At 44.3% G+C, this 288,358-nt stretch overlaps 3 protein-coding genes and 1 pseudogene across 3 annotated transcripts; all 4 read left to right on the top strand.

The window, feature by feature from the left end:
- Nucleotides 1–7,683: 7,683 nt before the first annotated feature.
- LOC134575214 (gastrula zinc finger protein XlCGF57.1-like) lies at nucleotides 7,684–42,092 on the top strand. Its single transcript, XM_063434468.1, has 5 exons — nucleotides 7,684–7,707; nucleotides 14,934–15,445; nucleotides 15,823–15,949; nucleotides 16,124–16,225; nucleotides 40,346–42,092. Exons 2-5 carry the CDS (start codon nucleotides 15,422–15,424, stop codon nucleotides 41,860–41,862), a joined length of 1,770 nt encoding a protein of 589 aa, XP_063290538.1. The 5' UTR covers nucleotides 7,684–7,707; nucleotides 14,934–15,421; the 3' UTR covers nucleotides 41,863–42,092.
- Nucleotides 42,093–75,285: 33,193 nt separating this feature from the next.
- Nucleotides 75,286–278,522, top strand: LOC134575287 (zinc finger protein 850-like; annotated as a pseudogene).
- On the top strand, nucleotides 116,269–123,880 carry LOC134575283 (zinc finger protein 82 homolog). The gene is made up of 4 exons (XM_063434547.1): nucleotides 116,269–116,317; nucleotides 122,940–123,133; nucleotides 123,417–123,543; nucleotides 123,718–123,880. The coding sequence occupies exons 2-4, from the start codon at nucleotides 123,110–123,112 to the stop codon at nucleotides 123,822–123,824; spliced, it is 258 nt and encodes an 85-aa protein (XP_063290617.1). The 5' UTR covers nucleotides 116,269–116,317; nucleotides 122,940–123,109; the 3' UTR covers nucleotides 123,825–123,880.
- LOC134575284 (zinc finger protein 82 homolog) lies at nucleotides 266,325–268,134 on the top strand. The gene is made up of 3 exons (XM_063434548.1): nucleotides 266,325–266,420; nucleotides 267,333–267,459; nucleotides 267,808–268,134. Exons 1-3 carry the CDS (start codon nucleotides 266,397–266,399, stop codon nucleotides 267,912–267,914), a joined length of 258 nt encoding a protein of 85 aa, XP_063290618.1. The 5' UTR covers nucleotides 266,325–266,396; the 3' UTR covers nucleotides 267,915–268,134.
- Nucleotides 278,523–288,358: the final 9,836 nt, after the last annotated feature.

The raw sequence follows: 288,358 nt of genomic DNA, 5'->3' as shown, positions 1-288,358 counted from the left end.
GTGTATTACTACTAATAAGGATTAAAAGGAGCTTTGCCCACATCCATCATGGCGCTGGGTGTGTCACTCCAGGCTCATTATAATAAACAATATCTCTCTATTTCCTATTATCTCCTCCTTATCACATTATTAACACTCTCCATATTGCTATCTTAGTGCTAATGGCCGCCTATTGCCCATACTACTAATAAGGATTAATAGGAGCTTTGCCCACATCCATCATGGCGCCGGGTGTGTCTCTCTAGGCTCATTATAATAAACAATATCTCTCTATTTCCTATTATCTCCTCCTTATCACATTATTAATACTCTCCATATTGCTATCTTAGGGCTAATGGCCGCCTATTGCCCATACTACTAATAAGGATTAATAGGAGCTTTGCCCACATCCATCATGGCGCTGGGTGTGTCACTCCAGGCTCATTATAATAATCAATATCTCTCTATTTCCTATTATCTCCTCCTTATCACATTATTAACACTCTCCATATTGCTATCTTAGCGTTATTGGCCGCCTATTGCCCATACTACTGATAAGGATTAATAGGAGCTTTGCCCACATCCATCATGGCGCTGGGTGTGTCTCTCCAGGCTCATTATAATAAACAATATCTCTCTATTTCGTATTATCTCCTCCTTATCACATTATTAATGATACCGGAGAAACTGACGGAAGCCAAGCACAGAGAGATGGACACAGGTTTCTTCAGGAAGGAAGAGATTCTTTATTCGGTTCACCGATCGGGACTCAGAGGGACTAATGTCACCAAAATACAGCAAGTTCTGAGCCCCGGACAATAGTGCAGGCTCCTTATATAGGCACATAACTCCTCCCATTTTAAGCTCCACCCGCACATTCTCTTGACCAATCAATACAAATAAGAATTAACTTCCTGCTTGACCGCATGGCTTGTCCAGCACAATGGAGGAGGGGAATACTACATCCTGTATTCTTGCACATGCTCCGTACACTACTGATCGTATCTTGCCTCGTGCAACCAACTGATCGATACGTCAGCATATGCACGTACACATGCCACGTGGTAATCTCGGCCTACTAAATTTATTTTTACCGAGATTCCACCACATTAACACTCTCCATATTGCTATCTTAGCACTAATGGCCGCCTATTGCCCAAACTACTAATAAGGATTAATAGGAGCTTTGCCCACATCCATAATGGCGCCGGGTGTGTCACTCCAGGCTCATTATAATAAACAATATCTCTCTATTTCCTATTATCTACTCCTTATCACATTATTAACACTCTCCATATTGCTATCTTAGCGCTAATGGCTGCCTCTTGCCCATACTACTAATAAGGATTAATAGGAGCTTTGCCCACATCCATCATGGCGCCGGGTGCGTCACTCCAGGCTCATTATAATAAACAATATCTCTCTATTTCCTATTATCTACTCCTTATCACATTATTAACACTCTCCATATTGCTATCTTAGCGCTAATGGCGACCTATTGCCCATACTACTAATAAGGATTAATAGGAGCTTTGCCCACATCCATCATGGCGCCGGGTGTGTCTCTCTAGGCTCATTATAATAAACAATATCTCTCTATTTCCTATTATCTCCTCCTTATCACATTATTAACACTCTCCATATTGCTATCTTAGCGCTAATGGCGACTTATTGCCCATACTACTAATAAGGATTAATAGGAGCTTTGCCCACATCCATCATGGCGCCGGGTGTGTCACTCCAGGCTCATTATAATAAACAATATCTCTCTATTTCCTATTATCTCCTCCTTATCACATTATTAACACTCTCCATATTGCTATCTTAGTGCTAATGGCCGCCTATTGCCCATACTACTAATAAGGATTAATAGGAGCTTTGCCCTCATCCATCATGGCGCTGGGTGTGACACTCCAGGCTCATTATAATAAACAATATCTCTCTATTTCCTATTATCTCCTCCTTATCACATTATTAACACTCTCCATATTGCTATCTTAGCGCTAATGGCCGCCTATTGCCCATACTACTAATAAGGATTAATAGGAGCTTTGCCCACATCCATCATGGCGCCGGGTGTGTCACTCCAGGCTCATTATAATAAACACTATCTCTCTATTTCCTATTATCTCCTCCTTATCACATTATTAACACTCTCCATATTGCTATCTTAGTGCTAATGGCCGCCTATTGCCCATACTACTAATAAGGATTAATAGGAGCTTTGCCCACATCCATCATGGCGCCGGGTGTGTCACTCCAGGCTCATTATAATAAACAATATCTCTCTATTTCCTATTATCTCCTCCTTATCACATTATTAACACTCTCCATATTGCTATCTTAGCGCTAATGGCCGCCTATTGCCCATACTACTAATAAGGATTAATAGGAGCTTTGCCCACATCCATCATGGCGCCGGGTGTGTCACTCCAGGCTCATTATAATAAACAATATCTCTCTATTTCCTATTATCTCCTCCTTATCACATTATTAACACTCTCCATATTGCTATCTTAGCGCTAATGGCCGCCTATTGCCCATACTACTAATAAGGATTAATAGGAGCTTTGCCCACATCCATCATGGCGCCGGGTGTGTCACTCCAGGCTCATTATAATAAACAATATCTCTCTATTTCCTATTATCTCCTCCTTATCACATTATTAACACTCTCCATATTGCTATCTTAGTGTTAATGGCCGCCTATTGCCCATACTACTAATAAGGATTCATAGGAGCTTTGCCCACATCCATCATGGCGCTGAGTGTGTCACTCCAGGCTCATTATAATAAACAATATCTCTCTAATTCCTATTATCTCCTCCTTATCACATTATTAACACTCTCCATATTGCTATCTTAGTGCTAATGGCCGCCTATTGCCCATACTACTAATAAGGATTCATAGGAGCTTTGCCCACATCCATCATGGCGCTGAGTGTGTCACTCCAGGCTCATTATAATAAACAATATCTCTCTATTTCCTATTATCTCCTCCTTATCACATTATTAACACTCTCCATATTGCTATCTTAGTGCTAATGGCCGCCTATTGCCCATACTACTAATAAGGATTAATAGGAGCTTTGCCCACATCCATCATGGCGCCGGGTGTGTCACTCCAGGCTCATTATAATAAACACTATCTCTCTATTTCCTATTATCTCCTCCTTATCACATTATTAACACTCTCCATATTGCTATCTTAGTGCTAATGGCCGCCTATTGCCCATACTACTAATAAGGATTAATAGGAGCTTTGCCCACATCCATCATGGCGCCGGGTGTGTCACTCCAGGCTCATTATAATAAACAATATCTCTCTATTTCCTATTATCTCCTCCTTATCACATTATTAACACTCTCCATATTGCTATCTTAGCGCTAATGGCCGCCTATTGCCCATACTACTAATAAGGATTAATAGGAGCTTTGCCCACATCCATCATGGCGCCGGGTGTGTCACTCCAGGCTCATTATAATAAACAATATCTCTCTATTTCCTATTATCTCCTCCTTATCACATTATTAACACTCTCCATATTGCTATCTTAGCGCTAATGGCCGCCTATTGCCCATACTACTAATAAGGATTAATAGGAGCTTTGCCCACATCCATCATGGCGCCGGGTGTGTCACTCCAGGCTCATTATAATAAACAATATCTCTCTATTTCCTATTATCTCCTCCTTATCACATTATTAACACTCTCCATATTGCTATCTTAGTGTTAATGGCCGCCTATTGCCCATACTACTAATAAGGATTCATAGGAGCTTTGCCCACATCCATCATGGCGCTGAGTGTGTCACTCCAGGCTCATTATAATAAACAATATCTCTCTAATTCCTATTATCTCCTCCTTATCACATTATTAACACTCTCCATATTGCTATCTTAGTGCTAATGGCCGCCTATTGCCCATACTACTAATAAGGATTCATAGGAGCTTTGCCCACATCCATCATGGCGCTGAGTGTGTCACTCCAGGCTCATTATAATAAACAATATCTCTCTATTTCCTATTATCTCCTCCTTATCACATTATTAACACTCTCCATATTGCTATCTTAGTGCTAATGGCCGCCTATTGCCCATACTACTAATAAGGATTAATAGGAGCTTTGCCCACATCCATCATGGCGCCGGGTGTGTCACTCCAGTCTCATTATAATAAACAATATCTCTCTATTTCCTATTATCTCCTCCTTATCACATTATTAACACTCTCCATATTGCTATCTTAGCACTAATGGCCGCCTATTGCCCATACTACTAATAAGGATTAATAGGAGCTTTGCCCACATCCATCATGGCGCCGGGTGTGTCACTCCAGTCTCATTATAATAAACAATATCTCTCTATTTCCTATTATCTCCTCCTTATCACATTATTAACACTCTCCATATTGCTATCTTAGTGCTAATGGCCGCCTATTGCCCATACTACTAATAAGGATTCATAGGAGCTTTGCCCACATCCATCATGGCGCTAAGTGTGTCACTCCAGGCTCATTATAATAAACAATATCTCTCTATTTCCTATTATCTCCTCCTTATCACATTATTAACACTCTCCATATTGCTATCTTAGCGCTAATGGCCGCCTATTGCCCATACTACTAATAAGGATTCATAGGAGCTTTGCCCACATCCATCATGGCGCTGAGTGTGTCACTCCAGGCTCATTATAATAAACAATATCTCTCTATTTCCTATTATCTCCTCCTTATCACATTATTAACACTCTCCATATTGCTATCTTAGAGCTAATGGCCGCCCATTGCCCATACTACTAATAAGGATTAATAGGAGCTTTGCCCGCATCCATCATGGCGCCGGGTGTGTCACTCCAGGCTCATTATAATAAACAATATCTCTCTATTTCCTATTATCTCCTCCTTATCACATTATTAACACTCTCCATATTGCTATCTTAGCGCTAATGGCCGCCTATTGCCCATACTACTAATAAGGATTAATAGGAGCTTTGCCCACATCCATCATGGCGCCGGGTGTGTCACTCCAGGCTCATTATAATAAACACTATCTCTCTATTTCCTATTATCTCCTCCTTATCACATTATTAACACTCTCCATATTGCTATCTTAGTGCTAATGGCCGCCTATTGCCCATACTACTAATAAGGATTAATAGGAGCTTTGCCCACATCCATCATGGTGCCGGGTGTGTCACTCCAGGCTCATTATAATAAACAATATCTCTCTATTTCCTATTATCTCCTCCTTATCACATTATTAACACTCTCCATATTGCTATCTTAGCGCTATGGCCGCCTTTTGCCCATACTACTAATAAGGATTAATAGGAGCTTTGCCCTCATCCATCATGGCGCTGGGTGTGACACTCCAGGCTCATTATAATAAACAATATCTCTCTATTTCCTATTATCTCCTCCATATCACATTATTAACACTCTCCATATTGCTATCTTAGCGCTAATGGCCGCCTATTGCCCATACTACTAATAAGGATTAATAGGAGCTTTGCCCACATCCATCATGGCGCCGGGTGTGTCACTCCAGGCTCATTATAATAAACAATATCTCTCTATTTCCTATTATCTCCTCCTTATCACATTATTAACACTCTCCATATTGCTATCTTAGCGCTAATGGCCGCCTATTGCCCATACTACTAATAAGGATTAATAGGAGCTTTGCCCACATCCATCATGGCGCCGGGTGTGTCACTCCAGGCTCATTATAATAAACAATATCTCTCTATTTCCTATTATCTCCTCCTTATCACATTATTAACACTCTCCATATTGCTATCTTAGTGTTAATGGCCGCCTATTGCCCATACTACTAATAAGGATTCATAGGAGCTTTGCCCACATCCATCATGGCGCTGAGTGTGTCACTCCAGGCTCATTATAATAAACAATATCTCTCTAATTCCTATTATCTCCTCCTTATCACATTATTAACACTCTCCATATTGCTATCTTAGTGCTAATGGCCGCCTATTGCCCATACTACTAATAAGGATTCATAGGAGCTTTGCCCACATCCATCATGGCGCTGAGTGTGTCACTCCAGGCTCATTATAATAAACAATATCTCTCTATTTCCTATTATCTCCTCCTTATCACATTATTAACACTCTCCATATTGCTATCTTAGTGCTAATGGCCGCCTATTGCCCATACTACTAATAAGGATTAATAGGAGCTTTGCCCACATCCATCATGGCGCCGGGTGTGTCACTCCAGTCTCATTATAATAAACAATATCTCTCTATTTCCTATTATCTCCTCCTTATCACATTATTAACACTCTCCATATTGCTATCTTAGCACTAATGGCCGCCTATTGCCCATACTACTAATAAGGATTAATAGGAGCTTTGCCCACATCCATCATGGCGCCGGGTGTGTCACTCCAGTCTCATTATAATAAACAATATCTCTCTATTTCCTATTATCTCCTCCTTATCACATTATTAACACTCTCCATATTGCTATCTTAGTGCTAATGGCCGCCTATTGCCCATACTACTAATAAGGATTCATAGGAGCTTTGCCCACATCCATCATGGCGCTGAGTGTGTCACTCCAGGCTCATTATAATAAACAATATCTCTCTATTTCCTATTATCTCCTCCTTATCACATTATTAACACTCTCCATATTGCTATCTTAGAGCTAATGGCCGCCCATTGCCCATACTACTAATAAGGATTAATAGGAGCTTTGCCCGCATCCATCATGGCGCCGGGTGTGTCACTCCAGGCTCATTATAATAAACAATATCTCTCTATTTCCTATTATCTCCTCCTTATCACATTATTAACACTCTCCATATTGCTATCTTAGAGCTAATGGCCGCCCATTGCCCATACTACTAATAAGGATTAATAGGAGCTTTGCCCGCATCCATCATGGCGCCGGGTGTGTCACTCCAGGCTCATTATAATAAACAATATCTCTCTATTTCCTATTATCTCCTCCTTATCACATTATTAACACTCTCCATATTGCTATCTTAGAGCTAATGGCCGCCCATTGCCCATACTACTAATAAGGATTAATAGGAGCTTTGCCCGCATCCATCATGGCGCCGGGTGTGTCACTCCAGGCTCATTATAATAAACAATATCTCTCTATTTCCTATTATCTCCTCCTTATCACATTATTAACACTCTCCATATTGCTATCTTAGAGCTAATGGCCGCCCATTGCCCATACTACTAATAAGGATTAATAGGAGCTTTGCCCACATCCATCATGGCGCTGGGTGTGTCACTCCAGGCTCATTATAATAAACAATATCTCTCTATTTCCTATTATCTCCTCCTTATCACATTATTAACACTCTCCATATTGCTATCTTAGCGCTAATGGCCGCCTATTGCCCATACTACTAATAAGGATTAATAGGAGCTTTGCCCACACCCATCATGGCGCCGGGTGTGTCTCTCCAGGCTCATTATAATAAACAATATCTCTCTATTTCCTATTATCTCCTCCTTATCACATTATTAACACTCTCCATATTGCTATCTTAGAGCTAATGGCCGCCTATTGCCCATACTACTAATAAGGATTAATAGGAGCTTTGCCCACATCCATCATGGCGGCGGTGAGGTCGCTGACGTCATTTCCGGTGTGTCAGAGCTCCTCCCCAGGCGGATTCACTGCCCTCACTGACGTCATATGTGTGCGCCGTGCAGATCGTGCTGAGCCGCTGGGAGCGGAGGGTGAGGCTCGGGGTTTCGGGGATCATTGTGTTTATTGGGGTAATTACTGGTTACAGGTCAGTGACCCCGCCCCCGGGAGCATCATGTGACCTGGTAATGCTGCCAATCATTAATCAGTGAGCAGCAGGGAGGATACAGTATCAGTAATGGAATGCTGTCACTAATCAGCTGATTAAACCAATAACCAAATCAATACATCATATATATAACATGGAGAGAGAGAGAGAGTAACATGGAGAGAGAGAGTAACATGGAGAGAGAGAGAGAGAGAGAGAGTAACATGGAGAGAGAGAGAGAGAGTAACATGGAGAGAGAGAGAGAGAGAGTAACATGGAGAGAGAGAGAGAGAGTAACATGGAGAGAGAGAGAGAGAGTAACATGGAGAGAGAGAGAGAGAGAGAGAGAAACATGGAGAGAGAGAGAGAGAGAGAGAGTGTAACATGGAGAGAGAGAGAGAGAGTAACATGGAGAGGGAGAGAGTAACATGGAGAGAGAGATCATTAATCAGTGAGCAGCAGGGAGGATACAGTATCAGTAATGGAATGCTGTCACTAATCAGCTGATTAAACCAATAACCAAATCAATACATCATATATATAACATGGAGAGAGAGAGAGAGAGAGAGAGAGAGAGAGTAACATGGAGAGAGAGTAACATGGAGAGAGAGAGAGAGAGTAACATGGAGAGAGAGTAACATGGAGAGAGAGAGAGAGAGTAACATGGAGAGAGAGAGTGTAACATGGAGAGAGAGAGAGTGTAACATGGAGAGAGAGAGAGAAACATGGAGAGAGAGAGAGAAACATGGAGAGAGAGAGAGAGAGAGAGAAACATGGAGAGAGAGAGAGAGAAACATGGAGAGAGAGAGAGAGAGAGAAACATGGAGAGAGAGAGAGAGAGAGAAACATGGAGAGAGAGAGAGAGTAACATGGAGAGAGAGAGATCATTAATCAGTGAGCAGCAGGGAGGATACAGTATCAGTAATGGAATGCTGTCACTAATCAGCTGATTAAACCAATAACCAAATCAATGCATCATATATATAACATGGAGAGAGAGAGAGAGAGTAACATGGAGAGAGAGAGAGAGTAACATGGAGAGAGAGATCATTAATCATTGAGCAGCAGGGAGGATACAGTATCAGTAATGGAATGCTGTCACTAATCGGCTGATTAAATCAATAACCAAATGAATACATCATATATATAACATGGAGAGAGAGAGAGAGTTACATGGAGAGAGAGATGGAGAGAGAGAGAGAGTTACATGGAGAGAGAGAGAGAGTAACATAAGCGCTACGGAATCTGTTGGCGCTACATAAATTGCAATAATAATAATAATAATAATGGAGAGAGAGAGAGAGAGAGAGTGACATGGAGAGAGAGAGAGAGTAACATGGAGAGAGAGATCATTAATCAGTGAGCAGCAGGGAGGATACAGTATCAGTAATGGAATGCTGTCACTAATCAGCTGATTAAACCAATAACCAAATCAATACATCATATATATAACATGGAGAGAGAGAGAGAGAGTAACATGGAGAGAGAGAGAGTGTAACATGGGGAGAGTAACATGGAGAGAGAGAGATCATTAATCAGTCAGCAGCAGGGAGGATACAGTATCAGTAATGTAATGCTGTCACTAATCAGCTGATTAAAGGACCACTCTAGGCACCCAGACCACTTCAGCTTAATGAAGTGGTCTGGGTGCCTGGTCCAGCTAGGGTTAACCCATTTTTTTTTTTATAAACATAGCAGTTTCAGAGAAACTGCTATGTTTATTAATGGGTTAAGCCTTCCCCCAAATCCTCTAATGGCTGTCTCATTGACAGCCGCTAGAGGCGCTTGCGTGATTCTCACTGTGAAAATCACAGTGAGAGCACGCAAGCGTCCATAGGAAAGCATTGTAAATGCTTTCCTATGTGACCGGCTGAATGCGCGCGCAGCTCTTGCCGCGCGTGCGCATTCAGCCGAATGGGAGGAGAGGTGGAGAATCGGAGGAGGAGATCTCCCCGCCCAGCGCTGGAAAAAGGTAAGTTTTACCCCTTTTCCCCTTTCCAGAGCCGGGCGGGAGGGGGACCCTGAGGGTGGGGGCACCCTCAGGGCACTCTAGTGCCATGAAAACGAGCATGTTTTCCTGGCACTAGAGTGGTCCTTTAAATCAATGACCAAATCAATACATCATATATATAACATGGAGAGAGAGTGTAAACGGGATCCACGTTCCTAGCCATGCACCAGCTAGCCCAAGTTCTCCAGGCTGACCCATATGCTCGTCGAGTGCCCGGAGCCCATGCATCTACCAAGAGTTGTCGATTAGAGTCCGAAACGCCTCGGATTTCCCAGGGTCCCCTGAAATGCGCCAGGCCAGTAGGCTGAGAGAGGCATTCACCAGGAGGGGGTGACAATCCCCTGACGGGTTCCGAAGAAGGTCCTGGAAGGTTGGCAGCAATCTGGGAAGATCCACCGCCATCTCCAATAGCTGTGGGAACCATGATTGCGTCCCCCAGAAAGGGGTGACGAGGACTAGTTCGGCCCGCTGGCAGCGGGTCTGGATGAGTGTGCGGGGGATCATCGAGATTGGGGGAAATGCATATAGTGGGGCTTCTTGCCAATTCTGCAGGAAGGCGTCCATGGCTTCTGCCGATGGGTCTGGTCTCCAGCTGAAGAAACGCGGGCCGAACTAGGGGCGTTAGTCGGGATGCAAATAGGTCTATAGCAAAAGGACCCCACAGAGATGATATAGTGGAGACCACCTCCACGTCCAACTTCCAGTCGCTGGCGTCCGAGAGATAGCGTGAACTCCAGTCCGCCTGGACATTGTGCAACCCCGGCAAGTATTCCGCTTGAACCATCAGGTTCCGTTCTAGACAGAACTCCCAGAAGTCTTTCGCTAGTCCGGCTAGGAGCGCCGATTGGGTACCGCCCATGTGATTGATGTACCGCACTGCTGAGACATTGTCCATGCGGAGGCGGATACATCTATGCGCCTGATCTTTCGCGAAGCTGCGGATCGCGAAGGAGCCCGCCAAGAGTTCCAAGGCATTGATGTGTAACCGGGCTTCGGTTTCCGACCAGCGGCCTCCCGTAGAGACGCCTGCGCAGTGGGCGCCCCATCCCTGTAGGCTCGCATCTGATTCTATGGTAAACATGGAGCCGAAGATCGCCTTGCCATTCCAAGAGGACAGGTTGAAAATCCACCAGCGGATTTCGTCACCAGGTCCGCGTAGGACGTGCCTTCCCGTAGGTGCACAATCTTGAGTCGTTGTAGGGCTCTGTAATGTAGAGGGGCAGGAAATACTGCCTGGATGGAGGATGTTAAGAGGCCGATCAAGCGAGCTAATTGTCGTAACGTGAGTTGCGGTCGGAGGAGAGCCCTGCGCAGCTCCTTGCGGATCACATGAACCTTGCTCGTGGGCAGGCTCAAGGATTCTTGAAGTGAGTCCACCATAAATCCAAGGAATTCTATCCGTGTTGTAGGGGTCAGACAGGATTTCTCCCAGTTGATGATAAACCCTAGACGGGAAAGGAGATCGATTGTCGTATGAGGACCTGTTGAGCTTGAGCCATGAGTAGGATGTCGTCTAGATAGACGATAAGTCTTATCCCTCAACTGCATAGCCAGACCATCGCCGGGCGGAGGAGCTTGGTGAAGCACCAAGGGGCCGATGAGAGGCCAAAGGGGAGGCAGGTAAAACGCCAGGTCTTGTTGTGCCATTGGAAGCGTAGGAGGTCCCGAGATGTTTCCGCCACCGGGACTGTCAAGTAAGCATCCTTGAGTTCTAGTTTCGCCAACCAATCTCCGTGCCAGAGTAGGTCTCTCAGGAGATGTATACCCTCCATCTTGAAGTGGCGATACTTTACCAAGGTGTTGAGGGGGCGAAGGTTTATAACCGGGCGCATAAGGCCACCTTTTTTTCTCCACGAGAAAAACATTGCTCAGGACCCCAGCGTTGCCCATGGGTGCCTGTTCTATCGCCCTCTTGTCTAGGAGGTTGAGCAGTTCCTCGTTGAGCAACATAAGATCGTGCCGAGAGAGGCAAAGTGGTCTGGGGGAGGGGATACTTACCGAATCCCCCACAAGCTCTATGTGAAACCCCCGTATTGTGTTGAGCACCCAAGTGTCAGACGTCAGGCCCGACCATGCTCGGAATAAATGTTGGAGTCTGTCCCCTACACAAACATGAGAAGAACATAGATGTGTGCACAGAGTGTGAGATTTGTAAAGACTCACCGTAAGGTCGCCTTGAGCCGGTGTATCCGCGGAAACCTCTTGGGCGCCGTTGCCGGCCGTGGGACGGGAAGAATGGAGAGCGGCCTCTTGTGTCATGATAGGTGGCCGTTGGACAATGGAGCCTCGTCCCGTGCCTCGGGACTGGAAATAATTCCGGCCGGCCAGACGGCTCCTAGATCTGCCGGCCCTGGTAGAGACCCGTCCCTGGAAAACCTTTCTCATAGAGGATTGTGCCTTATCAAGGGCAGTGAACGTTCCCACGTAACGCCCCAAATCTTTAATAAATGAGTCCCCAAACAAAAGGCCCTGGGCATCTTTACCGGCTTCCGTGAAGGCCAAGTTGGCTAATTTTGGATCAATTTTAAATAGTATGGCTTTACGCCGTTCAATTGATAGGGAGGTATTCACACTCCCGGCAATGCATATTGCTCTTTGGACCCAGCCACGAAGGTCCTCGGGGTCAACCATGCGGTGTTCCGCTTTGGCATCCTCCGCCAGGTCAAACAGTTTGGCCAAGGGGCCAAAAATGTCCAAGTGCTTGTCTTGGCAGGCACGCAGGGCTGAGTCTAGACCCTTGCGTGGGTTCCAGCCCAGTTTGGTTAGGTATTGGGTCATTTTAGGGTCCACTTCTGGGGTGTCGCACACTTTATTGGGGACTATTGGTCTGGGGCATTCTGCCCTAAGCTTGTTTCTTGCAGCCTTACTGAGTAGGCGCCGTACCCAGGCTTCTAGGTAGCCTGCAACGTGGTCCGCTGGGAGCCATTCCGCGGACCTATGGTGGTGAAGCTCGTCCGGGTCAAATAATGTCTCTCCTAGCGGATCGAACGGGACTTAGTCTCTGGAGCTGAAAAACGAAGTGTAGGAGAAGGTAATACAAATCATACAAATCCCTCCAGTGGATCAAAAGTTAGATGGAGGTCCCTTTATGACCGACCGCAAGCACATTTTCCTGCCCAAAACAGTTCCATAGAATTGGGCTGTGCGGTCGGTCAATTTCATGCAGAAAAACGACTAAGTCCCATTCGAACGAGCGTTCGAATCTTCGAACGGGACTTAGTCTCTGCAGCTGAAAGTTCAGTATGGGAGAAGGTAAGGGTCAGCGGTGTTCGTGTATTTGCGCATCCGATTTTAGTTCCACAGAATCTTTAGCATACACGCTGACCGCGTTCGAATGAACAAAGATGGCTGCCGCCACGTGTTCGACTGTCGAATGGTGGCCACCCAGCGGTCGGCAATTAACCTGCAGTAACCTCACAGCCTGGGAGGTAAATTGATGGCACACTTCCACTTCTGGGTGGTCCGCCTGTGTGGTACTTGGTTCAGTAAGCCCCATTTACTGAACCAAGTGGGAGAAAGCCAGGAACAAGTTATTTTACAGGTCTGGGGACATAGTCTTAAAGGGGCATTGTTGAACAAAGTCACCATATGTCCCCAGACGGTTCTTAAAGGGCCATACACACCCAATCAAAGTTCATAAGTTTTCAGGGGCACAATCTTCCAGGGGCCATAGTCATGAGGAAGGAGGCTGGCAAACGGGCTTCTCCACAATCCAGGGAAGCAGGGCAATTTCTCATTTAAAGGGCCAGTTACAAATAACAATTTGTAACATCTAGGTGCCTGGTCAGCAGGCTGTCCCATAGGGTGCGTGAGGGTTGCGCCTAAATCACTGGGATCTGTATCCATAGGCCGTGCCAGAAGGGCTTGGGCAATGGACTGAGAGAGGGCAGATGACATAGATCCCATTGCCGCCATAATGGCGTCGGTCATAGAGCGCTGAAGCGCAGTGAATTGGGGTCCCTCTGACAAGTGGGGGTTATCGCCCGAAGAGAGCGGGTTTGATATGGTGGCTGAGGTTTCCCCTAATGGGGTGGTATTGTCCCCATCCGTATGGGCGGGGGAGACAGGCATGTTGGGTTTAGGCATACTAAGATAAAGTTAGGGATTAACTTTAACTAAGATTCAGTGAGAGTAATTCACCCAAACTGACGGTTGAAGTAATAACAGAACTGCAATATACTAAAATCAGATTGAGGAAAGGTAATTTAAATTGCTGACAGACAAAAGACAGAGACTCTCACCAGGGCCCAGACTGTTGGAATGAGGAAGGCAGGTTCCAAAAGGGGGAGGAGAAAGTGAAAGGTCACTAGGCTGACCAGAAAAGAGCGGGAAAAGAAAACTCCCGAATTGATGCACTAGATAGATACAAAGGTGTAAGTATGGTGAATGAAAAAGTCAAACGGCCGTTCGCCTAAAGTATTCGACTGAAATATTCACCTAAAACAAGGGAAAAAACTACCGAACGGACGAAACTGCCGAATGGAACATGCGGACGTTCGTGAGAAACCAACGTTCGGCAAACGAACCGAACTAACGGCCGAATGGCTAATGGGGAAAGTGAATAGAAGACCCCTGTGTTCGTGCGAGGAAACGCACGAATGTAGGGTTCACCCAGGGAACATGAAGACAGGAGTACCCAGAAAGAAAATGTCGCTAAAGCGCTGACAGAGACCGGAAAAATAACGGGAATAGAGTCTAGAAGAGAAAAGGTAAAGATTTTTCACAAGGAGTAAAAGTGGGGGTGTCCCTAATGATTAAGGGCACCCCACACGGTCTGGGAGCCTGGGAGTAAAAAAAAACAACTAATATTTCAGCCACATAAAGTACATTAAATAAGATGTAAGGAAAAATTAATAAAGTTATCAGCGTATAGTAATGAGAAAGGTTAAAGTTAAACCGGATGTAAGGTAAGTTAATAATATCATCAGAGTATAATAAAAGGTACTTATCTGACGTGGAGCAGCAAAGAAAGAGAGGGAAATGGGAAGGCGGATCAGGGTATTATACTGGACATAGGGGACGTGGCTTGTGTGTGAAACATGTACCACCTTTTGCTTTTCATTTCTGTTAATGTTCTTTGCTGCTGTTGTGGACAGTAAAGAAAGGGATATGCAAATACGAGCCTCCGTGTCTTGTAATAAAATCTTATTGACTCTCAGGATCCTGCATAGACCTCAGTGCTCTGCTCTTGTGCATGTGCAAGAGCACAGTGTTCAAGTTGGCTCTTGACAGTTGAAGCACCAGGAGTTGAAGAAGACTGGATGGAAGATGATTGAGGTGTCTGCGAGGGACAGGTTCAGGTATGTAAAAACCTACCTTACCTTGCCTCTGATGGCTACTGAACCCGCGGAGGTGATGTCACTGTTGGGGGTCTTTGCAAATTAAACAGAGCAGCTAAAATGGAAAAAAGACTCAAAAACCAAACATTTACACTCATTTTATGATGGCGAATGCCTGACCGCTATATTTATATCCAGTAGGTTAATTCCTTTGATTTATGTACCTCCCACTGGGACCCAACAAGGTCACCAATCTCTGCTAGCATTGGAGTCCATTGTTTGGAGACCGCAAGTCATCCAGTGACTCCTGGAAAAAATAACCTAGAAGAAGGTGGAGGTGATTGAGAGATCTGGATCAAGTCTCAGAGATGGACTACCAGCTGAACAGACCGGTAAGGGATATATTCACAAAATACACTTCTATTGTTTTATCCTATCTTCCTGTCTTTGTGATAGGGAAGTATAACTCAAGGATATGGTAGAGGGAGAGAAAGATATTTATTATATCTATATAATGTGGTGAATTACAATATGAGAATATCAAGCTCAATTAATTTTTTGGATAAACTTTTCAAATGATCTCAATCTGTTAGAAAATCTTTTTTAATTATTTATCTACAGAATCCACCATTGACGTCTATGGTAATTTTCATTTGAAAAGATTATGGGAAACAATTAAAGGCTATAATTTGTAGTAGTTATAGTTAATGTCTGGCCAATTAATCCTGTTGTAGGTTGATGATCTGTAACAATGACATTTCTCATTTAGGATCAGTGTGAGTTTGAGGAAGTGGCCGTTTACTTCTCCGAGGAGGAGTGGGACTATTTAAATTATGAAGAGAAGGAGCTTTACCGGGATGTGATGATGGAGAATTACCAGACCCTCAGCTCTCTGGGTAAGAAAACGTCACCCTATTTAGAGGAAATCTTTCTCATAAGAACATATTCATATCTGGGACAAATTGACATTTCTTCACATATGTTCCTAACTCATCGTAATCATAATAAATGTGTATCGCTTGGAAGATCTTTAAATTCTAATTGTTAATGATGTGTCACGTTAAATACAGGAAGGATTCACATGACGCCTTTGATTATATCAGCGATTGAGCGAGGGGAAGAGCCGTATGTCAGGAGCCACCTGCAGGATAGTCTTTTGAATACTGGCCCAGGTTAGTAATAAACATGTAGGTGGTATTAGGCTCCTTTCTGGGTCAGAGATCTTGGCTTTTCTTTTTTCCAGGCTTCTCTACCTTCCTGATCTCTGTAGAGGAACTGAATTATTGTGAAACTCTCCATACAGCTCAGTGTGGTGAGAGTTTGCAGTGTTTAGTTACTCATTATGCCCCAGACAGACTCTGTTGTGCTTTGTTCCCAGGTTAAAGGGAGAGACTGTTCATTGCAGCTGCTGTGATTTGACAATATTGTTTAGTTCTCGACTATCTGGTATTGCTTTGTTTGAAATGTGAGATCCAGGAAAAAAGCTAGGAGACCGGGTTTTTTTAAACTAGCAAATATGAATTTTCAATGAGAAAAATGCAATTCTTAAAGGGACAGTAAAGTTATCAAAACCACTGCTGCTTAATGTAGTTCTTCTGGTGTCTATAGCCTGTTCCTGCAGGTTTTTTAATGTAAACACTGCTTTTTCAATGCATCTTTATGAGAAAATGCGAATTGGTACAGGCGGTGTTGTTTTGCACATGCGCAACATACTCCATATGCTTTCCTATGGGAAAGCATTCGCTTAGCTGAGATCATAAAGATCAGGGCCGGACTGGCCCACCGGGATACCGGGAATTTTCCCGGTGGGCCGCGGCACCTGGGGGCTGCTCTGAGCAAGTATGTGCCACCGGGTGGCCGGTCCGGTGGCACACCCTCTGAAGGGGCCGGTCAGCGGCCGCATTCCGCGCTGGAGCCGCCGGACCGGGTGGCAGCCTCGCCGGTCCGGCAGCACTCCTTTCACTAATGCAGACACACTGGGGGCTGATGGAGGAGGGAGGAGCATGTCTCTGTACCATGCTCCCTCGCGGTTCCCACAATTCCCAGCACAGGAACCGCGAGGGAGCATGGTACAGAGACATGCTCCTCCCTCCTCCATCAGCCCCCAGCGTGTCTGCATTAGTGAAAGGAGTGCCGCCGGACCGGCGAGGCTGCCACCCGGTCCGGCGGCTCCAGCGCGGAATGCGGCCGGCCCCAGCCCCACTCAATCAGGTAAATGGGAGGGGAGGGGAGGGGAGGGGAAGGGGAGGGTAAGGGAAGAGAGGGGAGGGGAGGGGGGAAATAAAGAGACACAAGGGGGGGATAAAGAGACACAAGGGGGGGGATAAAGAGACACAAGGGGGGGATAAAGAGACACAAGGGGGGGGGGATAAAGAGACACAAGGGGGGGGGGATAAAGAGACACAAGGGGGGGAATAAAGAGACACAAGGGGGGGAATAAAGAGACACAAGGGGGGATAAAGAGACACAAGGGGGGGATAAAGAGACACAAGGGGGGGATAAAGAGACACAAGGGGAGGGGGAAATAAAGAGACACAAGGGGAGGGGGGAAATAAAGAGACACAAGGGGAGGGGGGAAATAAAGAGACACAAGGGGAGGGGGGAAATAAAGAGACACAAGGGGAGGGGGGAAATAAAGAGACACAAGGGGAGGGGGGAAATAAAGAGACACAAGGGGAGGGGGGAAATAAAGAGACACAAGGGGAGGGGGGAAATAAAGAGACACAAGGGGAGGGGGGAAATAAAGAGACACAAGGGGAGGGGGGAAATAAAGAGACACAAGGGGAGGGGGGAAATAAAGAGACACAAGGGGAGGGGGGAAATAAAGAGACACAAGGGGAGGGGGGAAATAAAGAGACACAAGGGGAGGGGGGAAATAAAGAGACACAAGGGGAGGGGGGAAATAAAGAGACACAAGGGGAGGGGGGAAATAAAGAGACACAAGGGGAGGGGGGAAATAAAGAGACACAAGGGGAGGGCGGAAATAAAGAGACACAAGGGGAGGGGGGAAATAAAGAGACACAAGGGGAGGGGGGAAATAAAGAGACACAAGGGGAGGGGGGGAATAAAGAGACACAAGGGGAGGAGGGGAATAAAGAGACACAAGGGGAGGAGGGGAATAAAGAGACACAAGGGGAGGAGGGGAATAAAGAGACAAGGGGGGGAAATAAAGAGACACAAGGGGAGGGGGCAAATAAAACAGAGGGGCACAGTGAAAGGATGGGGGAAAGAGACAAAGGGGGGATAGAGAGATGGTGGAGGGAGGAAAAAGAGACAGGGGGAGAGAGAGACAGAGAGGAAGAGAGATGGGGGGGAGAGAGAGACAAAGGGAAAGGGTGGAGCCGGCAGGGGAGGGAGAAAGGACCCGGGAGGTCAGCCTGCAGCTCCTCTGCGTCCTTCTCGCACGAGCACAAAGCGTTGCCGCGGTTACCACGGCACTGCTCCGGCTCTCACGAGAGTGAACTCTAGCCCTGGAGCTATGGGCTAGAGTTCACTCTCACCACGAGTTCCTGGTGGTCGCAGTGTTGAGAGTGAACTCTAGCCCCATAGACACACTGCCCCCACACACACCATACACATTCACACACTGCCCCCCATATACACACTGCCCCCACACACACACACCATACACATTCACACACTGCCCCCCATACACACACTGCCCCCACACACACACACCATACACATTCACACATTGCCTCATACACACACACAGTGCCTCCATACACACTGCCCCCATGCACACACACACATTCACAGCCCCTCCCATACACACATTTCCCCACACACGCTACGCATTCACACACTACACCCCCACCCCCACACACATACACTGAACCTTTCACACACACTGCACCCCTCACACATTGTACCACTGCTCCTATACCCTACTACAGCCCCATATCCCAGCAAACCCCAGGTAAGTTGTCAAACTGTTCTTAAACGGTTTGACTACTTACTCTGTGAGGGGGTCCCGGTGTTCTATCATTCTGCTATACCTGTCAGATTTCTATACCCTCGTCACTTCCGGGGAGGGGAAGCAGCTGGATCCTGTGCTGCACATGCGTGTTAGCACTCCTGCTACTCCTCCACAGCCAGGTCCTGGAAGGTAAGTAAAACTAGTTTTACACTTTCATTATAGTTAGTGCATTCACTAAGCTTAGGACATGGGACATTTAGGGTTAATGTTAGGGTTCAAATTAGAGTTAGGATTAGGGACTTGTTCACATTTAGTGATATTTCACAATAGGGGAATATCACTAAATAGGGATTTCTCACACTCTATTTTAACCCTTACCCCAAGGGTTAGGGTAAGAATAGAGAGTGAGAGAGGTTAGAAGCACTTACCTAACCCTAATTTGAACCCTCACTTAACCCTAAATGTCCCGTGTGCCTAAGCTTAGTGAATGCACGAACTATAATGAAAGTGTAACACTAGTTTTACTTACCTTCCAGGACCAGGCTGTGGAGGAGTAGCAGGAGTGCTAGCACGCATGTGCAGCACAGGATCCAGCTGCTTCCCCTCCCCGGAAGTGACGAGGGTATAGAAATCTGACAGGTATAGCAGAATGATAGAACACCGGCACTCCTTGCACCATAACCACTACACAGAGCAGTAGTGGTTTTTGTGCATGGATTTTTTCTTTAAATAATCTACAAGTGCCCCTCCCGGGATCAGGCTCTGGATCCTCCACTGGTATATGACATGTATATTAATGTGTGTATTAGTTATATATATAAAATTATGTCTATTATATTTACACATATATTAATGTACATTTATATATGCATAATACACAGAGAAATGTCATTAATATGTACCATATGTAATGAGCAGATATTGGCCCAGTCTTGTTGCTAGGTAGGTGCACACTCCAGCACAATAACATATTTAAAAGTGAAGAGCGCACCCACAGGACTTCAAAGTAAACAAGACAACGTCAATTTTTTACAGTTGTGCCCAACATACATTCACCATTTCAGTCCCATTACCAAACTTTCCTTAATATGTCATGGTAGTTGGACTGAAACATTGATTACATGCAAAGGCACATCTGCTTAAAATAAATCAGCACTTTTGTTTATTTTGAACCATATGAGTGTTTTTTTTACGTTGGAGTAATAATTTTTAATTTTAAGTTCTCTTTTCTAACTCTGTATCTGCACACTATGCTGGCGCGACGCATTATGGGGCTGGTAAAATTTTTTTTTCCAGGGCTGCTTTTAATGCCCAGTCCGGCCCTGATAAAGATTGAGGATCTCAGCCGTGGAGGCTGGATCAGCCATGGTAAAACTGGGGTGCGATTGGAGAGGGACACATACTTAAAAAGACACACACACACACTGTAACGGAGCTCCAGTACTCCGACCGAGTACCTCCGCCAAGTCTGCTTCCTTGTAGCTATCAGGACCCTGAAACACTTCAGACCCAAATGCCGAGGCTTGACTGGGGTCACTTAGGGCCTTTTCCACCCTGGACCAAACACCAGACGACACATAGTGAAGGTTAAACAGCAACTGTTTAATGAAAACAGCACACATAGTTTAAACGCCCAACAGCCTCATTTACATACAATAGGTTACATAGATTACTATAGTACAAGATAGGGTGGGGTCAGACAATAGCAAGGGCTGATGGGAGATTGAGGAGGGACAGAGCAGCTAGATTAAACTGGTCTGGCAGTGTCCCTGGGACAACGCCCTGCTGGGAAAACAATAGGACAGGAAAAAGGGGGGAGGGGGGAGATGCACAGACCAGCAATACATTCAACATACCCTGCACAAATAATAGGCACGATGTGACAAAACACAAAAGGAATTTGGGAGCCCACCCATAATGTCTGTCTTCCATCCTCAGTGATGGTGACTACCGTCACACACACACTGACAGACGCACAAGCACTCTGACAAACACACACTGTGGAGGACCATGGGTAGCCCGACTGGTTACCTCCAATATTACCATCCTTCAGCCACTCTGGAACCACTTACAATGTAAAGAGACCCATTTTTCTCCCAGTAACTGGACGAGACACAGCTGTGGAGGACCAACAGAATTTTATTATGCTCTGCTTTTTGCATAGCCCCATGCAAGTGGTCCACTCCACAAACACACAGGGTTTGCATCCCAGGACCCTCTACACCTGGGACCCAAAGCGCAGGAAAGGGGGGTCCACCAGGTCCACTCAGACAAGGGGTCTCCCACCCAAGATGACAGGGGGTCTTTTTCCCAAGAGCCTGTGTGCTTGGGAGCCAAAGCGCGTCAAATAAGCTTGTCTCTGTCTCCCAGGCAAAGAAAAAGCCTGTCAAACTGGCCAGTGCCCCAGAAGTGTCCACGCCAACCCCAGGGACCCTCGCAATGGTCCATCCCTCGACCCGTCTCCGTTTGCAAGGTCTCTGTGTGGAAACCAGGCAAGGGAAGCGTCTCCTTTACGAACGCTCCCTCAGGTTGGCGTTCATCTATACAAAATGGCGGCCACCCAGGGGAGCACTCATTAATTACTTCCCTTGTGGTTTCACACTTATGTTGCATGTGTGAACGGTCTAATTAATTGGTGTGAACATTCTAATGGGGCACCGGGGGGGTCCCCGTTCGGGAGACGAATGGGTTCCATTCGTATGAACGCTCCCGAACGGGGAAACGGTATAATGCACAAAAAGCCAGGGAAACACACAATACAAAAAGAGTAAAATACACGAATAAGCAGTGGTTCTGCTACACACACAGACACATTCTGACATACAAATACAGAAAAAAAAGTCCTACTCTCACTCCCATCACTCCTGGGTGGCAGCAACGACCACAGTACACATCATCTCCAATACATATAGTAAAAAAACAAAGAAAAAAGTTACCTGCGCTCTCTCCTTAATCCCTATGTATATTTAAACAAATGGAGGTCCCTATATGTATTGGAGATTATGTGTGCTGTGGTCGCTCCTTTCGCCCAGGAGTGATGGGAGTGAGCGCAAGACTTTTCTTTCTGTATTTATATTCACTTTTTGTATCACACATCTTTGTTACAATGCTGCCGCCCATCCCATGTGTTCCCTATTGGGGGTTGGTGGGTATATGGGGGTGTATATGGGAAATACCCCTTTCTGTCTCATTGGAGATATCTTTGCCAGAAGCACAAGGAAGCAAGGTGAAGGGTCAGAGTTGGACCCGTCTAGGGGGGTCTGCCTTGACGTTGGCAGGCGGGCATTCCCTCCAATGGACATTGGAGTAACTGAATGACCTCCATTTGTTTAACCCCTTCACCCCTTAAGGACACATGACATGTGTGACATGTCATGATTCCCTTTTTTCCAGAAGTTTGGTCCTTAAGGGGTTAAATATACATAGGGATTAAGGAGAGAGCGCAGGTAACTTTTTTATTTTGTTTTTACATTCTGACATACACACACACACTCTGACAGACACACATTCTGACAGACACACATTTTTCACACACTCACAATTTGACTTGTTTGTTTTAATTTAAGTCCACCCAGCCTCTCTACCTGTAGGAGAGATGAGTGGATCGTTTCCCTGGGGTCCAGTGTTGCTGCTTTCTAATCTTCCTGCTTTTGCTCCCCTGTACGCTCTCTGGAGTGATGCCGATGATGACATCAGATTCTAGCTCCCGGCGTCACTAAACCACATGCAAGAGAGAAGAGAGGAACTGCAGGAAGATCATTGCTGCATCGCTTGCCTCCTCTTTTATGCCTCTACCCACAACGGCTAGTTTCAGTGCTCCCTCAGGTGGCCATTTCCAGTGTTCCCCAAGGTGCCCAGCTTTAATGCTCCTTGGGTGGCCGCCTTTACTAATGGCTGACAAATCCCAGGTGCCAGGGCAAATTTTTTTGTCGACTTTGTGCTTTGGATTTGTTGTTTAGTTATTTAATTTTCCCTTCTTCCTGCTACTCTGTGACATCATAAAGGCATCAGAATTTTGCGCTTAACTTGGTATCTTGATCTTCTATCAACGCTTAAATCAAATGTCCATAGATGCATCTCCCCATCCTTTAGCCCATCTGACCCGAATATATATCTCTCCCCCAGCCTGATTTTAAAACTTGCCTCTGATGGCTACAGAACCCCCGGAGGTGATGTCACTGTTGGGGGTCTTTGCAAATTAAACAGAGCAGCTAAAAGCACCCAGAGCTCCATCATCTGTTCTACTGCAACAGGTAGCCTTCTGGAAGACCGTTTCCCACCCATCCCAATCTCATTTCCTTATTTATAGATAGTCTCCCACACAACTTTAATTCTCCTGAAATGACATGTGCGAACACTGATCTGCACACCCTTCCAATCTCTTAACCCTACACAATACATACCCTCTCTCCCTACAAATAGCTATATATCACTCACCAATATTATATACTTTTATTTATTTATAAATTTTTCACTATTTGTGTCTCATTTTCCTCTACACACCTCATACCACTAACCTGAATCCAAATATAACGATACTGTTATTCTTAATAACCCTTTTCTCACTCCAATTTTGTTCACATCACTACTGCCATAAGCACACACCTCAAACTTCAACACAAATTATCATACACCATGGCATGCTTCCAACTGGAACACAAATTATCATACACCATGGCATGCTTCAAACTGGAACACAAATTATCATACACCATGGCCTGCTCTGTTGCTGTAACTTATCTGCTGAGTGCTGGTGGAGAGTTATAAAAAATAGCCCCCTACCCCCACCTCACAAAATTATAAAGTATCCCGTTCACTATATGGCCAAACAAAAATGATGTCCAAATTCCTATTCCTTATGTTACTTGCCCTTGCAAATGATGTGGAGTCTAACCCTGGTCCCCCAGCTAATTCTAGTCCTAATCTCCCCACTAAAAAAGGCCTCTCTTTTGTGCACTGCAACATCCGTAGCTTACTCCCTAAACTGGATGCACTGCAAGCCTGGTGTTCCCATTACAAACCAAAAATCACTGTGCTCTCAGAATCATGGTTAACGACTAAAATACCAGACACCTGCATTGCAATACAGGGGTATTCATGTTTTAGAAATGACAGAGCAAAGAGAGGAGGAGGCATGGTTATTTATATTGACAAGTCCATAAAATGTACTCCTTTATAAAACTATAACTCCCCATCTGCCTTTGATTTCCTTTCTGGCACAATTGAGATCCCTTTCACTAAAACTATCATTGTTGCAGGAATCTACCGCCAACCTAGCTCTCCGGTGCACCCCCTTTCTGACATAGCCCAACTACTAAGTGAAACTGTTGCTCAAAACCAAAAAAGTGAATTGATGGTTTTTGGAGATTTTAATATTGATTGGCTGAATCCTAAAAATAATAATTCATGTAGGCTGTTTAAGGCTTTGCAGCTAACGCAATTAATCTCCTCCCCAACTCGCATTAATATTTAAAGCCATAACCATGCCCCTCTGCGTAAAGTGCGACTAAAAGGGACACTCCTGCCCTGGGTTACAGTTGAACTCATTTAAATGTACCAGTTTACAGATTCACTGTGGTCAAAGTTCAAGTATACTGGCTCCATGAACGATCACTGTGCCTACAGACAATGGTGAAATGCATGCACAAAACAAACAAAAATGGCCCAACATTGCAGTGTAAATTTGAACAACAACCTATCAAATCCAAGAAACTTTTGGAAAATCATAAACAGCATACAAACCCAACAATCCACTCCCAACTTCCACTGTCAAAATGGACAACCAAACACTGAAACCCTAGATGTAGCAAATGCATTTAATAATTATTTTGTTGGATGTGCTACCACCCTGATTGCTAAAATAACAAATGGCACTCATTTTAAGACCACAAATAAAGATCAGGCCCTGCCAAATCTTAAATCCTCATATAAAGAAATTACATTTTAGACCTGTGCCTGTTAGTGCCGTTAATAAACATCTTAATAATTTAATAATTTAAAAATAAAAAAAAAACAGTGCGGACCAGATCAAATCCCAGCAATGTTGCTGAAGCTCAGTGCGCCGGCAATTGCTAAACCTGTCAGTACCCTTATCAATGAATCCCTGGTGTCAGGATACATACCCAAACTTTGGCAGACTGCAAAAGTTGTACCTATCCATAAAAGTGGTGACAATACTTTGGTATCTAACTATTGCCCGATATCATTGCTCCCGGTATTGTCAAAAATCTTGGAAAAATGCGTCCACACGCAACTGTGTGAATATTATCAACGATCAAATTATCTGACCCCTGATCAATCAGGCTTTTGTCCAAATCACTCAACTTCGACTGCCCTCTTAAAAGTTTGCAATGACATCCAAATTGGCATGGAACAAGGAGACCTAACTGGAGCTATTTTCCTTGATTTTGCCAAGGCCTTTGACACAGTAGACCAGGCATAGGCAACCTTCGGCTTACACCTCCCATGCTGCTTTTCCAGCATTATGGGTGTAAGAGCATTATGGGGGATGTAGTCCACAACATCTGGAGTGCCGAAGGTTGCCTACCCCTGCAGTAGACCATGCCATTCTTTTGAAAAAACTTAAAAACACAGGCATTGGTGATTGTCCGCTAACCTGGTTTCAATCGTATGTTTCAGACCGATTGCAATATGTGTCCATTTCTGATAGCGTTTCCCTCCCTCTTCCAGTCACGTGTGGTATTCTCCAAGGCTCCATACTTGGCCCCCTGCTATTCACATTATTTATAAATTATCTGCCTAACGTCTGCGAATCCTCAACTGTACATATGTATGCAGACGGCACTGTAATATACGCTAGTAGAATCCCGACGCACTCTTCATCTTTCCAGCCTTGTACTGGGAAGCTCCCACCCTATAGTAGAATGCTCTCCCCAACTGTTCCCACCTCCTATAACCTCCGATCTAGAACTAGCATGATATTTTGCATACCACAATAGAAAAATAAAGTGTCTTGATCCTCATTTTCCTACAGAGCACCGCAGTTATGGAATAACCAGAAGCCAAATCTTCATGCAATCTAAAATCTTTTAAGAGATCCATTGCAATATACCTCAGCACACAATGCACCTTTATGGTTGAATATATTTATCACCTGTTATGTCTTAAATTTAAATATGTGTATGTATATACATATATTGTTTGTATGTTGTATTTTTTTTATATTGTATCCTATTGTAACAATTCTATGTTTTGTGGACCCAGGACATACTTGAAAACGAGAGAAATCTCAATGTACCCATCCTGGTAAAATATTTTATAAATAATAAATATTAAGTGACTGTAGGAATTACAGTCCTTATTATAGACCATATAAACATAGAATGTGACGGCAGATAAGAACCATTCGGCCCATCTAGTCTGCCCAATTTTCTAAATACTTTCATTAGTCCCTGGCCTTATCTTATTGCTAGGATAGCCGTATGCCTATCCCATGCATGCTTAAACTACTTCACTGTGTTGAAAGAAAAAGGCCAGTCAATAACGAGGACAGAGCAGGGGGTAACCCTAATAGTGGAATAGAATCAAAGAGAAAAGTCTGTCCTATAGAATATATAAGTCGCAACGTATACAATAGGTGAAGAACAGTTAAAAAACTTAACTGTTCTTCACCTATTGTATACGTTGCGATTTATATATTCTATAGGACAGACTTTTCTCTTTTATTCTACTTCACTGTGTTGTGTCCTCTTGTTGTGGTAGTTTTTCTTCTTTTAAATATAGTCTCCTCCTTTACTGTGTTGATTCCCTTTATGTATTTGAATGTTTCTATCATATCCTCCTCTGTCTCGTCTTTCCTCCAAGCTATACATGTTAAGATCCTTTAACCTTTCCTGGTAAGTTTTATCCTGCAATCCATGAACCAGTTTAGTAGCCCTTCTCTGAACTCTCTCTAAGGTATCAATATCCTTCTGAAGATACGGTCTCCAGTACTGCATATAATACTCCAAGTGAGGTCTCACCTGTGTTCTGTACAATGGCATGAGCACTTCCCTCTTTCTACTGCTAATACCTCTCCCTATACAAGTAACAAGGACCTGTATCCCCTAGTCCTAAGTCCTACAAATGCTGCCAAGGATTCACTTTTCCTCAGTGAGTATAGATCCCAGAGTATTGTAACGGGCCCTGGGTAACCCGGCTGGTTACCCCCGCTATAAATGAATTACGAGACCCATCTTCCTCAGTAACTGGACGACACACAGTTCCAGGGGTACAACAACTTCTTTATTGGCCAAACTTTGCTTTATACTTTCTCCATGCGAGAGGGTGATCACACAATGACAGGGTCCTCCCAGGGTACTCCCCCTCCTGGTGGTCGCACCACAGTACCGGAGCCCTTGTCTCTTTGTCCCTTGTTCTCGCCACTCAGTGTCCCCATCCTGGGTCCTCCCCCTCCCAGAGGCTTGTGCGTGTGACAGGAACTCCAGTCGTTTTGTCCCTAGTTCCCACCACCCAAATATAGGGTTTCCTACTTCCCGTGCCAAGGGGTCTTTTTCCCAGGACCCTCTGCACCTGCTAGTCCCAGCGCGGGAAAGACTCCCGTCTACTGGGTTCCCGGGCCCAGAAAGCCCGCCAAACGGCCATTGTCCCCAAGAGAGTGTCCCCACCAATGTCAGGGATCCCCCCGAACGGTAACTGTGAAACCAGGCAAGGGAAGCGTCCTCGTTCGGGACACATGCTCCCCCTGGCCGCCGTCCCTAGTTGCTTCCACCCAGGGAAGCACTCATTAATTACATCCCTTGTGGTTTCACACTTCTGTTGCAAATTGGCAACGTTCTAATTGATTGGTGTGAACATTCCAAGGGGCACTGGGGAGGTCCTCATTCGGAAACCAAACTAGGTGGGAAGCAATCCACCCATGCTCCCCCTGGATGACGTTCCTCTAATGCATCGGTTCCCAACCCGTGGTAGGCGTACTTCCAGGGGTACAATTCTGTGCGCCGGGGGTACGTGTCAAAACCCCGGTAATGGCGGCGGTGCAACTTCCTCGCACGGGCTGGGGACCGCAAAGTGAGCAGGTCTGTTACAAACTGCCTTTTGTAACTGGTTCTTTATGTGACAAATTGCCCTGTTCCCCTGGCTTATGGAGAAGCCTGATTGCCAGCCTCCTACCTCATGACTATGGCCCTGGTGTGTATGGCCCTTTAAGCACATTATTGGGGCATATTGGATTTTAAAATACTTTTTATGCCCCTTTAATTCCATGAGAAAATTTGCCTTTTCCCCTCCCCCTTTCCTGTCCCATTGTTCTTCAGCAGGGCGTTGTCTCAAGGACACTGCCAGATCAGTTTAAACTGGCTGCTTTGTCGCTCCTCAATCTCTCATCGGCCCTTGCTAAACTTTAACCCCATGGCGATTTTATTCTGTTCGTGGTATCTGAGCGCTGTTCGGATATATTGAGATCCATGCACTCAGGGCCACCCGATGGATATGTGCTATGAGGGGCCCGGTCGTGCGCTGCAACGCTTTAATAGCCCTACTAACCTGACCGGAGAGCTGGGAGGAAGTGAGAGCTAGACGCACAATTCCTCCCAGGTGTTACCAAACTGCGTGGGAGGAGGCTGCGAAGAGGGTGGGGCGGAGAGGATCGGACCGGGACCTCCACTCTCAACAGCCGCAGCCACAGAAGACACACAAAAGGTATGTGTATGTGTGTTTTGGGTATCAGTATGTATGTTGTGTATGTGTGTGTGTGTATGTCTTGAGTAGATGTGTGTGTGTGTGTCAGTGTATCTGTATAACTGTGTGTGTGTGTGTGTGTGTGTGTCAGTGTATCTGTGTGTATCTGTATATGTAAATATGTGTGTGTGAATCTGTATATATGTGTGTGTCAGTGTATCTATATCTGTGTGTGTCAGTATATCTGTGTGTGTCAATGTGCGCATCTGTATATTTGTATGTCTGTGCATGCGTGTGTCAATGTACGTATCTGTATGTTTGTCAGTGTGTCAATCTAGGTATCTGTATGTCTGTGTGTATGTTATTGTGTAACTGTATGTTTATCTTTGTGTGTGTGTGTGTGTGTGTTTGTATCTGTATGTCTGTATATCTGTGTGTGTCAGTGTGCATATCTGTATGTTTGTGTATCTGTGTGTTTGTCAGTGTGCGTATGTGTGTCAGTGTGCGTATTTGTATGTATGTGTATCTGTGTCTGTGTATCTGTGTGTGTGAATGTGTGTATCTGTATGTCTGTGTATCTGTATGTCTGTGTATCTGTGTGTGTCAGTGTTTGCATCTGTATGTCTGTGTATCTGTGTGTGTATATGTGTGTCAGTGTGTGTATCTGTGTTTGTGTCAATGTGCGTATATGTATGTCTGCGCATGTGTGTGCCAGTGTGTGTATCTGTATGTCTGTGTATCTGTCAATGTGTGTATCTGTATATCTGTATCTTTCAATGTGTATGTCTGTATGTCAGTGTGTGTATGTGTCAGTCTGTTTCTGTATGTCTGTATATTGTGAGTGTGTGCATCTGTATTTCTGTGTGTCAGTGTGCATATTTGTATGTCAGTGTATTTGTGTGTGGGTCAGTGTGTGTATCTCTATGTCAGTAACTGTGTGTGAGGGTATCTGTATGTCTGTGTCTTTTAGGTCCGGCCCATCCATAGGTCTCAGTGGGGCCATGGCTCCAGGCAGCACTTAGACGGGCAGCATTTTTCCTGGAAAGCCCATTCTTCCCAGATCAGCTCGTCCGCCGGAGAGGGCAGGGAAGGCCGCTCAGAACGATAAGAAAAATCTTAGGAGTCTGGAGAGGGAGGCTGATCTGGGAATGGCCGGGTCCTCAGGGTTAGGAAGTGTTTCCCAATGAAGTTCCGGCACTCTGAGATTACTAGCTGTGCATGCCAGAACTTCAGTGGGAACTTTACTTACAACAATTTGCTGCAGGGCTGTTGCTGTTGGCTGGCCCCCGGGAGCGTCAGAATTTCCCTTTGTGTCTGGCTATGTGTGCTGTAACGGCCACATAGCTAGCAAAGGCGTCAGGACATGCTGGAGTCGGACTTAGCCAGCAGCGGTGTAGACGAGAAGAGCGGAACTGCAAGGAGTCAATTCAGACTCCACTTCAGCTAGCATCCACCACACTGCGGATACGGAAAAGGTAAGTAATTATTAGCTTAATGCACACCAGTGTTAATTTTGGCGGTAAATTTACATTTAGTTTTAGTCATAGTCTTTTGACCTAAAAGCCATTTTAGTTTTATAGGTCATATTTTAGTCATCTGAATTGTTTTAGTCTAGGTTTAGTCGGCATGACTAAAATCTAGTGGGTTTAAGTAAAACCTCTGTCTCTTTTGCCCCTCCAACCCACATGTGTCTCATTGCCTCAGTCCCCATGTGTCTGATTACTTATTTTCCCTCCTTCTTATATCTTACTCACCCATGTTCATTTTTGCAGCAAATTTCAATATAGTTTTTTGTACTTTTTTTTTTTTTTTTTTTAACTAAAAAGCCATTTTAGTTTTTAGTCATATTTTAGTTATCTGAGTTGTTTTAGTCAAGCTTGTCGACCGAATCTCAGAAATTGTAGTTGACTAAAATCTGACTAAAATGGTTAGTCGACAAAATTAACACTGATGCACACAGTGTGCTGGACATAGGAATTCCAATCCAAGCACACACAGACACAGTACATCTTCAGCACACACACTATGTCCCCAGCAGACACAGACACACTACATCCCCAGCACATACACAAGCACACTACATCCCCAGCACACACACACTACATCCCCAGCACACAAAGACACAACACATCTCTAGCACACACACTACATCCAGGGCCCACACATACACACCATACACACTACATCCACCGCGCACACACTACATCCCCAGCACACACTGCACACACACAGACACACTGCATCCCCAGTGCACACACACAGACACACTGCATCCCCAGTGCACACACACAGACACAATGCATCCCCAGTGCACACACACAGACACAATGCATCCCCAGTGCACACACACACACACACTGAATCCCAAGTGCACACACACACTGCATCCCCAGTGCACACACAGACACACTGCATCCCTAGTGCACACGCACTACATCCCCAGCATACACACACAGGCATGCTACATCCCAAGCACAGACAAACACTACATCCTTAGGATACACACACTACATCCCCAGAACACACACATACAGACACAGTACATCCCCAGCACACACACACCACTACTTCTCCAGACTAATGGCATCTATCCCACATGACAAATTAACTTACTCCTTTTTGGTGTGTTATTGTTAGCGATTGACGTATATTGTACTTAGCTAATATCTTATTACCACTGCAGAAGCATATATGTTGTGACGTTTAATTAAGTGTGCAATTATCTAAATATGTTACTGGAATGTATTTATCTAATTATGATAAATTTTATTTTGGTTTTAATTATCATAATACAACATAATGAATGTGGGCGTGTTTTGGTGGTGTTGTTTTGGGGGACCCAGACAGAAAAATGTCTTGGACCAGCCCTGGTATCTGTGTATGTCATTGTATCTGTATGCATATGAGTGTGTATCTATGTATCTGTATGTCTGTGTCAGTGTATGTATCTGTATGTCTGTGTCAGTGTATGGATCTGTATGTCTGTATCTGTATATCTGTATTTGTGTGTGTGTCCAATTATCTGCTTGTGTGTCTGTGTATCTGTATGTATGTCAATGATTGTATCTGTGTGTCTATTTATCTGCATGTGTGGCAGTATGTGTTTCTGTACATCTGTATGTGTGTCAATGTTGATATCTGTATGTGTATCTGCATGTCTGTATCTGTATCTATATGTGTGCCAGTGTTTGTATCTGTGTATATGGTTGTGTTTATCAGCATGTCTGTTCAACTGTATGTATAGTAGTGTTGCCATCTGTTTGTCTGCATGTGTGGCAGTGTTTGTATCGGTGTGTCTTTACATTTGTAAATGTGTTAGTGTATGTATGTATGTCCTTGCAACTATATGTATGTCAGTGTGTGTATCTGCATGTATGCCAGTATGTGCATCAGTGTGTCTGCAACTGTATGTGTGTCAGTGTTTGCATCTGTGTATCTTCATGTGTGAAAGTGTTTTTGCATGTCTGTACATCATGTGTCAGTCTGTGTGTCTGTATCTATGTGTGTCAGTGTTTTCTCTGTGGGTATGTGCATGTGTGTCATTGTGTCTGTACATCTGTTTGTATCTGTGTGTCTGTATCTGTATGTGTCAGAATTTGTATCTGTTTATCTGCACGTGTGTCAGTCTGTGTGTTTGTGTATCCACATGTGTGTATCTGCACTGTGAGGAGCCTGGAACAGAGAAAAAAGGGAGATGGGACAGAGAAATGCATATACATTTGAAATAACAGCAACTATAATAATTACAAATATTTTGCTAATAAAAGGGGTACTATTTATGCAAATGGCTGCCAAGGGGTACTCAAGAGAAAAACCACTGCTCTAACAAACTGACCAACACCCAGGGTCGGCATTCCCTTGCGGGTTGTGATTTTCACACCTCACTACGAGGTGCGAAGGTTCTAAACCAACATTCTAAATGAGTTATCAGGGGGTCTCTGTCTGGGAGGCTACGGGACACAGGAGCAACACAGAGAATGACATATAGCAATTCACGAAAAGGCAGCAGTCTCGCCACAAGTATGTTTTAGTATTTATAGCAGTGTAGCAGATTGACCCAAGCACTAGCCGAGACTTAGGTATACTAGGCTTAGTGTTGGGCATTTGCTTTTGTCTGAAATTCGGACGGGAATTTAGGCTATTTATTCATTCATCAGAATAACGAAGTAATGCATAGGAATTAAAAAGAATGAACGAAAATCGAATTTCAATTCAGCCTTTGTTTGTTCGTTTAGTTTATTAAAGCTGTGGGTGGGGACCATAAGTGGCATGGATCAGATCAGAATTTCATTCATTCGTATGAAATTCCCAACCGAAACTCTGTCAATTCGCCGGTACCCTGTCTGAATGAATTATTTTTAATATGCTTTTAAAATGATCGCAATCTGTTAGAGAAACTTTGAATCTGTGGATAAATCATTTGAGAGGTTTTTCTAAAAGATTGGGATCATTTGAAAAGTGTATCCAAAATAATTAAATCAAGACGTTTGGGTTAAAGAATCTTAGCATAGCATATATTTGATACATGTAATACATATCTAGTATATAAATATGTTAAATATCAATGGTGTCTATAGTTTGCTGTCCAAACATGAAAATTTATGGTGTTTTTTTTTTTCTCCATTTATTCGTTCATCCTCTAGTGAAATGCTTTAGAGTGCATAAACATGTAACAGCACCCCCAGGCATAAAAGGGTTAAAATGTTGTTTATAATTCCCCTTCCAGATATGCAGGCAGCTACTGCAGACACCAATCTCTCGAACAGGAAACCATACTAAATCTCGAAACTCCCGAACCGGAACCATACGAATGCTTCAAAAAGCCAAACAGGAAAAACCATACGAACGGTTTACACTCCTAGCTGTCGAACTGGAACAGCATACAATAAATCCCCACAAGAACGAGACAAGGCTCCGTGTTGAGGGTCGAGCAGTGATCTGTTTTAATGGGGCTACCTTCCCAGTATTTATGCAGGTCTTCCACCTGGTGGACACCCCCCTTGGGGACCAGATGGAAGACTGGGACACCAATGGTACACTGAACAATCATAGGCATACACAGTGAAACGCTCCCACAATTACAGAATAATCCCTCCTCTTTATCCTGGAGATAATGGGGAAGTAATACAATTATCTCCCAGGATAGAGGCAAAACTGCATTAACCATTTGAGTTCCATAGTTTTGTAGCTGAACACCGCTGGCCGTTCGGCAGTTTAAAATGGCCGCTGCCACGTGTTCGGCTATACGAACAACGGCCACCCAGCGTTTGTCAATTAAGCTGTGGTTAGCCACAGCTTCTGGGAGGTCAATTGACTGCACACTCCATACCCCGGTGGTCGGGTCGTTCTTCTGTTTGTTCGGTAGATTCAATCTACCAAACGCCCGGGCAGAAAGGCACGAACAAGCCTTTCTGCAGGGGAAAATCAAGCGTTTCATTACGGGGCCATAGTCCAAAGGGAGCAAGCGAGCAACCAGGCTTCTCCAATGCACAGTGGCGAGGTTGGTTTCGCCACATCTCTCCCCTTTCCCAAAAAGACTTACAAGGCATCTGACCTCCTGTCGGTCAGTGCCTGGGTTAGTCCAGCAACCCACCCACAAAACATAATCAGCAGTGCAGCCCACCCACAATAAATGGTTACTGCACCTGAGGTAATGTGTAGCTTGCCCATGTCCAGGGGCTCCATCACGGCGGTGTGAGGTACTGGCACTCCAGATGGGTGGGTTGCTGAGTGGGCAGAGACCAGCGGTACTCTGCACTGGTGACAGCGTGTCAGCTGGAGTAGCCTGGTTGGAGCCCAGCTGGGAAGAGGGGGTAGTAGGCTCCTCTCCCTGGACCTGGTGCTGCTGCTGGAGGGGGAGACAGACTGTCTCCCCTTTGGATAAACAGCCCTGCTGCTGGGGAGAAAGACCGACTGTCTCTGCTCCCTGTAGGGCACACTGCTGCTGGGGGACAGGACCGACTGTCCCTACCCCCTGTAGTTTGGGCACAGAGACCACGGTCCCATCTGCACTGGTGTGGAGCTTTTTGTCTCCCTTTTTGTCTCCCTCCCCAGCTGCTGCTGGGGAGGGAGACCGACTGTCTCTATTCCCAATACATTGTCCTGCTGCTGGGGAAGGGAGACAGGGCTCTCCTCTCCCTGCAAGGGGTACTGCCGCTGGGGAGGGGAGACGATGCTCTCCACTCCCTGCACTTCGCTCTGCCGCTGGGGAGGGAGGATGAGGCTCTCCTCTCCCAGTAAAACACACTGCTGTTGGGGAGCAGGACCGACTGTCCTTGCCCCCTGTAGCTCATTCTGCTGCTGGGGGAGGGAAACAGGGCTCTCCTCTCTCTGCTAGGGATACTGCCACTGGGGAGTGGAGACGATGCTCTCCACTCCCTGCATTTCACACTGCCGCTGGGGAAAGGAGACACTGCTCTCTATTCCCTGCAAATCAATCTGCCGTTGGGGATCTGGGCCGACCGCCCAGCATCCCTGTAGACCCATCTGCTTTTGATGAGAGAGACCACATTAGGTTTCATGATTGGTCCTTTTCTGCACCCTCCTTTTTCCTTATGGCGTACGAACCCTAATGGAGTGGTTACCAACAGCACATCTAATAAAAAACTTTTGATTCGTCTTTCATTCTTCCAAAAACAAAAACAGTTTAAATTTACTAATAAGGGTTGAAGAATTCTCTCTCCATTATGCCTCCGTGGATCATGCCATACAAGCTATTCTACTGGCCGGTGAATAAGCCTGGCTCAGTAAGACGATATAACTAACGCGTTCAAATTACTACCGATCCATCTGTCTCTCAGGCATATCCATGGAATCAAATGGAGAGATAATTACTACTTCGCCACCAGACTCACTTTCGGCTCCAGGAGCAGTCCGAAGCTGTTCGATATATTTGCAGAAACTCTTTGCTGGTTGCTCCTGAATATGGTCAGATGCCCTACGGTCATACACTACTTGGACGATTTTCTACTGGTCGAGGCAGGCTCCATCAATCCACGTAGTATCATTAGCACCACCACACAGTTTTCAGCACTAGGTGTCCCATTGGCCCCTGACAAAACAATAAGCCCCACAACACAGTTGGTTTTCCTGGGTATCTCACTAAACTCAGTATCTATGCAGGCACGCCTCCCCGATGTGAAATTGGTATGCATTAGACAAGAACTGGACCAGTTCCTCCAAAGTGGTACTGGTACACTGAGAGATCTCCAGTCTCTACTGGGATACCTAAATTTTGCAATGCGTATCATTCCACAGGGGAGATCCTTCATCTCCAGGTTACTCTGCCTCCTACCTGGCGTGCCTGAGGATGGCACCATTGTCCTCAACCCCCCAGCCATAGCCGATTAACTCATGTGGAAGCACTTCCTTGCAGAGTGGAACGGCATCTCCATGTTCATTCCCCCACTCCCCTATTATTTGGACTGATGCAGCAGCCCACTCAGGGTTTGCTGCAATTTTTGGTAACCACTGGTTCAGGGATGTTTGGCCTGAAGAAACACTTTCCTTACCGGCCTTCAGGGAAACGTCAGCCCCTTTTGAGATCTATCCCATTGTAGCAGCAGCTCATACTTAGGGACATCTGTAGGCCGGTAAGGTGTTTCTCAGATAATTTGGCGGCTTGCGAGATAGTCAATAAAGGGCGCTCTTCCTTCTTGACCATAATGTGGTTAAAACAGAAATTGACGTGGCTGGCCGCCAAACTACAAATTTTTTCTTGTATGTGAACACATTCCGGGCATTCATTATACAGCAGCTGACGCTTTGTCCCGGTCTAACTTTCAGGCATTCTACAAGGTGCATCCCTTCACCAACGAACTCCCATCCAGAATCCCAACATTTCCGGAGTTAATCTTGGATTAACAAGTGTAGCGGAGAGGTAGTATAATCCACAATATTTCCACTGGTAGACAGGAACAGCATAGAATAATCCAGGTAAAATGAGTACAGCATACAATAATCCCGGTAGCGTTGTATAAATCCTTCCTTCCCAAGAACTAGACGACACATAGGCTGGGAGTCAACTCAGGTTTTAATCACAGGTCACAGTATTTATGTCGTTCCCCATGCAAGGGGTTTCCCTACTGACTTTACAGGGGTTGTACAGTAGGGGACTACATGGGGAACTTAACAACCAAGACATTTCTCCCACCATGCACTGTTTAACTGATATCCAGTTAAGTGGATTATCCCTTCCGTGCAGCAGAACTGGCTTTTTTCATAAAAATCTATAACTAACATTATTAGTGTTATCATACCGAATGACCGTTCGGCAAATAGCTGGGGTCTTAGCGCATACTTCGTGAAAGTACCGCTCAGTTCCCAGCACAATTAGCTGAACGCTGCACGAAATACACTTAAGCATACATTTTTCACCAAAGGCACGAATAGACAAGCAGGGATAAAATACCGACAGACCGGTGCTCCCGAACGGCCTGGAAGTCCAGCGGTATTCGTGCCGTCGAGTAGCAGATTTTAGTTCCAGGCACTCGACGACAAAATACCGCTGGGCTAACCAAAGGAATTTTCATCCCGAATGGCATGACCTTAAACTGGTACAGGCCAAACAGGGTGACAAACGCTGACTTGGGCATAGCGTCCTCAGCTAGCGGGATTTGCCAGTACCCTTTACACAAATCTATTGTGGTGAGGTACTAGCCCCTGGCCATTTTATCTAGGAGCTCGTCTATCCAGGGCATAGGGTAAGCATCGGAGATCGTTTTGTCGTTGAGCCTCCGGTAGTCTACACAGAAACGGGTCGTCCCGTCCCGTTTCGGCACTAGCACTACCGGGGAGGCCCAGGGACTGTCAGAATGTTCTATCACCACTAACTGTAACATTTCTTCAATCTCCTTACGCATGTTCTCCTTTACGGATTCTGGTATGCGGTAAGGAGGTTGGCGAAGCGGGGTCTTTTCTAGGGTTTCTACCTTGTGAATGGCCAATGGGGTGTACCCGGGAAGATTGGAGAAGGTTGGACGATTAAGCTTTGGACTTGGGTTCACTCCTGGGGACTTAAACGCTCCCCTAACTGTACTTCTCCCAGGTCTCCATCCTGGCCCTCTGGGTCTAGGAGGTCTGGGAGAGGTAGATCATCAAAGTCCTCGGTAGCTGGCGAGCAGATTGCGGTAACCTCTTCGGTACACTCATGGTATGGCTTGAGCATATTCACATGGAGCATGCGTTTGCCCCCCGCGCCTGCGGCCGGACCGATCACATAGGTGGTATCACATATCTTTTCTACCACCTTGTATGGGCCCTGCCAGGAAGCCTGCAGCTTGTCCTTGTGGACTAGTCGTAAGATTAGTACTTTTTGCCCAACCTGAAAGCTGCGGTCCCTGGCTCCCTTATCGTACCATCTACGCTATCGTTGATGGGCCGCCTGGAGGTTGTCGCGCCCGGTCTGGGTCAGAGCCTCCAAGCATTAGGGCATCTGCCACTGTTTCCGCGTGCACATTCGTTAAGGCCACCGCCTCCGGATATCTGGTGGCATAATCCACCACAGTCAAGACATATTTCTTGCCGGAGGGACTAGGTTTCGCTAGGGGTCCTATTATATCCACCACCACCCTACTGAAGGGTTCCTCAATTATGGGTAGGGAACAGAGCCGGGCTTTGTATCGGTCTCCCCTCTTCCCTACCCTCTGGCAGGTATCACAGGTCTGACAATATAACATCCTGTGAGATACCTGGCCAGAAGTAGTTCTGGGTCAGCCTGTGCTTAGTGATGATTCCTAAGTGCCCAGACAGGGGAATATCATGGGCGATGCGTAACAATTCTAGTCTATATTTCCGAGGCACAATTAGCTGCTTAATGGGTAGAGGTATAGATCCGGCTACTACTTTCTCTGCGTGGCGGTACAGTAGCCCCTTGTCCCAGGTGTACCTTTCCCCTTGTAGCCCTGCCTGGTCTTTGTCTATACAGTCTCTATATATCTGCAGGGAGGGATCTAGGGCCACTTCGGAAGCAAATTCTAGGGGGGTCGCCCTGGGCATGACAGAGGGCATGGGATTTTCATTGCTTACCTGAGCCTCAGAGTGGTTAGATGGAGCTGTGGTGCAGGCCTGCTGCCGGGTCACAACCGGGTACGCTTCCTGAATGGTGGGTTGGGGAACAAAAGCTGAAGTCAGCTCCCCCAGGTCGTTGCCCAAGATGACGTCAGCGGGTAAATTCTGCATCATCTCCACCTACAAATTAACGTGCCCCGCTCCCCAATTCAAATGCACCTTGGCAGTGGGAACTTTGTAAATCGCTCCCCCTGCCACTCGTACAGCGATGCAATCCCCAGTTAGATTATTCTTTGGCACCAGATGCTTTTCGGACTAGCTTTAAGAGTCTCGTAAACCTTGTACCCTTTTCCCCTCCATGTGTACTTCCTGTCGGTGTCCCTGACGGTTATCTGAGGCGGCCTGAATGGGGTTTACCTCATGTAGGGCCCCCAAAGGTTCTTCTATTGGAGTGGCTGTCTCGGGTGCTTCGTACAGTTCTGCTTGTACACAGTGCACGGCTGCTCGGTTGTTGGATGTTGCATTATTCCAGCTTGGCCTGGGGCGATTGCGGGGGTAGTCTCGCTGTATATGCCCCTGCTGGTTGCAGGTGTGGCAATGGATTGGAGGACAAGTAGGGTACCTGGGGGTGTAGGTATTTTGGCTTACTCCTGGTCGTGGCTGGATGGTTGAGGTCACAGCTGGTAATGGTGTTGTAGGTGCATAGACTGGTCGGTGTTAGGTGTGCTGGTCCCTCCTGGTATCTTGGAACTCATCTGCCAGCTTGGCTGCCTCTTGTGCGTGGTTTTGGGTCCCTTACCCAATTTTGTAGATGGGGGGTATCCCGTCGAAGAACTGCTCCACAACCATTAGCTGGAACAGGTCCTCCAGAGTGTTAACTTGGGTCGCTTCCAACCACCCTTTTGCGGCTCGCTGCAGGCGGTGTTCCCACTCTATGTGTGTGTCTTTGTTCGGTTTCTTAATGTCCCGAACCTTTAGCCAGTATGCCTCTGAGGTAATCGCATACCTGGCTAAAATTGCTTGTTTCAATTTAACATAGTCTTTACTGTCCTCATCTGGCACGGCCCGGTACACCTCTGCTGCGCGTCGGTTAGTCTCCCCGCTAGTAGAGGCACCCGATCCACCGCGCTGATGTCGTGTAGTTGGCACAACCTCTCAAAATCTTTCAGGTAGTCATCTACATCACCGTCAGCTTCTGTATAGCTCTTAAATGCGTGATAGGGAATTTTGGCTTTCCCGGGGTAATGCTGACCGGCGTTGTGGTTCTTTCCCCGGCTCGCTGATTTGCTTGGAGTCTGACCACCAGGTACCCACCACTCCCACTAATAACTTACTATTATCATTACATTACCTCTGGTGGGCCCTTTTTATTACAGGCCGACACGTATATTGGTTTCGGCACACCACTACCAACTGGAAAACTTGAGTGCCCCTTTGGAATATATATTTATCACCATATTATTCATAACATACTGCACTATCATTGTACTTTTATTTCCTTTTTCTTAAGAGTAAGAAACATAATTGCGAAATCTGCTGCTACCTTTGTATGTATGATTTTATTACAATAATTATTAGCGCTGTCCACCTAATTTACTAGCTTGTTTTATTCAACATGGTGCTTTATAGTTAAATTTCTGATCTTTCATGAAAATATTTTGGTAAAAAAATATTAATTTCTAGTGACAGATTTTCTTTAACTCCAAGCACATTACATTTCTTGCAGGTGGTTCCGAAAGCAGAAGTTATCCTGAAGGACAGGACAAGAACAAAAGTGCACTAAGCAATACTCTGAATAAATATTGTAATAAAAGGACCAAGGAATTCATTCCTCAAAAGTCAAACAATCGCTCAGAACTCTGTACATCTTCAAGTGAGATAGTAAACAGAAACCCAAAACATTTCCCATGTTCTGAATGGTGGAAATGTTTTCACTGTTCAGAATTTGTTGTCCACACAGGAGAAATGCCATTCTCTTCTATTCCATGTAACTCCTATCTTGCAAAACCGAGAATTCACACAGAAAAGAAAACATTCTCATGTCCTGATTGCGGGAAATGCTACAGCCAAAACTCAAGTCTTACTATACATCGAAGAACTCACTCAGGAGAGAGACCGTACTTATGTTCTATGTGTGAGAAATGTTTTGTCAGTAAATCAGAACTTGTGAAACATCAGAGAACTCACACAGGAGAGAAGCCTTTTTCGTGTTCTGAATGTGGGAAATGCTTTAGTCAGCGCTCAAACCTTGTTGTGCATAAGAAAACTCACACAGGTGAAAAAGTTTTCTCATGTTCTGAATGTGGAAAATGTTATAGCCAGCACTCAAACCTTGTTGTGCATAAGAGAACTCATACAGGTGAAAAACCTTTCTTGTGTGCTGAATGTGGGAAATGCTTTTTGAGTAAAGCAGAGCTTGTGAAACATCAGAGAACTCACACAGGAGAGAAGCCTTTCTCGTGTTCTATGTGTGGGAAATGTTTTGTCAGTAAATCAGATCTTGTGAAACATCAGAGAACTCATACAGGAGAGAAGCCTTTCTCATGTTCTGAATGTGGGAAATGTTTTAGTCGGCATTCGCTTCTTATGAACCATAAGAGAACTCACACAGGAGAAAACCCTTTCTCGTGTTCTGAATGTGGGAAATGCTTTGTCAGTAAATCAGATCTTGTGAATCATCAGAGAACTCACACAGGAGAGAAGCCTTTCTCATGTTCTGAATGTGGGAAATGCTTTAGCCAGTGCTCACATCTTGTAATGCATAATAGAACTCACACAGGAGAAAAGCCTTTCTCTTGTTCTGAATGTGGGAAAAGGTTTAGCATTCACTCACATCTTGTTAGACATCACAGAACTCACACAGGGGAAAAACCTTTTTTGTGTTCTGAATGTGGGAAACATTTTCCCAGTAAAGCTGAGCTTGTGATACATCATAGAACTCACACAGGAGAGAAAACGTTCTCATGTTCTGAATGTGGGAAATGCTTTAGCCAGCATTCGGTTCTTGTGAGACATCTGAGAACTCACACAGGTGAAAAACCTTTCTCATGTTATGAATGTGGGAGATGTTTTAGCCAAAATTCAGTTCTTGCGAGCCATTTGAGAACTCACACTGCACAAAAAACATTCACAGAGGAAAAGCCTTTCTCATGTTCTGAATGTGGGAAAAGTTATCCCAGTAAATCCAAGCTTGTGAAACATCAGAAAAGTCACACAGGAGAAAAATCTTTTTCATGTTCTTAATGTGGGGAATATGTTAGCCAGCATGCACATTTTGTTAGCCATCAGAGAACTCTCATTAAAGAGAAGCATTGTGTTCTGAATATAGGGAATGGTATAGTCAACTCCAAGGTTTTATGAAGCAGCAATGGAATAACATGAGAAGATCTGTATTGTGACTGTGAAACATACTAAAACTGTGATTCAAATTTTGTTTACTACCCATCATTTCACTAAAGCAAAGCTTTTTCATGTTAAACTAAAAATAATACATCCTATCCTTTTTTTAAAGGTACCTTATTTACGGTTGAGAAAATATTTAGAATTTATTCTTATTCTCTAAGGTATATCAGTTGTAAATGTTGTCTTTGTTTGTATATGCTGATTGTAAAATTAAAAAATCTTGGTAACTGAGGTTTGTACAGCAACTGCCTTTTAGCACTTTTGTGTTTCTTCATTATTTTATCACCTACAGCAGTATCTTTAGCATACTAATAGGTTTAATTAACTAGCAGTTATAGAGACACTATAGTGGCCAAAACAACTACAGCTTAATGTAGCTCTTCTGGTGTCTATAGCCAGTCTCTGACCTGAGAGTAGACTACAGTAAAAACATCTGGATGTCTGAGGAAGCCCAAGTCACGTGGGTGAAATGCGTTACATCACGAGGGCGTGGAGCCAGGATCTGGAACAAGCAAGTAACTGGAGCTATTGACTTTTAATTGAGCGTTTTTCGTGGGAACTTGTACATCACAAGCCCACAACTTGCTGAGTAAGCAATTTTATTGTTTTACCAATAAATATATTCTTTTATACTGTGCCATTGGTGTGCTCCTGGTTCTGTCTCCCATACAGTGCTGCAGAAGAACTTTGGTCTTTTAAGGACACTAGATTGTGGGAATATTTCCCTCTCCATAGGAGCTTATCCCACCCAGAGCCAGGGTGTCAGGAGTCTTACCTGATGGGGAGTCCGTCTCTCTGAGTTATACGCTCACCCTTGCAAAGTAGACACAGACCAGGGTGACCAGGTAAGACGCCACCTGACCTGTGAGTCTGTGCACAGGGGCTTTCCAGGAATAGTGCTCCAAGTCGCAGTACAGCAGGGATTAGCAGAAGCGTAGTCAAGGAAAGCCAAAATCAGGGGAAGCCAGAGATCAGAGTAGTCCAGGAGGAAAGCCAAGGTCAGAAGCCAGAATCAGTCAGGAAATACTGGAACGCTGATACAGAGTGACAGGAACCAAACAAGGGAACCAGAGTCAATGAACTGACACCCCTCCCAGGATGAGGCAGGCTTTTATATCCAGCCAATCAATATGGGTTACAGGTGTTAGAGCAGCCACAGGTAAGTTCAGCTCCCAATGCTGTAAACAAGACAGGGACACCTATTAAGGCAATACTATGAATGGCTGGATAGCTCGGTGGCAAAAGACCATGATACAAGAAGCCAGAGTCCAGGGTTCAAATCCCACCAGGAAGGTAAATCCAGCTGTCATGACACATGTCATGATGGAGATTGGGTTTATCAGGCTCTGGGAAATGTGAACTCCCAACTTTTATATAAGTTTATTTGAAACCAGATGTTCTGCACTATATTGTCTTTATATGTATCTTTTCAGATGTTTTTTATGAAAAGTGAGACATACACTAACCATGTACACAAAGTAATATTCTAGCGCAACACCAGCTTTTGGTTATTACAGTAAAAACATACACAGGATTACATTGGCTCTCAGGTCCAGGACACTCCCATACAAAATAGGTCAATCCCTCCCCCGTGCCTGGGAGATAATTGAGTCAGCACTGTATTAAACTCAATTATCTCCAGGCACAGAAAACACATTTTACACAACCCCAAAAATACATTTAAACACACAAAACCCTCACAAATGTTACATCCCTTGATAGCCCCAATCTGGGTGACCAACATATCCCAATATCACCCAGAACGGTTCAGGGGTTCAGAAATTTCCTGGAAGTCATTGTTTTGACTGACCGTGCAGTTGTCCAGAGGGCCTCCTACCACAAGTGACCATTTATACAACCAGGGTCCTGCGGGAACATCTGAATGCACTCCCACCCGGTTGGAACAAGTTGTTGCTGGGGACGGAGGGCACAGTTCCCCTCATCCGTGCCTGGTGGGCAGATGTCAGCGGCGCTCTGCCCCATAGCCAGCGGTTCAGCTGGGTTAGTTGGTGGGCAGTCAGGCCCCAGAACAAAGTGATATGTAGGGAAGAGGCCAGCGGCACACCTTGATTGGATCGGAAATTTTTTCATAATCTAAATTGGTGGTGAGTTGTTGGATGATGGCCTGTTTGGTGGGAATGTGTGTAGATTTCCAAGCTCTTGCAATGAGCGTGAGAGCCGCTGTAAGCGTGTGGTATACTAGTGTGGCATCATCATTGGGGAAGTCGTTAAGGTCTAAAAACAGTAGTGCCAACGTAGGGTTGAGCGTCATTTGGGTGCGTAAGAGCTCGTAAGAGAGCGTTCTCAACTATTGACCAAAAGGGTCATATGCGGGGGCACATCCACCATATGTGGTACATCGTGCCTGGGTCTGCGTGGCATCGCCAACAATTATTTGATGTCCCTGGGTATATGTGGGCGAGTCTCGATGGTACCAGGTACCACCTGTAGTAAACTTTTATCGTGAGTTCTAGGTGGGATGTGCATAATGTTCTACGTTTGTGCGTCTGGAACGCCGTACACTAGCGTGTTGGGGTTATTTCTGTTTTGAGGTCGGTTTGCCATAGTGTCCGGTATTTCTGTAAGTCCCTGTGGTCAATTAGGTTCAGAAGTTTGTATATGTTGGAAAGTGTTTTTCTAGGGGTATGTCCTGTCATGCATGCTCGCTCAAACGTTGTAAGTGTGGGTGTGGAGGTTCCGTCCTCTCTAGTACTGGATAGGACTGATTTGAGTTGGAGGTGGGAGAAAAGTGCCCTGGGGGGCAAATTGTACCTGATTTGCAGGTCTGGAAATGTTTGTAGTTTTCCATCTAGGTATAAGTGGTGTATATAAGTGCATCCGTTTTCTGACCATGTGTGGTAATTGAAGGAGAGGTTTAGCACTTGGATGCTCCTCAAGGGGGCAGCCCGTGACCACTGGTTGCCGCTGCACAAGTAGGATCTTGCTCCGTCCCAGATCTGTATCAGTGTTCTCGTGGTGGGGAGTATTCCCACTCTCTCTGGCCTTTGGGACCCAAAGGAAGTAGTTGAAAGCTGGCACGCGGGCCCAGTACGACTTTATATCTATCCACTGCTGAGGTTCCCTGCACTCATGTGAACTCACCGCTGAGGAGAGTACCGCTGCCTGGTAGTAAAGCTTGAAGTTTGTCAGGCTCAAGCCAGCTTCCTCCACTGGACTATACATGATTCTGGTGGTGACCCTCGCCCTTTTGCGTTCTAATATGAAGTGCATCAGGAGTTTCTGTGTAGTGTTGATATAAGACTATGGGATGTAAATTTGAAGGGTGCGGAACAGGTATTGGAGTTTCAGTAGGAGGAGCATCTTTACTGCTGCCATCCGGCCCAGCCATGACACGTATTTCCCCTCCCACGACTTCAGAGTCGCTTCTATGTCTGTGCGTAACCTAATGTAGTTTGAGTGGTACAGATTATCCGGATTCTGGGTAATTTGAAGTCCCACAGAGTCCGTCCTCCAGTCTAGCTAAAATGTATGCTGTAGCGTGGCTAGGAGTGTAGGTGCGATAGCTATACCCATTGCTTGTGTTTTTGAAACATTCAGTTTATAATAGGAGTTTTCTCCGTATTCTTTTATTTCGGGTCAGAAGTTGTGGTTGTGCGGTTGTTCCAGGGTCAGAAGCACATCGTCCGTGAACTAATTGTTTTTTTATTCGCATCTGCCGATCCTGACTCCATGGATATCAGCATTACCCCTAATCCTGGCGGCCAGCGGCTGCAAAGCTAGAACATACAGATGGGGCGATAGTGGGCACCCCTGCCTCCCCCCGTTAGTAATCTCAAAGGAGTCCGACAAGAAGCCCGCGTTGAGGACCCGTGTGGTCGGCTCGCTTTGTAGTGCCTTGACCGCCGCTGCGCTCCCTTTCGGTATTCCCACCTTGGCCATGACCGCTTCTAGAAACCCCCAGTGTAGGCGGTCAAAGGCTTTTTCTGCGTCGAAGGACAGAAGCAGCCCCCCTCCTTGGTTAAGTTGCCTCATGCTGTACATTATGTCGAGGACTTTGCGGGTATTCTCCGCACCTTGCCTGCCTGACACGAATCCCACTTAGTCTCAATGTATAAGATGGGGTAGGACCTTCCCTAGCCTCAGGGCGAATAGTTTGGCAAAGAGTTTTGCGTCCGTGTTAAAGAGTGAGATTGGCTGGAAGTTTTGTGGCTGGGTAGGGGGCTTGCCCGGCTTAAGTAGTGTAACTATGTGTGCCATGAGTGAGTCCTTGTAATAAGAATTGTCAAATCCGTCCGGGCCAGGGTTTTTATGACTGATGGGACTTCTCCTTCTGTGATGGGCATTGTCAGGTCTGTTTGTTGTTGCGTTGTGAGTGTGGGGAGTTTAGTGGACTGTAGGTAGGTGTCTATGGCTTGTTTGTTAGGTTGGTGGGTGCGTGTGTCATGTTTAAGGTTGTAAATAGAGTTTAGCGGACACCTTGATGTTCGGGTCCGGCGGGTTTGGCCGAACTTTGAAAAAAATTTCGGGTTCGGGCTCGAACTTGACCCCGAACCCGAACCCCATTGAAGTCAATTGGGCACAAAAATGGCTCTAAAAAACTCCTGGAAAGGGCTAGAGAGCTGCAAAAGGAAGTAAAATAGGGGTAAGAGTAGGACAAGTGCCCTGCAAACAAATGTGGATAGGGAAGTCACTTAAAATAACATAAAAATAAAAAATACAGCTGAGCCATAAAATAGCATTAGATGCAATCTTTGATTTTAGCTTTGGAAGAACATAAATCAAAATCTAAAGCATGGCTGTCAGGAGGATCACCAGAATTATCCATTTGAGAGAGGGTTGGAGTGCAGGGTATTCTCTTTCATTGTTCAAACTGAGCTCAACTCCTAATGCATGGAGAAAGGGCCTTCACAAGCCTCTTGTGTACATAGTTTATACTAAGTGACCCATAGGTTGAGGAGGCGGTGACTGTGGCGGTGTAGGTGGAAGCAGCGGTGGAGGAGGAGGTAGCCAACACTGTTTTTTATTTTATTTTTAATTGGGGTAGCCCCCAAAATATTGGGACATATACAAAAGAAACCTTTGTGGCCTGCGGTGCATTTCTTGCAGTCCTGATGCATGGAGAAAAGGCCATCACAAGCCTCTGCTAATGTGTACATAGTTTATACTAAGTGACCCATAGGTTGAGGAGGCGGTGACCGTGGCGGTGTAGGTGGAAGCGGCGGTGGAGGAGGTAGCCAACACTGTATATATATATATACAAATTTTTTATTTTTTTTTTAATTCTTTATTTTTCTTGTGCATTAGAAAACATAACAGATGGTCCTGTAGTGCCACGACAGCTAGTACAGGCATTTCAATAGCAATCATTGTCATAGCAGAATAATACAGCACATTTTTTATAGTTATGAGATTTAACAGACTAGGACTACATGAATAGGACTATATTAGCGTAGTTAGTCTACGTATGCATGCTTGTATATTAGTAACGGGTTCAATAGTATTTATAAAGGTAAACGTGCACAGTTTTAAAAACAAAAATAGAACAGGCAAATCAGTATTTCACTTGTAGTTTAGAAATAGTGTGTTCAAGTTGTATAGGTTGTATAGTTAGGGTAAGAGGGTAAACATGAGGTACCTATGTCTAGGTGCAAGTTAAATTCTGACTAATGCCGCTAGATTATATCGTTAAAGGGGCCTTTTTTTTTTTTCTTTTTTTTTTTTTTCCCCCAAATGGTTGTAGAGGAACTGCTTGGGGGTCATGCTCCCCTATAAGTAGGCATAAAGGTATTTCCGGCTGTAAGGCGATGTCACCGCAAGGTGCGAAGTGAAACATATATTTATACGGTGTTATAAAAGAAAGGGTATGTATTTAAGCTGGTGCATACATGGAAAGCCTGTCAGCGTGAGGGGAAGGCTATGTGTGTCTCACCCATCTGTGGTTATCAGCATCCGGCTGATCTTTGCAGGTCGTTGTGGGTCCCTTGAAGCCGTGGGTTAGCGGCGGGAATATGAGTAGTGAACTAAATATTTAAATAAAAACATCTAAGCACTTCATGAAAACATGTAGACATTAAACAACATATATGTTGAACTTTTGTCGGGCAGTCGGTATGCGGCTACCCTCAGATTGTCCTGACCGCGTTTTGGGAGCAAGTGGTGTGCGGTCTGTCCTCCGCTGCGGGCAGTCTGAAATCTCCGCCCCGTGCCTTCAGGTTGTGACCGAGGCATATGTAGTCCCCTGGATCCCCCGGGGTATAAAGGTGGTGACGGTCGCTGGGTCCCAGTTGTGTGGAGTGTTCTCCAGGTGGTGCTTGGCCTTGGAGAGTGCGTCGGGAGGGAGTCCCAGCTTCCCCAGGATCGCAGCTGCCTCTTCTAGCGTGTGGATCGTGTACGAAGCCCTCTCATGGGTGATCATCAGCTTTTGGGCCGGTCTCCACCGGTATGTGATGTTGTGTGTCCAAAGCTGCAGTGTGAGAGGCTGTAACGATTTTCGCCACTTCAGTGTGTCCCCTGACAAGTCTGCAAAGAAGGTGAGGGAGGAGTTCTCGAACTCGAAGGGTGAGTGTCCCCGTAAGGCGTTCAACACTGTAGTTTTGTCTTGTCTTGTCTGGAAGCATATAATTAAGTCCCTAGGCGCCTCGGCAGGGGCTCTGATGGGTTTGGTGACCCTGAAAGAGTTATCGATTATCATTGATTTTGCTTGCTTCGGGGGCAAGATTGTGCCCAGTAGGCGCCTCACAAAGTGCGGTAATTCCGCGTCAGGCACTGTCTCTGCTACCCCTCTAACCTTTAGGTTTGTGGCCCGTCTGGCGTCCTCCATAGATGTGACCTTTTGTTCCAGGTCGGCATGGTGTTTCTGCAACGATTGCAATTCCGTTTGCAAGTGAGTTACTTGTTGCCTTGTGTTGTGGGAGTCTGTTTCTAGGGCTCCCATGCGGCCTGTCAGGCCCTGGAGGTCGGTGCGGAGTGCAGTAACGTCCGCGTGTATATCCCGTCGGAGGCCCGCCAGCAGCTCTTGCATGTCGGCTTTAGTTACCGGCGATGAGGTCTGCTCGGTCTGGGATAATGTCGGGGTCACTCTTGGTCTGTGTGGTTCCTGCAAGAGGAGGTCACCATCCCCCAGGGTGTGATCATCCGAGAAATCAGAGCTGGTATCGGGGTAGGACGCCATCTTGTCTAGCGAGGCGCCATGCGCTTGCCGCCACATGTCTCCGATGGTCAGTCCCAGGGTAGGTTTGTCGGCCCTTTGTTTCTTGGTCTTGCGTCCCATTTCGGACCGGGGTGGTCGGGGGTCCCGCAGGGTTGATTTTAGCAGGTTTTGGGTGGGTTTTGCGCGTTTTTTGGGTTCGATTACCCGGGCAAATTTATTTTTTTTAATTGGGGTAGCACCCAAAATATTGGGACATACAAAAAAATAAACATTTGCGGCCTGCGGTGCATTTCTTGCAGTCCTGATGCATGGAGAAATGCTCAACTCCTGATGCATGGAGAAAAGGCCTTCACAAGCCTCTGTTATTGTGTACATAGTTTCTACTAAGTGACCCATAGGTTGAGGAGGTGGTGAACGTGGAGGTGTAGGTGGAAGCGGCAGTGGAGCAGGAGGAGGAGGTAGCCAACACTTTTTTTTTTATTGGGGTAGCCTCCAAAATATTGGGACATATAAAAAAAGAAAACAAACAATAAGTGCACTTGAGTATAACATGGCTGGGTGAGGCCGGTGTAAATGTCTATTCTGCACAAGGTACAGACAAGTCTGGTGGGATCCATGCACCTCCAAGGCATAAAGGGCAAGCTCAGGCCATGTGCCCAATTTGGAGACCCAGAAGTTGAATGGGGCAGACCCATCAGTCAGTACGTGTAGGCGTGTGCACACGTACTCTTCCACCATGTTGCTGAAATGCTGCCTCCTGCTAAGATGTTCCATATCAGATGGATGTGCTGGTTGTTGTGGCGTGCTGACAAAGCTTATCCACATTTCGGCCTAACCCTGCATTCTGAGGCGGTGCCCCAGCTGCGTTGGCGACCTCTTCCTCTGCCTTGTGCATCCACTGAGCCCCCGGTGTCAGTTGGGAATGCCCTCAGCAGCACGTCTACCAGCGTGCGCTTGTAGTCACGCATCTTCCGATCAAGCACCGGTGAGGGAATTAAGGACGGCACGTTGTCCTTGTAATGGGGATCCAGCAGGGTGTCCACCCAGTAATCATCATAAGTTAGAATGTGGGCAACTCGGCAATCGTTGCACAGTCACTGCAGCATGTCGTTGCTCATGTATGCCAGTGTTGCGGTCACCGGCCCGCCGAGCCTCACGGTCGTGCCCGACCGGCACGACCGCTCCGACTACACGAGCTTACCTGCTCGTCGGCGAGCCGGGAACCGCGCACGTAGTTCTTCCGGGCATCGCGCCCAGATCCAAGATGGCGCCGACCGCGTGGTCGCGTCTATTGCTAGCCCCGCCCCCGAGAATTATACCAACGTGTGCGTGACGTCACGACGTCAACGCACACGCACGTTTTGGGGTCAGAGGTCGCCCTCTGACCAATCATAGCCTAGAGAGGGGTATTTAAACCCCTAGCTTTCCCCATTACTTTGCCATGTCGTGGTTTCAGTTTCCTGGTTTCCTGAAAGTGCTATTCTCGTGTTTCTGATTTCCTGGTATCCTGATCCTTGGCGTTTCCCTGGTTATTCTGATCTCTGGTTTCCCTGACTTGGCTTGTTTTATCGGTATTGAGTATTTTCTGGCTTCCTTGACCTCGGCTTTCCCTTTGACCATTCTCTGTCTCTAGCGTATTAGTCCGGCCATTCTAAGGACCGGTTTATGCTCTTTCCTATTATTTTCCTTTTCTTACTTATGTATATGTTTACATAGTTTCTGCGTGCTGGACCACATTACTAGTCGTGACATTACGACATGGCCATGGATCCTGCAGAACTATGCAAGCATATGATCGCATGTGAGAGTAGGGTGGAGGATATGGACCACAGGTTAGACCAATTTGCCCAGGCATTTCAGACCTTGCTCCAGAGGACTGCCTATTTAGAGGTCCCTCCGGTACCACCTGTGGTTCCGCCACCTGTAGTGGTTCCCGTACCACATAAACCACCGTCCATAACCTTGTCACCGCCCCCTCGCTATGGAGGTGATTCTAAGGAATTCAGAGGTTTTTTAAACCAAATTGAATACCACTTTGAGGCCTCCCCAGGTTCATTCCCAACAGATAGATCAAAAATAGGCTATCTGATGAACCAATTAACTGGAAAAGCTTTGACCTGGGCTAACCCCTTATGGGAAAGTGGTGACGCAGTAGCCCGTGATTACAATACTTTTCTTACGGCCTTTAAAGCTACATTTGAACCTAAAGGCAGGGAGAAGAACGCTGCCAAAGCCCTTATGCGAATCAAGCAAGGCAGTCGTTCTGTAGCCGATTATGCTATAGAGTTCAGGACATTAGCGTCTGAGGTTGATTGGACCAATAGCGGTCTGGTGGCTGCTTTCTCTGAAGGTTTAGCTGAGAATATACACGATGAGACTGCAGCTAGAGACCTTCCGGTTAATCTTAACGAGTTTATTGCCTACATGATAGACATTGACAACCGGCTCAGAGAGAGAGAGAAAAACAAACAACGTAACAGACGCTCTAATTTGTCCATAGCCCCTCGTTTCTCTAATCCAGTGGTGAGTAGCCAAACGCCTCTTCCAGAACCTGAACCCATGCAATTGGGTAGTGCTAAACTCACTGAGGCAGAGAGACAACACAGACGTAACGAGGGGTTATGTATGTATTGTGGCAAGAAGGGGCATCTAAGGTCGTCATGCCCGGTTCGGCCGGAAAACTTGCACACCTAAGGCACGTACGGGGACCGACCTTAGGTGTGATGTATATGTCCCCTAAATTGACTAAGAACCGTTTCCTTATCAAAGTAACCTTATCTTTCGAGAACACTACTGTTCAATGTGAGGCTATGATTGACTCTGGGGCAGCGGAGAATTTCCTAGACAAAGAATTCTCTGCAAAACATCTCCTGCCCTTAAGACATAAAGAGAAACCTATAGCAGTCGAGGCCATTGATGGGAGGCCTCTTACCCAGCCTTTCATCACACACGAAACTCTGCCAATCACTGTTTCAGTGGGTGTTCTCCATTCTGAAGAAATTACCTTTCAAATTATCTCTTCACCTACAGTTCCGATAATACTCGGTTTCCCTTGGCTCCTTAAACACAATCCACGTTTGGATTGAAGGAGAGATTGTGAGTTGGGGTGAGAGATGCAAAGGTGTCTGCTTTAAACAAATCCCACAACCTATTGGCACCATTAATGTTCCTGTTACACCTCCCTTGACCACACAAATTCCACAACAGTATATGGATTTGAAAGAGGTATTTAACAAGGTCCAGTCAGAAGGGTTACCTCCTCATAGACCTTATGACTGTACTATAAATTTATTACCAGGGACTATGCCTCCCAAGGGAGGAATCTATGCCTTGTCCCCCCAGGAAAATCTTTGTTTAGAGGAATACATTAAGGAGGCTCTCAGAAAGGGTCATATCCGTAGGTCCTCCTCACCAGCCGGGGCTGGATTCTTCTTTGTCTCTAAAAAAGAAGGAGACCTACGCCCTTGTATTGATTATAGGGGTTTGAATAGGATTACCATTAAAAACGCCTACCCTATTCCCCTTATATCAGAGCTATTTGACAGATTGAAGGGAGCTCGAGTCTTTACCAAGCTCGATCTCCGAAGTGCATACAATCTAGTCAGGATTAAGGACGGTCACGAATGGAAGACCGCATTTAACACCAGAATGGGACATTACGAATACCTGGTTATGCCGTTTGGATTATGTAACGCTCCAGCGGTATTCCAGGATTTTATTAACGATGTCCTAAGAGAGTACCTTCACATGTTCGTTCTAGTGTATTTGGACGACATTCTCATCTATTCCCCAGACCTAGAGACGCATCACGAACATGTGAGAATTGTACTGAAAACCCTGTTACAAAACGGCCTTTACTGTAAACTGGAGAAATGCCAGTTTGACCAAACGGAGATACAATTCCTTGGATACGTTATATCTCCGTCTGGTTTCCAGATGGATCCTCATAAACTGGAGGCAGTCTTACAGTGGCCATTACCCAAGGGCCTTAAAGCTACTCAACGCTTTATAGGTTTTGCAAATTACTACCGCAAATTCATAAGGGGATTTTCCTCCGTGATTTCCCCTATAACCAATTTAACAAAAAAAGGAACAAATTGTATATCTTGGCCCAAAGAAGCAAGAGAGGCATTTGAACAATTAAAATTTTTATTTTCCTCAGCACCTGTCCTGACCCATCCTGATCCATCCAAACCATTTATCCTAGAGGTGGATGCATCAGAAACAGGAGTTGGAGCCATTCTGTCTCAAAGAGAAAGTCCTGATACGCCTTTACATCCCTGTGGATTTTACTCTCGCAAACTCACACCTGCAGAGAGGAATTACGACATAGGGAATAGGGAACTTTTGGCCATTGTACTTGCCCTTAAGGAATGGAGGCATCTCTTAGAAGGTTCCAAAGAGCCACTTTTGATCTTTACTGATCATAAGAATTTGGCTTATATTGGGGACGCTAAGAGACTGTCCTCTCGTCAGGCTAGGTGGTCATTGTTCCTCTCCCGATTCAATTTCGTAATTACGTACCGGCCTGGTACTAAAAACACCAAGGCAGATGCACTTTCTCGGCAGTTTGAGACAGATGAAGTACCAGAACAGGAGATATATCCTATTGTACCTCCTGAATGCCTCATTGCCACTACTGTTTCCGAAGTGTCTTCTCCACTCTTTTGTGCCATAATAGCAGATCAAACTCAGGCACCTGTGGGAAAACCTCCGGACAAACTGTATGTGTCACCTCAGTTTCGAAAGAAGGTACTAGATTTGTTCCATGACAACCTCACAGCGGGCCATCCTGGAGTCCATAAAACTCTCACAGCCGTCTCCAGGAGATTTTGGTGGCCTGCTCTTAGAAACGATATCAAAGATTATGTTGGGGCATGTCAAATATGTGCAGTTTCTAAAGTTCCTCCTAGGTCACCTCCTGGACTGTTACAACCACTGCCCATACCTAGTGCTCCATGGACCCACTTGGCCATGGATTTCATTGTGGATCTACCCAGTTCAAACGGGTTTAACACAGTCCTTATGGTTATTGATAGATTCACGAAGATGGCACATTTCGTCCCACTTAAGAAATTACCATCTGCTCAAGATCTTGTTCAAATATTCTTGAGAGAGATCTTTCGGTTGCACGGTGTACCCAAAAACATAGTATCTGACAGAGGTACCCAGTTTGTTTCTAGGTTTTGGCGTTCCTTTTGCAAACAATTGGGCGTCGAACTCTCCTTTTCATCAGCATATCACCCTCAAACAAATGGAGCAGCAGAGAGGGCGAATCAGTCTTTAGAAGCCTATTTACGTTGCTTTATAAATGCCAATCAATCTAACTGGTATGAGCTCTTACCCATGGCTGAGTTCGCCAGAAACAACGCCACTCATGAATCTTCTAATCACAGTCCATTCTTTGTTAATCAGGGTTATCACCCCGCTGTTTTACCTTCTGCATTCTCAGACACAGATATCCCCGCTTTGGACACCCGTTTAGAATCGATTCATGATACCTGGGATTCCGTCCATTCAGCTCTGCAAAAAGCCTCATTCCGAGCAAAGGTCCAAGCTGACAAGAAACGGGGCGCTAATCCTGTCTATCTTCCAGGTGACAGGGTGTGGCTCTCCACGAGACATATCAAGCTTAAGGTCCCATCCATGAAATTTGCCCCTCGGTACATTGGTCCCTTTCGAGTTACCCAACGTATTAATCCAGTGACCTATTCTTTGGCACTACCGGCTCATATGAGAATAGCGAATACTTTCCATGTGTCTCTGCTCAAGCCCCTTACTTGCAATCGCTACACCAGGGTATCCACTCCTCCTCCGCCCTTGGTAGTGGGTGATCAAGAAGAATACGAAGTCCATTCTATCATGGACTCCAAATTATCCAGAGGTGTCTTGTCCTATCTCGTTGACTGGAAGGGTTATGGTCCCGAGGAACGTTGTTGGGTTCCTGCTGACCAGGTCCATGCGCCCCGTCTTATCCGGTCGTTTCACAACCGCTTTCCTCTTAAGCCGGGTCCTTCCCGCCCGGTGCGCGGTCTTCGAGTGGGGGGTACTGTTGCGGTCACCGGCCCGCCGAGCCTCACGGTCGTGCCCGACCGGCACGACCGCTCCGACTACACGAGCTTACCTGCTCGTCGGCGAGCCGGGAACCGCGCACGTAGTTCTTCCGGGCATCGCGCCCAGATCCAAGATGGCGCCGACCGCGTGGTCGCGTCTATTGCTAGCCCCGCCCCCGAGAATTATACCAACGTGTGCGTGACGTCACGACGTCAACGCACACGCACGTTTTGGGGTCAGAGGTCGCCCTCTGACCAATCATAGCCTAGAGAGGGGTATTTAAACCCCTAGCTTTCCCCATTACTTTGCCATGTCGTGGTTTCAGTTTCCTGGTTTCCTGAAAGTGCTATTCTCGTGTTTCTGATTTCCTGGTATCCTGATCCTTGGCGTTTCCCTGGTTATTCTGATCTCTGGTTTCCCTGACTTGGCTTGTTTTATCGGTATTGAGTATTTTCTGGCTTCCTTGACCTCGGCTTTCCCTTTGACCATTCTCTGTCTCTAGCGTATTAGTCCGGCCATTCTAAGGACCGGTTTACGCTCTTTCCTATTATTTTCCTTTTCTTACTTATGTATATGTTTACATAGTTTCTGCGTGCTGGACCACATTACTAGTCGTGACAGCCAGGCTGCCCAGAGGCAGGGACAAGCTGTCCCCTGTGGGAGGTGTATCGTCTGTGTCCTCTGTATCCCCCCAGCCATGCTCCAGTAATGCCCACGAGCTGTGTTGAGTGCCACCCTGCTGTTAACACAGTTCCTCCTCCTCCTCCTCATCCTCCAGAACTGTGCCCTGGCTGGACAATTGTGTACCTGGCCTATGCTGGTGCAGGAACCCACCCACCAAGCCACTTATGAATGACTGGCCTGATAACCGTGGAAATGACCCCTCTTTCTCCTTCTCTTCCTCCTGTGCCACATCCTCTTCCATCATCGCTCGAAGCGTTTTTTCAAGGAGACATAGAAGCGGGATAGTAAGGCTGAGAACGGCGTCATCGGCACTTGCTATGTTGGTGGAATACTCGAAACAGTGCAAAATGGCACACAGGTCTCGCATGGAGGCCCACTCATTGGTGGTGAAGTGGTGCTGCTCCGCAGAGCGACTGACCCGTGCGTGCTGCATCTGAAACTCCACTATCACCTGCTGCTGCTCGCACAGTCTCTCCAGCATGTGCAAGGTGGAGTTCCACCTTGTGGGCACGTCGCATATCAGACGGTGAGCGGGAAGGCTGAAGTTACGCTGCAGCACAGAGAGGCGAGCAGCAGCCGGGTGAGAACGCCGAAAGCGCGCACAGACGGCCCGCACTTTCTGCAGCAGCTCTGATATATCTGGGTAGTTTTTCAGGAATTTCTGCACCACCAAATTCAGCACATGCGCCAGGCAACCTTATCACATTATTAACACTCTCCATATTGCTATCTTAGCGCTAATGGCCCCCTATTGCCCATACTACTAAAAAGGATTAATAGGAGTTTTGCCCACATCCATCATCCAGGCTCATTATAATAAACAATATCGCTCTGTTTCCTATTATCTCCACCTTATCACATTACTAACACTTTCCATATTGCTATCTTAGCGCTAATGGCCGCCTATTGCCCATACTACTAATAAGGATTAATAGGAGCTTTGCCCTCATCCATCATGGCGCCGAGTGTGTCACTCCAGGCTCATTATAATAAACAATATCTCTCTATTTCCTATTATCTCCTCCTTATCACATTATTAACACTCTCCGTATTGCTATCTTAGCGCTAATGGCCGCCTATTGCCCATACTACTAATAAGGATTAATAGGAGCTTTGCCCACATCCATCATGGCGCTGGGTGTGTCACTCCAGGCTCATTATAATAAACAATATCTCTCTATTTCCTATTATCTCCTCTTTATCACATTATTAACACTCTCCATATTGCTATCTTAGCGCTAATGGCCGCCTCTTGCCCATACTACTAATAAGGATTAATAGGAGCTTTGCCCACATCCATTATGGCGCCGGGTGTGTCACTCCAGGCTCATTATAATAAACAATATCTCTTTATTTCCTATTATCTCCTCCTCATCACATTATTAACACTCTCCATATTGCTATGTTAGCGCTAATGGCTGCCTATTGCCCATACTACTAATAAGGATTAATAGGAGCTTTGCCCACATCCATCATGGCGCCGGGTGTGTCACTCCAGGCTCATTATAATAAACAATATATCTATTTCCTATTATCTCCTCCTTATCACATTATTAACACTCTCCATATTGCTATCTTAGCGCTAATGGCCGCCTATTGCCCATACTACTAATAAGGATTAATAGGAGCTTTGCCCACATCCATCATGGCGCTGGGTGTGTCACTCCAGGCTCATTATAATAAACAATATCTCTCTATTTCCTATTATCTCCTCCTTATCACATCATTAACACTCTCCATATTGCTATTGTAACGGCTACCCAGGTAGAGAGAGGGTATCTGCCGTTGGAGACATCCTTTTCCCTGCAAGCTGCTGTGGAGAAGTAGAGCTGGTACAATCCCATTCACGATATCCAGAGAGATTCAGGTTCAGCTGTAAACAGGAGCAGAGTAATATTCCCAAATAATCCCCTTCCAAGAACGAGACGAGGCTACGTTTTGAAGGGTCAAGAAGAACTGAGGACTGGAATACCCAGCCTGCTCTTTATTAGGATTCAGTACAGAAAGAACACACCCAGGGGGAGGTTGAAAATAACCAATCATATGCATGGTAACACCCCCACGTCTCCTCCCCTCAGATAAACACATAACATAATTATACGGTACACATTTTTAGTCAAGTTCTGGATGTACCCCAAAAACAGGGGGTACACCTTTAAATCCAGCATCGCTGGATAGCCCTTGTTCAGGGGAGTAACATAACCGAAAATCAGTCAATTCGGACAAATGGTTCGGGAGATTCAGGGTTCCAAAGTTTTGACCGACCGCACAGACCAACTAGCCGAAAATAGTTCCATGAGTTTTGGCCTTGCGGTCGGTCTCCGTTCGTACGGTGAAAAGACATGAAATTCGTGCCATCCAGTCGAATCTCGGTGTTCGCTGAAATCCCCATAGACGATTAAGTATAACTACCAAACGGTGGGACGTTCGGTAGTTTCAGTACGAATTTATGGAGGTCTGGAGGAATCAGCGGTGTTCGCCTGTTCGCGTATCCGTTTTTAGTTCCATGCGGTTACAGGCAAACACCGCTGTCCGTGCGCAAGATGGCCGCGAACACGTGTAAAAGTCCCGAAATGGCGGCCACCTATACTTTACACAGTGGATTCACGTAAACCATACGAACGGAGGAGAATGAAACGAATAGCGGATTAAACTGTAATTCCCTTGTTTGCTTCACAGCCACCAGGGACTTGTAAGGGTCTGTTACAGCTATCTTAGCGCTAATGGCTGCCTATTGCCCATACTACTAATAAGGATTAATAGGAGCTTTGCCCACATCCATCATGGCGCCGGGTGTGTCACTCCAGGCTCATTATAATAAACAATATCTCTCTATTTCCTATTATCTCCTCCTTATCACATTATTAACACTCTCCATATTGTTATCTTAGCGCTTATGGCCGCCTATTGCCCATCCTACTAATAAGGATTAATAGGAGCTTTGCCCACATCCATCATGGTGCTGGGTGTGTCACTCCAGGCTCATTATAATAAACAATATCTCTCTATTTCCTATTATCCCCTCCTTATCACATTATTAACACTCTCCATATTGCTATCTTAGCGCTAATGGCCGCCTATTGCCCATACTACTAATAAGGATTAATAGGAGCTTTGCCCACATCCATCATGGCGCTGGGTGTGTCACTCCAGGCTCATTATAATAAACAATATCTCTCTATTTCCTATTATCCCCTCCTTATCACATTATTAACACTCTCCATATTGCTATCTTAGAGCTAATGGCTGCCTATTGCCCATACTACTAATAAGGATTAATAGGAGCTTTGCCCACATCCATCGTGGCGCCGGGTGTGTCACTCCAGGCTCATTATAATAAACAATATCTCTCTATTTCCTATTATCTCCTCCTTATCACATTATTAACACTCTCCATATTGCTATCTTAGAGCTAATGGCCGCCTATTGCCCATACTACTAATAAGGATTAATAGGAGCTTTGCCCACATCCATCATGGCGCCGTGTGTGTCACTCCAGGCTCATTATAATAAACAATATCTCTCTATTTCCTATTATCTCCTCCTTATCACATTATTAACACTCTCCATATTGCTGTCTTAGCGCTAATGGCTGCCTATTGCCCATACTACTAATAAGGATTAATAGGAGCTTTGCCCACATCCATCATGGCGCCGGGTGTGTCACTCCAGGCTCATTATAATAAACAATATCTCTCTATTTCCTATTATCTCCTCCTTATCACATTATTAACACTCTCCATATTGCTATCTTAGAGCTAATGGCCGCCTATTGCCCATACTACTAATAAGGATTAATAGGAGCTTTGCCCACATCCATCATGGCGCCGGGTGTGTCACTCCAGGCTCATTATAATAAACAATATCTCTCTATTTCCTATTATCTCCTCCTTATCACATTATTAACACTCTCCATATTGCTATCTTAGCGCTAATGGCCGCCTATTGCCCATACTACTAATAAGGATTAATAGGAGCTTTGCCCACATCCATCATGGCGCTGGGTGTGTCACTCCAGGCTCATTATAATAAACAATATCTCTCTATTTCCTATTATCTCCTCCTTATCACATTATTAACACTCTCCATATTGCTGTCTTAGCGCTAATGGCTGCCTATTGCCCATACTACTAATAAGGATTAATAGGAGCTTTGCCCACATCCATCATGGCGCTGGGTGTGTCACTCCAGGCTCATTATAATAAACAATATCTCTCTATTTCCTATTATCTCCTCCTTATCACATTATTAACACTCTCCATATTGCTATCTTAGCGCTAATGGCTGCCTATTGCCCATACTACTAATAAGGATTAATAGGAACTTTGCCCACATCCATCATGGCGCCGGGTGTGTCACACCAGGCTCATTATAATAAACAATATCTCTCTATTTCCTATTATCTCCTCCTTATCCCATTATTAACACTCTCCATATTGCTGTCTTAGCGCTAATGGCCGCCTATTGCCCATACTACTAATAAGGATTAATAGGAGCTTTGCCCACATCCATCATGGCGCTGGGTGTGTCACTCCAGGCTCATTATAATAAACAATATCTCTCTATTTCCTATTATCTCCTCCTTATCACATTATTAACACTCTCCATATTGCTATCTTAGCGCTAATGGCAGCCTATTGCCCATACTACTAATAAGGATTAATAGGAGCTTTGCCCACATCCATCATGGCGCCGGGTGTGTCACACCAGGCTCATTATAATAAACAATATCTCTCTATTTCCTATTATCTCCTCCTTATCCCATTATTAACACTCTCCATATTGCTATCTTCGTTCTAATGGCCGCCTATTGCCCATACTACTAATAAGGATTAATAGGAGCTTTGCCCACATCCATCATGGCGCCGGGTGTGTCACTCCAGGCTCATTCTAATAAACAATATCTCTCTATTTCCTATTATCTCCTCCTTATCACATTACTAACACTCTCCATATTGCTATCTTAGCGCTAATGGCTGCCTATTGCCCATACTACTAATAAGGATTAATAGGAGCTTTGCCCACATCCATCATGGCGCCGGGTGTGTCACTCCAGGCTCATTATAAAAAACAATATCTCTCTATTTCCTATTATCTCCTCCTTATCCCATTATTAACACTCTCCATATTGCTATCTTAGTTCTAATGGCCGCCTATTGCCCATACTACTAATAAGGATTAATAGGAGCTTTGCCCACATCCATCATGGCGCTGGGTGTGTCACTCCAGGCTCATTATAATAAACAATATATCTCTATTTCCTATTATCTCCTCCTTATCACATTATTAACACTCTCCATATTGCTATCTTAGAGCTAATTGCCGCCTATTGCCCATACTACTAATAAGGATTAATAGGAGCTTTGCCCACATCCATCATGGCGCTGGGTGTGTCACTCCAGGCTCATTATAATAAACAATATCTCTCTATTTCCTATTATCTCCTCCTTATCACATTATTAACACTCTCCATATTGCTATCTTAGTGCTAATGGCCGCCTATTGCCCATACTACTAATAAGGATTAATAGGAGCTTTGCCCACATCCATCATGGCGCTAGGTGTGTCACTCCAGGCTCATTCTAATAAACAATATCTCTCTATTTCCTATTATCTCCTCCTTATCACATTATTAACACTCTCCATATTGCTATCTTAGCACTAATGGGCGCCTATTGCCCATACTACTAATAAGGATTAATTGGAGCTTTGCCCACATCCATCATGGTGCCGGGTGTGTCACTCCAGGCTCATTATAATAAACAATATCTCTCTATTTCCTATTATATCCTCCTTATCACATTATTAACACTCTCCATATTGCTATCTTAGCGCTAATGGCCGCCTATTGCCCATACTACTAATAAGGATTAATAGGAGCTTTGCCCACATCCATCATGGCGCCGGGTATGTAACTCCAGGCTCATTATAATAAACAATATCTCTCTATTTCCTATTATCTCCTCCATATCACATTATTAACACTCTCCATATTGCTATCTTAGAGCTAATGGCCGCCTATTGCCCATACTACTAATAAGGATTAATAGGAGCTTTGCCCACATCCATCATGGCGCCGGGTATGTAACTCCAGGCTCATTATAATAAACAATATCTCTCTATTTCCTATTATCTCCTCCTTATCACATTATTAACACTCTCCATATTGCTATCTTAGCACTAATGGCCGCCTATTGCCCATACTACTAATAAGGATTAATAGGAGCTTTGCCCATATCCATCATGGCGCCGGGTGTGTCACTCCAGGCACATTATAATAAACAATATCTCTCTATTTCCTATTATCTCCTCCTTATCACATTACTAACACTCTCCATATTGCTATCTTAGCGCTAATGGCTGCCTATTGCCCATACTACTAATAAGGATTAATAGGAGCTTTGCCCACATCCATCATGGCGCCGGGTGTGTCACTCCAGGCTCATTATAAAAAACAATATCTCTCTATTTCCTATTATCTCCTCCTTATCCCATTATTAACACTCTCCATATTGCTATCTTAGTTCTAATGGCCGCCTATTGCCCATACTACTAATAAGGATTAATAGGAGCTTTGCCCACATCCATCATGGCGCTGGGTGTGTCACTCCAGGCTCATTATAATAAACAATATATCTCTATTTCCTATTATCTCCTCCTTATCACATTATTAACACTCTCCATATTGCTATCTTAGAGCTAATTGCCGCCTATTGCCCATACTACTAATAAGGATTAATAGGAGCTTTGCCCACATCCATCATGGCGCTGGGTGTGTCACTCCAGGCTCATTATAATAAACAATATCTCTCTATTTCCTATTATCTCCTCCTTATCACATTATTAACACTCTCCATATTGCTATCTTAGTGCTAATGGCCGCCTATTGCCCATACTACTAATAAGGATTAATAGGAGCTTTGCCCACATCCATCATGGCGCTAGGTGTGTCACTCCAGGCTCATTCTAATAAACAATATCTCTCTATTTCCTATTATCTCCTCCTTATCACATTATTAACACTCTCCATATTGCTATCTTAGCACTAATGGGCGCCTATTGCCCATACTACTAATAAGGATTAATTGGAGCTTTGCCCACATCCATCATGGTGCCGGGTGTGTCACTCCAGGCTCATTATAATAAACAATATCTCTCTATTTCCTATTATATCCTCCTTATCACATTATTAACACTCTCCATATTGCTATCTTAGCGCTAATGGCCGCCTATTGCCCATACTACTAATAAGGATTAATAGGAGCTTTGCCCACATCCATCATGGCGCCGGGTATGTAACTCCAGGCTCATTATAATAAACAATATCTCTCTATTTCCTATTATCTCCTCCTTATCACATTATTAACACTCTCCATATTGCTATCTTAGCACTAATGGCCGCCTATTGCCCATACTACTAATAAGGATTAATAGGAGCTTTGCCCATATCCATCATGGCGCCGGGTGTGTCACTCCAGACTCATTATAATAAACAATATCTCTCTATTTCCTATTATCTCCTCCTTATCACATTATTAACACTCTCCATATTGCTATCTTAGCGCTAATGGCCGCCTATTGCCCATACTACTAATAAGGATTAATAGGAGCTTTGCCCACATCCATCATGGCGCCGGGTAGTGTCACTCCAGGATCATTATAATAAACAATATCTCTCTATTTCCTATTATCTCCTCCTTATCACATTATTAACACTCTCCATATTGCTATCTTAGCGCTAATGGCCGCCTATTGCCCATACTACTAATAAGGATTAATAGGAGCTTTGCCCACATCCATCATGGCGCCGGGTAGTGTCACTCCAGGCTCATTATAATAAACAATATCTCTCTATTTCCTATTATCTCCTCCTTATCACATTATTAACACTCTCCATATTGCTATCTTAGCGCTAATGGCTGCCTATTGCCCATACTAATAATAAGGATTAATAGGAGCTTTGCCCACATCCATCATGGCGCCGGGTGTGTCACTCCCGGCTCATTATAATAAACAATATCTCTCTATTTCCTATTATCTCCTCCTTATCACATTATTAACACTCTCCATATTGCTATCTTAGCGCTAATGGCTGCCTATTGCCCATACTACTAATAAGGATTAATAGGAGCTTTGCCCACATCCATCATGGCGCCGGGTGTGTCACTCCAGGCTCATTATAATAAACAATATCTCTCTATTTCCTATTATCTCCTCCTTATCACATTATTAACACTCTCCATATTGCTATCTTAGAGCTAATGGCCGCCTATTGCCCATACTACTAATAAGGATTAATAGGAGCTTTGCCCACATCCATCATGGCGGCGGTGAGGTCACTGACGTCATTTCCGGTGTGTCAGAGCTCCTCCCCAGGCGGTTTCATTGCCCTCACTGACGTCATATGTGTGCGCCGTGCAGATCGTGCTGAGCCGCTGGGAGCGGAGGGTGAGGCTCGGGGTTTCGGGGATCATTGTGTTTATTGGGGTTATTACTGGTTACAGGTCAGTGACCCCGCCCCCGGGAGCATCATGTGACCTGGTAATGCTGCCAATCATTAATCAGTGAGCAGCAGGGAGGATACAGTATCAGTAATGGAATGCTGTCACTAATCAGCTGATTAAACCAATAACCAAATCAATACATCATATATATAACATGGAGAGAGAGAGAGAGTAACATGGAGAGAGAGAGTAACATGGAGAGAGAGAGAGAGAGAGAGTAACATGGAGAGAGAGAGAGAGAGAGAGAGTAACATGGAGAGAGAGAGAGAGAGAGTAACATGGAGAGAGAGAGAGAGAGAGTAACATGGAGAGAGAGAGAGAGAGAGTAACATGGAGAGAGAGAGAGAGAGAGTAACATGGAGAGAGAGAGAGAGAGTAACATGGAGAGAGAGAGAGAGAGTAACATGGAGAGAGAGAGAGAGAGAGAGAGTAACATGGAGAGAGAGAGAGAGAGAGTAACATGGAGAGAGAGAGAGAGAGTAACATGGAGAGAGAGAGTAACATGGAGAGAGAGATCATTAATCAGTGAGCAGCAGGGAGGATACAGTATCAGTAATGGAATGCTGTCACTAATCAGCTGATTAAACCAATAACCAAATCAATACATCATATATATAACATGGAGAGAGAGAGAGAGTAACATGGAGAGAGAGAGAGAGAGTAACATGGAGAGAGAGAGAGAGTAACATGGAGAGAGAGAGAGTAACATGGAGAGAGAGAGAGAGTAACATGGAGAGAGAGAGAGTAACATGGAGTGAGAGAGTAACATGGAGAGAGAGATCATTAATCAGTGAGCAGCAGGGAGGATACAGTATCAGTAATGGAATGCTGTCACTAATCAGCTGATTAAACCAATAACCAAATCAATACATCATATATATAACATGGAGAGAGAGAGAGAGAGTAACATGGAGAGAGAGAGAGAGAGTAACATGGAGAGAGAGAGAGAGAGAGTAACATGGAGAGAGAGAGAGAGAGAAACATGGAGAGAGAGAGAGAGAGAGAGAGTAACATGGAGAGAGAGAGAGAGAGAGAGAGTAACATGGAGAGAGAGAGAGAGAGAGAGTAACATGGAGAGAGAGAGAGAGAGAGAGAGAGTAACATGGAGAGAGAGAGAGAGAGTAACATGGAGAGAGAGAGAGAGAGAGAGAGAGAGAGAGAGTTACATGGAGAGAGAGAGAGAGAGTTACATGGAGAGAGAGAGAGAGAGAGAGAGAGTTACATGGAGAGAGAGAGAGAGAGTTACATGGAGAGAGAGAGAGAGAGAGTTACATGGAGAGAGAGAGAGAGTTACATGGAGAGAGAGAGAGAGAGTTACATGGAGAGAGAGAGAGTAACATGGAGAGACAGATCATTAATCAGTGAGCAGCAGGGAGGATACAGTATCAGTAATGGAATGCTGTCACTAATCAGCTGATTAAACCAATAACCAAATCAATACATCATATATATATCATGGAGAGAGAGAGAGAGTGTAACATGGAGAGAGAGAGAGAGATCATTAATCATTGAGCAGTAGGGAGGATACAGTATCAGTAATGGAATGCTGTCACTAATCAGCTGATTAAACCAATAACCAAATCAATACATCATATATATAACATGGAGAGAGAGAGTGAGTAACATGGGGAGAGAGTGAGAGTAACATGGAGAGAGAGTAACATGGAGAGAGAGTAACATGGAGAGAGAGTAACATGGAGAGAGAGAGAGAGTAACATGGAGAGAGAGAGAGTAACATGGAGAGAGAGAGAGTAACATGGAGAGAGAGAGTGAGTAACATGGAGAGAGAGAGAGAGTAACATGGAGAGAGAGTGAGAGAGTAACATGGGGAGAGAGAGATATCATTAATCAGTGAGCAGCAGGGAGGATACAGTATCAGTAATGTAATGCTGTCACTAATCAGCTGATTAAACCAATAACCAAATCAATACATCATATATATATATAACATGGAGAGAGAGAGAGTAACATGGAGAGAGAGAGAGTAGCATGGAGAGAGAGAGAGAGAGAGTAACATGGAGAGAGAGAGAGAGATCATTAATCAGTGAGCAGCAGGGAGGATACAGTATCAGTAATGGAATGCTGTCACTAATCAGCTGATTAAACCAATAACCAAATCAATACATCATATATATAACATGGAGAGAGAGAGAGAGAGAGTGTAACACGGAGAGAGAGAGAGTAACATGGAGAGAGAGAGAGAGTGAGAGAGAGAGAGAGAGAGTGAGTAACATGGAGAGAGAGAGAGAGAGTGAGAGTGAGAGAGAGTGAGTAACATGGAGAGAGAGAGAGAGTGAGTAACATGGAGAGAGAGAGAGAGTGAGTAACATGGAGAGAGAGAGAGAGAGAGAGAGAGAGAGAGATCATTAATCAGTGAGCAGCAGGGAGGACACAGTATCAGTAATGGAATGCTGTCACTAATCGGCTGATTAAACCAATAACCAAATCAATACATCATATATATAACATGGATAGAGAGAGAGTGAGTAACATGGAGAGAGAGAGATCATTAATCAGTGAGCAGCAGGGAGGACACAGTATCAGTAATGGAATGCTGTCACTAATCGGCTGATTAAACCAATAACCAAATCAATACATCATATATATAACATGGAAACATGGAGAGAGAGAGAGTAACATGGAGAGAGAGAGAGAGAAACATGGAGAGAGAGAGAGAGAAACATGGAGAGAGAGAGAGAGAAACATGGAGAGAGAGAGAGAGAGAGAGAGAGAGTGTAACATGGAGAGAGAGAGATCATTAATCAGTGAGCAGCAGGGAGGACACAGTATCAGTAATGGAATGCTGTCACTAATCAGCTGATTAAACCAATAACCAAATCAATACATCATATATATAACATGGAGAGAGAGAGAGAGAGTAACATGGAGAGAGAGAGAGAGAGTAACATGGAGAGAGAGAGAGAGAGTAACATGGAGAGAGAGAGAGAGAGAGAGTAACATGGAGATAGAGAGAGTAACATGGAGAGAGAGAGAGAGAGAGAGAGAGTAACATGGAGAGAGAGAGAGATCATTAATCAGTGAGCAGCAGGGAGGATACAGTATCAGTAATGGAATGCTGTCACTAATCAGCTGATTAAACCAATAACCAAATCAATACATCATATATGTAACATGGAGAGAGAGTGTAACATGGAGGGAGAGAGAGAAACATGGAGAGAGAGAGAAACATGGAGAGAGAGAGTGTAACATGGAGAGAGAGAGAGAGAGTGTAACGGACCGTTTCAGCATATGAGGGGTTAAAATCCGTTTAGGCGATAATCCCCTTTTCTCAGAAAGGCACAGCTACTGCAGAACATCAAAACTCACGAATTGGATATAGGTGAATGCATTAAACTCCCGAACTGCATACCAGGGAATAAGATAGCACTCCGAGCTGGAACCTCACGAATAGCTGCTAGCAGATGAATAGGAAAAGCAGACATCAGCTTACACTCCTAGCAGTCAATCTCCAACATCATACAGTGAATCCCCCCAAGAACGAGACAAGGCTCCGTGTTGAAGGTCAAGCAGTGGTCTGAGGTGCTGGGGCACCCAGCCTGGTTTTTATTACATGAGTACACATACAGGCCACACCCAGGGGGAGGCATAAAATAACCAATGACATAGATGTTACATCCCACACATCCCCTCCCCTTAGTGTGACACATAATCCCATTATGTGTACAGTTCAAAATATACTTTTACACAACTTTTATAACTTTAAAACCATACATCGCATCCACATACAAATCACATATTCAGACTCAGCATACTTTAAACATAAACACTTCCGAAATTCAGGCAAATCCCTCCAGTGGATCAAAAGTTACACGGAAGTCCTTTTATGACCGACCGCAAGCACATTTTCTTGCCCAAAACAGTTCCATAGATTTGGGCTGTGCGGTCGGTCAATTCCTGGCATAAAAATGGCTAAGTCCCATTCGAAGTGTGCCTGTACTTCGACTTTGGTCGAAGTGTCGAAGTGGAGTTGATGTTAAGGGTCGGCGGTGTTCGAAGTTAAAATGGCCGCCGCCACGTGGTCCTTTGTCCGATACCGGCCACTTCGACAACTTCGGTAGCTTCGACAGCTTCGACTGTGTCCGAAGTGCCATATACAAAAGTACCAATCTGTCCCCAAAGTATTTAAAGGACTAGGGACAGTATTATACAATCCACATGCCCAAAAGTAGTTCTTAAAGGGTCAGTACATTATGGTAGCAGCCCATAAGCCCCAATTCAGTCCCTTAAAGGGCACTATCTCCCAGGGACCATAATCACTGGGCAGGAGGCTAGCAACCAGGCTTCTCCAGTTCTCAGTGGCGAGGTTGGTTTCGTCACATCTCTCCCCCTTTCCAAAAAGACTAACAGGGTACCTGACCTCCTGCCGGTCAGTGCCCTTGTTAGTCCAGCAGCTCACCCACAAAGCAGAAAAAACAGTACAGCCCACCCACAATAAATGGTTACTACACCTGGGTAGAGGAGAATCTTGTCCATGTCCAGGTGCCTTACCACGGCTGTGTGGGGGACCGGTAGGCTGCCTTGGTGGGTTGCTGAGTGGGCAGAGACCATCGGTACTCTGTCCTGGTGCCAGCACTACCACCGGAGTAGTCTGGTTGGAGCCGGGTTGCTGGAGACGGACTGTCTCCCCCTTGGTTGCATAGCTCTGCTGCGGAATGGGGAGACCGGTTGTCTCCCCCTTGGATACACAGTTCTGTCGTGGGGGGGTAGGACCGACCATCCCTACCCCCTGTGTGGTAAGTGCAGAGACCACGGCCCCATCTGCACCGGTGGGGGGCTTACAGTCTCCCCCTGGTACATTAAACTGCTGCTGGGGAGAGGGGGTAACAGGCTCCTCTCCCACTAGAACACTCTGCCGCTGGGGAAAGGAGACTGGGCTCTCTATTCCCTGCACATTACGGATCCGCCGCTGGGGAGAGGTGGTAGCAAGCTCCTCTCCCATACATACTTTCCGCCTTTGTGGAGGGAGACCGACTGTCTCTCCTCCCAATACAGTGTCCTGCTGCTGGGGAAAGGAGACTGGGCTCTCTATTCCTTGCTGGACACTCTGCCGCTGGGGAAAGGAGACTGGGCTCTCTATTCCCTGCATATCAATGATCCGCCGCTGGGGAGAGGTGGTAGCAAGCTCCTCTCCCATACATACTTCCATCATCTGTGGAGGGAGACCGACTGTCTCTTCTCCCAATACAGTGTCCTGCTGCTGGGGAAAGGAGACTGGGCTCTCTCTTCCCTGCTGGACACTCTGCCGCTGGGGAAAGGAGACTGTGCTCTCTATTCCCAAAAAATCACGCTGCTGCTGGGGGGTAGGACCAACTACCTCTGCCCCCTGTAACTCAGCCTGCCGCTGGGGAGGGAGGACGCTGCTCTCCTCTCCCTGCACTTCACACTGCCTTCCCGGCATATCACTCTGCTGCTGGGGGGTAGGACCAACTACCTCTGCCCCCTGTAACTCAGCCTGCCGCTGAGGAATGGAGACTGGGCTCCCAATTGCCTGCAGGACTGGTGGAGAGACCTCGGTCCCATCTCTACCGGCCACCTGGGGTTCTTCCCAGTATATCTCTACAATATCTTCCCAGCGGAAGGGGTCTGGATCTGGGTCTGTCACCTTACTGTCCTGCTGAGCCTTCCCAATGAAGTGGAAGAGATCTTGGTAGTTTTGCTCCAGTTCCCACTCCAGGGTTGCTAGGTGAGCCAGGTCTTGCTCTACCTCATGGGGGTCATCCCACTCATGCCTAGCCTCCCTCTCATAGAAAATGTCCTGCAGTCTGGTTTGCGCAGGGCTCCCGAAGCCAGGCTCTGCAAAGGACTCCCATAAGAAGCCAGGACCATCAAATTCTTCTCCCTCTGGTTTGTCATGTTCAGCTGTCCAGGGTATATACTGTGCCATATACCACCAGAGCGCCTGGTAGGCATCCTCCAGCCATAGCTCCAGCCATACCCGGTGCTCTAGTTCCTTCACCCATCCCTTCAGAGGCTGCTCTCCCAGGAAGGGCATCCGCAGTGCCAGTCGTGTCTGCCATCGCTGCTCTTCACTGGGGAGACTCTTGCCCCGCTGGTACTGTACGTTATCCAGGGCCTGGTACCAGATGCCTTTCCTTAATGCATCCCGGTCATCCATGTCACCCTCATCGTACTCTACTGCTGGTTCCATCCTGGTGCTGTCAGGGTCGCTGTACTCAGACATGCGTTGCCCTCAAATTGTAAAAACCAAAGCAATGGTGTTCTGTAGCTGTCCTTCTGGCTGTAGGAACGATCCCGCCGCTTGCCACCAATTGTAACGGACCGTTTCAGCATATGAGGGGTTAAAATCCGTTTAGGCGATAATCCCCTTTTCTCAGAAAGGCACAGCTACTGCAGAACATCAAAACTCACGAATTGGATATAGGTGAATGCATTAAACTCCCGAACTGCATACCAGGGAATAAGATAGCACTCCCGAACTGGAACCTCACGAATAGCTGCTAGCAGATGAATAGGAAAAGCAGACATCAGCTTACACTCCTAGCAGTCAATCTCCAACAGCATACAGTGAATCCCCCCAAGAACGAGACAAGGCTCCGTGTTGAAGGTCAAGCCGTGGTCTGAGGTGCTGGGGCACCCAGCCTGGTTTTTATTACATGAGTACACATACAGGCCACACCCAGGGGGAGGCATAAAATAACCAATGACATAGATGTTACATCCCACACATCCCCTCCCCTTAGTGTGACACATAATCCCATTATGCATACAGTTCAAAATATACTTTTACACAACTTTTATAACTTTAAAACCATACATCGCATCCACATACAAATCACATATTCAGACTCAGCATACTTTAAACATAAACACTTCCGAAATTCAGGCAAATCCCTCCAGTGGATCAAAAGTTACACGGAAGTCCTTTTATGACCGACCGCAAGCACATTTTCTTGCCCAAAACAGTTCCATAGATTTGGGCTGTGCGGTCGGTCAATTCCTGGCATAAAAATGGCTAAGTCCCATTCGAAGTGTGCCTGTACTTCGACTTTGGTCGAAGTGTCGAAGTGGAGTTGATGTTAAGGGTCGGCGGTGTTCGAAGTTAAAATGGCCGCCGCCACGTGGTCCTTTGTTCGATACCGGCCACTTCGACGACTTCGACAGCTTCGACTGTGTCCGAAGTGCCATATACAAAAGTACCAATCTGTCCCCAAAGTATTTAAATGGCTAGGGACAGTATTATACAATCCACATGCCCAAAAGTAGTTCTTAAAAGGTCAGTACATTATGGTAGCAGCCCATAAGCCCCAATTCAGTCCCTTAAAGGGCACTATCTCCCAGGGACGATAATCACTGGGCAGGAGGCTAGCAACCAGGCTTCTCCAGTTCTCAGTGGCGAGGTTGGTTTCGTCACAGAGAGTAACATGGAGAGAGAGAGAGAGAGTAACATGGAGAGAGGGAGAGTGTAACATGGAGAGAGGGAGAGTGTAACATGGAGAGAGGGAGAGTGTAACATGGAGAGAGGGAGAGTGTAACATGGAGAGAGGGAGAGTGTAACATGGAGAGATGGAGAGAGAGTAACATGGAGAGAGAGAGTAACATGGAGAGAGAGATCATTAATCAGTGAGCAGCACGGAGGATACAGTATCAGTAATGGAATGCTGTCACTAATCAGCTGATTAAACCAATAACCAAATCAATACATCATATATATAACATGGAGAGAGAGAGAGAGTAACATGGAGAGGGAGAGAGAGTAACATGGAGAGAGAGAGTGTAACATGGAGAGAGAGAGAGTAACATGGAGAGAGGGAGAGTGTAACATGGAGAGAGGGAGAGTGTAACATGGAGAGAGGGAGAGTGTAACATGGAGAGAGGGAGAGTGTAACATGGAGAGATGGAGAGAGAGTAACATGGAGAGAGAGATCATTAATCAGTGAGCAGCAGGGAGGATACAGTATCAGTAATGGAATGCTGTCACTAATCAGCTGATTAAATCAATAACCAAATCAATACATCATATATATAACATGGAGAGAGAGAGAGAGAGTAACATGGAGAGAGAGAGAGAGAGAGAGTAACATGGAGAGAGAGAGAGAGAGAGAGAAACATGGAGAGAGAGAGAGTAACATGGAGAGAGAGATCATTAATCAGTGAGCAGCAGGGAGGATACAGTATCAGTAATGGAATGCTGTCACCAATCAGCTGATTAAACCAATAACCAAATCAATACATCATATATATATATAACATGGAGAGAGAGAGAGAGAGAGTAACATGGAGAGAGAGAGAGAGTAACATGGAGAGAGAGAGAGAGAGTAACATGGAGAGAGAGAGAGTAACATGGGGAGAGAGTAACATGGAGAGAGAGAGAGCGTAACATGGAGAGAGAGACCATTAATCAGTGAGCAGCAGGGAGGATACAGTATCAGTAATGGAATGCTGTCACTAATCAGCTGATTAAATCAATAACCAAATCAATACATCATATATATAACATGGAGAGAGAGAGAGAGAGTAACATGGAGAGAGAGAGAGAGTAACATGGAGAGAGAGAGAGTAACATGGAGAGAGAGAGAGATCATTAATCAGTGAGCAGCAGGGAGGATTCAGTATCAGTAATGGAATGCTGTCACTAATCAGCTGATTAAATCAATAACCAAATCAATACATCATATATATATAACATGGAGAGAGAGAGAGAGAGTAACATGGAGAGAGAGAGAAACATTGAGAGAGAGAGAGAGAGAGAGAGTAACATGGAGAGAGAGAGAGTGTGTAACATGGAGAGAGAGAGAGAGTAACATGGAGAGAGAGAGAGTAACATGGAGAGAAAGAGAGAGAGTAACATGGAGAGAGAGATATCATTAATCAGTGAGCAGCAGGGAGGATACAGTATCAGAAATGGAATGATGTCACTAATCAGCTGATTAAATCAATAACCAAATCAATACATCATATATATAACATGGGGAGAGAGAGAGAGTAACATGGAGAGAGAGTAACATGGGGAGAGAGAGAGAGTAACATGGGGAGAGAGAGAGTAACATGGAGAGAGAGAGAGAGAGAGTAACATGGGGAGAGAGAGAGAGAGAGAGTAACATGGAGAGAGAGAGAGAGAGTAACATGGAGAGAGAGAGAGAGAGTAACATGGAGAGAGAGAGAGAGAGTAACATGGAGAGAGAGAGAGAGAGTAACATGGAGAGAGAGAGAGAGAGTAACATGTAGAGAGAGAGAGAGAGTAACATGGAGAGAGAGTAACATGGAGAGAGAGAGAGAGTAACATGGAGAGAGAGAGAGAGTAACATGGGGAGAGAGAGATATCATTAATCAGTGAGCAGCAGGGAGGATACAGTATCAGTAATGGAATGCTGTCACTAATCAGCTGATTAAACCAATAACCAAATCAATACATCATATATATAACATGTAGAGAGAGCTAGAGAGTAACATGGAGAGAGAGAGTAACATGGAGAGAGAGAGTAACATGGAGAGAGAGAGTAACATGGAGAGAGAGAGAGTGAGTAACATGGAGAGAGAGAGAGTGTAACATGGAGAGAGAGAGATCATTAATCAGTGAGCAGCAGGGAGGATACAGTATCAGTAATGGAATGCTGTCACTAATCAGCTGATTAAATCAATAACCAAATCAATACATCATATATATAACATGGAGAGAGAGAGAGTAACATGGAGAGAGAGAGAGTAACATGGAGAGAGAGAGAGTAACATGGAGAGAGAGAGAGAGAGAGAGAGAGAGTAACATGGAGAGAGAGAGAGTAACATGGAGAGAGAAAGAGGGGGGGTAACATGGAGAGAGAGATGGGTGTGTAACGATCACTTGGCACACGCGACTGGGTACCTCCGTTGAAGGATGCTCCTAGCGCTTCCTGAAGGGCTTCCAGCACTTCAGCTGACACCATAACCACCGTAGACTCCTTCCGAGAGCAAGACAGCAACAAGCTCTTAAAAGAGCTTAGCAGTTATTAGCTAAGGGAGTATGCAGAGCATAGCTGTTGCGGTCGCCGGGCGTCATGCCCAAATCAAAGATGGCGCTGACCTCATGGTCGCGTCCATCTCTAGCTCCGCCCCCGAAAATTATACTAACGTGTGCGTGACGTCACGACGTGAACGCACACGCACGTTTTGGTGTCAGAGGTCGCCCTCTGACCAATCAGAGCATAGAGAGGGATATTTAAATCCCTAACTCACCCCAGTACCTTGCCCTGTCGTGGTTTCCTGTTCCTGGTTTCCTGAGAGTGCTTTATCTTTGTATTCACCTTTCTATTTTATCTGTCCATTCATCACAAGGTAGAGGGAACACCTTGTTGGTGAACTGCTGCTCACCCTTGAGAAGAGAGCGCTTATTACCCTTTTGCACTTTATCTTTGTGAATCTGATTTCCTGGTATCTTGATCTTGGCTCTTCCCTGGTTATTCTGAATTCTGGTTTCCCTGACTTGGCTTGTGTAAACGGTATTGTGTATTTTCTGGCTTCCTTGACCTCGGCTTTCCCTTTGACCATTCTCTGTCTCTAGCGTATTAGTCCGGCCATCTAAGGTCCGGTTTACGCTCTGTCCTTGTAATTTCCCGCAGCCAGTGATGGCTGTAGGGGGTAAAAGGCTATTAATATGAAGAATCGTATTGACTCGCAGGATCCTCCATAGACCTCAGTGCTGTACTCTTGAGCATGCGCAAGAGCTCAGTGTTGAAGTCGGCAGTTGAAGCACCAGGAGCTGAAGAAGACTGGATGGAAGAGGATTGAGGTGTCTGCGAGGGACAGGTTCAGGTATGTAAAAACCTACCTTACCTTGCCCCCGATGGTTACAGAACCCCCAGTAGGTGATGTTACTGTTGGGGGTCTTTGCAAATTAAACAGAGTAGCTTTTAAAATGGGAAAAAAAAAAAACCTCAAAAACCAAATATTTACACTCATTTCATGATGGAGAATACCTGACCGCTATATTTATATCCAGTAGGTTAATTCCTTTGATTTATGTCCCTCACACTGGGACCAAACAAGGTTGCCAATCTCTGCCGGCATTGGAGTCCATTGTTTGGAGAAAGCAAGTCATCCAGTGACCCCTGGAAAAAATAACCTAGAAGAAGGTGGAGGTGATTGAGAGATCTGGATCAAGTCTCAGAGATGGACTACCAGCTGAACAGACCGGTAAGGGATATATTCACAAAATACACTTCTATTGTTTTAGCCCATCTTCCTGTCTTTGTGATAGGGAAGTATAACTCAAGGATATGGTAGAGGGAGAGAAAGATATTTATTATATCTATATGAGGTGGTGAATTACAATATGAGAATATCAAGCTCAATTAATTTTTTGGATAAATATTTCAAATGATCTCAATCTGTTAGAAAATCTTTTTTAATTATTTATCTACAGAATCCACCATTGAAGTCTATGGTAATTTTCATTTGAAAAGATTATCTGAAACTATTAAAGGGACACTCCAGGCACCCAGACCACTTCTGCCCATTGGAGTGGTCTGGGTGCCAACTTCAACTGCCCTTAACCCTGCAACTGTAATTATTGCAGTTTCTTATAAACTGCAATAATTACCTTGCAGGGTTACGTCCTCCCCTAGTGGCTGTCTACTAGACAGCCACCAGAGGAAACTTCCTGGTCTCTAGCACAGATTATCTGTGCTAGAGCGTCGCTGGACTTCCTCACTCTGTGTGAGGACCTCCAGCGTCGCTCAATTCCCCATAGGAAAGCATTGAAAATCCTTTTCAATGCTTTCCTATGAGGTGCGCTAATGCGCATGCGCGGCATTGCCGGGCATGCGCATTAGGTCTCCTCGGCCAGTGGGCGGGATCAGTCTCGCCCACCGGCCGACAGAGGCAGAAGGTGGAGCAGCGGGGGAGGAGCAGGCAGCGACGTGGGACATGTCGCTGCCTCAGGTAAGTCACTGAAGGGGTTTTCACCCCTTTAGCAACTGGGGAGTGGGAGGTGGGAGGGAGAGGAATCCTGCAGTGCCAGGAAAACAGATTGCATTCCTGGCACTGGAGATTCACTTTAAAGGCTATAATTTGTAGTAGTTATAGTTAATGTCTGGCCAATTAATCCTGTTGTAGGTTGATGATCTGTAACAATGACATTTCTCATTTAGGATCAGTGTGAGTTTGAGGAAGTGGCCGTTTACTTCTCCGAGGAGGAGTGGGACTATTTAAATTATGAAGAGAAGGAGCTTTACCGGGATGTGATGATGGAGAATTACCAGACCCTCAGCTCTCTGGGTAAGAAAACCTCACCCTATTTAGAGGAAATCTTTCTCATAAGAACATATTCATATCTGGGACAAATTGACATTTCTTCACATATGGTCCTAACTCATCGTAATCATAATAAATGTGTATCGCTTGGAAGATCTTTAAGTTCTAATTGTTAATAATGTGTCCCGTTAAATACAGGAAGGATTCACATGACGCCTTTGATTATATCAGCGATTGAGCGAGGGGAAGAGCCGTATGTCAGGAGCCACCTGCAGGATAGTCTTTTGAATACTGGCCCAGGTTAGTAATAAACATGTAGGTGGTATTAGGCTCCTTTCTGGGTCAGAGATCTTGGCTTTTCTTTTTTCCAGGCTTCTCTACCTTCCTGATCTCTGCAGGGGAACTGAATTATTGTGAAACTCTCCATACAGCTCAATGTGGTGAGAGTTTGCAGTGTTTAGTTACTCATTATGCCCCAGACAGACTCTGTTGTGCTTTGTTCCCAGGTTAAAGGGAGAGACTGTTCATTGCAGCTACTGTGATTTGCAGATATTGTTTAGTTCTCGACTATCTGGTATTGCTTTGTTTGAAATGTGAGATCCAGGAAAAAAGTTAGGAGACCGTTTCTTTTTAAACTAACAAATTTTAATTTTCAATGAGAAAAATGCAATTCTTAAAGGGACAGTAAAGTCACCAAAACCACTGCTGCTGACAAATCCCATGCACAAGGGTGAAATCTTTAGTCGACTTTTTGCTTGGGTTTTGTTGTGCCCTGGTTTAGTTATTTAATTTTTCCTTCTTCCTGCTACTCTGTGGCATCATACACCCTGTTCCAAATTATTATGCAAATTATATTTTTCTCATTTACCTAAATAATTGATGTAAATAACAGTCAGCATAATTCTCATGTTATCAACTATTAAGAGCACAATTCAAATTTTATTGAACATCCCTCCTAATGATAACAGTATTTTTTTTAACCCCTTAAGGACCAAACTTCTGGAATTAAAGGGAATCATGACATGTCACAATGTCATGTGTCCTTAAGGGGTTAAACAAAAATACGTACAATGCACTGTTCCAAATTATTACGCACAGTAAGTTTCAAATCACTTTATAGGTTGTAAAAAACTGAAAATTGTCATTTGCTGTGTTTGCAGCATATTTACTGAAATCAAAAGCTATTTCAATCAATCCCGAAGTCCTCCAAACGTAATGTGGTGGCCCATCCGAGTGTCGCCGCCAAGGATTTCCTTTCCCTCAGTCGTTCTAGATCCCAAAGTATGTTTTAGTATTTATAGCAGTGTAGCAGATTGACCCAAGCACTAGCCGAGACTTAGGTATACTAGGCGTAGTGTTGGGCATTCGCTTTTGTCTGAAATTCGGACGGGAATTTAGGCTATTTGTTCATTCGTCAGAATGACAAATTAACGCATAGAAATGAAAAAGAATGAACGAAAATCAAATTTCAATTCGTCATCTGTTCGTTTAGTTTATTGAAGCTGTGGGTGGGGACCATAAGTGGCATGGATCAGATCAGAATTCCATTAATTCGTCTACAGGAATAGTGAAAGGAGGCATTGCGAGAACAGGGAAGAGGGTGAGTATTGTGGGAACATTTCTTTGACCCACAGGACATGGTGCTGACTGAAGCTCCTCATTTAGTCAAATAAGGTCAAGTGTAGGAAATATGCATAAGACAAAGTAGATAAGATGAGAGAAGAGGAAACAATAGGAGAAAAGGTAAGTTCTTTAAGACAGTACCGTTTTATCACCTTCACTACAAGCAATTTGGCCATGATTGAATTATTTTGATTATGCTTTTAAAATGATCGCAATCTGTTAGAGAAACTTTGAATCTGTGGATAAATCATTTGAGAGGTTTTTCTAAAAGATTGGGATCATTTGAAAAGTGTATCCAAAATAATTAAATCAAGGCGTTTGGGTTAAAGAATCTTAGCATAGCATATATTTGATACATGTAATACATATCTAGTATATAAATATGTTAAATATCAATGGTGTCTATAGTTTGCTGTCCAAACATGAAAATTTATGGTGTTTTTTTTCTCTCCATTTATTCGTTCATCCTCTTGTGAAATGCTCTAGAGTAGACAGTATATACAGTATCCCTTTTTTGCAGTATTTGTGTCTGAAATATTTGTAAAAATAAAAATGCACGTTTTTTTTCTCCCATACAGTAGCTAGGACAAAAAATGGCCAAATACCCTGATTGTATGTATATGCAAGCCCGATGGCATTACTAGCAGTACAGTGTATTAAAATAGTGATATCATGTGAAAACAAGGCTCGCACTAGCATAGCTCCCATATACAGCAAGTACAGTTACATTGTTTCTAAAATAAAGGAATTTTAAAATGTTTTCTAACAATCTCTGCAATGCTAATGTAATGTTCAGGGACCCTATTCACATCTCCCTCCATTCCTGACTGTAGGAATGGTATGATCTATGAAGCTTCCTTTACTGTGTGGAAGGTGGGGGGTAATTGTCATTCTCAGGATATTTGCCGACATTTAAAAAGGTGGAATGAATGACTTGCAGGGAAATGTGTTTCTGTATACGCTGGTTCTCATTCCTGACATTTAAATTAAGGTAGGTGAGGCTTTATGGAATAAATTATATTTTTAAAGCAGATAAAAGTAAAAGTATGTATTCACAATTTCAAATTCAAGGTGTAAAGTGCAATCATTCTTATATAACCCCTTAATGACTGAGTCAATTGTACACATTGTGGGGATATTTATGGGATAATAATAGTAAACAGTTGAGAATTGCCCACTATTTTCAATTCTCAGATCCCAAAGATCGTTATCATATAAGTGAAATGTATTCCATATAAAGAAAATCACAATTTGTTATAAAAATAGATACAATTTATTTTTATATTCAAATAATAATAATAAGTAACATGCGTTATAATAATCAATGGAAATTCAATATAACATGAGTATGCAATACAATATGGTAATATAAAAACATTTCCTAACGGCTAAGACAGTCTTAATTGTCAAGAAGATTTATGATGGGCTTCACAGAGACAAAGTGAAAGTTTCACACAGAGAACGGAATTCCTCTGAGTGCAGCGTGAAGTCGTAAAAACTTTAGCTGACAGAATAACCCTTTCAATGCTGGCTAGACCTCTTCTAGGTATTTAAGATCTATTCTTATGTAATTTTAAATAAAAATAACATTTAAACCAGTCATTAGTCATTTCCTGGATCCATCCAATGAGAAGAAATCTACCAAATTCTACAAGCTGAATTTTTTTAATTTGCCTAAACAGATATTTAATCTTATTTTATAGCAAATCAATACAGCTGGATAAATGTCACGATATGCTAACATGTGATATGTCACAGAAATACACACTTATCCTAATTCCATCTGCAGCATGGAATGGTTATAAATATATACTTCTTAGTTAACTAAGATTTCTAAATATCGAAATCTGATCGTGATTTATCCAGTCATATATCATGCTATTAGAAAATTTTAATTAATTTAAATTAATTAAATGAAGCCAGTATATTTACCAGTTAAATAGATATTCTCACCAGATGTTCTCAGGTAGCTAAGTGTCAAGGAATGTTTCATGGGTCTCTTTCTCTGTCTCCTGACTTAGCTTTTCTTTCTTAGCCTGCTTCCGACTTTCTCTGCATTCCCCTGCATTCATCTGCCTCTCTCGTGATCTTTGCTGCATCTGCATTCCTCTCTTGATCTGCTTGATTACCTTGATTACCCCTCTCTCTTCCCTTTGTCTTAACTTTTAAAGGGAAAATTTCTCTGTTCGTCACTAGTTTATGAACCAATAGAAACACTGGGTGTTTGGTTACCTTTTAAATAGCAACTTAGTATTTGGTCTATAGAGGGCAGTCTCGCCCCACTAAACATACCTATCCAGAAAAGATCAAGGGTTTCTTTGGGCGTTCTTCAGACTATGTGTCTCCAAATTCTGCTATAATTTCTAATATGACAGTTCGTAATACTAAATATGACCTCTTCAATACAATGGGATCTTGTTAGATATAGAAAGTAAAATTAAATTATTTAATCTTCTCTGTCACAAATGTCTGGGTTTAGAATTTATTCTATTCCATTAGCAATTAGACAGTCTCTTATCACTTGGTTTGTTTATACTATACATTCCTTAGCTCTGGCAAAGCGGTCAGTTTTACAGAAGGGATTGAAATCTTGTGTCTTTTGTTAACTTGAAAATAACAAAATGGAGTCTGGTCTGTTCAGAGTGACTCAGAATATACACTTTTAATTTCTATCATAGCTCAAAATGTCTGCCGATATAAATACCCTGACAACATTCTGAAAATAAAACAAAATGTAAACAAACCCAGAATCTGCGCCATATGTCCGTAACCATAATTCATCTCTTTCATATTAGCCCACGCTTATTATATAGCATTTTGATCAGGAGTAACATGGCTTTCATTTCACATCAAATATTTATATATGAAATATAATTTAATATTAAAAAAAGAACAAAAAAGGCGTAAAATTCTTATTTAACCCCTTAGGGGCCAAGCCTAATTTGTTTGTTTTTCACTTGAGGACCAATGCAATTGGTTGAGCTCTGGAAACCAAGCATAGATCAGTCTGGGACCACTTATTCTGGCTTGAGTTGATAGAAAGGACACCCAGATATCAAAAGATACCTGGGGTCCCATGGTACCAGCAGGGATTTAATTTAACCCCTGCTGGTACTTTTACTGCATGATGGTCTATGCTGTCACTGTGCGTTAAAACCATACACTGCATAGACCGTCATGTGGTCCTTAAGTAGTTATGGTCCTTTGCAATCACGTGATGCTTTATAGTCAAAATATTTTGGTAAAAAAAGAATAATTTCTAGTGACCTTTTTTCTTTAACTCCAAGTACATTACATTTCTTGCAGGTGGTTCCGAAAGCAGAAGTTCTCCTGAAGGACAGGACAAGAACAAAAGTGCACTAAGCAATACTCTGAATAAATATTGTAATAAAAGGACCAAGGAATTCATTCCTCAAAAGTCAAACAATCGCTCAGAACCATGTACATCTTCAAGTGAGATAGTAAACAGAAACCCCAAACATTTCCCATGTTCTGAATGGTGGAAATGTTTTCGTTGTTCAGAATTTGTTGTCCACACAGGAGAAATGCCATTCTCTTATTTTCCATGTAACTTCTATCTTGCAAAACCGAGAATTCACACAGGAAAGAAAAAATTCTCATGTCCTGACTGTGGGAAATGCTACAGCCACAACTCAAGTCTTACTATACATCGAAGAACTCACTCAGGAGAGAGACCGTACTTATGTTCTATGTGTGAGAAATGTTTTGTCCGTAAATCAGAACTTGTGACACATCAGAGAACTCACACAGGAGAGAAGCCTTTCTCATGTTCTGAATGTGGGAAATGTTCTGTCAGTAAATCAGATCTTGTGAAACATCAGAGAACTCACACAGGAGAGAAGCCTTTCTCATGTTCTGAATGTGGGAAATGCTTTAGCCGGCGCTCACACCTTGTTAGGCATAGTGGAACTCACACAGAGGAAAAGCCTTTCTCTTGTTCTGAATGTTCGAAAAGGTTTAGCATTCACTCACATCTTGTTAGACATCACAGAACTCACACAGGGGAAAACCCTTTTTCGTGTTCTGAATGTGGTAAATCTTTTCCCAGTAAAGCTGAGCTTGTGATACATTTGAGAACTCACACAGGAGAGAAAGCATTCTCATGCCCTGACTGTGGGAAATGCTACAGCCAAAACTCAAGTCTTACTATACATCAAAGAACTCACACAGGAGAGAGACCATACTTGTGTTCTGTGTGTGAGAAATGTTTTGTCAGTAAATCAGAACTTGTGAAACATCAGAAAACTCACACAGGAGAGAAGCCATTCTCGTGTTCTGAATGTGGGAAATGCTTTAGCCGGCACTCAAACCTTATTACGCATAATCTAACTCACACAGGAGAGAAGCCTTTCTCATGTTCTGAATGTGGGAAAAGGTTTGTCAGTAAATCATATCTTGTGACTCATCAGAGAACTCACACAGGAGAAAAGCCTTTCTCGTGTTCTGAATGCGGAAAATGCTTCAACCGGCACTCAAACCTTATTATGCATAATAGAACTCACACAGGGGAAAAGCCTTTCTCGTGTTCTGAATGTGGGAAAAGGTGTGTCAGTAAATCGCATCTTGTGAATCATCAGAGAACTCACACAGGAGAGATGCCTTTTCCGTGTTCTGAATGTGGGAAATGCTATAGCCAGCGCTCACACCTTCTTGTGCATAAAAGAACCCATACAGGTGAAAAGCCTTTCCCTTGTTCTGAATGTGGGAAAAGGTTTAGCATTCACTCACATCTTGTTAGACATCACAGAACTCACACAGGGGAAAAACCTTTTTCATGTTCTTAATGTGGGGAATATGTTAGCCAGCATGCACATTTTGTTAGCCATCAGAGAACTCTCATTAAAGAGAAGCACTGTGTTCTGAATATTGGGAATGGTATAGTCAACTCCAAGGTTTTATGAAGCAGCAATGGAATAACATGAGAAGATCTGTATTGTGACTGTGAAACATACTAAAACTGTGATTCAGATTTTGTTTACTACCCATCATTTCACTAAAGCAAAGCTTTTTCATGTTTAAACTATAAATAATACCTCCTATCCTTTTTTTAAAGCTACCACTTATTTAGGGTTAAGAATATATTTAGAATTGATTCTTATTCTCTAAGGTATATCAGTTGTAAATGTTGTCTTTGTTGGTATATGCTGATTGTAAAATTAAAAAATCTTGGTAACTGAGGTGTGTACAGCAACTGCCTTTAGCACTTTTGTGTTTCTTCGTTATTTTTAGGGACGACCGATTATCGGTTTTACCGATATTATCGGCTGATGTTCGGTATTTTCGGCAATATCGGTATCGGCCAATATAGCTACCGATATTGCCGATAATACCTCCTAGGACCGCCAGGCTCATTACAAGCCTGGCGGTCCTGGGGGGTCCAGCAGCAAGCGCTGGCTTACCTTGCCAGCAGCTCCTGCAGCTCCATGTCTAAATCTTGCGAGACCCGCGGCCGCAGAGCGTTGCCACGGATTACCATGGCAACGCTCCACGCGGCACTAAGGGCCGCGAGATTTACACTGGGGAGCTGAAGGAGCTGCTGGCAAGGTAAGCCAGCGCTTGCTGCCGGACCCCCACAGTACTTAACAAGCCACCGGACCACCAGGGAATACTATATCCCCCCCTCCCTGGTAAGAAGCAGGGAGGGGGGACTAAAAGAAACAAAAAAAACACCATTTAAATATTAAAATAAAAATAATTAACATAAAAAAATCCCCCCCATTTTACACAAATTACATCACTACACAAACACACACACACACTGCATTACAAACATACACACTACACACTACACCTACACACTACACAAACTGCATTACAAACATACACACTACACCTACACACTACACAAACTGCATTACATACATACACACTACACCTTCACACTACACAAACTGCATTACATACATACACACTACACCTACACATACACACTACACAAACTGCATTACATACATACACACTACACCTACACACTACACAAACTGCATTACATACATACACACTACACCTACACACTACACAAACTGCATTACATACATACATACACACTACACCTACACACTACACAAACTGCATTACATACATACACACTACACCTACACACTACACAAACTGCATTACATACATACACACTACACCTACACACTACACAAACTGCATTACATACATACACACTACACATACACACTACACAAACTGCATTACATACATACACACTACACCTAAACACTACACAAACTGCATTACATACATACACACTACACCTACACACTACACAAACTGCATTACATACATACACACTACACCTACACACTACACAAACTGCATTACATACATACACACTACACAAACACACACACACTGCATTACATACACACACTACACAAACACACACACTACATACACACACTACACAAACACACTGCATTATATACACACACTACACAAGCACACTGCATTATATACACACTACACAAGCACACTGCATTATATACACACACTACACAAACACACTGCATTATATACACACACTTCACAAACACACTGCATTATATACACACACTTCACAAACACACTGCATTATATACACACACTACACAAACACAATGCATTATATACACACACTACACACACACACTGCATTATATACACACGCTACACAAACACACACTGCATTATATACACACGCTACACAAACACACACTGCATTATATACACACGCTACACACACACACTGCATTATATACACACGCTACACAAACACACACTGCATTATATACACACGCTACACAGACACACACACTGCATTATATACACACACTACACAGACACACACACTGCATTCACTTTACCCACACTACACAAACACACTCTGCATTCACTATACACACTACACAAACACACACTCTGCATTCACTATACACACTACACAAACACACACTCTGCATTCATTATACACACTACACACTATACAAACACTGCATTCACTATACAAACACACTCTGCATTCACTATACACACTACACAAACACTCTGCATTCACTATACACACTACACAAACACACTGCATTCACTATACACACTACACAAACACACTGCATTCACTATACACACTACACAAATACACACTGCATCCACAACACACACAGCTCCCCTGTCTAAATACACTTCATCCACTACATGTGGCATGTATATTTTGTGCATTTACCGTTAGAAATTGTTTATTTTTTCAAAATGGTAAATGTACAGAATATCGGCAAGTTATCGGCTATCGGCCTGAAAGTTCACAGATTATCGGTATCGGTATCGGTTCTAAAAAAATCAATATCGGTCGATCCCTACTTATTTTATCACCTACAGCAATATCTTTAGCATACTAATAGGTTTAATTAACTAGCAGTTATAGAAACACTATAGTGGCCAAAACAACTACAGTTTAATGTAGCTCTTCCAGTGTCTATAGCCCGTCCCCGCTGGCATTTTAATGTAAGCGCTGCCTTTTTAGAGTAAAGGCAGTATTTGCATTACTGCCTAGGGACACATCCAGTGGCCGTCACTCAGATGGCCACAAGAGGTGCTTTCTGTGTCCATGCTCCATAATCATTGACATTCAGCATCTAGCATCTCCATGCTCTCCATGGAGACGCTAAGCGTTCCCCATGGAGATGCATCGATTCAATGCATCTTTGTGAGGTGATGCTTATTGGTGCAGAGCGGCATTTTATCACATGTGCACTTTAACTTCCCAATGCTTTGGCTGAGATCTTCAAATTTGATATCAGCCAAGGAGGCGGGATGGGAGTGAGGCCAGCCATGGCGGACCTGCGTGGCACTAGAATAAAGCTGAATAAATTCACATTTTACATTGAAACCTAAATACCATTTTCTGAGCTTTAGGGACAGGAATACCTGTTTGTGTTTCTGTCAATATAGATTTCCTTTAATATTTTAATTATTAAATCCTTTAAATACCACACGTTTCTGCATATGTTGCCTAATAATGCCATAATTGCAATCTATCATATAATTATTGATAATATAAGGGCTGCTGTTGAGTCATTAATGATGTTGATCCGATCACATTGACTCTGTTCTCATTCTTTTTCACAACACTTTTATCCACTTAAGTACGGAGACAATTGTACAAGTTCTGACCAAAACCTAATGTAGCGGGACCTGGGTAACCCAGTAACTGGATGACACACAGTTTTGGAGGTTTAAGCACTGACAAACTTTATTGGGAAACAGACGTCTTTTAAGCATTTACCCCTATAGGGGGTTTCCATGCAACATAACACAATCCTAGGTAGGAGGGGGTTGGTTTCCAGATAACCATCTCCCTCTCTCGGAGATACCAACAGCACACAGGGTTACATCTTCAAACACATTACATAGGGGGGGGTAAACTTTGGGGCTCGGCGCCCCAGGAATGGAAGAGGTCCCACTGATAAAACATATATCGTTAGATAGCCCCGGGTCCCATCTGGGATCCCTGAAGATAGCAGGGCTTTTGGGTGTACAGAGCCCGAGATACCAGCGTCTAAAGTCTGGGGCTCAAGGCTCTGAACATCCCTGAAATCAGTTCCACAGCGTGGAACTTGGTCCGGTGAATTAAAATTTTGCACCCAAACCAAGCAACAGCCAATCCGCTGAAAGGCGTGAAACCATTTTGCGCTAATAGTTCAGTTGGAAATGGGTAGGACGATCCCCGACATGGGGATCGAGGACAGTGCGTGCAGGCCGGTTTGGGATGCGAATGCTCCCCTTGGGGGCGTTCGTTGATATGATTTGGTGGCCATCCAGGGGAAGCATGCACCACGTGTTTCCCTTGCGGTCTGTGGTTTTCACACCTCGCTAGCGTGCGAACGTTCTAACCACACATTCTAAATGGAGTATCGGGGTGGTTCGTGCGCCGAAGCGCCCCCGTGTGTTTGAAGCTTGTGGTCTGCGGTTTTCACACCTTGTTAGTGAGGTGTGACCATTCTAACTAAACATTCTAAATGGGGTAGTGGGTTGGTCCAGTGCACGGTTCTCAGTGTGGCGGAGCACCCCCCTGTTGGTAAAAAGTAATTTGCAGGATTTAATGGAAAAATTTCAGAAAAGGGGGAAATTTAAAAAGGGAAAACATACATTCCATGAGAGCACATCCACACAGGAGAGGGCAATTCACAGTTGGGCAGCAGTCCTGCCACACCTAGAATTTAAGCTCTTTGTCTGTTCACTCATAATTTACCCGTTTCATATTACATGCACCCACAGTTATTATATATCATTTTGTTCAGCAGAAAAAAGACTTTCATTTCATCTAAAAAAAAAAAAAGTGTTAGAAATTAAGATTAGAGATGAGCTAACCAAAACTGTAAAGTTCGGGTTCGTACCGAACATTATGATTTTTTGACCACGAACCTGAGCCCGGACATTTCAGTAACCGTTCGAGTTCGGTGATTTAATGGCGTGTTTTGAAAAGCTGCAGGGTAGCCAATCAACAAGCGTTTGACTTGTGTGCCCTTAGAAGCCGTCACAGCTATGCCTACTAATGGCATGGCTGTGATTGGCCAGTGCACCATGTGACCCAGTCTCTATATAAGCTGGAGTCACATGAGCTCTTATTAGTCTAGGGAGAGGATTCTGCAGCTGTGAGGGACAGATTAGGAAAGAATTCTGGTATTGAATCTGCAAACTACAGCGATTATTTTTGTGGGTGCTATACTACATTTTTGTACCCTACCCTGAGCCCAGTGCCACAGAGAAATAAGCAATCAGTCTGCTTGTTACGTCAAATACTGTGGTTACATCGCAGTTTGACCAATTCAAATTTTTTGGGTGCTAAAAAGTTAATTTGGTGCGTGCACTTCATATCTGAGAGTCAAATAGAACCGTCAAATACTGTGTTTACATCGCACTTTACATTCACATTTCTTTGGTGCTAAAAAGTAAATTTGCATTGTCGCCTGACATTAACCATCTGTTAGTTTGGTGGGTGAACGCAAAGAATGAGGAGAGCGTCAAATAAGGGACATGGTCGTGGTGCTGCTGGTGTTGGTGGAGCTCCTGTTGCAGGGAGAGGACGTGGTCGATCTGTGCCAGCTACACGCACAAGTGAAACACCTTCTTCAGGTGCGAGTAGACGACAGAACCTTCAGCGTTATTTGGTAGGCATGAATGCCGCTCTACAAATGGTGAGGCCAGAACAAGTACAAGCGATAGTAGATGGACGGCTGACAGTGCCTCCAGTTCCTTCACATTGTCTCCCACCCGGTCCCCTGCTGAAAGCTCAGAGTTGGCACCTGCAGCCCATGGCCACCTGTCTTTCACTTCAGCCCCTTGCAAGTCAGCCAAGCAGTCTGAGCCACAAGAAATGCAGCAGTCTCTTATGCTTTTTGATGACGGGGTTTCCGTGGGCCATCCAACTAGCCCTGCCCCAGATGTGGAAGAGATTGAGTGCACTGATGCATAAGAGGGAGCAGTGTGCAAAAGCGGAGCGGCTGTCCACTAGACAGTACGCTTGCTACTGCCCACCGCACCCAGGGACTGAGCACACCAAAGCAAGCTCCAAGGAGTTCCCTAGCGTGGTATTTCTTCAGACAATGTGCTGACGACAAGACACAATGCTGTGCAATCAGAGCCTGAAGCGAGGCATAAATGTTCTAAACCTGAGCACAACCTGCATGACCAGGCATCCACATGCAAAGCACGAGCTGCAGTGGAGTAAGCACCTCAAAAACCAAGAAAGGTCTCAGGCTCCTCCTGCTTCCTCTTTTGCTGCAGTCTCAGCCTCTTCCTTCACCTCTGGAGTCACAGTGGCACCTGCCACCCTGTAAACAGAGGATGTGGCAGCAACCCCACCACGTCCACCACCGTCCCCAAGCATCTCCACACCATGGAACACCATGGAAGCGTTCAGCTGTCCACCTCCCAAACACTGAAGGCCAAAACTCCTGGCCTTTAAAATGCTGTCATTCAGTCTGGTGGAGACGGACAGTTTTAAAAACCTGATGGCAGTGGCTGTCCCACAGTACGTGGTTCCCAGCCGCCACTACTTTTCCAAGCGAGCCATCCCTTCCTTGCACAACCAATTGGCGGACAAAATCAGGTGTGCACTGCGCAACGCCGTCTGTGGAGCACGGGCAGGGACGCTATATCTCCCTAACTGCACACTTGGCAAATGTAGTGGCGGCTGGGCCTGAGGCGGATAGCAGTTTGGTGCATGTCCGACGGCATCTCTCTTTGCCTCCTGTTGCCTCCTCCTCCTACTCTGCTTCCTCCTCCTCTACCACCATCTCATCCGGTCAGCGTAACACCTTCACCACCAACTTCAGCACAACCAGGGGAAACGACAGCAGGCTGTTTTAAAACTCATATGTTTGGGGGAAAAACCCCACACACCGCAGGAGCTGTGGACGGGCATGAAACAGACCGATGAGTGGTTGTTGCCACTGAACCTCAAGTCTGACCTGGTGGTGTGTGATAATAGGCAAAATCTCGTAGCAGCTCTGGGCCTAGCCGGTTTGACGCACATCCCTTGCCTGGCGCATGTGCTGAATTTGGTGGTGCAGAAATTCCTGAAAAACTACCCAAATATATCAGTGCTGCTGCAGAAAGTGCGGGCCATCTGTGCCCGCTTTTGGTGTTCTTACCCTGCTGCTGCTCGCCTGTCTGCGCTGCAGCTTAACTTCGGCCTTCCCGCTCACCACCTCAAATGGAATGTGCCCACAAGGATCTCCACCTTGCACATGCTGGAGAGACTGTGCGAGCAGCAGCAGGCGATAGTGGAGTTTCAGCTGCAGCACGCACAGGTCAGACGCTCTGCGGAACAGCACCACTTCACCACCAATGAGTGGGTGTCATGTTGCGCTGTTTCGAGTACTCCACCAACATGGCCAGTGCCGATGTCGACGTTCTCAGCCTTACTATCCCGCTTCTATGTCTCCTTGAAAAAATGCTTTGGGCGATGATGGAAGAGGATGTGGCACAGGAGGAAGAGGGGTCATTTCCATGGTTATCAAGCCAGTCATTCACAAGTGGCTTGGAGGGTGGGTTCCTGCACCAGCATAGGCCAGGTACACAATTGTCCAGCCAGGGCACATTTCTTGAGGAGGAGGAGGAACCATGTTCACAGCAGGGTGGCATCCTAACACAGCTCGTGGGCATCACTGGAGCATGGCTGGGGGGATACGGAGGACACAGACGATACACCTCCCACAGAGGACAGCTTGTCCTTGCCTCTGGGCAGCCTGGCACACTTGAGCAACTACGTGCTGCAGTGCCTGCGCAACGACTGCCGAGTTGCCCACATTCTAACTTGTGCTGATTACTGGATGGCCACCCTGCTGGATCCCCGTTACAAGGACAACGTGCCGTCCTTAATTCCCTCACTGGAGCGTGATTGGAAGATGAGCGACTACCAGCACACGCTGGTAGACGCGCTGCTGAGGGCATTCCAAACTGACACTGGGGGCTCAGTGGAAGCTCAAGGCAAAGGAGGAGGAAGGTGTCGCCAACGCAGCTGGGGCACCGCCAGCACCTCAGAAGGCAGGGTTAGCATGGCCGAAATATGGAACGTCTTAGCAGGAGGCAGCATTTCAGCAACATTGTGGAACAGTACGTGTGCACACGCCTTCACGTACTGACTGATGGGTCTGCCCCATTCAACTTCTGGGTCTCCAAATTGGGCTCATGGCCTGAGCTTGCCCTTTATGCCTTGGAGTTGCTGGCCTGCCCTGCGGCCTGTGTATTGTCTGAACATGTGTTTAGCATGGCAGGAGCGTTATCACAGACAAGCGCAGACGCCTGTCCACAGCCAACGTGGACAAGCTCACTTTATTAAAATTAACCAGGCATGGATCCCACCAGACTTGTCTGTACCTTGTGCAGAATAGACATTTATACCGGCCTCACCCAGCCATTGTTATACTCAAGTGCACTTATTCTTTGTTTTCTTTTTTTATATGTCCCAATATTTTGGCCGCTACCCCAATTAAAAAAACCAAAACAGTGTTGGCTACCTCCTCCGCCTCAACTGCCGCTTCCACCTACACGGGCACGTTCACCACCTCCTCCTCCTAGTTCAAGATTATTATTTTTAATTATTTGAAGTTATTTCCCTATCCACATTTGTTTGCAGGGCACTTGTCCTACTCTTTCCCCCATTTTACTTCCTTTTGCAGCCCTCTAGCCCTTTCCAGGACTTTTTTAGAGCCATTTTAGTGCCCAAAAGATCGGGTCCCCATTGACTTCAATCGGGTTCGGGGTCAAGTTTGAGTCCGAATTCAAACTTTTTGTCGAAGTTCAGATGAACCTGGCGAACCTCTTATCTCTAATTAAGATATTTCGTTATTTTCTTAGTTCTGCATGGCTATTTTACGGTCAATGTCATAATACTGTTAGCTTTTACAGCACTAAAATACACATATTTGTATACTGTGATGTCCCTCGAGTACAACGATGCTCAACCTGTGCAGGTTTTATGGAAAGCTACTGGGTCAAATATAGGGCTTGCCAATTTCAGTCTTTACTGATGGAACTTGGCTAGATTGGTTATGTTTCCTTTGAGACCATAAGGTGGCCCAGGAATGAGCATTACCCCATCATGGCATACCATTTGCAAAAGTAGACGCAGTGTATTCAAAATGGGATATATCTAGCGATGTCCCGAACAGTTCGCCAGGAACTGTTCGCCTGCGAACATAGCTTGTTCGCGGTCGCCGTGGCGGGCGAACATATGCGATGTTCGGTCCGCTCCCTATTCGTCATGGAGGTGGGAGGGTCTGGGAGGGAGGGTCTGCTGGTGATTGGCTGGAATGTGTCTGCTGACTGTGAATTACAGGGTCAAAGTTTACTCAATGATGACGAATAGGGGGCGGACCGAACACAAGCGGACCTAGAAGTGGAAGCGTGCGGCTAATTTACCTCCCAGGCTGTGAGGTTGCTGTAGGTAAATTGCCGATCGATGGGTGTCCGCCGTTCGGACACCCATCGGTCGGCATGGGTTACTTAATCCACCATTCAGAGAGTTATGAGTCAAATTACACAGCGTGGGAAAATTCCAAAGAACTTTCCCACGCTGTTTAAAATGACACAGAGCACTCTGATTGGTGGATTTCAAACCAACCAATCAGAGTGCTCTGACAGGTAAATGTAGAGACTTACCTGTCAGTCTCTTCATTTACCTGTCAGAGCACTCTGATGTGATGGCTTAAACCCACCAATCAGAGTGCTCTGAGCCTAATTGCAGGGCGGGGCAAGGCCTTGCCCCGCCCTGCAGAGCTCAGTCTGCTCGGAGCCCTCCATGGGTGTAGAAGGATTTTTTTTTTTGCGCTGTTTTTTTTTTTTTATATAATTGCGTCGGTTATTATGTTTTTTTTATTTGCCCTTTTTTGGGGCTGAAAAAAGATTTTAGAAGAAAGAAAACATCGAATGGTAAGTTTTTTTTTTTTTACAGTTACTTAGTTAAAGTAGTAGTTTTTAGGGTGAGGGGGGTAGGTAGGGGGATAATTTTTATTGGGGGGGAGGGGGTGACTAGGGGTTTGGGGACCCCTAGTCACCTGGTGGGGGGGAACATTTTTTTAGGGCCCCCACCCGCCGCTGAGGGGTGGGGGCCAGGGGGGAGGACACTATTACAATTTAGGGCCCCCACCCACCGCTCAGGGGTGGGGGCCAGGAGGGAGGACATTAGGTCCCCCCTTATTAGTATTTAGGGCCCCCATCCGCAGCTGTAATAAGGGGGGGACACTAGGTCCCCCCACCTTAGTACAATTTAGGGCCCCCACCCGCCGCTCAGGGGTGGGGGCCAGGGGGGAGAACATTAGGTCCCCCCTAATTAGTATTTAGGGCCCCCACCCGCCAAGGGTTGGGTGCCAGGGGGGAGTACACTAGGTCCCCCCCCTTATTCTTGTTTAGGGTCCCCACCCACCGCTCAGGGGTGGGGGCCAGGAGGGAGGACATTAGGCCCCCCCTTATTCTTGTTTAGGGCCCCCACCCACCGCTCAGGGGGGAGGACATTAGGTCCCCCCCTTATTAGTATTAAGGACCCCCACCCGCTACTCAGGGGTGGGGGCCCGGGGGGAGGTCAATAGGTCCCCCCCCCCATCATTTTACTTTAGGGCCCCCACCAGCCACTCAGGGGTGGGGCGCGGGGGGGCCTTAGGTCCCCCCTTATTAGTATTTAGGTCCCCCACCCTACGCTCAGGAGTGGGGGTCAGGGGGGAAGACCTTAGGTCCCCCCCCTTATTAGAATTTAGGGCCCCCACCAGCCGCTAAGGGGTGGGGGTCACGGGGAGGACACTAGGTTCCCCCCCCTTATTCTTGTTTAGGGCCCCCACCCACCGCTCAGGGGTGGGGGCCAGGGGAGAGGACATAAGGTCCCCCACCTTATTCTAGTTTAGTGCCCCCACCCACCGCTCAGGGGTGAGGGCCAAGGGGGAGAACATTAGGTCCCCCCCCTTATTCTTGTTTAGGGACCCCACCCACCGCTCAGGGGTGGGGGCCAGGGGGAGGACATTAGGTCCCCCCCTTATTAGTATTTAGGGCCCCCACCCGCTACTCAGTGGTGGGGGCCAGGGGGAGGACAATAGGTCCCCCCCATCATTTTACTTTAGGGCCCCCACCAGCCACACAGGGGCGGGGGGTGGGAAACCCTTTCACAGGCTGCTCACTGTTTACTAGACATGCCCCTACTCGCGGTATAGCGAGTAGGGGCAAAATTTACTAATACTAAGTAATTTTTACTTAGTATTAGTAAATTTGTCTGAAAGTCCAATTTAGGTCTTTCAGCCTTTTGGTAGATAACTCCCTAATACCGTGGGAATTAGGGCGTTATCTACCAAGCGGCTGCAAGAGAAGTCCCGAGGTGCCGAAGTCCCGAAGTCCCGAAGTGGCGAAGTTGCCGAATTTCCGAAGTGTTGAAGTGCCGAATTGCCGAAGTCCCGAATTGCGAAAATCCCGAATTTCGGAATGCCGAACCGAAATTTTTCCCCATGCACATGCCTAATAATATGTAGTTTTTATGGAGATTGGATGTATAGTTTTAAAGTTACAGTATATGTGTAAAAAGTATATTTTTCCTGCCTGCCTGATTTTGTGCGAATGAATGGGAGTGTTTTACTGTAATGTACGGATTTTATTGGTTGTTCTACAAAACCCTGTTGGTGGTACTGTATGTGTGAAATCTGCATAAAAGAAAGCTCTTTGGTGCTAATTAAAGAGAACTATTTGCCCCTCTAACTCGCAGCCCCGACTCATGTTTGTAGGGAACAGCTATAATCACTACAGGGATTGCTATGCTCTGCATACTCCCTTAGCCACTAATCTCTTGTAAGAGCTCTTGTTCCTGATCTTGCTTCGCTCTACAGAAGGAAGAGGTTCACCCACTGGAGCCTGGTCATAGGTCCAGGGTGGACAGCAGACGGCAAGATCCCAGCTCAGCAGCAGCCGTTTGTGGAGTCTGCAGTGCTTATAGTGTCTACGGTGCTGACCTTTGGTGAGCGCTAGGAGCATCTTTTTCTATGGTCCAACTTTCAGCCAGCCAGGAGGCAACCGTAACAGTTCATACGAACGCCGTGCCGTTCGGTACATTGACTATGCAGGAACAAAACTGCCCCACATAGCCATCCCATGGAGCCAATTAGTTTCGTTGAAAGCTCTTTGTACAAGACTTTAACTCCATGGCGATTGATCTGTATGTATTGGATCTGAGCGCAGTTCGGTTATATTGAGCGCTCAGATCTAAGCTATCTGGGGATATGTATGAATGTGGGGATTCTGATCGGTATATTTAAAAATATATATTTTTATGTGTTTTTATGGTTGATATAAAATGGAGGATATTCTCTATCCCTGGAGGTAATTGAGTTACTTCTAACACTTAACCCAATTATCTCCAGGATAGAGAGGAGGAGTTGCAATGTTCATGTGATTGGTTGCTGTACAAAACTGTCTCAGTCTTCCACAAGGTCCCTATGGGAGTGTCCCTTGCTGGTTGGTGGCTACATCTAAGTGCTGCTTCTAAGTGTGTGGTTGGAGATATTCTGGAGAGTGCTGCTTCTAAGTGTGTGGTTGGAGATATTCTGGAGGTAATCTGAGGTATTCAGGAGGACAAAAAATTTAAGATTTGTTTGATTTAAATTATTCACCTCATTGGAATGGCAGACTTAGTTCAGTGTAATAGTTGTTATGCATTTGTTTCACGTTCCACTTTTTGGAGATTTGGATGCTGTCTAATCTGTAGACAGTTCTCTATATTGCAGCAGGAGATTGTATTTTTGAAGTCTGAGATTTGTAAATTATCTGGTAAACAAACTCAGAGACGTCCTAGGAATGGCAAATGGATTACTATAGGATCTGGTAGAATTAGAGTTGTGGATAGAAGGCATATTGAACAGTCTGTTACTCTACATAATTCATTTTCTGCACTTTCAGAGTGTAATGGTGTTATGGAGACAGGCTTAGGTACTGAGGGTAGTGGTGTTATGGAGACAGGCACTGAGGGTAGTGGTGTTGTGGAAAGCAGTTGTTGTTGGGGGATTCCATCATAAGAGGTGTGGAGATGGACAATGGTGGTCTTGTGAGATGTCTTCCCGGAGCTACTGCTCACAGAGACAGGAGACGTATTTGTAATATTGTTAAGCGAGCAAAGCAGGAAGGGGAATTGGATGTACTTGTCCATTTAGGGACAAATGACTTGGCTTGCAATGAGGTTTCAGAGGTTAAGGGAGTTTTTAGTGTTTTTGCCAATGATATACGGCAGGTTGTTTCCACACTGGCATTCTCTGAAGTTCTGCCTGTGCATAACACTCAGAACGACAGGCGGATGCGTGTTAGGGACTTTAACTTGTGGCTTGTTGAATGGTGTCGGGAGCAAGGATTTGGCTTTATTTCTCATGGTAACTCTGTTTGGAATGGAAATAAACTGTACAGAAAAGATGGTTTGCATCTTTCTCAAAAGGGAACAAATGTTCTCCGTGAGCAGTTCAGAGGTTTTGCTAGGATGTATTTAAACTAGGGGGGGGGGGGGGGGGGGGGGCAAAAGGGTGATAAAACAGCAATCCAATTGCCCCCCAAAACAAGGACAGAAGGTGCCTTTAGCAAGTGTGTTAAAAAATGATAAGCCAAGAGTCATGTCTACAAATGCTCACAGTTTAGGGAATAAGATCCATGACCTTGTGGCAATAATGGCAACTGATAATGTAGATTTAGTCGCTGTTACTGAGACATGGTATAATGAGAAAAATGACTGGGACATAGCAATACCAGGGTACTCTTTATATAGAAAAGACAGGGAAGGCAAGAAAGGGGGAGGGGTGGCCCTGTATGTGAAGGATAGCATAAAATCTAGCCTAATAAAAGTTAGTGAGGCGAACATAGAGTCCGTTTGGGTTACGTTAGAATTTGGTAATCAAACAGTAACTCGGGTAGGTGTGATTTATAGACCCCCAGGACAAACAGAAGAGTTAGATAATCAACTAGTTGAGGAAATAGCTAAAATGACAATGAAGGGGGAAGTTATCATCATGGGTGACTTTAATCTTCCTGAAGTGAATTGGAAAACAAAATTAGCTACTTGTGCCAGGAGCACACATATTCTAAACTCCCTACTGGGATTGTCTCTAAAACAAGTCGTTGAGGAGCCAACTCGTAAGGAGGCCATACTAGATTTAGTGTTAACAAATGGAGATCTGGTATCAGATATTACTGTAGGTGAAAGTTTAGGATCCAGTGATCATCAGTCAGTGTGGTTTAATATAAGAACAGTGACTGAGTCACACCACAAAAAAACTAAAGCTTTAGACTTTAGAAAAACAGACTTTTCTAAAATTAGAATATGTGTAAAGGAGTCATTATCAAATTGGAGCAATTTAAATGGAGTCCAAGAGAAATTGGATTATTTAAAAGTTGCACTGCTGAAGGCAACAGAAAATTGCATTAGGCTTGTCAGTAAAAGCAAAAAAATTCAAGAAACCACTATGGTACTCCGCAGATGTGGCCAAAATAGTAAAAAACTAAAAGTTAGCATTTAGTAATTATAAAAAAAAAAAACAGAGTGAGGAAGACAGAATGCTCTATAAGATTAGGCAGAAAGAGGCTAAGCAAGTTATAAGAGCTTCCAAATCGCACACAGAAGAGAAAATAGCACAGTCAGTAAAAAAAAAAAAAAGGGGACTGTAACGGAGCTCCGTGTACTCCGACCGAGTACCCTCCGTTGATGGATGCTCCTAGCGCTCTCAGAGGACTCCAAGCACTGCAGACGACACCACAACCACCGCAGGCTCCACAACCGCCGTAGCTTAACTGGAGCCGCGCCGTCTTCCTTCCACCCTGGATCGGCTTCTGTCCTCCAGGACCGTGTGGGGAAGACCTCTCCTCCAGGAGAGCGTATCCGGAACAAGCTCTTACAAGAGCTAAGTGATTAAGAGCTCAGGGGAATATGCAGCGCATAGCAATCCCCAGTGTGATATAGCAGTTCCCTCCAATAACGAGACAAGGCTACGTATTGAGGGTCAGAAGAGGTCTGAGGACTGGAACACCCAGCCTGGCTTTTATTGAGGTTACATGCAAATAGGACACTCCCAGGGGGAGGCATAAAATCACCAATCACACATCTGGTACAGCCCACACATTCCCTCCCCTCAGATAAACAGTTAAACCAATTATTACATACAATAAAAATACAGTTTTTACACACACACTGTAACTTTAAAACCATACATCCAATTTCAATAAAAGTTGCATATTCAGACTCAGCATACATCAAACATAAACACTTCCAAAAATCAGCCAAATCCATCCAGTGGATCAAAAGTTAGCTGGAAGTCCTTTATGACCGACCGCAAGCACAATTTCCTGCCCAAAACAGTTCCATAGATTTGGGCTGTGCGGCCGGTCAATTTCATGCCGAAAAAACGAACGGGACTTAGTCTCTGGAGCTGCAAGTTCAGTATGGGAGAAGGTAAGGGTCAGCGGTGTTCGGCAAAATGTGTAGCCGATTTTAGTTCCACAGAATCTTTAGCATACACCGCTGACCGCATTCGAATGACCAAAATGGCCGCCGCCACGTGTTCGGCTGCCGAATGGCGGCCACCCAGCGCTCGGCAATTAACCTGCAGTAACCTCACAGCCTGGGAGGTAAATTGCCTGCACACTTTAGCTTCTGGGTGGTCCGCCTGTGTGGTACTTGGTTCAGTAAGCCCTATTTACTGAACCAAGTGGGAGAAAGCCAGGGGCAAGTTATTTTACAGGTCTGGGGACATAGTCTTAAAGGGACATTGTTCAGCAAAGTCACAATATGTCCCCAGACGGTTCTTAAAGGGCCATACACACCCAATAAAAGTTAATACATTATCAGGGGCACAATCTTCCAGGGGCCATAGTCATGAGGCAGGAGGCTGGCAAACAGGCTTCTCCACAATCCAAGGAAGCAGGGCAATTTTCCATTTAAAGGGCCAGTTACAAATAGCGATTTGTAACACATCTCCCCTTTGGGGGGAAGACTAACCAGGCACCTGACCTTCTGTCGGTCAGTGCCTCCGTTAGTCGATCCACCAACCCACAATAACCAAATGCCAGAGTAGCCCACCCACAACAAACAGGTACAAGGGTGACCCACCCACAAGACACAATTACTGCACCTGGGTATTTTGCTGTGGTGATGTGGTAACATGCTGTGGGGACTTGCGGGAGGGCAGAGGCCAGCGGCGCTCTGCCCTGATGCCAGCTCTTCTGCTGGGGTAGCCCTCAGGACCTCAGGCTCTGGACCAGGGACAAAGGTAGGGCAGAGGCCGACTGCACTCTGCCCAGCTGCCAGTTCTTCCGCTGGGGTAGCCTGCAGGACATCAGGCTCTGGATCAGGGACAAAGGTAGGGCAGAAGCCGACTGCACTCTGCCCAGATGCCAGCTCTTCTGCTGGGGTAGCCTGCAGGACATCAGGCTCTGGACCAGGGACAAAGGTAGGGTAGAGGCCGACTGCACTCTGCCCAGATGCCAGCTCTTCCACTGGGGTAGCCTGCAGGACATCAGGCTCTGGATCAGGGACAAAGGTAGGGCAGAGGCCGACTGCACTCTGCCCAGCTGCCAGCTCGTCTGCTGGGGTACTGAGACCATAGTCCGGCTCAGTAGCCAAGGGAACATGGACGTCAGTAGGGGTTAACATTGCCTCTGTTAACCCTGGTGTCACGCTAGGAGTTAGCGGGGGAGGGGAATTTGTACTTACCCCCTCCTCCTGTTGTCCCGGTGAGAGCAGTTGGGGATCTGGACAGGTTGTCCAGCATCCCTGTAGGTCAGGCACAGAGACCACGGTCCCATCTGCGCCGTCTGGGGGATTGGTGTCTCCCCTTGTTAGGGTAAGCTGCCGCTGGGGAGAGGGGGTGCTGTGCTCCTTTCCCGGAAACACAGGCTGCCGCTGGAGAGGGAGACCGCCTGTCTCCACTCCCGTAACATTGTCCTGTTGCTGTAGAGAGGGACCAACTGTCTCTGCTCTCTGTAGGACACACTGCTGCTGGGGGGGAAGGTCGGCACCTTCGGCCCCCTGGGGTACACACTGCCGCTGGAGAGGGAGACCGCCTGTCTCCACTCCCTTACCATTGTCCTGTTGCTGTAGAGAGGGACCAACTGTCTCTGCTCTCTGTAGGACACACTGCTGCTGGGGGGGAAGGACGGCACCTTCGGCCCCCTGGGGTACACACTGCCGCTGGAGAGGGAGACCGCCTGTCTCCACTCCCTTACCATTGTCCTGTTGTTGTAGAGAGGGACCAACTGTCTCTGCTCTCTGTAGGACACACTGCTGCTGGGGGGGAAGGACGGCACCTTCGGCTCCCTGACACTCACTCTGGGGTTGGGGATCTTCACAGTAAACCTCTACGATATCCTTCCAGCTGAAGGGCGCTAGACCTGGTTCTGCTTGTCGGGTAGGTTGGGGCTGCACGGAGCTGAGCAGGTGTAGGTAGTCTTGCTCCAGCTCCCACTCCCTTGTTACCAGGTGGGTCATGTCTTCTCTCACCTCGCGTTCGTCAGCCCAGACATACATGCCCATCCGGTAATCGTAGATGTCCCAAAACCTAAACTCCTCTGTGCTGCCGAAATCAAGCTCCTCCGCCATGGCATCCTGAAGTAGGCCAGGACCATCGTAATCATCCCCCTCCGGTAAGTCGTGCTCGGCTGTCCAGGGGGTAAGTCGGATGGTATGCCACCAGAGGGCCTGGTATGCGTTGTCTAGCCCGATCTCTCGCCATACCAGGGTCTCCAGTCTTGCCACCCACTCATCTAGGGGTTGCTCTCCCAATAGACCCATTCGCATTGCCACACGCTTCTGTAGCCGCTGCTCATCACTGGGGAGCCTCTCACCTCGCCGCCACTGGGCATCTTCCAGGGCATCATACCAGAGTTCCCTTCTGGCTGCATCCCTGTAATCTGCGGCCTCCTTCTCCTCCTCATCATGGAACGCTGTCCGCAAACCAGCTGATTCCATCCTGTTGTAGCCAGGGGCGCTGCCCAATGGCTAGCGTTGCCCTCAACTGTAACTCCAAACGTTACCAGTGTCTCTGAGCTGCTTCTCCTCGCACTAGGACGCCATCCCACCGCTTGCCACCAATGTAACGGAGCTCCGTGTACTCCGACCGAGTACCCTCCGTTGATGGATGCTCCTTGCGCTCTCAGAGGACTCCAAGCACTGCAGACGACACCACAACCACCGCAGGCTCCACAACCGCCATAGCTTAACTGGAGCCGCGCCGTCTTCCTTCCACCCTGGATCGGCTTCTGTCCTCCAGGACCGTGTGGGGAAGACCTCTCCTCCAGGAGAGCGTATCCGGAACAAGCTCTTACAAGAGCTAAGTGATTAAGAGCTCAGGGGAATATGCAGCGCATAGCAATCCCCAGTGTAATATAGCAGTTCCCTCCAATAACGAGACAAGGCTACGTATTGAGGGTCAGAAGAGGTCTGAGGACTGGAACACCCAGCCTGGCTTTTATTGAGGTTACATGCAAATAGGACACTCCCAGGGGGAGGCATAAAATCACCAATCACACATCTGGTGCAGCCCACACATTCCCTCCCCTCAGATAAACAGTTAAACCAATTATTACATACAATAAAAATACAGTTTTTACACACACACTGTAACTTTAAAACCATACATTCAATTTCAATAAAAGTTGCATATTCAGACTCAGCATACATCAAACATAAACACTTCCAAAAATCAGCCAAATCCCTCCAGTGGATCAAAAGTTAGCTGGAAGTCCTTTATGACCGACCGCAAGCACAATTTCCTGCCCAAAACAGTTCCATAGATTTGGGCTGTGCGGCCGGTCAATTTCATGCCGAAAAACGACTAAGTCCCATTTCGAACGGGACTTAGTCTCTGGAGCTGCAAGTTCAGTATGGGAGAAGGTAAGGGTCAGCGGTGTTCGGTAAAATGTGTAGCCGATTTTGGTTCCACAGAATCTTTAGCATACACCGCTGACCGCATTCGAATGACTAAAATGGCCGCCGCCACGTGTTCGGCTGCCGAATGGCGGCCACCCAGCGCTCGGCAATTAACCTGCAGTAACCTCACAGCCTGGGAGGTAAATTGCCTGCACACTTTAGCTTCTGGGTGGTCCGCCTGTGTGGTACTTGGTTCAGTAAGCCCTATTTACTGAACCAAGTGGGAGAAAGCCAGGGGCAAGTTATTTTACAGGTCTGGGGACATAGTCTTAAAGGGGTATTGTTCAGCAAAGTCACAATATGTCCCCAGACGGTTCTTAAAGGGCCATACACACCCAATAAAAGTTAATACATTATCAGGGGCACAATCTTCCAGGGGCCATAGTCATGAGGCAGGAGGCTGGCAAACAGGCTTCTCCACAATCCAAGGAAGCAGGGCAATTTTCCATTTAAAGGGCCAGTTACAAATAGCGATTTGTAACAGGGACAAAACATTTTTTTAGATACATAAATGAGAAAAGGAAAGTAAAACAAGGATTAGTTAGTTAGATTAAAAACAAAAGAAGGAAGGTATGTATAAGCGGATAAAGATCTATCTAACTGCCTCAATGAATATTTTTGCTCAGTATTTACAGATGAAAATGAAGGAAAGGTGCCTTGGTTAGGAAAAAGGACAAATGAGCCATTTATTACATGTGAGTTTACAGAGGAAGAGGTTTTATTTCAACTGTCAAAAGTAAAGACAAATAAGTAAATGGGACCGGATGGAATACACCCAAAGTTATTAAAAGAGCTCAGTGGTGTACTAGCAAAACCATTCACAGATTTATGTAACCAATCATTGTTAACAGGAGTAGTCCCAGAAGATTGGAAGTTAGCAAATGTTGTGCCCATTCACAAGAAAAGTAGTAGGGAGGAGACTATATATACTATAGGCCAGTAAGCCTTACTTCAGTAGTGGGGAAAGTAATGGAAACCATGTTAAAGGATAGGATTGTTGAACATCTAAAAACACATGGATTTCAAGATCAGAGACAACATGGGTTTACTTCAGGGAGATCATGCCAAACTAAACTTATTGATTTTTTTGATTGGGTAACTAAAATAATAGATCAGGGTGGGGCAGTAGACATTGCTTACCTAGATTTCAGTAAAACTATTGACACTGTGGCACATAGAAGGCCTATCAATAAACTGCAATCTTTAAGTTTGGATTCCAATATTGTTGAATGGGTAAGGCAGTGGCTGAGTCACAGGCAACAGAGGGTTGTAGTCAATGGAGTATATTCGAAGCTTGGGCTTGTCACCAGTGGGGTACCTCAGGGATCTGTACTTGGACCCATTCTCTTTAATATTTTTATTAGTGATATTGCAGAAGGACTTGATGGTAAGGTATGTCTTTTTGCTGATGATACTAAGATATGTAACAGGGTTGATGTTCCAGGAGGGATAAGCCAAATGGAAAATGATTTAGGTAAACTAGAAAAATGGTCAGAGTTGTGGCAACTGACATTTAATGTGGATAAGTGCAAGATAATGCATCTTGGACGTAAAAACCCAAGGGCAGAGTACAGAATATTTGATAGAGTCCTAACCTCAACATCTGAGGAAAGGGATTTAGGGGTGATTATTTCTGATGACTTAAAGGTAGGCAGACAATGTAATAGAGCAGCAGGAAATGCTAGCAGAATGCTTGGTTGTATAGGGAGAGGTATTAGCAGTAGAAAGAGTAAAGTGCTCATGCCATTGTACAGAACACTGGTGAGACCTCACTTGGAGCAGAGGCATATTAGCCGCGAGGCAAACAAGGCATTTTCCAGGGGGCGGCAAAAATAGCCGCCCCCAAATGCCCAAGGCAAATGTCTTGTTAGCCTTGTGGCTAACAGACATGCTGGGCTGCCGGCGGGCTGCTGGGCGGTCGGGCGGCGCTGGTGGGCGGCTGGCGAGGGAGCGCTTCCTCTGAGCTGTCTGCTCAGCTCCCTCGCGCGCCGCAGAGTGAGGCTGACGTCATATTCCGGCTCCCAGCCTCACTCTGCGGCGCGCGAGGGAGCTGAGCAGACAGCTCAGAGGAAGTGCTCCCTCGCCAGCCGCCCGCCTGCCAGTGCCGCTCGCCCAGCAGCCACTGGACCACCAGGGAGGAAGAGACCCCCCCCCCAGCATTCCCAAAGGTAAGGAAGCAGGGGGGGTGTTTAAATAAATTTGTAAAAATGTGTTAGTGTGGGTGTCTGTTAGTGTGTGTCTGTTAGTGTGTGTCTGTGTCTGTTAGTGTGTGTCTGTGTCTGTTAGTGTGTGTGTCAGTGTGTGTGTCATTTAGTGTTTGTCTGTGTCTGTTAGTGTGTGTGTCTGTTAGTGTGTGTGTCTGTTAGTGTATTTCTGTTTGTTTCTGTTAGTGTGTTTGCCTGTGAGTGTGTGTGTGTGTCTGACTGTGTGTGTCTGTTAGTGTGTGTGTTTGCCAGGGCCGCCATCAGGGGGTGACAACCATAACAGTTGTCACGGGCCCGGCGGCCCTGGGGGGCCCGGCTGCCCGGGCCCCACATGTGGGACCTATCGGGTGGCCCACACACTTAGGGCCACCCGATGAGCCCCCTCCTTCAGGGGCCCGGTCAGCGCTGTGGCCGTTGTATAGCGCGACCGGGCCCCTTAAAAAAAAAAAAGCAGCCGCAAGTGCTGCTGGGAGGAAGTGGTCACTTCCTCCCAGCTCACTCCGCGCGGGAGGAGCACGCGCGCGCCCAGCCATGAAGAGGGAGCAGCGCCGACTCCCATCATCCCCAGCCACCCTCCTGCAAAGAAAAGGTAAGAGACAGGAGGGTGGCTGGAAAATGAGCTGTGTATGTCTGTCTGTCTGTGTGTGTGTGTGTATGTCTGTCTGTCTGTGTATGTCTCTCTGTATGTATGTCTATGTATGTCTGTCTGGATGCATGCATGTCTGTCTGTATATCTGTGTGTATGTCTGTGTGTCTGTATGCATGTATGTGTATGTCTGTGTGTCTGTATGCATGTATGTGTATGTCTGTCTGTCTGTATGTGTATGCATGTATGTCTATGTATGTATGTCTGTCCGGATGCATGTATGTCTGTATGTCTGTGTGTCTGTATGCATGTATGTGTATGTCTGTCTGTCTGTATGTGTATGCATGTATGTCTATGTATGTATGTCTGTCTGGATGCATGCATGGCTGTCTGTATGCGTGTATGTCTGTCTGTATGCATGTATGTCTGTGTGTCTGGATGCATGTATGCAGGGGCGTATTAGCCGCGAGGCAAACAAGGCATTTGCCTTGGGCGGCATTTTCCAGGGGGCGGCAAAAAAAGCCGCCCCCAAATGCCCAAGGCAAATGTCTTGTTAGCCTTGCGGCTAACAGACATGCTGGGCTGCTGCTGGGCGGTCGGGCGGCGCTGCTGGGCGGGCGGCGAGGGAGCACTCCCCCTGAGCTGTCTGCTCAGGTCCCTCGCGCGCCGCACAGTGAAGCTGGGAGCCGGAATATGACGTCATATTCCGGCTCCGCCTCCCAGCCTCACTGTGCGGCGCGCGAGGGAGCTGAGCAGACAGCTCAGGGGGAGTGCTCCCTCGCCGCCCACCCAGCAGCGCCGCCTGACCGCCCAGCAGCCACTGGACCACCAGGGAAAAAAGAAGGCCCCCCCCCAGCATTCCCAAAGGTAAGGAGGCTGGGGGGGGGTTAAAGTAAAAAAAAAAAGCCACTGGACCACCAGGGAAAAAAGAAGGCCCCCCAGCATTCCCAAAGGTAAGGAGGCTGGGGGGGTTAAAGTAAAAAAAAAAAAAAAAGTGTTTATGTGAGTGTCTGTTAGTGAGTGTGAGTGTGTCTGTTAGTGAGTGTGAGTGTGTGTGTGTCTGTTAGTGAGTGTGAGTGTGTGTGTCTGTTAGTGAGTGTGTGTGTGTCTGTTAGCGAGTGTGTGTGTGTCTGTTAGCGAGTGTGTGTGTGTCTGTTAGTGAGTGTGAGTGTGTGTGTGTCTGTTAGCGAGTGTGTGTGTGTCTGTTAGCGAGTGTGTGTGTGTCTGTTAGTGTGTGTGTGTGTCTGTTAGTGAGTGTGAGTGTGTGTGTGTCTGTTAGCGAGTGTGTGTGTGTCTGTTAGCGAGTGTGTGTGTCTGTTAGTGTGTGTGTGTGTCTGTTAGTGTGTGTCTGTTAGTGTGTGTCTGTTAGTGTGTTTGTCTGTTACTGAGTGTGAGTTTGTCTGTTACTGAGTGTGAGTTTGTCTGTTACTGAGTGTGAGTTTGTCTATTAGTGTGTGTGTTTCTGTTAGCTAGTGTATGCGTATCTGTCAGTGAATGTGTGTGTGTGTGTGTTTAGAATGCGGGGCGGGGTAAAGGTTGGGTGGGGTGGCGCGCGGGGGGGGCGCCTGAGTTTTGTTCTGCCTAGGGCAGCACAAAACCAGGATACACCACTGCATGTATGTGTATGTATGTCTGTCTGTATGTGTGTCTGTATGCATGTATGTCTATGTATGTCTGTCTGTATGTATGTCTATGTATGTATGTCTGTATGTGTATGTCTGTATGTATGCATGTATGTATGTCTGTCTGGATGCATGCATGTCTGTCTGTATGTCTGTATGCATGTATGTGTATGTATGTCTGTCTGTATGCATGTATGTCTATGTATGTATGTCTGTCTGGATGCATGCATGTCTGTCTGTATGTCTATGTCTGTCTGTCTGTATGCGTGTATGTCTGTCTGTATGCATGCATGTATGTGTATGTATGTCTGTCTATGTATGTCTGTCTGTGTATGTCTGTCTGCATGCATGTATGTCTGTCCATATGTCTATGTATGTATGTCTGTGTGTATGTCTGTCTGTATGTATATGTCTGTATGCATGTATGTCTATGTATGTATGTTTGCATGCATGTCTGTGTGTATGTCTATGTCTGTCTGACTGCATGCATGTATGTCTACGTATGTATGTCTGTCTATGTATGTTTGTGTATGTCTGAATGCATACATGTCATTATATATGTATATATGTATGTCTGTATGAATGTATGTCTGCATATCATTATGAACGTAGGTCTGTGTGTATGTATGTATGTCTGTATGCCATTATGAATGTATGTCTGTGTATGTCTGTATGCCATTATGAATGTATGTGTGTATGGATGTCAGTGTCTGTATATATGAATGTATGTATGTATGTATGTCGGTGTCTGTATGTATGTATGTGTCTTTATGTCCTCTTGCATGTGTGTCTGTATGTATGTTAGTATGTGTCTGTCTGTCACTATGTATGCCTGTGTGTATGTCTCAGTATGTGTGTGTCAGTATGTATGCCTGTATGCGTGTGTGTCTGTTAGTATGTATCTGTGTCCTTTTGTATCAGTGTGTGCGTTTGTGTCTGTGTGTGGAACCAGTGGGCGGTATTTGGAGGTGGGCCCCAGGGGGCCCAGACCCTGAGCTGAGTTAGGGGCCCCAAAATTTCTGGTGGCGGCCCTGGTGTTTGCCTGTGAGTGTGTGTGTGTATGTTAGTGAGTGTGTGTCTGCTAGTTTGTGTCTGCTAGTGAGTGTGTGTCTGTTAGTGAGTGTGTTTGTCTGTTACTGAGTGTGAGTGTGTCTGTTAGTGAGTGTGAGTGTGTGTGTGTTTCTGTTAGCGAGTGTGTGTTTCTGTTAGCTAGTGTATGCGTATCTGTCAGTGAATGTGTGTGTGTGTATTTAGAATGCAGGGCGGGGGGAAAGGTTGGGTGGGGGTGGCCTAGGGCAGCACAAAACCAGGATACACCACTGACTTGGAGTATTGTACGCAGTACTGGAGACCGTATCTTCAGAAGGATATTGATACTTTACAGAGAGTTCAGGAGGAGGAGACCATATTTAAAAGAAGAAAAACGACCACAACAAGAGGACATAGTCTTAAATTAGAGGGGTAAAGGTTTAAAAATAATATCAGGAAGTATTACTTTACTGAGAGGGTAGTGGATGAATGGAATAGCCTTCCAGCTGAAGTGGTAGAGGTTAACACAGTAAAGGAGTTTAAAGGGAAACTCCAGTGCCAGGAAAACGATCTGTTTTCCTGGCACTGGAGGGTCCCTCTCCCTCCCACCCCCCAAACCCCAGTTGCTGAAGGGGTGAAAACCCCTTCAGTGACTTACCTGAGGCAGCGACATGTCCCACGTCGCTGCCTGCTCCTCCCCCGCCGCTCCTCCTTCTGCTTACATCGGCCGGTGGGCGAGACTGATCTCGCCCGCCGGCCGAGGAGACCTAATGCGCATGCGCGGCCCATTAGCGCACCCCATAGGAAAGCATTGAAAATGAATTTCAATGCTTCCCTATGGGGAATAGAGCGACGCTGGAGGTCCTCACACAGCGTGAGGACGTCCAGCGACGCTCTAGCACAGAAAACCTGTGCTATAGAGCAGGAAGTTCCCTCTAGTGGCTGTCTAATAGACAGCCACTAGGGGAGGACTTAACCCTGCAAGGTAATTATTGCAGTTTAAAAAAAACTGCAATAATTACACTTGCAGGGTTAAGGGTAGTGGGAGTTGGCACCCAGACCACTCCAATGGGCAGAAGTGGTCTGGGTGCCTGGAGTGTCCCTTTAAGCATGCGTGGGATAGGCATAAGGCTATCCTAACTATAAGATAAGGCCAGGGACTAATGAAAGTATTTAGAAAATTGGGCAGACTTGATGGGCCGAATGGTTCTTATCTGCCGTCACATTCTATGTTTCTATGTTTCTATGGAAGACCTGTATAAAAGGATGGCATGTAGCCCACATTAAACAGATCCTGCTTGACCCTCAATACAAAGCCTCGTCTCATACTTGGGGGGATTATTCGTGTGTTTCCTGTTCGGCGCTTAGGAGTGTTCGGTAGCTGACTTTGCATTCGAGAAAGGGAACAGCTCTGGCAGCGTTAACCCCTTCTATACCCGGGGTACTGTTACAGCCATTTACTAAAGTTAGGGTTTATATTTGTATTTTGCTCAAAATAATTCTCACTGATTATATCATTATTATACGTTTTACTGATCTAAAACTCGTATTTGTGTTCAGCGATGTCTCATGAGTACAACACTACCCAATAGAAAAAGAAAGCTACAAATGTCAGACCGAAATCTAAACTTGTAGCAAAATATGGACTGGGTGGATAATAAGGGCCTAACCCAATTTAGCCATAGGACAAAAAAGAAATTTGAGAGATAGTCCCTGTAACGGAACCTTACCTCTTCCTGGGAATACGTATTGCTAAACCGGCCCTTTTAACCACTAACCAGGTACATGTCCAATAACAGAGACTATAACCACAGTGGAATGTGCTTACCTGGTTCATGTGGATTACTTGTATCACAGTTCGGGACTTTTGAACAGGATTCGTCTATTTATACAACCCGTACGGCAGAAACTCAATATGCAGAAAAACGAACCCAAACTACTGAACACCGCACGACCCTGCTTTTTAATTATGTGGTATTTTACCTCCCAGATCGGCACTTACCATCCGTATGAAACGCACGAACTCTTTGTTTCAGTTCCTAGGTGGCTGCCATTTCGGGACTTTTACACGTGTTCGCGGCCATCTTAGTTCACGAACAGCAGTGATTTGCCGTCGAGTGTCTGGAACCAAAATCGGACACTCGAGTAGGCGAACACCGCTGAGATCTCCATAAGACCGTAAATTCGTGCTGGAACCACCGACCGTGCTGCCGTTCGGTAGATAGACTATACCACATACAGGGATTGTAGCGATCATCAGGAAATGCACGGATGGCAAGATTTTCGTGCCTTTTCACCGCACGAATGAGGACCAACCGCAAGGCCAAAACTTATGGAACTATTTTCGGCTAGTGTGCCTGTGCGGTCGGTCAAAACTTTAAAGTCCCATAACTTCCGAACCCCTTAACCGAATGGGATGATTTTTAAATATGTTGTTCCCCCAGATTAGGGCTATCTGGGGATACTGGATTCATGGATGTACCCCAAGTATTTGGGGTACATCCAAAACTCGGGTAAAAATGGGTGTGTGATAATTATGTTGTTAACTGTTTATCTGAGGGGAGGAAATGTGTGGGATGTACCATGTTTGTAATTGGTTACTGTCCTAATTATGTAGGTGTCTCCCTTTCATGGGCAGAATCGCATAAAAGGAGAATCCTTGTCATTAAAATTTAGCTCTTCTTGACCCTTCAAAACGTAGCCTCGTCTCGTTCTTGGAAGGGGATTTACTGCAGAATTACTTTGCTTTTTAACAGCTGAACCTGACTCTCCTCTTGGATTTTGTGGATGGGAACAAGCAACTTCATTACTATACAGCAACTTGCCGGGAAAAAGGACGTCTCCAACGGCTGATACCCTCTCACTACCAGGGTAGCCGTTACAGTCCCCAGGGACAGAAATCAACAAGGAGACCAAATCTCAATCAGTTTCCATCACTAATTATATCACCTATATTGGTAGGACTAGAAATCAGGTCTAAAATCTGAAAATATCTTAATTAGTTACTGAAATATATAATAATTGTATACAAAAGCAAATAAATAGTGAAATGAACTGTGATAGTGTAAGAATAATAAATATTAACCCCTTAACCCCTTCAGGACGGAGTCAATAGTGCATGTTCTGATCAAAGAAAACGTAAACAAAAACTGGAATTTGCGCTATATGTCTGTTCAACCGTAATTCACTGCTGTCACATTAAGAAACAGGGCTTTAATTTATCATTAACTATTCATATATGGAACATAATTTATTATGAATAACATTTTTAAAAAATTGAGAAAATAAGATTTTTTTTTCATTTGTATTTCCGTCTGATATTTTAGCTGTGAATGTCATAATACTGTTAAGTTTCAAGCCATCCAATCACGGTGCTCTTTGTCATTTTACACAGCGTGGGAAAGTTCTTTGGAATTTTCCCACGCTGTGTAAAATGACAAAGAGAACTCTGATTGGGTTAAACCCACCAATCAGAGTGTTCTTAGCCTAATTGCAGGGCGGGGCAGTCTGCGCGGAGCCCTCCATGGGTGAAGATGGATTTTTTTTTTTGTGCTCTGGTTTTTTATTTTATTTTAAGTTCGATGGGTATAATGGATTTTTATTTGTATGAGGTGGGGGGTAGGACAGTAGCTGCCCCCCCCTCATTATCATTATGGCCCCCACCCGCCGCCCCATTATGGCCCCCACCCGCCGCCTATTGCCCATATTACTAATAAGGATTAATAGGAGCTTTGCCCACATCCATCATGGCGCCGGGTGTGTCACACCAGGCTCAGTATAATAAACAATATCTCTCTATTTCCCATTATCTCCTCCTTATCACATTATTAACACTCTCCATATTGCTATCTTAGAGCTAATGGCCGCCTATTGCCCATACTACTAATAAGGATTAATAGGAGCTTTGCCCACATCCATCATGGCGCTGGGTGTGTCACTCCAGGCTCATTATAATAAACAATATCTCTCTATTTCCTATTATCTCCTCCTTATCACATTATTAACACTCTCCATATTGCTATCTTAGCGCTAATGGCTGCCTATTGCCCATACTACTAATAAGGATTAATAGGAGCTTTGCCCACATCCATCATGGCGCCGGGTGTGTCACTCCAGGCTCATTATAATAAACAATATCTCTCTATTTCCTATTATCTCCTCCTTATCACATTATTAACACTCTCCATATTGCTATCTTAGTGCTAATGGCCGCCTATTGCCCATACTACTAATAAGGATTAATAGGAGCTTTGCCCACATCCATCATGGCGATGGGTGTGTCACTCCAGGCTCATTATAATAAACAATATCTCTCTATTTCTTATTATCTCCTCCTTATCACATTATTAACACTCTCCATATTGCTATCTTAGCGCTAATGGCTGCCTATTGCCCATACTACTAATAAGGATTAATAGGAGCTTTGCCCACATCCATCATGGCGCCGGGTGTGTCACTCCAGGCTCATTATAATGAACAATATCTCTCTATTTCCTATTATCTCCTCCTTATCACATTATTAACACTCTCCATATTGCTATCTTAGTGCTAATGGCCGCCTATTGCTCATACTACTAATAAGGATTAATAGGAGCTTTGCCCACATCCATCATGGCGCCGGGTGTGTCACTCCAGGCTCATTATAATAAACAATATCTCTCTATTTCCTATTATCTCCTCCTTATCACATTATTAACACTCTCCATATTGCTATCTTAGCGCTAATGGCCGCCTATTGCCCATACTACTAATAAGCATTAATAGGAGCTTTGCCCACATCCATCATGGCGCTGGGTGTGTCACTCCAGGCTTATTATAATAAACAATATCTCTCTATTTCCTATTATCTCCTCCTTATCACATTATTAACACTCTCCATATTGCTATCTTAGAGCTAATGGCTGCCTATTGCCCATACTACTAATAAGGATTAATAGGAGCTTTGCCTACATCCATCATGGCGCCGGGTGTGTCACTCCAGGCTCATTATAATAAACAATATCTCTCTATTTCCTATTATCTCCTCCTTATCACATTATTAACACTCTCCATATTTCTATCTTAGCGCTAATGGCTGCCTATTGCCCATACTACTAATAAGGATTAATAGGAGCTTTTCCCACATCCATCATGGCGCTGGGTGTGTCACTCCAGGCTCATTATAATAAACAATATCTCTCTATTTCCTATTATCTCCTCCATATCACATTATTAACACTCTCCATATTGCTATCTTAGCGCTAATGGCCGCCTATTGCCCATACTACTAATAAGGATTAATAGGAGCTTTGTCCACATCCATCATGGCGCTGGGTGTGTCACTCCAGGCTCATTATAATAAACAATATCTCTCTATTTCCTATTATCTCCTCCATATCACATTATTAACACTCTCCATATTGCTATCTTAGCGCAAATGGCCGCCTATTGCCCATACTACTAATAAGGATTAATAGGAGCTTTGTCCACATCCATCATGGCGCTGGGTGTGTCACTCCAGGCTCATTATAATAAACAATATCTCTCTATTTCCTATTATCTCCTCCTTATCACATTATTAACACTCTCCATATTGCTATCTTAGCGCTAATGGCTGCCTATTGCCCATACTACTAATAAGGATTAATAGGAGCTTTTCCCACATCCATCATGGCGCTGGGTGTGTCACTCCAGGCTCATTATAATAAACAATATCTCTCTATTTCCTATTATCTCCTCCATATCACATTATTAACACTCTCCATATTGCTATCTTAGCGCTAATGGCCGCCTATTGCCCATACTACTAATAAGGATTAATAGGAGCTTTGTCCACATCCATCATGGCGCTGGGTGTGTCACTCCAGGCTCATTATAATAAACAATATCTCTCTATTTCCTATTATCTCCTCCTTATCACATTATTAACACTCTCCATATTGCTATCTTAGCGCTAATGGCTGCCTATTGCCCATACTACTAATAAGGATTAATAGGAGCTTTGCCCACATCCATCATGGCGCTGGGTGCGTCACTCCAGGCTCATTATAATAAACAATATCTCTCTATTTCCTATTATCTCCTCCTTATCACATTATTAACACTCTCCATATTGCTATCTTAGCGCTAATGGCCGCCTATTGCCCATACTACTAATAAGGATTAATAGGAGCTTTGCCCTCATCCATCATGGCGCTGGGTGTATCACTCCAGGCTCATTATAATAAAGAATATCTCTCTATTTCCTATTATCTCCTCCTTATCACATTATTAACAATCTCCATATTGCTATCTTAGCGCTAATGGCCGCCTATTGCCCATACTACTAATAAGGATTAATAGGAGCTTTGCCCACATCCATCATGGCGCCGGGTGTGTCACTCCAGGCTCATTATAATAAACAATATCTCTCTATTTCCTATTATCTCCTCCTTATCACATTATTTACACTCTCCATATTGCTATCTTAGCGCTAATGGCTGCCTATTGCCCATACTACTAATAAGAATTAATAGGAGCTTTGCCCACATCCATCATGGCGCTGGGTGTGACACTCCAGGCTCATTATAATAAACAATATCTCTCTATTTCCCATTATCTCCTCCTTATCACATTACTAACACTCTCCATATTGCTATCTTAGCGCTAATGGCTGCCTATTGCCCATACTACTAATAAGGATTAATAGGAGCTTTGCCCACATCCATCATGGCGCTGGGTGTGTCACTCCAGGCTCATTATAATAAACAATATCTCTCTATTTCCTATTATCTCCTCCTTATCACATTATTAACACTCCCCATATTGCTATCTTAGAGCTAATGGCCGCCTATTGCCCATACTACTAATAAGGATTAATAGGAGCTTTTCCCACATCCATCATGGCGCTGGGTGTGTCACTCCAGGCTCATTATAATAAACAATATCTCTCTATTTCCTATTATCTCCTCCTTATAACATTATTAACACTCTCCATATTGCTATCTTAGCACTAATGGCTGCCTATTGCCCATACTACTAATAAGGATTAATAGGAGCTTTGCCCACATCCATCATGGCGCTGGGTGTGTCACTCCAGGCTCATTATAATAAACAATATCTCTCTATTTCCTATTATCTCCTCCTTATCACATTATTAACACTCTCCATATTGCTATCTTAGCGCTAATGGCCGCCTATTGCCCATACTACTAATAAGGATTAATAGGAGCTTTGCCCACATCCATCATGGCGCCGGGTGTGTCACTCCAGGCTCATTATAATAAACAATATCTCTCTATATCCTATTATCTCCTCCTTATCACATTATTAACACTCTCCATATTGCTATCTTAGCGCTAATGGCCGCCTATTGCCCATACTACTAATAAGGATTAATAGGAGCTTTGCCCACATCCATCATGGCGCCGGGTGTGTCACTCCAGGCTCATTATAATAAACAATATCTCTCTATATCCTATTATCTCCTCCTTATCACATTATTAACACTCTCCATATTGCTATCTTAGCGCTAATGGCTGCCTATTGCCCATACTACTAATAAGGATTAATAGGAGCTTTGCCCACATCCATCATGGCGCTGGGTGTGTCACTCCAGGCTCATTATAATAAACAATATCTCTCTATTTCCTATTATCTCCTCCTTATCACATTATTAACACTCTCCATATTGCTATCTTAGCGCTAATGGCTGCCTATTGCCCATACTACTAATAAGGATTAATAGGAGCTTTGCCCTCATCCATCATGGCGCCGGGTGTGTCACTCCAGGCTCAGTATAATAAACAATATCTCTCTATTTCCTATTATCTCCTCCTTATCACATTATTAACACTCTCCATATTGCTATCTTAGCGTTATTGGCCGCCTAATGCCCATACTACTAATAAGGATTAATAGGAGCTTTGCCCACATCCATCATGGCGCTGGGTGTGTCACTCCAGGCTCATTATAATAAACAATATCTCTCTATTTCCTATTATCTCTCCTTATCACATTATTAACACTCTCCATATTGCTATCTTAGTGCTAATGGCCGCCTATTGCCCATACTACTAATAAGGATTAATAGGAGCTTTGCCCACGTCCATCATGGCGCCGGGTGTGTCACTCCAGGCTCATTATAATAAACAATATCTCTCTATTTCCTATTATCTCCTCCTTATCACATTATTAACACTCTCCATATTGCTATCTTAGCGCTAATGGCTGCCTATTGCCCATACTACTAATAAGGATTAATAGGAGCTTTGCCCACATCCATCATGGCGCCGGGTGTGTCACTCCAGGCTCATTATAATAAACAATATCTCTCTATTTCCTATTATCTCCTCCTTATCACATTATTAACACTCTCCATATTGCTATCTTAGCGCTAATGGCTGCCTATTGCCCATACTACTAATAAGGATTAATAGGAGATTTGCCCACATCCATCATGGCGCTGGGTGTGTCACACCAGGCTCATTATAATAAACAATATCTCTCTATTTCCTATTATCTCCTCCTTATCACATTATTAACACTCTCCATATTGCTATCTTAGTGCTAATGGCTGCCTATTGCCCATACTACTAATAAGGATTAATAGGAGCTTTGCCCACATCCATCATGGCGCCGGGTGTGTCACTCCAGGCTCATTATAATAAACAATATCTCTCTATTTCCTATTATCTCCTCCTTATCACATTATTAACACTCTCCATATTGCTATCTTAGCGCTAATGGCCGCCTATTGCCCATACTACTAATAAGGATTAATAGGAGCTTTGCCCACATCCATCATGGCGCTGGGTGTGTCACTCCAGGCTCATTATAATAAACAATATCTCTCTATATCCTATTATCTCCTCCTTATCACATTATTAACACTCTCCATATTGCTATCTTAGAGCTAATGGCCGCCTATTGCCCATACTAATAATAAGGATTAATAGGAGCTTTGCCCACATCCATCATGGCGCTGGGTGTGTCACTCCAGGCTCATTATAATAAACAATATCTCTCTATATCCTATTATGTCCTCCTTATCACATTATTAACACTCTCCATATTGCTATCTTAGCGCTAATGGCCGCCTATTGCCCATACTACTAATAAGGATTAATAGGAGCTTTGCCCACATCCATCATGGCGGCGGTGAGGTCCCTGACGTCATTTCCGCTGTGTCAGAGCTCCTCCCCAGGCGGTTTCATTGCCCTCACTGACGTCATATGTGTGCGCCGTGCAGATCGTGCTGAGCCGCTGGGAGCGGAGGGTGAGGCTCGGGGTTTCGGGGATCATTGTGTTTATTGGGGTTATTACTGGTTACAGGTCAGTGACCCCGCCCCCGGGAGCATCATGTGACCTGGTAATGCTGCCAATCATTAATCAGTGAGAAGCAGGGAGGATACAGTATCAGTAATGGAATGCTGTCACTAATCAGCTGATTAAACCAATAACCAAATCAATACATCATATATATAACATGGAGAGAGAGAGAGTAACATGGAGAGAGAGAGAGAGTAACATGGAGAGAGAGAGAGTAACATGGAGAGAGAGAGAGAGAGTAACATGGAGAGAGAGAGAGAGTAACAGGGAGATTGAGAGAGAGTAACATGGAGAGAGAGAGAGAGAGAGAGTGTAACATGGAGAGAGAGAGTGTAACATGGAGAGAGAGAGAGTGAGTAACATGGAGAGAGAGAGAGAGTAACATGGAGAGAGAGAGAGAGTAACATGGAGAGAGAGAGAGAGAGTAACATGGAGAGAGAGAGAGTAACATGGAGAGAGAGCGAGTAACATGGAGAGAGAGATCATTAATCAGTGAGCAGCAGGGAGGATTCAGTATCAGTAATGGAATGCTGTCACTAATCAGCTGATTAAACCAATAACCAAATCAATACATCATATATATAACATGGAGAGAGAGAGAGTAACATGGAGAGAGAGAGAGTAACATGGAGAGAGAGAGAGTAACATGGAGAGAGAGAGAGTAACATGGAGAGAGAGAGAGAGTAACATGGAGAGAGAGAGAGAGAGAGAGTAACATGGAGAGAGAGAGAGAGAGAGAGAGAGTAACATGGAGAGAGAGAGAGAGAGAGTAACATGGAGAGAGAGAGAGTAACATGGAGAGAGAGAGAGAGAGTAACATGGAGAGAGTAACATGGAGAGAGAGAGAGAGAGGGTAACATGGAGAGAGAGTAACATGGAGAGAGAGAGAGTGTAACATGGAGAGAGAGAGAGTGTAACATGGAGAGAGAGAGAGTGTAACATGGAGAGAGAGAGAGTGTAACATGGAGAGAGAGAGTAACATGGAGAGAGAGAGAGAGTAACATGGAGAGAGAGACAGATCATTAATCAGTGAGCAGCAGGGAGGATACAGTATCAGTAATGGAATGCTGTCACTAATCAGCTGATTAAACCAATAACCAAATCAATACATCATATATATAACATGGAGAGAGAGAGAGAGAGAGTAACATGGAGAGAGAGAGAGAGTAACATGGAGAGAGAGAGAGAGAGTAACATGGAGAGAGAGAGAGAGTAACATGGAGAGAGAGAGAGAGAGTAACATGGAGAGAGAGAGAGAGAGTAACATGGAGAGAGAGAGAGAGAGTAACATGGAGAGAGAGAGAGAGAAAAACATGGAGAGAGAGAGAGAGAGAAACATGGAGAGAGAGAGAGAGAGAAACATGGAGAGAGAGAGAGAGAGTAACATGGAGAGAGAGAGAGTAACATGGAGAGAGAGTGAGAGAGACAGTGTAACATGGAGAGAGAGAGAGAGAGAGAGAGAGAGAGTAACATGGAGAGAGAGAGAGAGTAACATGGAGAGAGAGAGAGAGAGTAACATGGAGAGAGAGAGAGTAACATGGAGAGAGAGATCATTAATCAGTGAGCAGCAGGGAGGATACAGTATCAGTAATGGAATGCTGTCACTAATCAGCTGATTAAACCAATAACCAAATCAATACATCATATATATAACATGGAGGGAGAGAGAGAGTAACATGGAGGGAGAGAGAGAGTAACATGGAGAGAGAGAGAGAGAGAGAGTAACATGGAGAGAGAGAGAGTGAGTAACATGGAGAGAGAGAGAGAGAGAGAGAGAGTGAGTAACATGGAGAGAGTGAGTAACATGGAGAGAGAGAGAGAGTGAGTAACATGGAGAGAGAGAGAGATCATTAATCAGTGAGCAGCAGGGTGGACACAGTATCAGTAATGTAATGCTGTCACTAATCAGCTGATTAAACCAATAACCAAATCAATACATCATATATATAACATGGGGGGAGAGAGAGAGTAACATGGAGAGAGAGAGAGAGAGTGAGTAACATGGAGAGAGAGAGAGAGAGTGAGTAACATGGAGAGAGTGAGAGAGAGTGAGTAACATGGAGAGAGAGAGAGTAACATGGAGAGAGAGAGAGTAACATGGAGAGAGAGAGAGTAACATGGAGAGAGAGAGAGAGTGAGTAACATGGAGAGAGAGTGAGTAACATGGAGAGAGAGAGAGTAACATGGAGAGAGAGAGAGTAACCTGGAGAGAGAGAGAGTAACATGGAGAGAGAGAGTAACATGGCGAGAGAGAGTGTGTGTAACATGGAGAGAGCGTAACATGGAGAGAGAGAAAGAAAAACATGGAGAGAGAGAGAGAGAGAGTAACATGGAGAGAGAGAGAGTAACATGGAGAGAGATCATTAATCAGTGAGCAGCAGGGAGGATACAGTATCAGTAATGGAATGCTGTCACCAATCAGCTGATTAAATCAATAACCAAATCAATACATCATATATATAACATGGAGAGAGAGAGAGAGAGAGAGAGAGAGAGTAACATGGAGAGAGAGAGAGAGAGTAACATGGAGAGAGAGAGAGAGTAACATGGAGAGAGAGAGAGAGTAACATGGAGAGAGAGAGAGAGTAACATGGAGAGAGAGATCATTAATCAGTGAGCAGCAGGGAGGATACAGTATCAGTAATGGAATGCTGTCACTAATCAGCTGATTAAACCAATAACCAAATTAATACATCATATATATAACATGGGGGGAGAGAGAGAGTGAGTAACATGGAGAGAGAGAGTGAGTAACATGGAGAGAGTGAGTAACATGGAGAGAGAGAGAGAGAGTGAGTAACATGGAGAGAGAGAGAGAGATCATTAATCAGTGAGCAGCAGGGAGGACACAGTATCAGTAATGTAATGCTGTCACTAATCAGCTGATTAAACCAATAACCAAATCAATACATCATATATATAACATGGAGAGAGAGAGAGAGTGAGTAACATGGAGAGAGAGAGAGAGTGAGTAACATGGAGAGAGTGAGTAACATGGAGAGAGTGAGTAACATGGAGAGAGAGAGAGTGAGTAACATGGAGAGAGAGAGTGAGTAACATGGAGAGAGAGAGTGAGTAACATGGAGAGAGAGAGTGAGTAACATGGAGAGAGAGAGTGAGTAACATGGAGAGAGAGAGAGTGTGTAACATGGAGAGAGCGTAACATGGAGAGAGAGAGAGAGAAAAACATGGAGAGAGAGAGAGTAACATGGAGAGAGAGAGATCATTAATCAGTGAGCAGCAGGGAGGATACAGTATCAGTAATGGAATGCTGTCACCAATCAGCTGATTAAATCAATAACCAAATCAATACATCATATATATAACATGGAGAGAGAGAGAGAGAGAGTAACATGGAGAGAGAGAGAGAAACATGGAGAGGGAGATCATTAATCAGTGAGCAGCAGGGAGGATACAGTATCAGTAATGGAATGCTGTCACTAATCAGCTGATTAAACCAATAACCAAATCAATACATCATATATATAACATGGAGAGAGAGAGAGAGTGTAACATGGAGAGAGAGAGAGAGAGTAACATGGAGGGAGAGAGAGAGTAACATGGAGAGAGAGAGAGAGAGTAACATGGAGAGAGAGAGAGAGTAACATGGAGATAGAGAGAGAGAGAGTAACATGGAGAGAGAGAGAGAGTAACATGGAGAGAGAGAAAGAGAGTGTGTAACATGGAGAGAGCGAGAGAGAGATATCATTAATCAGTGAGCAGCAGGGAGGATACAGTATCAGTAATGGAATGCTGTCACTAATCAGCTGATTAAACCAATAACCAAATCAATACATCATATATATAACATGGAGAGAGAGAGAGAGTAACATGGAGAGAGTGTGTAACATGGAGAGAGAGAGAGAGAGTAACATGGAGAGAGAGAGATCATTAATCAGTGAGCAGCAGGGAGGATACAGTATCAGTAATGGAATGCTGTCACTAATCAGCTGATTAAACCAATAACCAAATCAATACATCATATATATAACATGGAGAGAGAGAGAGAGTAACATGGAGAGAGAGAGAGAGTGTGTAACATGGAGAGAGAGAGAGAGTAACATGGAGAGAGAGAGAGAGAGTAACATGGAGAGAGAGAGATCATTAATCAGTGAGCAGCAGGGAGGATACAGTATCAGTAATGGAATGCTGACACTAATCAGCTGATTAAACCAATAACCAAATCAATACATCATATATATAACATGGAGAGAGAGAGAGAGTAACATGGAGAGAGAGAGAGAGTAACATGGAGAGAGAGAGAGAGTAACATGGAGAGAGAGAGAGAGAGTAACATAGAGAGAGAGAGTAACATGGAGAGAGAGAGAGAGAAACATGGAGAGAGAGTAACATGGAGAGAGAGAGAGAGAGTAACATGGAGAGAGAGAGAGAGAGTAACATGGAGAGAGAGAGAGTGTGTAACATGGAGAGAGCGTAACATGGAGAGAGAGAGAGAAAAACATGGAGAGGGAGAGAGAGAGAGTAACATGGAGAGAGAGAGAGAGTAACATGGAGAGAGAGAGAGTAACATGGAGAGAGAGAGATCATTAATCAGTGAGCAGCAGGGAGGATACAGTATCAGTAATGGAATGCTGTCACCAATCAGCTGATTAAATCAATAACCAAATCAATACATCATATATATAACATGGAGAGAGAGAGAGAGAGAGTAACATGGAGAGAGAGAGAGAGAGAAAAACATGGAGAGAGAGAGAGAAACATGGAGAGGGAGATCATTAATCAGTGAGCAGCAGGGAGGATACAGTATCAGTAATGGAATGCTGTCACTAATCAGCTGATTAAACCAATAACCAAATCAATACATCATATATATAACATGGAGAGAGAGAGAGAGAGAGAGTAAGTAACATGGAGAGAGAGAGAGAGAGAGTAACATGGAGAGAGAGAGAGAGTAACATGGAGAGAGAGAGAGTAACATGGAGAGAGAGAGAGAGAAACATGGAGAGAGAGAGAGAGAGGGTAACATGGAGAGAGAGAGAGAGAGTGTGTAACATGGAGAGAGAGTGACATGGAGAGAGAGGGGGTAACATAGAGTGAGAAATGGGATGTGTAAGGATCACCTGACACCCGCTTCCTGAGGACTCCAGCCGACACCATAACTTCCGTAGACTCCTTCCGAGAGCAAGACAGGAAGAAGCTCTTAAAAGAGCTTAGAAGCAATTATCCAAGGGAGTATGCAGAGCATAGCAATCCCTTGTAGTGATATAGCAATTCCCCCAATAAGAGACAGGACTCTAGATTGAGGGTGAATAAGAACTGAGGTTTAACGACACACACTCTGCTTTTATGCAAGAGTCAATTATGAATTACCCAATCACACACTGGTTACATCCCACACATCTCCTCCCCTTAGCCTGAGAGGTAACATACTTTTTACACATACACTGTAAGTTTAAAAATATACATTCAATCTTCATAAAATCTACATTACATATTCGCACTCGGCACACTTTAATTACAAATATATCCAAAATGCAGCCAATTCCTTCCAGTAGATAAAGTTAGCTGGAGGTCCCTTTTTGACCGACCGCAAGCACATTTTCCTGCCCAAAACAGTTCCATAGATTTGGGCTGTGCGGTCGGTCTATTTTGCACAGAAAAATGACTAAGTCCCATTCGATTGCACGAACGGGGCCACACATACCGCTGATCTCGTTCGAATGAACAAATATGGCCACCGCCACGTTTTCGTTTGCACGAACGGCGGCCACCAAGCGGTCGGCAATTTACCTACAGCAGGCTCCCGTGGCAATTGTTAAATGTCCTGTTAAAGTGAACTTATTACAGACCCGCAGGAGATGGCCTTTTAACCTCGTTACAAGAAATGGTGGTTGAGCTAAGCATGTAACCCGTGCAGCTGTTCTATGTTCCGATGTAATCTTGTTACGTAACTTTTGCAATAAATATGTTTACCTGACTTTAAATAAACTGTGTTAATCCGATTCGAAAAACTGTGTCTGTGTATCACTGATAGGCTGCTCCCCCCCCGAACGTTTGGCCCAAAGTTGGGGTGCACAGAGACGTGGACTTAGTATTGTGCATCTGATACAGGAAGAAAGTTGACTCCAATAGATATACTGAGACATACTGAGTGGGGACTTCTTTGTGTCAGCATTTTTCTCAGCTTGACAACAGGTGACATTCTTTGTCAAGCTTGTAATTTCCCGCAGCCAGTGATGGCTGTAGGGGGTAAAAGGCTATTAATATGAAGAATCGTATTGACTCGCAGGATCCTCCATAGACCTCAGTGCTGTACTCTTGAGCATGCGCAATAGCTCAGTGTTGAAGTCGGCAGTTGAAGCACCAGGAGCTGAAGAAGACTGGATGGAAGAGGATTGAGGTGTCTGCGAGGGACAGGTTCAGGTATGTAAAAACCTACCTTACCTTGCCCCCGATGGTTACAGAACCCCCAGTAGGTGATGTTACTGTTGGGGGTCTTTGCAAATTAAACAGAGCAGCTTTCAAAATGGAAAAAAAACAACTCAAAAAACAAACATTTAAACTCATTTCATGATGGAGAATACCTGACCGCTCCTATTTATATCCAGTAGGTTAATTCCTTTGATTTATGTCCCTCACACTGGGACCCAACAAGGTCGCCAATCTCTGCTGGCATTGGAGTCCATTGTTTGCAGAAAGCAAGTCATCCAGTGACCCCTGGAAAAAATAACCTAGAAGAAGGTGGAAGGGATTGAGAGATCTGGATCAAGTCTCAGAGATGGACTACCAGCTAAACAGACCGGTAAGGGATATATTCACAAAATACACTTCTATTGTTTTATCCTAACTTCCTGTCTTTGTGATGGGGAAGTATAACTCAAGGATATGGTAGGGAGAGAAAGAGAAGCATCTTGATGAGAATATTAAGCTCAATGTATTTTTTTGGATTAACATTGCAAATGATCTCAATCTGTTAGAAAATTAAAAACAATTAAAGGCTATAATTTGTAGTAGTTATAGTTAATGTCTGGCCAATTAATCCTGTTGTAGGTTGATGATCTGTAACAATGACATTTCTCATTTAGGATCAGTGTGAGTTTGAGGAAGTGGCCGTTTACTTCTCCGAGGAGGAGTGGGACTATTTAAATTATGAAGAGAAGGAGCTTTACCGGGATGTGATGATGGAGAATTACCAGACCCTCAGCTCTCTGGGTAAGAAAACGTCACCCTATTTAGAGGAAATCTTTCTCATAAGAACATATTCATATCTGGGACAAATTGACATTTCTTCACATATGTTCCTAACTCATCGTAATCATAATAAATGTGTATCGCTTGGAAGATCTTTAAATTCTAATTGTTAATAATGTGTCCCGTTAAATACAGGAAGGATTCACATGACGCCTTTGATTATATCAGCGATTGAGCGAGGGGAAGAGCCGTATGTCAGGAGCCACCTGCAGGATAGTCTTTTGAATACTGGCCCAGGTTAGTAATAAACATGTAGGTGGTATTAGGCTCCTTTCTGGGTCAGAGATCTTGGCTTTTCTTTTTTCCAGGCTTCTCTACCTTCCTGATCTCTGTAGAGGAACTGAATTATTGTGAAACTCTCCATACAGCTCAATGTGGTGAGAGTTTGCAGTGTTTAGTTACTCATTATGCCCCAGACAGACTCTGTTGTGCTTTGTTCCCAGGTTAAAGGAAGAGACTGTTCATTGCAGCTGCTGTGATTTGACAATATTGTTTAGTTCTCGACTATCTGGTATTGCTTTGTTTGAAATGTGAGATCCAGAAAAAAAACTAGGAGACCGTTTCTTTTTAAACTAACAAATTTTAATTTTCAATGAGAAAAATGCAATTCTTAAAGGGACAGTAAAGTCACCCAAAACCACTACAGCTTAATTTAGTTGTTCTGGTGTCTATAGCCTGTTGCTGCAGGCTTTTTAATGTAAACACTGCTTTTTCAATGTATCTTTATGAGGAAATGCTGATTGGTACAGTGCAGTGGGAAAGCATTGGCTTAACGGAGTTCATAAAGATTGAGGATCTCCACTATGGCAAAACTGGGGTAAGTAAAAACACCACCTTTCTCATGCGATTGGAGGGGGGCACATACCTAAAAAGACACACATATACACAGACACACACATTCTGACAGACACACATTTTTCACACACTCACAATTTGACCTGTTTGTTTTAATTTAAGTCCACCCAGCCTCTCTACCTGTAGGAGAGACCTGGGGTCCAGTGTTGCTGCTTTCTAATCTTCCTGCTATTGCTCCCCTGCGCGCTCTCTGGAGTGATGCCAGTGATGACATCAGATTCTAGCTCCCGGCGTCACTAAACCGCATGCAAGAGAGAAGAGAGGAACTGCAGGAAGATCATTGCTGCTTCAGCCAGCCGCCTCCATGCTACATACAACGGCTAGTTTCAGTGTTCCCCAAGGTGCCCAGCTTTAATGCTCCCTTGAGTGGCCGCCTTTACTAATGGTTTACAAATCCCAGGCGCAAGGGCGAGTTGACTTTGTGCTTTGGATTTGTTGTTTAGTTATTTAATTTTCCCTTCTTCCTGCTACTCTGTGACATCATAAAGGCATCAGAATTTTGCGCGTAACTTGGTACCTTGATCTTCTATCAACTCTTAAGTGACTGTAGGAATTACAATCCTTATTGTAGACCAGTATCCCCTAGTCCTAAATCCTAAATCCTCCAAACGTAATGTGGTGGCCCATCCGAGTGTCGCTGCCAAGGATTTCCTTTCCCTCAGTCGTTTTAGATCCCAAAGTATGTTTTAGTATTTGTAGCAGATTGACCCAAGCACTAGCCGAGACTTAGGTATACTAGGCGTAGTGTTGGGCATTCGCTTTTGTCTGAAATTCGGACGGGAATTTAGGCTATTTGTTCATTCGTCAGAATGACAAATTAACAAATAGAAATGAAAAAGAATGAACGAAAATCGAATTTCAATTTGGCCTTTGTTCGTTCGTTTAGTTTATTGAAGCTGTGGGTGGGGACCATAAGTGGCATGGATCGGATCAGAATTCCATTAATTTGTCTACAGGAATAGTGAAAGGAGGCATTGCGAGAACAGGGAAGAGGGTGAGTATTGTGGGAACATTTCTTTGACCCACAGGACATGGTGCTGACTGAAGCTCCTCATTTAGTCAAATAAGGTCAAGTGTAGGAAATATGCATAAGACAAAGTAGATAAGATGAGAGAAGAGGAAACAATAGGAGAAAAGGTAAGTTCTTTAAGACAGTACCGTTTTATCACCTTCACTACAAGCAATTTGGCCATGATTGAATTATTTTGATTATGCTTTTAAAATGATCGAAATCTGTTAGAGAAACTTTGAATCTGTGGATAAATAATTTGAGAGGTTTTTCTAACAGATTGGGATCATTTGAAAAGTGTATCCAAAATAATTAAATCAAGACGTTTGGGTTAAAGAATCTTAGCATAGCATATATTTGATACATGTAATACATATCTAGTATATAAATATGTTAAATATCAATGGTGTCTATAGTTTGCTGTCCAAATATGAAAATTTATGGTGTTTTTTTTCTCTCTCCATTTATTCGTTCATCCTCTAGTAAAATGCTCTAGAGTAGACAGTATATACAGTATCCCTTTTTTGCGATATTTCAGTGTCTGAAATATTTGTAAAAATAAAAATGCACGTTTTTTTTCTCCCATACAGTAGCTAGGACAAAAAATGGCCAAATACCCTGATTGTATGTATATGTAAGCCCGATGGCATTACTAGCAGTACAGTGTATTAAAATAGTGATATCATGTGAAAACAAGGCTCGCACTAGCATAGCTCCCATATACAGCAAGTACAGTTACATTGTTTCTAAAATAAAGGCATTTTAAAATGTTTTCTAACAATCTCTGCAATGCTAATGTAATGTTCAGGGACCCTATTCACATCTCCCTCCATTCCTGACTGTAGGAATGGTATGATCTATGAAGCTTCCTTTACTGTGTGGAAGGTGGGGGGTAATTGTCATTCTCAGGATATTTGCAGACATTTAAAAAGGTGGAATGAATGACTTGCAGGGAAATGTGTTTCTGTATACGCTGGTTCTCATTCCCGACATTTGAATTAAGGTAGGTGAGGCTTTATGGAATAAATTATATTTTTAAAGCAGATTAAAGTAAAAGTGTGTATTCACAATTTCAAATTCAAGGTGTAAAGTGCAATTATTCATATATAACCCCTTAATGACGGAGTCAATTGTACACATTGTGGGGATATTTATGGGATAATAATAGTAAACAGTTGAGAATTGCCCACTATTTTCAATTCTCAGATCCCAAAGATCGTTATCATATAAGTGAAATGTATTCCATATAAAGAAAATCACAATTTGTTATAAAAATAGATACAATTTATTTTTATATTCAAATAATAATAATAAGTAACATGCGTGATAATAATCAATGGAAATTCAGTATAACATGAGTATGCAATACAATATGGTAATATAAAAACATTTCCTAACGGCTAATACAGTCTTAATTGTCAAGAAGATTTACGATAGGCTTCACAGAGACAAAGTGAAAGTTTCACACAGAGAACGGAATTCCTCTGAGTGCAGCGTGAAGTCGTAAAAACTTTAGCTGACAGTTAGAATAACCCTTTCAATGCTGGCTAGACCTCTTCTAGGTATTTAAGATATATTCTTATGTAATTTTAAATAAAAATAACATTTAAACCAGTCATTAGTCATTTCCTGGATCCATCCAATGAGAAGAAATCTACCAAATTCTACAAGCTGAATTTTTTTAATTTGCCTAAACAGATATTTAATCTTATTTTATAGCAAATCAATACAGCTGGATATATGTCACGATATGTTAACATGTGATATGTCACAGAAATACACACTTATCCTAATTCCATCTGCAGCATGGAATGGTTATAAATATATACTTCTTAGTTAACTAAGATTTCTAAATATCGAAATCTGATCGTGATTTATCCAGTCATATATCGTGCTATTAGAAAATTTTAATTAATTTAAATTAATTAAATGAAGCCAGTATATTTACCAGTTAAATAGATATTCTCACCAGATGTTCTCAGGTAGCTAAGTGTCAAGGAATGTTTCATGGGTCTCTTTCTCTGTCTCCTGACTTAGCTTTTCTTTCTTAGCCTGCTTCCGACTTTCTCTGCATTCCCCTGCATTCATCTGCCTCTCTCGATCTTTGCTGCATCTGCATTCCTCTCTTGATCTGCTTGATTACCTTGATTACCCCTCTCTCTTCCCTTTGTCTTAACTTTTAAAGGGAAAATGTCTCTGTTCGTCACTAGTTTATGAACCAATAGAAACACTGGGTGTTTGGTTACCTTTTAAATAGCAACTTAGTATTTGGTCTATAGAGGGCAGTCTCGCCCCACTAAACATACCTATCCAGAAAAGATCAAGGGTTTCTTTGGGCGTTCTTCAGACTATGTGTCTCCAAATTCTGCTATAATTTCTAATATGACAGTTCGTAATACTAAATATGACCTCTTCAATACAATGGGATCTTGTTAGATATAGAAAGTAAAATTAAATTATTTAATCTTCTCTGTCACAAATGTCTGGGTTTAGAATTTATTCTATTCCATTAGCAATTAGACAGTCTCTTATCACTTGGTTTGTTTATACTATACATTCCTTAGCTCTGGCAAAGCGGTCAGTTTTACAGAAGGGATTGAAATCTTGTGTCTTTTGTTAACTTGAAAATAACAAAATGGAGTCTGGTCTGTTCAGAGTGACTCAGAATATACACTTTTAATTTCTATCATAGCTCAAAATGTCTGCCGATATAAATACCCTGACAACATTCTGAAAATAAAACAAAATGTAAACAAACCCAGAATCTGCGCCATATGTCCGTAACCATAATTCATCTCTTTCATATTAGCCCACGCTTATTATATAGCATTTTGATCAGGAGTAACATGGCTTTCATTTCACATCAAATATTTATATATGAAATATAATTTAATATTAAAAAAAGAACAAAAAAGGCGTAAAATTCTTATTTAACCCCTTAGGGGCCAAGCCTAATTTGTTTGTTTTTCACTTGAGGACCAATGCAATTGGTTGAGCTCTGGAAACCAAGCATAGATCAGTCTGGGACCACTTATTCTGGCTTGAGTTGATAGAAAGGACACCCAGATATCAAAAGATACCTGGGGTCCCATGGTACCAGCAGGGATTTAATTTAACCCCTGCTGGTACTTTTACTGCATGATGGTCTATGCTGTCACTGTGCGTTAAAACCATACACTGCATAGACCGTCATGTGGTCCTTAAGTAGTTATGGTCCTTTGCAATCACGTGATGCTTTATAGTCAAAATATTTTGGTAAAAAAAGAATAATTTCTAGTGACCTTTTTTCTTTAACTCCAAGTACATTACATTTCTTGCAGGTGGTTCCGAAAGCAGAAGTTATCCTGAAGGACAGGACAAGAACAAAAGTGCACTAAGCAATACTCTGAATAAATATTGTAATAAAAGGACCAAGGAATTCATTCCTCAAAAGTCAAACAATCGCTCAGAATCATGTACATCTTCAAGTGAGATAGTAAACAGAAACCCAAAACATTTCCCATGTTCTGAATCGTGGAAATGTTTTCGTTGTTCAGAATTTGTTGTCCACACAGGAGAAATGCCATTCTCTTATTTTCCATGTAACTCCTATCTTGCAAAACCGAGAATTCACACAGGAAAGAAAAAATTCTCATGTCCTGACTGTGGGAAATGCTACAGCCACAACTCAAGTCTTACTATACATCGAAGAACTCACTCAGGAGAGAGACCGTACTTATGTTCTATGTGTGAGAAATGTTTTGTCCGTAAATCAGAACTTGTGACACATCAGAGAACTCACACAGGAGAGAAGCCTTTCTCATGTTCTGAATGTGGGAAATGTTCTGTCAGTAAATCAGATCTTGTGAAACATCAGAGAACTCACACAGGAGAGAAGCCTTTCTCATGTTCTGAATGTGGGAAATGCTTTAGCCGGCGCTCACACCTTGTTAGGCATAGTGGAACTCACACAGAGGAAAAGCCTTTCTCTTGTTCTGAATGTTCGAAAAGGTTTAGCATTCACTCACATCTTGTTAGACATCACAGAACTCACACAGGGGAAAACCCTTTCTCGTGTTCTGAATGTGGTAAATCTTTTCCCAGTAAAGCTGAGCTTGTGATACATTTGAGAACTCACACAGGAGAGAAAGCATTCTCATGCCCTGACTGTGGGAAATGCTACAGCCAAAACTCAAGTCTTACTATACATCAAAGAACTCACACAGGAGAGAGACCATACTTGTGTTCTGTGTGTGAGAAATGTTTTGTCAGTAAATCAGAACTTGTGAAACATCAGAAAACTCACACAGGAGAGAAGCCATTCTCGTGTTCTGAATGTGGGAAATGCTTTAGCCGGCACTCAAACCTTATTATGCATAATCTAACTCACACAGGAGAGAAGCCTTTCTCATGTTCTGAATGTGGGAAAAGGTTTGTCAGTAAATCATATCTTGTGACTCATCAGAGAACTCACACAGGAGAAAAGCCTTTCTCGTGTTCTGAATGCGGAAAATGCTTCAACCGGCACTCAAACCTTATTATGCATAATAGAACTCACACAGGGGAAAAGCCTTTCTCGTGTTCTGAATGTGGGAAAAGGTGTGTCAGTAAATCGCATCTTGTGAATCATCAGAGAACTCACACAGGAGAGATGCCTTTTCTGTGTTCTGAATGTGGGAAATGCTATAGCCAGCGCTCACACCTTCTTGTGCATAAAAGAACCCATACAGGTGAAAAGCCTTTCCCTTGTTCTGAATGTGGGAAAAGGTTTAGCATTCACTCACATCTTGTTAGACATCACAGAACTCACACAGGGGAAAAACCTTTTTCATGTTCTTAATGTGGGGAATATGTTAGCCAGCATGCACATTTTGTTAGCCATCAGAGAACTCTCATTAAAGAGAAGCATTGTGTTCTGAATATTGGGAATGGTATAGTCAACTCCAAGGTTTTATGAAGCAGCAATGGAATAACATGAGAAGATCTGTATTGTGACTGTGAAACATACTAAAACTGTGATTCAGATTTTGTTTACTACCCATCATTTCACTAAAGCAAAGCTTTTTCATGTTTAAACTATAAATAATACCTCCTATCCTTTTTTTTAAAGGTACCTTATTTACAGTTAACAATATATTTAGAATTGATTCTTATTCTCTAAGGTATATCAGTTGTAAATGTTGTCTTTGTTGGTATATGCTGATTGTAAAATTAAAAAATCTTGGGAACTGAGGTTTGTACAGCAACTGCCTTTAGCACTTTTGTGTTTCTTCCTTATTTTTAGGGATCGACCGATTATCGGTTTTACCGATATTATCGGCTGATGTTCGGTATTTTCGGCAATATCGGTATCGGCCAATATAGCTACCGATATTGCCGATAATACCTCCTAGGACCGCCAGGCTCATTACAAGCCTGGCGGTCCTGGGGGGTCCAGCAGCAAGCGCTGGCTTACCTTGCCAGCAGCTCCTGCAGCTCCATGTCTAAATCTCGCGAGACCCGCGGCCGCAGAGCGTTGCCACGGATTACCATGGCAACGCTCCACGCGGCACTAAGGGCCGCGAGATTTACACTGGGGAGCTGAAGGAGCTGCTGGCAAGGTAAGCCAGCGCTTGCTGCCGGACCCCCACAGTACTTAACAAGCCACCGGACCACCAGGGAAATACTATATCCCCCCCTCCCTGGTAAGAAGCAGGGAGGGGGGACTAAAAGAAACAAAAAAAACACCATTTAAATATTAAAATAAAAATAATTAACATAAAAAAATCCCCCCCATTTTACACAAATTACATCACTACACAAACACACACACACACTGCATTACAAACATACACACTACACACTACACATACACACTACACAAACTGCATTACAAACATACACACTACACCTACACACTACACAAACTGCATTACATACATACACACTACACCTTCACACTACACAAACTGCATTACATACATACACACTACACCTACACACTACACAAACTGCATTACATACATACACACTACACAAACTGCATTACATACATACACACTACACCTACACACTACACACTACACAAACTGCATTACATACATACACACTACACCTACACATACACACTACACAAACTGCATTACATACATACACACTACACCTACACACTACACAAACTGCATTACATACATACACACTACACCTACACACTACACAAACTGCATTACATACATACACACTACACAAACACACACACACACACACTGCATTACATACACACACTACACAAACACACACACTACATACACACACTACACAAACACACTGCATTATATACACACACTACACAAGCACACTGCATTATATACACACACTACACAAACACACTGCATTATATACACACACTTCACAAACACACTGCATTATATACACACACTTCACAAACACACTGCATTATATACACACACTACACAAACACAATGCATTATATACACACACTACACACACACACTGCATTATATACACACGCTACACAAACACACACTGCATTATATACACACGCTACACAAACACACACTGCATTATATACACACGCTACACAGACACACACACTGCATTATATACACACACTACACAGACACACACACTGCATTCACTTTACCCACACTACACAAACACACTCTGCATTCACTATACACACTACACAAACACACACTCTGCATTCACTATACACACTACACAAACACACACTCTGCATTCATTATACACACTACACACTATACAAACACTGCATTCACTATACACACTACACAAACACTCTGCATTCACTATACACACTACACAAACACACTGCATTCACTATACACACTACACAAATACACACTGCATCCACAACACACACAGCTCCCCTGTCTAAATACACTTCATCCACTACATGTGGCATGTATATTTTGTGCATTTACCGTTAGAAATTGTTTATTTTTTCAAAATGGTAAATGTACAGAATATCGGCAAGTTATCGGCTATCGGCCTGAAAGTTCACAGAGTATCGGTATCGGTTCTAAAAAAATCAATATCGGTCGATCCCTACTTATTTTATCACCTACAGCAGTATCTTTAGCATACTAATAGGTTTAATTAACTAGTAGTTATAGAGACACTATAGTGGCCAAAACAACTACAGCTTAATGTAGCTCTTTCATTGTCTATAGCCGGTCCCCGCTGGCATTTTAATGTAAACGCTGCCTTTTTAGAGTAAAGGCAGTATTTGCATTATTGCCTAGGAACACATCCAGTGGCTGTCACTCAGATGGCCACAAGAGGTGCTTTCTGTGTCAGTGCTCTACAATCATTGACATTCAGCAGCTCCACGCTCTCCATGGAGACGCTAAACGTTCACCATGGAGATGCATTGATTCAATGCTTCTTTATCAGGTGGTGCAGAGCGGCATTTTATCACATGTGCACTTAAACCTCCCAATGCTTTGGCTGAGATCTTCAAATTTGATATCAGCCAAGGAGGCGGGATGGGAGTGAGGCCAGCCATGGCGGACCTGCGTGGCACTAGAATAAAGCTGAATAAATTCACATTTTACATTGAAACCTAAATACCATTTTCTGAGCTTTAGGGACAGGAATACCTGTTTGTGTTTCTGTCAATATAGATTTCCTTTAATATTTTAATTATTAAATCCTTTAAATACCACACGTTTCTGCATATGTTGCCTAATAATGCCATAATTGCAATCTATCATATAATTATTGATAATATAAGGGCTGCTGTTGAGTCATTAATGATGTTGATCCGATCACATTGACTCTGTTCTCATTCTTTTTCACAACACTTTTATCCACTTAAGTACGGAGACAATTGTACAAGTTCTGACCAAAACCTAGTGTAGCGGGACCTGGGTAACCCGTCTGGTTACCCCCGCTACTAATGTCTTAAGAGACCCATTTACCCCAGTAACTGGATGACACACAGTTTTGGAGGTTTAAGCACTGACAAACTTTATTGGGAAACAGACGTCTTTTAAGCATTTACCCCTATAGGGGGTTTCCATGCAACATAACACAATCCTAGGTAGGAGGGGGTTGGTTTCCAGATAACCATCTCCCTCTCTCGGAGATACCAACAGCACACAGGGTTACATCTTCAAACACATTACATAGGGGGGGGTAAACTTTGGGGCTCGGCGCCCCAGGAATGGAAGAGGTCCCACTGATAAAACATATATCGTTAGATAGCCCCGGGTCCCATCTGGGATCCCTGAAGATAGCAGGGCTTTTGGGTGTACAGAGCCCGAGATACCAGCGTCTAAAGTCTGGGGCTCAAGGCTCTGAACATCCCTGAAATCAGTTCCACAGCGTGGAACTTGGTCCGGTGAATTAAAATTTTGCACCCAAACCAAGCAACAGCCAATCCGCTGAAAGGCGTGAAACCATTTTGCGCTAATAGTTCAGTTGGAAATGGGTAGGACGATCCCCGACATGGGGATCGAGGACAGTGCGTGCAGGCCGGTTTGGGATGCGAATGCTCCCCTTGGGGGCGTTCGTTGATATGATTTGGTGGCCATCCAGGGGAAGCATGCACCACGTGTTTCCCTTGCGGTCTGTGGTTTTCACACCTCGCTAACGTGCGAACGTTCTAACCACACATTCTAAATGGAGTATCGGGGTGGTTCGTGCGCCGAAGCGCCCCCGTGTGTTTGAAGCTTGTGGTCTGCGGTTTTCACACCTTGTTAGTGAGGTGTGACCATTCTAACTAAACATTCTAAATGGGGTAGTGGGTTGGTCCAGTGCACGGTTCTCAGTGTGGCGGAGCACCCCCCTGTTGGTAAAAAGTAATTTGCAGGATTTAATGGAAACATTTCAGAAAAGGGGGAAATTTAAAAAGGGAAAACATACATTCCATGAGAGCACATCCACACAGGAGAGGGCAATTCACAGTTGGGCAGCAGTCCTGCCACACCTAGAATTTAAGCTCTTTGTCTGTTCACTCATAATTTACCCGTTTCATATTACATGCACCCACAGTTATTATATATCATTTTGTTCAGCAGAAAAAAGACTTTCATTTCATCTAAAAAAAAAAAAGTGTTAGAAATTAAGATTAGAGATGAGCTAACCAAAACTGTAAAGTTCGGGTTCGTACCGAACATTATGATTTTTTGACCACGAACCTGAGCCCGGACATTTCAGTAACCGTTCGAGTTCGGTGATTTAATGGCGTGTTTTGAAAAGCTGCAGGGTAGCCAATCAACAAGCGTTTGACTTGTGTGCCCTTAGAAGCCGTCACAGCTATGCCTACTAATGGCATGGCTGTGATTGGCCAGTGCACCATGTGACCCAGTCTCTATATAAGCTGGAGTCACATGAGCTCTTATAAGTGTAGGGAGAGGATTCTGCAGCTGTGAGGGACAGATTAGGAAAGAATTCTGGTGTTGAATCTGCAAACTACAGCGATTATTTTTGTGGGTGCTATACTACATGTTTGTACCCTGCCCTGAGCCCAGTGCCACAGAGAAATAAGCAATCAGTCTGCTTGTTACGTCAAATACTGTGGTTACATCGCAGTTTGACCAATTCAAATTTTTTGGGTGCTAAAAAGTTAATTTGGTGCGTGCACTTCATATCTGAGAGTCAAATAGAACCGTCAAATACTGTGTTTACATCGCACTTTGAAAAATTCACATTTCTTTGGTGCTAAAAAGTAAATTTGGGGCGTGCACTTCATATCTGAGAGTCAAATAGAACCGTCAAATACTGTGGTTACATCGCAGTTTGACCAATTCAAATTTTTTGGGTGCTAAAAAGTAAATTTGCATTGTCGCCTGACATAAACCATCTGTTAGTTTGGTGGGTGAACGCAAAGAATGAGGAGAGCGTCACATGGCCATGGTCGTGGTGTTGGTGGAGCTCCTGTTGCAGGGAGAGGACGTGGTCGATCTGTGCCAGCTACACGCACAAGTGAAACACCTTCTTCAGGTGCGAGTAGACGACAGAACCTTCAGCGTTATTTGGTAGGCATGAATGCCGCTCTACAAATGGTGAGGCCAGAACAAGTACAAGCGATAGTAGATGGACGGCTGACAGTGCCTCCAGTTCCTTCACATTGTCTCCCACCCGGTCCCCTGCTGAAAGCTCAGAGTTGGCACCTGCAGCCCATGGCCACCTGTCTTTCACTTCAGCCCCTTGCAAGTCAGCCAAGCAGTCTGAGCCATAAGAAATGCAGCAGTCTCTTATGCTTTTTGATGACGGGGTTTCCGTGGGCCATCCAACTAGCCCTGCCCCAGATGTGGAAGAGATTGAGTGCACTGATGCATAAGAGGGAGCAGGGTGCAAAAGCGGAGCGGCTGTCCACTAGACAGTACGCTTGCTACTGCCCACCGCACCCAGGGACTGAGCACACCAAAGCAAGCTCCAAGGAGTTCCCTAGCGTGGTATTTCTTCAGACAATGTGCTGACGACAAGACACAATGCTGTGCAATCAGAGCCTGAAGCGAGGCATAAATGTTCTAAACCTGAGCACAACCTGCATGACCAGGCATCCACATGCAAAGCACGAGCTGCAGTGGAGTAAGCACCTCAAAAACCAAGAAAGGTCTCAGGCTCCTCCTGCTTCCTCTTTTGCTGCAGTCTCAGCCTCTTCCTTCACCTCTGGAGTCACAGTGGCACCTGCCACCCTGTAAACAGAGGATGTGGCAGCAACCCCACCACGTCCACCACCGTCCCCAAGCATCTCCACACCATGGAACACCATGGAAGCGTTCAGCTGTCCACCTCCCAAACACTGAAGGCCAAAACTCCTGGCCTTTAAAATGCTGTCATTCAGTCTGGTGGAGACGGACAGTTTTAAAAACCTGATGGCAGTGGCTGTCCCACAGTACGTGGTTCCCAGCCGCCACTACTTTTCCAAGCGAGCCATCCCTTCCTTGCACAACCAATTGGCGGACAAAATCAGGTGTGCACTGCGCAACGCCGTCTGTGGAGCACGGGCAGGGACGCTATATCTCCCTAACTGCACACTTGGCAAATGTAGTGGCGGCTGGGCCTGAGGCGGATAGCAGTTTGGTGCATGTCCGACGGCATCTCTCTTTGCCTCCTGTTGCCTCCTCCTCCTACTCTGCTTCCTCCTCCTCTACCACCATCTCATCCGGTCAGCGTAACACCTTCACCACCAACTTCAGCACAACCAGGGGAAACGACAGCAGGCTGTTTTAAAACTCATATGTTTGGGGGAAAAACCCCACACACCGCAGGAGCTGTGGACGGGCATGAAACAGACCGATGAGTGGTTGTTGCCACTGAACCTCAAGTCTGACCTGGTGGTGTGTGATAATAGGCAAAATCTCGTAGCAGCTCTGGGCCTAGCCGGTTTGACGCACATCCCTTGCCTGGCGCATGTGCTGAATTTGGTGGTGCAGAAATTCCTGAAAAACTACCCAAATATATCAGTGCTGCTGCAGAAAGTGCGGGCCATCTGTGCCCGCTTTTGGTGTTCTTACCCTGCTGCTGCTCGCCTGTCTGCGCTGCAGCTTAACTTCGGCCTTCCCGCTCACCACCTCAAATGGAATGTGCCCACAAGGATCTCCACCTTGCACATGCTGGAGAGACTGTGCGAGCAGCAGCAGGCGATAGTGGAGTTTCAGCTGCAGCACGCACAGGTCAGACGCTCTGCGGAACAGCACCACTTCACCACCAATGAGTGGGTGTCATGTTGCGCTGTTTCGAGTACTCCACCAACATGGCCAGTGCCGATGTCGACGTTCTCAGCCTTACTATCCCGCTTCTATGTCTCCTTGAAAAAATGCTTTGGGCGATGATGGAAGAGGATGTGGCACAGGAGGAAGAGGGGTCATTTCCATGGTTATCAAGCCAGTCATTCACAAGTGGCTTGGAGGGTGGGTTCCTGCACCAGCATAGGCCAGGTACACAATTGTCCAGCCAGGGCACATTTCTTGAGGAGGAGGAGGAACCATGTTCACAGCAGGGTGGCATCCTAACACAGCTCGTGGGCATCACTGGAGCATAGCTGGGGGGATACGGAGGACACAGACGATACACCTCCCACAGAGGACAGCTTGTCCTTGCCTCTGGGCAGCCTGGCACACTTGAGCAACTACATGCTGCAGTGCCTGCGCAACGACTGCCGAGTTGCCCACATTCTAACTTGTGCTGATTACTGGATGGCCACCCTGCTGGATCCCCGTTACAAGGACAACGTGCCGTCCTTAATTCCCTCACTGGAGCGTGATTGGAAGATGAGCGACTACCAGCACACGCTGGTAGACGCGCTGCTGAGGGCATTCCAAACTGACACTGGGGGCTCAGTGGAAGCTCAAGGCAAAGGAGGAGGAAGGTGTCGCCAACGCAGCTGAGGCACCGCCAGCACCTCAGAAGGCAGGGTTAGCATGGCCGAAATATGGAACGTCTTAGCAGGAGGCAGCATTTCAGCAACATTGTGGAACAGTACGTGTGCACACGCCTTCACGTACTGACTGATGGGTCTGCCCCATTCAACTTCTGGGTCTCCAAATTGGGCTCATGGCCTGAGCTTGCCCTTTATGCCTTGGAGTTGCTGGCCTGCCCTGCGGCCTGTGTATTGTCTGAACATGTGTTTAGCATGGCAGGAGCGTTATCACAGACAAGCGCAGACGCCTGTCCACAGCCAACGTGGACAAGCTCACTTTATTAAAATTAACCAGGCATGGATCCCACCAGACTTGTCTGTACCTTGTGCAGAATAGACATTTATACCGGCCTCACCCAGCCATTGTTATACTCAAGTGCACTTGTTCTTTGTTTTCTTTTTTTATATGTCCCAATATTTTGGCCGCTACCCCAATTAAAAAAACCAAAACAGTGTTGGCTACCTCCTCCGCCTCAACTGCCGCTTCCACCTACACGGGCACGTTCACCACCTCCTCCTCCTAGTTCAAGATTATTATTTTTAATTATTTGAAGTTATTTCCCTATCCACATTTGTTTGCAGGGCACTTGTCCTACTCTTTCCCCCATTTTACTTCCTTTTGCAGCCCTCTAGCCCTTTCCAGGACTTTTTTAGAGCCATTTTAGTGCCCAAAAGAAAGAGTCCCCATTGACTTCAATCGGGTTCGGGGTCAAGTTTGAGTCCGAATTCAAACTTTTTGTCGAAGTTCAGACGAACCTGGCGAACCCGAACATCCAGGTGTCTGCTTATCTCTAATTAAGATATTTCGTTATTTTCTTAGTTCTGCATGGCTATTTTACGGTCAATGTCATAATACTGTTAGCTTTTACAGCACTAAAATACACATATTTGTATACTGTGATGTCCCTCGAGTACAACGATGCTCAACCTGTGCAGGTTTTATGGAAAGCTACTGGGTCAAATATAGGGCTTGCCAATTTCAGTTTTTACTGATGGAACTTGGCTAGATTGGTTATGTTTCCTTTGAGACCATAAGGTGGCCCAGGAATGAGCATTACCCCATCATGGCATACCATTTGCAAAAGTAGACCCAGTGTATTCAAAATGGGATATATCTAGCGATGTCCCGAACAGTTCGCCAGGAACTGTTCGCCTGCGAACATAGCTTGTTCGCGGTCGCCGTGGTGGGCGAACATATGCGATGTTCGGTCCGCTCCCTATTCGTCATGGAGGTGGGAGGGTCTGGGAGGGAGGGTCTGCTGGTGATTGGCTGGAATGTGTCTGCTGACTGTGAATTACAGGGTCAAAGTTTACTCAATGATGACGAATAGGGGGCGGACCGAACACAAGCGGACCTAGAAGTGGAAGCGTGCGGCTAATTTACCTCCCAGGCTGTGAGGTTGCTGTAGGTAAATTGCCGATCGATGGGTGTCCGCCGTTCGGACACCCATCGGTCGGCATGGGTTACTTAATCCACCATTCAGAGAGTTATGAGTCAAATTACACAGCGTGGGAAAATTCCAAAGAACTTTCCCACGCTGTTTAAAATGACACAGAGCACTCTGATTGGTGGATTTCAAACCAACCAATCAGAGTGCTCTGACAGGTAAATGTAGAGACTTACCTGTCAGTCTCTTCATTTACCTGTCAGAGCACTCTGATGTGATGGCTTAAACCCACCAATCAGAGTGCTCTGAGCCTAATTGCAGGGCGGGGCAAGGCCTTGCCCCGCCCTGCAGAGCTCAGTCTGCTCGGAGCCCTCCATGGGTGTAGAAGGATTTTTTTTTTTTGCGCTGTTTTTTTTTTTTTTTATATAATTGCGTCGGTTATTATGTTTTTTTTATTTGCCCTTTTTTGGGGCTGAAAAAAGATTTTAGAAGAAAGAAAACATCGAATGGTAAGTTTTTTTTTTTTTTTTTACAGGTACTTAGTTAAAGTAGTAGTTTTTAGGGTGAGGGGGGTAGGTAGGGGGATAATTTTTATTGGGGGGGAGGGGGTGACTAGGGGTTTGGGGACCCCTAGTCACCTGGTGGGGGGGGAAACATTTTTTTAGGGCCCCCACCCGCCGCTGAGGGGTGGGGGCCAGGGGGGAGGACACTATTACAATTTAGGGCCCCCACCCACCGCTCAGGGGGGAGAACATTAGGTCCCCCCTAATTAGTATTTAGGGCCCCCACCCGCCAAGGGTTGGGTGCCAGGGGGAGTACACTAGGTCCCCCCCCTTATTCTTGTTTAGGGCCCCCACCCACCGCTGAGGGGGGAGGACATTAGGTCCCCCCCTTATTAGTATTAAGGGCCCCCACCCGCTACTCAGGGGTGGGGGCCCGGGGGGAGGTCAGTAGGTCCCCCCCCCATCATTTTACTTTAGGGCCCCCACCAGCCACTCAGGGGTGGGGCGCGGGGGGGCCTTAGGTCCCCCCTTATTAGAATTTAGGGCCCCCACCAGCCGCTAAGGGGTGGGGGTCACGGGGAGGACACTAGGTTCCCCCCCCTTATTCTTGTTTAGGGCCCCCACCCACCGCTCAGGGGTGGGGGCCAGGGGAGAGGACATAAGGTCCCCCACCTTATTCTAGTTTAGTGCCCCCACCCACCGCTCAGGGGTGAGGGCCAAGGGGGAGAACATTAGGTCCCCCCCTTATTCTTGTTTAGGGCCCCCACCCACCGCTCAGGGGTGGGGGCCAGGGGGAGGACATTAGGTCCCCCCCTTATTAGTATTTAGGGCCCCCACCCGCTACTCAGTGGTGGGGGCCAGGGGGAGGACAATAGGTCCCCCCCATCATTTTACTTTAGGGCCCCCACCAGCCACACAGGGGTGGGGGGCGGGAAACCCTTTCACAGGCTGCTCACTGTTTACTAGACATGCCCCTACTCGCGGTATAGCGAGTAGGGGCAAAATTTACTAATACTAAGTAATTTTTACTTAGTATTAGTAAATTTGTCTGAAAGTCCAATTTAGGTCTTTCAGCATTTTGGTAAATAACTCCCTAATACCGTGGGAATTAGGGCGTTATCTACCAAGCGGCTGCAAGAGAAGTCCCGAGGTGCCGAAGTGCCGAAGTGGCGAAGTTGCCGAATTTCCGAAGTGTTGAAGTGCCGAATTGCCGAAGTCCCGAATTGCGAAAATCCCGAATTTCGGAATGCCGAACCGAAAATTTTCCCCATGCACATGCCTAATAATATGTAGTTTTTATGGAGATTGGATGTATAGTTTTAAAGTTACAGTATATGTGTAAAAAGTATATTTTTCCTGCCTGCCTGATTTTGTGCGAATGAATGGGAGTGTTTTACTGTAATGTACGGATTTTATTGGTTGTTCTACAAAACCCTGTTGGTGGTACTGTATGTGTGAAATCTGCATAAAAGAAAGCTCTTTGGTGCTAATTAAAGAGAACTATTTGCCCCTCTAACTCGCAGCCCCGACTCATGTTTGTAGGGAACAGCTATAATCACTACAGGGATTGCTATGCTCTGCATACTCCCTTAGCCACTAATCTCTTGTAAGAGCTCTTGTTCCTGATCTTGTTTCGCTCTACAGAAGGAAGAGGTTCACCCACTGGAGCCTGGTCATAGGTCCAGGGTGGACAGCAGACGGCAAGATCCCAGCTCAGCAGCAGCCGTTTGTGGAGTCTGCAGTGCTTATAGTGTCTACGGTGCTGACCTTTGGTGAGCGCTAGGAGCATCTTTTTCTATGGTCCAACTTTCAGCCAGCCAGGAGGCAATCGTAACAGTTCATACGAACGCCGTGCCGTTCGGTACATTGACTATGCAGGAACAAAACTGCCCCACATAGCCATCCCATGGAGCCAATTAGTTTCGTTGAAAGCTCTTTGTACAAGACTTTAACTCCATGGCGATTGATCTGTATGTATTGGATCTGAGCGCAGTTCGGTTATATTGAGTGCTCAGATCTAAGCTATCTGGGGATATGTATGAATGTGGGGATTCTGATCGGTATATTTAAAAATATATATTTTTATGTGTTTTTATGGTTGATATAAAATGGAGGATATTCTCTATCCCTGGAGGTAATTGAGTTACTTCTAACACTTAACCCAATTATCTCCAGGATAGAGAGGAGGAGTTGCAATGTTCATGTGATTGGTTGCTGTACAAAACTGTCTCAGTCTTCCACAAGGTCCCTATGGGAGTGTCCCTTGCTGGTTGGTGGCTACATCTAAGTGCTGCTTCTAAGTGTGTGGTTGGAGATATTCTGGAGAGTGCTGCTTCTAAGTGTGTGGTTGGAGATATTCTGGAGGTAATCTGAGGTATTCAGGAGGACAAAAAATTTAAGATTTGTTTGATTTAAATTATTCACCTCATTGGAATGGCAGACTTAGTTCAGTGTAATAGTTGTTATGCATTTGTTTCACGTTCCACTTTTTGGAGATTTGGATGCTGTCTAATCTGTAGACAGTTCTCTATATTGCAGCAGGAGATTGTATTTTTGAAGTCTGAGATTTGTAAATTATCTGGTAAACAAACTCAGAGACGTCCTAGGAATGGCAAATGGATTACTATAGGATCTGGTAGAATTAGAGTTGTGGATAGAAGGCATATTGAACAGTCTGTTACTCTACATAATTCATTTTCTGCACTTTCAGAGTGTAATGGTGTTATGGAGACAGGCTTAGGTACTGAGGGTAGTGGTGTTATGGAGACAGGCACTGAGGGTAGTGGTGTTGTGGAGACAGGCTTGGAGACTGTGGTGAGGCCTAATAGAAAGCAGTTGTTGTTGGGGGATTCCATCATAAGAGGTGTGGAGATGGACAATGGTGGTCTTGTGAGATGTCTTCCCGGAGCTACTGCTCACAGAGACAGGAGACGTATTTGTAATATTGTTAAGCGAGCAAAGCAGGAAGGGGAATTGGATGTACTTGTCCATTTAGGGACAAATGACTTGGCTTGCAATGAGGTTTCAGAGGTTAAGGGAGTTTTTAGTGTTTTTGCCAATGATATACGGCAGGTTGTTTCCACACTGGCATTCTCTGAAGTTCTGCCTGTGCATAACACTCAGAACGACAGGCAGATGCGTGTTAGGGACTTTAACTTGTGGCTTGTTGAATGGTGTCGGGAGCAAGGATTTGGCTTTATTTCTCATGGTAACTCTGTTTGGAATGGAAATAAACTGTACAAAAAAGATGGTTTGCATCTTTCTCAAAAGGGAACAAATGTTCTCCGTGAGCAGTTCAGAGGTTTTGCTAGGATGTATTTAAACTAGGGGGGGGGGGGGGAGGGGGGGCAAAAGGGTGATAAAACAGCAATCCAATTGCCCCCCAAAACAAGGACAGAAGGTGCCTTTAGCAAGTGTGTTAAAAAATTATAAGCCAAGAGTCATGTCTACAAATGCTCACAGTTTAGGGAATAAGATCCATGAACTTGTGGCAATAATGGCAACTGATAATGTAGATTTAGTCGCTGTTACTGAGACATGGTATAATGAGAAAAATGACTGGGACATAGCAATACCAGGGTACTCTTTATATAGAAAAGACAGGGAAGGCAAGAAAGGGGGAGGGGTGGCCCTGTATGTGAAGGATAGCATAAAATCTAGCCTAATAAAAGTTAGTGAGGCGAACATAGAGTCCGTTTGGGTTACGTTAGAATTTGGTAATCAAACAGTAACTCGGGTAGGTGTGATTTATAGACCCCCAGGACAAACAGAAGAGTTAGATAATCAACTAGTTGAGGAAATAGCTAAAATGACAATGAAGGGGGAAGTTATCATCATGGGTGACTTTAATCTTCCTGAAGTGAATTGGAAAACAAAATTAGCTACTTGTGCCAGGAGCACACATATTCTAAACTCCCTACTGGGATTGTCTCTAAAACAAGTCGTTGAGGAGCCAACTCGTAAGGAGGCCATACTAGATTTAGTGTTAACAAATGGAGATCTGGTATCAGATATTACTGTAGGTGAAAGTTTAGGATCCAGTGATCATCAGTCAGTGTGGTTTAATATAAGAACAGTGACTGAGTCACACCACAAAAAAACTAAAGTTTTAGACTTTAGAAAAACAGACTTTTCTAAAATTAGAATATGTGTAAAGGAGTCATTATCAAATTGGAGCAATTTAAATGGAGTCCAAGAGAAATTAGATTATTTAAAAGTTGCACTGCTGAAGGCAACAGAAAATTGCATTAGGCTTGTCAGTAAAAGCAAAAAAATTCAAGAAACCACTATGGTACTCCGCAGATGTGGCCAAAATAGTAAAAAACTAAAAGTTAGCATTTAGTAATTATAAAAAAAAAAAACAGAGTGAGGAAGACAGAATGCTCTATAAGATTAGGCAGAAAGAGGCTAAGCAAGTTATAAGAGCTTCCAAATCGCACACAGAAGAGAAAATAGCACAGTCAGTAAAAAAAAAAAAAGGGGACTGTAACGGAGCTCCGTGTACTCTCCGACCGAGTACCCTCCGTTGATGGATGCTCCTAGCGCTCTCAGAGGACTCCAAGCACTGCAGACGACACCACAACCACCGCAGGCTCCACAACCGCCGTAGCTTAACTGGAGCCGCGCCGTCTTCCTTCCACCCTGGATCGGCTTCTGTCCTCCAGGACCGTGTGGGGAAGACCTCTCCTCCAGGAGAGCGTATCCGGAACAAGCTCTTACAAGAGCTAAGTGATTAAGAGCTCAGGGGAATATGCAGCGCATAGCAATCCCCAGTGTGATATAGCAGTTCCCTCCAATAACGAGACAAGGCTACGTATTGAGGGTCAGAAGAGGTCTGAGGACTGGAACACCCAGCCTGGCTTTTATTGAGGTTACATGCAAATAGGACACTCCCAGGGGGAGGCATAAAATCACCAATCACACATCTGGTGCAGCCCACACATTCCCTCCCCTCAGATAAACAGTTAAACCAATTATTACATACAATAAAAATACAGTTTTTACACACACACTGTAACTTTAAAACCATACATTCAATTTCAATAATATTCAGACTCAGCATACATCAAACATAAACACTTCCAAAAATCAGCCAAATCCCTCCAGTGGATCAAAAGTTAGCTGGAAGTCCCTTTATGACCGACCGCAAGCACAATTTCCTGCCCAAAACAGTTCCATAGATTTGGGCTGTGCGGTCGGTCAATTTCATGCCGAAAAAACGACTAAGTCCCATTTCGAACGGGACTTAGTCTCTGGAGCTGCAAGTTCAGTATGGGAGAAGGTAAGGGTCAGCGGTGTTCGGCAGAATGTGTAGCCGATTTTAGTTCCACAGAATCTTTAGCATACACCGCTGACCGCATTCGAGGAAACCAAGATGGCCGCCGCCACGTGCAATTGACCGGCAGTAACCTCACAGCCTGGGAGGTAAATTGCCTGCACACTTTAGCTTCTGGGTGGTCCGCCTGTGTGGTACTTGGTTCAGTAAGCCCTATTTACTGAACCAAGTGGGAGAAAGCCAGGGGCAAGTTATTTTACCGGTCTGGGGACATAGTCTTAAAGGGACATTGTTCAGCAAAGTCACAATATGTCCCCAGACGGTTCTTAAAGGGCCATACACACCCAATAAAAGTTAATACATTATCAGGGGCACAATCTTCCAGGGGCCATAGTCATGAGGCAGGAGGCTGGCAAACAGGCTTCTCCACAATCCAAGGAAGCAGGGCAATTTTCCATTTAAAGGGCCAGTTACAAATAGCGATTTGTAACAGGGACAAAACATTTTTTTAGATACATAAATGAGAAAAGGAAAGTAAAACAAGGATTAGTTAGTTAGATTAAAAACAAAAGAAGGAAGGTATGTATAAGCGGATAAAGATCTATCTAACTGCCTCAATGAATATTTTTGCTCAGTATTTACAGATGAAAATGAAGGAAAGGTGCCTTGGTTAGGAAAAAGGACAAATGAGCCATTTATTACATGTGAGTTTACAGAGGAAGAGGTTTTATTTCAACTGTCAAAAGTAAAGACAAATAAGTAAATGGGACCGGATGGAATACACCCAAAGTTATTAAAAGAGCTTAGTGGTGTACTAGCAAAACCATTCACAGATTTATTTAACCAATCATTGATTGGTTTTGCCCATTCACAAGAAAAGTAGTAGGGAGGAGTCTATATATACTATATATACTATAGGCCAGTAAGCCTTACTTCAGTAGTGGGGAAAGTAATGGAAACCATGTTAAAGGATAGGATTGTTGTACATCTAAAAACACATGGATTTCAAGATCAGAGACAACATGGGTTTACTTCAGGGAGATCATGCCAAACTAAACTTATTGATTTTTTTGATTGGGTAACTAAAATAATAGATCAGGGTGGTGCAGTAGACATTGCTTACCTCGATTTCAGTAAAACTATGGACACTGTGGCACATAGAAGGCCTATCAATAAACTGCAATCTTTAAGTTTGGATTCCAATATTGTTGAATGGGTAAGGCAGTGGCTGAGTCACAGGCAACAGAGGGTTGTAGTCAATGGAGTATATTCGAAGCTTGGGCTTGTCACCAGTGGGGTACCTCAGGGATCTGTACTTGGACCCATTCTCTTTAATATTTTTATTAGTGATATTGCAGAAGGACTTGATGGTAAGGTATGTCTTTTTGCTGATGATACTAAGATATGTAACAGGGTTGATGTTCCAGGAGGGATAAGCCAAATGGAAAATGATTTAGGTAAACTAGAAAAATGGTCAGAGTTGTGGCAACTGACATTTAATGTGGATAAGTGCAAGATAATGCATCTTAGACGTAAAAACCCAAGGGCAGAGTACAGAATATTTGATAGAGTCCTAACCTCAACATCTGAGGAAAGGGATTTAGGGGTGATTATTTCTGCTGACTTAAAGGTAGGCAGACAATGTAATAGAGCAGCAGGAAATGCTAGCAGAATGCTTGGTTGTATAGGGAGAGGTATTAGCAGTAGAAAGAGTAAAGTGCTCATGCCATTGTACAGAACACTGGTGAGACCTCACTTGGAGCAGAGGCATATTAGCCGCGAGGCAAACAAGGCATTTTCCAGGGGGCGGCAAAAATAGCCGCCCCCAAATGCCCAAGGCAAATGTCTTGTTAGCCTTGTGGCTAACAGACATGCTGGGCTGCCGGCGGGCTGCTGGGCGGTCGGGCGGCGCTGGTGGGCGGCTGGCGAGGGAGCGCTTCCTCTGAGCTGTCTGCTCAGCTCCCTCGCGCGCCGCAGAGTGAGGCTGACGTCATATTCCGGCTCCCAGCCTCACTCTGCGGCGCGCGAGGGAGCTGAGCAGACAGCTCAGAGGAAGTGCTCCCTCGCCAGCCGCCCGCCTGCCAGTGCCGCTCGCCCAGCAGCCACTGGACCACCAGGGAGGAAGAGACCCCCCCCCAGCATTCCCAAAGGTAAGGAAGCAGGGGGGGTGTTTAAATAAATTTGTAAAAATGTGTTAGTGTGGGTGTCTGTTAGTGTGTGTCTGTTAGTGTGTGTCTGTGTCTGTTAGTGTGTGTCTGTGTCTGTTAGTGTGTGTGTCAGTGTGTGTGTCATTTAGTGTTTGTCTGTGTCTGTTAGTGTGTGTGTCTGTTAGTGTATTTCTGTTTGTTTCTGTTAGTGTGTTTGCCTGTGAGTGTGTGTGTGTGTCTGACTGTGTGTGTCTGTTAGTGTGTGTGTTTGCCAGGGCCGCCATCAGGGGGTGACAACCATAACAGTTGTCATGGGCCCGGCGGCCCTGGGGGGCCCGGCTGCCCGGGCCCCACATGTGGGACCTATCGGGTGGCCCACACACTTAGGGTCACCCGATGAGCCCCCTCCTTCAGGGGCCCGGTCAGCGCTGTGGCCGTTGTATAGCGCGACCGGGCCCCTTAAAAAAAAAAAAGCAGCCGCAAGTGCTGCTGGGAGGAAGTGGTCACTTCCTCCCAGCTCACTCCGCGCGGGAGGAGCACGCGCGCGCGCGCCCAGCCATGAAGAGGGAGCAGCGCCGACTCCCATCATCCCCAGCCACCCTCCTGCAAAGAAAAGGTAAGAGACAGGAGGGTGGCTGGAAAATGAGCTGTGTATGTCTGTCTGTCTGTGTGTGTGTGTGTATGTCTGTCTGTCTGTGTATGTCTCTCTGTATGTATGTCTATGTATGTCTGTCTGGATGCATGCATGTCTGTCTGTATATCTGTGTGTATGTCTGTGTGTCTGTATGCATGTATGTGTATGTCTGTGTGTCTGTATGCATGTATGTGTATGTCTGTCTGTCTGTATGTGTATGCATGTATGTCTATGTATGTATGTCTGTCCGGATGCATGTATGTCTGTATGTCTGTGTGTCTGTATGCATGTATGTGTATGTCTGTCTGTCTGTATGTGTATGCATGTATGTCTATGTATGTATGTCTGTCTGGATGCATGCATGGCTGTCTGTATGCGTGTATGTCTGTCTGTATGCATGTATGTCTGTGTGTCTGGATGCATGTATGCAGGGGCGTATTAGCCGCGAGGCAAACAAGGCATTTGCCTTGGGCGGCATTTTCCAGGGGGCGGCAAAAAAAGCCGCCCTCAAATGCCCAAGGCAAATGTCTTGTTAGCCTTGCGGCTAACAGACATGCTGGGCTGCTGCTGGGCGGTCGGGCGGCGCTGCTGGGCGGGCGGCGAGGGAGCACTCCCCCTGAGCTGTCTGCTCAGGTCCCTCGCTGCGCACAGTGAAGCTGGGAGCCGGAATATGACGTCATATTCCGGCTCCGCCTCCCAGCCTCACTGTGCGGCGCGCGAGGGAGCTGAGCAGACAGCTCAGGGGGAGTGCTCCCTCGCCGCCCGCCCAGCAGCGCCGCCCGACCGCCCAGCAGCCACTGGACCACCAGGGAAAAAAGAAGGCCCCCCCCCAGCATTCCCAAAGGTAAGGAGGCTGGGGGGGGGGGTTAAAGTAAAAAAAAAAAAGCCACTGGACCACCAGGGAAAAAAGAAGGCCCCCCAGCATTCCCAAAGGTAAGGAGGCTGGGGGGGGTTAAAGTAAAAAAAAAAAAAAAAGTGTTTATGTGAGTGTCTGTTAGTGAGTGTGAGTGTGTCTGTTAGTGAGTGTGAGTGTATGTGTGTCTGTTAGTGAGTGTGAGTGTGTGTGTCTGTTAGTGAGTGTGTGTGTGTCTGTTAGCGAGTGTGTGTGTGTCTGTTAGCGAGTGTGTGTGTGTCTGTTAGCGAGTGTGTGTGTGTCTGTTAGCGAGTGTGAGTGTGTGTGTGTCTGTTAGCGAGTGTGTGTGTGTCTGTTAGTGTGTGTGTGTGTCTGTTAGTGAGTGTGAGTGTGTGTGTGTCTGTTAGCGAGTGTGTGTGTGTCTGTTAGCGAGTGTGTGTGTCTGTTAGTGTGTGTGTGTGTCTGTTAGTGTGTGTCTGTTAGTGTGTGTCTGTTAGTGTGTTTGTCTGTTACTGAGTGTGAGTTTGTCTGTTACTGAGTGTGAGTTTGTCTGTTACTGAGTGTGAGTTTGTCTATTAGTGTGTGTGTTTCTGTTAGCTAGTGTATGCGTATCTGTCAGTGAATGTGTGTGTGTGTGTTTAGAATGCGGGGCGGGGTAAAGGTTGGGTGGGGTGGCGCGCGGGGGGGGGCGCCTGAGTTTTGTTCTGCCTAGGGCAGCACAAAACCAGGATACACCACTGCATGTATGTGTATGTATGTCTGTCTGTATGTGTGTCTATATGCATGTATGTCTATGTATGTCTGTCTGTATGTATGTCTATCAGGAAGTATTACTTTACTGAGAGGGTAGTGGATGAATGGAATAGCCTTCCAGCTGAAGTGGTAGAGGTTAACACAGTAAAGGAGTTTAAAGGGAAACTCCAGTGCCAGGAAAACGATCTGTTTTCCTGGCACTGGAGGGTCCCTCTCCCTCCCACCCCCCAAACCCCAGTTGCTGAAGGGGTGAAAACCCCTTCAGTGACTTACCAGAGGCAGCGACATGTCCCATGTCGCTGCTTCCTCCTCCCCCGCCACTCCTCCTTCTGCTTACATCGGCCGGTGGGCGAGACTGATCTCGCCCGCCGGCCGAGGAGACCTAATGCGCATGCGCGGCAATGCCGAGCATGCGCATTAGCGCACCCCATAGGAAAGCATTGAAAATGAATTTCAATGCTTCCCTATGGGGAATAGAGCGACGCTGGAGGTCCTCACACAGCGTGAGGACGTCCAGCGACGCTCTAGCACAGAAAACCTGTGCTATAGAGCAGGAAGTTCCCTCTAGTGGCTGTCTAATAGACAGCCACTAGGGGAGGACTTAACCCTGCAAGGTAATTATTGCAGTTTAAAAAAAAACTGCAATAATTACACTTGCAGGGTTAAGGGTAGTGGGAGTTGGCACCCAGACCACTCCAATGGGCAGAAGTGGTCTGGGTGCCTGGAGTGTCCCTTTAAGCATGCGTGGGATAGGCATAAGGCTATCCTAACTATAAGATAAGGCCAGGGACTAATGAAAGTATTTAGAAAATTGGGCAGACTTGATGGGCCGAATGGTTCTTATCTGCCGTCACATTCTATGTTTCTATGTTTCTATGGAAGACCTGTATAAAAGGATGGCATGTAGCCCACATTAAACAGATCCTGCTTGACCCTCAATACAAAGCCTCGTCTCATACTTGGGGGGATTATTCGTGTGTTTCCTGTTCGGCGCTTAGGAGTGTTCGGTAGCTGACTTTGCATTCGGGAAAGGGAACAGCTCTGGCAGCGTTAACCCCTTCTATACCCGGGGTACCGTTACAGCCATTTACTAAAGTTAGGGTTTATATTTGTATTTTGCTCAAAAAAATTCTCACTGATTATATCATTATTATACGTTTTACTGATCTAAAACTCGTATTTGTGTTCAGCGATGTCTCATGAGTACAACACTACCCAATAGAAAAAGAAAGCTACAAATGTCAGACCGAAATCTAAACTTGTAGCAAAATATGGACTGGGTGGATAATAAGGGCCTAACCCAATTTAGCCATAGGACAAAAAAGAAATTTGAGAGATAGTCCCTGTAACGGAACCTTACCTCTTCCTGGGAATACGTATTGCTAAACCGGCCCTTTTAACCACTAACCAGGTACATGTCCAATAACAGAGACTATAACCACAGTGGAATGTGCTTACCTGGTTCATGTGGATTACTTGTATCACAGTTCGGGACTTTTGAACAGGATTCGTCTATTAATACAACACGTACGGCAGAAACTCAATATGCAGAAAAACGAACCCAAACTACTGAACACCGCACGACCCTGCTTTTTAATTATGTGGTATTTTACCTCCCAGATCGGCACTTACCATCCGTATGAAACGCACAAACTCTTTGTTTCAGTTCCTAGGTGGCCGCCATTTCGGGACTTTTACACGTGTTCGCGGCCATCTTAGTTCACGAACAGCGGTGATTTGCCGTCGAGTGTCTGGAACCAAAATCGGACACTCGAGTAGGCGAACACCGCTGAGACCTCCATAAGACCGTAAATTCGTGCTGGAACCACCGACCGTGCTGCAGTTCGGTAGATAGACTATACCACATACAGGGATTGTAGCGATCATCAGGAAATGCACGGATGGCAAGATTTTCGTGCCTTTTCACCGCACGAATGAGGACCAACCGCAAGGCCAAAACTTATGGAACTATTTTCGGCTAGTGTGCCTGTGCGGTCGGTCAAAACTTTAAAGTCCCATAACTTCCGAACCCCTTAACCGAATGGGATGATTTTTAAATATGTTGTTCCCCCAGATTAGGGCTATCTGGGGATACTGGATTCATGGATGTACCCCAAGTATTTGGGGTACATCCAAAACTCGGGTAAAAATGGGTGTGTGATAATTATGTTGTTAACTGTTTATCTGAGGGGAGGAAATGTGTGGGAGGTACCATGTTTGTAATTGGTTACTGTCCTAATTATGTAGGTGTCTCCCTTTCATGGGCAGAATCGCATAAAAGGAGAATCCTTGTCATTAAAATTTAGCTCTTCTTGACCCTTCAAAAGTAGCCTCGTCTCGTTCTTGGAAGGGGATTTACTGCAGAATTACTTTGCTTTTTAACAGCTGAACCTGACTCTCCTCTTGGATTTTGTGGATGGGAACAAGCAACTTCATTACTATACAGCAGTTTGCCGGGAAAAAGGACGTCTCCAACGGCTGATACCCTCTCACTACCTGAGTAGCCGTTACAGTCCCCAGGGACAGAAATCAACAAGGAGACCAAATCTCAATCAGTTTCCATCACTAATTATATCACCTATATTGGTAGGACTAGAAATCAGGTCTAAAATCTGAAAAAATATCTTAATTAGTTACTGAAATATATAATAATTGTATACAAAAGCAAATAAATAGTGAAATGAACTGTGATAGTGTAAGAATAATAAATATTAACCCCTTAACCCCTTCAGGACGGAGTTAATAGTGCATGTTCTGATCAAAGAAAACGTAAACAAAAACTGGAATTTGCGCTATATGTCTGTTCAACCGTAATTCACTGCTGTCACATTAAGAAACAGGGCTTTAATTTATCATTAACTATTCATATATGGAACATAATTTATTATGAATAAAATTTTTAAAAAATTGAGAAAATAAGATTTTTTTTTTCATTTGTATTTCCGTCTGATATTTTAGCTGTGAATGTCATAATACTGTTAAGTTTCAAGCCATCCAATCACGGTGCTCTTTGTCATTTTACACAGCGTGGGAAAGTTCTTTGGAATTTTCCCACGCTGTGTAAAATGACAAAGAGAACTCTGATTGGGTTAAACCCACCAATCAGAGTGTTCTTAGCCTAATTGCAGGGCGGGGCAGTCTGCGCGGAGCCCTCCATGGGTGAAGATGGATTATTTTTTTTGTGCTCTGGTTTTTTATTTTATTTTAAGTTCGATGGGTATAATGGATTTTTATTTGTCAGGGGTGGGGGGTAGGACAGTAGCTGCCCCCCCCTCATTATCTTTATGGCCCCCACCCGCCGCCCAGGGGTGGGGGCCAGGGGGGGAAGGAGAGTAGGTCCCCCCCCTCATTATCATTACGGCCCCCACCCGTCGCCCAGGGGTGGGGGCCGGGAGGGGAGGACAGTAGGTCCCCCCCCTCATTATCATTATGGCCCCCACCCGCCGCTCAGGGGTGGGGGCCAGGGGGAGGACAATAGGTCCGCCCCCCCTTATTGTTATTTAGGGCCCCCACCTGCTGCGCAGGGTTGGGGGCCGGATAGTAGGGTTTTTTTTTACAGTGAGCAGCCACAGGCTGTTCACTGTTTAGTGGACATGCCCCCACTCGCGGTATAGGACCGGGTAAGTAACAAAAACCGTGAGGACATACTATTACGCCCTGCGGCGTTTAGAGCCGCTTAGAATAGGGCGTAATAGTACACCCTCCGGTTTTAAGGGGTTAAAGTGGCAACACTCTGTCTCAATAGAAACAGTATAGGTTAGGTGTGGCAGGCCTCCGCCCAGGGCCGGTGCAAGGATTTTTGCCACCCTAGGCAAAAAAAAATTTGCCGCCTCCCCCATATGTCCTGCCCACCATGTGACATCACAATACCCCGCCCATATGCTCTGCCATATGGGCCAACGCCAGTCTTCACATTAAAAAGCCTACAGGCACAGGCTATAGACACCAGAACCACTACATTATGCTGTAGTGCTTCTGGTGACTATAGTATCCATTTAATGTGAGGTGAATTAGAGATTAGATCCACTTAAAATATATTGTATTGCCTACTTACCACCAGATGAGGACAAGAGGCTGATGATGGGCTCAGTCTGGCTCCACAGGTCTGGTGTAGAAGAGGCTCTCTGGAGACTGTTTTTAATGGCCGCCTATTGCCCATACTACTAATAAGGATTAATAGGAGCTTTGCCCACATCCATCATGGCGCTGGGTGTGTCACTCCAGGCTCATTATAATAAACAATATCTCTCTATTTCCTATTATCTCATCCTTATCACATTATTAACACTCGCATATTGCTATCTTAGCGCTAATGGCCGCCTATTGCCCATACTACTAATAAGGATTAATAGGAGCTTTGCCCACATCCATCATGGCGCCGGGTGTGTCACTCCAAGCTCATTATAATAAACAATATCTCTCCATTTCCTATTATCTCCTCCTTATCACATTATGAACACTCTCCATATTGCTATGTTATTGCTAATGGCCGCCTATTGCCCATACTACTAATAAGGATTAATAGGAGCTTTGCCCACATCCATCATGGCGCCGGGTGTGTCACTCCAGGCTCATTATAATAAACAATATCTCTCTATTTCCTATTATCTCCTCCTTATCACATTATTAACACTCTCCATATTGCTATCTTAGAGCTAATGGCTGCCTATTGCCCATACTACTAATAAGGATTAATAGGATCTTTGCCCACATCCATCATGGCGCCGGGTGTGTCACTCCAGGCTCATTATAATAAACAATATCTCTCTATTTCCTATTATCTCCTCCTTATCACATTATTAACACTCTCCATATTGCTATCTTAGTGCTAGTGGCTGCCTATTGCCCATACTACTAATAAGGATTAATAGGAGCTTTGCCCACATCCATCATGGCGCTGGGTGTGTCACTCCAGGCTCATTATAATAAACAATATCTCTCTATTTCCTATTATCTCCTCCTTATCACATTATTAACACTCGCATATTGCTATCTTAGCGCTAATGGCCGCCTATTGCCCATACTACTAATAAGGATTAATAGGAGCTTTGCCCACATCCATCATGGCGCCGGGTGTGTCACTCCAAGCTCATTATAATAAACAATATCTCTCCATTTCCTATTATCTCCTCCTTATCACATTATGAACACTCTCCATATTGCTATGTTATTGCTAATGGCCGCCTATTGCCCATACTACTAATAAGGATTAATAGGAGCTTTGCCCACATCCATCATGGCGCCGGGTGTGTCACTCCAGGCTCATTATAATAAACAATATCTCTCTATTTCCTATTATCTCCTCCTTATCACATTATTAACACTCTCCATATTGCTATCTTAGAGCTAATGGCTGCCTATTGCCCATACTATTAATAAGGATTAATAGGATCTTTGCCCACATCCATCATGGCGCCGGGTGTGTCACTCCAGGCTCATTATAATAAACAATATCTCTATATTTCCTATTATCTCCTCCTTATCACATTATTAACACTCTCCATATTGCTATCTTAGCGCTAATGGCTGCCTATTGCCCATACTACTAATAAGGATTAATAGGAGCTTTGCCCTCATCCATCATGGCGCTGGGTGTGTCACTAAAGGCTCATTATAATAAACAATATCTCTCTATTTCCTATTATCTCCTCCTTATAACATTATTAACACTCTCCATATTGCTATCTTAGTGCTAATGGCTGCCTATTGCCCATACTACTAATAAGGATTAATAGGAGCTTTGCCCACATCCATCATGACGCTGGGTGTGTCACTAAAGGCTCATTATAATAAACAATATCTCTCTATTTCCTATTATCTCCTCCTTATCACATTATTAACACTGTCCATATTGCTATCTTAGCACTAATGGCCGCCTATTGCCCATATTACTAATAAGGATTAATAGGAGCTTTGCCCACATCCATCATGGCGCCGGGTGTGTCACACCAGGCTCAGTATAATAAACAATATCTCTCTATTTCCCATTATCTCCTCCTTATCACATTATTAACACTCTCCATATTGCTATCTTAGAGCTAATGGCCGCCTATTGCCCATACTACTAATAAGGATTAATAGGAGCTTTGCCCATATCCATCATGGCGCTGGGTGTGTCACTCCAGGCTCATTATAATAAACAATATCTCTCTATTTCCTATTATCTCCTCCTTATCACATTATTAACACTCTCCATATTGCTATCTTAGCGCTAATGGCTGCCTATTGCCCATACTACTAATAAGGATTAATAGGAGCTTTGCCCACATCCATCATGGCGCTGGGTGTGTCACTCCAGGCTCATTATAATAAACAATATCTCTCTATTTCCTATTATCTCCTCCTTATCACATTATTAACACTCTCCATATTGCTATCTTAGCACTAATGGCTGCCTATTGCCCATACTACTAATAAGGATTAATAGGAGCTGTGCCCACATCTATCATGGCGCTGGGTGTGTCACTCCAGGCTCATTATAATAAACAATATCTCTCTATTTCCTATTATCTCCTCCTTATCACATTATGAACACTCTCCATATTGCTATGTTATTGCTAATGGCCGCCTATTGCCCATACTACTAATAAGGATTAATAGGAGCTTTGCCCACATCCATCATGGCGCCGGGTGTGTCACTCCAGGCTCATTATAATAAACAATATCTCTCTATTTCCTATTATCTCCTCCTTATCACATTATTAACACTCTCCATATTGCTATCTTAGAGCTAATGGCTGCCTATTGCCCATACTACTAATAAGGATTAATAGGATCCTTGCCCACATCCATCATGGCGCCGGGTGTGTCACTCCAGGCTCATTATAATAAACAATATCTCTCTATTTCCTATTATCTCCTCCTTATCACATTATTAACACTCTCCATATTGCTATCTTAGCGCTAATGGCTGCCTATTGCCCATACTACTAATAAGGATTAATAGGAGCTTTGCCCTCATCCATCATGGCGCTGGGTGTGTCACTAAAGGCTCATTATAATAAACAATATCTCTCTATTTCCTATTATCTCCTCCTTATAACATTATTAACACTCTCCATATTGCTATCTTAGTGCTAATGGCTGCCTATTGCCCATACTACTAATAAGGATTAATAGGAGCTTTGCCCACATCCATCATGACGCTGGGTGTGTCACTCCAGGCTCATTATAATAAACAATATCTCTCTATTTCCTATTATCTCCTCCTTATCACATTATTAACACTCTCCATATTGCTATCTTAGAGCTAATGGCCGCCTATTGCCCATACTACTAATAAGGATTAATAGGAGCTTTGCCCATATCCATCATGGCGCTGGGTGTGTCACTCCAGGCTCATTATAATAAACAATATCTCTCTATTTCCTATTATCTCCTCCTTATCACATTATTAACACTCTCCATATTGCTATCTTAGCGCTAATGGCCGCCTATTGCCCATACTACTAATAAGGATTAATAGGAGCTTTGCCCACATCCATCATGGCGATGGGTGTGTCACTCCAGGCTCATTATAATAAACAATATCTCTCTATTTCCTATTATCTCCTCCTTGTCACATTATTAACACTCTCCATATTGCTATCTTAGTGCTAATGGCCGCCTATTGCCCATACTACTAATAAGGATTAATAGGAGCTTTGCCCACATCCATCATGGCGCCGGGTGTGTCACTCCAGACTCATTATAATAAACAATATCTCTCTATTTCCTATTATCTCCTCCTTATCACATTATTAACACTCTCCATATTGCTATCTTAGAGCTAATGGCCGCCTATTGCCCATACTACTAATAAGGATTAATAGGAGCTTTGCCCACATCCATCATGGCGCTGGGTGTGTCACTCCAGGCTCATTATAATAAACAATATCTCTCTATTTCCTATTATCTCCTCCTTATCACATTATTAACACTCTCCATATTGCTATCTTAGTGCTAATGGCCGCCTATTGCCCATACTACTAATAAGGATTAATAGGAGCTATGCCCACATCCATCATGGTGCCGGGTGTGTCACTCCAGGCTCATTATAATAAACAATATCTCTCTATTTCCTATTATCTCCTCCTTATCACATTATTAACACTCTCCATATTGCTATCTTAGTGCTAATGGCCGCCTATTGCCCATACTACTAATAAGGATTAATAGGAGCTTTGCCCACATCCATCATGGCGATGGGTGTGTCACTCCAGGCTCATTATAATAAACAATATCTCTCTATTTCCTATTATCTCCTCCTTATCACATTATTAACACTCTCCATATTGCTATCTTAGCGCTAATGGCTGCCTATTGCCCATACTACTAATAAGGATTAATAGGAGCTTTGCCCACATCCATCATGGCGCCGGGTGTGTCACTCCAGGCTCATTATAATAAACAATATCTCTCTATTTCCTATTATCTCCTCCTTATCACATTATTAACACTCTCCATATTGCTATCTTAGTGCTAATGGCCGCCTATTGCTCATACTACTAATAAGGATTAATAGGAGCTTTGCCCACATCCATCATGGCGCCGGGTGTGTCACTCCAGGCTTATTATAATAAACAATATCTCTCTATTTCCTATTATCTCCTCCTTATCACATTATTAACACTCTCCATATTGCTATCTTAGAGCTAATGGCTGCCTATTGCCCATACTACTAATAAGGATTAATAGGAGCTTTGCCTACATCCATCATGGCGCCGGGTGTGTCACTCCAGGCTCATTATAATAAACAATATCTCTCTATTTCCTATTATCTCCTCCTTATCACATTATTAACACTCTCCATATTGCTATCTTAGTGCTAATGGCCGCCTATTGCCCATACTACTAATAAGGATTAATAGGAGCTTTGCCCACATCCATCATGGCGCTGGGTGTGTCACTCCAGGCTCATTATAATAAACAATATCTCTCTATTTCCTATTATCTCCTCCTTATCACATTATTAACACTCTCCATATTGCTATCTTAGCGCTAATGGCCGCCTATTGCCCATACTACTAATAAGTATTAATAGGAGCTTTGTCCACATCCATCATGGCGCTGGGTGTGTCACTCCAGGCTCATTATAATAAACAATATCTCTCTATTTCCTATTATCTCCTCCTTATCACATTATTAACACTCTCCATATTGCTATCTTAGCGCTAATGGCTGCCTATTGCCCATACTACTAATAAGGATTAATAGGAGCTTTTCCCACATCCATCATGGCTCTGGGTGTGTCACTCCAGGCTCATTATAATAAACAATATCTCTCTATTTCCTATTATCTCCTCCATATCACATTATTAACACTCTCCATATTGCTATCTTAGCGCTAATGGCCGCCTATTGCCCATACTACTAATAAGGATTAATAGGAGCTTTGTCCACATCCATCATGGCGCTGGGTGTGTCACTCCAGGCTCATTATAATAAACAATATCTCTCTATTTCCTATTATCTCCTCCTTATCACATTATTAACACTCTCCATATTGCTATCTTAGCGCTAATGGCTGCCTTTTGCCCATACTACTAATAAGGATTAATAGGAGCTTTGCCCACATCCATCATGGCGCTGGGTGCGTCACTCCAGGCTCATTATAATAAACAATATCTCTCTATTTCCTATTATCTCCTCCTTATCACATTATTAACACTCTCCATATTGCTATCTTAGCGCTAATGGCTGCCTATTGCCCATACTACTAATAAGGATTAATAGGAGCTTTGCCCACATCCATCATGGCGCCGGGTGTGTCACTCCAGGCTCATTATAATAAACAACATCTCTCTATTACCTATTATCTCCTCCTTATCACATTATTAACACTCTCCATATTGCTATCTTAGTGCTAATGGCCGCCTATTGCCCATACTACTAATAAGGATTAATAGGAGCTTTGCCCACATCCATCATGGCGCTGGGTGTGTCACTCCAGGCTCATTATAATAAACAATATCTCTCTATTTCCTATTATCTCCTCCTTATCACATTGTTAACACTCTCCATATTGCTATATTAGCTCTAATGGCCGCCTATTGCCCATACTACTAATAAGGATTAATAGGAGCTTTGCCCACATCCATCATGGCGCCGGGTGTGTCACTCCAGGCTCATTATAATAAACAATATCTCTCTATTTCCTATTATCTCCTCCTTATCACATTATTAACACTCTCCATATTGCTATCTTAGCGCTAATGGCCGCCTATTGCCCATACTACTAATAAGGATTAATAGGAGCTTTGCCCACATCCATCATGGCGCCGGGTGTGTTACTCCAGGCTCATTATAATAAACAATATCTCTCTATATCCTATTATCTCCTCCTTATCACATTATTAACACTCTCCATATTGCTATGTTAGCGCTAATGGCCGCCTATTGCCCATACTACTAATAAGGATTAATAGGAGCTTTGCCCACATCCATCATGGCGCTGGGTGTGTCACTCCAGGCTCATTATAATAAACAATATCTCTCTATTTCCTATTATCTCCTCCTTATCACATTATTAACACTCTCCATATTGCTATCTTAGCGCTAATGGCTGCCTATTACCCATACTACTAATAAGGATTAATAGGAGCTTTGCCCACATCCATCATGGCGCTGGGTGTGTCACTCCAGGCTCATTATAATAAACAATATCTCTCTATTTCCTATTATCTCCTCCTTATCACATTATTAACACTCTCCATATTGCTATCTTAGCGCTAATGGCCGCCTATTGCCCATACTACTAATAAGGATTAATAGGAGCTTTGCCCTCATCCATTATGGCGCCGGGTGTGTCATTCCAGGCTCTTTATAATAAACAATATCTCTCTATTTCCTATTATCTCCTCCTTATCACATTATTAACACTCTCCATATTGCTATCTTAGGGCTAATGGACGCCTATTGCCCATACTACTAATAAGGATTAATAGGAGCTTTGCCCACATCCATCATGGCGCCGGGTGTGTCACTCCAGACTCATTATAATACACAATATCTCTCTATTTCCTATTATCTCCTCCTTATCACATTATTAACACTCTCCATATTGCTATCTTAGAGCTAATGGCTGCCTATTGCCCATACTACTAATAAGGATTAATAGGAGCTTTGCCCACATCCATCATGGCGCTGGGTGTGTCACTCCAGGCTCATTATAATAAACAATATCTCTCTATTTCCTATTATCTCCTCCTTATCACATTATTAACACTCTCCATATTGCTATCTTAGTGCTAATGGCTGCCTATTGCCCATACTACTAATAAGGATTAATAGGAGCTTTGTCCACATCCATCATGGCGCTGGGTGTGTCACTCCAGGCTCATTATAATAAACAATATCTCTCTATTTCCTATTATCTCCTCCTTATCACATTATTAACACTCTCCATATTGCTATCTTAGCGCTAATGGCCGCCTATTGCCCATACTACTAATAAGGATTAATAGGAGCTTTGCCCACATCCATCATGGCACCGGGTGTGTCACTCCAGGCTCATTATAATAAACAATATCTCTCTATTTCCTATTATCTCCTCCTTATCACATTATTAACACTCTCCATATTGCTATCTTAGCGCTAATGGCCGCCTATTGCCCATACTACTAATAAGGATTAATAGGAGCTTTGCCCTCATCCATCATGGCGCTGGGTGTGTCACTCCAGGCTCATTATAATAAACAATATCTCTCTATATCCTATTATCTCCTCCTTATCACATTATTAACACTCTCCATATTGCTATCTTAGCGCTAATGGCTGCCTATTGCCCATACTACTAATAAGGATTAATAGGAGCTTTGCCCTCATCCATCATGGCGCTGGGTGTGTCACTCCAGGCTCATTATAATAAACAATATCTCTCTATTTCCTATTATCTCCTCCTTATCACATTATTAACACTCTCCATATTGCTATCTTAGTGTTAATGGCCGCCTATTGCCCATACTACTAATAAGGATTAATAGGAGCTTTGCCCACATCCATCATGGTGCCGGGTGTGTCACTCCAGGCTCATTATAATAAACAATATCTCTCTATTTCCTATTATCTCCTCCTTATCACATTATTAACACTCTCCATATAGCTATCTTAGCGCTGATGGCTGCCTATTGCCCATACTACTAATAAGGATTAATAGGAGCTTTGCCCTCATCCATCATGGCGCTGGGTGTGTCACTCCAGGCTCATTATAATAAACAATATCTCTCTATTTCCTATTATCTCCTCCTTATCACATTATTAACACTCTCCATATTGCTATCTTAGCGCTAATGGCCGCCTATTGCCCATACTACTAATAAGGATTAATAGGAGCTTTGCCCTCATCCATCATGGCGCTGGGTGTGTCACTCCAGGCTCATTATAATAAACAATATCTCTTTATATCCTATTATCTCCTCCTTATCACATTATTAACACTCTCCATATTGCTATGTTAGCGCTAATGGCCGCCTATTGCCCATACTACTAATAAGGATTAATAGGAGCTTTGCCCACATCCATCATGGCGCTGGGTGTGTCACTCCAGGCTCATTATAATAAACAATATCTCTCTATTTCCTATTATCTCCTCCTTATCACATTATTAACACTCTCCATAATGCTATCTTAGCGCTAATGGCTGCCTATTACCCATACTACTAATAAGGATTAATAGGAGCTTTGCCCACATCCATCATGGCGCTGGGTGTGTCACTCCAGGCTCATTATAATAAACAATATCTCTCTATTTCCTATTATCTCCTCCTTATCACATTATTAACACTCTCCATATTGCTATCTTAGCGCTAATGGCCGCCTATTGCCCATACTACTAATAAGGATTAATAGGAGCTTTGCCCTCATCCATTATGGCGCCGGGTGTGTCACTCCAGGCTCTTTATAATAAACAATATCTCTCTATTTCCTATTATCTCCTCCTTATAACATTATTAACACTCTCCATATTGCTATCTTAGGGCTAATGGACGCCTATTGCCCATACTACTAATAAGGATTAATAGGAGCTTTGCCCACATCCATCATGGCGCCGGGTGTGTCACTCCAGACTCATTATAATACACAATATCTCTCTATTTCCTATTATCTCCTCCTTATCACATTATTAACACTCTCCATATTGCTATCTTAGAGCTAATGGCTGCCTATTGCCCATACTACTAATAAGGATTAATAGGAGCTTTGCCCACATCCATCATGGCGCTGGGTGTGTCACTCCAGGCTCATTATAATAAACAATATCTCTCTATTTCCTATTATCTCCTCCTTATCACATTATTAACACTCTCCATATTGCTATCTTAGTGCTAATGGCTGCCTATTGCCCATACTACTAATAAGGATTAATAGGAGCTTTGTCCACATCCATCATGGCGCTGGGTGTGTCACTCCAGGCTCATTATAATAAACAATATCTCTCTATTTCCTATTATCTCCTCCTTATCACATTATTAACACTCTCCATATTGCTATCTTAGCGCTAATGGCCGCCTATTGCCCATACTACTAATAAGGATTAATAGGAGCTTTGCCCACATCCATCATGGCGCTGGGTGTGTCACTCCAGGCTCATTATAATAAACAATATCTCTCTATTTCCTATTATCTCCTCCTTATCACATTATTAACACTCTCCATATTGCTATCTTAGCGCTAATGGCCGCCTATTGCCCATACTACTAATAAGGATTAATAGGAGCTTTGCCCACATCCATCATGGCGCCGGGTGTGTCACTCCAGTCTCATTATAATAAACAATATCTCTCTATTTCCTATTATCTCCTCCTTATCACATTATTAACACTCTCCATATTGCTATCTTAGCGCTAATGGCCGCCTATTGCCCATACTACTAATAAGGATTAATAGGAGCTTTGCCCACATCCATCATGGCGCTGGGTGTGTCACTCCAGGCTCATTATAATAAACAATATCTCTCTATTTCCTATTATCTCCTCCTTATCACATTATTAACACTCTCCATATTGCTATCTTAGCTCTAATGGACGCCTATTGCCCATACTACTAATAAGGATTAATAGGAGCTTTGCCCACATCCATCATGGCGCCGGGTGTGTCACTCCAGGCTCATTATAATAAACAATATCTCTCTATTTCCTATTATCTCCTCCTTATCACATTATTAACACTCTCCATATTGCTATCTTAGCTCTAATGGACGCCTATTGACCATACTACTAATAAGGATTAATAGGAGCTTTGCCCACATCCATCATGGCGCTGGGTGTGTCACTCCAGGCTCATTATAATAAACAATATCTCTCTATTTCCTATTATCTCCTCCTTATCACATTATTAACACTCTCCATATTGCTATCTTAGCGCTAATGGCCGCCTATTGCCCATACTACTAATAAGGATTAATAGGAGCTTTGCCCACATCCATCATGGCGCTGGGTGTGTCACTCCAGGCTCATTATAATAAACAATATCTCTCTATTTCCTATTATCTCCTCCTTATCACATTATTAACACTCTCCATATTGCTATCTTAGCGCTAATGGCCGCCTATTGCCCATACTACTAATAAGGATTAATAGGAGCTTTGCCCACATCCATCATGGCGCCGGGTGTGTCACTCAAGGCTCATTATAATAAACAATATCTCTCTATTTCCTATTATCTCCTCCTTATCACATTATTAACACTCTCCATATTGCTATCTTAGCGCTAATGGCCGCCTATTGCCCATACTACTAATAAGGATTAATAGGAGCTTTGCCCACATCCATCATGGCGCCGGGTGTGTCACTCCAGGCTCATTATAATAAACAATATCTCTCTATTTCCTATTATCTCCTCCTTATCACATTATTAACACTCTCCATATTGCTATCTTAGCGCTAATGGCCGCCTATTGCCCATACTACTAATAAGGATTAATAGGAGCTTTGCCCACATCCATCATGGCGCCGGGTGTGTAACTCCAGGCTCATTATAATAAACAATATCTCTCTATTTCCTATTATCTCCTCCTTATCACATTATTAACACTCTCCATATTGCTATCTTAGTGCTAATGGCTGCCTATTGCCCATACTACTAATAAGGATTAATAGGAGCTTTGCCCACATCCATCATGGCGCCTGGTGTGTCACTCCAGGCTCATTATAATAAACAATAGCTCTCTATTTCCTATTATCTCCTCCTTATCACATTATTAACACTCTCCATATTGCTATCTTAGTGCTAATGGCTGCCTATTGCCCATACTACTAATAAGGATTAATAGGAGCTTTGCCCACATCCATCATGGCGCTGGGTGTGTCACTCCAGGCTCATTATAATAAACAATATCTCTCTATTTCCTATTATCTCCTCCTTATCACATTATTAACACTCTCCATATTGCTATCTTAGTGCTAATGGCCGCCTATTGCCCATACTACTAATAAGGATTAATAGGAGCTTTGCCCACATCCATCATGGCGCCGGGTGTGTCACTCCAGGCTCATTATAATAAACAATATCTCTCTATTTCCTATTATCTCCTCCTTATCACATTATTAACACTCTCCATATTGCTATCTTAGTGCTAATGGCCGCCTATTGCCCATACTACTAATAAGGATTAATAGGAGCTTTACCCACATCCATCATGGCGCCGGGTGTGTCACTCCAGGCTCATTATAATAAACAATATCTCTCTATTTCCTATTATCTCCTCCTTATCACATTATTAACACTCTCCATATTGCTATCTTAGCGCTAACGGCCGCCTATTGCCCATACTACTAATAAGGATTATTAGGAGCTTTGCCCACATCCATCATGGCGCTGGGTTTGTCACTCCAGGCTCATTATAATAAACAATATCTCTCTATTTCCTATTATCTCCTCCTTATAACATTATTAACACTCTCCATATTGCTATCTTAGCACTAATGGCCGCCTATTGCCCATACTACTAATAAGGATTAATAGGAGCTTTGCCCACATCCATCATGGCGCTGGGTGTGTCACTCCAGGCTCATTATAATAAACAATATCTCTCTATTTCCTATTATCTCCTCCTTATAACATTATTAACACTCTCCATATTGTTATCTTAGCGCTAATGGCCGCCTATTGCCCATACTACTAATAAGGATTAATAGGAGCTTTGCCCTCATCCATCATGGCGCCGGGTGTGTCACTCCAGACTCATTATAATAAACAATATCTCTCTATTTCCTATTATCTCCCCCTTATCACATTATTAACACTCTCCATGTTGCTATCTTAGCGCTAATGGCCGCCTATTGCCCATACTACTAATAAGGATTATTAGGAGCTTTGCCCACATCCATCATGGCGCCGGGTGTGTCACTCCAGGCTCATTATAATAAACAATATCTCTCTATTTCCTATTATCTCCTCCTTATAACATTATTAACACTCTCCATATTGCTATCTTAGCACTAATGGCCCCCTATTGCCCATACTACTAATAAGGATTAATAGGAGCTTTGCCCACATCCATCATGGCGCCGGGTGTGTCACTCCAGGCTCATTATAATAAACAATATCTCTCTATTTCCTATTATCTCCTCCTTATCACATTATTAACACTCTCCATATTGCTATCTTAGCGCTAATGGCCGCCTATTGCCCATACTACTAATAAGGATTAATAGGAGCTTTGCCCACATCCATCATGGCGCCGGGTGTGTCACTCCAGGCTCATTATAATAAACAATATCTCTCTATTTCCTATTATCTCCTCCTTATAACATTATTAACACTCTCCATATTGCTATCTTAGCACTAATGGCCCCCTATTGCCCATACTACTAATAAGGATTAATAGGAGCTTTGCCCACATCCATCATGGCGCCGGGTGTGTCACTCCAGGCTCATTATAATAAACAATATCTCTCTATTTCCTATTATCTCCTCCTTATCACATTATTAACACTCTCCATATTGCTATCTTAGTGCTAATGGCCGCCTATTGCCCATACTACTAATAAGGATTAATAGGAGCTTTGCCCACATCCATAATGGCGCTGGGTGTGTCACTCCAGGCTCATTATAATAAACAATATCTCTCTATTTCCTATTATCTCCTCCTTATCACATTATTAACACTCTCCATATTGCTATCTTAGCGCTAATGGCCGCCTATTGCCCATACTACTAATAAGGATTAATAGGAGCTTTGCCCACATCCATCATGGCGGCGGTGAGGTCCCTGACGTCATTTCCGGTGTGTCAGAGCTGCTCCCCAGGCGGTTTCACTGCCCTCACTGACGTCATATGTGTGCGCCGTGCAGATCGTGCTGAGCCGCTGGGAGCGGAGGGTGAGGCTCGGGGTTTCGGGGATCATTGTGTTTATTGGGGTTATTACTGGTTACAGGTCAGTGACCCCGCCCCCGGGAGCATCATGGGACCTGGTAATGCTGCCAATCATTAATCAGTGAGCAGCAGGGAGGATACAGTATCAGTAATGGAATGCTGTCACTAATCAGCTGATTAAACCAATAACCAAATCAATACATCATATATATAACATGGAGAGAGAGAGAGTAACATGGAGAGAGAGAGACAGAGAGAGTAACATGGAGAGAGAGAGAGAGAGTAACATGGAGAGAGAGTAACATGGAGAGAGAGAGAGAGATCATTAATCAGTGAGCAGCAGGGAGGATACAGTATCAGTAATGGAATGCTGTCACTAATCAGCTGATTAAACCAATAACCAAATCAATACATCATATATATAACATGGAGAGAGAGAGAGAGTAACATGGAGAGAGAGAGAGTAACATGGAGAGAGAGAGAGAGTAACATGGAGAGAGAGAGTAACATGGAGAGAGAGAGAGAGTAACATGGAGAGAGAGAGAGAGAGAGTAACATGGAGAGAGAGAGAGAGAGTAACATGGAGAGAGAGAGAGAGAGTGTAACATGGAGAGAGAGAGAGAGAGTAACATGGAGAGAGAGAGAGAGTAACATGGAGAGAGAGAGAGTAACATGGAGAGAGAGTAACATGGAGAGAGAGAGAGAGTAACATGGAGAGAGAGAGAGAGTAACATGGAGAGAGAGATCATTAATCAGTGAGCAGCAGGGAGGATACAGTATCAGTAATGGAATGCTGTCACTAATCAGCTGATTAAACCAATAACCAAATCAATACATCATATATATAACATGGAGAGAGAGAGAGAGAGTAACATGGAGAGAGAGAGAGTGAGTAACATGGAGAGAGAGAGAGTGAGTAACATGGAGAGAGAGAGAGAGATCATTAATCAGTGAGCAGCAGGGAGGATACAGTATCAGTAATGGAATGCTGTCACTAATCAGCTGATTAAACCAATAACCAAATCAATACATCATATATATAACATGGAGAGAGAGAGAGTAACATGGAGGGAGAGAGAGAGAGTAACATGGAGAGAGAGAGAGAGAGTAACATGGAGAGAGAGAGAGAGAGTAACATGGAGAGAGAGAGAGAGGGTGTAACATGGAGAGAGAGAGAGAGTGAGTAACATGGAGAGAGAGACAGAGAGTAACATGGAGAGAGAGAGAGAGTAACATGGATAGAGAGTAACATGGGGAGAGAGAGAGAGTAACATGGGGAGAGAGAGAGAGTGTAACATGGGGAGAGAGAGAGAGTGTAACATGGGGAGAGAGAGAGAGAGTAACATGGGGAGAGAGAGAGAGAGTAACATGGAGAGAGAGTGTAACATGGAGAGAGAGAGATCATTAATCAGTGAGCAGCAGGGAGGATACAGTATCAGTAATGGAATGCTGTCACTAATCAGCTGATTAAATCAATAACCAAATCAATACATCATATATATAACATGGAGAGAGAGAGAGTAACATGGAGACAGAGAGAGAGTAACATGGAGAGAGAGAGAGAGAGTAACATGGAGAGAGAGAGAGAGAGTAACATGGAGAGAGAGAGTAACATGGAGAGAGAGAGAGAGAGAGTAACATGGAGAGAGAGAGAGTAACATGGAGAGAGAGAGAGTAACATGGAGAGAGAGAGAGTAACATGGAGAGAGAGAGTAACATGGAGAGAGAGAGAGAGTAACATGGGGAGAGAGAGATCATTAATCAGTGAGCAGCAGGGAGGATACAGTATCAGTAATGGAATGCTGTCACTAATCAGCTGATTAAACCAATAACCAAATCAATACATCATATATATAACATGGAGAGAGAGAGAGAGAGTGTAACATGGAGAGAGAGAGAGAGAGTGAGAGAGTAACATGGAGGGAGAGAGAGAGTAACATGGAGGGAGAGAGAGAGTAACATGGAGAGAGAGAGAGAGAAACATGGAGAGAGAGAGTAACATGGAGATAGAGAGTAACATGGAGAGAGAGAGAGAGTAACATAGAGAGAGAGAAACATGGAGAGAGAGAAAGAGAGTGTGTAACATGGAGAGAGAGAGAGAGAGAGTGTGTAACATGGAGAGAGCGAGAGAGAGTAACATGGAGAGAGCGAGAGAGAGTAACATGGAGAGAGAGAGAGAGTAACATGGAGAGAGAGAGAGTAACATGGAGAGAGAGAGAGTGTAACATGGAGAGAGAGAGAGTGTAACATGGAGAGAGAGAGAGAAACATGGAGAGAGAGAGAGAGTAACATGGAGAGAGAGAGATCATTAATCAGTGAGCAGCAGGGAGGATACAGTATCAGTAATGGAATGCTGTCACTAATCAGCTGATTAAACCAATAACCAAATCAATACATCATATATATAACATGGAGAGAGAGAGAGAGTAACATGGAGAGAGAGAGAGAGTGTGTAACATGGAGAGAGAGAGAGAGTAACATGGAGAGAGAGAGATCATTAATCAGTGAGCAGCAGGGAGGATACAGTATCAGTAATGGAATGCTGTCACTAATCAGCTGATTAAACCAATAACCAAATCAATACATCATATATATAACATGGAGAGAGAGAGAGAGTAACATGGAGAGAGAGAGAGAGTGTGTGTAACATGGAGAGAGAGAGAGAGTAACATGGAGAGAGAGAGAGAGAGTAACATGGAGAGAGAGAGATCATTAATCAGTGAGCAGCAGGGAGGATACAGTATCAGTAATGGAATGCTGTCACTAATCAGCTGATTAAACCAATAACCAAATCAATACATCATATATATAACATGGAGAGAGAGAGAGAGTAACATGGAGAGAGAGAGAGAGTAACATGGAGAGAGAGAGAGAGAGAGAGAGTAACATGGGGAGAGAGAGAGAGAGTAACATGGAGAGAGAGAGAGTAACATGGAGAGAGAGAGAGTAACATGGAGAGAGAGAGTGTGTAACATGGAGAGAGCGTAACATGGAGAGAGAGAGAGAAAAACATGGAGAGAGAGAAAAACATGGAGAGAGAGAGAGAGAGAGTAACATGGAGAGGGAGAGAGAGAGAGTAACATGGAGAGAGAGAGAGAGAGAGTAACATGGAGAGAGAGAGAGAGTAACATGGAGAGAGAGAGATCATTAATCAGTGAGCAGCAGGGAGGATACAGTATCAGTAATGGAATGCTGTCACCAATCAGCTGATTAAATCAATAACCAAATCAATACATCATATATATAACATGGAGAGAGAGAGAGAGAGAGAGAGTAACATGGAGAGAGAGAGAGAGAGAGAGAGAAAAACATGGAGAGAGAGAGAGAAACATGGAGAGGGAGATCATTAATCAGTGAGCAGCAGGGAGGATACAGTATCAGTAATGGAATGCTGTCACTAATCAGCTGATTAAACCAATAACCAAATCAATAAATCATATATATAACATGGAGAGAGAGAGAGAGAGAGAGAGTAACATGGAGAGAGAGAGAGAGTAACATGGAGAGAGAGAGAGAGTAACATGGAGAGAGAGAGAGAAACATGGAGAGAGAGAGTAACATGGAGAGAGAGAGAGAGAGAGGGAGTAACATGGAGAGAGAGAGAGAGAGGGGGTAACATGGAGAGAGAAAGAGAGAGTGTGTAACATGGAGAGAGTGACATGGAGAGAGAGAGGGGGTAACATGGAGAGAGAGAGAAAGGGTAACATGGAGTGAGAAATGGGATGTGTAAGGATCACCTGACACCCGCTTCCTGAGGACTCCAAGCACTCCAGCCGACACCATAACTTCCGTAGACTCCTTCCGAGAGCAAGACAGGAAGAAGCTCTTAAAAGAGCTTAGAAGCAATTATCCAAGGGAGCATGCAGAGCATAGCAATCCCTTGTAGTGATATAGCAATTCCCCCAATAAGAGACAGGACTCTAGATTGAGGGTGAATAAGAACTGAGGTTTAACGACACACACTCTGCTTTTATGCAAGAGTCAATTATGAATTACCCAATCACACACTGGTTACATCCCACACATCTCCTCCCCTTAGCCTGAGAGGTAACATACTTTTTACACATACACTGTAAGTTTAAAAATATACATTCAATCTTCATAAAATCTACATTACATATTCGCACTCGGCACACTTTAATTACAAATATATCCAAAATGCAGCCAATTCCTTCCAGTAGATAAAGTTAGCTGGAGGTCCCTTTTTGACCGACCGCAAGCACATTTTCCTGCCCAAAACAGTTCCATAGATTTGGGCTGTGCGGTCGGTCTATTTTGCACAGAAAAATGACTAAGTCCCATTCGATTGCACGAACGGGGCCACACATACCGCTGATCTCGTTCGAATGAACAAATATGGCCACCGCCACGTTTTCGTTTGCACGAACGGCGGCCACCAAGCGGTCGGCAATTTACCTACAGCAGGCTCCCGTGGCAATTGTTAAATGTCCTGTTAAAGTGAACTTATTACAGACCCGCAGGAGATGGCCTTTTAACCTCGTTACAAGAAATGGTGGTTGAGCTAAGCATGTAACCCGTGCAGCTGTTCTATGTTCCGATGTAATCTTGTTACGTAACTTTTGCAATAAATATGTTTACCTGACTTTAAATAAACTGTGTTAATCCGATTCGAAAAACTGTGTCTGTGTATCACTGATATGCTGCTCCCCCCCCGAACGTTTTGCCCAAAGTTGGGGTGCACAGAGACGTGGACTTAGTATTGTGCATCTGATACAGGAAGAAAGTTGACTCCAATAGATTTTGGAAATCTATTCACAAACCGGACTTTACATAGGACACGAGGCCATGCGTTTAGACTGGAAGAAAGAAGATTTCGTCTAAGGCAAAGGAAAGGTTTTTTTACTGTAAGAACAATCAGGATGTGGAATTCTCTGCCTGAAGAAGTGGTTTTATCAGAGTCCATACAGATGTTCAAACAGCTACTAGATGCATACTTGCAAAGACAGAATATTCAAGGATATAATCTTTCAATGTAGGGTAATAACTGCTTGATTCAAGGATAAATCTGACTGCCATTCTGGGGTCAAGAAGGAATTTTTTGTCCTAGCTTGTTGCAAAATTGTGCTTCAAACTGGGTTTTTTTTTTTTTTTTTTTTTTTCTTTTCTTTTGGATCAACAGCAAAAAACAGGTGTGAGGAAGGCTGAACTTGATGGACGCAAGTCTCTTTTCAGCTATCTAACTATGTAACTATGTAATATACTGAGACATACTGAGTGGGGACTTCTTTGTGTCAGCATTTTTCTCAGCTTGACAACAGGTGACATTCTTTGTCAAGCTTGTAATTTCCCGCAGCCAGTGATGGCTGTAGGGGGTAAAAGGCTATTAATATGAAGAATCTTATTGACTCGCAGGATCCTCCATAGACCTCAGTGCTGTACTCTTGAGCATGCGCAATAGCTCAGTGTTGAAGTCGGCAGTTGAAGCACCAGGAGCTGAAGAAGACTGGATGGAAGAGGATTGAGGTGTCTGCGAGGGACAGGTTCAGGTATGTAAAAACCTACCTTACCTTGCCCCCGATGGTTACAGAACCCCCAGTAGGTGATGTTACTGTTGGGGGTCTTTGCAAATTAAACAGAGCAGCTTTCAAAATGGAAAAAAAACAACTCAAAAAACAAACATTTAAACTCATTTCATGATGGAGAATACCTGACCGCTCCTATTTATATCCAGTAGGTTAATTCCTTTGATTTATGTCCCTCACACTGGGACCCAACAAGGTCGCCAATCACTGCTGGCATTGGAGTCCATTGTTTGCAGAAAGCAAGTCATCCAGTGACCCCTGGACAAAAAACCTAGAAGAAGGTGGAAGGGATTGAGAGATCTGGATCAAGTCTCAGAGATGGACTACCAGCTAAACAGACCGGTAAGGGATATATTCACAAAATACACTTCTATTGTTTTATCCTAACTTCCTGTCTTTGTGATGGGGAAGTATAACTCAAGGATATGGTAGGGAGAGAAAGAGAAGCATCTTGATGAGAATATTAAGCTCAATGTATTTTTTTGGATTAACATTGCAAATGATCTCAATCTGTTAGAAAATTAAAAACAATTAAAGGCTATAATTTGTAGTAGTTATAGTTAATGTCTGGCCAATTAATCCTGTTGTAGGTTGATGATCTGTAACAATGACATTTCTCATTTAGGATCAGTGTGAGTTTGAGGAAGTGGCCGTTTACTTCTCCGAGGAGGAGTGGGACTATTTAAATTATGAAGAGAAGGAGCTTTACCGGGATGTGATGATGGAGAATTACCAGACCCTCAGCTCTCTGGGTAAGAAAACGTCACCCTATTTAGAGAAAATCTTTCTCATAAGAACATATTCATATCTGGGACAAATTGACATTTCTTCACATATGTTCCTAACTCATCGTAATCATAATAAATGTGTATCGCTTGGAAGATCTTTAAGTTCTAATTGTTAATAATGTGTCCCGTTAAATACAGGAAGGATTCACATGACGCCTTTGATTATATCAGCGATTGAGCGAGGGGAAGAGCCGTATGTCAGGAGCCACCTGCAGGATAGTCTTTTGAATACTGGCCCAGGTTAGTAATAAACATGTAGGTGGTATTAGGCTCCTTTCTGGGTCAGAGATCTTGGGTTTTCTTTTTTCCAGGCTTCTCTACCTTCCTGATCTCTGCCGGGGAACTGAATTATTGTGAAACTCTCCATACAGCTCAGTGTGGTGAGAGTTTGCAGTGTTTAGTTACTCATTATGCCCCAGACAGACTCTGTTGTGCTTTGTTCCCAGGTTAAAGGGAGAGACTGTTCATTGCAGCTGCTGTGATTTGACAATATTGTTTAGTTCTCGACTATCTGGTATTGCTTTGTTTGAAATGTGAGATCCAGGAAAAAAGCTAGGAGACCGTTTCTTTTTAAACTAACAAATTTTAATTTTCAATGAGAAAAATGCAATTCTTAAAGGGACAGTAAAGTCACCCAAAACCACTACAGCTTAATTTAGTTGTTCTGGTGTCTATAGCCTGTTGCTGCAGGCTTTTTAATGTAAACACTGCTTTTTCAATGTATCTTTATGAGGAAATGCTGATTGGTACAGTGCAGTGGGAAAGCATTGGCTTAACGGAGTTCATAAAGATTGAGGATCTCCACTATGGCAAAACTGGGGTAAGTAAAAACACCACCTTTCTCATGCGATTGGAGGGGGGCACATACCTAAAAAGACACACATATACACAGACACACACATTCTGACAGACACACATTTTTCACACACTCACAATTTGACCTGTTTGTTTTAATTTAAGTCCACCCAGCCTCTCTACCTGTAGGAGAGACCTGGGGTCCAGTGTTGCTGCTTTCTAATCTTCCTGCTTTTGCTCCCCTGCGCGCTCTCTGGAGTGATGCCGATGATGACATCAGATTCTAGCTCCCGGCGTCACTAAACCGCATGCAAGAGAGAAGAGAGGAACTGCAGGAAGATCATTGCTGCTTCAGCCAGCCGCCTCCATGCTACATACAACGGCTAGTTTCAGTGTTCCCCAAGGTGCCCAGCTTTAATGCTCCCTTGAGTGGCCGCCTTTACTAATGGTTGACAAATCCCAGGCGCAAGGGCGAGTTGACTTTGTGCTTTGGATTTGTTGTTTAGTTATTTAATTTTCCCTTCTTCCTGCTACTCTGTGACATCATAAAGGCATCATAATTTTGCGCGTAACTTGGTACCTTGATCTTCTATCAACTCTTAAGTGACTGTAGGAATTACAATCCTTATTGTAGACCAGTATCCCCTAGTCCTAAATCCTCCAAACGTAATGTGGTGGCCCATCCGAGTGTCGCCGCCAAGGGTTTCCTTTCCCTCAGTCGTTTTAGATCCCAAAGTATGTTTTAGTAATTATAGCAGTGTAGCAGATTGACCCAAGCACTAGCCGAGACTTAGGTATACTAGGCTTAGTGTTGGGCATTCGCTTTTGTCTGAAATTCGGACGGGAAATTAGGCTATTTGTTAATTCGTCAGAATGACAAATTAACAAATAGAAATGAAAAAGAATGAACGAAAATCGAATTTCAGTTCGGCCTTTGTTTGTTCGTTTAGTTTATTAAAGCTGTGGGTGGGGACCATAAGTGGCATGGATCGGATCAGAATTCCATTAATTCGTCTACAGGAATAGTGAAAGGAGGCATTGCGAGAACAGGGAAGAGGGTGAGTATTGTGGGAACATTTCTTTGACCCACAGGACATGGTGCTGACTTAAGCTCCTCATTTAGTCAAAGAAGGTCAAGTGTAGGAAATATGCATAAGACAAAGTAGATAAGATGAGAGAAGAGGAAACAATAGGAGAAAAGGTAAGTTCTTTAAGACAGTACCGTTTTATCACCTTCACTACAAGCAATTTGGCCATGATTGAATTATTTTGATTATGCTTTTAAAATGATCGCAATCTGTTAGAGAAACTTTGAATCTGTGGATAAATAATTTGAGAGGTTTTTCTAACAGATTGGGATCATTTGAAAAGTGTATCCAAAATAATTAAATCAAGACGTTTGGGTTAAAGAATCTTAGCATAGCATATATTTGATACATGTAATACATATCTAGTATATAAATATGTTAAATATCAATGGTGTCTATAGTTTGCTGTCCAAATATGAAAATTTATGGTAGTTTTTTTTCTCTCTCCATTTATTCGTTCATCCTCTTGTGAAATGCTCTAGAGTAGACAGTATATACAGTATCCCTTTTTTGCGATATTTCAGTGTCTGAAATATTTGTAAAAATAAAAATGCACGTTTTTTTTCTCCCATACAGTAGCTAGGACAAAAAATGGCCAAATACCCTGATTGTATGTATATGCAAGCCCGATGGCATTACTAGCAGTACAGTGTATTAAAATAGTGATATCATGTGAAAACAAGGCTCGCACTAGCATAGCTCCCATATACAGCAAGTACAGTTACATTGTTTCTAAAATAAAGGCATTTTAAAATGTTTTCTAACAATCTCTGCAATGCTAATGTAATGTTCAGGGACCCTATTCACATCTCCCTCCAATTCTTACTGTAGGAATGGTATGATCTATGAAGCTTCCTTTACTGTGTGGAAGGTGGGGGGTAATTGTCATTCTCAGGATATTTGCCGACATTTAAAAAGGTGGAATGAATGAATGCAGGGAAATGTGTTTCTGTATAAGCTGGTTCTCATTCCTGACATTTAAATTAAGGTAGGTGAGGCTTTATGGAATAAATTATATTTTTAAAGCAGATAAAAGTGTGTATTCACAATTTCAAATTCAAGGTGTAAAGTGCAATCATTCCTATATAACCCCTTAATGACGGAGTCAATTGTACACATTCTGAAAATAAAACAAAATGTAAACAAACCCAGAATCTGCGCCATATGTCCGTAACCATAATTCATCTCTTTCATATTAGCCCACGCTTATTATATACCATTTTGATCAGGAGTAACATGGCTTTCATTTCATATCAAATATTTATTTATGAAATATAATTTAATATAAAAAACAACAACAAACAAGGCGTAAAATGCTAAAATTCTTATTTAACCCCTTAGGGGCCAAGCCTAATTTGTTTTTTTTTCACTTGAGGACCAATGCAATTGGTTGAGCTCTGGAAACCGAAAGAGATACCTGGGGTCCCATGGTACCAGCAGGGATTTAATTTAACCCCTGCTGGTACTGTTACTGCATGATGGTCTATGCTGTCACTGTGCGTTAAAACCATACACTGCATAGACCGTCATGTGGTCCTTAAGTAGTTATGGTCCTTTGCAATCACGTGATGCTTTATAGTCAAAATTCTGATCTTTCATTAAAATATTTTGGTAAAAAAAGAATAATTTCTAGTGACAGATTTTCTTTAACTCCAAGTACATTACATTTCTTGCAGGTGGTTCCAACAGCAGAAGTTATCCTGAAGGACAGGACAAGAACAAAAGTGCACTAAGCAATACTCTGAATAAATATTGTAATAAAAGGACCAAGGAATTCATTCCTCAAAAGTCAAACAATCGCTCAGAACCATGTACATCTTCAAGTGAGATAGTAAACAGAAACCCCAAACATTTCCCATGTTCTGAATCGTGGAAATGTTTTCACTGTTCAGAATTTGTTGTCCACACAGGAGAAATGCCATTCTCTTATTTTCCATGTAACTCCTATCTTGCAAAACCGAGAATTCACACAGGAAAGAAAAAATTCTCATGTCCTGACTGTGGGAAATGCTACAGCCACAACTCAAGTCTTACTATACATCGAAGAACTCACTCAGGAGAGAAGCCTTTCTCTTGTTCTGAATGTGGGAAATGTTTTGTCCGTAAATCAGAACTTGTGACACATCAGAGAACTCACACAGGAGAGAAGCCTTTCTCATGTTCTGAATGTGGGAAATGTTTTGTCAGTAAATCAGATCTTGTGACACATCAGAGAACTCACACAGGAGAGAAGCCTTTCTCATGCTCTGAATGTGGGAAATGCTTTAGCCGGCGCTCAAACCTTGTTGTGCATAATAGAACTCACACAGAGGAAAAGCCTTTCTCTTGTTCTGAATGTGGGAAATGTTCTGTCAGTAAATCAGATCTTGTGAAACATCAGAGAACTCACACAGGAGAGAAACCTTTCTCATGTTCTGAATGTGGGAAATGTTCTGTCAGTAAATCAGATCTTGTGAAACATCAGAGAACTCACACAGGAGAGAAGCCTTTCTCATGTTCTGAATGTGGGAAATGCTTTACCCGGCGCTCACACCTTGTTAGGCATAGTGGAACTCACACAGAGGAAAAGCCTTTCTCTTGTTCTGAATGTTCGAAAAGGTTTAGCATTCACTCACATCTTGTTAGATATCACAGAACTCACACAGGGAAAAACCCTTTTTCGTGTTCTGAATGTGGTAAATCTTTTCCCAGTAAAGCTGAGCTTGTGATACATTTGAGAACTCACACAGGAGAGAAAGCATTCTCATGTCCTGATTGTGGGAAATGCTACAGCCACAACTCAAGTCTTACTATACATCGAAGATCTCACTCAGGAGAGAGACCGTACTTATGTTCTATGTGTGAGAAATGTTTTGTCAGTAAATCAGAACTTGTGAATCATCAGAGAACTCACACAGGAGAGAAACCTTTCTCGTGTTCTGAATGCAGAAAATGCTTCAACCGGCACTCAAACCTTATTATGCATAATAGAACTCACACAGGGGAAAAGCCTTTCTCGTGTTCTGAATGTGGGAAATGCTTTAGCCGGCGCTCAAACTTTGTTAGGCATAATAGAACTCACACAGAGGAAAAGCCTTTCTCTTGTTCTGAATGTGGGAAATGTTCTGTCAGTAAATCAGATCTTGTGAAATATCAGAGAACTCACATAGGAGAGAAGCCTTTCTCGTGTTCTGAATGTGGGAAATGCTTTAGCCAGCGCTCACACCTTGTTAGGCATAATAGAACTCACACAGAGGAAAAGCCTTTCTCGTGTTCTGAATGTGGGAAAAGGTTTGTCAGTAAATCGCATCTTGTGAATCATCAGAGAACTCACACAGGAGAGATGCCTTTTCCGTGTTCTGAATGTGGGAAATGCTATAGTCAGCGCTCACACCTTCTTGTGCATAAAAGAACCCATACAGGTGAAAAGCCTTTTTCTTGTTCTGAATGTGGGAAAAGGTTTAGCATTCACTCACATCTTGTTAGACATCACAGAGCTCACACAGGGGAAAAACCTTTTTCATGTTCTTAATGTGGGGAATATTTTAGCCAGCATGCACATTTTGTTAGCCATCAGAGAACTCTCATTAAAGAGAAGCATTGTGTTCTGAATATTGGGAATGGTATAGTCAACTCCAAGGTTTTATGAAGCAGCAATGGAATAACATGAGAAGATCTGTATTGTGACTTTGAAACATACTAAAACTGTGATTCAAATTTTATTTACTGCCCATCATTTCACTAAAGCAAAGCTTTTTCATGTTTAAACTATAAATAATACCTCCTATCCTTTTTTTAAAGGTACCTTATTTACGGTTAAGAATATATTTAGAATTGATTCTTATTCTCTAAGGTATATCAGTTGTAAATGTTGTCTTTGTTTGTATATGCTGATTGTAAAATTAAAAAATCTTGGGAACTGAGGTTTGTACAGCAACTGCCTTTTAGCACTTTTGTGTTTCTTCCTTATTTTATCACCTACAGCAGTATCTTTAGCATACTAATAGGTTTAATTAACTAGTAGTTATAGAAACACTATAGTGGGCAAAACAACTACAGTTTAATGTAGCTCTTCCGGTGTCTATAGCCGGTCCCCGCAGGCATTTTAATGTAAGCGCTGCCTTTTTAGAGTAAAGGCAGTATTTGCATTATTGCCTAGGAACACATCCAGTGGCCGTCACTCAGATGGCCACAAGAGGTGCTTTCTGTGTCAGTGCTCTACAATCATTGACATTCAGCAGCTCCACGCTCTCCATGGAGACGCTAAACGTTCACCATGGAGATGCATTGATTCAATGCTTCTTTATCAGGTGATGCAGAGAGGCATTTTATCACATGTGCACTTAAACCTCCCAATGCTTTGGCTGAGATCTTCAAATTTGATATCAGCCAAGGAGGCGGGATGGGAGTGAGGCCAGCCATGGCGGACCTGCGTGGCACTAGAATAAAGCTGAATAAATTCACCTTTTACATTGAAACCTAAATACCATTTTCTGAGCTTTAGGGACAGGAATACCTGTTTGTGTTTCTGTCAATATAGATTTCCTTTAATATTTTAATTATTAAATCCTTTAAATACCACACGTTTCTGCAAATGTTGCCTAATAATGCCATAATTGCAATCTATCATATAATTATTGATAATATAAGGGCTGCTGTTGAGTCATTAATGATGTTGATCCGATCACATTGACTCTGTTCTCATTCTTTTTCACAACACTTTCTAAAGTCTGGGGCTCGAGGCTCTGTACATCCCCGAAATCAGTTCCACAACGTTGCTTGGTTTGATCCGGTGAATTCAAACTTCACGCCCAAACCAAGCAACAGCCAATCCGCTGAAAGGCGTTAAACCAATTTGCGCTAATCAGTGCCCAGGTAGGGGAGGGGTTTCACCGTCCAATCAGAAGAAAGGGCGCAAAACCCAGTTTGAACGAGTGCTCATGCTCTGATTGGTCGCCGGCTCCTTGCAGCGACAAATCAGTGCTCCCTTGTGGCGACCAACCAGGAGAATGGGGCGAACCTAGTTTGAATGGGCGCTCGTTCTCCCATTAGTTGGCACAGACTTCCACGCAGCCACTGGGGCCCTGTGGCCGTGAGACTGACTCCCAGCCCCAGGTATCCCTGTTGGATTTCTGCTACTTTGCCTGTGCGATCGGTCAAAAGTTTAAAGTCCCATAACTCCCGAACCCTTAACCGAATGGGATGATTTTTAAATATGTTGGTCCCCCAGAATAGGGCTATCTGGGGACACCGGATTTATGCATGTACCCCAGATATTTGGGGTACATCCAAAACTTGGGGAAAAATTTATCCTTGTTAATTTTGTTAAAGGTTTATCTGAGCGGAGATGTGTGGGATGTACCCTGTATGTCATTGGTTAACCTGTTAATTATGTAGGTGTCTCCCTTGCATGGGCAGCATCGCATAAAAGGAGAATCCTTGGCAGTAAAATACAGATCCTTCTTTACCCTCAATACATAGCCTTGTCTCGTTATTGGAGGGAACTGCTATATCACACTGGGGAATGCTATGCGCTGCATACTCTCTTGAACTTTAATAACTTAGAGCTTTCTCCTGTTACGCTCTCCTTGGAGGAGAGGTCTTCCCCACACGGTCCTGGATGCTGGAGGTTCATACAGGGTGGAAGGAAGACGGTGAGACTCCAGTTAAGCTACTGAGGTTGTGGAGTGTGCGGTGGTTGTGGTGTCTGCTGCAGTGTTTGGAGTCCTCAGGAAGTGCTAGGAGCATCCGTCAACGGAAGGTGTCCGTTACACTTACCTAGATTTCAGTAAGGCTTTTGACACAGTTGCACATAGAAGGCTTATCAATAAACTGCAATCTTTGAGTTTGGATTCCAATATTGTTGAATGGGTAAGGCAGTGGCTGAGTGACAGGCAACAGAGGGTTGTAGTCAATGGAGTATATTCGAAGCTTGGGCTTGTCACCAGTGGGGTACCTCAGGGATCTGTACTTGGACCCATTCTCTTTAATATTTTTATTAGTGATATTGCAGAAGGTCTTGATGGTAAGGTATGTCTTTTTGCGGATGATACTAAGATATGTAAGAGGGTTGATGTTCCAGGAGGGATAAGCCAAATGGCTAATGATTTAGGTAAACTAGAAAAATGGTCAGAGTTGTGGCAACTGACATTTAATGTGGATAAGTGCAACTCCCTTAGTCCTGACCTGGTATTTTGGCTGGTTTATGAGCTCCCTCCATTTGAGACGGTGCATACATCTGGGTATTGTTTATAACATCCTTTTTTCTTATTTTTTGTTTTTTTAATCATCTATTTTCATTTTTTATGTGCACATCTTCAGTTCCAGTTATCACCTTATCAGTGTAAGGGGCCCCACACTGTATTTATTTTTCAGATATTCTGTTCTGGACTTTTGGTGTGTTCTCTCATATGATCCATTTTATTGTATCTATAATTGATTATTTTTATGTACAATAAATGATGTTTTTTATATACTTTGTATATATTTATAGTATGCATATTTATGTGTACTAACCCAGTGTTGTTGCCAGATCCTATTTGATCCCCAACTCGGCTGCTATTTTGGTGTATAGTGCTATAGTGGTCATTATTTTATTTTTATATATATTTTTTAAGTTAAAGGATCCTGACACATGTATAGCTTGGAGGAAAGACGAGATAGGGGGGATATGATAGAAACATTTAAATACATAAAGGGAATCAACACAGTAAAGGAGGAGACTATATTTAAAAGAAGAAAAACTACCACAACAAGAGGACATAGTCTTAAATTAGAGGGACAAAGGTTTAAAGATAATATCAGGAAGTATTACTTTACTGAGAGGGTAGTGGATGCATGGAATAGCCTTCCAGCTGAAGTGGTAGAGGTTAACACAGTAAAGGAGTTTAAGCATGCGTGGGATAGGCATAAGGCTATCCTAACTATAAGATAAGGCCAGAGACTAATGAAAGTATTTAGAAAACTGGGCAGATTAGATGGGCCGAATGGTTATCTGCCGTCACATTCTATGTTTATGAGATAATTGGCTGAAGTGGCTGTGGTAACTTAATTATCCCCAGTTACAGGAAATATCTCTGTCAAAAACTGTTACAAAAACCACATAAAAATACATAACTCATATAATACAGTGTTTAACCTATATGTCCAACATATCCCCAGATAGCTTGGATCTGAGCGCTCAATATGTCCAAAAAGCGCTCAGATCTCACGAATACAGTTTGATTGCCATGGGGTTAAACAATAGCAAGGGCTTATGAGAGATTGAGGAGGGACAAAGCAGCCAGTTTTGACTGGTCTGGCAGTGTCCCTTGGACAACACCTTACTGGAGAACAATAGACAGGAAAAAGGGGGAGGGGAAGAGGCACATTTTCCCATAGATTTAAATGGGCAGAAAAAGTGTTTTAAAATCCAATAAGTCACAGGGGCCATAATCACAGGGCAAAAAGCTAGCCATTGGTCCTCTCCAAGAACAAGTGGTGAAGGGCACTTCGTCACACACGCACCACTTGTTTCCCTTGCGGTCTGCGTTTTTCACACCTCGCTAGCGAGGTGTGAACGTTCTAACCACACTTTCTAAATGGAGTATCGGGGTGGTCTGGCGCAGGGATGCCATCAGGGCCCCTGACAAAGCACAAGGTCTGGGCCTCCCCCGCCCCCTCCCTCCCGGGCCCGCCCACGCCCTACCTAGTCTGCTGACAATGATGCAGGACTGAATGTGGTGTGTATAGTGGAAGTGAATTAGAATGTGTGTAATGGATGTAGTTTGTGTGTATTAGATACTGTTTGTGCAGTGAATGCAGAGTGTGTGTTTGTGTAGCGGATGCAGTGTGTATAGTGAACGCAGAGTGTGTTTGAGTAGTTGATGTAGTGTGTGTACAGTGATGTAGTGTGTGTTTGTGTAGTGGATGTAGTGTTTGTATGTACTAAATGAAATGTGTTTAGTGGATGCAGTGTCTGTATTAGACGCAGTGTCTGTGTATAGTGAATGCAGAGTGTTTCAATTTGTGGTGGATGTAGTGTGTGTACTGTGAATACAGGATGTTTGTGTAGTGGATGCTGTCTGTACAGTTGATGCAGAGTGTATGTTAGTGTAGTGAATGCAGAGTGTGTGTCAGTATAGTGAATCCAGAGTGTTTGCATAGTTTAGTGAATGCAGAGAGTGTGTTAATGTGTAGTGAATGCAGAGAGTGTGCTAGTGTGTAGCGGATGCAGAGTGTGTGTTAGTGTGTAGCGGATGCAGAGTGTGTGTTAGTGTGTAGCGAATGCAGAGTGTGTGTTAGTGTGTAGCGGATGCAGAGTGTGTGTTAGTGTGTAGCGGATGCAGAGTGTGTGTTAGTGTGTAGCGGATGCAGAGTGTGTGTTAGTGTGTAGTGAATGCAGAGTGTTAATGTGTAGTGAATGCAGAGAGTGTTAGTGTGTAGCGGATGCAGAGTGTGTGTTAGTGTGTAGTGAATGCAGAGTGTGTTAATGTGTAGCGAATACAGTGTGTGTCAGTATAGTGGATGCAGTGTGTGTGTTAGTGTGTAGTGTATGCAGAGTGCATGTTGTATTAGTGAATGCAGTGTGTGTGTGTGTTGTATTATTGTATGCAGTGTGTGTGTTGTATTATTGTATGCAGTGTGTGTGTGTGTGTTAGTGTATGCAGTGTGTGTGTGTTAGTGTATGCAGAGTGCATGTTGTATTAGTGAATGCAGTGTGTATTGTATTAGTGAATACAGTGTGTGTATTGTATTAGTGTATGCAGAGTGCATGTTGTATTAGTGAATGCAGTGTGTGTATTGTATTAGTGAATACAGTGTGTCTATTGTATTAGTGTATGCAGTGTGTATGTTGTGTTAGTGTATGCAGTGTGTGTTAGTGTATGCAGTGTGTGTGTGTGTTGTATTAGTGTATGCAGTGTGTGTGTGTTAGTGTATGCAGTGTGTGTGTGTTAGTGTATGCAGTGTGTGTGTGTGTTAGTGTATGCAGTGTGTGTGTGTGTTAGTGTATGCAGTGTGTGTGTGTTAGTGTATGCAGTTTGTGTGTGTTAGTGTATGCAGTGTTTGTGTGTTAGTGTATTCAGAGTGCATGTTGTATTAGTGAATGCAGAGTGCATGTTGTATTAGTGAATGCAGAGTGCATGTTGTGTTAGTGAATGCAGTGTGTGTATTGTGTTAGTGTATGCAGTTCGTGTTGTATTAGTGTATGCAGTGTGTGTTAGTGTATGCAGTGTGTGTGTGTTGTATTAGTGTATGCAGTGTGTGTGTTAGTGTATGCAGTGTGTGTGTGTGTTAGTGTATGCAATGTGTGTGTGTGTGTTAGTGTATGCAGTGTGTGTGTGTTAGTGTATTCAGAGTGCATGTTGTATTAGTGAATGCAGAGTGCATGTTGTATTAGTGAATGCAGAGTGCATGTTGTATTAGTGAATGCAGAGTGCATGTTGTATTAGTGAATGCAGAGTGCATGTTGTATTAGTGAATGCAGAGTGCATGTTGTATTAGTGAATGCAGAGTGCATGTTGTATTAGTGAATGCAGAGTGCATGTTGTGTTAGTGAATGCAGTGTGTGTATTGTGTTAGTGTATGCAGTTTGTGTTGTATTAGTGTATGCAATGTGTGTTAGTGTATGCAGTGTGTGTGTGTGTTGTATTAGTGTATGCAGTGTGTGTGTTAGTGTATGCAGTGTGTGTGTTAGTGTATGCAGTGTGTGTGTGTGTTAGTGTATGCAGTGTGTGTGTGTGTTAGTGTATGCAGTGTGTGTGTGTTAGTGTATTCAGAGTGCATGTTGTATTAGTGAATGCAGAGTGCATGTTGTATTAGTGAATGCAGAGTGCATGTTGTATTAGTGAATGCAGAGTGCATATTGTATTAGTGAATGCAGAGTGCATGTTGTATTAGTGTATGCAGAGTGCATGTTGTATTAGTGAATACAGTGTGTATTGTATTAGTGTATGCAGTGTGTATGTTGTGTTAGTGTATGCAGTTTGTGTTGTATTAGTGTATGCAGTGTGTGTGTTGTGTAAGTGTATGCAGTGTGTGTTAGTGTATGCAGTGTGTGTGTGTTGTATTAGTGTATGCAGTGTGTGTTGTGTCAGTGTATGCAGTGTGTGTTGTATTAGTGTATGCAGTGTGTGTTGTATTAGTGTATGCAGTGTGTGTTGTGTCAGTGTATGCAGAGTGTGTGTTGTGTCAGTGTATGCAGAGTGTGTGTTGTGTCAGTGTATGCAGAGTGTGTTGTGTCAGTGTATGCAGAGTGTGTGTTGTGTCAGTGTATGCAGAGTGTGTGTTGTGTCAGTGTATGCAGATTGTGTGTGTTGTCAGTGTATGTAGTGTGTGTGTGTGTTGTGTCAGTGTATGTAGTGTGTGTTGTGTCAGTGTATGTAGTGTGTGTGTGTGTGTTGTGTCAGTGTATGTAGTGTGTGTGTGTGTTGTCAGTGTATGTAGTGTGTGTGTGTGTGTGTGTGTTGTCAGTGTATGTAGTGTGTGTGTGTGTTGTCAGTGTATGTAGTGTATGTGTGTGTGTGTTGTCAGTGTATGTAGTGTGTGTGTGTGTGTGTTGTCAGTGTATGTAGTGTGTGTTGTGTCAGTGTATGTAGTGTGTGTGTGTGTTGTGTCAGTGTATGTAGTGTGTGTGTGTGTTGTCAGTGTATGTAGTGTGTGTGTGTTGTCAGTGTATGTAGTGTGTGTGTGTGTGTGTGTTGTCAGTGTATGTAGTGTGTGTGTGTGTGTGTTGTCAGTGTATGTAGTGTGTGTGTGTGTGTGTGTGTGTTGTCAGTGTATGTAGTGTGTGTGTGTGTGTGTTGTGTCAGTGTATGTAGTGTGTGCGTGTAAATGTGCAATCGGGGGGGAGGGGGAGGAAGGGGCATTTTCACATAAATAAAAAAAAATGTATTAAAATTGTTTCTCCCCCCTCCCTGCTTACCTTTGTCCAGGGAGGGGGGAGATTAGATCCCTGATGGTCCGGTGGGGGGTGGGGGGGGCCGCTCCCTGTTACCGCAGAGGGGGCCCAGGCAGCACACTCCTTCTCTTCTCTCCTCCAATAACTCTCGCGAGATCTGCGGAGCGTTGCCATGGCAACCGGGTCTCGCGAGAGTTATTAGAAGAGAGTAGAACAGGAAGTGTGCTGGGCCTCCTCTGCGGTAATAGGGAGCCGGGGGCCGCTATTCGATATTCGCTATCTATGTGTGCAGAGAGGGAAAGTGGGGCCCAGGACTGCCAGAGCAGTTCGGGCCCGTGACAACCATCATGGTTGTCACCCCCTGATGGCGGCCCTGGTCTGGCGCACGGGACTCCGTGCGTCTGAGCGCCCCCGTGTGTTTGAAGATTGTGGTCGGCAGTTTTCACACCTTGTTAGCAAAGTGTGAACATTCTAACTAAACATTCTAAATGGAGTATTGGGTTGTTCCGATGCACGGTTCTCTGTGTTGCGGAGCCCACCCCCCCTTTCCCTAGTGTGGTTAAAAGCAATTTGCATGATTTTTTTTTTTTTTATTATTTATTTTATTTGTGCTTGGAGTAACAATAAACATGCAGAGCCACAACAGCTGCTGCAAGCATCGTCATAGCATAGCACATTTTTATAATATAGATTTAACAAGCTCTAAGGCATCATCGATTTGTGGTAATTGGTAGACATGCTAAGACAAATAGCACAATTTAAAGTGTTATGGAAGGCAGGCTAAACATATTTCTCAACATGAGATTAATTCACATTTTATCAACATATTAAGCTAAAAACAAATTACTATAGGTTTAATTCTATGTCATCATGGGTTAAACAGCAGATTATGCATGAGGGAGAAGCTTACATGTAAATTGATTATATTTTAAATAGAGACAAACTAGTCAGGTAGGTGGCTGAACATGGTATACTTTGCTTATACACTGACTATATATTTGTTTAGACTCGAGCAGTAAAAGACAGGCTGGGTCACTAAAGCGGTGTAAGCAGGAATTAGGTAATAGTCCCCAGGAGGCTTCCACAAGGTCATAAACTAAACTAGTTAAGGGCAAATGAAATAGCGCTGGATAAGATAAGAGACAATTAAAGTTAACTTGCGTTGCTCTCCCTGTGATCGATGTGTGCAGGAAAAGCTGGTGGGGGTTAAGTTCCCCCTTGCTCAGTCCGAGAGTTCACTCAGCCGATGCCTGCCAGAGGAGCCCTACATTCCTGCAACTTAGAGATGCTTAGCGAGCCTCTGGATCCGATCGCTGTCAGATGGAGCCGGTTTGCTTGTGGAGTCAGGAGCTGGCGTGTGGTGAGGTTTTTCAGGCCTCTGGACACAGGAACTGACAGATGAGGTCAGGATTGCCGGGTCAGGATTCTCCATGATGCTTGTGGTCCCTGGTGAAGTCTACCAAGAAGCCCCTGCCTCCTGTGTTGGGGCAGTGTGCGCCTCTTGGTTTGCCGCCTTGCTGAAGCTGGAGGTGGGTGCTTTCCTTCCTGTGGCCACTTTGATGCCTTTTATCGGAGCCCCTTTTTGTGAGTTCGAGGGGAAAGTTTGCCCATCCATCTACTGATTGCCGGACGTATACAGGCCACCGCATCTCTCCTTGCCAGCCGGAAGGACTGGTTACGGAGCTGTGTCCAGAGGTGAGCACAGAGCTTGTCAATAAACTCTATTGTGTGCTCGGGAGGCTTGTGCAGTGTATGCTTTGCTGCAGACCTAGTTTGTGTCGCAATCTTGTCGGGGCCTCGCCAGTCTTGTGTGGTTGTGGGTTTTTGATGATCAGGCAGCGTTGTTGGGGTGGTCGTCCCCAGCGTGGACCGGGATATCTCCCGCCGGTCCAGAGGGGGGGGGGGCCTCGTTAGTTTGCTTGCAATGTGCGTTTATGTGCTTCTGTCACGTTTAAACATTTGTTATGAAGGAACGCAACTGCAGATTTCTTATAGTTTGAATGTTTATTAGAAAGTAATTGGTATTGACTTTAATTGCATGATTTTGCTATTACATGACGAAAAGTCATGATTTTATTAAAGACACGGAGGCGAGTATTGCATATCCCTTTCTTTACTGTTGACAAATAGCAGCAAAGGAAACAAACAGAATGAAAAAAGAATGAACATGTGATAACATAGGCCCCTCCCCCTCAGGTCCCAGTATAACAGGCAGCACTTCCCTTCCATTTCCCTCTTTCTGCAGATGCGACCAAAGAACAATGTCCATAACTAGAGTAATGCGAGAATAAAGTCCCAAGGTAATAACAGAAAAAACCGAAGAGGTATAACATCACAAACTGGGAAGTGTGGCCGTAGAATCCATAGGACCGATGGAGGACAGCGGGAGGAGACCAATAAACTGGACCCTTGCTAGACGTCTTGCCAGATTAAGCTGTGGAGACATAAAGGACAGGAGCCAACAGGTTAAAGTCGATACTTGTAACTAGTACAAGGTTACACCAGTGGGAACAAAGACCCTTGTATATACAATCCCACAAAACAATCAATGTTAACATATCCAGTAATATTGAAAACAACAAGTCTAAGGACGGCCCCACTTACCGTCCCAAACTATAACATGTGGTGTATCGTGGTATGAGTAATATGGGTGGGGAGATATATACTTACCAGCGTGTGAGAATAACAAAAAAGGGTGGGGCAATACTCGCCTCCGTGTCTTTAATAAAATCATGACTTTTCGTCATGTAATAGCAAAATCATGCAATTTTATAACAAGACACGGAGGCTCATATTGCAAGTTTAAAGCTGATCCATTATTACAGCGAATGTGTGTGGGGCCGGCCGAAAGTAGAATTCTCGGAAGGTAGATTCCCTAGACCAATCAGCTGTTCTCATAATGTCCTCTAGGCGGGCGCCCGCAGACATCATAGAAGAGGCCGATGCCCCTCGTACTGAGTGGGCGCCGAACACTGTAGTGTCAATGCCCGCTTGGGCCAGCAGCCATTTCACCCAGCGTGATAAGGTAGTGCTGGAAACTGGGTGAAAAGGGGGACGGAAAGATAAGAACAACTGATGGGAGGCAGTAGATCGGTGTGGTTCGGTGCGAGATTCATATTCACGAAGGCAGGTCACTGGGCATAGCGAAGGAGAGGCAGGGAAACTAGGGTAGGATACCGCTTTGATGGAAGTCTTAGTGCGTCTGCTGATGTTAAAAGTTACCCCGTCCGGGGTGTATGACTTGGCATCGACGTCCAGTGCACTGACATCCGAGACTCTCTTGCATGAGATGAGACAGAGCAGGCACACCAATTTGGCCGACAGCTGTTTGAGGGAGAGTCCTGCGTTAGCGGGCCAGGATGAGAGGAAAGCCAATACAACTGAAACATCCCAGGTCGTGGAGTAGCGGGGCCTGGGTGGCCTTGAAAATCTAGAGCCCTTGACGAGTCGGCACACTAGAGGGTGTTGTCCCGCGGGGCGGCCCTCGAAGCCTTGGTGAATCGCCGAGATAGCGGAACGGTAAAGGTTAATGGTCCTGTAAGCCTTACCGGCTTCGAAGAGAGACGTCAGGAACTGCAGGATCGTTGTTACAGGGGCCGAAACGGGATCCTCGTTCCGAGCCATGCACCAGCTAGCCCAAGCTCGCCAAGCTGACCCATATGCCCGTCTAGTGCCGGGAGCCCATGCTGCAGCCAATAAGAGTCTAGTTGCGTCCGAAACTCCTTGGATTTCCCAGGGTCCCCGGAGATTCGCCATGCCAGAAGTGGGAGAGAGCCCTCCAGCCGGAGGGGATGATAGCGTCCCGTCGGGTCTTGCAGCAGGTCGTGGCGACCCGGCAGGAGTCGAGGATAGTCCAACGTCATCTCGAGCATTTGGGGAAACCAAGACTGCGTTTCCCAGAATGGGGTGACCATGACTAGCTCCGCCCGGTGTTTGCGGGTCTGCAGGAGTGAGCGAGGGATCATGGAAAATTGGGGAAAGGCATAGAGGAGGCCTCCCTTCCAATCTTGTAGGAAGGCATCCACTGCCTCCGCCATTGGGTCCGGCCTCCAGCTGAAGAAGCGTGGGAGTTGGGCATTGAGCCGGGAGGCGAAAAGGTCTATGGTAAATGGTCCCCAGAGAGATGATATGTTGGAGAACACCTTCCTGGCTAATCTCCAGTCGCTGGTGTCTGAAAGATAACGTGAACCCCAGTCCGCCTGGACGTTGTGCAGACCAGGTAAGTACTCTGCGTAGACCATCAGGTTCCGTTCCAGGCAGAATTCCCAAAAGTCTTTCGCCAACCTGGCCAGGACCGCCGACTGTGTACCACCCAGGTGGTTGACATATCACACCGCCGAAACATTGTCCATGCGGAGCCGAATACATGATAGGGCACGGTCCTTGGCGAAGCTGCGGATGGCGAAGGAGCCTGCCAGAAGTTCCAGGGCATTGATATGTAGTCGGGCTTCGGACTCCGACCACCGGCCCCCAGTTGAGATGCCCACGCAGTGGGCTCCCCAACCGTGTAGACTCGCATCCGAGTCGATCGTGAATTCCGGCGTTAAGCCGAAGATGGCTTTGCCATTCCATGCAGACAGGTTGAGAATCCACCATCGCAACTCGTCTTTCGTCTCATTGTCCAGAGAGACCAGGTCTGCGTAGGATGCCCCGGCTCTTAGGTGAGAGATCTTTAGGCGCTGTAGCGCTCGGTAGTGGAGTGGGCCTGGGAACACGGCCTGGATTGAAGAGGCCAGCAGGCCTATGAGGCGTGCCAATTGGCGTAAGGTGAGCTGGGGTCGGATAAGGGCCCTGCGTAATTCTTTCCGGATGGATCGAATCTTGGATATCGGGAGACTCAGCGTCGCTGCCCCCGAATCCACTTGGAATCCTAGGAATTCCAAGCGGGTGGCGGGGGTCAGGCATGACTTCTCCCAGTTGATTATGAAACCTAAGCGTGACAGGAGGTTTATGGCTAGTCGTAGATGTGTGAGGAGGGTGGAGCGCTCCTGAGCCATGAGGAGAATATCGTCTAGGTAGACGATTAGCCGAACTCCTCGACTGCGTAGCCAGGCCATAACGGGCCGTAGAAGTTTTGTGAAACACCACGGGGCTGAGGATAGGCCAAAGGGCAGACAGGTGAATCGCCATGTTTCGTGTCACCAGTAAAAGCGGAGGAGGTCCCGAGAGGCCTCCGCTATTGGCACTGTCAGGTACGCGTCTTTTAGGTCTAGTTTCGCTAGCCAGTCTCCGTGGAGGAGGAGATCCCTTAGCAGGTGAATACCCTCCATCTTGAAATGGCGGTACCTGACTACGGCATTGAGGGGGCGCAAATTTATGACTGGCCTCAATTGGCCGCCTTTCTTTTCCACTAGGAAGATATTGCTTATTACGCCCGCAGGGCTGGGGGGTGCTAGTTCGATAGCCCCTTTGAACTGGAGGGTTGAAAGTTCTTCGTCGATCCGACCGCGATCCTGGAGGGAAAAGCGGATCGGTCGAGGAGGGGGAATGTGTGTAGGGTGGCAGGTGAGTTCTATATGGAAGCCCCGAATAGTGGCCAGTACCCAGGGATCTGAAGTGATTTGTGACCAGGCTGGGAATAAATGTTGGAGTCTGCCCCCTATGTAACCCGGAGAAGAAATGTGTGGTAGAAGGCAACTCACCGTATGGTCGTCTGGAGTTTGGGTTACCCCGAAGGCCTCTGGATCGCCATTGACGTCCACGGGATGGAAAAAACATGGGGCGGGAGGTCTCCTGGTACTGGTTATAGTGTTGAAAGGAGCCTCTTCCCGTGCCACGGGATTGGGGATAGTTGCGGCCGGACAGACGGCTCCTGATTCTGCCGGCCCTGGTAGAGACCCGCCCCTGGAATACTCGCCTCATGGAGGCCTGGGCCTTGTCTAGAGCCGTGAATGCTCCCACAAAACGCCCTAAGTCTTTAATGAAGGAGTCTCCGAAGAGGAGTCCTTGGGCGTCTTTGCCCGCCTCCGTAAGGGCGAGGTTGGCTAGTTTGGGCTCAATTTTGAATAATATGGCTTTACGCCTTTCAATAGATAGGGAGGTATTTACGCTCCCAGCAATACAAATTGCTCTCTGGACCCAACCTCTAAGGTCTTCAGGGTCGACCATGCGGTTCTCCGCTCTGGCGTCTTCCGCCAAGTCAAATAATTTGGCCAAAGGCCCGAATATGTCCAGGTGCTTGTCCTGGCAGGACTTCAAAGCGGACTCTAGTCCTTTACGGGGGTTCCAGCCCAGTTTAGTGAGGAACTGGGTCATTTTAGGATCAACCTCTGGGGTGTCACACACCTTGTTGGGCACCAGAGGCCTAGGACACTCCGCCCTCAATTTGTTGCGGGCCGCCTTGCTTAAGGGTTTTCTGACCCAATTTTCCAGGTATGTGGCAACGTGGTCGGCCGGGAGCCACTCCGCCGACCTCGGATGATGAAGGTCATCCGGGTCGAAGAGTGGGACCCCCGAAGGATCCACGAGGGATGGCCCCGCAGCCCCGGGGTTCCTGGTCCCTGTCTCGCCTCCGGGCATCTCTGCCTGAGCAGAGGAAAGGAGGTCGAGAGCGCCATCGGCGGAATCCGCATCAGAGTCGGTATCTGACTCGTTCATAGCCTCCTCATTTGACCCGATTTCTGAGTCGGTGTCGCTCTCAATCTGTGCTCTAGCACATTTCCAAAGCCGCGCCCGTTCTGCCTGGCGCGGAAAGGCTCTTTTGCGTGGATGGGACACGCTTTCTGGGGCGACCGAAGGTACGCCAGTCATGGTGTTTCTGGTGGCAGAGGAGTGTTTAGACTTACGGGCAGCCTTTTTGAAGTCCCCTTTAGATACCTCTCCCTGGGGTGTCAAGGTGCCCGAGAGTTGCTCGTCTGAAGGACGGGGCAAGAGGGCTTGTGAAATGGTGTGGGAGAGGGTGGAGGACATAGACCCCATAGCAGCCATAATGGCGTCTGTCACTGAGCGCTGTAGCGCCAGAAACTGTGGTCCACCGGGTTGGGTAGTCCCATCCGCCATAGAAGGCGAAATATCTGAGGTGACAGGGGCCTCAGTTCTGATTACTGGGGAATCCGACTCCCCAGAGTGAGCGGACCCAGTAGATAGTCTGGGTTTAGGCATGATAGTGATAGGAATAAAGGACGTATGGGTTAGTCACCCAAACAAACTAAGCAAGGAAAAAACGCTCTCACCAGGGCCCAGACCAGCGACACACTAAGAGGTAGGGACAGGATGTCAGAAAATGGCCGCCGGGAATCTCGCGGGATTCGCGGCACCCGCGAGATACGCGGTGAAATTATGAAACAAGGAGAAGTGCGCAGAGAGGCGCTCGAGCAGAAGAAACAGACAAGATTACATAAGCAGGGGAGGTCTGGGCCCTGAGGCTAGTGTATAACGAGACAAATACTAACCTTAGAAATAAAAGACTAAATAAATACAAATTAAATAAATATCAATTAAATGAGAGAAAATTATCAATGAACAGTATATAAGAGAAATATGAGGAGAAAATATGGCATGTACTTATCTTTGTGTCAGAGCAGCAAAGAAAGAGGGAAATGGAAGGGAAGTGCTGCCTGTTATACTGGGACCTGAGGGGGAGGGGCCTATGTTATCACATGTTCATTCTTTTTTCATTCTGTTTGTTTCCTTTGCTGCTATTTGTCAACAGTAAAGAAAGGGATATGCAATATGAGCCTCCGTGTCTTGTTATAAAATTCCAATTTACAGGTACTGTAGCATTAAGTAATAAACGATAACTGAAGTCCACAATTATATGCACTGTAGCTTTAAGGAGTAAACGATAACTGAAGTCCACAATTATATGCACTGTAGCTTTAAGGAGTAAACGATAACTGAAGTCCACAATTATATGCACTGTAGCTTTAAGGAGTAAACGATAACTGAAGTCCACAATTATATGCACTGTAGCTTTAAGGAGTAAACGATAACTGAAGTCCACAATTATATGCACTGTAGCTTTAAGGAGTAAACGGTAACTGAAGCAGCAAGAGTCCTTTAGTAGTATTAATTAATTAGGTGATAAGAAGTTACAATTAACTGTTCCATAGACTTTAACTGAAGTAAGATAGATGCAGCTAACTGAGACAAGTATGAGTTGAAGTTAGCTGTAACGGTTGGCTTTAACGAAGGACTTTGGAGACAGGAAATAACAGCTTTGAGATGTAACGTTTATCACAGAGGTTTTACTTAGCTTCCGGCACATAGAACACTGGTTCCCGAGATTTCCTCAGAGGCGGATTATCCTGCATGGATAGAGGTCAGCTTTAGCCGTGGTTGAGGAAAGGTGAAGGGAACTTGAAGTCTTCCAGTCCGGTCCGGTAACAGCAGGCTTTCACAACGATGTTGCAGCCGGTTCGTGAGTACGGAACATAGTTCATTAATCCAGCGTCGATCAGCTGGTGCAGTCAGATTAAATAGGGAGACCGGGTCATGAAGAGGTGTGACTAAGCTCCGTGGAACCAGGAATTAAGGGGATATCATAATTAAGGCATGACAGTATCCCCTCCTTAATGAGCAACCTCTGGGTGCTATTGACTTGGCTTAGAAGGGTAGCGTTTGTGAAACTGGGAAACTAATTTGTCAGTATGAACGTCAGAGGAGTTTTCCCATGTATCTTCATCAACTCCATATCCTTTCCATCTGATGAGGTATTGTAAGGAGCCACGATGGAACCTTGAATCCAGTATACTTTGAATCTCGTATTCTTCTTCACCCTGGACCAGTATGGGGTCAGGAGAAGTAGTGACATTCCTTTGGAAAGGGTCAGGATGATGAGGCTTCAGCAAGGACACATGAAAAACAGGATGTAGCTTTAAAGTTGGTGGAAGTTTCAATTTAACAACATTACGGTTGATAATCGATAGTATTGGAAAAGGACCAAGAAAAAGAGAACTTAACTTCTTTGATGGACGGTTTGTAGAAATGTTCTTTGAGGAAAGCCAGACAAGATCACCGATTTGATAAGAAGGTGAAGGTTGTCTTTTTGTATCAAAAAACTTTTTTTGAGTGGAGGAGGCCAATTCAAGATTCTCATGCAATTTCTTGAATAAAGAGGACATATGAGAGATTTGATTCGAATCGGAGAGATTAGATGAAGAACTTGTCTGAGCAGGAAATGAGGAAGGATGAAATCCATAATTGGATAGAAATGGAGTCATTTTACTGCTGGTATGAAAAGAGTTATTGTATGCGAATTCTGCCATAGGTAACCAAGTTATCCAATCGTCTTGTAAGTGAGAGCAATAACATCGTAGATATTGTTCTAAGCATTGGTTGACTCTTTCAGTTTGTCCATCTGTTTGAGGATGATATGCAGATGATAGTTTACGTTGGATATGAAGAGTGGCACATAAAGCAGTCCAGAATTTGGAGGTAAATTGAGTTCCTCGGTCTGAAATGATTTCATCTGGCAGTCCGTGAAGTTTAACTATGTTGTCAAGAAATGTTTTCGAAAGTTCAGAGGAAGAGGGTAACTTCTTTAAAGGATTGAAATGAGACATTTTCGTGAAGCGGTCCACTACCACTAAAATGGTAGTGTGATGATGAGAAGGAGGTAATTCTACCAAGAAATCCATAGAGATGGATTGCCAAGGTCGTTCAGGAATTGGTAAATTCAATAATTGACCAAATGGTTGATGATGAACATGTTTTGATCTTTGGCATACAGAACAAGATTTGACATAAGATTCAATAGTTTGGTCTTGACGAGGCCACCAATAGTATCTTTTGGACAATTCAAGGGTCTTCTTTATACCTGGATGACCTGCCAGAGGAGAATCATGAATAAATTCGAGTACTTTAATTCTGAAGGATGGAGGCACGTAAATCCGGTCTTTGAAATAGTAGAGACCGTTTTTCTTAGATAATTTAATTGATTTAGGAAGTTCGAGAGCATCTTCACTGAGATCTTTAATGTCGTCAATAAGAGAAGATAAGATTCCAATGACTTTAGGCGAAGGAGGTTCAATCTTAGTGTCTTTATGGATCCTGGAAAGGGCATCAGCCTTTTTGTTTCTAGACCCAGGTCTAAAGACGATTTGGAAGTTGAACCGGGAAAAAAAGAGATTCCATCTTACTTGTCGAGCAGACAGTGTTTTATTGGAGTGAAGATATTCGAGATTTTTATGGTCAGTATAAATGATTAAAGAATTCTGAGCGCCTTCAAGAAGGTGTCTCCAGGTTTCTAAAGCCACTTTGATACTTAATAATTCTTTTTCTCCTGTCGGATAATTCTTTTCAGCAGGAGATAATGATCGTGAGAAGAAGGCGACAGGATGAAGAGGGTCTTGAGGAGTTTTGTGTTGAGAGAGGACAGCTCCAATTGCAAATTCCGAAGCATCCGTTTCAAGGACATAAAGATATGAAGGATTTGGAAGTTGAAGAATAGGAGCTGTTGTAAACTTTCTCTTTAATTCAGTGAAGGCAGTTTGAGCCTTCTCGTTCCAATTGAAGGGATGTTTTTTACTGTCAAGTTGATTGAGTGGGTGAACTATCTCAGAGTAGTTTTTAATAAATTTTCTGTAGAAATTGGCGAATCCTAGAAATCGCTGTAATTCTTTTACTGTAGAGGGAACATGCCAGTTGATGATACAATCGACTTTTGCATTATCCATACCTATTGAATGAGGGGAGATGACATAACCTAAGAAGGTTATTTCTTTGACATGAAAAAGACATTTTTCAGGTTTAGCGAATAATTTGTGAGTTCTGAGTCTTGATAACACCCATCTGACATGTTTTCTATGTTCCTCAGGAGTGTTGGAGTATATGAGAATATCATCTAAATAAATGATGACACAGACGTCCAATAGGTCTCTAAAGATATCATTTATGAAGTGTTGAAAAGTTGCAGGGGCGTTGCAAAGGCCAAAAGGCATCACCAGATATTCAAAGAGGCCATACCTTGTTCGGAAAGCAGTCTTCCATTCATCATTAGCCTTTATCCTGACGAGATTATATGCCCCGCGAAGGTCAAGCTTTGTATAGATGGTAGCAGTTTTCAATCGTTCAACCAGTTCATTGATGAGAGGAAGAGGATAACGATTTTTAACTGTTATTTTATTTAAAGCTCTGTAGTCAATGATAGGACGAATAGTCTGGTCTTTGTTTCTTACAAAAAACATACTTGAGGCAGCAGGTGAACTAGAGGGTCTAATAAACCCTTTCCGTAGATTTTCATCTAGATATTCCTTGAGAATTTGTAGTTCAGCCTCAGAGAGAGGGTAGATGTGCCCAAATGGTACTGGGGCACCAGGTATGAGGTCTATAGGACAATCGTAGGCACGATGAGGCGGGAGCGTTTCAGCTTCTTTTTTACTGAAGACATCTGAAAAGTCTGAATAACAGGAAGGTATGGTTGGTTCTTTTGTGATTTGAAGAATAGGAATTTGTTGTAAACATGTTTCTTTACAATAATGTGAGTTAAAGGTGATAGAGAAAGGAGACCAAGAAATTTGAGGGTTGTGGTTCCTTAACCAGTTGATCCCTATTATAACGGGATAGAGAGGTGACGGAATAACATCAAATACTAGAAATTCAGTATGTATGTGATTTGTGGTTACCTTTAGAGGGATGGTTTCATGAAGAATCGGTCCCGAGGAGATAAAGGAGCCATCAATCACTTTAATAGGAACAGAGTTAGCTTTTTGAACACAAGGAATTCTATTCTTTGTTACAAAGGTTGAATCGATGAATACTCCATGTGCACCAGAATCGATGAGAGCTTCAGTCACAATTCTCACCTTATCCCACTGTAATACAAGGGATACAGTTAAGAACGGATTGGTCGGTGTTGAAGGGAGTGCACTGAAGATAGCAGAGGTATAAGCTTGTCTACCGGCCTTTGTCCGTTTTAATAAGGGACAATCGGAAACCAGATGATCTTGAGAGGCACAATACATGCATAGGTTTAATTGACGTCTTCGGTTCTTCTCTGCAGGAGTGAGAGGACTTCTTATTACCCCTATTTCCATAGGTTCACTTGGTAAGGAAGTCTTTTCTGGAGCTTTTGAGGGAGTGAAAGGTTTACGGTCTTTAGAATGTAAAAGGGCTTTTTCTGCCTTTCTTTCTCTTAATCTTCTGTCAATGCTGATTGATAGGCGAATTAGAGCGTTCAAAGTAGTAGGAAGTTCTGTTCTAGATAGTTCGTCTTTTACAGCTTCAGATAACCCAATTCGAAATTGGTTGCGCAATGTGATGTCATTCCATTGCGTTTCTACAGCCCATCTTTTGAATTCAGCAATATAATCTTCAACGGGTCTATTTCTTTGCTGTAGTGTTCTGATTGTTAAATCAGCTGTAGCTTGTTTGTTAGGATCTTCATAGAGGAGAGACATGGCTTCAAAAAATTCATCCAGTGAATCTAAGATGGGGTCATCGTTTTCCAGAAAGGAATGGGCCCATGACATAGGTTCACCTCTTAGAAAGGAGATAACCGAACAAACTTTAGTTCTTTCTGTAGGGTAGGATCGAGGTTTCAAAGCAATTAACAATTTGCAGGAGTTGAGGAACTCCCTGTATTTTGAACGATCTCCAGAGAACTTTTCTGGGTTACATACAGCAGGATCACTAGCCGAGTGCAGAATGGTATGAGGAGTATGAGTTTGTAGATCTCTGACATAAGTGAGAATTCTTTCGTTAGTAACTTGCAGGTCTTGCACACCTTGGGCTAGTGTATCAACTCTTTGATTCAGCGTAGTTATAGTAGAATCGAAATCTGCTGGATCCATTACAAAGGCTGGATTAATCTGTCACGTTTAAACATTTGTTATGAAGGAACACAACTGCAGATTTCTTATAGTTCGAATGTTTATTAGAAAGTAATTGGTATTGACTTTAATTCCAATTTACAGGTACTGTAGCATTAAGTAATAAACGATAACTGAAGTCCACAATTATATGCAATGTAGCTTTAAGGAGTAAACGATAACTGAAGTCCACAATTATATGCACTGTAGCTTTAAGGAGTAAACGATAACTGAAGTCCACAATTATATGCACTGTAGCTTTAAGGAGTAAACGATAACTGAAGTCCACAATTATATGCACTGTAGCTTTAAGGAGTAAACGGTAACTGAAGCAGCAAGAGTCCTTTAGTAGTATTAATTAATTAGGTGATAAGAAGTTACAATTAACTGTTCCATAGACTTTAACTGAAGTAAGATAGATGCAGCTAACTGAGACAAGTATGAGTTGAAGTTAGCTGTAACGGTTGGCTTTAACGAAGGACTTTGGAGACAGGAAATAACAGCTTTGAGATGTAACGTTTATCACAGAGGTTTTACTTAGCTTCCGGCACATAGAACACTGGTTCCCGAGATTTCCTCAGAGGCGGATTATCCTGCATGGATAGAGGTCAGCTTTAGCGTGGTTGAGGAAAGGTGAAGGGAACTTGAAGTCTTCCAGTCCGGTCCGGTAACAGCAGGCTTTCACAACGATGTTGCAGCCGGTTCGTGAGTACGGAACGTAGTTCATTAATCCAGCGTCGATCAGCTGGTGCGGTCAGATTAAATAGGGAGACCGGGTCATGAAGAGGTGTGGCTAAGCTCCGTGGAACCAGGAATTAAGGGGATATCATAATTAAGGCATGACAGCTTCCTTGTGCCGGAGCTCCTAGAAAACACGTCCGACCATCTTGGCTGTCAGGCCCTGCCCTCCCAATTTGCATGATTTAAAGTGAAAATTACAGAAAGGGGAAACATACAATCCAGGAGAGCAGATCCACACAGGAGAGGGGAATTCACAGTTTGGCAGTGGTCCTGCCACACCTAGAATTTGAGCTCTTTGTCTGTTTAACCATAATTTACCCATTTCATATTACATGCACCCACACTTATTATATATCATTTTGTTCAGCAGAAATAAGACTTTCATTTAATCTAATCTCTTAGATCCTAGAGGAAGTTTCACTAGAGGATTTTTACTTCACACAGTAAATCACAATTTCTTTATAAAAATATAAATTATTGTGACAATAAAAATAATATATGTAACATGCGTGACAATAATCAGTGAATATTTAGGTATACATAGTCATACAATATGGCAATGGTTTAAACACAATACAGCGGCTAAAGCAACCAGTTGTCAAGAACTTAACAAGATTTATGATAGGACACTTCACTTAGAAACCAACTTCACACAGAAAGCAGAACTTCACAGCAGCCTAAAGCAATAAAACTTTGGCTAACCGTTAGATCACACTGAGTAACCCTTCCACCGCTGGCTACAATCCTCATAGGCCAGATATCCTATTATGTTGCAATTTTACAATAAAGCAATGTTCATACCAGATCATTAACCATTCCCGGACCATCCAATAAGAATAGATCTACCGGATTTTACATTTGCCGAATTTTAACTTTCCTAAATAGGATACACTATCTTATTTCAGAACAAGTCAATACATCTGGATAAATGTGGCGTGCTAACCTTTGGCAAATATTACCTTTAATATATTGTTATCTTTATACCACCCGCAGGAATGGAATTTTTATAACCATATATTCCTTCGTTAACTAAGATTTCTAATGATTGCAATCTGACCAAGATTTATCCAGATATATTCCTGCTATTAGTAAAAATCTCAAATTAAATTAATTAATTTAAATCAGTATAATTACCAGTTATGTTGTAGATTTCCTTATCAGATGTGCAGGGGCGGACTGACCACTCGGGCACATCGGTCATGGACCGAGGGCCCGAGGCAGCCAGGGGCCCGGCCGCACAGCCATGCTCCAGCTGGAGAGATCAGAGATCAGAGATCTCTCCAACTGGAATGGCAAAAACAAATAAAAAATAATTTCCTTTAATAGGTTGCTGGGGCCCCTGATGCAGCGCAGGGCCCCAGCAACCTTCCGCTCTTTAAATCTCCCCTTACCCTCACGTGAGACCTGCCAGCTTCACCAGCTCTCTGCCAGGTCTCCTGCTTCCTGTCCCACGCGGCTCTGTGTGATGAGGAGAGGCGGGGCCAGGAAGTGACCTCACGTCCTGTACTCTCCTCTCACACAGAGCCCGATCAGCAGGGGAAGGAGCAGCAGCCAGGGAGACCAGAGCGAGCAGAAAGAAAGGTAGGTACTACTTACCCCCCTTACCTCCCCCAACTGTGTCACTACTCACCCTCCCTCTCTCTGTCAATGTGTCACCCCCCTCCCACTGTCACTGTCACCCCCTCCCTCTGTCACTGTCACCCCCTCCCTCTGTCACTGTCACCCCCTCCCTCTGTCACTACCCTCTCTTTGTCACTGTCACCACCCTCCCTCTGTCACTAGTCACCCCCTCCCTCTGTCACTGTCACTACCCTCTCTTTGTCACTGTCACCACCCTCCCTCTGTCACTACTCACCCTCCCTCTCTCTGTCAATGTGTCACCCCCCTCCCACTGTCACTGTCACCCCCTCCCTCTGTCACTGTCACCCCCTCCCTCTGTCACTGTCACCCCCTCCCTCTGTCACTGTCACTACCCTCTCTTTGTCACTGTCACCACCCTCCCTCTGTCACTAGTCACCCCCTCCCTCTGTCACTGTCACTACCCTCTCTTTGTCACTGTCACCACCCTCCCTCTGTCACTAGTCACCCCCTCCCTCTGTCAATGTGTCTGTCACCCCCTCCCTCTGCCACTAGTCCCCCCCTCCCTCTGCCAATAGTCATCCCCCTCCCTCTGTCAATGTGTCACCCCCTCCCTCTGTCACTGTCACCCCCTCTCTCTGTCACTGTCACCCCTCCCTCCCTCTGTCACTAGTCACCCCCCCCACTCTGTCACTACTCACCCCCTTTCTCTGTCACTAGTCACCCCCTCCCTCTGTCACTAGTCACCCCTCCCTCCCTCTGTCACTGTGTCACCCCCTCCCTCTGTCACTAGTCACCCCCTCCCTCTGTCACTGTCACCCCCCTCCCTCTGTCACTATTCACCCCCTCCCTCTGTCAATGTGTCACCCCCTCCCTCTGTCACCCCCTCCCTCTGTCAATGTGTCTGTCACCCCCTCCCTCTGTCACTGTGTCACCCCCACCCTCCCTCTCACTAGTCACCCCCTCCCTCTGTCACTAGTCAGCCCTCCCTCCCTCTGTCACTAGTCACCCCCTCTCTCTGTCACTGTCACCCCTCCCTCTGTCACTAGTCACCCCCTCCCTCTATCACTAGTCACCCCTCCCTCTGTCACTGTGTCACCCTCTCCCTCTGTCACTAGTCACTCCCTCTCTCTGTAACTAGTCACCCCTTCTCTCTGTCACCCCTCCCTCCCTCTGTCACTAGTCACCCCCACCCTCTGTCACTAGTCAACCGTCACTGTGTCACCACCTCCCTCACTGCCACTTTTCACCCCTCCCTCCGTCACTGTGTCACTAATCACTCCCTGTGTCACCCCCACCCTCCCTCTGTCACTGTGTCACTAGTCACCCCTCCCTGTGTCACCCCCTCCATCCCTCTGTCATTGTGTCACCCCCTCCCTCTGTAATTGTGTTACCCCTCCCTCTGTCATTAGTCACCCCTCCCTCCCTCTGTCACTAGTCACCCCACCCCTCCCTCTGTCACTAGTCACCCCATCCCTCCCTCTGTCACTTTGTCACCCCCTCCCTCCCTCACTAGTCACCCCCTCACTCTAGTGACAGAGTGAGGGAGGGGGTGACTAGTAACAGAGAGAGGGAGGATGTGACTAGCCACGTGAGGGGGACCCTGAGGGTGGGGGCACCCTTAGGGCACTATAGTGTCAGGAAAACCGCTTTGTTTTCCTGACACTATAGTGATCCTTTAACATCTATTTAATGCACATATATTTGTGCATTCAAAGGGCCTGGGATCTAATTTTGCCCGGGGGCCCCAAAGGCTCTCAGTCCGCCCCTGCAGATGTGTAGATAGGTCCCAGGAATTTGTATGCAAGTATGATTGATGAATTGAGGATTGGATGTAATAAAAAAAAAAGGTGGTGTTAGTTGTAAAAAGTAATAGTAAACATTAGGTGTCCGGAAAGTGTTGTTTCTTGCGTATAGTCCAAGTGTTTCAAAGAAAGTTTGAATGTGGTTCAAAGAGTATGAATGTCCCAAAGAGAAGAATGTCTGAATCTTTAAATGTCCTCTCTTTCCTTGTCCTTACTTTTTAAAGGGCCAAACTCTCTGCACGTAACTAATTGATAGGACCAATAGGGAACTGTAGGTATGTCTTCCCTAAAGACTAAAATCTAGATTTTGGTCAGTAGATGGCGCAATTACATCACCAAAATTTCTTGTCATGGTGTCCATTTCCTTTTTTGCTTAATGGGTTAACTGGATTCGATGATGTGTTTTATAGTGATGTCGCGAACCCGAAATTTTCGGGAAATTTTCGGTTCGCGAACGGCGAACGGGAACTTCCGTAAACGTTCGCAAACCGGCGAACCGGGCGAACCGCCATTAACTTCAATGGGCAGGCGAATTTAAAAAACCCACAGGGACTCTTTCTGGCCACAAAAGTGATGGGAAAGTTGTTTCAAGGGGACTAACACCTGGACTGTGGCATGCCGGAGGGGGATCCATGGCAAAACTCCCATGGAAAATTACACAGTTAATGCAGAGTCTGGTTTTAATCCATAAAGGGCAGAAATCACCTAACATTCCTAAATCGCAATGAATATGGATTGACACCTGACATATGACATATTGACACCTTGACATATGGATTGACACCTGTCCTCAGAGCCCCTGATGCACACGGACACAGAGCAGAATAGGGACTGTTCCCCTTACATATGGTCACTTGGCAGGTATGGATTGACACCGGTCCTTAAAGCCCCTGATACACACTGACACAGAGCAGAATAGGGACTGTCCCCCCTACATAGGGTCACTTGGCAGATATGGATTGACACCTATCCTAAGGATCCCTGATACACACTGACACAGAGCAGAATGGGTAATATTCACTAAATGCCAAACATTGTTATACAGGGGAATATTCAGTAAGGATAAGGTGGGGGACCCACTGTCCTCCCCCCCGGCCCCCACCCCTGCGCGGTGGGTGGGGGGCATAAATCACAATGGGGGGGACCTACTGATAGGAGTGGTGTACTATTCTTATCAGTTTAATACCTGTTGCGTCTCCTATCAGTGGACGTGTATATGGCAGCGATTTTAGGAACTGCACACCTGGGACCCGAGCAAGGTCACCTCGTTCAACAGGCTACAACATTTGTCCCTGGGAAAACTAGCCTGGACATCATGTACAACTTATATGGATATGGCAGCGATTTTTGTAACAGGGAGATGGAAGAAGATGCTTGGTCGGTCCTCTTACTTCAAATTTGGGGCACTGCGCGTGCAATCTAATGTGCCACCAGATAGGAGTGGTGTGTTTAGTATTATTCTTATCAGTTTAATTCCTGTTGCGTCTCCTATCAGTGGACATGTATATGGCAGCGATTTTAGGAACCGCACACCTGGGACCCGAGCAAGGTCACCTCGTTCAACAGGCTACAACATTTGTCCCTGGAAAACTAGCCTGGACATCATGTACAACTTATATGGATATGGCAGCGATTTTTGTGACAGGGAGATGGAAGAAGATTCTTGGTCGGTCCTCTTACTTCAAATTTGGGGCACTGCACGTGCAATCTAATGTGCCACCAGATAGGAGTGGTGTGTTTAGTATTATTCTTATCAGTTTAATTCCTGTTGCGTCTCCTATCAGTGGACGTGTATATGGCAGCGATTTTAGGAACCGCACACCTGGGACCCGAGCAAGGTCACCTCGTTCAACAGGCTACAACATTTGTCCCTGGAAAACTAGCCTGGACATCATGTACAACTTATATGGATATGGCAGCGATTTTTGTGACCGGGAGATGGAAGAAGATGCTTGGTCGGTCCGCTTACTTCAAATTTGGGGCACTGCACGTGCAATCTAATGTGCCACCAGATAGGAGTGTTGTGTTTAGTATTATTCTTATCAGTTTAATTCCTGTTGCGTCTTTCAGGGCCAGTAGTGATTGCAGCCATTGCTCTTTAGTAACGTGGAGCTGGCATTCCTTGCAGGGCCGGTGCAAGGAAAATTTTTGCCGCCCCCCCCCCCATATGTCCTGCCCACCATGTGACATCACAATGCCCCGCCCATATGCTCTGCCATATAGGCCAACGCCAGTCTTCACAAAGGGTCTTTTATCTGAAAAGACAGTGTGTTTACATTAAAAAGCCAACAGGCACAGGCTATAGACACCAGAACCACTACATTATGCTGTAGTGCTTCTGGTGACTATAGTATCCATTTAATGTGAGGTAAATTAGAGATTAGTGCCACTAATAATATATTAGATTGCCTACTTACCACCAGATGAGGACAAGAGGCTGATGATGGGCTCAGTCTGGTTCCACAGGTCTGGTGTAGAAGAGGCTCTCTGGAGACTGTTTTTAACAGTGCTCACAACAATTAATTAAGGAAGCAGCTCCATTTTTTAGGGCCCCTTACACAGCTCAAGGTCTGGGCCCCCAGGGGGCATACACCTACAATGCCCACCAATAAATCCACCTACATGGCCCGTCCATGAGTTGGGGATGTTTTATGTGTGTAATTTGTGTAAGGGATGTAGTGTGTTTATAGGGTGTGTTTGCGTGTAAGGAATGCATTGTATGTTTCTGTGTGTGTGTGTGTGTGTGTGTGTGTAAGGGGTGCAAGGTTTGTTTCTGTGTATGTAATTGAATGCAGTGTGTGTCTGTAAGGGGGGCATTAATTATGTAAGAGAACGTAAGGGATGCATTGTGTGTTTCAGGGTGTGTCTGTGTGTGAGTAGGAATGCATTGTATGTTTCTGTGTGTGTGTGGGGGGGATGCATTGTGTATGTGTGTAGTGTAAAAGAGAGGGTTTGTGGGGTAGGATAGGGACTGAGAGGGGAACAGCTCTTTATTTTTTATTTTTTTTAAATTCATAGTGCTCTCCCCTCCGGTCAATTATTGATTTCCCCCTCCCTTCTGTCCCTCCGTGTTCTCCCCTTCTGTCCCTTAATGCTCTCCCTTGGCCCCCTGTCCCTCTGCAGTCCCCCCTTTGTGGTCATCTCACTCCCCCATTAGTAGTCCTCCCTCTCCCAAACCCCTTAGTAGACCTTCCCCTACTCCCCCACCCCCTTAGTGGTAATCTCCCCCCCTTAGTGGTCCTTCCCCTCCTCCCCTCCCTTTAGTAGTCCTCCCTCCTTAACCCCCTTTGATGGTCCTTCCCCCCCTTAGTGGTCCTCCCTCTCCCAAACCCCTAGTGGACCTCCCCTCCTCCTCCCTCAGTGGTCCTTACCTCCCCACCCCCGTTGCCCCTGTGTTCCTTCACCCCCCTCCCCCAGTGGTCCTGACTCACGCCTCCCCAAGTGGTCCTTACCCTCCCCTCCCCTAGTGGTCCTTACTTCCCCTTCCCCTCCCCTAGTGGTCCTTGCTCCCCCTCCCCTAGTGGTCCTTACCCTCCCCTCCCCTAGTGGTCCTTGCTCCCCCCTCCCCTAGTGGTCCTTACCCTCCCCTCCTCTAGTGGTCCTTAGCCCCCCTTGTGGTCCTTACCCCCTCCTAGTGGTCCTTATACCCCCCCTTTCCCTCCTAGTGGTCCTTATCCACCTCCCTCCCCTAGTGGTCCTTATCCCCCTCCCTCCCCTAGTGGTCCTTATCCCCCCTCCCTCCCCTAGTGGTCCTTATCCCCCCTCCCTCCCCTAGTGGTCCTTATCCCCCCTCCCTCCCCTAGTGGTCCTTATCCCCCCTCCCTCCCCTAGTGGTCCTTATCCCCCCTCCCTCCCATAGTGGTCCTTACCCCCTCCCCTCCCTCCCATAGTGGTCCTTACCCCCCCTCCCTCCCATAGTGGTCCTTACCCCCTCCCTCCCATAGTGGTCCTTACCCCCCCTCCCTCCCATAGTGGTCCTTACCCCCCCTCCCTCCCATAGTGGTCCTTACCCCCTCCCTCCCATAGTGGTCCTTATCCCCCCCTCCCATAGTGGTCCTTACCCCCCCCTCCCATAGTGGTCCTTATCCCCCCTCCTCCCTCCCTCCCATAGTGGTCCTTACCCCCCTCCCCTCCCGGTCCTTATCCCCCCCTCCCCTCCCCTAGTGGTCCTTACACCCCCACCCCCTCCCCTCCCATAGTGGTCCTTACCCCCCTCCCCTCCCATAGTGGTCCTTACCCCCCTCCCCTCCCCTCCCGGTCCTTACCCCCCTCCCCTCCCCTCCCGGTCCTTATCCCCCCTCCCCTCCCATAGTGGTCCTTACCCCCCTCCCCTCCCATAGTGGTCCTTACCCCCCTCCCCTCCCATAGTGGTCCTTACCCTCCCCTCTGCCCATGTAGTGTGACCGGGCGGCGCGGAACAGGAACCTCTGTTTCCTGTACCCGGCCGCCGGCGGAATGACAGGAAGCGCTCACTGAGTGAGCACTTCCTGTCATTCCGACGGCGGCCGGGTACAGGAAACAAAGAGGAACTCCAATGGCACAGTATATAGATGAATAAAATGTTAAATAAAATAAAATAAAAGTAGTCTTACTCACACTTTTCAGAGCTAGAACCTAGCTCTGATATAACGCACGTGAAGTGGAATAATCCCCACTCAAGGATATGCGGCGTAATATTGATTGGCGAGTATAGTATTTAGAGCAGGCTTGTACTGCTCAATGTAGGCGCTTGGGTGGTATCATCCCCACCTAAGGATTCTTTAGGCTTCTCGTCAGGTAGATAGTATATGTATAGTCCAGGGAAAAAGAAATCAAAATGGCTATAAAATGTTTTATGCCAAAGTATTTTCTTTATTGTAAAATAATCAAATTAATATCTAAACGCGTTTCGCCGCAAGGGCTTCTTCAAGTAGATAATAGTAAAAGAGGGACACACCTGACATACAATGGTTTATATAAGATACAGTAATGTTTGTAATTTTGAAAATCCCGCCAAAATGACGTCATCAGTAGCATAATATAAAGATACAAATCAAATAGCTGAATAAAACATAAATTATTGTACATATAAAGCATATCATATAGGTACATTCATTTAAACACAAAAACGAAGGTTAAAAAGACTTAAAATAACTATTTTAAAATGATCACGTGACGCGCAGCTAAACAGCACTTCCGCGTCACGTGATCGCAATGTGGAACGCATATTACATTAGAGGTGGCTATTTAGTCTGATCAGGAAAAGATAAGTAAAGCTGTTTGCACAACCACACAGAAGCAGGAATGGTGGCTCAGGAGATAAGCTATCTGCCTGCATAAGCAAGCAGACAGTCAGTCCAACAAAGCACAAGTTCAAACCCCAGCTTGGGCACCCATGGAGACTTAATACTTTTAATTTATTTGTAATTTTTAATTTTAATTTAGGCATGGGATTAAATAAATGATTATTTAAAAAGATAAAACAAGGTGTTTTTGGGGGAATAAAATAGAGTATATGAAATAAAAATGTATAATAAAAAGGAGCACATAGGAGGTATATAGGCATAATAGGTGTATATAAACTGGAAAAAATTAATATAAATTCAATAAAAATAAATAAATAAATAAATTGCAAATATAAAAATATATGTGTATGAAATATAAGAAAGTAAAATAGTAATAATAATCTGTTATAAAAAATTAAAAAGATCAAAGTCAATATTTAGCCCCGTGGGAGCAAGGGTTTTTAGATTGTATGCCCATTCCATTTCTTTTTTACCTAAAACTTTTTTAATGTCTCCTCCTCTCCATGGAATATTACAGGTGTCTATACCGATACATTTAAGATATTTTGGATTCTTTCCATGTTGTAGAAAATGTTTTGAGACTGAATGATTCTCGTAGCCTTTTCGAATATTTCTACAATGTTCGGCTAATCTCGTTTTTAAATCCCTCGTGGTCATACCCACATATTGGAGCCCACAAGGACATTCCAGAAGATAAATTACGTTTTTCGTATTACAATGAATAAAATGTTTTATTTGATACGTTTTCTGTGTGATTGTTGATGTAAATGATGTAGTTTTAGATTTAACGGTATCACTAGTACGTTTGCATACAATACATCTGTTACATTTAAAGAAACCACTCGGTTTGTTTAAAAAAATAGAGGGACTAGGGGATAAGGTGCTTTGCTTATATTTAGTGTAATTACTTGTAAGAATAGACTTAAAGCTGGGTGCTCCTCTAAATATCACATGTGGAATATCGGGAATGATTCCAGCCAAAGTGTCATCTTGTTTTAATATATGCCAATGTTTTTTTATTATCTTCTTCATAACATTGCTTTTGTTATTGAAGTTAAAAATGATTGGCAATATTGGAGCGTTTTTTGTGTCTTTTGTAGTCTTATACTCTAATAAATCAGATCTATTAACTGTGCTAATGTCTTTTAATGTTTTGTCTAGATTATTTCTGGAGTAATTCTTTTGAGAGAATTTATTAGACAATAATTGGGACTGTTCCTCAAAATCTTGTGTTAGGGAACAGTTTCTTCGTAAACGGAGAAACTGACTTTTAGGTATCCCTTGAAGCCAAGGCTTGTGGTGGCAGCTGGTCACATCTATAACATTGTTAGTACACACTTTTTTAAAAAAAGTTTTAGTTTGAATTCTTTCATTTTGGATAAAAATTTCTAAATCTAAAAAATGAATAGAGGATTTACTATAATCCCAGGTTAAAATAATACCTTTATCATTTTGATTTAAATATTGTAAGAACTGATTAAGAGAGTCTTCTGGGCCATCCCAGATAAAAAACAAATCGTCTATATATCTAAAATAGGTGACCAGGTTTGTTTGCCAGCCATGCCCTCCCAGAATGGCAGTGGTTTCCCAATCTGCCATAAAGAGATTGGCATAGCTGGGTGCAAACCTGGTCCCCATAGCTGTACCTTGTTTTTGTAAATAAAAAGAATCTAAAAACCAAAAATAATTATTTTTTAAAATAATATTTATACCCTGAATGATAAAATCAATTTGTTGATCTGGAATATTATTTTCGTCTTTTAGAATTCTTTCAACCGCTAGACAGCCTTGATCGTGGGGGATGATGGTATATAAAGATTGTACGTCACATGTAACTAAAACATATGAGTCTTTCCATGTAAAATTGTTTAAAAAACGGAGTAAAGTCATGGAATCTTTTAAATATGACTTCATACGTTTCACTGAGGGCTGTAAAAGAATATCAAGGTATTCGGATAAATTAGATAAAATCGAATTGATCCCTGAAACAATAGGCCTACCTGGGGGATTGATGATGTCCTTATGAATTTTTGGTAAAAAGTAAATAACAGGGATAATAGGGTGAGATACTTTTAAGTATTCAAATTCCTGTTTACTTAAAACATTCTGTTCGAGACCACTAGTTAAAAATGAATTTAACGTCTGTTGTATTATAGATGTAGGGTCTTGTGTTAATTTTTCGTAGACTATAGTGTCATTGAGTTGTCGCATAGCTTCTTTTATATACATCTCTTTGGTTAAAATAACTATACCACCCCCCTTATCTGCTGGTTTTATAATGATATCATCGTCTTTTTGTAGTTGTTGTAGAGCTATACGCTCTGATTGTGTGAGGTTATCACGGTCATATTTGTTTTTATGAATCTTTTCTAGATCTTTTGTGACTAGTTTTTCAAAAACTTCTAAGGGGCCTGATTTAAAGCTAGAGGGAAAGAATGTCGATTTTTTCTTTAAAGAGGTAGAGATAATTTTAGGTGATTCTGATGATGAGGTAGCTATAGGTTGTGAGGTAGAAATGTCTGTATTCTTACAGGCAAAGAACCTTTTGAGAGTGGCTTTTCTCACAAATTTATTAATGTCTATGAAAGCTTGGAAGGGTTTAAAAGGATTTGTGGGAGCGAATTTAAGGCCTTTGGTTAGAACTGATATTTGAGTAGATGTTAATATCTTTTGAGATAGGTTAAAAATACCAAGGTCTTTTTCATTAGGCTGATTTGTTATCTTTCTAACCTTTCTCTTTTGGATTCTTCTTCCACTTCTCCTTCCTCTAAATTGAGACTTCGCTTTCTGGTTTTTATAGGATGTGGCGTTAGTGCGTGTGCATTGTTTTGTGGACAAAGCTCTAAAAAATAGTCATCATTATCTGTCTCTGAATCTACAGACAACAATTGATATCTATTATTATGAGCATAATTCGGAGGGGATCGTTGGCCTTCAAAGTGTCTTTGTGCGTATCTTTGTCTTTGAATTTTGGGTGTTATGTTTCTTTCATTTTGGTACATACCGGGAGATGAGTAAGTGTTACTGGTGTGGTTAGTGAGGTTTGAGTTGTGATGATGATGGGTTAAGTGCCTGGATTGGGTTTGATAGTGTTGTTTATGAGTGATGTGTGACCGATTGAGGTGGTGATTTCGTGATGAAGTGAGGGACTGCTTTCTAGAGAAATGAGGTTGGTGTAGTGGTTCTCTTCTAGGTGGGTGATTGTAGTGTGTTTTAGGTATATAATCATTTTGATAAGTGTTAGGAGGTGGGTGGGTGTTGTTATTTGAAATATTCCTCTTGTGGTAAGAACGGACCTGGTTATTAGAATAATCTTGTTTGTCACGGATATATTTTTTTACTTTAATGTGTTTAGTGTCCATTTCCACTTTTTCTATTTTGTTTTGGATGAGAATGGAGTTTTGTTTAAAAACTTGTGTTTCTGTGAATCTCGACATCTTGTCTTTTTTTTTTCTTCACATATTACCTCACTGGATTGCAAGTACCCATTTGTGAAGACACACCCCATTTTACGCCTCAGGATCCCTGTTCTTATACACGGCATCTACCATTATGGACTTATGATAAGTGCTCTGGACTATTGCCAATTATCCATTTATATTTCATTTAATATTCTATATTAAATTGTATTATTTTATATTATTTATTATATACACTCTTATATGTTTTACTGTATATTTTAGGCGCAACCTTTTTTTGTTCTATTTTGCATCATTTCTTATCATTAGGGGATTATAGGGGACTCCCCTTTAAGGATTGCAGCCTTACTATTATTTTCTTGTGTGGCAATCTAGCGCTGATTTTTTCTCTTTCCACAGGAAACAAAGGTTCCTGTCCCGCGTTCCGCGCCGCCCGGCCACGCTACATGGAGAGACCGGCAGGAGGGAGCGCTCTGCGCTTCCCTCCTGCCGGTCACTCAAACCCAGCTGCCCTCCGCGCCGCCTGAGGCTTGTAAAAGCGCTCAGGCGGCGCAGCATGAGGAGCCACACCGGGTGCAGGGATCCGGCGCCCCCTGGTAAGTTGCGCCCTAGGCGGCTGCCTAGGTCGCCTTACAGGTGGCCAGGCCCTGATTCCTTGTTCCATTGATTCATAAACGAGAATTCTGGATGGGGAGTAGGGTGTAACGGATCGACGGGCACCCCGACTGGGTACCTCCGTTGAAGGATACTCCTAACGCTTCCTGAGGACTCCAAGCACTGCAGCAGACACCACAACCACCGAACCGGAGAAGCATTGGAATGCTCTCAAGCATATGAATGCTGTAAACAGCTGAACAGGAAAAGCATACAATCAGCTTACACTCCTGGCAATCAGCATACAATCCAATTTCCCCAATAACGAGACGACACTTCGTTTTGAGGTCAAGCAGAACTAACTGTACTGGCACATACAGCCTCTTTTATTCCCAATCCACAAACTTAGTACTGCCCACAGGGTTTTACAGAGCAACCAATAAAACACGTACATTACAGAAAACACTCCCAGCAATTACACACAAAATCCTCCCCTCTGCCTGTGATCTAATTATGGTACACAATGGGTTAACATAATTATCACAAGCAGGATACAGTTTTTATATATGTACTATAACTTTAAAAATAAACATCCAATCTTCATAAAAAATACATATTATTAATCAGCGTACTTGAAATATAAACATACTCAAAAATCATGCAAATCCTTCCATAAGTTCAAAAGTTAGCTGGAAGTCCTTTGTGACCGACCGCAGGCACATTTTCCTGCCCAAAACAGTTCCATAGATTTGGGCTGTGCGGTCGGTCAATTTCACACTGAAAAAATGACTAAGTCCCATTTGAACGGGACTTAGTCTCTGCAGCTGGAAACTGAGTGTAGGAGAAGGTAAGTGTCAGCGGTGTTCGTTGAAATGTGTAGCCGATTTCAGTTCCATGGATTTGGCTACACATACTGCTGACCTCATTCGAATGAACAAAGATGCTTCGGCACTTTGGCTGCATCCGAAGTGCCAATTTAAAGCTGCAGAACTGCTCCAATACAATTTAAAGGGGCAGCAAGTCTTCTAAAATCCAATCTGCTAAATATTCTTTAACAGGCAATATCTTCCAAGGGCCATAGTCTTAAAGGGGCATTGTTCCCAAAAGTCAAAGAATGTCCCCAGATGGTTTTTAAAGGGCCAGCAGCAGCATAATAAAATACAATATGCCCAAATACTGTATTTAAAGGGTAAAATCTCCCAGGGGCCATAGTCAGCAGGCAGGAGGCGGGCAAACAGGCTTCTCCAATGCCCAGTGGCGAGGTTGGTTTCGCCACATAGGACTTTGCCATCTCCGGTTGTGTGTGTTGTGAGGTGTAACACCTTATCCAAAAATATACTTTTTAACTGAATATACGGAAATATAAAAGATGGTGGTAAATTGTATTTTGCGGGGATATTTATGGGATGATAATATTAAACAGTCGAGAATTGCCCACTATTTCAATTCTCTTAGATCTTACAGATCGTTATCATGTAAGTGAAATGTATTCCATACAAATAAAATCATAATTTGTTATAAAAATAGATATAATTTATTGTGACAAAAAATAATAATAATATTAGGCAGCATGCATGATAATAATCAGTGAATATTTAGTATAACATAAGTATGCAATACAATGGCAATGTTAAAACAATCCAATGACTAACAGCATCAACTGTCAAGACTTTAGATATATGAGGGTACTTCACAGACAAAAAGCTAAACGAAAATTCGTAAAACCTTGGCTAACAGTTAAATCAACTGAGTAACCCTTTCAATGCTGGCTAGATCCTCCTAGGCATTTAATATCATATTCTCATGTAATTTTCAATTAAAATAACATTCAAACCAGCTCATTAATCATTTCCTGGAACCATCCAATAAGAATAATCTACCAGATTCTATAAACCGAATTTTAATTTGCCTAAAAAGATATCTTATCCTATTTAGAGCAAATCAATACACATGGATAAAAACATCGGTATGCCAACACGTGATAATAATCACATTAATATATAATTATTCTTAATTCCACCTGCAGAATGGAATGTTTATAACTATATATTCTTTAGTTAACTAAATATGGAAATCTGACCGTGATTTATCCAGTCATATATCATGCTATTGTTTTTTTTTTTTTATTAATTTAGATTAATTAAATAAAACCAGCATAATTACCAGTTAAGTAGATGTTCTCATCAGATGAGTAGGTAGTCCCAGGAACTTGAATGTGTGTATGATTGGTTGTATGGAGGTATGTAAGTAATAGTAAAAAGTAAGTGTCAAGGAGTGTTTCTTGAGTTGGGTCCAAGAGAGTTTGAGTGTGTCCCAGAGTGAATATCTGACCTGGATCTCTCTGAATGTCCGAATCTGAAAGCCCAAAACTCTCCAACTAACCTCTCTCTTCCCTTTGTCCTAACTTTTAAAGGGCCAGACTCTCTGTACGTCATTAGTTGATTAGGCCAATAGGAATCTGAAGGTGTGGTAAACCTGCAGATTGCAATTTAGGTATTTGGTCCATAGAGGGCAGTCTCGCCTCAGTAAACCTTCCTATCCAGGAAAGAGTTAACTTTTCCTGATGACGATTTTGATCGTAATTTCTAAAATTGACAGTTTAAACTCAATTTCACCCCTTACTTACAATGGGACCTTGTAAGATTTAGAAAGTAAAATTAATTATTTAATCTTCTCTGTCACTAATGTCTGTGTTTAGAATTATTTCTATTCCATTAACATTTAGACAGAGCCTTCCATCCCCCTGCTTCCTTGCTTATCACTTGGCTTGTTTATATAATGCATTCCTTAGCTCAGGCCAGCAGTTAATGTTACAGAAAGGAAGAATAAATTATGTATCTTTGTTATCCTGAAAATAGCAAAATGGAGTCTGCTCTGTTCTGAGTGACTCTGGCAATATACACTTTTAATTTCTATTTTAGCACAAAATGTCTACCGATATAAATATCCTGACAATTTGTTCTGTAGCGTAGGGAAGGGTAGAAAGTCACCTTGGGAGCATGGATCTATAAGGCGGTTGACACCCTGCCCTGTTCAGCCATTCAGTGATAACCAAGGTGAGAGAGTGAAGTGCAGTTAAAGGTGCCCATTTCAGAAATGTGTTATTGTTAGCGTATGGGCGGTGTAGTTGGTCCCATGTTTGTATTGTTAATCTAGTAAGCGGTAAGAGCATACTCGATTTATCACGTAAGTTTATAGGCGTCCACATATAGTTTATAGCGGAGCAAGTTGGGTGGTATTCATTCTCCATATCTACCCATTGCAACGTCCCTTTATGAGCATGTAGTTTAATGGCGTTTTCTAGGATTGCTGCTTTATGGTAGCGTTGTATATGTGGAAAGCCTAGGCCTCCCGAGTGTGTTGGGGCTTGTAGTAGGGAGAGAGGAATACGTTTTTTTTTTATTTCCCCATACAACTGTGGAGAGTATTTTTTGTATCTGTTTGCCCAGTGCGGGCGCTAGTGGTAGTGGTAACATCCTAAATATATATAACAATTTCGGTAAGATTATCATTTTGACGGCATTTATCTTGCCTAGCCACATAAGAAAAGCATTGTTCCATTTAGAGAGTTGGTGATTGCACATTTGTGGCAACGGAGATAAATTATGTGTTATAATCCCTCAGGTGGTGGTCGCAATTTTAACTCCCAAATATATGAGGTGTGTTTGTCTCCAATCAAAAGCGAATTGGTTTTTTAGTGATTGGACAGTGGCATGTGGTATTCTTATGGGAAGTGCTTGGGTTTTCGTCTGGTTCAGTTTGTAATACGATATCCAACTATACTTGTAGGGTGTGCATTAAGTGTGGTAGTGATTGTGCGGGTTGCGTCAGTGATATAAGCATATCATCCGCAAACATAGCTAGTTTATACACAGCGGTTTTGACCGGGACTCCTGAGATATTCGTCATGTTCCGGATTTATTTTTTTTAAATTCTTTATTTTTGCAGTGCAGATCAAGAATAACATACAAGCGTGAGGTACCCCGTCGGCAATCCTCAGGCAAATGTGTAACATTTAGAACAATGGGGTGAACCGCAATGCATGCACATTTTTATATTTTTTAGTCAAAACTGTTTGTTATAGCGAAGGGATTTGATAGAAAACCTCCGTTCATGACTTTGGCAGAAGGGCCAGAGTATAAGGCTGGGACTCCTTTTATGAACGACCTAGGAAATCCAAATTTCACAAGGACCAGTTCCATGTATTTCCAATTCAGTCTATCGAAGGCCTTCTCCGTGTCCAGCGCTAAGAGAAGACCATCCATCGAGTGTGTTTCCATATGGGCCAGAACATTCAGGCTTTTCCTTGTGTTATCCGATCCCTGCCTATTTTTAATGAAACCCGATTGATCATTGTGGACTATGCGTGTCAATATGTCTTTCAGTCATTCTGCCAGAACTTTAGCATATATTTTGGTGTCGCAGGAAAAACACTAATGTTTTTAAGACACTTGCTAACCAACCATTTATCTTTTACTAAGATAGCCTGTACTAACTGTAACGGCACCCCCAGGCATAAAAAGGGGTTAAAAGCCGTTTAGTAGATCTTCCTTTCCAGAGACACAGGCACAGCTACTGTAGACACCAATACACCGAACCGGAGAAGCATATGAATGCTCTCAAACATACGAATGCTGTAAACAGCCGAATAGGAAAAACCATATGAATAGGTTTACACTCCTAGCAGTCAAACTGGAACAGCATACAATAAATCCCCCCAAGAACGAGACAAGGCTCCGTTTTGAGGGTCAAGCAGGAACAGACAGAGCTGTGGGTTTATTGTTCTTATATACACATTAGTACCACCCACAGGGTTTTGTAAAACAACCAATAAACACGTACAATAAACTCAGACACTCCCACACAAAATCCTCCACTCTGCTGTGATACAATTACCTTACACAATGGGTAATGTAATTATCACAGGCAGAGAAATACAGTTTTTCCACATTATTCATAACTTTAAAAGTATGCATCACATTTTTTCAGAATCAGCATACTCCAAATACAAACATACGTCAAAATCATACAAATTGGTCCAGTGGTTCAAAAGATAGATCGTAGTCCATTGTGACCAAATGAAGCATGGCTTTTCTGACCAAAACCAGTTCCACAGAGTCTTCTATCCTGGAGATAATTGGGAAGTAATCCAATTATCTCCAAGGACAGAGGCAAAACTCCATTGAACACATGGCAGCAAAAGACAATAAAATACATAAAAATATATAATTGTGCAGCCATTGCATAAAACAGGTACATTCAACATATCCCCAGATAGCTCAGATCTGAGCGCACATTATTACTGAATGTGGCTCAGATAACACACATACAGTTCAATTGCCATGGAGCCAAAGTCTTTCATTATACGAATGGGCTCCATGGCATAGTTATCTGGGGTATCACCGCTCAAACAGGGCAAGCACCGAATGACTCGGCTTTCGTGTCTTTGCAGGGGAAAATCAAGCGTTTCAACATGGGGCCATAGTCTAAAGGCAGCAGGCGGGCAACCAGGCTCCTCCAATGCACAGTGGCGAGATTGGTCTCGTCACACTAACGCATTATTCACGGTTTTGGACATAGTCACTTGACATGTTTCAGAGCCATGTTTAATATACTCAATCCCACACAAAGCATTGGTAGAATCGTACACGAAAGGTTTTCCATCACACTGGAAATTATTGTCTTTGAATTTCTCGCAGTCATTCAAAATGGGTATTGAATACCAATCTGGTACCCACGGTTGAAAAGCTAGAACATTTGGGGTTTGGACTTTAACGTGGATATCTTCCTTCCATGTATCGACATTGTAAATTCTTTTAATTTGAAAAATGTTTTTGGGAGTTACATATGGTATGGCCAATAAAAAGCAAATCTCCATGCGTTCCAGATCATTTAAGAGAGGTATAGTGCTTATTACGCTTAAATAAGTTGTGACTTTGGTGCAACTCAGTGGACTTGGCAATTAACTCCGATTGCAAATTTGTTGCAACAACTGTGTCTTCCACAATAGTTAAAGCAGCACTGTCATGCCGAATCCCGTTTTTTTTAAAGCCCCTAAGCCCCCCAGATTACCTCTTTTTTTTTTTTTTTTAAATTCTTTATTTTTTCACTCGGCAGGAAAGGGAGTGCAATAAACAACTTTTAGGCTTACGCAGAAGCCCACTTCACATAAAAACTGTGTCAGTTATTACAGTACATAAGTAAGAAGAGGAATGGAAGAGTGACATATTAGGATATGCATATACAGTGGTTTGTATCCCTGAATTCCAGCGAGGTTTTTGTAATTGTGAGGTTCCCTTGTACAGCAAGCGGAAAGAGAGGGAAGTGGGGACGGAGGTAAGAGGGAGCGGGGGATAGAGATGAAAAATGAAAGGGGGGGAGGGGGATAAGGGAGATAGGGACTAAAAATGCTGTAATCCTCCACCGCTATACTGTGTCCCGGTTTTGGTTGTCTGGTTCCCTTCTCTGTGTGGGTGATACCCGTGTCATGAGTTTACCAACCAGGTAAGGATTCGGACGGTGGGCTCATGGAAGTTGGCTTGGCATCGCGGGCGACCCGCGTCTTTGTTCTAGTAAAGAAGAGTTGTTGCCTATGACGTGACAGTGACGGCAAAGGCTCTATTTTATAGGTAGTGCGTAGATGTAAAAGGGTAGTTCCCCCAGTGAGCGGGATAGAATACATCTTAGGTCTGCAAGCAAGGATGTGGATTGTGTGTTACTTGTATGCCCTTGGTTTAGGGCCGCACCTGGGGCTCATATGAGGGGGGAGACAATTTAGAGGTAGTCCTAACGTGAAGGAGAGCGGAGGAGCTAAGGGAGGGGGGGGGGTGGGGAGTTACGTGGCACTGAGGCCCTGCCAGGCTATCCTTGTATGGAGGTCAACAAAGAGTGGGGGAGGCGGTTCAACCAAATTCGCTGTCATCCCAGAGGTCCCATATCTTGTGAAAAGTTTTAGTGGACCCCCTGAGTCTAGCTGTTAGGTCGTCCATTAGCCTTATCTCTCTAATTCTGGCCACTATTTCGGGCTCGGTAGGGGTGGAAGGTTTTAACCATGAGGCTGCTGCAGCCTTCCTGTCCGCTAAGGTAATTTTATGTATGAGTTTCTGCTCAGCCCTGGTCCAGCCCTCTATATGTCTGTTGAGCAGATAGACCCATGGATCCAGCTCTAAAGTCCTGGAGAAAACCCGGCTCAGGAGGGTCTGGACTCCCTTCCAGAACCTGACCATACTAGGGCATTCCCACCACATGTGGAGATACGACCCCTTTAGTCCGCAACCCCTCCAGCATTCGTCGTTTATAGTTTTGCGCATCCGCAGTAGTTTTACTGGGGTGGTGTACCACCGGAACAATGTCTTAAATGATTGCTCCTGGAGGGTCACGCATACAGAGGCGGTGGCGTTGGCCTCCCAAATCTCTTGCCACTCCGTTCCCTCCAGGACCTCTCCGAGCTCCTGTTCCCATTGGTCAGCGTAAGTTAGTCGGCCCCACTCTTTCGTCTTAGCGCAAAGATGGGCATACAGCATTGTGATCGTTCCCCGGGGTTTTCTGATATACACCAGTGTTCAAAGAATGTAAGCGGTTTTAACGCTGCGCTTTTGATATGTGGTTGTTTGACGAAGTCTTGTAATTGGATGTATCTGAAGAAATCGCTAGGTGTGAGGTGTCTCCCCTGCGAGAGGTCGTTGAACCCTACTATGTCGGGGCCATTATAGAGGTGGCAAATCCTCTGTATCCCGGTGTGTTCCAGGTTCCTGAAATCCCTGGCAGTCATGCCTGGGGCAAAGGCTCTGTTGCGGAGGTAGGGCATTAGGGGGGAGGGTGAGGATGCCAGGCTGTATTTCGTGTGGGTGTGGTCCCATAATCTAAGTGAATTTAGAATCGCCGGGCATGTAACTCTGAGTATGGGTCTTTGTTCTCTCGGAACCCACATGGCAAATTGTGGTAGGTCCGCCCCTATCATGAGGGATTCAATATCTACCCATTTCCTTTTGCCTGGGGGAGTGTGCCACATCGCCACCTGAGCTAGTTGGGCAGCTAGGTAATAATAATATAGGCACGGCAGCCCCAGTCCCCCCCTTGTTTTGTGTTTATAAAGGATCTGCCTTGAAATCCGGGGGCGTTTATTTTGCCAGATAAATGTGCCTATGGTTCGTTGCAGTGGTTGTAATTGGGCTTTTGACAGTTGTAGTGGTAATGCCTGGAATAGGAACAGGATACGTGGGAGGATATTCATTTTAACAGTGTGAATCCGTCCCACCCACCTGTCCAGGTCTTTTGCTAGGGTTTTGAAAATGGGAGAGTAGTTGTATTGGAATAGTTTACTGGGGTCTGCGGTTAAGTGGACTCCTAAATATTTAATGGAGGTGTGCTCGATGCGTATCTTGTGTTCGTGTCCTATCTTTGTAGCGTCATTTGCCGACATGCCCACAGGAAGCGCGCTGGACTTGGCCATATTCACTACATAGCCCGAGATTTCCCCGTAACTCAGGAGGACTTCTTGCAGAGCCGCCATGGATTGGGATGGGTTAGTGAGTGTTAGCAATACGTCATCGGCGTAGGCCGAGACCAGGAACTCGCTGCCCCCCACTGGGATTCCAGTGATTCTGGGGTGCTGCCTAAGGGTCTGCAGCAGGGGTTCAAGGGCTAGAACAAACAGGAGTGGGGATAGCGGGCATCCCTGCCTGGTACCATTGTGTAGACTGAAGGGGTGGAGGGGAGCCCCCGAGATCTGGACCTGGGCTCGGACATTGCTATACATCGCTCTGATGGGTGCAATGAATTTCCCTGGCAGTCCTAGGTGCTCTAGCACTGTGAACAGGTAAGTCCAGGTCACCCTGTCAAAGGCCTTTTCAGCGTCTAATGATACAATTAGTGACGGGGTATTCAGGGTGGCCTGTCTCCATATTAGATCTATATTGCGCCTAGTATTTTCGAAAAGTTGCCGTTCGGGGACAAAACCGACCTGATCTGGGTCTATAAGTGACGTCAGGAGAGGGTTTAGGCGGGACGCTAGGACCTTGGCTAGTATCTTCATGTCGTGGTTTATCAAGGAGATTGGCCTATAGCTAGACGGGAGCATGGGGTCTTTCTCAGGTTTGGGTAGCAGCACTATGGTGGCCAAGGACATGTCTTGGTCTGGGACACCACCGTTCCTGAGTTCTGTAAACAGTCGGAGGAGGCGGGGTGTTAGCTCTTCCCTGAACGCCTTATAGTATCCGCCGTCAAAACCGTCAGGACCTGGTGATTTATTACCCTTTAGGGCTGTTATTGCCTTATCTATTTCTTCTTCAGTAATTTCAGAGGCTAGGGCTGCCCGGGCCTCGGGAGGGAGCGTGGGCAGTCGTAGGTCAGCGAGGAAGTTGTTAATGTCATTGAGTTCGGTCGCACTACTGCCTGCCGTACATGGGGTATGGTTGTATAGATGTTTGTAGTATTGTGTGAAGATTGCCGCTATCTCTGTCGGGGAGGTTTTGGTCGTTCCGTCCGGGTGCCTGATCGCGGTGATGTGTTTCCGTCTCTGTCGGGGGTTTAGGGTCCTAGCTAGCAATGTGTCCATTTTATTTGCTTTTTCATAGAATGTGCGTCTCGAGTAGGTCAGGGATTTGGCTGTGTCGTCCAGTAATAGCGTCCTAATTTCATGCCTCTTGGCGTCGAGTCTCTGAAAAGTCGGTCTGTCTGGGTGAGTTTGGTGGGCCTGCTCTAAGGCGCGCAGCTCCAAGAGTAGCTGGTCGAGGGTCTGGAATTTCAGTTTTTTCTTTCTAGTGGCTAGGCGAATGAGCGAGCCCCTGATCACCGCTTTGTGTGCGGCCCAAATCGTAGTAGCTTTTAGGTCTGGGGTGTCGTTCGTGGTGAAAGATTACCTCTTTATTCTTTATTTTCTGCCCCGATCTTTATTCAGGGCGCCGCCATCTTTGTGTGGGTAGGTGAAGTCCCTGTCGGACACGTCATCTGCCCACACTAGACAGACTGTGAGATTCCCGCACATGCCCAGACGAATGAATGAATAGAAAAAATCCCAGACGAATGAATGAATAGAAAAAATCAAATGAACAAATAAACACTGAATATCAGTGTTCGTTTGTTTGTTCGGTTTATTACAAGGCGGGAGCTAATAATAAATGTAAATATGTAAACATAGAAGCGTCAGGGAGCAGTGCTCCCCACCACTTCCTAAACCCCCAAGTCCCCCCCTCACTCTATGGGGGTCAATATGACCCCCCATAGTAGCATAAGGGAGATTAAAATCTCCCCAATGCCCTACTCGCTATACCGCATGTCCACTAAACCACTAAACAGTGCTCTGTGTCATTTTACCAGTTTAGGTCTTTCAGCCTTTTAGTAGATAGCTCCCTGATACCGTGGGAATTAGGGAGTTATCTACTAAGCGGCTGCAAGATGCAGCCACAGCAATGAATAGGATCGGAGTTTCATTCATTCGAATGAAATTCCGATCTGAACTAAGTGCCGAATTGCGTTCTAAAACAAACGAACATACTGTTCTCATTCAGTTAGAACACAATTCGTCAGTTTCGTCTAAAATGACAGGAAGCATCGCGGGAACACAGAGGAAAGGTAAGGATTATGGGAAAATTGCTCTGACCAGCGGAAATGAAGCACACTTTGCTCCTCCGCTGGTCAGAGCTGGTCAAGCGGAGGAATCCTCCATAAGGCAAAGAGTCCCTACTTTGTCTTATGATTTTAAAGAAAACTAAAGAAGACAGAAAGAAAAGAATAACAGATCCTGAGAGAGGGGGAGAAGAGGAAGAGATTGAGGAAAGGTAAGTTCGGCATGACAGTGCCACTTTAACACATCTTGGAGAAGTGTTCCTTGCTGTTTTATCACCAGATGAATATCGTTAATGTGTTGCTTTAGCTCATAGATTTCAATATCCAGTTTTTGGACAGTTATAGAGTTGGCTGCAGAAATTCCAGTGGCGACAACTGCACCGACAGTGGCACAAACTAATGCAACAATTATAGCGGTGAGGAACCTTTTGGATCAGTTGCTCATCTAAATAGTACTGGATACAAATGGTTTCCGGGAATATTAACAATAGACTGGTTATATTGCTCTACCCCCCCCCCCACCCCCCCCCCCCCCCCCCCCGTTAGATGCAGCGCGGTATGCAATATGTAGCTTTCGTTTAACACCTAGGATTTTCCACATCTTAGCCATTACTTCGCTGGTAAAATGACTTCCTCTGTCTGACTCAATTCTTTGAGGCAGACCGAACCTGGACAAGACATGGTTAATCAACAAAGTGGTGCACACGGTACTCTTGTTCTCTTTGCAAGGCAAACACTCGATTCACTTTGTGCACATACATGCAACGTTAACATGTATTTGTTATCTCTTGAAGATCTTGTTACAGGACCTATAAAGTCAATTTAAATATCAGACCAGGGTAATGACATCCCCCTCTTCTGAACTGGTGCACGATGGGTTGGACCATGGGGTTGATATTGCGGACAGATCAAGCATCCCTGACAGTATGTCTTAACATCTCTTAACATGTGTGGCCAGTATGCATAATCACGCAATATCTCATATGTGATCTTATCACCACGATGCCCAGATGTAGGTGCATCATGTGCGTTGTAGCATTAACCCTCGGTATACAGTTGGGACTACCCATTTTTGTATGCCATGTTTAGAAGTTCTGATAAGCAACCCATCCATGATACTAAATTGGACTTTATATCTTATCAATATTCGTAAATCTTCATTATCTTTGCAATCCTCATCTGTAATGGGATTGGCAGTAGGGTCTTCTATATGTTTATAGAATATGCCTATGACGGGATCGTTCTTCTGACTGGTAATCAGGTCCTCACTAGGAGCTTCTTCAGAGGCGGCTCTCTAATTAGGCGGTTTAGGCGGCCGCCTAAGGCCTCGCGCTGGCGGGGGCCTCGCGGCCGCCTAAACCACCTGTGGGCAGAGTGTGTCAGGTCCTCGGTCACTGACCGAGGACCTAACACCAGGAGGGGGCCGTGGTAACCACCATCACCCCCCCACCACCCTCAGCCTCACCCCCCACCACCATCACCCACCATCACCACCCTCAGCCTCACCCCCCACCACCATCACCCCTCACCACCCTCACCATCACCCCCTCAGCCTCACCCCCACCACCCTCGGCTACACCCACCACCACAGTCACCATCACCCCCCACCACCCTCAGCCTCACCCCCACCACCATCACCCCTCCCCACCCTCAGCCTCACCCACACCACCCTCACCCCTCCCCACCCTCAGCCTCACCCACACCACCCTCACCATTACCCCTTCACCCTCAGCCTCACTCCCACCACCCTCAGCCTCACCATCCCCCATAACCCCCCACCACCCTCAGCCTCACCTCCCACCACCCTCAGCATCACCCCTCACCACCCTCAGCTTCACCACCCACCACCACCCTCAACATCACCCCCCTCAGCCTCACCCCCCACCACCCTCAGCATCACCACCCTCAGCATCACCCCTCACCACCCTCAGCATCGCTCCCCACCACCCTCAGCATCACCACCCTCAGCATAACCCTCCGTCACCACCCTCAGCCTCCCCCCACTCACCATCACCCCCTCCTTCTCACATCACCCCCCTCTCACTCTCACATTACCCACTCTCACATTAGCCCCCCACTCTAACATTAGCCCCCCCAGTCTCACATTACCCCCCACTCTCACTCTCATATTACCCACTCTCACATTACCCCCTCTCACTCTCACATTACCCCCTCTCACATTACCCCCTTTCACTCTCACATTACCCACTCTCACATTACCCCCTCTCACTCTCACATTACTATCACCCCCCGCTCCCTCTCACATTACCATCACCCCCCGCTCCCTCTCACATTACCATCACCCCCCGCTCCCTCTCACATTACCATCACCCCCCGCTCCCGCTCACATTACCATCACCCCCCGCTCCCTCTCACATTACCATCACCCCCCGCTCCCTCTCACCTCTCACATTACCATTACCCCCCGCTCCCTCTTACATTACCATTAACCCCCTGCTCCCTTTCACCATCACCCCCGCTCCCTTTCACCATCACACCCCCGCTCCCTCTCACCATCACACCCCCCGCTCCCACTCACCATCACACCCCCCGCTCCCACTCACCATCACACCCCCCGTTCCCTCTCACCATCACACCCCCCGCTCCCTCTCACCATCACACTCCCCGCTCCCTCTCACCATCACACCCCCCGCTCCCTCTCACCATCACACCCCCCGCTCCCTCTCACCATCACACCCCCCGCTCCCTCTCACCATCAGCTACCCCATACACATAGGGTCTCAGACAAAAACGCAAACATGCTCACAGAGACATACATTCGCACACACAAGGATACTCTCTGTCAGACACACTCTCAGGCACATACACAGGTAGACAGTGCATCAATGTGTATATGTGACACTTTTTTGTTAGTGGGGCCTCATGTTTGCGTTTCGCCTAAGGCCTCATAAAGTCTAGAGCCGCCTCTGAGCTTCTTGACTACATTGCACAACATTTAAGTCGGCATTATCTCTAGCCTGTCATCTAGTTATGACTTCAACGTGAATTGAACACAGATGATCGTCGATGTTTAGGGTTTCACCATTGTTGGCTGCTTGTTTTGCCAGTGAATCGGCTAAGTCATTACCTTCCTTGTCAATACCTTGTATTTTAGAATGGCCTTTGGTTTTCTTCCAATATATGATTAAACCATTTTCCTTAACCAGTTCAACGGTTTTACTAAACTATTTCCCATGTTTAACAGGTTTGTTATTGCTTTTCAGCATTTGGTTTAGTTTCCAGCTAGGCAGATATTCGACGAAACTGTTGCGAACATAGTTGGAATCAGTTATGATAATGAATTCTTTGATGCCATATTCTATTTCCATTTGAATGGTCTTATATACTCCACAGAGTTAGACTATATGACTGCTTTTGGGACCAATATTGTATCCTAAAGATACATTTGGATAATCACCTGTCCAGGCGATTCCGATACCTGCAACTAACTTACGTTCATTACTAATGGTGTGGTGATATGAACAACCATCAATGTATACCCACGGTAGTGGTCGACAGTATTCCTCGTCATAGACTTTATAAGGGGATAGCAATTGCTCTTCTAGGAAGTCGTCTCCGGTGTCATTATCATCCAGAGATGGAGCAGTACAGTCATGCAATTCTGCTAAACCTTGGGCAACCCCTTATGTTTATGACGGACTTCTAACGGCCATCCCTGTAAGGATAGAGTCCGTGCAGTAATCCAACTGTTAGAGAGATTGCCATCTCTGATTCTTTCACTCTGCAAATACTGTAGGGGATGGTGAGCAGTTTCTACAATTATTTTCTCACCTTGGATATAGCTATGAAAATTTTGTAGTGCCCAAACAGTCGACAATAACGCCTTGTCACTCGTGTTGATATTAACTTCAACAGGTGACAAAGTCTTGCTAGCATATGCAATAACTTTGTTTAGACTGTCCTGCTTCTGATACAGAACAGCACTTGTGCTTAAATCGGTATATCCTGTCTCCAGATAGAAAGGTTTACCCCCCTCTGGGTATGCTAAACAGGGTGCCTGAGTGAGCTTCCTCCTCAGTTCACTTACCGCTTGGTCCTGAGGCTCCCCCCAGTTCCAGGTAGTTTCCTTTTTAAGCAGGTGTAAGAGTGGTTTCGTTATTTCTGCATAGTTATCTTTAACCCCTTAAGGACCAAACTTCTGGAATAAAAGGGAATCATGACATGTCACACATGTTGTGTGTCCTTAAGGGGTTAAACTTACGGGAGTAGTTAGTCATACCAAGGAAAGATCTTAATTCCCTGATGTTAGTAGGTGTTTTAGCCTTTAGTACGGCTTCAACCTTCTTCCTCTGGGGATTTAATCCTTCAGAGGTTACCTCATGTCCGAGGAAATTGACATGAGTGCGACACCATTGCGCCTTTTGTAAAGACAGTTTAATCCCTGCCTCTCTTAACTGAGTGAGAACATGTCTAATCTCTATGATATGCTTATCAAAGGAAGTGCTTTTCAGCAAGACATCGTCGACATATGATAACGTTCCTCTCTCGAGTGCATCAGGCATAGCTTTATGCATGAACACAGCGAATTCATGACCAGAGTTTATGTTACTGAAAGGCATACGGGTCCATGTATACTGCTGTTTTCCAAATGTAAAGGCCAATTTGTATTGGTCTTCATCATGGACTGGTACAGTCCAGTATCCCTGCGCACAGTCAATGGCATTGAATATTTTGGATCCCTGCATTTGTACCAAACATTGGTCTATGTATGGCACTGGCCAACCAGACATATAGACACGTTTATTTAGCTGTCTTAAGTCAGTGCATAAACACCATTGTCCATTAGGTTTCCAAATTTCCAGGATCGGATTATTAAACGAACTGTGCACCGGATGTACAATGCCCCTTTCCTTTAAATTCTGAATGATGTCTTGTAGACCATCATATGAAGCCAATGGAAGTCTATATTGTTTGATAAATGCAGGTGGTAAATTTGGATCAGTTTGTATTCTGGCTTCGTGGAGGTTATTTAACCCACAGTCGTAGGAATCTTTGGAAAAAATATCTTGGAATTCCATAAGGATTTCCCTTAGCTGTTGCCGCTCAGCATCATTGGAGCAACCGTCAGCTAAAGATATTTGCTCTTCAAGCCTTTCCTGAAATCCTGGAAAGATTTCAGGCTGGCCGATCTCTTAGGCTTCTTCAAGCCTAGAAGTTAGGTCAGTTTGGTGTTGACTTACCTTTTCTCTTTGGTCGTGATATTCTCGTGATTCCTGCTCATTGAGCAGATGATCGAAGGTGATCGATGCTTCTTCGATTTTACACGAGCCTTCTTCTACGTTAAAGGCATTTACAGATAGGAAAGTGAATAATCCTTCTGGGGAGGAATGGAATATTTGATTGACAATTTTGCCCTCAGTTAAGTATTCTTCAAGGATGAGGCCTATAATTTGGTTTTTTAAACCAAATGTATAGTACTCGGCATCCAATGCTAGACCTAATAATGTTCCTTTTGACAAAGTAACACTATTGGGTGTAACATTGTTAACTATTACATAGTGATACCGTAGAAACTGACGGAAGCCAAGCACAGAGAAGTGGACACAGGTTTCTTCAAGAAGGAAGAGATCTTTATTCGATTCACCGACCGGGACTCAGAGGGACTAATGTCACCAAAATACAACAAGATCTGAGTCCCGAACAACAGTGTAGATGCATGATATACTTCCCTTACCTGTTAGACCACATGGCTCACCCAGAACAATGGAGGAGGGGAAGTGTTTTCAGTTTCTGCATTCCTGCACTTGCTCAGTACACTGTTGATTGTATCTTAGCTACGTGTAACTGACTAACTGATACACCAACATACACATATGCCACGTGGAAATCTCGGCCTACTAAATTTAATTTCTACCGAGCTTCCACCACATTCCCCCCTTTGATGCTTCTGATATATATAATAATTCCAGATGCATCACCTAATCATCGCTTACTTACACCTCAAGTTGCCATGAATCAGAACAGACCTCGTAAGCATCTTAGCATCATTACAAATTCCTTCAGCACTCCTCATTCTGAATATATTCTCTCTGGGCTAAGGGTTCATACTTGCAAACAGCCATTACATGCGCAGCTGTTTTCCTTTCTGTCGTGCTCTCTATGACACTCTGTATGGACCTAATTACCAATGGAACCAAACATGGTAGAAAGAGACACAACACTATAATCGACATGACTCCTCCTACCAATGTCTTGATCCCTCCAAGCTGCTCGTACCTACTTCCAAACCAACTACTAGAATTGTACCCGTTCCAGGCTTAAGTCGGTACATGCGTCAGTTTAGCCATGTGGCTTGTGAGATCAGCCACTGCCTGCCCTTCATCATCTATGTGCAGACAACAGTTGCTGAGATTGAACTTTCCACATACACCTCCTTCTATTTGCACTGGAAGTGAATGCCCTCCAACTTTGACATTTACAAATGCCACTGCAGCTTACCCCTGGTTCACCACACATTGATATTAATGGTCAATTACAGTTGGCAGACCCTGTATTTGTTTATGTCCCTTTCACCATGACTGATCTGTTTAATTGGAAGACCCATAATTCCTTTACGAAAGCCGACGAGTCACCTAGTGCTTTCTATGAGAGATTGCTGGAGTCATATAGATTATATACTCCTTTTAATCCAGAGGCCCCTGAGAACTCTCGAATGAACAACTCAGCATTTGTCAGCCAGACCCAAGGTGATATCAAAAGAAAATTGCTAAAGTTAAAGGGATTTGTAGGAATGTCCATATCACAGTTAATGGAAATTGCAAGTCAGGTGTATATGAACAGGGAGATTGAAACATAGGAGGAGGAAGAACGTAAAATGAGGATGAAGGCAGATATGCTAGCTGTAGCTATCATAAGTGTAGAGAGACAGGGAAGGGAGGTGAATAGAGGAGTTGAGAATAGGCTGAGTAAGGGAGGAAGTAGGAATCACTGTGCGTATTGTAGAGAGGAAGGATATTGGAAAAGTGACTGCCCACAGAGGGAATATAAAGAACACCTGGAAGCTGAGGTGCCATCGCACGGTCGAAGAGTCAGGACAAAGATGTCAGGAGTGATGTGTTTGATAATGTGTATATTTGTGTTTTTAATTATTCAGGAAGGTAGAGGTACCGACACACCAGGCTGTGAGGTTTGCATTAAGACTACGAAAACAGGCAATCATATTTCCCAGACCCTTATTTGGCATTCACAATATGAGTGTAAAGGACATGTATCTAAGTGTAGATACTTGAGTATAGATTATAGTGTATGCCATCTAAGAGCAAGAGAACCTAGGTGTTTTAGTCCAGAGTATCAACCCCGTACAATTTGGTTGACTATTCGTAATGGAGACTCACAGGGGACCCTGATAAATAAGACCATACTAGAAACCGTACATTCTTCAGGTGTTCTGCTATTTGATGCATGTAAGGCGATATCAGGTGGTAGGAAACCGTGGAATGTATGTGGTGATCTTAAATGGGAAAGAACGTATGGGTCTAATGATAAATATATTTGCCCCAGTAGTAAGTACAAATATATGGATCCAAAGTGCCCAAACAAAGATATAATTATTGTCCGTATTGGTCCTGTGTAGGGTGGGCAACCTGGGGACAGACAGTAGATAAGGATATGATCGTCACTAAGTTGCCTACCAAGCCATATTGTAAGTCTAGGGAGTGTAACACAGTCCATATACTTATCAATGACCCAGATCGATCCATAGATAGGTTTGGGAACTTATTTGGGTTCCAGATATATGGAACAGGTTTGGATCCTGGGACAATATTATTTATATGAATAGAGACCGATACTGTGGCAACCCAGACTCATCAGGTTTTTCATTCCTTCTATGAGGAGATGAGTGTGGAAAATAAGATCCCCCATAATGCTAAGAACTTGTTTCTTGATTTAGCCAAGAGTATTGCTGGTAGTCTTAATGTAACCAACTGCTATGTGTGTGGAGGTACTAATATGGGAGACCAATGGCCATGGGAAGCAAAGGAGGTAATGTATTCCGGGTTCTGAGACAGTTGAACAGTTAATATCTTCTCAAACTGATTATCAAGTGAGTGTTAGAGGTAAATCTGAGTGGTGATTAAAGACCTCCATTATAGGTTATGTTTGCATAGCAAGGAAAGGAATAATGTTTAATACATCTGTAGGAGAATTGACTTGTCTAGGGCAAAAAGCTTATAATGATAATACAAAAGATACAACTTGGTGGTCAGCTTCAAATGTCTCAGAACCACCTAACCCGTTTGCAAGTTATACCAATTTAAAGGATGTGTGGTTTGACCTATCTGCTACATCTAGTTGGAAAGCCCCAGCAAATTTGTACTGGATCTGTGGTAAGAAAGCCTATTCGGAGTTACCACAGGACTGGGAAGGGGCATGTGTATTAGGTATGCTCAAACCATCCTTCTTCTTGTTACCTATTGAAACAGGAGAGACCTTGAGAGTTAAAGTGTATGATGTGAATCATAAAAAGAAGCTAGCATCCTTGAATGTAGGTAGCTGGGAAGATAATGAGTGGCACTGGCTACCTTAGCGCGCTTCATTGCCAATAGGAGGGATGTAATATGTGAGGGAACTGGTTAACAGCCAAACTGTATGCCCATGAAGTGTTATTGTATTCTAATACAGGGATTCAAGCCTCATTCTACCATTAGGCAATTATGGATTCCTCTGTAAAGCACATAGCCTTCTTACCAGGTAAACCAGTTGGGCTGTTGATAAAGGCACTGGTCATTTGTCAGGTTAGGGTGGGACTTAGATAGGGTTGTTTAGTCATAGGTTCCGGTCGGGGAGTGGTGAGGTAGGTAGAAATGGATAAATTAATTTTACTGGTCAGTAACTCGGTTAACAAAATGTTTCGGACAGGGCTAGGAGGAGCCTGACCAGTAACCAAAAATGGTAAAAGTGTATTCCAGCGTCCTATACCATTGACCATTTCATCCAGTTGTATTTCAAAACTAATTTACTGTTACTAAAGGCACACAAGGCTCAGTAATTATAGTGTTATGTCAGTGGTTATGGTGTTTTCAGTGATTATGGTATTGTCAGCGGTTATGGTGTTTTAAGTGATTATGGTATTGTCAGTGGTTATGGTGTTTTCAGTGGTTATGGTGTTTTCAGTGGTTATGGTGTTTTCAGTGGTTATGGTGTTTTCAGTGGTTATGGTATTATCAGTGGTTATGGTGTTTTCAGTGATTATGGTATTGTCAGTGGTTATGGTATTGTGTAATTGCTGAGAATTATCTGATTCAGTGGACTCAGTTACTGTTATTAAGAATTCTCCTCACAATTTTGACTGCTAATAATAAAACTGAACAATAATAAAAAAAAAAACTAAAATACCCTTCCACCAAAAAGGGCGTCAGGGTAGAAAGAACCAGTTGGGGGGGGGGGGGGGGGGTAGGTAGGCACAGAGAGCACAGGTGGACATACTAGCTGCACCAGTTCTTGCTAAAGAATTTAGTTGAGGGATGGTCAGATGGGTCAGATTCCATTGGGGATGGACAAACCAGTTTTGGTAACCATCTAGTAACACAAAGTCAAAATAGTCAAAATATGTCAAAATATGGAAACTGGTCATAGAATTCAAGCATAATAGATACAGCCACATGTACACGCTGCACTAGATTTAAATCAAGACAGATTAACACAGAGGCCATTCTCTACTACATAAGGTAGTCAGGTGATTTGGAGCCAATTTAACACCAAAATCACACACATTATATCCCTTTTTAAAGTTATTTAGCATACATTCTAAGGGATTATTAATCTTTGAATCCGACGCACCCATACTTAACAACGGAGCGTCGTCTCCAACAGAAGCAAAACAAACACACTTCCAACGGTCACACCCGTTCCCCTTGGCAACAGCACCACGTGGTACAGTTACTAAGCGAAACGCACACAACAAAACACTCAGGGAATTCCCGTACACACGCAGCTGTTACACCAGTCACTAAATAACTATTACTGCGCCTCTTGGCGAAACTATACAGTCACCCACTGTCAGGATCGGGACAGGGATCCAACACGCAGAGTACAAACAGGTACTAGGTACGTATACCGGACCTTAGAATGGCCGGACTAACGTAAGGAGTAAGTAAAGAATGGTCTAGAGACAAGCCGAGGTCGAGGGAATGAGAGAGCAGGTAAGCGAGAGACAAGCTGAGTTAAAGGGTAATAGAGGTAAACGAGGTAGAACAGACAAGCCGGGTCAAAACCAAAGAGACTGACAAAATACAAGAGCACTGAGTGACTAGACAAGCTAGAACCACGACAGGGCAATGAACAAATGTAGAAAGCCCTACTTTATACCCTGGTTCCAACAGGTAATCACGCCCCCGACGAGTCCTCATTCGTGCTTGGGGCTTGATTGACAGATCGGGTCGGGTTGTCGTCATGACGTCGGCTACTGAGCGCCGCGTCATAAAAGGAAGTGGATCCCTCGCGGCCGGCGTGTAAACGACCGAGGGGACCGCGAGGAACGAGTGATTCAACCCTTTTGCGAGGAAGAACGTCCAAGTGTCTCACCTCCACAGAGGTAGAGACAACAGGTACCCTGACAGTACCCCCCCTCTCAGAAACGCCCACCGGGCGGAAGGAACCGGGACGAGATGGAAAACGGGAGTGAAAAGTCCTGCGGAGGCGAGGCGCATGCACATCCTCCTGAGGTATCCAAGACCTCTCCTCAGGTCCATATCCCTTCCAATCAACCAGATACTGTAACCTCCCCCGAGAGATACGAGAATCGATGATGGAGTTGATTTCATACTCCTCTTGTCCCTCAACCTGAACAGAGCGAGGAGAGGATACAGTGGAGGAAAACTTGTTACATACTAGGGGTTTCAACAAGGAAACATGAAAGGAGTTAGGAATGCGTAAGGCAGATGGAAGAGCCAGACGATACGCAACTGGGTTAATTCGAGTCAGGACCTTGTAAGGACCAATGTAACGAGGAGCGAATTTCATAGAAGGAACCTTCAAGCGAATGCTTTTGGTACTCAACCATACCCTGTCACCTGGAACAAAGACAGGAGCCGCCCTTCTATGTTTATCAGCGTGTTTCTTGAACAACATGGAATTATGCAGAAGGATTTGTCGAGTCTGATCCCACAACTTCCTCAAATTGGCAACATGAACATCAACCGACGGTACCCCTTGGGAAGGAGAAACCGAGGGAAGAATGGAGGGATGAAAGCCATAATTCATGAAAAAGGGGCTAGAACGAGTAGAATCACAAATGAGATTGTTGTGTGCGAACTCCGCCCAAGGAATCAGACCAACCCAATCGTCCTGGTGTTCGGAAACAAAACAACGCAAATATTGTTCAATCTTTTGATTGGTGCGTTCAGCAGCTCCGTTAGACTGGGGATGATAGGCAGAAGAGAAATTCAATTTGATACCCATTTGAGAACAGAATGATTTCCAAAAACGGGAAACAAATTGGGAACCTCTATCGGAAACAATTTCGGAAGGTATCCCATGTAAACGAAAAATCTCTCTTGCGAATATCTCAGCCAATTCAGGAGAAGATGGAAGTTTAGGTAAGGGCACGAAATGAGCCATCTTAGTAAACCTGTCAACCACCGTGAGGATCACAGTCTGCTTTTTAGAAACAGGCAAATCGACAATGAAGTCCATAGCCAAACAGGTCCACGGTTTCTCGGGAATTTCCAAGGGATGCAAAAACCCACATGGAAGCGTCTGGGGTCGTTTAGTCTTCATGCAGACCTCACATGCTTCGACGAAATCCCTAATATCTTTACGTAATGAGGGCCACCAGAAATCTTTAGATATTAAGGAACACGTCTTGCGTATGCCAGGGTGCCCAGCCACCTTACTGTTGTGAAAGCATTGTAAGAGTTCCAGTTGGAGTTCAGAAGGAACAAAATACCGTGCCTCAGGACTCTGTCTAGGAGCCAGATGTTGTAACTTCATAATCTCGGCAAGCAACGGAGAATGAATCCTGAGACTAGTGTTGGCGATAATATTGCACTTGGGAACTATAGAAGACAAAACCGTCTCAGATATAGTAGAAGGTTCATGTTGGCGAGACAAAGCATCGGCCTTAGAGTTCTTAGAACCAGGTCTATAAGTGAGCACGTAATTGAAATGAGTGAGGAACAAGGACCAACGAGCTTGCCTGGCGGATAAGCGCTTGGCCTCCCCAATATAGGACAAGTTCTTGTGATCCGTCAAAATAGTAACAGGATGCAAGGTCCCCTCCAATAAATGTCTCCACTCCTTTAAAGCCATGATAACAGCTAGTAGTTCCCTGTCACCAATGTCATATCTGCTTTCAGAACCAGATAATTTCTTGGAAAAAAAACCACATGGATGTAACGGTTTATCCACGCCTAACCTTTGAGACAAGATAGCACCTATACCTGTCTCTGAGGCGTCTACCTCGAGTAGGAAAGGTAAAGTTGTATCGGGGTGAACTAAAATTGGTGCAGAAGCAAAAAGTTCCTTAAGTGTCTTGAAGGCAACGAGAGCTTCAGTAGACCAAGTCTTAGTGTCAACCCCCTGTCTGGTCATATTGGTAATAGGAGCAATAATGGAAGAGTATCCTTTAATGAAGCGCCTATAATAATTGGAGAATCCAATAAACCTCTGAATGGCCTTGAGACCCCTGGGTAATGGCCAATCTAAAATAGACTGGAGTTTATCCGGATCCATCTTAAAGCCGTCCCCAGAAATCACGTAACCAAGAAAGTTTATCTGAGATTGGTCAAAACTACATTTCTCCAATTTGCAGTACAACCCATGTTGTAGGAGTTTGCGCAATACCCTTCTGACTTGCCTGTGGTGGGTCTCAATTTCTCTAGAGTGTATTAGTATATCATCCAAATATACAATAACACAATCATGTTGAAATTCTCTAAGAACTTCATTGATCAAATCCTGAAACACTGCCGGTGCATTACAGAGCCCAAAAGGCATTACCGTGTACTCATAGTGCCCATAGCGAGTATTGAACGCTGTTTTCCACTCGTCTCCCTGCTGAATTCTCACCAAGTTATACGCCAATCTGAGATCTAACTTGGTGAAAATCTTGGAACCCTTTAGACGATCAAAGAGCTCAGTAATCAAAGGGATTGGATAGGCATTTCTAATAGTTATTTTATTCAAACCTCGGTAATCAATGCAAGGCCTTAACGTGCCATCTTTCTTATTCACAAAAAAAAAAAACGCCCCCGCAGGCGAGGAGGATCTCCTAATGAATCCCTTGTCTAGATTCTCACGGATATACTCCTCTAAGACTAAGTTCTCCTTAGTGGATAAAGGATATACATTGCCCCTCGGAGGCATAGTACCAGGTAGGAGATTAATCTTGCAATCAAAGGGCCTGTGTGGAGGTAAAGTATCAGCATTCTTCTTGTCAAAGACTGCTTTTAAATCCAGGTACAGAGATGGTATTTGTAAGTCTGTAGACTGGGTAGAGTTAACCGGTGTATTACCTACGCAAAGCGGTGAGACTTTCAGTAAACACCTGTTCTGGCAACCCTGACCCCATGAGGTTATCTCCCCTAACTCCCAATCAATAATAGGGTTATGTTTCTTTAACCATGGATACCCCAGGACTATAGGAACAGAAGGGGACGAGATAAGCATAAGGGATATACCCTCCTCGTGTAAGATACCAACAGTCAAATTAACAGGTATAGTCTCATGAGAAATGACAGGTTCAGATAATGGTCTACCATCTATGGCCTCAACGGCCAAAGGGGTGTCCCTTAGCTGGGATGGGATAGAGTGTTTAGAAACAAAAACTTGGTCAATAAAGCTCTCAGCAGCTCCTGAGTCTATCAATGCCATAGTTTCTATTACTCCCTTCTCCCATGCTAAAGAAACAGGTAGCAGAAGCCTGTGATCTTTATAATTGTGTATAGAGGACAAGATAGAAACACCCAAGGCCTGTCCTCTAGAGAAACTTAGGTGCGAGCGTTTCCTGAGCGATTAGGACAATTTAGGCGTAGGTGCCCTCTTACTCCACAATACATACACAACCCCTCCCTTCTCCTGTACTGTCTCTCTTCTTCTGAAAGGCGAGTATTGCCTATCTGCATAGGTTCAGAAAAAACAGGAATAGTGGATTGAGGACTTTGAAATAAAGGAGCTAATTTAAAGGAAGGTCTATGAGTACTATCTCGAGTGTTCTGTCTCTCTCTTAAACGTTCATCAATACGAGAAATAAAAGAAATTAAATCTTCCAAATTTTCAGGGAGCTCTCTGGTAGCAACCTCGTCTAGAATTACATCTGATAATCCGTTTAAAAATACGTCTATATAGGCCTGTTCATTCCACTTAACTTCTGCCGCCAATGACCTGAACTCTAGTGCATAATCCACAAGTGTTCGGTTATCTTGTCTAAGGCGCAACAGTAATCTAGCTGCATTGACCTTTCTACCTGGAGGGTCAAAAGTTCTTCTAAAAGCAGCGACAAAGGCATTATAATTATAGACTAACGGGTTATCATTCTCCCACAGAGGATTGGCCCATCTCAGAGCTTTATCAATGAGGAGCAGGGCTGCCATCAGAAATTTTAGGGCCCCTGACACAGCTCAAGATCTGGGCCCCCGGGGCCAGCCCCGAGTCCGCCCACAAGGATGAAGTGTGTGTGTGTGTATAGTGGATGCGGTATGTGTGTCATGGATGCAGTGTGTATAGTGGATGTAGTATGTGTGTCATGGATGCAGTGTGTATAGTGGATGCAGATTGTACGTTTTGTGTAATGTATGTAGTGTTTGTATGCATGCATTAAATGCAGAGTGTGTGTGTAGTGAATGTAGGTGTGTGTATAGTGAATGCAGTGTGTGTGTGTGTAGTGCAAAGTGTGTTTAGTGAATGTAGTGCGTGTGTAGTGCAGAGTGTGTTTAGTGACTGTAGTGTTTGTAGTGAGTGCAGAGAGTGTATAGTGAATGTAGTGCAGATTGTGTTTAGTGAATGTAGTGTGTGTGTAGTGCAAAATGTGTATAGTGAATGTAGTGTGTGTCTGTAGCGCAACGTGTGTTTAGTGAATGTAGTGAATGTAGTGTGTGTCTGTAGCGCAAAGTGTGTTTAGCGAATGTAGTGTGTGTGTGTGTGTGTGTAGTGCAGAGTGTGTTTAGTAAATGTAGTGAGTGCAGAGTGTGTTTAGTGAATGTAGTGTATGTGTAGTGCAGAGTGTGTTTAGTGAATGTAGTGCAGAGTGTGTTAGTGAATGTAGTGTGTGTGTAGTGCAGAGTGTGTTTAGTGAATGTAGTGTGTGTGTTTAGTGAATGTAGTGTGTGTGTAGTGCAGAGTGTGTTGAGTGAATGTAGAGTGTGTGTGTAGTGCAGAGTGTGTTTGTAAGGATTCAGTGTGTGTGTAAAATAGGGGGGAAGGGGAGTATTATTTTTTTGTGTATATTTTAATTTTATTCCCCCCTCCCTGGTTCTTACCGTGCCAGGGAGGGGGGAGATCGCATTTCCTGTTGATCCAGTGGCATGGTGGAGGGAGCCAGCTGCGGTACATTGAAGAGGGGGCCCAGCAGCACACATTGTCTTCCTTTCCAGCTCCTCTCTGACTAAAATCTCACGAGACAGGCCTGCGTGCTGTGCGGAGTGTTGCCATAGTAACCCGTGGCAACGCTCTGGCGGCCGCAGGGTGCAGGAAAGTTAGACAGAGAGCAGCTGGAAAGGAGGACAGAGTGTGCTGCTGGGCCCCCTCTTCATCGTACAGGTAGCAGGGGGCCCTCTGTGCACATATATATATATATATATATATATATATATACACAAAGTCAGGAGGGCTGCACTCGCCTAAACATGCATATATTACAGGGTGCTACTGGGACCAAAATACAAAAAAATATACAAACCAGTGCACTCGCTTATTAACTAAACAGAGATTTCAAAAATGTATGATCATATAATGTAACCAAACCCCCATTATTTTCTACCTAGGTGAGGTGTTTTTAAATAGTACTATTTAGGATTTGAAATCTCTGTTTAGTTAATAAGCGAGTGCACTGGTTTGTATATTTTTTTGTATTTCCCAAGTAAGTGGATTAATCTCATAAGAGCAAGCATTAGGCTGTTAGAGTAGGACCTGCCAAGAATGGGGTACTTTGATGCAGTTGGCAGGCTTATGCAATGTATGATCATATAATGTAACCAAACCCCCATTATTTTCTACCTCGGTGAGGTGTTTTTAAATAGTACTGTGTAGGATTTGAAATCTCTGTTTAGTTAATAAGCGAGTGCACTGGTTTGTATATTTTTTTTTTATATACATATAGCGAAAATCGCTAGATATATTATATATATATATATGTGCTTCTCAATGACAAGCGTTCAGCGTCGACATGCAGAGCATGGAGATGTTGAATGTCAGTGCTGCACATTTTGCAACACTGACACAGGAAGCGCCTAGGTGTTCCTAGGCAGCAATGTAAACACTGCATTTTCTCTGAAAAGGCAGTCTTTGCACCAAAACCCTGCAGTGGTAGACTATACTCACCAGAACAACTACATTAAGCTGTATAATATAAATTAGGCTGTAGTTGTTCTGGTAACTATAGTGTCCCTTTATGTTTGTGCGTGCAAAGGGGTAGGGACTGCAGAGGGTGCCGAAAGGAGGGGCTGTAAAGGGTGTGAGTGGAAGGGGCTGCAGAGGGTACAGAGGGGAATAGTGGCTGTAGTGGGTGCAGAGGAGGGACAGGATGTAGTGGGTGCAAAGGGTAATAGGAGCTGCAGTGGGAGCAGTTGGGTAGCCCACAAGCCACTACTAAAAGCGAAACCCTACCATTGCGCACAGTGCAGGGGGCAGGAGCTGCAGTGGGAGCAGCAGGTAAGGGCTGCAGTGGGAGCAGAGGGGTAGGGAATTCAGTGGGAGCAGGGAGGTAGGGGCTGCAGAGGGAGCAGGGAGGTAGGGGCTGCAGGGGGTAGGTGCTGCAGATGGAGCAGGGAGGTAGGGGCTGAATGAGGTAGGGGTTGCAGAAGCTGTAGGGGGTATGGGCTAGGGGCTGCAGAGGGAGCAGGGGGTAGTGGCTGCAGAGGGAGCAGGGGCTGCAGAGGGAGCAGGGAGGTAGGGGCTGCAGAGGGAGCAGGGAGGTAGGGGCTGTAGGGGGTATGGGCTGCAGTGGGTAGGAGCTGCAAGGGGTATGGGCTGCAGTGGGATCAGGGGCGTAGGGGATGCAGTGGGAGCAGTGGGGTTGGGGCTGCAGAGGGAGCAGTGGGGTTGGGGCTGCAGAGGGAGCAGGGGATGCAGAGGGAGCAGAGGGGTAGGGGCTGCAGAGGGAGCAGGGGATGCAGTGGGAGCAGGGGGGTAGGGGATGCAGTGGGGGTAGGGGCTGCAGAGGGAGCAGGAGATGCAGTGGGAGCAGGGGCTGCAGAGGGGGTAGGGGCTGCAAAGGGAGCAGGGGGGTAGGGGGAGCAGGGGGTAGGGGATGCAGTGGGAGCAGGGGGGTAGGGGCTGCAGAGGGAGCAGGGGGGTAGGGGCTGCAGAGAGAGCAGGGGATGCAGTGGGAGCAGGGGGTAGGGGATGCAGTGGGAGCAGGGGGGTAGGGGCTGCAGAGGGAGCAGGGGTGTAGGGGCTGCAGAGAGAGCAGGGGATGCAGTGGGAGCAGGGGGGTAGGGGATGCAGTGGGAGCAAGGGGGGGTAGGGGATGCAGTGGGAGCCGGGGGGGGGGTAGGGGATGCAGTGGGGGCCAGGGGGGGGGGTAGGGGATGCAGTGGGAGCCAGGGGGGGTAGGGGATGCAGTGGGAGCCAGGGGGGGTAGGGGATGCAGTGGGAGCAGGGGGGGTAGGGGATGCAGTGGTAGCAAGGGGGGTAGGGGATGCAGTGGGAGCAAGGGGGGTAGGGGATGCAGTGGGAGCAAGGGGGGGTAGGGGCTCCCAAAACCCTCCCAAACCTTACCTCTCTGGTGGTCCTCTTCTGAAGGAACCTCACAATGCTGACACTCTGCCTGTAAGTCTGCTCAGGGCAGCTCCGCACAGCTCACTCTGCACTGTGACTGGTGATGTCACTTCCTGCAGAACCAGCCGCAGGGAGCTGTCCTGAGCAGTTACAGGCAGCTTAGTGAGGCTGTGTTTGGAGACAGGCACACTGAGGGGCAGCCTAGTGGGGTCTTTGGGAGGACCCTATATCTGTCCCTCAGTGTGCCCTGCACGGAGGACATGATTAGTAGCAGCAGGGGCCCGCGGACGGCTGTGTGGGCCCCTTGCTGAGTGCAGGCTGGCTGGGGAGATTGTTTAACTCCCCAGCTCAGCCATTACTTACTGAAGCAGTATGTGGGGCTCAGGGCCCCCCAGGACCGCCGGGCCCATGACAACTGTTATGGTTGTCATGCCCTGATGGCGGCCCTGATGAGGAGTGTGATAATGAATCCAACCTTTGCCCTATCTGTAGGGTAGGAGCGGGGTTGTAATTCAAAATGAATACCAATTTGGTTTAAGAAACCACAACACTTCTCCGGAGAACCACCATAACGTACAGGAGGTGTAATATGGGAAGAAGCACCTACAGTGGCTACTTCTAGACCTGAACCTACTGTGGAGATGGACGTGGCTCGTATCTCTTCCGGTGGATTACTAGAACGAGATAGTAAAGCTTGCAGCGCTAGAGCCATCTGGTCCATTCTGTGATCCATGGCGTCAAATCTAGAGTCGGAAGAACCAACCTGAGTGTTGTACCTGCAGGATCCATTGGCCCTGTCGTAATGTCAGGATCGGGACAGGGATCCAACACGCAGAGTACAAACAGGTACTAGGTACGTATACCGGACCTTAGAATGGCCGGACTAACGTAAGGAGTAAGTAAAGAATGGTCTAGAGACAAGCCGAGGTCGAGGGAACGAGAGAGCAGGTAAGCGAGAGACAAGCCGAGTCAAAGGGTAATAGAGGTAAACGAGGTAGAACAGACAAGCCGGGTCAAAACCAAAGAGACTGACAAAATACAAGAGCACTGAGTGACTAGACAAGCTAGAACCACGACAGGGCAATGAACAAATGTAGAAAACACTACTTTATACCCTGGTTCCAACAGGTAATCACGCCCCCGACGAGTCCTCATTCGTGCTTGGGGCTTGATTGACAGATCGGGTCGGGTTGTCGTCATGACGTCGGCTACTGAGCGCCGCGTCATAAAAGGAAGTGGATCCCTCGCGGCCGGCGTGTAAACGACCGAGGGGACCGCGAGGAACGAGTGATTCAACCCTTTTGCGAGGAAGAACGTCCAAGTGTCTCACCTCCACAGAGGTAGAGACAACAGGTACCCTGACACCCACGCTATAATTCCCTATATCTGAATTACCCGTCTATAACATACCCCAGTAACATCGTCTTTACAAACAGTAGTTATAGTACGGTTAGCATTGGTTAGAGTACAATTTAAAGTCACAGTTCAATTAGTAGTGGTTATGGTGTTAAACATACAACATAGACGACAGTTATAAGTAGTTATTTACAGTATCAGTAATTATACATGGTTATGGTACCGTGCGCTATAATACAGTTACACACTATTCACACTCTCGCTAGACGGCAGAGCTCACGCTATCTAGCAAGATATACATGCTACTACAACAATCTTTAACACATTTACAATTCCCAACTAATCTATTGGCCAGTACCTCGATGGACTACCTAAAACTATTTACATCCGTTTTGGTTAGCCACGCTGCCCAAGCACCACATATAGCGAACTAGAGGGCGGAATTTACAACAGCACCCTCTTAGTCTATATACTCTATCAAAAATCTAGTGGGTTCCAAATTTACACGCCTTCCCACTTAGCCAAGATAGGTTGAGATCTAGCGGACCGAATTTACACAGACGCCGCTTAGTCTTCAGGTCCCTCCGACCTAGCGAACGTAATATACACCCTAGAACGCTAGTCTAGACAAGACACCGGTGTCCAGCTTGGGCTATTTACACAGAACCCAGCCTGACTCCAAACCAAAATTAAACGGGCTGACTATAGGGCGTTTAATTACGAGCGGTGCGCCTTCGCTCCTTCCCTCCACTGGAGGGGGCAGATTCCATACACAAATAACCCCTTATGGACCTACCGCACAATCGGTATCCAATACCCCTAGTGGGTCCACCGTCTAAAACAGTGGTCGTCTTACCTCCTCGTTCCTGAACCTGGGTTCACACTCATCGACGGGGGCACCCCAGCACTTACTACGTAGAGGCCGATGATCTCCTGGACAACAGACCAGTGGCGCCGAGACGAAAGGAGGTCCATGCAGAAGTTCAGGGGTGCAGCCGTAGGGAGCGTGGGCAAAGATAGACCGTCTCACGCCTCTGCTTCTCAGCTACCGTTGAACGATGAGCTTCCCGGCCAATGCACCAAATGATACCGGAGAAACTGACGGAAGCCAAGCACAGAGAAGTGGACACAGGTTTCTTCAGGAAGGAAGAGATCTTTATTCGATTCACCGACCGGGACTCAGAGGGACTAATGTCACCAAAATACAACAAGATCTGAGTCCCGAACAACAGTGTAGATGCATGATATAGACCTATAGCTCCTCCTATAGTTAACTCTACCCACATATACTCTTTACCCAATCAGCTGAACAAAGCCTAACTTCCCTTACCTGTTAGACCACATGGCTCACCCAGAACAATGGAGGAGGGGAAGTGTTTTCAGTTTCTGCATTCCTGCACTTGCTCAGTACACTGTTGATTGTATCTTAGCTACGTGTAACTGACTAACTGATACACCAACATACACATATGCCACGTGGAAATCTCGGCCTACTAAATTTAATTTCTACCGAGCTTCCACCACAATAGGTGGGATTATTACCAATACTTACCATTGGTGTATGTGTTACCACCATCCCTAATTGTTGTATCCTATTAGATAAACTGATTAGGGCATCAGAGTTTTTCAATCTCTGACCCTTCTTGACCTGTAGGGGTAAAATAAAGTTACTTGTCCCTTGTGGAATGGTTATGTCATTCGGTACTTGGATACTTACTGCATATGGTAGTATTCCTCGTTTTCCTCGTGTAGATATCCACAAGGATTACCTTTTAACCTTGTTCACAATTTGGAATTGATCAGGTCAAGGTGTATGGCAAAGCGATGTATGACATCATTGCCGATGTAAACCTGATAGCGAGGTTCGTCTATCACTAGGAATAAATGTTTAACTGTCTTATTTCCGATGGAAATAGATAGTGAACATTTTGCTATCACATTGTGACTCTCTGATTCGCCATCCGTGTTCTGGATCCACCTGTCATGTGGGGAAGCGTACCTGATCATTTTAGGATTAGCGATCTGCTTTAACAGACTTCTGCTAATATAGCTGTTCTCACTCTTTAAGTCCAGCTTTGCATTCCTACTTCTTCCTAAGTCATTTATTTGAATAGGAAAGAATAAGTTGTTATTAACTGTAATGGACCGCCTGGCACCCCAACTGGGTACCTACCATTACTGGATGCTCCTAGCGCTTCCAGAGGGCTCCAAGTGCTCCGCCAAACACCACATCCACCGCAGACCCCACGAACCGCCGTAGCTTGGTTGGGGTCTCACTATCTCCTACCCACCCTGGATCTACGATAAGGCTCCAGGCTCCAGTGGGTGAACCTCTCCTCCAAGAGAGGGAAACAGGAACAGGCTCTTAAAAGAGCTTAGAAGTGATTATTCAAGGGAGCATGCAGAGCATAGCAACCCTTTGTAGTGATATAGCTGGTTACCCCCAATAAGAGACAGGACTCTAGTTTGAGGGTGAAGAAGAACAGACTACAATGAGCGTTTATTCCTGCTTATATACAAGTTTCCCAGCAAGGCTACCACCCGTGTGGACCTTGTGGGGTACTGGAACTGTACATTTAATAACCAATCAATCAAAGGGCATTTAAAAAGGGCATTCATTCTCGGGGCGAGAATATCATTTTGCCTCTTTATAAATCACTGGTAAGACCACATATTGAATATGCTGTGCAATTTTGGGCACCTGTTCTAAAGAAGGATATCATGGCACTAGAAAAAGTGCAGAGGCGGACTACAAAATTAATAAAAGGAATGGAACATATCAGCTATGAAGAAAGGTTAACAAATTTAAACCTATTTAGTTTAGAAAAACGTCGCCTGAGAGGGGATATGATAACATTATACAAATATATTCGGGACCAATACAAACCATTGTGTGGAAATCTATTCACAAACCGGACTTTACATAGGACACGAGGCCATGCGTTTAGACTGGAAGAAAGAAGATTTTGTCTAAGGCAAAGGAAAGTTTTTTTTTACTGTAAGAACAATCAGGATGTGGAATTCTCTGCCTGAAGAAGTGGTTTTATCAGAGTCCAAACAGATGTTCAAACAGCTACTAGATGCATACTTGCAAAGACAGAATATTCAAGGATATAATCTTTCAATGTAGGGTAATAACTGCTTGATCCAAGGATAAATCTGACTGCCATTCTGGGGTCAAGAAGGATTTTTTTTTCCTAGCTTGTTGCAAAATTGTGCTTCAAACTGGGTTTTTTTTTTGCCTTCTTTTGGATCAACAGCAAAAAACAAATGTGAGGAAGGCTGAACTTGATGGACGCAAGTCTCTTTTCAGCTATGTAACTATGTAACTATGTAAAGGCGCATGGATAATCACACCCACTTATTACAATAGGAATCCTCTTCTCTGCTTGGGAGATAATTGAGTTAATTACTGTATCAACTCAATTATCTCCAAGCTAAAAAACATACTTTTATGCCATTTTTGTAACTTTGTGATTTTACATGCAATATTAATAAAATTAATATTTTTATAATCAGCATAATTTGGGGACAAACATATTCAAAATTCACTTGAATCGGTTCAGTGGTTAAAAAATTAGGTGGAAGTCCCTTTTTGACTGACCACACGCACATTTTCATGCCAAAACAGTTCCAGAGATTCAGGCTGTGCGGCCGGTCTATTTCTACACTAAAAAATAACTCCCATGCACCATTCGTGCAAATGGCTCAGTATAACATAGCGTTCGAATCGTCGAACGCACTTCGATTTTCAGTCGAAGTTCCAGAGAAGGTAAGGGTCAGCGGTGTTCATGCCTTTTTGTAGCCGATTTCAGTTCCATGAATTTGGTGGCACACACCGCTGACCGAGTTCGACTAAATAAAGATGGCTGCCGCCACGTGTTCGACTGCACGAACGGAGGCCACCCAGCGGTCGGCAATTAACCTGTGGTTAACCGCAGCTCCTGGGAGGTAAATTAGCCGCACACTTCCACTTCTGGGTGGTCACGCCTGTGCAATACTTGGGTCGGTAAGCTCCATTTACCGAACCAAGTGGGAATAGGACATGAGCAAGTTATTTTCACAGTCTGGGGACTCTGGAGACACAGTCTTAAAGGGGAATTGTTCCCAAAACTCTCAGGATCACCAGAATTATCCATTTGAGAGAGGGTTGGCGTGCATTGTTCAAACTGAGCTCAACTCCTGATGCATGGAGAAAAGGCCTTCACAAGTGACCCATAGGTTGAGGAGGCGGTGACCGTGGCAGTGTAGGTGGAAGCGGCGGTGGAGGAGGGGGAGGTAGCCAACACCTGTTTTTTTTTTTTTTTTTTTATTGGAGTAGCCGCCCAAACATTGGGACATATAAAAAAAATAATCATTTGCGGCCTGCGGTGCATTTCTTGCAGTCCACTAACACCATCAGGTTTTTAAAACTGTCTGTCTCCACTAGACGGATTGACAGCATTTTAAAGGCCAGGAATTTTGAAATGCTGGCATTCAGGGCCAGGGATCACAGGTGGGTAGGGTGGTACTTCCTCTTTCTCTCCAGTGTTTGGGAGATGGACAGCTGAACACTTCCATGGGACAGTGTGGAGATGCTTGGGGACGGTGGCGGACGTGGTGGCGTTGCTGCTACATCCTCTGTTTGCGGGGTGGCAGTAGCCACTGTCACTCCAGAGGTGGAGGAAGAGGCAGAGACAGCAGCAAAAGAGGAAGCAGGAGGAGCCTGAGACCTTTCTTGGTTTTTGAGGTGCTTACTCTACTGCTGCTCGTGCTTTGCATGTAGATACCTGGTCACGCAGGTTGTGCTCAGGTTTAGCACGTTTTTGCCTCACTTCAGGTTCTGATTGCACAGCGTGCAAACCACTAGTGTCTTGTCGTCAGCACATTGTCTGAAGAACTGCCACGCCAGGGAATTCCTTGGAGCTGGCTTTGGTGTGCTTGGTCCCTGGGTGCGGTGGGCAGTAGCAGGCGTACTGTCTATGGGACGGCCGCTCCGCTTTTGCACCCTGCTCTAGGAGGAGGAGGTGGATGTGGAGTAGGAGGTTGAGGAGGCGGTTACCATGGCAGTGTAGGTGGAAGAGGTGGAGGAGGTAGCCAACACTGTTTTTTATTTGTTTTTTTTTTTTTTTTATTGGGGTAGCCCCCAAAATATTGGGACATATAAAAAAAGAAACATTTGGGGCCTGCAGTGCATTTCTTGTAGTCCGCCTTCAGGTTTTTAAAACTGTCCATCTCCACTAGACGGAATGATAGCATTTCAAAGGCCAGGAATTTTGAAATGCTGGCATTCAGGGCCAGGGATCGCGGGTGGGTAAGGGGTACTTCCTCTTTCTCTCCAGTGTTTGGGAGATGGACAGCTGAATGCTTCCATCGGACAGTGTGGAGATGCTGGACAATTGTGTACCTGGCCTATGCTGGTGCAGGAACCCACCCTCCGAGCCACTTGTGAATGACTGGCCTGATAACCGTGGAAATGACCCCTCTTCCTCCTCCTCTTCCTCCTGTGCCACATCCTCTTCCATCATCGCCCAAAGCGTTTTTTCAAGGAGACATAGAAGCAGGATAGTAAGGCTGAGAACGGCGTCAGCGGCACTGGCCATGTTGGTGGAGTCCACGAACCAGCGCAACATAGCACACAGGTCTCGCATGGAGGCCCACTCATTGGTGGTGAAGTGGTGCTGTTCCGCAGAGCGACTGACCCATGCGTGCTGCAGCTGAAACTCGCTGCTCGCACAGTCTCTCCAGCATGCGCAAGATGGAGTTCCACCTTGTGAGCACGTGGCATATGAGGCAATAAGCGGGAAGGCCGAAGTTATGCTGCAGTGCAGACAGGCGAGCAGCAGCAGGGTGAGAATGCCAAAAGCACGCACAGATGGGCCCGCACTTTCTGCAGCAGCTCTGATATATCTGGGTATACACCATGGCGGTGTAGGTGGAAGAGACGGCAGTGGAGGAGGAGGAGGGAGCCAACACTGTTATTTTTTTTTGTTTTTTTTTTAATTGGGGTAGCCCCCAAAATATTGGGGCATATAAAAAAAGAAAAAAAAAAGAATAAGTGCACTTGAGTATAACAATGGCTGGGTGAGTCCGGTATAAATGTCTATTCTGCACAAGGTACAGACAAGTCTGGTGGGATCCATGCCTAGTTCATTTTATTAAACGTGAGCTTGTCCACGTTGGCCGTTGACAGGCGGCTGCGCTTGTCTGTGATAACCTCGTGCCGATCGCACGTCCCCGTGACGGCGACATCGCATTCGGATGTCTGCCCTATCAACTTTCCATGCAATTTTCCATGCCTACCATGTGTCAGGATTACAGAATGATCCAGCACGTAGAATTGTGTAACACAGAGGACTGATAGGTAACATATACCGGACCTTAAAATGGCCGGACTAACGTACCAAAGAATAGTCAGGAATAGCCGAGGTCAAGGGATACAGAAAGATACACAACGATAAGGAAAAGCCAGGAGTCAGGGATGCCAGAAAACAGGGAAGTCAAAAACAATGCCAAAGTCAAATAACCAGAATAACCAAAATCAATAACACGCTCTGGGATGAGAACTGGGCCTAAATACCCCTCCTCTAGATCTGATAGGCTGTAACCGGCCTTTGACCCCAAAGGCAGTTACCAGGTTCCCATTTGCATAATTGCTGCTCAGCATTAACCCTTCTGTGGATTTGGTTGCTGCTCGGCACAACTTTTCATGTGTGGACAGTAAATGCTATTAACCACATTTTTATAACCGGATGAATAGGTGACATTACCCCCCACCTGAAGAACGCCCACCGGGCGGGCAGGACCAGGCTTGAGAGGAAATTTGGCATGAAAATTGTGAATCTTGCGGCCTGCATGTATATCAGATGCTGGAACCCAAAAATGATAGGCTGGTCCATAACCTTTCCAATCCACCAAGTACTGTAAAGTGCCCCGAGAAAACCTGGAATCAATTATGGAGGAGACCTCTGTTACGGTTGCCTCCAGGCTGGCTGGAAGTTGGACCATAGAAAGGATGCTCCTAGCGCTCACCAAAGGACCATCAGCACCGTAAACACCATAACTACTGCATAGACACCATAAGTACTGCAGATTCCACGAACCGCCGCTGCTGGGCTAGGATCTCGTCGTCTGCTATCCACCCTGGACCTACGACCAGGCTCCAGGTTCCAGTAGGTTAACCTCTTCCTTCTGTAGAACGAAGCAGGATCAGGAACAAGAGCTCTTACAAGAGCTCAGTAGCTAAGGGAGTATGAAGAGCATAGCCATCCCTGTAGTGATTATAGCTTAATAAGGATTAATAGGAGCTTTGCCCACATCCATCATGGCGCTGGGCGTGTCACTCCAGGCTCATTATAATAAACAGTATCTCTCTATTTCCTATTATCTCCAACTTATCACATTATTAACACTCTGCATATTGCTATCTTAGCACTAATGGCTGCCTATTGCCCATACTACTAATAAGGATTAATAGGAGCTTTGCCCACATCCATCATGGCGCCGGGTGTGTCACTCCAGACTCATTATAATAAACAATATCTCTCTATTTCCTATTATCTCCTCCTTATCACATTATTAACACTCTTCATATTGCTATCTTAGAGCTAATGGCCGCCTATTGCCCATACTACTAATAAGGGTTAATAGGAGCTTTGCCCACATCCATCATGGCGCCGGGTGTGTCACTCCAGGCTCATTATAATAAACAATATCTCTCTATTTCCTATTATCTCCTCCTTATCACATTATTAACACTCTCCATATTGCTATCTTAGCACTAATGGCCGCCTATTGCACATATTACTAATAAGGATTAATAGGAGCTTTGCCCACATCCATCATGGCGCTGGGTGTGTCACTCCAGGCTCATTATAATAAACAATATCTCTCTATTTCCTATTATCTCCTCCTTATCACATTATTAACACTCTCCATATTGCTATCTTAGTGCTAATGGCCGCCTATTGCCCATACTACTAATAAGGATTAATAGGAGCTTTGCCCACATCCATCATGGCGCTGGGTGTGTCACTCCAGGCTCATTATAATAAACAATATCTCTCTATTTCCTATTATCTCCTCCTTATCACATTATTAACACTCTCCATATTGCTATCTTAGCGCTAATGGCCGCCTATTGCCCATACTACTAATAAGGATTAATAGGAGCTGTGCCCACATCCATCATGGCGCCGGGTGTGTCACTCCAGGCTCATTATAATAAACAATATCTCTCTATTTCCTATTATCTCCTCCTTATAACATTATTAACACTCTCCATATTGCTATGTTAGCGCTAATGGCTGCCTATTGCCCATACTACTAATAAGGATTAATAGGAGCTTTGACCACATCCATCATGGTGCCGGGTGTGTCACTCCAGGCTCATTATAATAAACAATATATCTCTCTATTTCCTATTATCTCCTCCTTATCACATTGTTAACACTCTCCATATTGCTATCTTAGCGCTAATGACCGCCTATTGCCCATACTACTAATAAGGATTAATAGGAGCTTTGCCCACATCCATCATGGCGCCGGGTGTGTCACTCCAGGCTCAGTATAATAAACAATATCTCTCTATTTCCTATTATCTCCTCCTTATCACATTATTAACACTCTCCATATTGTTATCTTAGCGCTAATGGCTGCCTATTGCCCATACTACTAATAAGGATTAATAGGAGCTTTGCCCACATCCATCATGGCGCCGGGTGTGTCACTCCAGACTCATTATAATAAACAATATCTCTCTATTTCCTATTATCTCCTCCTTATCACATTATTAACACTCTTCATATTGCTATCTTAGAGCTAATGGCCGCCTATTGCCCATACTACTAATAAGGATTAATAGGAGCTTTGCCCACATCCATCATGGCGCTGGGTGTGTCACTCCAGGCTCATTATAATAAACAATATCTCTCTATTTCCTATTATCTCCTCCTTATCACATTATTAACACTCTCCATATTGCTATCTTAGCACTAATGGCCGCCTATTGCCCATACTACTAATAAGGATTAATAGGAGCTGTGCCCACATCCATCATGGCGCCGGGTGTGTCACTCCAGGCTCATTATAATAAACAATATCTCTCTATTTCCTATTATCTCCTCCTTATAACATTATTAACACTCTCCATATTGCTATCTTAGAGCTAATGGCTGCCTATTGCCCATACTACTAATAAGGATTAATAGGAGCTTTGCCCACATCCATCATGGCGCCTAATGTGTCACTCCAGGCTCATTATAATAAACAATATCTCTCTATTTCCTATTATCTCCTCCTTATCACATTATTAACACTCTCCATATTGCTATGTTAGCGCTAATGGCTGCCTATTGCCCATACTACTAATAAGGGTTAATAGGAGCTTTGCTCTCATCCATCATGGCGCCGGGTGTATCACTAAAGGCTCATTATAATAAACAATATCTCTCTATTTCCTATTATCTCCTCCTTATCACATTATTAACACTCTCCATATTGCTATCTTAGCGCTAATGGCCGCCTATTGCCCATACTACTAAGGATTAATAGGAGCTTTGCCCACATCCATCATGGCGCTGGGTGTGTCACTCCAGGCTCATTATAATAACAATATCTCTCTATTTCCTATTATCTCCTCCTTATCACATTATTAACACTCTCCATATTGCTATCTTAGTGCTAATGGCCGCCTATTGCCCATACTACTAATAAGGATTAATAGGAGCTTTGCCCACATCCATCATGGCGCCGGGTGTGTCACTCCAGGCTCATTATAATAAACAATATCTCTCTATTTCCTATTATCTCCTCCTTATCACATTATTAACACTCTCCATATTGCTATCTTAGTGCTAATGGCCGCCTATTGCCCATACTACTAATAAGGATTAATAGGAGCTTTGCCCACATCCATCATGGTGCCGGGTGTGTCACTCCAGGCTCATTATAATAAACAATATCTCTCTATTTCCTATTATCTCCTCCTTATCACATTATTAACACTCTCCATATTGCTATCTTAGTGCTAATGGCCGCCTATTGCCCATACTACTAATAAGGATTAATAGGAGCTTTGCCCACATCCATCATGGCGCCGGGTGTGTCACTCCAGGCTCATTATAATAAACAATATCTCTCTATTTCCTATTATCTCCTCCTTATCACATTATTAACACTCTCCATATTGCTATCTTAGTGCTAATGGCCGCCTATTGCCCATACTACTAATAAGGATTAATAGGAGCTTTGCCCACATCCATCATGGCGCCGGGTGTGTCACTTCAGGCTCATTATAATAAACAATATCTCTCTATTTCCTATTATCTCCTCCTTATCACATTATTAACACTCTCCATATTGCTATCTTAGTGCTAATGGCCGCCTATTGCCCATACTACTAATAAGCATTAATAGGAGCTTTGCCCACATCCATCATGGCGCCGGGTGTGTCACTCCAGGCTCATTATAATAAACAATATCTCTCTATTTCCTATTATCTCCTCCTTATCACATTATTAACACTCTCCATATTGCTATCTTAGTGCTAATGGCCGCCTATTGCCCATACTACTAATAAGGATTAATAGGAGCTTTGCCCACATCCATCATGGTGCCGGGTGTGTCACTCCAGGCTCATTATAATAAACAATATCTCTCTATTTCCTATTATCTCCTCCTTATCACATTATTAACACTCTCCATATTGCTATCTTAGCGCTAATGGCTGCCTATTGCCCATACTACTAATAAGGATTAATAGGAGCTTTGCCCACATCCATCATGGCGCCGGGTGTGTCACTCCAGACTCATTATAATAAACAATATCTCTCTATTTCCTATTATCTCCTCCTTATCACATTATTAACACTCTCCATATTGCTATGTTAGCGCTAATGGCTGCCTATTGCCCATACTACTAATAAGGATTAATAGGAGCTTTGCCCACATCCATCATGGCGCTGGGTGTGTCACTCCAGGCTCATTATAATAAACAATATCTCTCTATTTCCTATTATCTCCTCCTTATCACATTATTAACACTCTCCATATTGCTATCTTAGCACTAATGGCCGCCTATTGCCCATACTACTAATAAGGATTAATAGGAGCTTTGCCCACATCCATCATGGCGCTGGGTGTGTCACTCCAGGCTCATTATAATAAACAATATCTCTCTATTTCCTATTATCTCCTCCTTATCACATTATTAACACTCTCCATATTGCTATCTTAGCACTAATGGCCGCCTATTGCCCATACTACTAATAAGGATTAATAGGAGCTTTGCCCACATCCATCATGGCGCTGGGTGTGTCACTCCAGGCTCATTATAATAAACAATATCTCTCTATTTCCTATTATCTCCTCCTTATCACATTATTAACACTCTCCATATTGCTATCTTAGCACTAATGGCCGCCTATTGCCCATACTACTAATAAGGATTAATAGGAGCTTTGCCCACATCCATCATGGCGCTGGGTGTGTCACTCCAGGCTCATTATAATAAACAATATCTCTCTATTTCCTATTATCTCCTCCATATCACATTATTAACACTCTCCATATTGCTATCTTAGCGCTAATGGCCGCCTATTGCCCATACTACTAATAAGGATTAATAGGAGCTTTGCCCACATCCATCATGGCGCTGGGTGTGTCACTCCAGGCTCATTATAATAAACAATATCTCTCTATTTCCTATTATCTCCTCCTTATCACATTATTAACACTCTCCATATTGCTATCTTAGTGCTAATGGCCGCCTATTGCCCATACTACTAATAAGCATTAATAGGAGCTTTGCCCACATCCATCATGGCGCCGGGTGTGTCACTCCAGGCTCATTATAATAAACAATATCTCTCTATTTCCTATTATCTCCTCCTTATCACATTATTAACACTCTCCATATTGCTATCTTAGTGCTAATGGCCGCCTATTGCCCATACTACTAATAAGGATTAATAGGAGCTTTGCCCACATCCATCATGGTGCCGGGTGTGTCACTCCAGGCTCATTATAATAAACAATATCTCTCTATTTCCTATTATCTCCTCCTTATCACATTATTAACACTCTCCATATTGCTATCTTAGCGCTAATGGCTGCCTATTGCCCATACTACTAATAAGGATTAATAGGAGCTTTGCCCACATCCATCATGGCGCCGTGTGTGTCACTCCAGACTCATTATAATAAACAATATCTCTCTATTTCCTATTATCTCCTCCTTATCACATTATTAACACTCTCCATATTGCTATGTTAGCGCTAATGGCTGCCTATTGCCCATACTACTAATAAGGATTAATAGGAGCTTTGCCCACATCCATCATGGCGCTGGGTGTGTCACTCCAGGCTCATTATAATAAACAATATCTCTCTATTTCCTATTATCTCCTCCTTATCACATTATTAACACTCTCCATATTGCTATCTTAGCACTAATGGCCGCCTATTGCCCATACTACTAATAAGGATTAATAGGAGCTTTGCCCACATCCATCATGGCGCTGGGTGTGTCACTCCAGGCTCATTATAATAAACAATATCTCTCTATTTCCTATTATCTCCTCCTTATCACATTATTAACACTCTCCATATTGCTATCTTAGCACTAATGGCCGCCTATTGCCCATACTACTAATAAGGATTAATAGGAGCTTTGCCCACATCCATCATGGCGCAGGGTGTGTCACTCCAGGCTCATTATAATAAACAATATCTCTCTATTTCCTATTATCTCCTCCTTATCACATTATTAACACTCTCCATATTGCTATCTTAGCGCTAATGGCTGCCTATTGCCCATACTACTAATAAGGATTAATAGGAGCTTTGCCCACATCCATCATGGCGCCGGGTGTGTCACTCCAGGCTCATTATAATAAACAATATCTCTCTATTTCCTATTATCTCCTCCTTATCACATTATTAACACTCTCCATATTGCTATCTTAGCACTAATGGCCGCCTATTGCCCATACTACTAATAAGGATTAATAGGAGCTATGCCCACATCCATCATGGTGCCGGGTGTGTCACTCCAGGCTCATTATAATAAACAATATCTCTCTATTTCCTATTATCTCCTCCTTATCACATTATATACACTCTCCATATTGCTATCTTAGTGCTAATGGCCGCCTATTGCCCATACTACTAATAAGGATTAATAGGAGCTTTGCCCACATCCATCATGGTGCCGGGTGTGTCACTCCAGGCTCATTATAATAAACAATATCTCTCTATTTCCTATTATCTCCTCCTTATCACATTATTAACACTCTCCATATTGCTATCTTAGTGCTAATGGCTGCCTATTGCCCATACTACTAATAAGGATTAATAGGAGCTTTGCCCACATCCATCATGGCGCTGGGTGTGTCACTCCAGGCTCATTATAATAAACAATATCTCTCTATTTCCTATTATCTCCTCCTTATCACATTATTAACACTCTCCATATTGCTATCTTAGTGCTAATGGCCGCCTATTGCCCATACTACTAATAAGGATTAATAGGAGCTTTGCCCACATCCATCATGGTGCCGGGTGTGTCACTCCAGGCTCATTATAATAAACAATATCTCTCTATTTCCTATTATCTCCTCCTTATCACATTATTAACACTCTCCATATTGCTATCTTAGCGCTATGGCCGCCTATTGCCCATACTACTAATAAGGATTAATAGGAGCTGTGCCCACATCCATCATGGTGCCGGGTGTGTCACTCCAGGCTCATTATAATAAACAATATCTCTCTATTTCCTATTATCTCCTCCTTATAACATTATTAACACTCTCCATATTGCTATCTTAGCGCTAATGGCCGCCTATTGCCCATACTACTAATAAGGATTAATAGGAGCTTTGCCCACATCCATCATGGCGCCGGGTGTGTCACTCCAGGCTCATTATAATAAACAATATCTCTCTATTTCCTATTATCTCCTCCTTATCACATTATTAACACTCTCCATATTGCTATCTTAGCGCTAATGGCCGCCTATTGCCCATACTACTAATAAGGATTAATAGGAGCTTTGCCCTCATCCATCATGGCGCTGGGTGTGTCACTCCAGGCTCATTATAATAAACAATATCTCTCTATTTCCTATTATCTCCTCCATATCACATTATTAACACTCTCCATATTGCTATCTTAGCGCTAATGGCTGCCTATTGCCCATACTACTAATAAGGATTAATAGGAGCTTTGCCCACATCCATCATGGCGCCGGGTGTGTCACTCCAGGCTCATTATAATAAACAATATCTCTCTATTTCCTATTATCTCCTCCTTATCACATTGTTAACACTCTCCATATTGCTATCTTAGCGCTAATGACCGCCTATTGCCCATACTACTAATAAGGATTAATAGGAGCTTTGCCCACATCCATCATGGCGCCGGGTGTGTCACTCCAGGCTCAGTATAATAAACAATATCTCTCTATTTCCTATTATCTCCTCCTTATCACATTATTAACACTCTCCATATTGCTATCTTAGTGCTAATGGCCGCCTATTGCCCATACTACTAATAAGGATTAATAGGAGCTTTGCCCACATCCATCATGGTGCCGGGTGTGTCACTCCAGGCTCATTATAATAAACAATATCTCTCTATTTCCTATTATCTCCTCCTTATCACATTATTAACACTCTCCATATTGCTATCTTAGCGCTATGGCCGCCTATTGCCCATACTACTAATAAGGATTAATAGGAGCTGTGCCCACATCCATCATGGTGCCGGGTGTGTCACTCCAGGCTCATTATAATAAACAATATCTCTCTATTTCCTATTATCTCCTCCTTATAACATTATTAACACTCTCCATATTGCTATCTTAGCGCTAATGGCCGCCTATTGCCCATACTACTAATAAGGATTAATAGGAGCTTTGCCCACATCCATCATGGCGCCGGGTGTGTCACTCCAGGCTCATTATAATAAACAATATCTCTCTATTTCCTATTATCTCCTCCTTATCACATTATTAACACTCTCCATATTGCTATCTTAGCGCTAATGGCCGCCTATTGCCCATACTACTAATAAGGATTAATAGGAGCTTTGCCCTCATCCATCATGGCGCTGGGTGTGTCACTCCAGGCTCATTATAATAAACAATATCTCTCTATTTCCTATTATCTCCTCCATATCACATTATTAACACTCTCCATATTGCTATCTTAGCGCTAATGGCTGCCTATTGCCCATACTACTAATAAGGATTAATAGGAGCTTTGCCCACATCCATCATGGCGCCGGGTGTGTCACTCCAGGCTCATTATAATAAACAATATCTCTCTATTTCCTATTATCTCCTCCTTATCACATTGTTAACACTCTCCATATTGCTATCTTAGCGCTAATGACCGCCTATTGCCCATACTACTAATAAGGATTAATAGGAGCTTTGCCCACATCCATCATGGCGCCGGGTGTGTCACTCCAGGCTCAGTATAATAAACAATATCTCTCTATTTCCTATTATCTCCTCCTTATCACATTATTAACACTCTCCATATTGTTATCTTAGCGCTAATGGCCGCCTATTGCCCATACTACTAATAAGGATTAATAGGAGCTTTGCCCACATCCATCATGGCGGCGGTGAGGTCACTGACGTCATTTCCTGTGTGTCAGAGCTGCTCCCCAGGCGGTTTCACTGCCCTCACTGACGTCATATGTGTGCGCCGTGCAGATCGTGCTGAGCCGCTGGGAGCGGAGGGTGAGGCTCGGGGTTTCGGGGATCATTGTGTTTATTGGGGTTATTACTGGTTACAGGTCAGTGACCCCGCCCCCGGGAGCATCATGTGACCTGGTAATGCTGCCAATCATTAATCAGTGAGCAGCAGGGAGGATACAGTATCAGTAATGGAATGCTGTCACTAATCAGCTGATTAAACCAATAACCAAATCAATACATCATATATATAACATGGAGAGAGAGAGAGAGAGAGAGAGAGAGAGAGAGTAACATGGAGAGAGAGAGAGAGTAACATGGAGAGAGAGAGAGAGTAACATGGGGAGAGAGAGAGAGAGTAACATGGAGAGAGAGAGAGAGTAACATGGAGAGAGAGAGAGAGTAACATGGAGAGAGAGAGTGTAACATGGAGAGAGAGAGATCATTAATCAGTGAGCAGCAGGGAGGATACAGTATCAGTAATGGAATGCTGTCACTAATCAGCTGATTAAACCAATAACCAAATCAATACATCATATATATAACATGGAGAGAGAGAGAGTAACATGGAGAGAGAGAGAGTAACATGGAGAGAGAGAGAGAGAGAGAGAGTAACATGGGGAGAGAGAGAGAGTAACATGGAGAGAGAGAGAGAGTAACATGGGGAGAGAGAGAGTAACATGGAGAGAGAGAGAGAGAGTAACATGGAGAGAGGGTAACATGGAGAGAGAGAGAGTAACATGGAGAGAGAGAGAGAGAGAGTAACATGGAGAGAGATCATTAATCAGTGAGCAGCAGGGAGGATACAGTATCAGTAATGGAATGCTGTCACTAATCAGCTGATTAAACCAATAACCAAATCAATACATCATATATATAACATGGAGAGAGAGAGAGTAACATGGAGAGAGAGAGAGTAACATGGAGAGAGAGAGAGTAACATGGAGAGAGAGAGAGTGAGTAACATGGAGAGAGAGAGAGTGAGTAACATGGAGAGAGAGAAAGAGAGTGAGTAACATGGAGAGAGAGAGAGAGAGTAACATGGAGAGAGAGAGAGTAACATGGAGAGAGAGAGAGATCATTAATCAGTGAGCAGCAGGGAGGATACAGTATCAGTAATGGAATGCTGTCACTAATCAGCTGATTAAACCAATAACCAAATCAATACATCATATATATAACATGGGGGGAGAGAGAGAGAGAGAGAGAGAGAGTAACATGGAGAGAGAGAGAGAGAGAGTAACATGGAGAGAGAGAGAGAGAGAGTAACATGGAGAGAGAGAGAGAGTAACATGGAGAGAGAGAGAGAGAGAGAGTAACATGGAGAGAGAGAGAGTAACATGGGGGGAGAGAGAGGGAGAGAGTAACATGGAGAGAGAGATCATTAATCAGTGAGCAGCAGGGAGGATACAGTATCAGTAATGGAATGCTGTCACTAATCAGCTGATTAAATCAATAACCAAATCAATACATCATATATATAACATGGAGAGAGAGAGAGAGTAACATGGAGACAGAGAGAGTAACATGGAGAGAGAGAGTAACATGGAGAGAGAGAGTGAGAGAGAGAGTAACATGGAGAGAGAGAGAGTAACATGGAGAGAGAGAGAGTAACATGGAGAGAGAGAGAGAGTAACATGGAGAGAGAGAGAGAGAAACATGGAGAGAGAGAGAGAGAGTGTAACATGGAGAGAGAGAGAGTAACATGGAGAGAGAGAGAGAGAGAGTAACATGGAGAGAGAGAGAGAGTGAGTAACATGGAGAGAGAGAGAGTAACATGGAGAGAGGGAGAGAGTAATATGGAGAGAGAGAGAGAGAGTGAGTGTAACATGGAGAGAGAGAGAGATCATTAATCAGTGAGCAGTAGGGAGGATACAGTATCAGTAATGGAATGCTGTCACTAATCAGCTGATTAAACCAATAACCAAATCAATACATCATATATATGACATGGGGGGAGAGAGAGAGAGAGAGAGTAACATGGAGAGAGAGAGAGATCATTAATCAGTGAGCAGCAGGGAGGACACAGTATCAGTAATGTAATGCTGTCACTAATCAGCTGATTAAACCAATAACCAAATCAATACATCATATATATAACATGGGGGGAGAGAGAGAGTAACATGGAGAGAGAGAGAGAGTGAGTAACATGGAGAGAGAGAGAGTGAGTAACATGGAGAGAGAGAAAGAGAGTGAGTAACATGGAGAGAGAGAGAGAGAGTGAGTAACATGGAGAGAGAGAGAGAGAGAGAGAGAGAGTAACATGGAGAGAGAGAGAGATCATTAATCAGTGAGCAGCAGGGAGGATACAGTATCAGTAATGGAATGCTGTCACTAATCAGCTGATTAAACCAATAACCAAATCAATACATCATATATATAACATGGGGAGAGAGAGAGAGAGTAACATGGAGAGAGAGAGTGTAACATGGAGAGAGAGAGAGAGAGAGTAACATGGGGAGAGAGAGAGAGAGAGTAACATGGGGAGAGAGAGAGTAACATGGAGAGAGAGAGAGAGGGTAACATGGAGAGAGAGAGAGTAACATGGAGAGAGGGTAACATGGAGAGAGAGAGAGTAACATGGAGAGAGAGAGAGAGTAACATGGAGAGAGATCATTAATCAGTGAGCAGCAGGGAGGATACAGTATCAGTAATGGAATGCTGTCACTAATCAGCTGATTAAACCAATAACCAAATCAATACATCATATATATAACATGGAGAGAGAGAGAGTAACATGGAGAGAGAGAGAGTAACATGGAGAGAGAGAGAGTGAGTAACATGGAGAGAGAGAGAGTGAGTAACATGGAGAGAGAGAAAGAGAGTGAGTAACATGGAGAGAGAGAAAGAGAGTGAGTAACATGGAGAGAGAGAGAGAGAGTAACATGGAGAGAGAGAGAGTAACATGGAGAGAGAGAGAGATCATTAATCAGTGAGCAGCAGGGAGGATACAGTATCAGTAATGGAATGCTGTCACTAATCAGCTGATTAAACCAATAACCAAATCAATACATCATATATATAACATGGGGGGAGAGAGAGAGAGAGAGAGAGTAACATGGAGAGAGAGAGAGAGTAACATGGAGAGAGAGAGAGAGTAACATGGAGAGAGAGAGAGAGAGAGTAACATGGAGAGAGAGAGAGAGAGAGTAACATGGAGAGAGAGAGAGAGAGAGAGAGAGAGTAACATGGAGAGAGAGAGAGTAACATGGGGGGAGAGAGAGGGAGAGAGTAACATGGAGAGAGAGATCATTAATCAGTGAGCAGCAGGGAGGATACAGTATCAGTAATGGAATGCTGTCACTAATCAGCTGATTAAATCAATAACCAAATCAATACATCATATATATAACATGGAGAGAGAGAGAGAGTAACATGGAGACAGAGAGAGTAACATGGAGAGAGAGAGTAACATGGAGAGAGAGAGTGAGAGAGAGAGTAACATGGAGAGAGAGAGTGAGAGAGAGAGTAACATGGAGAGAGAGAGAGAGTAACATGGAGAGAGAGAGAGAGTAACATGGAGAGAGAGAGAGAGAAACATGGAGAGAGAGAGAGAGAGTGTAACATGGAGAGAGAGAGAGTAACATGGAGAGAGAGAGAGAGAGAGTAACATGGAGAGAGAGAGAGTAACATGGAGAGAGGGAGAGAGTAATATGGAGAGAGAGAGAGAGAGTGAGTGTAACATGGAGAGAGAGAGTAACATGGAGAGAGAGAGAGAGATCATTAATCAGTGAGCAGCAGGGAGGATACAGTATCAGTAATGGAATGCTGTCACTAATCAGCTGATTAAACCAATAACCAAATCAATACATCATATATATGACATGGGGGGAGAGAGAGAGAGAGAGAGTAACATGGAGAGAGAGAGAGATCATTAATCAGTGAGCAGCAGGGAGGACACAGTATCAGTAATGTAATGCTGTCACTAATCAGCTGATTAAACCAATAACCAAATCAATACATCATATATATAACATGGGGGGAGAGAGAGAGTAACATGGAGAGAGAGAGAGAGTGAGTAACATGGAGAGAGAGAGAGAGTGAGTAACATGGAGAGAGAGAAAGAGAGTGAGTAACATGGAGAGAGAGAGAGTGAGTAACATGGAGAGAGAGAGAGAGAGAGAGAGTAACATGGAGAGAGAGAGAGATCATTAATCAGTGAGCAGCAGGGAGGATACAGTATCAGTAATGGAATGCTGTCACTAATCAGCTGATTAAACCAATAACCAAATCAATACATCATATATATAACATGGGGGGAGAGAGAGAGAGAGAGTAACATGGAGAGAGAGAGAGAGAGATAATTAATCAGTGAGCAGCAGGGAGGACACAGTATCAGTAATGTAATGCTGTCACTAATCAGCTGATTAAACCAATAACCAAATCAATACATCATATATATAACATGGAGAGAGAGAGAGAGAGAGTAACATGGAGAGAGAGAGAGAGTGAGTAACATGGAGAGAGAGAGAGAGAGAGAGTGTAACATGGAGAGAGAGAGAGTGTAACATGGAGAGAGAGAGAGTGAGTAACATGGAGAGAGAGAGAGAGAGTAACATGGAGAGAGAGAGAGATCATTAATCAGTGAGCAGCAGGGAGGATACAGTATCAGTAATGGAATGCTGTCACTGATCAGCTAATTAAATCAATAACCAAATCAATACATGGTATATATAACATGGAGAGAGAGAGAGTAACATGGAGAGAGAGAGAGAGTGAGTAACATGGGGAGAGAGAGAGAGAGAGAGTAACATGGAGAGAGAGAGAGAGAGTGTAACATGGAGAGAGAGAGAGTAACATGGAGAGAGAGAGAGAGATCATTAATCAGTGAGCAGCAGGGAGGATACAGTATCAGTAATGGAATGCTGTCACTAATCAGCTGATTAAACCAATAACCAAATCAATACATCATATATATAACATGGAGAGAGAGAGAGAGAGTAACATGGAGAGAGAGAGAGTGAGTAACATGGAGAGAGAGAGTGAGTAACATGGAGAGAGAGAGAGTGTAACATGGAGAGAGAGAGAGTGTGTAACATGGAGAGAGAGAGAGTGTGTAACATGGAGAGAGAGAGTGTGTAACATGGAGAGAGAGAGAGTGTAACATGGAGAGAGAGAGAGAGAGTGTAACATGGAGAGAGAGAGAGAGAGTGTAACATGGAGAGAGAGAGAGTGTAACATGGAGAGAGAGAGAGAGAGTGTAACATGGAGAGAGAGTGTAACATGGAGAGAGAGAGAGTGTAACATGGAGAGAGAGAGAGAGAGTGTAACATGGAGAGAGAGTGTAACATGGAGAGAGAGAGAGAGAGAGTGTAACATGGAGAGAGAGAGAGAGAGTGTAACATGGAGAGAGAGAGAGAGTGTAACATGGAGAGAGAGAGAGAGAGTGTAACATGGAGAGAGAGAGAGAGAGTGTAACATGGAGAGAGAGAGAGAGAGTGTAACATGGAGAGAGAGTGTAACATGGAGAGAGAGAGAGAGAGAGAGTGTGTAACATGGAGAGAGAGAGAGAGAGTGTAACATGGAGAGAGAGAGAGTGTAACATGGAGAGAGAGAGAGTGTAACATGGAGAGAGAGAGAGAGAGAGTGTAACATGGAGAGAGAGAGAGTGTAACATGGAGAGAGAGAGAGTGTAACATGGAGAGAGAGAGAGTGTAACATGGAGAGAGAGAGAGAGTGTAACATGGAGAGAGAGAGAGTGAGTGTAACATGGAGAGAGAGAGAGTGAGTGTAACATGGAGAGAGAGAGAGAGTGTGTAACATGGAGAGAGAGAGAGAGAGTGTAACATGGAAAGAGAGAGAGAGTGTAACATGGAGAGAGAGAGAGTGTAACATGGAGAGAGAGAGAGAGAGTGTAACATGGAGAGAGAGAGAGAGAGTGTAACATGGAGAGAGAGAGAGAGAGTGTAACATGGAGAGAGAGAGAGAGAGTGTAACATGGAGAGAGAGAGAGAGAGAGTGTAACATGGAGAGAGAGTGTAACATGGAGAGAGAGAGAGTGTAACATGGAGAGAGAGAGAGAGTGTAACATGGAGAGAGAGAGAGAGAGTGTAACATGGAGAGAGAGAGAGAGAGTGTAACATGGAGAGAGAGAGAGAGAGTGTAACATGGAGAGAGAGAGAGAGTGTAACATGGAGAGAGAGTGTAACATGGAGAGAGAGTGTAACATGGAGAGAGAGAGAGAGTGTAACATGGAGAGAGAGAGAGAGAGTGTAACATGGGGAGAGAGAGAGAGAGAGTGTAACATGGAGAGAGAGAGAGTGTAACATGGAGAGAGAGAGAGTGTAACATGGAGAGAGAGAGAGTGTGTAACATGGAGGGAGAGAGAGAGAGTGTAACATGGAGGGAGAGAGAGAGTGTAACATGGAGGGAGAGAGAGAGAGTGTAACATGGAGGGAGAGAGAGAGTAACATGGAGAGAGAGAGAGAGTAACATGGAGAGAGAGAGTAACATGGAGAGAGAGAGAGAGTGTAACATGGAGAGAGAGAGAGAGTGTGTAACATGGAGAGAGAGAGAGAGTGTGTAACATGGAGAGAGAGAGAGTAACATGGAGAGAGAGATCAGTAATCAGTGAGCAGCAGGGAGGATACAGTATCAGTAATGGAATGCTGTCAGTAATCAGCTGATTAAACCAATAACCAAATCAATACATCATGTATATAACATGGAGAGAGAGAGAGTAACATGGAGGGAGAGAGAGAGAGAGAGTAACATGGAGGGAGAGAGAGAGAGAGTAACATGGAGAGAGAGAGTAACATGGAGAGAGAGAGTAACATGGAGAGAGAGAGAGAGTAACATGGAGAGAGAGTAACATGGAGAGAGTGTAACATCATTAATCAGTGAGCAGCAGGGAGGATACAGTATCAGTAATGGAATGCTGTCACTAATCAGCTGATTAAATCAATAACCAAATCAATACATCATATATATAACATGGAGAGAGAGAGAGAGAGAGTAACATAGAGAGAGAGAGAGTAACATGGAGAGAGAGAGAGAGAGTAACATGGAGAGAGAGAGAGAGTAACATGGAGAGAGAGAGAGAGTAACATGGAGAGAGAGAGAGAGTAACATGGAGAGAGAGAGAGTAACATGGAGAGAGAGAGTAACATGGAGAGAGAGAGTAACATGGAGAGAGAGAGTAACATGGAGAGAGAGAGTAACATGGAGAGTGAGAGAGAAACATGGAGAGAGAGAGTAACATGGAGACATAGAGAGTAACATGGAGAGAGAGAGAGTAACATGGAGAGAGAGAGTGTAACATGGAGAGAGAGAGATCATTAATCAGTGAGCAGCAGGGAGGATACAGTATCAGTAATGTAATGCTGTCACTAATCAGCTGATTAAATCAATAACCAAATCAATACATCATATCTATAACATTTAGAGAGAGAGAGAGTAACATGGAGAGACAGATCATTAATCAGTGAGCAGCAGGGAGGATACAGTATCAGTAATGTAATGCTATCACTAATCAGCTGATTAAATCAATAACCAAATTAATACATCATATATATAACATGGAGAGAGAGAGAGTAACATGGAGAGAGAGAGAGGGGGTAACATGGAGAGAGAGATGGGTGTGTAACGATCACTTGGCACCCGCGACTGGGTACCTCCGTTGAAGGATGCTCCTAGCGCTTCCTGAAGGGCTTCCAGCACTTCAGCTGACACCATAACCACCGTAGACTCCTTCCGAGAGCAAGACAGCAACAAGCTCTTAAAAGAGCTTAGCAGTTATTAGCTAAGGGAGTATGCAGAGCATAGCTGTTGCGGTCGCCGGCCCGCCGCTTGACACGGCCGTGCCCGACCGGCACAGCCTCGCCGACAGCACGAGCTTACCTGCTCGTCGGCGAGCCGGCAACCACTCCCCCAGTTCTTCCGGGCGTCACGCCCAAATCAAAGATGGCGCTGACCGCGTGGTCGCGTCCATCTCTAGCTACGCCCCCAAAAATTATACTAACGTGTGCGTGGCGTCACGACGTGAACGCACACGCACGTTTTGGTGTCAGAGGTCGCCCTCTGACCAATCAGAGCATAGAGAGGGATATTTAAATCCCTAACTCACCCCAGTACCTTGCCCTGTCGTGGTTTCCTGTTCCTGGTTTCCTGAGAGTGCTTTATCTTTGTATTCACCTTTCTATTTTATCTGTCCATTTATCACAAGGTAGAGGGAACACCTTGTTGGTGAACTGCTGCTCACCCTTGAGAAGAGAGCGCTTATTACCCTTTTGCACTTTATCTTTGTGAATCTGATTTCCTGGTATCTTGATCTTGGCTCTTCCCTGGTTATTCTGAATTCTGGTTTCCCTGACTTGGCTTGTGTAAACGGTATTGTGTATTTTCTGGCTTCCTTGACCTCGGATTCTCTGTCTCTAGCGCATTAGTCCGGCCATCTAAGGTCCGGTTTACGCTCTGTCCTTGTAATTTCCCGCAGCCAGTGATGGCTGTAGGGGGTAAAAGGCTATTAATATGAAGAATCGTATTGACTCGCAGGATCCTCCATAGACCTCAGTGCTGTACTCTTGAGCATGCGCAAGAGCTCAGTGTTGAAGTCGACAGTTGAAGCACCAGGAGCTGAAGAAGATTGGATGGAAGAGGATTGAGGTGTCTGCGAGGGACAGGTTTAGGTATGTAAAAACCTACCTTACCTTGCCCCCGATGGTTACAGAACCCCCAGTAGGTGATGTTACTGTTGGGGGTCTTTGCAAATTAAACAGAAGTAGCTTTTAAAATGGGGGGGAAAAAAACCTCAAAAACAAAATATTTACACTCATTTCATGATGGAGAATACCTGACCGCTATATTTATATCCAGTAGGTTCATTCCTTTGATTTATGTCCCTCACACTGGGACCAAACAAGGTTGCCAATCTCTGCCGGCATTGGAGTCCATTGTTTGGAGAAAGCAAGTCATCCAGTGACCCCTGGAAAAAATAACCTAGAAGAAGGTGCAGGTGATTGAGAGATCTGGATCAAGTCTCAGAGATGGACTACCAGCTGAACAGACCGGTAAGGGATATATTCACAAAATACACTACTATTGTTTTATCCTATCTTCCTGTCTTTGTGATAGGGAAGTATAACTCAAGGATATGGTAGAGGGAGAGAAAGATATTTATTATATCTATATGAGGTGGTGAATTACAATATGAGAATATCAAGCTCAATTAATTTTTTGGATAAATATTTCAAATGATCTCAATCTGTTAGAAAATCTTTTTTAATTATTTATCTACAGAATCCACCATTGAAGTCTATGGTAATTTTCATTTGAAAAGATTATCTGAAACTATTAAAGGGATACTCCAGGCACCCAGACCACTTCTGCCCATTGGAGTGGTCTGGGTGCCAACTTCAACTGCCCTTAACCCTGCAACTGTAATTATTGCAGTTTCTTATAAACTGCAATAATTACCTTGCAGGGTTACGTCCTCCCCTAGTGGCTGTCTACTAGACAGCCACCAGAGGAAACTTCCTGGTCTCTAGCACAGATTATCTGTGCTAGAGCGTCGCTGGACTTCCTCACTCTGTGTGAGGACCTCCAGCGTCGCTCAATTCCCCATAGGAAAGCATTGAAAATCGTTTGCCGCGCATGCGCATTAGGTCTCCTCGGCCGGTGGGCGGGATCAATCTCGCCCACCGGCCGACGGAGGCAGAAGGTGGAGCGGCGGGGGAGGAGCAGGCAGCGACGTGGGACATGTCGCTGCCTCAGGTAAGTCACTGAAGCGGTTTTCACCCCTTCAGCAACTGGGGAGTGGGAGGTGGGAGGGAGAGGGACCCTCCAGTGCCAGGAAAACAGATTGCTTTCCTGGCACTGGAGATTCACTTTAAAGGCTATAGTTTGTAGTAGTTATAGTTAATGTCTGGCCAATTAATCCTGTTGTAGGTTGATGATCTGTAACAATGACATTTCTCATTTAGGATCAGTGTGAGTTTGAGGAAGTGGCCGTTTACTTCTCCGAGGAGGAGTGGGACTATTTAAATTATGAAGAGAAGGAGCTTTACCGGGATGTGATGATGGAGAATTACCAGACCCTCAGCTCTCTGGGTAAGAAAACGTCACCCTATTTAGAGGAAATCTTTCTCATAAGAACATATTCATATCTGGGACAAATTGACATTTCTTCACATATGTTCCTAACTCATCGTAATCATAATTTTTATTTATTTATTTATTATTGCCATTTATATAGCGCCAACAGATTCCGTAGCGCTTTACAATATTATGAGAGGGGGATTTAACTATAAATAGGACAGTTACAAATAAACTTACAGGAACAATAGGTTGAAGAGGACCCTGCTCAAACGAGCTTACATTCTATAGGATATAATAAATGTGTATCGCTTGGAAGATCTTTAAGTTCTAATTGTTAATAATGTGTCCCGTTAAATACAGGAAGGATTCACATGACGCCTTTGATTATATCAGCGATTGAGCGAGGGGAAGAGCCGTATGTCAGGAGCCACCTGCAGGATAGTCTTTTGAATACTGGCCCAGGTTAGTAATAAACATGTAGGTGGTATTAGGCTCCTTTCTGGGTCAGAGATCTTGGCTTTTCTTTTTTCCAGGCTTCTCTACCTTCCTGATCTCTGCAGGGGAACTGAATTATTGTGAAACTCTCCATACAGCTCAGTGTGGTGAGAGTTTGCAGTGTTTAGTTACTCATTATGCCCCAGACAGACTCTGTTGTGCTTTGTTCCCAGGTTAAAGGGAGAGACTGTTCATTGCAGCTGCTGTGATTTGACAATATTGTTTAGTTCTCGACTATCTGGTATTGCTTTGTTTGAAATGTGAGATCCAGGAGAAAAGTTAGGAGACCGTTTCTTTTTAAACTAACAAATTTTAATTTTCAATGAGAAAAATGCAATTCTTAAAGGGACAGTAAAGTCACCAAAACCACTGCTGCTGACAAATCCCATGCACAAGGGTGAAATCTTTAGTCGACTTTTTGCCTTGGGTTTTGTTGTGCCCTGGTTTAGTTATTTAATTTTTCCTTCTTCCTGCTACTCTGTGGCATCATACACCCTGTTCCAAATTATTATGCAAATGATATTTTTCTCATTTACCTAAATAATTGATGTAAATAACAGTCAGCATAATTCTCATGTTATCAACTATTAAGAGCACAATTCAAATTTTATTCAACATCCCTCCTAATGATAACAGTATTTTTTTTAACCCCTTAAGGATCAAACTTCTGGAATTAAAGGGAATCATGACATGTCACAATGTCATGTGTCCTTAAGGGGTTAAACAAAAAAACGTACAATGCACTGTTCCAAATTATTACGCACAGTAAGTTTCAACACTTTATAGGTTGTAAAAAACTGAAAATTGTCATTTGTTGTGTTTGCAGCATATTTACTGAAATCAAAAGCTATTTCAATCAATCCCGAAGTCCTCCAAACGTAATGTGGTGGCCCATCCGAGTGTCGCCGCCAAGGGTTTCCTTTCCCTCAGTCGTTCTAGATCCCAAAGTATGTTTTAGTATTTATAGCAGTGTAGCAGATTGACCCAAGCACTAGCCGAGACTTAGGTATACTAGGCGTAGTGTTGGGCATTCGCTTTTGTCTGAAATTCGGACGGGAATTTAGGCTATTTGTTCATTCGTCAGAATGACAAATTAACAAATAGAAATGAAAAAGAATGAACGAAAATCGAATTTCAATTTGGCCTTTGTTCGTTCGTTTAGTTTATTGAAGCTGTGGGTGGGGACCATAAGTGGCATGGATCGGATCAGAATTCCATTAATTTGTCTACAGGAATAGTGAAAGGAGGCATTGCGAGAACAGGGAAGAGGGTGAGTATTGTGGGAAAATGTCTTTGACCCACAGGACATGGTGCTGACTGAAGCTCCTCATTTAGTCAAAGAAGGTCAAGTGTAGGAAATATACATAAGACAAAGTAGATAAGAACAGAGAAGAGGAAACAATTTCCATCTTTCCCATTTACTGCACCAACGCATATTATACACCATTTTTGTTAAGGATTAAAAAGGCTTTAATTTGAAGTGACAAATACCTACAGTATCTCACACAAGTGAGTACACCCCTCACATTTTTTGTAAATATTTTATTATATCTTTTCATGTGAGAACACTGGAGAAATGACACTCTGCTACAATGTAAAGTATTCCGTGTACAGCCTGTATAACAGGGTAAATGTGCTGTGCCCTTAAAATAACTCAACACACAGCCATTAATGTCTAAACCAGGCATAGGCAACCTTCGGCACTCCAGATGTTTTGGACTTCACCTCCCATGATGCTTTGTCAGCATTATAGGTGTAAAAGCACTATGGGGGATGTAGTCCACAACATCTGGAGTGCCGAAGGTTGCCTACCCCTGGTCTAAACCATTGGCAACAAAAGTGAGTACTTTGCTCACTATGGAGATTTAAATCCCGACTGAAAGATCTGCATGCCGATCTCACTCTGTATGCAGCTCACCTGTCAGTTTGGGGTCCCTAAAAATGGCCCCAGCTGACAGAGGAGACACAGTTATCTATTGATACCTGGGTTTCCTGGTGTGAGCAGGGATTTAACCTTGTTTACACCGCATTGTAACAATGGGGATTTAAATCTCTGATTGCTGCTCACGTTGAGCTCTGCAAACCGAGCATAGATCAGTCTGGGACCACTTATTCTGGCTTGAGTTGATAGAAAGGACACCCAGCTATCAAAAGATACCTGGGGTTCCATGGTACCAGCAGGGATTTAATTTAACTCTTGCCGGTACTTTTACTGCACGATGGTCTATGCCAGGGCCGGACTGTGAAAAAAATGAGGCCCGGGCATTTTTCAATCAGAGCGGCCCCCTAAGAAGGGGGCGGGGCCAGAGAGGGTGTGTTTTGTCATCACTGATGACAAGCACACCCCCTCTCAAAGTGAGCATGTTGGTTCAATGCGCAGAGCCCCGCTGAAGAGCTCTGGCATTAGAAAAAGGCCCTGGATTTGTTCTGCACAGCGCAAGCAAATTTAATAACATGCTTGCGCTGTGTTTGCTTTTAAATTGTTTCTGGTGTCTCCACAAGTGGGATACCAGAGGACAAAAGGGCCAGGAAAGTGCATGGTGCATATGTTTGGAGCCTGCTTGTGGGATTGTGTAAATAGGTCAATTTCATTTGTGTTTGTGGTGTAATGTGTGGCTAGGGGCTGTAGAGAGTGTGTGTATAGGGGGCATAGTGTTATAGGGGATGTAGCGAGTGTGTGCATACAGGCTGTAGTGTGTGTGTATAGGTGACGTAGTGTGTGTAGGGGTTGTAGAGAGGGTGTGTTTAGAGAATGTTGTATGTGTTTGCTGACAAGGAATGTAGTATTTGTGTAGGTGGTGCAGTGTGTGTGTGTGTGTAGGAGATCTACTGTGTAAAGGACCCAGAGTGTGTATAGGAGATTGTGTGTAGAGGATTAAGAGTGCATATAGGGTAAGGGATCTAGCGTGTATCTGGAGCGCAATGTGTGTAGTCGTGCAGTGTGAGGGGTGCTGTAGTGTGTGTGTGTGTATATATATATATATATATATATATATATATAAATATAGAAAAAATCCCATGCACTCACGCTTAATGATTCCTCATGTGCCGGGTGCCAGAGCCTGGACTCCAAAGATACAAAGAAATGGCAAATAGTAGCTGCCCACCGGTCTTTTTAAAATCCAAATGTTTTATTAAATCATATTAAAATCTGTGACCAACGTTTCAGTCCCCGCTCGGGACTTTCCTCAGGGTCAGACAAAATGATAAGACAACACACATTGCAATGTATGTGAATATATAGCTATAACAATAATTAAAAGTGACTCACCCAGGTGCATGGTGTCCACGGCGTTTCCGCCGTGTATACTTCCGGGTGTGCGCATTGGGTGTCTGCCCAGCTCCGCCCCTTTTCCTGTACGTGTTGGAGTGACTGCAAGTCAATAGAGCGGTGCGGCATATCAACCGCGCCTAAAGCGTCGGCTATGCTTCTGGGTGTGCGCGAGCACTTATCCCGAAGCTCCGCCCTCAAATATGCACGTGATACGTGCCGTCATAGATGCCGGCTAGGGAGGCGTTGCTAGGCAACATGATGCGTACAATTCGCTTGTTGTGTGTTAAAAAACACCATGTTTGAGTTGATAAAGAAAGTGCATAAATGTATATATGTGTATATATATATATATATATATATAAAAAAAAAAAAATTTCGAAAGGTGCTGCACTCACTGTTTGCTCCAATTGAATGCCCGGTGCTTATTCGGCAGAAATATAGAAGATATAATTGACAGCACTCCAAGGACTTCTTCATAAAAAATAACTTTTATTGTTCCAAAATAAAATATCAACGTTTCAGTCTAGCGATTCTAGACTTTCATCAGGACATATTACACATACATACAGCTCTTCCTTATGTACCCACACTAAGCAATCAATACACTCACCCCTCCTGGGTCTGGACCTCCCCTCAGAGCATCCCGGATGATTTTTCGCGCCGAAAATGTCGGGCGCTTTCTGATGACGTCATCGTGCGTCTTTACGCATGCGTCATGACGCTTGGGTCATGACGCTCGCGTTACTGCGCATGTGTCATTTCTGGAGCCAGTCGTTTACACTGGGTTACCATGGGGACCAGATACCAACAAACGACTAAAGGCATAAGTTACACTCAAACCTCAAACTACTCCATAGATTCTGACAATTCATATCTATGTTACTTACTGCATTCAAATTAAAAACAAATTTATACTAATGGCCAGAGATTTAAACAGTCCAAGCCTAATGTTTCCAAACCAGATTTGCTTAAAGGGACTGTGGCATATATTATGACTATTGGACCGCATAAATTGAACAGAGCTGTCCCAGTTAACTGCTCAAAACCAACCAACTCCTTTCTTAAGTCCACCTAAACGTCCTATCTGCAGTACATATCCCGTTCCACTCTATAGCCACAATATATTGCAAATTTACATATTTACATATTTACAGAATCACAGATTTCCAAGTTTCATATTTCATATAACCACATAAATCTCGGCTAGTCATGCCTATTGTCTTAGTCTCCAGGGATCACCATTCCATATGCTGATCAAGAATCCTAACAGATATGTCAGTTGGAAACTATAATTAAGCCTCCATCAAGTTACTCATGTGTCTGAAATACGAACCCCGGGGTTACACTTAATAAATGAAAAAACCTTAGGGTCATCCTATATCAAGCAACCGTAGAAGAACAACGCCTTTCTATCTAGACGGTGAAACCCAGAGCCATTCCCTCTGATGCATTCTGTATTACAACATACATTTCCTACGTGGACCTACATCTTCTAGGAACAAACTCATATTCAAGGGTATATCAAAATAAGGGTACCATGCATGTGGTTCTCAGTCACCCAACCAAGACCATCTACATTTTCTGTGTACGGTCAATGGGTCCTTCATCGATAGCTTGCGGGACTCACCACATTAGACCCCCAACACATGTTTTACTCGTCCATCATCGGGGTGTTACTCAGTCGGCCTGTCCCCAAGGGTGGGCCTATGGGTATGATAGCCCCCCATCTGGAGTCAGTGCAAAACTGTCTAAACTCAGATATCTGTGGAGACCACCAGGTTGGTCAGAGAAAGACTGATAGCGAGTATTTCTCATTAAGACCTTTGGGTGTAGTTGTTTCCAAAGTCCTAATCCAATATATTTCTCTCTGTAGGAGCATCTTCTTTCTATCGCCTCCTCGTCTTGGTGGTGGTACTTGGTCAATCGCCATCAATTTAAGGGTTGTGAGGGCATGTCCAGCTTCCAAGAAATGTTTAGCCACGGGCAGTTCGGAGCCATTGTCCCGGTATGCTACCCTGATGCTTGACCGGTGGTTTCTAATGCGTTCCCTCAAAGGCAGGTCCGTTTTGCCAACATAGGCCAATCCGCACGGGCATGTCAATTTGTAAATGACAAAGTCACTGGTACATGTGAGGCGATGTCTGATGGTATACTGTCTCCCCGTTAGAGGGTGTGAGAACGAGCGACCGGGGACCATGTGTCCGCAAGTGACACATCCCAAACAGCGATAGCAACCCAAATTACTAGTCACTTTTTTGGTCTCATAGCAGTGGCGGGGATCCGTTCTGACCAAGAGATCTCTGAGGCTCTTATTCCTCTTATAGCTCATCAACGGTGGAGCTGAGAAGATATTCGGAAGTGTGGTATCGTTCCTAACTGCCCGCCAGTTGGCATTCACCGATCTCTTCAGTGCTGGGGATGCTGTATTAAAAACGGTCGGAAACACCAAGCGTTGGCTTTTGGTGTCCGGTGTGGTCTCCGTCTGATTGCATCTCTGCAGGGCACTGTTTAAAGTTGTTACCTTGTATCCCCGTTCCAGGAACTTATTCCACATCGTCTGAATTTGTTCTTGAGCTCTATTGATATCTGAGTTGTTTCTGTATACCTGCAGAAATTGCGAATAAGGCAATGATGCCTTAAGCGGATTGGGATGAAAACTGTTGGCATGGAGGAGTGTATTCCGATCGGTCGATTTAGTGAATAAGGTGTATGCTATTTTATTATTGTCTTCAATGCTAGCATTGATGAAAGTCCTGATGAAAGTCTAGAATCGCTAGACTGAAACGTTGATATTTTATTTTGGAACAATAAAAGTTATTTTTTATGAAGAAGTCCTTGGAGTGCTGTCAATTCTATCTTCTATATATATATATATTTGGACGTATTGTATGTGTGTGGGGCGCAGTGTGTGTATGTAAAAGGGGTGCTGTGTGTGAGGGTGTTTTTATCTGCCGTCACATTCTAGGTTTCTAATTTTCTTTGTCTGTTAACTCACTGAGGGTTATTTTATATATTATATATATATATATGTGTATGTGTGCTGTATATGTGTGGGAGTGTGCTGTGTGTTTGAGCGAGGGTGCTGTCTGTCTGGGGGTGCTCTGTGTGTGTTTGGGTGCTGTGTGTGTCTCGGGGTGCGCTGTGTGTCTCGGGGTGCGCTGTGTGTCTCGGGGTGCGCTGTGTGTCTCGGGGTGCGCTGTGTGTCTCGGGGTGCGCTGTGTGTCTCGGGGTGCGCTGTGTGTCTCGGGGAGCGCTGTGTGTCTCGGGGTGCGCTGTGTGTCTCTGGGTGCGCTGTGTGTCTCGGGGTGCGCTGTGTGTGTCTAGGGGTGCGCTGTGTGTGTCTAGGGGTGCGCTGTGTGTGTCTAGGGGTGCGCTGTGTGTGTCTAGGGGTGCGCTGTGTGTGTCTGGGTGCGCTGTGTGTCTGGGGTTGCTGTGTGTCTGGGGTTGCTGTGTGTGTTTGGGTGCTGTGTGTGTCTGAGGGTGCTGTGTGTGTCTGGGGGATGCTGTGTGTGTCTGGGGGTGCTGTGTGTGTCTGGGGGTGCTGTGTGTGTCTGGGTGCTGTGTGTGTCTGGGAGGGTGCTGTGTGTGTCTGAGGGTGCTGTGTGTTGGGGGGTGCTGTGTGTGTCTGGGTGCTGTGTGTGTTTGGGTGCTGTGTGTGTCTGGGGGTGCTGTGTGTGTCTGGGGGTGCTGTGTATGTCTGGGGGTGCTGTGTGTGTCTGGGGGTGCTGTGTGTGTCTGGGGGTGCTGTGTGTGTCTGGTTGCTGTGTGTGTCTGGGGGTGCTGTGTGTGTCTGGGGGTGCTGTGTGTGTCTGGGGGTGCTGTGTGTGTCTGGGAGGGTGCTGTGTGTGTCTGGGAGGGTGCTGTGTGTGTCTGGGAGGGTGCTGTGTGTGTCTGGGAGGGTGCTGTGTGTGTCTGGGAGGGTGCTGTGTGTGTCTGGGAGGGTGCTGTGTGTGTCTGGGAGGGTGCTGTGTGTGTCTGAGGGTGCTGTGTGTTGGGGGGTGCTGTGTGTGTTTGGGGGGGGTGCTGTGTGTGTCTGGGTGCTGTGTGTGTCTGGGTGCTGTGTGTGTCTGGTTGCTGTGTGTGTTTGGGTGCTGTGTGTGTCTGGGGGTGCTGTGTGTGTCTGGGGGTGCTGTCTGTGTCTGGGGGTGCTGTCTGTGTCTGGGGGTGCTGTGTGTGTCTGGGGGTGCTGTGTGTGTCTGGGGGTGCTGTGTGTGTCTGGGGGTGCTGTGTGTGTCTGGGGGTGCTGTGTGTGTCTGGGGGTGCTGTGTGTATGGGGGTGCTGTGTGTATGGGGGTGCTGTGTGTATGGGGGTGCTGTGTGTATGGGGGTGCTGTCTGTGTCTGGGGGTGCTGTGTGTGTCTGGGGGTGCTGTGTGTGTCTGGGGGGGTGCTGTGTGTGTCTGGGGGGGTGCTGTGTGTGTCTGGGGGGGTGCTGTGTGTGTCTGGGGGGTGCTGTGTGTGTCTGGGGGGGTGCTGTGTGTGTCTGGGGGGGTGCTGTGTGTGTCTGGGTGCTGTGTGTGTCTGGGGGGGGGTCCTCTCTCCTGCCTCCCTCCCTCACACCCCAGCTGGCGGCCGCCTGTAATTGCCTGTGGGCCGGTGATGGAGATCTTTGATCTCCCTCACCGGCCCATGGAGACGCAAAGCAGGGCTGGCGCTCGGGTAGCGCTGGCCCTGCAGGGGCTGGCAGGGGAGATCCTGTGATCTCCCTGCCGGCCTCGGCCCCACGGCCATCGCCGCCCACCGTGCATTTGCCCGGTATGCCCGATGGCCAGTCCGGACCTGGTCTATGCTGTCATTGTGCTTTAAAACCATACACTGCATAGACCATCATGTGGTCCTTAAGTAGTTATGGTCCTTTGCAATCACCGTGATGCTTTATAGTCAAATGTCTGATCTTTCATGAAAATATTTTGGTGTAAAAATAATTTCTAGTGACAGATTTTCTTTAACTCCAAGTACATTACATTTCTTGCAGGTGGTTCCAACAGCAGAAGTTATCCTGATGGACAGGACAAGAACAAAAGTGCACTAAGGAATACTGTGCAAAAATATTGTAATAAAAGGACCACGGAATTAATTCCTCAAAAGTCAAATAATCGCTCAGAACTCTGTACATCTTCAAGTGAGATAGTAAACAGAAACCCAAAACATTTCCCATGTTCTGAATGGTGGAAATGTTTTCGTTGTTCAGAATTTGTTGTCCACACAGGAGAAATGCCATTCTCTTCTTTTCCATGTAACTCCTATCTTGCAAAACCAAGAACTCACACGGGAAAGAAAGCATTCTCATGTCCTGATGGTGGCAAAAGCTACAGCCAAAACTCAAATCTTACTATACATCGAAGAACTCACTCAGGAGAGAGACCGTACTTATGTTCTATGTGTGAGAAATGTTTTGTCTATAAATCAGAACTTGTGCAACATCAGAAAACTCACACAGGAGAGAAACCTTTCTCATGTTCTGAATGTGGGAAATGTTCTGTCAGTAAATCAGCTCTTGTGAAACATCAGAGAACTCACACAGGAGAGAAACCTTTCTCATGTCCTGATTGTGGCAAAAGCTACAGCCACAACTCAAGTCTTACTAAACATCGAAGAACTCACTCAGGAGAGAGACCGTACTTATGTTCTATGTGTGAGAAATGTTTTGTCAATAAATCAGAACTTGTGAGACATCGGAGTACTCATACAGGAGAGAAGCCTTTCTCATGTTCTGAATGTGGGAAATGCTTTAGCTGGCACTCAAGCCTTGTTATGCATAATAGAACTCACACAGGAGAAAAGCCTTTCTCATGTTCTGAATGTGGGAAATGCTTTAGCCGGCACACACACCTTGTTATGCATAATAGAACTCACACAGGAGAAAAGCCTTTCTCATGTTCTGAATGTGGGAAAAGGTTTGTCAGTAAATCAGATCTTATGAAACATCAGAGAACTCATACAGGTGAAAAGCCTTTCTCGTGTTCTGAATGTGGGAAAAGGTGTGTCAGTAAATCGCATCTTGTGAATCATCAGAGAACTCACACAGGAGAGATGCCTTTTCCGTGTTCTGAATGTGGGAAATGCTATAGCCAGCGCTCACACCTTCTTGTGCATAAAATAACCCATACAGGTGAAAAACCTTTCTCATGTCCTGATTGTGGCAAAAGCTACAGCCACAACTCAAGTCTTACTATACATCGAAGAACTCACTCAGGAGAGAGACCGTACTTATGTTCTATGTGTGAGAAATGTTTTGTCAATAAATCAGCTCTTGTGAAACATCAGAGAACTCACACAGGAGAGAAACCTTTCTCATGTTCTGAATGTGGGAAATGCTTTAGCCGGCGCACACACCTTGTTATGCATAATAGAACTCACACAGGAGAAAAGCCTTTCTCGTGTTCTGAATGTGGGAAAAGGTTTGTCAGTAAATCATATCTTATGAACCATCACAGAACTCACACAGGGGAAAACCCTTTTTTGTGTTCTGAATGTGGGAAATGCTTTAGCCACAACTCAAGTCTTACTATACATCGAAGAACTCACTCAGGAGAGAGACCCTTCTTATGTTCTATGTGTGAAAAATGTTTTGTCACTAAACCAGAACTTGTGAAACATGAGAGAACTCACACAGGAGAGAAACCTTTCTCATGTTCTGAATGTGGGAAATGCTTTAGCCAGCACTCAAACCTTGTTATGCATAATAGAACTCACACAGGAGAAAAGCCTTTCTCATGTTCTGAATGTGGGAAAAGGTTTGTCAGTAAATCAGAACTTATGAAACATCAGAGAACTCACACAGGAGAGAAGCCTTTCTCGTGTTCTGAATGTGGGAAACAGTTTAGCAGTCACTCACATCTTGTTAGACATCACAGAACTCACACAGGAGAAAAGCCTTTTTCGTGTTCTGAATATGGGAAACATTTTCCCTGAAAAGCAGAGCTTGTGATTCTTCAGAGAACTCACACAGGAGAGAAAGCATTCTCATGTTATGATTGTGGGAAAAGTTATCCCAGTAAATCCGAACTTGTAACACATCAGATAAGTCACACAGGAGAAAAATCTTTTTCATGTTCTTAATGTGGGGAATATTTTAACCAGCATGCACATTTTGAAGCCACCAGAGAACTCTCATTAAAGAGAAGCATTGTGTTGTTCTGAATATAGGGAATGGTATAGTCAACTCCAAGGTTTTATGAAGCAGCAATGGAATAACATGAGAAGATCTGTATTGTGACTGTGAAACATACTAAAACTGTGATTCAAATTGTATTTACTACCCATCATTCCACTAAAGCAAAGCTTTTTCATGTTAAACTATAAATAATACCTCCTATCCTTTTTTTAAAGGTACCTTATTTACGGTTAAGAATATATTTAGAATTGATTCTTATTCTCTGAGGTATATCAGTTGTAAATGTTGTCTTTGTTTGTATATGCTGATTGTAAAATTAAAAAATCTTGGGAACTGAGGTGCGTACAGCAACTGCCTTTTAGCACTTTTGTGTTTCTTCCTTATTTTATCACCTACAGCAATATCTTTAGCATACTAATAGGTTTAATTAACTAGCAGTTATAGAAACACTATAGTGGCCAAAACAACTACAGTTTAATGTAGCTTGTAACGGATCCACTGGCACCCCGACTTGGTACCTCCGTTAATGGATGCTCCTAGTGCTTCCTGAGGACTCCAAGCACTCTGGCAGACACCACAATCACCGAATCCGAGAAACCTTTTAAATTCTCCCAAGCATATGAATGCTGTAGACCATTGAATAGGAACCATACGAGTAGGCTTGTACTCCTAGCAGTCAACTGGAACAGCATGCAATAAATCCTTCCCCCCAATAATGAGACGACACATCACTTTGAGGGTAAAACAGGAACTCTGGACTGGCTCATCCAGCCTGGCTTTTATTTCCAACTCACACATACAGGCCACACCCAGGGGGAGGCATAAAAGAACCAATGTCATAGATGTTACCTCCCACACATCCCCTCCCCTTAGTGTGACACATAATCCCATTATGCATACAGTGTAAAATATACTTTTACACAACTTTCATAACTTTAAAACCATACATCACATTCACATAAAAATACATATCCACAATCAATCCATTCAGGGGAACAACATATTAAAAAATGGCATGGATCCGACCAGGGGTTCAAAAGTTACTAAAAGTATCTTTTGTTCCTTTCTGGCAGAAAAACATCCCCACAATGCACCCTGGTTTCCTCCCTTCTGCCCTGGAGTTAATTGGAGAAGTAATCCAATTACCCAGGACTAAAGGCAGACTCCATTAACCACATGGTTGCAAAACAACATAAAACACTTTAAAATACATAAAGTCACATTTACACATAACACACAGACATTTCACCTATCCCCAGATAGCTGGGATCTGCACGCACAAAACTACCGAATAGCGCGCAGATCCTACTCACACAGTACAATTGCCATGGAGCTAAAGTCTTTCCCATAGTCTTTCATTATATGAATAGGCTCCATGGTATGGCTATCTGGGGTATCACATTCCCATAAAGTCTGGTCCATAGTCCAAAGGCAAGAGGCGGGCAATCAGCCCCCTCCAAGGACACGTGGCGAGGTCGGTTTCGCCACATAGCTCTTCCAGTGTCTATAGCCCGTCCCCGCTGGCATTTTAATGTAAGCGCTGCCTTTTTAGAGTAAAGGCAGTATTTGCATTACTGCCTAGGAACACATCTAGTGACTGTCACTCAGATGGCCTACATCCCCGAAATCAGTTCCCCAACGTTGCTTGGTTTGATCCGGTGAATTCAAACTTCACGCCCAAACCAAGCAACAGCCAATCCGCTGAAGGGCGTGAAACCAGTTTGCGCTAATCAGCGTCCAGGTAGGGGAGGAGTTTTGCCGCCAAATCAGAAGAAAGAGCGCAAAACTTGATTGCACCAATTCACGCCAATCAACGCTCAGGGAGGAAAGGGGTTTCACCATCTAATCAGAAGAAAGGGTGCAAAACCCAGTTTGAACGAGTGCTCATGTTCTGATTGGTCGCCGGCTCCTTGCAGCGAAAAATCAGCGCTCCCTTGTGGTCGACCAACCAAGAGAGTGCCGTGAACCTAGTTTGAATGGGCGCTCGTTCTCCCATTAGTTGGCACAGACTTCCACACAGCCACTGGGGCCCGGTGGCCGTGAGACTGACTCCCAGCGCCAGGGATCCCTGTTGGCGCTCGTCCCTCTCTCGTGTGGACATCCCCACACTGGCATCCACCATGAGCCTAGCCTTGTAGCTCCCAGGTAGAGATGTAAAGAGTGTTTAAAGTTCCGTTGGGAGCAGGTAGGACGATCCCCGATATGGGGATTGAAGACAGTGCGCGCAGGCCGGTTTGGGATGCGAATGCTCCCCTTGGTGGGCGTTTTTTGATATGAACTGGTGGACACCCAGGAGAAGCACGCTGTAATAAATCACCTGGAACTCCGACTGGGCACCTCCGTTGACAGACGCTTCCTAGCTGATGCCGCATAACCATAAGCACTGCACCGGACACCACATCCACCGCAGACTCCACAACTGCCGTAGCTTAACTGGAGTCGCGCCGTCTTCCTTCCACCCTGGATCAGCCTCTGTCCTCCAGGACCGTGTGGGAAAGGCCTCTCCTCCTTAAAAGAGCTAAGTGATTAGAGCTCAGGGGAGTATACAAAGTATAGCAATCCCCAGTGTGAATATAGCAGTTCCCTACAATAAAGAGGCTACATAATGAGGGTTAAGCAGGAACAGAATGAACTAAGGGTGTATTGTCTCTTTTATACAAGTTTTCCCACAAGGTTACCACCCATGTGGACTTTGTGGTACACAGGACACAAAGTTACAAAGCCAATCAAAACACTCTTGTACAGTTAGGCACTCCCAGATAATGTACACAAACCTCTGCCTGTGATACAATTACCAAACACAATGGACTAACTCAATTACCGACAGGCGGAAAACACATTTTTTACAAAACACAGAAAACATCCCAAAACACCACATATCCCCACAAATTATATATCCCTGATCTGGGTGAACAACATATCCAAAAATCACCCAGATCAGAGCAGGGGTTCAAAAGTTTTGTGGAAGTCACATTTGACCGACCGCAAGCATGGCTTTCATGCCCAAAATAGTTCCACAGATTTAGGCTGTGCAGCCGGTCTATCTTCTCTATCCTTGTGCCCATTCATAAGAAAGGTAATAGGGAGGAGTCGGGAAGCCTTACTTCAGTAGTGGGGAAAGTAATGGAAAACATGTTAAAGGATAGGATTGTTGAACATCTAAAAACACATGGATTTCAAGATCAGAGACAACATGGGTTTACTTCAGGGAGATCATGCCAAACTAAACTTATTGATTTTTTTGATTGGGTAACTAAAATAATAGATCAGGGTGGGGCAGTAGACATTGCTTACCTAGATTTCAGTAAGGCTTTTGACACTGTTGCACATAGAAGGCTTATCAATAAACTGCAATCTTTAAGTTTGGATTCCAATATTGTTGAATGGGTAAGGCAGTGGCTGAGTGACAGGCAACAGGCAAGGGTTGTAGTCAATGGAGTATATTCGGAGCTTGGGCTTGTCACCAGTGGGGTACCTCAGGGATCTGTACTTGGACCCATTCTCTTTAATATTTTTATTAGTGATATTGCAGAAGGACTTGATGGTAAGGTATGTCTTTTTGCTGATGATACTAAGATATGTAACAGGGTTGATGTTCCAGGAGGGATAAGCCAAATGGAAAATGATTTAGGTAAACTAGAAAAATGGTCAGAGTTGTGGCAACTGACATTTAATGTGGATAAGTGCAAGATAATGCATCTTGGACGTTAAAACCCATGCCATTGTACAGAACACTGGTGAGACCTCACTTGGAGTATTGTACGCAGTACTGGAGACCGTATCTTCAGAAGGAAGGATATTGATACTTTAGAGAGAGTTCAGAGAATGGCTACTAAACTGGTTCATGGATTGCAGGATAAAACTTACCAGGAAAGGTTAAAGGATCTTAACATGTATAGCTTGGAGGAAAGACGAGACAGGGGCATATGATAGAAACATTTAAATACATTAAGGGAATCAACACAATAAAGGAGGAGACCATATTTAAAAGAAGAAAAACTACCACAACAAGAGGACATAGTCTTAAATTAGAGGGGAAAAGGTTTAAAGATAATATCAGGAAGTATTACTTTACTGAGAGGGTAGTGGATGCATGGAATAGCCTTCCAGCTGAAGTGGTAGAGGTTAACACAGTAAAGGAGATAGGCATAAGGCTATCCTAACTATAAGATAAGACCAGGCATTAATGAAAGTATTTAGAAAATAGGGCAGACTAGATGGGCAGAATGGTTCTTATTTGCCGTCACATTCTATGAGATAATTGGCTTAAGTGGCTGTGGTAACTTAATTATCTCCAGGTACAGGAAATATCTCTAAGTCAAAAACTGTTACAAAAACCACATAAAAATACATAACTCATATAATACAATGTTTAACCTATATGGCCAAGATATCCCCAGATAGCTTGGATCTGAGCGCTCAATATGTCCGAAAAGCGCTCAGATCTCACGATTACAGTTGGGTCGCCATGGGGTTAAACAATAGCAAGGGCTTATGAGAGATTGAGGAGGGACAAAGCAGCCAGTTTCAACTGGTCTAGCAGTGTCCCTGGTACAACACCTTGCTGGAGAACAATAGACAGGAAAAAGAGGGAGGAGAAGAGGCACATTTTCCCATAGATTTAAAGGGGCAGAAGAAGTGTTTTAAAATCCAATAAGTCACAGGGGCCATAATCACAGGGCAAAAAGCTTGCCATTGGTCCTCTCAAAGAACAAGTGGCGAAGGGCACTTTGTCACACACGCGCCGCTTGTCTCCCTTGCGGTCTGCGTTTTTCACACCTCGCTAGCGAGGTGTGAACGTTCTGACCACACTTTTTAAATGGAGTATCGGGGTGGTCCGGCACACAGGACTCCGTGCGTCTGAGCACCCCCGTGTGTTTGAAGATTGTTTCGCAGTTTTTACACCTTGTTAGCAAAGTGTGAACATTCTAACTAAACATTCTAAATGGGTTATTGGGCTGGTCCGATGCACGGTTCTCCGTGTGGCGGAGCCCTCCTCACCCATCCCTCCTCCCCCCCCCCCCCCTGTTTGGTTAAAAGTAATTTGCATGATTTTAAGTGAAAATTACAGAAAGGGGGAAATTAAAAAGGGGAAACATACAATCCAGGAGAGCACATCCACACAGGAGAGGGCAATCCACAGTTTGGCAGTGGTCCTGCCACACCTAGAATTTGAGCTCTTTGTCTGTTTAACCATAATTTACCCATTTCATATTACATGCACCCACACTTATTATATATCATTTTGTTCAGCAGAAATAAGACTTTCATTTAATCTAATCTCTTAGATCCTAGAGGAAGTTTCACTAGAGGATTTTTACTTCACACAGTAAATCACAATTTCTTTATAAAAATATAATTTATTGTGACAATAATAATAATATATGTAACAATATAATTTATTGTGACAATAATCAATGAATATTTAGGTATACATAGTCATACAATATGGCAATGGTTTAAACACAATACAGCGGCTAAAGCAACCAGTTGTCAAGAACTTAACAAGATTTATGATAGGACACTTCACTTAGAAACCAACTTCACACAGAAAGCAGAACTTCACAGCAGCCTAAAGCAATAAAACTTTGGCTAACCGTTAGATCAAACTGAGTAACCCTTCCACCGCTGGCTACAATCCTCATAGGCCAGATATCCTATTATGTTGCAATTTTACAATAAAGCAATGTTCATACCAGATCATTAACCATTCCCGGACCATCCAATAAGAATAGATCTACCGGATTTTACATTTGCCGAATTTTAACTTTCCTAAATAAGATACACTCTTATTTCAGAACAAGTCAATACATCTGGATAAATGTGGCATGCTAACCTTTGGCAAATATTACCTTTAATATATTGTTATCTTTATACCACCCGCAGGAATGGAATTTTTATAACCATATATTCCTTAGTTAACTAAGATTTCTAATGATTGCAATCTGACCAAGATTTATCCAGATATATTCCTGCTATTAGTAAAAATCTCAAATTAAATTAATTAATTTAAATCAGTATAATTACCAGTTATGTTGTAGATTTCCTTATCAGATGTGTAGATAGGTCCCAGGAATTTGTATGCAAGTATGATTGATGAATTGAGGATTGGATGTAATAAAAAAGGTGGTGTTAGTTGTAAAAAGTAATAGTAAACATTAGGTGTCCGGAAAGTGTTGTTTCTTGCGTATAGTCCAAGTGTTTCAAAGAAAGTTTGAATGTGGTTCAAAGAGTATGAATGTCCCAAAGAGAAGAATGTCTGAATCTTTAAATGTCCTCTCTTTCCTTGTCCTTACTTTTTAAAGGGCCAAACTCTCTGCACGTAACTAATTGATAGGACCAATAGGGAACTGTAGGTATGTCTTCCCTAAAGACTAAAATCGAGATTTTGGTCAGTAGATGGCGCAATTACATCACCAAAATTTCTTGTCATGGGGTCCATTTCCTTTTTTGCATAATGGGTTAACTGGATTCGATGATGTGTTTTATAGTGATGTCGCGAACCCGAAATTTTCGGTTCGTGAACGGCGAACGGGAACTTCCGTAAACGTTCGCGAACCGGGCGAACCGCCATTGACTTCATTGGACAGGCGAATTGAAAAAACCCACAGGGACTCTTTCTGGCCACAAAAGTGATGGGAAAGTTGTTTCAAGGGGACTAACACCTGGACTGTGGCATGCCGGAGGGGGATCCATGGCAAAACTCCCATGGAAAATTACACAGTTAATGCAGAGTCTGGTTTTAATCCATAAAGGGCAGAAATCACCTAACATTCCTAAATCGCAATGAATATGGATTGACACCTGACATATGACATATTGACACCTTGACATATGGATTGACACCTGTCCTCAGAGCCCCTGATGCACACGGACACAGGGACACCTGACATATGACATATTGACACCTTGACATATGGATTGACACCTGTCCTCAGAGCCCCTGATGCACACGGACACAGGGACTGAATAGGGACTGTTCCCCTTACATATGGTCACTTGGCAGGTATGGATTGACACCGGTCCTTAAAGCCCCTGATACACACTGACACAGAGCAGAATAGGGACTGTTCCCCCTACATAGGGTCACTTGGCAGATATGGATTGACACCTATCCTAAGGATCCCTGATACACACTGACACAGAGCAGAATGGGTAATATTCACTAAATGCCAAACATTGTTATACAGGGGAATATTCAGTAAATAAGGATAAGGTGGGGGACCTACTGTCCTCCCCCCCGGCCCCCACCCCTGCGCGGTGGGTGGGGGGCATAAATCACAATGGGGGGGACCTACTGATAGGAGTGGTGTACTATTCTTATCAGTTTAATACCTGTTGCGTCTCCTATCAGTGGACGTGTATATGGCAGCGATTTTAGGAACTGCACACCTGGGACCCGAGCAAGGTCACCTCGTTCAACAGGCTACAACATTTGTCCCTGGGAAAACTAGCCTGGACATCATGTACAACTTATATGGATATGGCAGCGATTTTTGTAACAGGGAGATGGAAGAAGATGCTTGGTCGGTCCTCTTACTTCAAATTTGGGGCACTGCGCGTGCAATCTAATGTGCCACCAGATAGGAGTGGTGTGTTTAGTATTATTCTTATCAGTTTAATTCCTGTTGCGTCTCCTATCAGTGGACATGTATATGGCAGCGATTTTAGGAACCGCACACCTGGGACCCGAGCAAGGTCACCTCAATCAACAGGCTACAACATTTGTCCCTGGAAAACTAGCCTGGACATCATGTACAACTTATATGGATATGGCAGCGATTTTTGTGACAGGGAGATGGAAGAAGATGCTTGGTCGGTCCTCTTACTTCAAATTTGGGGCACTGCACGTGCAATCTAATGTGCCACCAGATAGGAGTGGTGTGTTTAGTATTATTCTTATCAGTTTAATTCCTGTTGCGTCTCCTATCAGTGGACGTGTATATGGCAGCGATTTTAGGAACCGCACACCTGGGACCCAAGCAAGGTCACCTCGTCCAACAGGCTACAACATTTGTCCCTGGAAAACTAGCCTGGACATCATGTACAACTTATATGGATATGGCAGCGATTTTTGTAACAGGGAGATGGAAGAAGATGCTTGGTCGGTCCTCCTACTTCAAATTTGGGGCACTGCACGTGCAATCTAATGTGCCACCAGATAGGAGTGGTGTGTTTAGTATTATTCTTATCAGTTTAATACCTGTTGCGTCTCCTATCAGTGGACGTGTATATGGCAGCGATTTTAGGAACCGCACACCTGGGACCCGAGCAAGGTCACCTCGTTCAACAGGCTACAACATTTGTCCCTGGAAAACTAGCCTGGACATCATGTACAACTTATATGGATATGGCAGCGATTTTTGTGACAGGGAGATGGAAGAAGATGCTTGGTCGGTCCTCTTACTTCAAATTTGGGGCACTGCACGTGCAATCTAATGTGCCACCAGATAGGAGTGGTGTGTTTAGTATTATTCTTATCAGTTTAATTCCTGTTGCGTCTTTCAGGGCCAGTAGTGATTGCAGCCATTGCTCTTTAGTAACGGGGAGCTGGCATTCCTTGCAGGGCCGGTGCAAGGAAATTTTTTGCCGCCCCCCCCCCCCCATATGTCCTGCCCACCATGTGACATCACAATGCCCCGCCCATATGCTCTGCCATATAGGCCAACGCCAGTCTTCACAAAGGGTCTTTTATCTGAAAAGACAGTGTGTTTACATTAAAAAGCCAACAGGCACAGGCTATAGACACCAGAACCACTACATTATGCTGTAGTGCTTCTGGTGACTATAGTATCCATTTAATGTGAGGTAAATTAGAGATTAGTGCCACTAATAATATATTGGATTGCCTACTTACCACCAGATGAGGACAAGAGGCTGATGATGGGCTTAGTCTGGTTCCACAGGTCTGGTGTAGAAGAGGCTCTCTGGAGACTGTTTTTAACAGTGCTCACAACAATTAACGAACAGGAAGCAGCTCCATTTTTTAGGGCCCCTTACACAGCTCAAGGTCTGGGCCCCCAGGGGGCATACACCTACAATGCCCACCAATAAATCCACCTACATGGCCCGTCCATGAGTTGGGGATGTTTTATGTGTGTAATTTGTGTAAGGGATGTAGTGTGTTTATAGGGTGTGTTTGCGTGTAAGGAATGCATTGTATGTTTCTGTGTGTGTGTGTGTGTGTGTGTGTAAGGGGTGCAAGGTTTGTTTCTGTGTATGTAATTGAATGCAGTGTGTGTCTGTAAGGGGGGCATTAATTATGTAAGAGAACGTAAGGGATGCATTGTGTGTTTCAGGGTGTGTCTGTGTGTGAGTAGGAATGCATTGTATGTTTCTGTGTGTGTGTGGGGGGGATGCATTGTGTATGTGTGTAGTGTAAAAGAGAGGGTTTGTGGGGTAGGATAGGGACTGAGAGGGGAACAGCTCTTTATTTTTTATTTTTTTTAAATTCATAGTGCTCTCCCCTCCAGTCAATTATTGATTTCCCCCTCCCTTCTGTCCCTCCGTGTTCTCCCCTTCTGTCCCTTAGTGCTCTCCCTTGGCCCCCTGTCCCTCTGCAGTCCCCCCTTTGTGGTCATCTCACTCCCCCTCCCCCTTAGTGGTCCTCCCTCTCCCAAACCCCTTAGTAGACCTTCCCCTACTCCCCCCACCCCCTTAGTGGTAATCTCCCCCCCTTAGTGGTCCTTCCCCTCCTCCCCTCTCCTTAGTAGTCCTCCCTCCTTACCCCCCTTTGATGGTCCTTCCCCCCATTAGTGGTCCTCCCTCTCCCAAACCCCTAGTGGACCTCCCCTCCTCCTCCCTCAGTGGTCCTTACCTCCCCACCCCCGTTCCCCCTGTGTTCCTTCACCCCCCTCCCCCAGTGGTCCTGACTCATGCCTCCCCAAGTGGTCCTTACCCTCCCCTCCCCTAGTGGTCCTTACTTCCCCCTCCCCTCCCCTAGTGGTCCTTACCCTCCCCTCCCCTAGTGGTCCTTACTTCCCCCTCCCCTCCCCTAGTGGTCCTTGCTCCCCCTCCCCTAGTGGT

The sequence above is a fragment of the Pelobates fuscus genome, chromosome 10 (assembly GCF_036172605.1).
Source record: "Pelobates fuscus isolate aPelFus1 chromosome 10, aPelFus1.pri, whole genome shotgun sequence".
NCBI lineage: Eukaryota > Metazoa > Chordata > Amphibia > Anura > Pelobatidae > Pelobates > Pelobates fuscus.
This window is presented reverse-complemented; position numbering and strand designations above follow the sequence as displayed.

Excerpts from the sequence above, each read along its gene's own strand:
- LOC134575214 (XM_063434468.1), top strand. The coding sequence starts at position 15,422 with ATGGACTACCAGCTGAACAGACCG. Across the intron at positions 15,446-15,822 it reads ACTACCAGCTGAACAGACCG|GATCAGTGTGAGTTTGAGGA; the intron begins GTAAGGGATATA and ends TTTCTCATTTAG. Across the intron at positions 15,950-16,123 it reads CCAGACCCTCAGCTCTCTGG|GAAGGATTCACATGACGCCT; the intron begins GTAAGAAAACGT and ends CGTTAAATACAG.
- LOC134575283 (XM_063434547.1), top strand. The coding sequence starts at position 123,110 with ATGGACTACCAGCTAAACAGACCG. Across the intron at positions 123,134-123,416 it reads ACTACCAGCTAAACAGACCG|GATCAGTGTGAGTTTGAGGA; the intron begins GTAAGGGATATA and ends TTTCTCATTTAG. Across the intron at positions 123,544-123,717 it reads CCAGACCCTCAGCTCTCTGG|GAAGGATTCACATGACGCCT; the intron begins GTAAGAAAACGT and ends CGTTAAATACAG.
- LOC134575284 (XM_063434548.1), top strand. The coding sequence starts at position 266,397 with ATGGACTACCAGCTGAACAGACCG. Across the intron at positions 266,421-267,332 it reads ACTACCAGCTGAACAGACCG|GATCAGTGTGAGTTTGAGGA; the intron begins GTAAGGGATATA and ends TTTCTCATTTAG. Across the intron at positions 267,460-267,807 it reads CCAGACCCTCAGCTCTCTGG|GAAGGATTCACATGACGCCT; the intron begins GTAAGAAAACGT and ends CGTTAAATACAG.